This window comes from Macaca nemestrina, chromosome 12, assembly GCF_043159975.1.
Source record: "Macaca nemestrina isolate mMacNem1 chromosome 12, mMacNem.hap1, whole genome shotgun sequence".
Classification (NCBI taxonomy): domain Eukaryota; kingdom Metazoa; phylum Chordata; class Mammalia; order Primates; family Cercopithecidae; genus Macaca; species Macaca nemestrina.
In genome coordinates, this window is record NC_092136.1 from 101992124 (window position 1) to 102261986 (window position 269863).

The window sequence follows — 269863 nt, forward strand, 5'->3', positions numbered from 1 at the left end:
AAAACCACCCTGGCCCGCCACATCCCCGACCATGTACCCATAAAAACCCCAAGCTCCACTGGCAGAGGAGCAGAGCCACGCAGCAGAGAAGGAGAGAAGGGAAGAAGCATCTGAATGTCGAGAGGAGGAGAGGCAGCTGGACATCAGAGACTACAGTTGGAGAGGAGCTCAGCCGGGATGGCCAGACTCCAAGGGAAGATTATCTTCCTACTCCATCCCCTTTAGCTCTCCATCCCACTAAGGAAATAATAATGATATTCATTTAGTCAGCACATACCAGGCACTGTGATAAGCACATACAGACACTTCCTCAACATTTCTTGCAACAAAAAATGGCCACTAAGAGCCACTTTCATTGCTCAATAAAACCTTCCACGTACACCACCCTTCAATCCGTTCGTGTGATCTGATTCTTCCTGGACACCGGGCAAGGATTCAGCATGCACTAGGTGTGGGAACCCAAAAAGGCTGTCACACTGATTCTTCACTGAGCTGTTTAACACTTATGCTGTCCATAGATGGCAAAGCTAAAAGAGCATTTTTTGTACCACATGCCTTCTAGGGCTCCAGAGGTCATGGGCAGCCCCTAGATGCGGCTGCAGGCCGGTCCAGGCTTTATTCCTGCCAGCACCCAAAGGCAGTTACCCCAGGTCCTGCACCCGCTCACCTACATGCTCCCCCTCTTGCAGGGGATTTGAGCTGAGCTTGGTGGCCAAGTGGTCTTGCCAAGGGTCTTGCTTTGTCATCCAAGCTGGAGTACAGTGGTGTGATCATGGCTCACTGTAGCCTTGACCTCCCAGGTTCAAGCAATCCTCCTACCCCAGCCTCCCAAATAGCTGGGACTACAAGCAGGCACCAACACACCTGGCTAATTTTTTAAATTTTTTGTAGAGATAAGGTCTTGCTATGTGACCAGGCTGGTCTCAAACTCCTAGGTTCAAGTGATTCTCCTGCCTTGGCTTCCCAAAGTGCTAGGATTACAGGTGTGAGTCACCTTGCCTGGCCAAGAATAATGTTTTAATTTAATCATTATAATTTTATAAAAGATAGATTTTAATTATTAAAAAAGATAACACAATTTTAAAATAAAGAAGGTTGCTTAACAGAATAGATTTATCAGAACATATATTAGCTTACCTTTATATTATTTACCTCATTTGGCCACAGATGATGTGAAATTTTACCTTATGTGCCAAAGACACATGGCTGTATGAACAACACAGAGGTTGGGTTAAGGTGGAAAAATAAGAAGATGAGTTCTGGCTAAGCAACAAAAGGTCTAGAAGAAAATACACTTTTTATTTATTTGTTTGTTTATTTATTTATTTTTGAGACGGAGTCTCACTCTTTCGCCCAGGCTGGAGTGCAGTGGCGTGATCTCAGCTCACTGCAACCTTCTGCCTTCCAGGTTCGAGTGATTCTCCTGCCTCAGCCTTCCGAGTAGCTGGGATTACAGGTGTAAGCCACTACGTGTGGTTAATTTTTGTATTTTTTAGTAGAGATGGGGTTTCACCATGTTGGTCAGGCTGTTCTTGAACTCCTGACCTCATGATCCACCCGCCTCGGACTCCCAAAGTGCTGGGATTACAGGTGTGAGCCACTGTACCCGGCCTAGAAGAAAATACACTTTATAAAAATGCCAAACACATAGAATGTAAAATTCTATGTCTGGGATGATAGGTAATTTTTACTCTTTTGCTTGTTTTCTATATTAAACGTGTGTTACTTATACAAGCTTTTTTTAAACTATAAAGATGATTGGAAGGTACTAAAAAATAAAAATACACTGTCAAGACTGAATTAATGAAGGTTATATAGAACATACACCAGTCATGCATATTTGAGTGAGAACCAACACTTAGAAAACTATCCATTTCCAGTAAATATTGCACTTAAAACTATACACTCAAAGTCCAATCACTGATTATAGGATTGATAAAAGATGATAATTTGACCAACAACATAATAAAAGTTATTCAATTTTTAAAATTATTATACTTTAAGTTCTAGGGTACATGTACACAATGTGCAGGTTTGTTACATATATATATATGTGCCCTGTTGGTTTGCTGCACCCATTAACTTATCATTTACATTAAGTAATTCTCCTAATGCTATCCCTCCCGCCTCCCCCTACCCCACAATAGGCCCTGGTGTGTGATATTTCCTGCCCTGTGTCCAAGTGTTCTCATTGTTCAATTCTCACCTATGAGAGAGAACATGTGGTGTTTGGTTTTCCGTCCTTGTGATAGTTTGCTGAGACTGATGGTTTCCAGCTTCATCCCTGTCCCTACAAAGGACATGAACTCATCCTTTTTTATGGCTGCATAGTATTCCATGGTGTATATGTGCCACATTTTCTTAATCCAGTCTGTCACTGATGGACATTTGGGTTGATTCCAAGTCTTTGCTATTATGAATAATGCCACAATAAACATACGTGTGCATGTGTCTTTATAGTAGCATGACTTATAAGCCTTTGGGTATATACCCAGTAATGGGATTGCTGGGTCAAATGGTATTTCTAGTTCTAGATCCTTGAGGAATCACCACACTGTCTTCCACAATGGTTGAACTAGTTTACAGTCCCTCCAACAGTGTAAATGTGTTCCTATTTCTCCACATCCTCGCCAGCACCTGTTGCTTCCTAACTTTTTAATGATCGCCATTCTAACTAGTGTGAGATGGTATCTCATTGTGGTTTTGATTTGCATTTCTCTGATGACCAGTGATGATGAGCATTTTTTCATGTGTCTGTTGGCTACATAAATGTCTTCTTTTGAGAAGTGTCTGTTCATATCCTTTGCCCACTTTTTGATGGGGTTGTTTGATGTTTTTCTTATAAATTTGTTTAAGTTCTTTATAGATTCTCGATATTAGCCCTTTGTCAGATGGGTAGATTGCAAAAATTTTCTCCCATTCTGTAGGTTGCCTGTTCACTCTGATGGTAGTTTCTTTTGCTGTGCAGAAGGTCTTTAGTTTAATTAAATCCCGTTTGTCTATTTTAGCTTTTGTTGCATTGCTTTCGGTGTTTTAGTCATGAAGTCCTTGCCCATGCCTATGTCCCGAATGGTATTGCCTAGGTTTTCTTCTAGGGTTTTTATATTTTTAGGTCTAATATTTAAATCTTTAATCCATCTTGAATTAATTTTTGTATAAGGTGTAAGGAAGGGATCCAGTTTCAGCTTTCTACATATGGCTAGCCAGTTTTCCCAGCACCATTTATTAAATAGGAAATCCTTTCCCCATTTCTTGTTTTTGTAAGGTTTGTCAAAGATCAGATGGTTGTAGATGTGTCGTGTTATTTCTGAGGCTTCTGTTCTGTTCCATTGGTCTATATCTCTGTTTTGGTACCAGTACCATGCTGTTTTGGTTACTGTAGCCTTGTAGTATAGTCTGAAGTCAGGTAGTGTGATGCCTCCAGCTTTGGCTTAGGTTTGTCTTGGCAAAGCAGGCTCTTTTTTGGTTCCATATGAACTTTAAAGCAGTTTTTTTCAATTCTGTGAAGAAAGTCATTTCATTGATAGCTTGATGGGGATGGCATTGAATCTATAAATTACCTTGGGCAGTATGGCCATTTTCACAACATTGATTCTTCCTATCCATGAGCATGGAATGTTATTCCATCTATTTGTGTCCTCTTTCATTTCGTTAAGCAGTGGTTTGTAGTTCTCTTTGAAGACTTCCTTCACATCCCTTGTAAGTTGGCTTCCTAGGTATTTTATTCTCTTTGTAGCAATACTGAATGGGAGTTCACTCAGGATTTGGCTGTTTGTCTGTTATTGGCATATAAGAATGTTTGTGATTTTTGCACACTGATTTTGTATCCTGAGAGTTTGCTGAAGTTACTTATCAACTTAAGGGGATTTGGGGTTGAGAGGATGGGGTTTTCTAAATACACAATCATTTCAACTGCAAACAGGGACAGTTTGACTCCCTCTTTTCCTAACTGAATACCCTTTATTTCTTTCTCTTGCCTGATTGGCTTGGCCAGAACTTCCAACACTATGTTGAATAGGAGTGGTGACAGAGGGCATCCCTGTCTTGTGCCAGTTTTCAAAGGGAATGCTTCCAGTTTTTGCCCATTCAGTATGATATTGGCTGTGGGTTTGTCATAAATAGCTCTTACTATTTTGAGATACATTCCATCAATACCTAGTTCATTGAGAGTTTTTAGCATGAAGGGCTGTTTACTTTTGTCAAAGGCCTTTTCTGCATCTATTGAAATAATCATGTGGTTTTGTCGTTGGTTCTATTTATATGCTGGATTATGTTTATTGATTTGTGTATGTTGAACCAGCCTTGCATCCCAGGGATGAAACCAACTTGATCTTGGTGAATAAGGTTTTTGATGTGCTGCTGGATTCGGTTTGCCAGTATTTTATTGAGGATTTTTGCATGGATGTTCATCAGGGATATTGGTCTAAAATTCTCTTTTTTTGTTGTGTCTCTGCCAGGCTTTGGTGTCAGGATGATGCTTGCCTCATAAAATGAGTTAGGGAGCTTTCCCTCTTTTTCTATGGATTGGAATAGTTTCAGAAGGAATAGTACCAGCTCCTCTTTGTACCTCTAGTAGAATTCGGCTGTGAATCCATCTGGTCCTGGACTTTTTTTGGTTGGTAGGCTATTAATTATTGCCTCAATTTCAGAGCCTGTTATTGGTCTCTTCAGGGATTCAACTTCTTCTTGGTTTAGTCCTGGGAGGGTGTATATGTCCAGGAATTTATCCATTTCTTCTAGATTTTCTAGTTTATTTGCATAGAGGTGTTTATAGTATTCTCTGATGGTAGTTTGTATTTCTGTGAGATTGGTGGTGATACCCCCTTTATCATTTTTTATTTTGTCTATTTGATTCTTCTCTCTTTTCTTCTTTCTTAGTCTTGCTAGCGGTCTATCAATTTTGTTGATCTTTTCAAAAAACCAGCTCCTGGATTCATTGATTTTTTGAAGGGGTTTTTGTGTCTCTATCTCCTTCAGTTCTACTCTGATCTTAGTTATTTCTTGCCTTCTGCTAGCTTTTGAATTTGTTTGCTCTTGCTTCTCTAGTTCTTTTCATTGTGATGTTAGGCTGTCGATTTTAGATCTTTTCTGCTTTCTCTTATGGGCATTTAGTGTTATGAATTTCCCTCTCCACACTGCTTTAAATGTGTCCCAGAGATTCTGGTATGTTATGTCTTTGTTCTCACTGGTTTCAAAGAACATCTTTATTTCTGCCTTCATTTCGTTATGTACCCAGTAGTCATTCAGGAGCAGGTTGTTCAGTTTCCATGTAGTTGAGTGGTTTTGATTGAGTTTCTTAATCCTGAGTTCTAGTTTGAATGCACTGTGGTCTGAGAGACAGTTTGTTGTGATTTCTGTTCTTTTACATTTGCTGAGGAGTGCTTTACTTCCAACTATGTGGTCAATTTTGGAATAAGTGCAATGTGGTGCTCGGCTCACTATCCTAAAGATATATGCACCCAATACAGGAGCACTCAGATTCATAAAGCAAGTTCTGAGAGACCTAAAAAGAGACTTAGACTCCCACACAATAATTGGAGACTTTAACACCCCGCTGTCAATATTAGACAGATCAACGAGACAGAAGGGTAAAAAGGATATCCAGAGCTTGAACTCAGCTCTGCACCAAGCAGACCTAATAGACATCTACAGAACTCTCCACCCGAAATCAACAGAATATACATTCTTCTCAGCACCATATCACACTAATTCCAAAATCAACCACATAATTGGAAGTAAAACACTCCTCAGCAAATGTATAAGAATGGACAAATGCTTGCTAAAGAATAATAAGCCCCAAATATGTGCCTTTTAGAAGAAAAAGTTAAAGGATGGAAGGACATATCACGAAAATATTAACCAAAAAAGGCTATAGTAACTATATTACTATATTACAGGTAGATTTTCAAGCACAACAGTTACAATAGACAACGAGGGGTATTTCATATTGATAAAAGGTTTATTGTGATAGAAAGAAATGACTAACATATTGATTGATTGATTGATTGATTGATTGATGGAGACACATCCCTAAGCTGGAGTGTAGTGGTGTGATTGCAACTCGGTGCAGCCTTGACTTCCTGGGCTCCAAGCAATTCTCCCACCTCAGCCTCCAGAATAGCTAGGACTACAGGTATGCACCACCATGCCCAGCTAATTTTTTATGTTTTGTAGAGACAGGGTTTCACCATGTTACCTAGGGTGGTCTGCAACTTCTGAGCTCAAGCGATCCTCTTACCTCAGCCTCGAAAAGAGCTGGGATTACAGGTGTAAGCCTCACACCTGGCCTATTTATAAATTTTTGTAAACAAAAAGGTGAAGTACACAAATCCACAACAACCACTACAGATTTTAAACTTCCTCTCTCAGTAACTGTTAAGAAAAGCAAACTTAGTATCTGTGAAAATATAAAATATTTGAACAGAACAATTACCGTATATGTGACACCAAATTTAACTACAGAATATATATCCTTTTCAAGTGTACATAGACTAGTCATCAAAAAAAGCATATGCAAAACCGTAAGTCTCAATAAATTTGAAAGAACTGAAATCATACAGAGTATGTTTTATGTTTTCTGACCACAGTAGAATTAAACTAGAAATAAGTAACAAAATGAAAAATAGAAATATCTAAATACTTAAGATTAAACATATTTTAAATAACTCATCAAATAAGAAACTCTATTGGAAATTAGAAAATATTTTGAACTGAATGATGAAGAAAATATGTCATGTCAGAACATGTAGGATGTAACTAAAATAGTGTAAGCTATTTATTCATATCTTTTTTTTTTTTTTTTTTTTTTGAGACAGGGTCTCACTCTGGTTGCCCAGGCTGGAGTGCAGTGGCAGGATCATGACTCACTGCAGCCTTGACTTCCCATGTTCAAGCAATCCTCCTACCTCAGCCTCCCCAGTAGCTGGGACTATAGGTGCGCACCAGCACACCCGGCTACTTTTTCGAAATTTTAGTAGAGTCGGGATCTCACCATTTTACACAGGCTGGTCTCCAACTCCTGGGCTTAAGAGATCCACCTGCCTTGGCCTCCCAAAGTGCTGACATTACAGGTGTATGCCACCTCGCTCAGCCTATTTACATCTTTTAAAGCATATATCATTTAAAATGTCAACTTGGCCAGGCATGGTGGCTCACACCTGTAATCCCAGCACTTTGGGAGGCCGAGGTGGGGTGGATCACCTGAGGTCAGGAGTTTGAGACCAGCCTGACCAACATGGTGAAATTTCATCACTACTAAAAATACAAAAATTTGCCAGGCGTGGTGGCACACACCTGTAATCCCAGGTACTTGGGAGGCTGAGGCAGAGGAGGCGCTTGAACTCAGGAGGTGAAGGTTGCAGTGAGCTGAGATCACACCACTGCATGCCAGCCTGGGCAATAGCGTGAGACTGCCTCAAAAAAAAAAAAAAAAAAAAAAAGTCAAAAATCAATGATCCCAGCTTAGAAATTAACGACCTAGAAAAAGGTCAGCAGATTAAACTCAACAGAAGAAGAAAACAATAAAGATAAGAACTGAAATCAACTAAGTAGAAAGCAAACATGCAATATAGAAATTCAACAAAGCCAGAGTTGGTTGGTTGTCAAGAATAACATCAAGGCCACAGCCAGGCGCAGTGGCTCATGTCTGTTATCCCAGCACTTTGGGAGGTCAAGGTTGGTGGATCACCCGGGGCCAGGAGTTCGAGACCAGCCTGACCAACATGGTGAAACCCTGTGTCTACTAAAGATACAAAAATTAGCCGGCGTGGTGGTGCATGCCTGTAATCCCAGCTACTCAGCAGGCTAAGGCACGAGAATTGCTTGAACCCAGGAGGTGGAGGTTGTGGTGAGCCAAGGTTGCCCCATTGCACTCTAGCCTGGGCAACCAGAGTGAAACTCCGTCTGGAAAAAAAAAAAAAAAAAGAATAACATCAATAAACCACTGGGAAGGCTGGTCAAGAAAAAAATAAAATATATAAATCATCAATAGTAAAACTAAAAAATAGCACCATTATAGATTCCACAAACATTTAAAAGATAAGTTTTTAAATGTAAGAAATAATATTATGCCAATAAAATTGAAAATCTAAATGAGGTGTTCAAATTCCTTAAAAACTATAACAGTCATAGATGGAGTTTTCTTTTTGACATAATTTTAAAAAGCATTTGAGAAATACATATTACCAATATTATAGAAAGTTTAGGCTGGGCACAGTGGTTCACACCTGTAATCCCAGCACTTTGGGAGGCTGAGGCAGGTGGATCACTTGAGGTCAGGAGTTCAAGACCAGCCTGACCAACATGGAGAAACCCAGTCTCTACTAAAAATACAAAAATCAGCCAGGCATGGTGACGCATGCCTATAATCCCAGCTACTCAGGAGGCTGAGGTAGGAGAATCACTTAAACTCAGGAAGCGGAGGTTGCAGTGAGCCAAAATTGCACCACGGCACTCCAGCCTGGGCAACAGAGCGAGACTTCGTCTCAAAAAAAAAAAAAAGTTTAGCAACAAAAAATTAGACAAAACTTTTCAATTCATTTTAGGAGGTCAGAAAAACATTAATAGTAAAGCTTAACAAGCATATAACAGGTAAGGAAAATCACAAACCAATATCTCTCATGAACATAGAATCAGACATCTTAAACATGGTATTATCACATTTATCACATTTAATAATGTGCTTTATAAAAAGAAAAATATAACAAAGTGGGGCTTATTCTATAAATGCAAAGTTGGCTTAACAGTAACAAAACAAATTAGTTTACTACATTAACAGAATAAAGAAGAAAAAATATATGGTCAATTTGGTAAATATGAAAAAAAATTAATGCTTTTACACAATTTTTTAAATCTCAAAAAAAACTGAAGGAAATTTTCTCAATTTGGTAACAGGTATCAGCTAAAACACTTACAGTTTTTACCCTATGTAATGGCTAAAAAAATTTTTTTAATCAAAAAATAAACATAAACATAAACACAAAAATAAATAACCCAAAACCGAACATTTTTTGCTATGATGTTGTAAACAAAGCAAGAATGTCCTCTACTACCACTTCTTTTTTAACATTATCCTGGACATCATAGTCAGTGCACTAAAGTAATTGGGGGCAGCTGGGTGGGCGGCACAAATATTAAACAAAATAAAGTAAAGCTCTTCTTATAACCAGATACCACAATTATGTATATAGAAACTCCAAAAAAAATCTAACAACACATGAGACATAAAAAGATAATTTAGCAAGGTCTCTGGATACAAGATCAATATACAAAATAAATTGTGTAACTATATAATACAACAAACAGGAAGAAAATAAGCTCTTTAAAGTATCACTTATAACAGCACCAAAAAAATGCAATTTTGTTTGTTTGTTTGTTTGTTTGTTTTTGAGACAGTCTCACCTCGTCACCCAGACTAGAGTGCAGTGGTGTGATCTCGGCTCACTGGAACCTCCACCTCTGGGTTCAAGTGATTCTCATGCCTCAGCCTAGTATCTGGGATTACGGGTGTGTGCCACCACACCCAGCTAATGTTTTTGTATTTCCAGTAGAGACAGGGTTTCACCATGTTGCCCAGGCTGGTCTTGATTCCTGGCCTCAAGTGATCTGCCTGCCTCAGCCTCCCAATGTGCTGGGATTACAGACATCGGCTACCACTTCTGGCCTAACATAGGGTTTTTCAACCTTGGTACTATCAACATTTTGAGCCAGATCAGTCTTTGTTGTGGGGGCCTATACTGTACATTGCAGGATGTTTAGCGGGATAGTTGATCTCTACCCACTAGATGCCAACAGCACTCCTCACCTCAGTTGGGACAACTAAAAATATCTCGACATTGTCAAATTTTCCCTAGGGAAGCAAAATTAACCGTGGCTGAGAATCATTGATCTAATGAAAGATATCAATACTCTTCCACTCAATACCTTAAAGCATAGTTGACAGAAATTAAAGATCTAAATAAATAGATATTTATTATAGTTTGGAAGACAATATTGTTACAAGATTAATTCTCCCTAAATTCATCTAGATAGTCAATGTAATTCCAATTAAAATCCCATCAGGTGGGCTAGGCATGGTGGCTCACGCCTGTAATCCCAGCACTTTGGGAGGCCGAGGCAGGCGGATCACTTAAGGTCAGGAGTTTGAGACCAGCCTGGCAAATGTGGTGAAACCCCATCTCTACTAAAAATACAAAAATTAGCCAGGCATGGTAGTGGGCTCCTGTAATCCCAGCTACTTGGGAGGCTAAGGCAGTAGAATTGCTTGAACCTGGGAGGCGGAGGTTGCCATGAGCCGAGATCATGCCATTCCACTCCAGCCTGGGCGACAAGAGTGAAATTCCATCTCAAAAAAAAAAAAAAAAAAAAAAAATTCCCATCAGGTTTCTTTAATGGAAAATGATAAACCCAGTCTAAAATTTATACAGAAACGAATAGGCAACAGCCTATGCAATCTTGAAGAAAAAGAATAACAAAGTCACACAACTTATACCATCAGATATTATGTCTTTATATAATCCTACAGTAATTAACACAATGTGGCATTTGTGTAAGGACAGTCCAATAAACTGAACAGAAAGAACAAAAACAGTCACTTGATTTTTTTTTTAAGTGCCACAGCAATTCACTGGATTAGAAATGGTCTTACCAATATATAGAACTCGGTCTACTGAAAAACCACAGGGAAAGAACTAATCTTCAGCTTTAAAAAATTATTTTGAGATGGATTATGGACATAAATGTGAGACTACCTTCATGACTTCGTTTAGGCAGAAATCAAACCTGACACATAAAAAAGAAAATCAATAAATTCAACTTCTTTAAAATTAAGAATTTCTGAGCATCAAAGCTACAGGCAAGCTACAAGCAAAGAGAATGTTCGTAATATGTATATCTGGCAATGGGCTCATATCCATATTAAATAAAAACTTCCTAAACATTAGTAAGAAAAAGACTGACAACCTTCTTCCTCCTAATGGATAAAACAAATGGGCATTTCCCTAAAGAAGATATCCAAATGACCCACCATATTACAAAGTTGCTCGGCAACATTAACTATCAAGGAAATGCAAACTGAAATCACAATAAAAAATTAACACAACCTCCCTAGAATGGCTAAAATTTTAAAAGACTGGCAATACTATGTGTTGACAAGGATGTTGAACAATGGGAAATCTCATTCATTGCTGGTTGGGATGTCAATTGATATTTAGAAAACTTTTTGACAGTATGTAGTGAAACTAGACATACTGACACCATGTAACTGAGCAATTCCAACCCTGGATGTATTTCCAACAGAAATGGTGCATCAGTCCATCCAAAGGCATACACAGGAATGTTCATAGCTGCTTTCATCATAACCTCAAAGAGGAAACAGCCCAAAAGGATAAACTGTAGTATAGGCAAGTTACAGAATACTAAACACCAATGAAAAGGAATAATCTCTCTCTCTCTCTCTCCCTGTTTCTCTTTTTTGTCCTTGTTCCCTGTCTCTTCTTCTGCTAATGCTGCTAAAAAAATAATCAAGGTCAGTTCGTAAGGGCTAGGGGAAAAGGAAAGAAAGTAACGAGATGGAAAAGAACTATCCCCCCCATTCTGAAGTCCAAATGCATTGTTATGAGGCAAAAATAAAAACTATAGAAACAGGTCGGGCGCGGTGGGTCAAGCCTGTAATCCCAACACCTTGGGAGGCTGAGGCGGGCGGATCACTCCAGGTCAGGAGTTCGAGACCAGCCTGGCCAACATGAGGAACCCTGTCTCTACTAAAAATACAAAAACTTAGCTTGTAATCCTAGGTACTCGGGAGGCTGAAGCTGGAGAATCACTTGAATCCTGGAGGCGGAGGTTGCAGTGAGCCGAGATCGCGCCACTGCACTCCAGCCTGAGCAACAGAGCAAGACTCCATCTCAAAAAAAAAAAAAAAAAAAAAAAAAAAAAGTAGAAACGAAGGCAATTTTCAATAGAAAATAAGAAAAGTGTGTTTTATATTAAACAGCATGCTGTACCAGAACACAAGTGGTCTAAAAAACAAAAATAAATAAACAGCATGTTGTAATGTACTGTGTATGGAAACTTTTTTTTTTTTTTTTGGCCTTTAAATGTACATTTTAAGGAAAAAAAAAAAAAAAAAAACCCGCAGATGGTAAAACAGAATAGTTTCCTAAGTAGTCACATAGACATTTGTCTTCCAAAATAGATAAACCTAATTCAGAATAATGTTTTCTTCGGAAACGTTTGAGTCATCAAACGTAGATAACTCTAAATCTGAGGTTATAGCTCTTGAGACTAGGACATTAACCCATGCTGTGTAATTATTATTAAAAGTCAACGTCAACAAGTATCGATTGGCAATTTGTCTCCATCCCCGACCCCTAGTTTCCCTAACCGCCAAGCCCGGGGTGGGGGAGTGGAGTGGCACAAGCTCCCGGGAAAGACAGGCTGACCTACCTCCCTGCACCCACTGCGGCAAGGCCGGGACCCCTGGGTCCCTAGAGACGCGTGGCCCCGCCCCCGCAGCGTCGCTTCCACCCGACGGCCGCCGCGTCTCCATGGAAACGGCCCAGGCATCCAAGCAGCCGAGAGCACGATGGCTACTGGGGAGCTCGGGGACGTGGGCGGCTACTACTTCAGGTTCTTGCCTCAGAAAACCTTCCAGTCTCTGAACTCTAAGGAGATCACTAGCCGGCTCCGCCAGTGGTGAGGAACCGAGGCGCAGGGAGAGAAGAGGCCCTTCGTCTTCGCGGCTATGGAGGCGCGGGCCGGGCATCGAAGGGACCCGCGCGGGTCGGCGCCATTCTGAGCGAACCCCGAGGCTTCCTGAGTGAACCCCGAACCACCCGGGCAGGCGGATGCTGTGGGTGGGATCGGTTATCGGTGCGCTCTGAGAGGGTGCCAGCCCCCAGATGATTTATTTTTCCTTCTCTGCCCCAGGTCCATGCTGGGCAGAATCAAGGCGCAGGCGTTCGGCTTTGACCAGACCTTTCAGGCTTATCGGAAGGATGATTTCGTTATGGTTAGTATGGGGGTCGGAGAGTTCCTTGGGTCTCTGCCGATTTTTAAATTTCCCCCCAACGTTGGCATGGATTCTTGTGAGCACGCCATTCCTTAATGTGGTCGTTTTCTTGGCGTTTGGGAGTAATAAAAGGTGCAAATGATTTTTTTAAAGGAACTTTTACGTTTCGAATCACCCATCATAAATTTGTCATTTAGTTCATTCTTTCTCTACTTTCAGCATCTTGTATCTTGCCTCAGGGAAGTTTGCACTTCTGGAAGATCGCCTGCTCTCTAGAAGATTAGCTTCTCCCTTTTCTAATTTTTGTTTCATTTTATTTCGTTTTATTTTATTTTATTTACTTATTTTTTTAAACAGGGTCTTTCTCTGTCAACCAGGCTGAATGAAGTGCAGTAGCACCATCTCAGCTCATTGCAGCCTCGACCTCCGGGGCTCAAGTGATCCTCCCACCTCAGCCTCCTGAGTAGCTGGGACTACAGGTGCAGGCCACCTCGTCAAGCTAATTTAAAAGAAAGAAAGAAAGAAAAACAAAACAAAACAAATTTTTTGAGGCAGAGCCTCACTAGGTTGCCCAGGCTAGTCTTGAATCCCCGGGCTCAAGCAATTCGCTCACCCCGGCCTCCCAAAGTGCTGCGATTCACCCCCAGCCTTTCTTTTTAAATAGGCACACCTCATTTAAAAAAAATTAAATATTATCACACAGCTTTATCACCGCTTTATTTACTAGCTCCAAATTACTTTTGAGTTTTTTCTCAACATCACACCCACTCTGAGAACTGGGCTTCAGGCTCTACCAGCAGTTCCAAATGAGAATTCCCCCAAAAAAGTTTGAAGCCGTAGCACAGTGATTTGAATAAGTCTTTTGACTGCTAAAGGTGACTACTTTGAGAGAGGTAAAACTCACTTGAAAGTTTAAGTTTTCGTGTGTTTGTTAAAATTTAGTCCATTATTTTCAATCCTGTTTTGTTTTGTTTTGTTTTTTTCTCTCCTCAATCAAATGGAAAATGCTGTTATGGTTTATGAAATTATCTTCATTCCCTGCCATTCATGTTCTTCACGAATTGACTGTAGTTTATAGTTTGGCATAATAAGCACTCCCTGAGGGCCTGTCATGTGCTAGGAATTCCTTCCAGTGCTAGGGATAAGAGGAGGAACAAGACAAGCGCCCAGCTGTCAAAGATTGTACAGGCCTTGGCAAGACTACAATAAATTTTTTTTTTAATCTGATTATTTCATATAGTGATAAGGGCAGTAAAGAGGAGGAAATGGAGAAAGGAGAACATTAGGTAGGATTGTGTCATAGTTCTGGAGGCTAGAAGTCTTAAATCAAGGTGTTGGCAGGGCCATCATTCCTCTGAAACCTGTAGGGGAGAATCCATCCTTGCCGCTTCCTGGCTTCTGGCGGTTGCCACCCACCCTTGACATCCTTTAGCTTGCAGCTGCAGCACTTTCTTCTCTGCCTGTCAGTCCCATAGCCTTTCCCTTCATGTGTCTGCAACTCTTTTCTTCTTATAGAGACACCAATCATATTGAATTAAGGGCCCAGCATAACCTAATCTTAATTACATCAGCAACAACCCTAATTCCAACTAAAGTCACTTTCTGATATTTCAGGAAGGATGTAAATTTTGGGGGACACTATCAACCCATAACAGAGAGTAAATTGGTTAAATGTCTATCTCCCTTTCCCTAAGATAGTGTGATAGTGCCATTATATTAGAATGCTACTGATAATGACATTAATAACATTTCTCAAATACTCATGGTTAGATTATTATGTAGCTTTTTATGTTTTTTTATTTATACCAGTACTAGCTGTCTATAATTTTTTTTAAAGATCAGGATTTGAGGTCACTGAATTTTAGAATACTGTAAAAATTTTAATATAATTCATTTATTCAATAAATATTTGTTGAATATTTACTGTGTCCCTCTAGAGGGTATTAAAAAGATGAAGAGAACTGATCCCAGCTTACAAGGCATGTATAGTTTGGGGAGCTAGAAATATTAAGAAAAAAAAAAAGTCTGAGGCAGGGCATGGTGGCTCACAACTGTAATCCCAGCACTTTGGGAGGCTGAGGCAGGAGGATCACTTGAGCCCAGGAGTTTGAGACCAGCCTGGGCAACAGAGTGAGACCCTGTGGCTATTTTTTTAAAAAATTTTAATTAGTTGGGTGTGGTGGCACACACCTGTAGTTCTAGCTACTTGAGGGCTGAGGTGGGAGGATTGCTTGAGCTGTGATCACTCCACTGCACCCTAGCCTGGGTGACAAAGACCCTGTCTCAAAAAAAGAAAATTCTGTATTACTTTACAAAGTATTATTCTATAGCAGTAGTGACTCCAGTGTGCGCTGATTCAGCTTTCAGCACCTTTTATATTACATTTATCATTAATCTTTACAATAATCTGCTAAGTTTGGTGGTGTTCTGACTCCCATTTTATAGCTTAAAATTCAGAAAGGTAAGTAATTTATGCAAAAACATTCAGCAAAGGGCAGAACCCAGGCATTTTGACTCTAGATACCATGCTGTTTCTACTACAAAAATTCATTACTGAACAGAGGGTATTGTTTAAACTAGAATTCCAGATTTTGAATTTTCCCTTTCAATTTAAAATTATGTTCCAAAAGTGTATTTGTGAGATGATAAATGGATGGGAGGAAACATTTATCTGGCAAACATTTGTTTAGTTCCTAGGTCTATATAGATGCATAGACATAATTAAAGCAAGGGAAATAACCAAAACTGCATTGCAGAGAGAGAAGAGATATAATACATAGCAGAGGCATAAGGTACTTTGGTGGCACAAAAGAGAAAGTGATCATTTTTTACTGAGGTGGTCAGAAGAGCATTTAACAAGACAAGACTGTTAACGTGGGGCCTGAAAGATGAGTAGGAATTCATCGGGTCGATGAATTGGCAAGGATAATATTTGAGAGATGGGTGGGATAATATTTTAGAAGACCTTTTGTGCCATGCAAAGAAATTTGGGCTAAGAAGGAAAAGGTTTTAAGAAAGACTTTAAATTTTAAAATATTGAGATCACCTTGCCAAAAGTGTGGAGAGTGAGTTGTTAGGACTGAGTTAGGAAGTAGTGACACCAAATTGGAAACTGTTGTCCTCTAGACAGTTACATGATGATGTCGAGTACCAGTGTGGCCCAGATTTAGGAGAAAGGCTTAAGGAATGGTAAGATATTGAGAGTAAAGGAGAGGGGCACATGTAGGATGACTCCCAAGTTTCTGGCTTGGTTGACTCGAGTGGCTGATGATGCCATTAAATGTGTAGAAAACACAGAATTACAAGGAAAATGAGTTCAGTTTTAGGCATGCTGAATTTGAGGTACATACAAGTGGCAGTATTCTAGAGAGTTGAATATAACATTTAACTTTGGATTTCAAGAGAGCTCTGGGCTCAGTATATAGTGTTGACATCTTCACGATGGGACTAGGGATGATAAGGAGAATTTTCCACATAAGCAACTGTAAGGAAGCGCCTTAATTTACAGAGCTTTCCTGGAAGCCTGCACAACACTTCTGCTTACATCTCATGACCAGAACTTAGGCGTGTGACCAGAATTTAGGCCTCCCACATCCCAGGAAGGCTGGAAATGCAGACTAAGCTGAGCATATTGCTGTCCCAAATAAAAATGGAATTCCTTAAGGAAGAAAGAATTGATATTGGATTAGAAACCATCAGTCTGCCAGATAGATGATATATTCAAATATATACTTAAATAATTTAGAAATATTGTCTGTCCAGTATGCATTCTGGATGTAAAAATTAAATTAATAAAAAATTGAGAATAGAGAAACTTATCTTTTTCTACTTTCAGATTTCTATTTATTATTTGTTTATTTTTAATAGAGACAGGGTCTCACTATGTTGCCCAGGCTGGTCTCAAACTCCCAGGCTCAAGCAATTCTCCTGCCTCAGCCTCCCAAAGTACTGGGATTACAGGTGTGAGTTATCACACCCAGCCCACTTTCACATTTTATGAAACAAGTTTATTTAACGTTTTCACATGCATTTTGACATCAATGTCTTTGCTACTACTGTAACTAGTTTAGGAATCATATTTTTCCAAAGCACAATCAGCTTTCCTAAAGTTGAGATACAGAAAATCTCTTCTAATGCCTTGCTGGAAATTCCATTCCAGAAATGCAATTTGCATGTATTAGGACATTTTTTAAAAATTCACTTATTAGAAATATAATCGTAATCTCAATAATGTACCTTGCATTGCCTTATTCGAGGGTCCGTTGTATAGACTCATTTCCTTTGGTTCTAGGTCAATTCACTGCAAGCCAGTTGACCTGCTGCTCCATTTATAATGACATCTAACATGTAACTGTTAAGTTAATAACCTCCAGGAGTAATTACTAAATCCAAATTAAATTTTCTTTTTTTTAAGAGATTCAGAAGGCCTAAAATGCATTCAAAACCAATATTAATTGAGGTTAATGCCAGTTTATGTATGTGTCTTTTTCAAAATGTACCAGTATATAAATTAAAATACTTGCATAAATATTCTTTTATTTGAAAGCCTGAAAAGTCATAAGACAACTTGCTTTTTGTCTAGAAATAACTTTGGGGAAAATTTATCTTTTTATAATTAAGCATATATGATACCTATTTGAAAAAAAAATGTGTTTACCTTCAATTCTTCAACACTAGACTGTACATTCCATAAGAACAGGGACTGTGTCTTGCTTGGCATAATGTAGACATTTGTAAATAATCCTCAGCTCACATCTCTTCTCTGTTCTCTTTCTTGTTAAATAGCATTTATTAAATGGTTTTTCATGAAGAGAAATCCCAGGAGTCATCTTCAATTCTTCCTTCTTCATTTGTTTCTTCCTCCTAAATAACATTAAATTCATCTACTTCTCTTCCTCCCCACTTGGTATCTCCTTGACTGATGGGAACATCAGCTCTTCCATAATTACAACAGTAACCTTCCTCCTAACCAGTCTTTTTCCAGCCCTTCAATTCATTCTCCACACTGCATACAGAATGAACTTTAAAGAAAAATAGATGATTCTGATAACTGTTTCCTCTGCTTAAAAACCTTCTGTCTGGCCAGGCGCAGTGGCTCAAGCCTGTAATCCCAGCACTTGGGGAACCCAAGGCGGGTGGATCACCTGAGGTCAGGAGTTTGAGACCAGCCTGACCAACATGGTAAAACCCCGTCTCTACTAAAAAATACAAAAATTAGCTGGGCATGGGTGGCGGGTGTCTATAATCACAGCTACTCAGGAGGCTGAGGCAGGAGAATAGCTTGAACCTGGGAGGCGGAGGTTGCAGTGAGCTGAGATCACGCCATTGCCCTCCCGCCTGGGCGATAGAGTGAAACTCCTTCTCAAAAAAAAAATAATAATTAATTAATTAAAAAATAAAATTTTAAAAAGGGCTGGGCATGGTGGCTCTCACGCCTGTAATCCCAGCACTTTGGGATGCTGAGGCGGGCAGATCACCTGAGGTCGGGAGTTCAAGACCCGCCTGACAAACATGGAGAAACCCCATCTCTACTAAAAATACAAAATTAGCTGGGCGTGGTGGCGGGCGCCTGTAATCCCAGCTACTTGGGAAGCTGAGGCAGGAGAATCACTTGAACCCAGGAGGCAGAGGCTGCGGTGAGCAGAGATCATGCCATTGCACTCCAGCCTGGGCAACAGGAGTGAAACTCCGTCCAAAAAAAAAAAAAAACCTTCAGTGTGGCTGGTGCCGTGGCTTATGCCTGTAATCCCAACTTTTTGGGAAGCCAAGGCAAGAGGATCACTTGAAGCCAGGAGTTTGAGACCAGCTTCGGCAACAAAGTGAGACCCTGTCTGTATTACGAAATTATAAAAGAAAAAAGAAAAAGAACTTCAGTGTTTTCCCACTGCCCTTAGATCAAAATACTGATCAAGATCTAGATCAATTTTAGATCAAGATTAAAATTCTTCACTTGACTGCAAGGTCATTTTAACTCCCCAGCCTTATCTGACCATTGCGCCTTCTGGGTCACACCAAACCTCTTCACTTTCCTTGAATGGAATATACCATCCTTTCTCACCTTACAGCTTTCAAACTTGCCATTTTCTCTCCATTAAAAAATAGTAATTCCAGTGGCATACTGGAACCAGTTTAGGAGAGCCTGATTGCTAGACTTTCAGGAATCTTTGTTGGTTGGTTGTTATACTGTTGGCAACTTGAAATCCACCATGGAAACAGGCAAACACTACAATCAGGGCTTTTTGGGGGAGGAAGGGTGGCCAGTTGTTAAATATTTGCCAGTATACCCCATTGCCCAGCTAACTCTTACTCAACTTTCTGATCTAAACCGAAATGTTCTTTCTTTATTAACATTTCTTCCCAATACCATTAGATTATGTCTGCCCATTTTGTACTTTGATAGCACCTGCACTTTTTTGTAGTATACATGTCATGTAACTATCTCCTGTCTTACTATCTGCCTGCCCATGAGGGCAAGCACTGTCCATTGGATTTTAGTATTAGGAAGTCAAGAGTACTGTTCATTAAGTGATAGGAGCAGGAGCCAGATAGAGAGGAATGAGAAGTAGATAAGAGAAGTGAGGTCAGGCTTGGTGGCTCACGCCTGTAATCCCAGCACTTTGGGAGCCTGAGATGGCTGGATCACCTGAGGTCAGGAGTTCGAGACCGGCCTGGCCAACGTGGCAAAATGCCGTCTCTACTAAAAATACAAAAATTAGCTGGGTGTGTTGGTGCACTTCTGTAGTCCTAGTTACTTGGGAGGCTGAGGCAGGAGAATCTATTGAACCCAGGAGGTGGAGGCTGCAGTGAGCTGAGATCGTACCATTGCACTCCAGCCTAGACAGAGCAAGACTTGGTCTCAAAAAAAAAAAAAAAAAGTGAGAGAGTTTAGATTCCTCTCTCAAGAAGGTATTTAAGAAAAGTGAGTGATCACTTGAAGGGAATGTTGAAAAAATTAAAATATTTATTGCAACAATTTTAACAACAAAGAATAATTCATAGAAAAAGTCAGTCTTATCCCAATCTACTGCTACTCCCTACCCTCTTGACCCTCCTCTTACCACGAGTCTGTAACCACCACTTCTGAAGTTTGATATTCTTTTTTTTTTTTTGAGACGGAGTCTCGCTCTGTCACCCAGGCTGGAGTACAGTGGTACGATCTCAGCTCACTGCAACCTCCGCCTCCCGGGTTCAAGCAATTCTCCTGCCTTTGCCACCTGAGTAGCTGGGATTACAGGCATGTGCCACCAAGCCCAGCTAATTTTTGTATTTTTCGTACAGACAGGGTTTCACCATTTTGGTCAGGCTGGTCTTGAACTCCTGACCTCGTGATCCACCTGCCTCGGCATCCCAAAGTGCTGGGATTACAGGTGTAAGCCACTGCACTCGGCCTGTGATACATATTCTTACATACTTTTCTTTATGCTCATATAAATGTACAGAGGTTTTATTTTGTTTTATCACATGCATTACTTTTTTTTTTTTTGAGATGGGGTCTCACTCTGTCACCCAGGCTGGAGTGCAATGGTGCGATCTCAGCTCACTGCAACCTCCACTATGCTGGGCTTTAGCCCAGCCTCCCGAGTAGCTGGGCCACAGGTGCACACCACTGTGCCCAGCTAATTTTTTGTATTTTTAGTAGAGATGGGCTTTCACCACGTTGCTCAGGCTGGTCTCGAACTCCTGAGCTCAAGTGATCTGCCTCAGCCTCCCAAAGTGCTGGTACCGTAGGCGTGAGGCACCACACCTGAACATATACATTACTCTTAAACTACCCTTTTTTGTGTGTGTGAGACGGAGTCTTGCTGTGTCGCTCAGGCTGGAGTGCAGTGGCACTATCTTGGCTCACTGCAAGCTCCGCCTCTCGAGTTCACGCCATTCTCCTGCCTCAGCCTCCAGAGTAGCTGGGACTACAGGTGCCCACCACCACGCCTGGCTAATTTTTTGTATTTTTAGTAGAGACAGGGTTTCACCGCGTTAGCGAGGATGGTCTTGATCTCCTGACTTCGTGATCCGCCCACCTAGGTTTCCCAAAATGCTAGGATTACAGGCGTGAGCCACCGCACCCAGCCCTAAACTACGTTTTTTTAACTGAAAGTATTTATGGTTTTTCCTCAAAATCAATACATGGTCTGTTCAGGGGATGGTTATTGAGTAAGTGCTATATGTTAGGCCCTGTTCTAAGTCCCGGGATATAGCAGTGAATAAGAAAAACAGGACTCCTGCTTTTAGGGAGTTTACATTCTATTCTAATACTTTCTTTCCAATAGCTGCATTCTGTCTGATATTGATGGACTATATTTTATTCAACTGTTTTTCTACTGATAGATATTGAAATTGTTTCCAAGTTTTGACACTACAAACAATACTATATTAAAACAAAAAACTCCTTATACCTAAATCTTATCCACTGGTGATTTCAGAACCCAAAAGTAGAGTTTGTTGGATGAGGTATGCATGTTTTTATTGTTCAAGATAATAGCAAATTACTTTCCCAATGGGTTATAAAGATTCACACTTCTGCCAGCAGCTTGTGGAAGTGCATGTCTTCTGGTGCTGTCACCAAAAGTTACCAGTCTTTTTAAATCTTAGCAATGTAATGGATAAAAGTGGTATCTTCTGGATTTTATTTTCATTTCTTTCACTGCTCTTGAAATTGAGCATCTTTTCCTAAAGTTTATTGGCTATTTGTGGGTTTTTTTGTTTGTTTTTTGTTTTTTGGTTTTTTGGTTTGTTTGTTTTTTTAGATAGTCTCACTCTGTTACCCAGGCTGGAGTGCGGTGACACAGTCTCAGCTCATGACAACCTCCACCTCCCAGGTTCAAGTAATTCTCATGCCTTAGCCTCCGGGTAGCTGGAATTACAGGAGTGTGCCACCATGCCTAGCTAATTTTTGTATTTTTTCAGTACAGACGAGGTTTCACCATGTTAGCCAGGCTGATCTTGAACTCCTGGCCTCAAGTGATCCACCCACCTTGGCCTCCCAAAGTCCTGGGATTACAGGCCTAAGCCACTGCACCTGGCCCTATTTTTATTTTTTATATGCCTATTTTTATCCTGTGGTGACATGTGCCACCCTCAAACCTTGTGATGACATTGGCATATTACCCTTCTAACATGAAAAAAGAAAAAAAATTAGAAAATAAAAAAGAGCTAGGCTGCGTGCGGTGGCTCACGCCTGTAATCCCAGCACTTTGGGAGGCCAAGGCAGTCAGATCACCTGAGGTCAGGAGTTCGAGACCAGCCTGGCCAACATGGTAAACCCTGTGTCTGCTAAAAATACAAAAAATTAGCCAGGCATGGTGACACACATCTGTAATCCCAGATACTCAGGAGGCTGAGACAGAAAAATCGCTTGAACCTGAGAGGCAGAGGTTGCAGTGAGCCGACATCATGCTACGGCACTCCAGCCTGGGCAACAAGAGTGAAATTCCATCTCAAAAAAAAAAAAAAAAATCTTTAGTTCCAAGCACCAGCAGCTGACTCAAGCTGAAAAGGCAGAAGAAAATTTAGGTTTGTCAGTTTTTCTTACATTTAGGGCTTTTTTTTAACCACTAGGATGTCAGTTTCTCCGTTTTAACATACGTGTTGCAAATATTTTCTCTCAGTCTATTATTTTTCTTTTATTTATTGCTCTTCACAGACATTATGTTTTCTGGGTGTCCAACACCTTGTGAACAACCATGCAATTTGGGGGTAACTTTGGGAAATGCGAGTGAAACCTCCCAAAATGCAAGGAACTCCTTTGCATCCAGATCATAAGTGTGGGACCTAGGTTTACAAACCGACTCATCAGTGCAAGACTGGAATTTTGAAGCGAGCAACTTAAGGAAGGAGGCACACACAGAATTCATTTCATTGGCAAAGGCAGTGGCAGAGACCACTTTCAAGTCAGACAGACCTGGCACAGCAATGGCCTAGGTTAGAAGGGAGTGATAGTGATGTCTATGACCATACCACCCTGAATGTTGGAAGCTAAGCAGGATTGGGCCTGGGTAGTACTTGATGTTCATGGCCATACCACCCTGAGTGTACCTGATATTGAAAGCTAAGTAGGGTTGGGCCTGGTTAGTACTTGAGTAGGAGAAAAAGGGGTGGTGGTGGCTTCCTCTAGTGCTTGATGGGGCTATCACTTCTTGGCCTTTTGGCTAAGATCAACTGTAGTGCTTGATGGGGCTGCAGCAGGGGTGACAGTTTCCTCATGAGGGTGGTTCTGCATATGATTTTGCATCGTTCCTGGGTCCAGCCATCAACCTGATGCCCTCCACCTCTGGAACATTTTGTGGACTCCCTGAGATGCTTCCAATAAATTTTCTTCTGCCTTTTCAGCTTCAATCAGCTGCTGGTGCTTAGAACTAAAGCTCTTTTTTATTTTATATATTTTTTTATTTTTTCATGTCAGACTAACAATATGCTGACATCATAACAAGGTTCGAGGGTGGCACATCTCACACATACCTGTGAACACCTAGTCATCATACTCATAAACTACAAAAGGATCTGGAACTAAAATTCTTTCCTGCTTTGTTGTCTTTTGTCATACAGAAAACGTTTCATTTTTAGGAAGTTAGATTTTTCACTTTTTTAAATGCCTCTTGGAAAGAATTAAATTGACAGTTACTTTTGGATTTAGATCTAGTATATGAGTTGTTACTAAGGCAATTCAGTAAGCAAGATTGAAGGAAAACAAAGTTTTCAAATATTATATAACCTCCTAATGTTTATTGTATATCATTATTACCTAAATCAAGTTCCAAAGACATCTGTACTTGGACACACAATGTTCATACTGTTCCAACTTGTATGTAATAAAACTTCATTTATTTATAAACTATTACTCAAGACATTTTACCAATTTAAAATTGTCCTTTCCATTTGAATTAAACAAGATTATAGTTATTTTATGTTAATTTTTACTATCATTTATAATAAAATATCTAACTTATTCCCCTCAAATTTGTATTTTAGGCTTTTTTCAAAGACCCAAATGTTATTCCCAATTTGAAGTTACTTTCAGATTCTTCTGGACAATGGATTACATTAGGTAAATAAAATTTTCATCTTTTCAAATACTATTTTACTATTATAACAAAATTTTGCCTCAGAAATTTTCATTATTAAAATATAAATTGTGAATGCCTCATCTGTTTGATATATCATGATCAAGTATGACCAGCTGTGCCAGGCCTGCCCTGCATCTCTTTCCTGGGAGTCTACTGCTACTATCCTGGCTTAACACATAAGAGCAATTTTTATCTCTTTTTATTCATATAAAAGTATTTATTCATATAAAAGTATTTATTGTGTATTTTCCATGTACTCTGCTAGATATAGGGAACATTAAGGTAAATAAGAAAACCTGTGCTAAAGGAACTTGATATGTTAAAATGTGTGTGTGTATGTGTGTGTGTACTAATGTGTCAAAGGTGTTACCATAGAAGTGTAGCCAAGAGCCAGGCGTGGTGGCTCACATCTGTAATTGCAGCACTTTGAGAGGCTGAGGCGGGCGGATCACTTGAGTACAGGAGTTCGAGACTAGCCTGGCCAACATGGTGAAACCCCTTATCTACTTAAAATACAAAAATTAGCCAGGCGTGGTGGTGAGCACCTGTAATACCAGCTACTTGGTGGCTGAGGAAGGAGAATCAATTGGACCTGGGACATGGAGGGTTGCCGTGAGCTGAGATTGTGTCACTGCCCTCCACCCTGGATGACAGAGCAAGACTGCCTCAAAAAATAAAAAAAATTAGAAAGTGGACAAGAGTGGTCAGTTTTGCCCAGAGGGAAAAAATCAGGAAAGATTCCACTGATACGGGGATATTTGGGCAGAATCTCCATTGAGATGAGTACATGGGTACATGGATTTCTCAGAGGAATCAGCCAACCATAGGAATTTTTTTTTTTTTTTTTTTAGACAAGGTCTCACTCTGTCTCCAGGCTGGAGTGCAGTGGTGCCTCCTGGGTTCAAGCAATTCTCATGCCTCGGCCTCCTCAGTAGCTGGGACTATAGGCATGAGCCACCACACCTGGCTAATTCCCGGCTAATTTTTGTTTTTTTTGCTTGTTTATTTTTTGAGACAGAGTCTCACTGTCACCTAGGCTGGAATGCAGTGGCATGATCTCAGCTCACTGCAACCTTCGTCTCCCAGGTTCAAGCGATTCTCCTGCCTCAGTCTCCCAAGTAACTGGGATTACAGGAGTGTGCCACCACACCCAGCTAATTTTTGTGTTTTTAGTAGAGACAGGGTTTCACCATGTTGGCCAGGCTGGTCTTGAACTCCTGACCACAAGTAAATCTGCCAGCCTTGGCCTCCCAAAGTGCTGAGATTACAGTCATGAACCATCGTGCTCAGGCTAAGTTTTGTTTTTATTTATTTATTTATTTTTTTAGTAGTGATAGGGTTTCGCCATGTTGGCCAGGCTGGCCTCGAACTCCTGACCTCAAGTGATCCACCCACCTTAGCCTCCCAAAGTGCTGGGATTATGGGTGTGAGCCACCGTGCCCAGCTAGATTATATTTTCATAATGTATTATTTCATAATACATTGAAAGAGCCAGAAATTTTTTTTAAGAAAATTACCCAAACACTTAAACACTTAATAACAGTCACTTAAATCCCTTCAATAACTCATGGGTCAAGGAAGAAAGCAGAGAGTTAATATAAGACTATTTTGGGAAAAAAAATATGAAAACTATATTTTAAATTTTAGGTTGAGGTATCTTAGCAACAGAATGAATAAAAGCAACATTCCGTTTAGAAGGAGAATCTGATTGGTGATATGGATTTATACTCAATAAAATGCATTTTAAATTAGATTTTTTTGTTTGTTTGTTTGGAAATGTATTTTGGTAAATTACTGCATTATATTCTCATGGAAGCCTAGTAGCCTTACACAAAAGTAACAAAGTATTAGTCAAGAACAAGATACAAACAGTTCATGATGTTAGACTTAGTAGGTCAGATTTTATTGCTTTTGGCTAAAGACTACTGCAAAATTTATAGAGCAAAAAGCTGGTACAGACTACTTACAAAATTAAACTGAGTATCTGAGAGAATACATTTACCCAACTCAAAATTTTCAAAAGGAAATAATCAGAGCCATGTATCACAGTGTTTATAAAGCATGTTTACAGTAACTTCAGTCAATCTATTTGAAACAATAAGGTTCACTGAAATAAGTGCTCAACCCTCTCCCATGTTAGTACATACACAAAATAGCATTAACTTTTTACTAATTTTTGAAAAAATCATTGCAAAAAGAGGTTATCAAATACCACATGTGCCTGACTTGATGAATTATAAATCCTTTGAAAAATAGGACAGAAGAATGATAGCACTCTATTTCAGAAGTAGAAGTTCTAGTGGATTGTTAGTACTCTTCCATTAACTCATTTTTATCTCTTTTTTCTTTTTCTGCTATATTTCTTTTTCTGATATACCCCCCTCTTATTTTCCTCTGGGGCTCTTTTAAAGCAAAATAAGCCGCTTTTTAAAATAGGTGAAGAGACATTCTTTTGGCAAGTGAACCAGTTCTAAAGAAAGTGATGATGGAACCTCGTTCACTGTGCTGCATTCCCTGGAGATTACCAGTTTTCGGTGCTGTTTTATCCTCTCAGCCAGCCGCCATAGCTCCTATGTTTAGATACACTTTGTCTTTTTTAAATAACATATAATGGATACTTCCTATGTGCTCAGCTAAGGGCATCATGCACATCACCTCCTTTCATTCATAGAAACAATGCAAGAAAGATAGTATTATATATTACTATTTTACAAATGAATAGTCAGAGGCATAAGCTAAGTAATGTGTGCAGTTTTACATGGCTGAGTGAGCAGATTTGAGATTCAGATCGAGGCTCCAGAATTCAAGACGTTGACCACTTCACTCTCCTGCCTCTGTCACTTCCACATTGATGGGGTTGCCAGAAAAGTACTAACTTAAGACACCAAATGATAAGGAGGCACCCAGTGTTTTATAATGCTAGTATTAGGGGAAAAACTGTATTCTTTCTGTATGTGATCACTGTGATGCATTACATATCTTATAAATGCTGGGGACATAATTTAATGAAATTCCTACATAAAAAAATAGCATTTGCTTTGGAGTGAGTTGTGTCCCCACCACCAAATTCACATGTTTAATCCCTAACCCTTCAATGTGATGGTTTTTGGAGATGGGGCCTTTGGAACATAAATTAGGTTTAGATGAGGGCACAAGGGTGGAGCCCTCATGATGGGATTAGTGCCTTTATAATAAGAAGTAAAAACACTAGAGCCATCTAAGTACACAGAAAGAAGGCAGTTTTCTGCAAGCCAAGAAGAGTGCCTTCACCAGCAACTGAATCATCTGGACCTTGACCTTGGACTTTCTAGCCTACAGAACTTTGGGAAACACACATCTATTGTTTAAGCCACCCAGACTATGGCATTTTGTTATAGCAACCCAAGCTGACTAAGACGGATCTTGGTACTGAGAAGTGAGGTGCTGCTGTAGCAAATACCTAAGAATGTGGAAGTGGCTTTGGAACTGAATAATGGATGGAAGCTTGAGGTGCATGTATACGGACATTATGGGCAATTCTGGTGATAGCTCCCAAGGAAATAAGGGATATGTTATTGGAAACTGTGATAAAGGTGATCTTTGTTATAAAGTGGCAAATAACTTGGATGAACTGTTTTCTATTGTTGTATGGAAGGCAGAACTTATAAGTGATGAAACTGGAGATTTAGCTGAGGAGATTTCTAAGTAAAGTCTTAAAGCAATGTCTTGCTTATAGTAAAGTATGAAAGAAGAGAGATGAATTGCAGAAGGAATTGTTTACCAGAAATGAACCAACATTTGAAGATTTGGAAAGTTTTCAACCTATCCTTATTGTAAAAAATGAGGAAGTTTGTTCTGAAGAGAACACTGTTCAGAACACTGAATAGCCATTTGATAAAGAGATCATGGGTATGACTCATGGACTTAATCAGCCATTTCAACAGAGTCAGGAATAGAGATGGAATTATATCAGCAGCAAAGACTCTGCTAGTTTGAACAATGAGATGAGATGAAGGAAGGCTGTTGGACTTCTTAGATCCTACAAGACTGGACCATAGAGCTATTGGGCTGTGAACATGCGCTATTCTTCAGAAAAGATTAGAAAGACCCCGAAGCAATTCAGAGAGCTTCAGGGCCATCAGGGCCACTGCCTCCATTAAACAGAGCAGATGGCCTCCAACCAAAGCCTTGGAGGCAGGGCCACTCTGCAGAGCATACGGGCTAAGTTGGCCCTGTGGAACCTTGGAGGTTGGACCACCCAGAGCCTTCAGGGCTCTACCGCCACCAGGGTAAAAGCAAGACTGCCACCCCAGTGGGTCCAGAGGCAGAGTATCAAACCAAAGAAGATTATCCCTGAGCATTTAAGATCTAAAGAAATTTGCCTTTCTAAGTTAAGGGCTTGCTTGACACCTGTCACCCATTTCTTATTTCCTGTTTCTCCCTTTTGGAATGTAAATGACTAGCCTATGTCTGTCCCACCTATGTATTTTGGAAACACATACCTTGTCCTTCTTCACAGGTTTACAGCTGGAGGGGAATTTTGCCTTAGGATGAATCATACCTAAGTCTACCCTTATCCAATTTTTATGATATTTAGAAGAGACTTTGGACTTTAAAGTTGATACTGGAATGAGTGAAAATTTTGGGAGCAGGACAAGTGGCTCACGCCTGTAATCCCAACACTTTGAGAGGCCAAGGTGGGAGGATCACTTGAGCCCAGGCATTTGAGACTAGCCTGGGCAATGCAGCAAGACCCTATCTCTACAAAAAAATTATCTGGCCGTGGTGGCACACACCTGTAGTCCCAGCTATTCAGAAGGCTGAGACAAAAGAATCTCTTGAGCCCAGGAAGTTGAGGCCACAATGAGCCATGATCACATCACCACACTCCAGCCTGGGTGACAGAGTGAGACCTTGTCTAAGAAAACAAAAAAAGTTTGTGGGGCTGTTGGAATGGAATGAATGTATTTTGCATGTGAGAAGAACATGAATTTGGGGTCCTAGTGGTTACATGTTATAGACTCAGTGTCTGAACTATGTCCTCCTTAATTCATATTTTGAAGTCCCATGACCATCCCTCCCTCTACCTCATTGAAACCCAATTATTTCCCAAAGGCCCCATCTCCGACTACCATCACGTTGAGGGTTAGAGTTTCAATATATGAATATTTGGCCATACAGTTCAGTCCATAGAAAATGCTATTTTTATGTCTCAATATATGAATTTTGAAAGGACAGAATTCAGTCCATAGCAAATGCTATTTTCATGTCTCTTATTAAGTGGTTTGAATTTAATCACATTTTTTCACCATCCAAACCCTCCTTCTACTCCCCAAATCAGAGCTAGGGTAGACTAATTAAAATGGCATGCCCAACGTCAGTCCCTCCTCCAGTGTCCACTGACCAGTCTTCAGAAACTGTCAGACTCTCCACTGCTCTTGTTTTTTTGGTCTTTCGACATCGCCTAGAACTCCTCTTATCATTTCCTATGGTCTCCTTTTTTCTTTATCTAATCCTTCAGAGGATCTTACCTCTAAACAAAGGAAGCTTCTTAGCAGCATAGCTTTTGCAATTACTGAGGCAGACACAGTTCCTGGCTCCAGGCATCCTTCATGCCTCCACATGAGCCCAGCCCAGGACATAGAATAACAGGTCGTAGCATGACTCTCAAGTGGACAGCAAAAATAGCTAACGTAAACATTCACCAGCATTACTTACTCTTCTTAAGCACAAGCTGCTTCTCAGGTCAGAGATCCAGCAAATGTATCCAGGGTAGGGATACACCGAGGGCCACCACACCTAGGTCTACAATCTTAGAACTTTGAACAAAAGAACACCACCCCCTTCTATCAGAATCAGTGTGTGTGTATATGTGTGTACATTGAGAGAGACTGATTCAGTGATCGATGGAGGTAATAATAAAAATATTCATTTTAATCTTTGTGACTTTCTGTAATTTAATGGGATCTCTAATAGCAGAAAATCCATTCCTGAATGATAAATTCAGGAAATAAGTGTGGGATAGGGGATGGAGGATAGGGGCAAAACTAAATCTACAAGAGAAAAATAGACAAAATGCTGTTATTTCAATTTTCTGTAATTCTGAATTTGTGATAATTTGATTAGGGCCTGATTTGAAATTTACCTTCACTTAGAAAACCTTTTTTTGTAGTAAATACTACAAATGAAATCACAAAGGAGAAATTTTTTGTTTGTTTGTTTGTTTGAGATGGAGTCTCATTTGGTCACCCAGACTGGAATGCAGTGGTACCATCTCGGCTCACTGCAAACTCCGCTTCCCAGGTTCAACTGATTCTCCTGTCTCAGCCTCCCAGGTGGCTGGGATTACAGGAGCCCGCCACTACAAGCAGCTAACTTTTGTATTTTTAGTAGAGATGGTGTTTCACTGTGTTAGCTAGGCTGGTCTCGAACTCCTGACCTGGCTGATCTCGAACTCCTGACCTTGAGTGATTCACCTGCCTTGGTCGTCCAGAGTGCTGAAATTACAGGTGTGACCTACCACACCAGCTAAGAAATTTTTAAATGAAGAGAAAATGTTTTCAAGATACACTCAAGGACTTTACAAATGCTCAATTAAAATTTTTGTGGCCAGGTGCAGTTGCTTATGCCTATAATCCCAGCACTTTGGGAGGCCGAGGTGGGCAGATCACCTGAGGTCAGGAGTTCAAGACCAGCCTGACCAACATGGAGAAACCCCATCTCTACTAAAAAATACAAAATTAGTCAGGCATGGTGGCACATGCCTGTAATCCCAGATACTCAGGAGGCTGAGGCAGGAGAATTGCTTGAACCAGGGAGGCAGAGGTTGCAGTGAGCCGAGATTGCACCATTGCACTCCAGCCTGGGAAATGAGCGAAACTCCATCTCAAAAAAAAAAAAAATGTGAGTTATAAAGCATTAAGCGCCGGGCGCGGTGGCTCAAGCCTGTAATCCCAGTACTTTGGGAGGCCGAGATGGGCGGATCACAAGGTCAGGAGATCGAGACCATCCTGGCTAACATGGTGAAACCCCGTCTCTACTAAAAATACAAAAAACTAGCCGGGCGAGGTGGCGGGCGCCTGTAGTCCCAGCTACTCGGGAGGCTGAGGCAGGAGAATGGCGTAAACCCGGGAAGCGGAGCTTGCAGTGAGCTGAGATCCAGCCACTGCACTCCAGCCTGGGCGACAGAGCGAGACTCCGTCTCAAAATAAATAAATAAATAAATAAATAAATAAATAAATAAATAAAAAGCATTAAGCGTAATAGGAATCAAAAATCATATGAAGCAATTCCTATGCTTTTATAGGCAATTCTGATAATATATGCATTAAGAATCCTCTACTACATTTTAAAAAAATGTATTTCATTTTTAAGTATCCTCTAATTCATATTCATCTAGTCCCGAAATGGTGAGACTTTTCTTATAAACTTTTTTTTTTTTTTTTTTGAGTCACAGTCTCACTCTGTTGCCTAGGCTGGAGTACAGTGTCACAATCTTGGCTCACTGCAACCTCTGCCCCTCACGTTCAAGCAGTTCTCCTGCCTCAGCCTCCCTAGTAGCTGGGATTACAGGCATGTGCTACCACGCCCAGCTAATTTTTGTAGTTTTAGTAGAGACGGGGTTTCACCATGTTAACCAGGCTAGTCTCGAACTCCTGACCTCAAGTGATCCGCCCTCCTTTGCCTCCAAAAGTGCTGGCATTACAGGCATGAGCCACCATGCCTGGCCTTGTTATAAACTCTTAATGATTAACACAAATGAAGAAGCTACAAAATAAGAATTTAATAAAATTCATAAACTAATAAATATTTTAAATATACCAAAAATGTCATATTTGTTAATTTCTTAGAATTTCTGCATAGCAATTTATTTTGGAAATAGTTGAGAATGCTAAATTAATTTTTCTATCTCCATTCTTTATAAAATATCTTTTTTCAGGAACTGAAGTGAAAAAAATTGAAGCTACAAATGTTCCTTGCACACAGCTTTCAATGTCATTCTTTCATCGGTTATATGATGGAGATATTGTACGAGACAGTGGACATATTGTTAAATGTTTAGATTCTTTTTGTGATCCATTTCTCATTTCTGATGAGTTACGAAGAGTAAGTACAGAATTTTAAAATTTCACAGTGGAATTTTATTTCAGGAAATGCAAAAATGTCAAAAACTCTGCCTGCTTAAGGCATAAAATACCTTCTCATAAAATACCTCTTATTTATAAATAATGATCAGTAATAATCCTAACATTGGTAGATTTCTACTTAGATGGCACTTTAACAGTCAACTTAATTATTTGTGTATTTCAGTAATTCTCAAATAGGTGCTATTAACATCTGATACGTAGAGATACTGCTAAACATTATATAACTCACAGGACAGTCACAACAAAGTTTTCTGGCTCAAAATGTCTATAGTGCTGAAGTAGGGAAATCCTGGCCTATTTAGTAAGGTCATTTTTGTTCAATGTGGGCCTTTTAACTTATCAAATTAATATTAAAAACATCCCAAAAAACATCCTGAAGTTGGGCATAGTAGCTCACGCTTGTAATTCCAGCACTTTGGGAGGCTGAGGTGGGTGGATGGTTTGAGCCCAGGAGTTCAAGACCAGCCTGGGCAACATGACAAAACCCTCTCCACAAAAACTACAAAAATTAGCTGGGACTGGTGGCTCACATCTGTATTCCCAGCTGCTCAGAAGGCTGAGGTCCCAGCTGCTTAGAAGGCTGAAGTGAGAAGATTGCTTGAGCCTTGAAGATCAAGGCTGCAATGAGCTGTGATCATGCCACTGCACTCCAACCTGGGCGACAGAGCAAGACCTTGTCTGAAAAATAAACTTAGATAAATAAATAAAAACATCCCAGGAGTAAAAGAATCTTTTTTATCTCATTGCTAATATCAACAAAGCCATTGGATTAACTAAATTCAATTTTGTTTTAGTGAAAGGTATACTGAACTTGGAATGAAAATATATAGATTACTTACCTGACTCCTGATTTATTATTTAGAAGATAATAATCTTAGGCAAATTTCTCCATCTTTTGAGCCTCAAGATCTTATCTATACAACATGAAGATGAAAGTGCCCATTCTACCCTCTTCCTAAAATCGAGAAAATTAATTGAGGAAGCATTTAAATGTACCTTTTAGAAATATTGAATGCTGTTAAAATGGAATGTCAGCTTGGGCAACAGAGCAAGACTCCCATCTCTACAAAAATATGAAGAAATAAGCCAGGTGCAGTGGAGTGCACCTGTAGTTCCAGCTACTTGGCAAGCTGAGGTGGGAGGATTGCTTGAGCCCAGGAGTTTGAGACTGCTGTGAGCTATGATTGTGCCGCTGCACCCCAGTTTGGGCAACAGAGTGAGACCTTGTCTCTATAAAACAGAAAAAAGAAATGTATTATTGATATTATCATTGTTACAATTATTGAGAGTATTAAAATAGTTAAAAATGAGGGTTTTCATGTCAAATAGCCATATGTTCAAATCCTGCCTTTGTCACTTAATAACTGATGCTTAACCTCTCTAAGCCTCAGTTTCTTCATCTATAAAGTAGGCATAATGTGAGATTTCTGTGAGATAATGTACTTACTCTGCTTAGCATAATGGCTGGCGCTTAATAAGTTTTCCATAATATTAACAACTTCTATTAATTACTATTGTTATTATTGTCCTCAAGAGAGAAGGAAGACATACAAGTCAGATGTATTGCAAATCCAGATAGCAATGAACTAGGGAAGCTACTGATCCATCATTCCAGACACAGGAATCTTGTCTGTAGGGGAAAGGGAGACATCCAACCAGGCAATACCTAAAAGAACTCATTAACAGTTAAGAAGAAAATAAAATTAACTTGCTGAGAATACCCAAACACACACAACTGAATGAGACTACATATAGTTTGCTCTTAGGTAAATGAAGTATATCTAACATGAGATAATATAAATAATATATGTGGCCGGACGTGGTGGCACACGCCTGTAATCCCAACACTTTGGGAAGCCAAGGTGGGTAGATCACCTGAGGTCAGGAGTTCAAGACCAGTCTAGCCAATATGGCGAAACCCTGTCTCTACTAAAAATACAAAAATTAGCCAGGTGTGGTGGTGGGCACCCATAATCCCAGCTACTCGAGAGGCTGAGGCACAAGAATTCGTTGAATCCAGGAAGCAGAGGTTGCGGTGAGCCAAGATCACACCACTGCACTCCAGCCTGGGTGAAAGAGCAAGACTTCGTCTCAAAAGAAAAAAATTAAACAAAACAAAACAAAAAATACTATACAATAGGGGTCTGATATTAATTTCTACTTCTTCTTACCAAGGATTGGAAATTACTATTTAGGAAATGTTTGGTCTGGGTTTCCCTCCTTTTGGATACTACTGTCAACTCTTGTCTCTCACACTTCTTCTCTGGCATAAGGGTCTAAAGACCCTTACCTCTAATGTTAGATAATTCACTGTCACTTCTAAGAAAGAGTATCATCAGTGGATATTTTTTTAAAAAGAAGGATTAGTTTTCCAACAGAATACTCTGCAAAACTGCTTGCTGTCTATCTTATTTATTGCCATGAATAGCACCTCTATTCATGAAATGCTGGAGCTCAGTGTTTTTCTACTAGTTGCCTGTATGGCTTGCTCTTGGGTTCATTGCTACTCTGTGGCAACAGGGAGGAAAGGTTTTTAACTTGGTTGCTTTATGGCTAATAAAAAAAAAACACTAACATCCAGCTTCAGCCTGAACTAAAAAGCGTCCCCCATTGTGCAGCACTACAGATTCTATTGGCTCACTGTAATGTAAGTACTAATAACCACTTTCCTGACTGTGGCTCAGAAGTTTGACCTACTGTCTAAGAGCTACATTGCTGAAGAGATCTGTATGTGAATGGAGATGGAGAAAAGCCATAGAATATTATGTTTTCACATTCATTCCAAAAATTTTTTTAAATTATTATATTTTTTTAAATTACACAGCCAAGCCGGGCATGGTGGCTCATGCTTGTAATCCCAGCACTTTGGGAGGCAGAGGCGGGTGGATCACCTGAGACCAGGAGTATGAGACTAGCCTGGCCAACATGATGAAAACCCATCTCTATTAAAAATACAAAAATTAGCCAGGCAAGGTGGCACGTGCCTGTAATCCCAACTACTAGGGAGGCTGAGGCAAGAGAATCGCTTGAACCCAGGAGGCAGAGGTTGCAGTGAGCTGAGATTGCACCACTGCTTTCCAGCCTGGGCGACAGAGCGAGACTCTGTCTAAAAAAAGAAAAAAAATTAGCTGGTCATGGTGTCGTATACCTGTAGTCTTAGCTACTTGGGAGGCTGAGGTGGGAGGATTGCTTGAACTCAGGAAGTTGGGCTGCAGTGAGCCAAGATGGCACCATTGCACTCCAGCCTGAGTGACAGAGTGGGACCCTGTCTTCTCCACCCCCCAATAATTGCACAGCCTAATCAGTTCAATATATGAGAGTATTCGTGTAAGAAATGTGTTAACTATTCATTCCTAAGTACTTTATTCACCTTTCTCTTAAGTCACATCTTCAGATAGTTGCAAACATGGGCCGCAATAACACATTATTTTCTTACAGAGGGAGGGAGGGAAGGAGAGAGGAAGGAAGGAAGTGGAGATGTGTAAGTGTTACCTGTGGCACACCCAGAGAGCAATTAAGTATGGACTGCTTTCCCTTACCTATATTTTCCTAGACATATCCAACCTTGGTTTTCATCAAGGCATTATAAATAAACTGTGTATGGACACCATAGAGTTGAGTTTTTTAAATACTTCTTATATGCAATGACCTGTGGTAAGTTTTCTGTAGAGATTGTAAATGAGCTTAATCAATTTTCATAATTAAGTGCACTTTCTACTAGACACTGATTGTTGTATAATTCATTGTATTTTCTTTTTTCCCTTGTATGGTAGTGTTAAGCATAAGGTACAATTTTGATAGCCTTTCTCCATCTAGAGTTCCTTTCTGTTTGTTTGTTTATTTATTTTTTTCTCTATTTTGTTTATTTGTGCTCTGGTATTTATTATTTCCTTATACTAACTTTAGGTTTGTTCTTGCTTTTTTAGTTTCTTGAGGTGCATCATTAGATTATTTGAAGTCTTTGTACTTTTATTATGTAGGCATTTATTGCTGTAAAATTCTCTTTTAGCACGCTTTTGCTATATTCCATAGGCATGGGTATATTATATTTCTATTTTTATTTGTTCAAGAAAGTTTAAATTTTTCTTCTGAATTTGTTCATTGACTCATTGGTCATTCAGGAGTGTGTTGTTGGTTCTCATGTATTTGTATAGTTTCTAAAATTCCTTTTGTTATTGATTTCTCATTTTATTCCACTGTGGTATGAGAAGATAGTTGGTATGTTTTCAATTTTTTAAGTGTGTTGAGACTTGTTTTGTTAATCAACATATGGTCTATCCTGAAGAATGTTCCATGTGCTGATGAGAATAGATATTCTGCAGCTGTTGGATAAAATGTTCTGTAGATGTCTATTTGGTCTAAAGTGCAGCTTAATCCAGTGTTTCTTTATGAATTTTCTGTCTAGATGATCTGTCTAATGTGGAGAGTGAGGTGTTGAATTTCCCAACTATTACTGTATTAGAGTCTATCTCTTCTGTTAGCTCTAATAATATTTGCTTTATATATTTATGTCTGCTGGTGTTGGATGCATATATATTAAGAATAGTATATCCTCTGACTGAATTGACCCCATCAGCATTATATAATGACTTTCTTTGTCCCTTTTTACTGTTTTATTTACAGGTCAAGTGAGTTTGCTATGGGCAACATAGTTGGATCATGCTTTTTGTTTTTTAGATCCACTCAGCCAGTTTACACATTTTAAGTGAAAAATTTAGTCTGTTTATATTCAAGGTTATTATTGATATGTGAGGACATACTTCTGTCATTTTGTTAATTTTTTTGGTTATTTTGTATATCTTTTGTTCCTTTTTCTCTTTTTGTTTATCTTTGTGGTTTGGTGGTTTTCTGCAGTGGTAATATTTTAATCTTTTCTGTGTTTTCAAATTTTGCTTTCAGTTATAGGTCTCCCTTAACCATTTCTTACAGGGCAGGCCTAGTGATGATAAATTCCCTCCATTTTTACTTGTCTAGGAAATACTTTCTCTTTCATTTATGAAGGATAATTTTGCTGGGTATAGTATTTTTGGCTGCCATTTTTTTTCTTTGTTTTCTCTCTCAGCACTTTGAATCATCTCATCCTCTACTGGCCTGTAAGGTTTCTTCTGAGAAATCCATTGTGAGTCTATTGAGGGTTTCCTTATATGTGACTAGACACTTTTCTCTTGCTGTTTTTAGAATTCCTTTTCTTTAACTTTTGATGGTCTGATGATAATGTGCCTTCAAGAAGACATTTTTGGGTTGTACTTATTTGGGGATCTTTAAGGTTCCTGTATCTGGTCATCTAAATCTCTTGTTAGAATTGAAAAGTTTTCGGCTATTATTTTGTTAAATAGATTTTTTTAAATGCCTTTGGGCTTCTCTTCACCTTCTGGAACACCCATAATTCAAAACTGTGTTTGCTTTATGGTATCCTATATGTCATGTAGGCTTTGTTCGTTCTTTTTCTCTTTTTTTTGTCTGACTGGGTTACTTCAAAAGACCCGTCTTCAAGTTCTGAAACAATTTCTTTGGCTTTATGTAGTCTATTGTTGAAATTCTCAATTGAATCTTTTATTTCACTCATTGAATTATTCAGTTCTAGGATTTCTGTTTGGTGCTTTTTAATGATATCTATCTTTTTGGTGAATTTCTCATTCATATCCTGAATTGTTTTTCTGATTTCTTGGTATCCTTTATCTGTGCTTTCTTGTATCTCACTGAGCTTCTTTAATATCATTAATTTTTTGAGATAATTTTTTTTTCAGGACTAGAGACAGAGTTTCACCATGTTGCCCAGGCTGGTCTTAAACTCTTGGGCTCAAGCGATCCACCCACCTCAGCCTCCTAAAGTTTTGGGATTGCAGGTGTGAGATACCGTGCCCGGACAAGTCATTATTTCGAATTTTTTTCTTATAGCTCATAAATTTATTTTTAATTAAATCTGTTGCTGGGGAATTATTGTGCTCCTTTGGAGGTGTCATCTTTCTTGCTTTTTCATATTTCTTGTGTCCTTATATTAATATCTGTGCATCTAGTTTAACAGTCACTTCTTTGAATTTATTGGATTGGCTTTTTAGGAGAAAACTTTTTCCCGAAAATGTACTTGTGGTGTTGATTGGGTAGAGCACTTTGGTTCTAATTCTGGGTGCAAGCAGTAGTGTAGTCTCCATATGATTTATTCAGGTGTACTCAGCATCACTGGTGTCTGTGGTTTCCTCAGTGGCTTAGGTTGCAATTGTTAGTAGAGGCTGGGGTGAAGTTTTGCTGGGGACAGGTAGGCCAGTTCTTGGGTCCCAGTAGTGGCAGCAGCTGGCCAAAGCACACCTGTCCTTGGGCCCCTGAGCAGTGTAGGCAGGCAGTGGTGTTAGCAGGTCCAAGCAGGCTGACTCTTGGGCCTCCAGGCAGCTTGCTCATGTGCCAGCAGTGTTAGTGGTGGGCTGGGTATGTGGATGTGTGTTTGGGTCCCCAGTCAGTGTGCATTAAATGGATGATGGCTGTAGCAGTGGTGGGACAACCTTTGGATTCCCAAGCAGTACACACTTATATTAGCAGTGGCTGTGACATGCTAGGCAGGCCAGTCCCCAGGCCCCCAGGGAGCAAGTATGCTATGGTGGTGGCCAGTTGAATGGGCGTGTGCTCAGGTCCCCGAGAGGAGTACACAAGTGTCAGCAGTGGTGGATGGGACAGGGCAAACCCCAGAGTCCTGGGTGTGCTTGGGCACTGGATGGGGGACAGTGCCAGGCCAGACGGGCTGTCCTCAGGTCCCCCAGTGGTGCATACAGATGCAGCCTCTTGTGAGTTGGGCAGGGTGATCCTCAAGCCCCCTAGCAAAGTGCTCAGATGGCAGCAGCAGTGGCAATGAGTGGAGAGAGCTCATCCGTGGCCCTGCTGCAGGGCTTTGGGGTGGGGCTACCGTCAGTGGCTGCAGCCACTGGCAGGTGGCTCTCGGGTTCTGGAGAACATACATTTCAGCTCCCAGTAATAGTGGCCATGGCAGTAGTGGCAGCAACAGTAGGGAGAGCCAGTCTTCAGGGCACATGCAAGCATGTAGCGGCCCTGCTACCAAGGGAATGGGGAGTACAAGGTTGCTGCCAGTGGCATATGCTTCAGGCCCTCAGCTGTGGGTGGGAGACCCCATCTTCAGGGAGCATGCAAGTGCATGGTAGACCTGCTGCTGGTGGTGGCAAGGTTGCTATCAGCAACAGCAGCCCCAGGTAAGTGGGTTTCAGGTTCTGGGGAGCACACACTTTGTCTCCCTTTGTCTCAAGGACAGCCTCGTCAGTGTGCTGCATTACTCATTCCCCGGGGTAAAAGACACCATGCAGAATCCAGGTGGACATTTGGGGATGTCATTGGGGATCTAGGGATGTGGAAATGCAGGGACTGTTGGGCCCCAAGGAAGGATGCAGTCTGGTAGGAGTTGGACTCTCAAAATGGTGCCATCCTGCAGCTCCTTAGGACTTGGAGGTGGAGGGGGGGGTTGTGGGAGCCAGCATGAGCTCCTCTCTGGAGCAGTACCATTGTGTGGTCTCCAGGCAGCATGCTATTAGTAGTCTCAGGGCCCATGAGGGTTGAGGAGCTCTCCCATGGTGAGGATTGCAGAGGTCCACAGTAGAAATGTGGACTGCTAGGGGTCTTTCACTTACCATTTCCCTGCATTGGGAAGCCTCTCCAGACTCCCAGCCAATCCCAGCTCCTTCTGTGTCTGTGTGTTTCCTGTTACCTCTCTGTTGAATTCCAGTGTTCTCTCTTAGACTCTGTCTTTGAAGTGTGATTATCTACTTGCTATTTTGGTTCTACTTTGTTCATAACGTGAGTGCCAGATGCCTCTAGTCAACCATCTTGACATCCCTCCTATCTAAAGTTGTTTATATGTATTTATTTTTTTTCCATTTTATTTCTTGACCATAGTTTTTTTGTCCTTTATTATTTGGGTCTTATTATATCTATATTTTATTTTTAGCTATTTCACATGCTTTTTTTTTTTTTTTTGCTCTGTCACCCAGGCTGGAGTGCAGTGTGCAGTCATGGCTCACTGCCGCTTCAATCATCTTCTGAGCTCAAGCAATCCTCCCACCTCAACCTCCTCATTCACTAGGGCTACAGGCATTCACCACCACATCCAGCTTATTTTAGGTTGGGGGTTACTAGAGATGAGGTCTCACTATGTTGTTCAGGCTGGACTCAAGCTCCTGGCCTCAAGCGATCCTCCTGCCATGGCCTCCCAAAGTGCTGGGATTATAGGCATGAACCACTGTGCCCAGCCTTCACATTCTTTTTTTAAAATAGGGAGGCTGAGGTAAGAAGATCACTTGAGTCCAGGAGTTTGACACCAGCCTGGGCAACATAGTGAGACTCCATCTCTAAAAAAAGAAAAAATAAACAAAGCAGGTAAGATATAAACAATCCAATGGAAGAAATATATTTCTTACATTGGTCACCTTTTTATGCCCACTACAATCAATAAATGAATCAGTGGTCTGTATTTCCCAATGGCATAAGAAAATCCCCTACATCATATCTAGTTTTTCTGCTCTCTGTATGAGGTAGCAAGACCTCAGAGGGGCAAGAGTCAATGTCAATAGGTGATGTGTGAAGTGATCTTACTAGAGAGCAGGAAAGCGAGAGCTGGATATGAGGCTCCAGCACCTGAAAGTTTCAAAAAGGAGTACTTGTGGGATTAAGACCAATACTCATCCAAACTCCATAAGAGGAGAGAGCTTAGAACATGACCATTTAGTCTCTGGGTAGAAGCCAAGGCAGGAGACCTTATGGGATGGAGAAGTGTTCTCATTTATTTATGCTCCTATTTATTTCCAAATAAGATTTGAGGTGACATAACACTAAAACAATTACTAAAAATATCAACTAGAATAAAGACATAAAGTGGAAGGAGGGAAGACTTAGCCACTGTGTTTTAAATTTTGATTTGTTCTTTTCATTGATTGTCAGTTCCTAATGATAAAATAGAGGCAAATAAATGCAGATTACAGGTTACTCTCTTCAGTTGACTCAAGATTAGTTCTTAAAATAGGTGTAAGATTATTTTTAAGTATATGAAATGAAACCTTTGAAAACATAAAAGTTAAAACCTTGAGTTATGTTACATTAAGATGAATTTTATCATCTTAGGTTTTGCTAGTGGAAGACTCAGAAAAATATGAAATATTCAGCCAACCAGATAGAGAAGAGTTCCTGTTTTGTCTTTTCAAACATCTTTGCCTTGGTGGAGCCCTTTGTCAATATGAAGATGTGATTAGCCCATATCTGGAAACAGCAAAGCTTATCTATAAGGATCTAGTGAGGTAATATTGCTAGATCACAATATGTAAATCTCTAGTTAATAGAATAAATTATTTGTTTAACCATGATGGAATTACACAACATCATTCAGTGGTCATATTAACAACCAAAGCATGTAAAAAGCACTACCCTCACCTCCCCCTCATAACCTTCCCCCTCTCGTCCAGAATAGAAAGATTTCTGGTTTTCTCTCTTATTTAGTTCTCAGTCCTCTCATTCTTCCTCTACCTCTTCTGCTTTTTTCCTTATTCAGACCTGTTACCAACTGCCATCTTCCAAGCTTTCTTTTTTTTCTTACCAAGCCTCCTTTTAAATCTGAAGGGAACACAAGAGATCCCTCCAGATGTTTAAGTTTGCTTAACTAATAGTAAAAACAATTATTACCTTTGTTCCAAAGAAGTGAAAGAATTTTCACGTAGGTGTAATATTTACCTTTTCAAATTAATCCCAGTGCTATACAGTTTGAGGTACTTTGGTAGCATTTTTCTTTTTGAAGATCTAATGAGAATTAAAACCTTACAAATTTCTTGTTTGTACCTTTCTTTTAACTGAAGTGGATGTTCTTTGGTAAAGTTTTTCAGTTATGAAGATATTGGATCATCTTAATAGGCAAAACAACAGAGAGTAAAGGGTCTTAAAAGTTAGTTATATAATTTTACTTTCATAGGAGAAAACCAGAATTAGCTTCTCATTACACTCATAATTGTTAATTTACTTATACTCAACACTTTAATTCTCATATCCATTCCTTGTGTCATATAGCTATACAGCAAACTGCATAATTTAGTTATTTATTCAATTAATTTATTATATGGTTTTAAAAACAGAAAAATGTTTCTATAATCTCCCTATGATTTTAATGAACAAGTTATTGTCAACACATACAGATTATTGGACAAAGAAATGTTAGAAACAATTTCAGAAAAAGCATGTACATACCTATTAATACATCAAACATACTGTCCTAATTATTTGAAGTTCATGTAAACCTGCTAGTCTGCTTCTAGCACTCCCTGAAGATACTACTCTGTATACCCTACACACACACACACACACGCACTCATGCACGCACACACATACTACTACCACTACCACCACAACGTGTTGTACCCCATCAGCCACATGAACTTGTGGAATTCCTCACTACTGTGTGCTATGAAGGAGGAGATTGTGTTGGAGATATTTGGAGTAGAAATAAGTTTAGAACCTACACATTGAAGAAACTGCTATTTTTCCCAACATTCCCTTCCCCAGATTCTCATCTGCAATTCTCTTCTACATTTTTAGATGCTAAGAAAAAGTATGACTGCTTTACAGTGTCTGACCTGCCGTTGCAAATAAACGTTATTGCCAATCCATTCTAGCACAGTCCATCCCTTATGTTTGTACATGTTGGGAGCACACTACAGAGTGTGATTTTAGGAGTCTCTAACTCAAACAAAAGGGTAAAAATGTTATTAAAATATTTTTGTCCTCATCCATTATAACAGGTCCTATAAAACACACCTTTTATTTTTTTAATTTTATTTATTTATTTTTTGAGACAGAGTCTGTCACCCAGGCCAGATTGGAGTACAGTGGCACGATCTCAGCTTACTGCCACCTCCACCTCCTGGGTTCAAGGGATTCTCCTGCCTCAGTCTCCCAAGTAGCTGGGACTACAGGCTTGAGCCACCATGCCTGGCTAATTTATTTATTTTTCATAGAGATGGGGTTTCACCTTGTTGGCCAGGCTGGTCTCAAACACCCGACCTCGGGTGATCTTCCCGCCTCGGCCTCCCAAAGTGCTGGGATCACAGGCGCGAGCCACTGCACCTGGCCAAAATATACCTTTTTAATGTTTTTAAAAATGTTTTCCTTAAAAAGATTGAGATTTCTTTAAACCAAATAAGCAATACTTTAGAACCACCCATTTTGTTAAAGAGTAAATGATCAATTGTTTTATTACGTTTCAAAAATGTATATGCAGAAATGTACATAGTTAATAATGGTGCCTGTGTCTTTTCTGCTTTAGACATTAGACACATGCTCTTGTCAAAGTTTCAGGAGAGTTCCCCAAGCCATGTATCCACCCCAGATGTGAAATTTTATTATTTGAACTGAGAAGTTTAGATTAGGCCCTTCAGATACTAGTTAAGCAGTAGGTCCTTGTTTTTTCTATTTTATTTATTTATTTTTTATTTATTTTTTTGAGATGGAGTCTTGCTTGTCACCCAGGCTGGAGTGCAGTGGCACGATCTCGGCTCAGTGCAACCTCCGCCTCCTGGGTTCATGCCATTCTCCTGCCTCAGCCTCCCAAGTAGCTGGGACTACAGGCACCCGCCACCACGCCTGGCTAATTTTTTGTATTTTTAGTAGAGACAGGGTTTCACCGTGTTAGCCAGGACGGTCTCGATCTCCTGACCTTGTGATATGCCTGCCTCGACCTCCCAAAGTGCTGGGATTATAGGCATGAGCCACCGTGCCCGGCCTGTTTTATTTATTTTTTATCGTTTTGGTTTTTTTGGTTTTTTTTGAGACAGGGTCTCACTCTGTTGCCCAGGCTGGAGTACAGTGGCACAATCTCAACTCACTGAAACCCCTGCCTCCTAGGCTCAGGTAATCCTCCCACCTTACCTTAGCCTCCCCAATAGCTAGGATCACAAGCACGCACCACTACACCTGACTAAGTTTTTCATATTTTTTGTACAGATGGGGTTTCACCATATTACCCAGGCTGGTCTTGAACTTCTGGACTCAGGTGATCCACCTGCCTCAGCCTCCCAAAGTGCTGGGATTACAGGTGTGAACCACTGTGCCCAGCCAGGTCCTTGTTTTTTAAAATGTGCAGTTACTTAGAATAGTCTGGACACCCTGGAGTTTAGAGTCAATATGGGACTGATCCTCAGAAATAATCGCAAATGACATTGACAAGAAACAACTATATTATGTCCAAACCATTAATATAATTACACTTTTTAAAAATATTATATAGAAATTATGTTCCAGTATCCTTAAAAACCATGCTTATCAGAGGATGGAGTTAGTGATGGATAAAGATCTGATATAATGCAATTATTAGTAGACCACCACAGAGCACTAATCAATATCACTTTATATTTCCTTTTCATTTTTTCTTAAGAGATATAGGACAGATGATAACTGTACTTTCTTGCTAGGCCTATAAAAAATTAGACAAATTATTTTAGAGATATTTTAAAGTAATACTAATGTAGGATCGGAGGTAATAGAATAGTATGATTTCTTTCTATTAGTAACTAACTTCTAATAATGTACAAATGGTAGTTTCTTTCTAAAACAATATTTTTGTTTTTGTTTTTGTTTTTTTTGAGATGGAGTCTCACTCTATTGCCCAGGCTGGAATGCAGTGGTGCAGTCTCAGCTCACTGCAACCTCTGCCTACTGAGTTCAAGCGATTCTTGTGCCTCAGCTTCCCCAGTAGCTGGGACTACAGGCACATGCCACCACGGCCCAGCTAATTTTTGTATTTTTAGTGGAGACGAGGTTTCACCATGGTGGCCAGGCTGGTCTGGAGCTCCTAACCTCAGGCGATCTGCCCACCTTGGCCACCCAAAGTGCTGAGATTACAGGTGTGAGCCACCACATCCGGCCGATATACTTGTGGTACATGTTTATATGTGTTAAGTAATTGTTCTAGTATCAAATACTAAATTTTCCCCTAAACTGATTTGATAAGCACTTTTACGAAGTTTTTTCTTTCCTCAGATTTTCAAACTGGAAATAATTTATGTATAGTAAAATGAACAAATCATAAATATACATAAAATTTGGTGAATATGTATGTTTATACCATATAACCACCCACAGATAAATGTTTATAATGAGATATAAATAGATATGTTCTTTATATCGATCTAGGTGATTATATAGGTGTATGCAAGTATTTTATATATAGTGGTTATAGTCATCCCTTGGGTAAGCACAAAAACTTAAAAGTATTATTCAACTTTTAAGCAGTATGTTAAGCAATAGAGAAAACAAAAGAAAATGAACTTGACCTATGTCATAGAAATATTTGGAAATCAATTTAATCCTGGGTTGAAGTCTAAATGAAATACCTAGTAGAGATGAAAACCACCTAAGATTCTTGAACCCTGAAATGGCAATGGCTGATCATCCCCAAAAGGTGCACAAGCTCAAACATACATACACACACACCGCTCAAACTGAGTCTTCCTTTTTCGTCCTCCTCCTCCTTCTTCTCTCCCTCTCCCAATTACCTTTACATGTGTAGTAGAGGGAGAAGCAGTACTTTCACCTAAAAAAGTAGAGAAGAGGGTATCTTCCTTCACATTTTACCTATACATGTCACACATTAATAATACCTTTGATACATATGTGTTAAATATTTATAGAGTGTATAGGTCTGGGATAAGCAGCTGAGGTGTAGCAGAAAGATTATTGGACTCTGAGTCACCTGTATTCTATTCCCAGAAATACCACTTTTATTTAGTTTATCTTAGTTATATCATTTAACTTCTTTAGTTATATTGTCCATAAAATTGGCAAAATAATGCCTACCTCAATGAATTGTGTGATCTTTAAATGAGGTAATGTATATAAAGGTATTTTGGAGGCTGGTTGCAGTGGCCGTCACCTGTAATCCCAGCACTTTGGGAGGCGAAGGCAGAAGGATCTCTTGAGGCCAGGGTTTCAAGGCCAGCTTGGGCAATATAGCAAGACTTTGTCTCTACAAAAATGAAAAATAATAAAAAGTTTAAAATTGTGTAAAAAATGTTTTACAAACTGTAAAGCATTAGAAAGTGTGTGTATATTTATTTATATATGTAACAAATTTTAAATATATATCTGTAGCTTATTTTCTCAATCCTTAGTTTGCTTTCTCACTACATATTGCCACAGGAAATCTTTTGTGGGGAGAATAACTGAAGGAAAGCTACTGAGAAAAAATTATTTTTAATATGATATAACTTAGCAATATATAATTTAACAAATAGCTGTTTGGGTTTTTGTTTTTGTTTTTATTTTTGTTTTGAGATGGAGTTTCGCTCTTGTTGCACACACTGGAGTGCAATGGTGCAATCTTGGCTCACCGCAACCTCCGCCTCTCGGGTTCAAGCGATTCTCCTGCTTCGGCCTCCCGAGTACCTGGGATTACAGGCTAAGTTTTTGTATTTTTAGTAGAGACAGGGTTTCACCATGTTGGTTGGGCTGGTCTCGAACTCCCGACCTGAGGTGATCCGCCCGCCTAGGCCTCCCAAAGTGCTGAGATTACAGGCTTGAGCCACTGTGACGGGCCAACAAATAGTTCTTGTATACATTATCTCATTTGATTTTCATATACTAAAAGGAACATATTATTCCCAATTTACATATGAGAAAATTGAGGTTCAGAAAGGTTAATCTTACTCAAAGTGAAAGAACAGGTCAGTGGCAGAACTAGCATTTGTATTTACACTGTTTAAGTCTTCAGTCTAGCATGCTTTTATCTACCCGATATGGTTGTCTACACTTCAGTCTGATTTTTACGAATCCTCATTTGTCCAATAATTGTCTCTGTAGCCTGTGAAGGTAATTTCATCATCTGAGTCTCAGACTGACTTTAAACCTTCTAACTGTAAGATTCAATTTTCTGCTATTTCAATTCAGTTGACCTTGCCCATTCTTGGTTGAAGCCTCTGATGCCATTTCTTCAAACCACTTAGTTGGATAGTATGTATTTCCATGTTCTATATGAATAAGAATATGTAAATACTAAAAGGGATCATTACTTAAATGTATACGCCAATGCCTATTATGTGTTAAAAGCACCTTTTCTTCCTTTTTTAGTGTTCGAAAGAATCCTCAAACCAAGAAAATACAAATTACCTCTTCTGTCTTTAAAGTTTCAGCCTATGTAAGTGTGAGAGAACTTTTGCAACCAAAGAATTTAATTACTTTTTGTTAATACAGTTGTTACAACTGGAGTTAACAATTAGGACAATGTTATGCCTAGGAGAAAAGACAATGTTATTTAGAGTTTTGTTAAAATTAAAAGTTGATAGAATATGCTTTTGTTTGGAGAACAGTTTGAACTTTCTTCCCTGGCTTCCTTTCTGTCATCTGTATCTAATAAAATTGCCTGCTTATTTTAGAGCTAAATCTGTGACTCAGATGGAGTAGAACACAGTTCTCTTAGTCTGTCAAACCATCATTTATAGGGCAGATAAATAAGAATGCCCTAAATGTTGACGGGTGCGGTGGCTCACTCCTGTGATCCCAGCACTTTGGGAGGCCGAGGTGGGTGGAACAGGAGGTCAGGAGATTGAGACAATCCGGGCTAGCACGGTGAAACCCCGTCTCTACTAAAAATACAAAAAATTAGCCGAGCGTGGCGGCACACGCCTGTAATCCCAGCTACTTGGGAGGCTGAGGCAGGAGAATCGCTTGAACCCAGGTGGCAGAGGTTGCAGTGAGCTGAGATGGTGCCACTGCACTCCAACCTGGGTGACAGAGCAAGACTCTGTCTCAAAATAAATAAATAAATAAAATAAAAATAATAATAATAATAATTTAGGTTTGTCTTTTTCAGGATTCTGCTGGTATGTGCTATCCTTCATCAAAGAATCATGAACAGACATTTTCTTACTTTATTGTGGATCCTATCAGGCGTCATCTTCATGTTTTATACCACTGTTATGGTGTGGGAGACATGTCTTAATGCTCTTTCAAATTATGTACCTCTACTATTTTTTATTTATCATTTTTCTCTTTTAATACTAATAGATAAACATTTACTTTGCAAATTAATTCAAGAAAAATGTAAGGAACCTACTTAGAGCAGAAGAAAGCAAACACCAAGATATCTTTTTAAAAATTTGTGTGGAATACTAACCGGGGATCAAATTTCATCCCTAATAAAATCTATACCAAAAAAATTGTGGAATTTTTACAAAAAGTTACAAGGAATTCCTTGTAACTAGAAATCTAGTTCTAATTTGCATTGTGATTCAAGTGAATCCTCAATTTTCCACGTATTTTAATTTATAAGCTAATTAATTCTGGATTGCAAATGCAGCAGAAAACTAAACATTTCTACTACTGATCATTAATATAAATTGTTAGTTTATTTAACTTGTTTCATTTAATTACATTTCTTCATTGCACAAACGTTTACATCTCTAAAGCTAGGAAAAGCATAACAATTCTTTTGCTTTATTTGTTCCACTTAAAAGCCTCAATAAAAAAATAGTGTTCTGGGCCTTGGCACGGTGGCTCATGCCTGTAATCTCAGCACTTTGGGAGGTCAAGGCGGGCAGATTACGAGGTCAAGAGATCGAGACAATCCTGGCCAACATGGTGAAACTCCGTCTCTACCAAAAGTGCAAAAATTATCTGGGTGTGGTGGCGCATGTCTGTAGTCCCAGATACTCAGGAGGCTGAGGCAAGAGAATCACTTGAACCCGGGAAACGGAGGTTGCACTGAGCCGAGGTTGCACCACTGCACTCTAGCCTGGCAACAGAACAAGACTCCATCTCAAAAAAAAAAAAAAAGAAGGCCGGGCGCGGTGGCTCAAGCCTGTAATCCCAGCACTTTGGGAGGCCGAGACGGGCGGATCACTAGGTCAGGAGATCGAGACCATCCTGGCGAACACGGTGAAACCCCGTCTCTACTAAAAAATACAAAAAACTAGCCGGGCGAGGCGGCGGGCGCCTGTAGTCCCAGCTACTTGGGAGGCTGAGGCAGGAGAATGGCGTAAACCCGGGGGGCGGAGCTTGCAGTGAGCTGAGATCCGGCCACTGCACTCCAGCCCGGGCGACAGAGCCAGACTCCGTCTCAAAAAAAAAAAAAAAAAAAAAAAAAGAAAAAGGTTCTGAAAGTAGTCGTAAACTCTTTTATCACATAATAAATTAAGGCTGCAGCTGTCCCACAGCTAATACAAGAGCTACATGTAAACAGAGAAAGTTGGCCTGATGGTATTAGTAGGCTGTTCAAACAGTGAGAGCCAGGTTATCTTAGTACTGTTCCTTATTTCATTCATAGAATGAATGTATAACCTAGTTTTGTTTTTTTTTTTTTCTTGATGGCAAAAATCATTGATGTATATCCCATGGGTCATGGGAAGCCTGTAAGAAATGTTGAGGTTTTGAGGAGGAGCAAGTTTGAAAGATGTGTTTCTGTGTTGTGGGATAAAGATGATTATCTTGGACTTGAACCTGGATTTGAATCTGGAATGCAGCTGGCAATTTGGGTATAGAGCTCAGGAGAAAGAGTATGTTTTACTTCTAATACCTAGCACAATGCCTTGGCATATTAAATGTTTATTGAACGAATAACTACTTTCCAGATATGCTCATAATACCCAAAGATTTTTTTTAATTACATAAAAACATAAAATCAAGAACTGAAATGTCTGTTTGCTACCAGCTTTGCTGCTTACCTCACAGTTCCCTATGACCTGGAGACCCTTTCCATCAATCAAGCGGCCAATCAGTAATATTTTTGAACACCAATTCTATGCAAGGCACTGGGCAGTTTACTTTGGGGAAACATACACTCCCTATAAACCTATTTAGGAAGGTACTGTTTAAGAGTGTGACTACCAATAGTGATTGTTACATGAATTCAGAGATAGAAGAGATCACTCTGAACTAAGATAGGCTTAGTCTGACTTCTGTGGAAAGACCGGTGGGATTTCAACAAGGGAAGAGAACAGCAGTTGAAGGGAGTGCATGATGTGGCAGAGTACTCTGGGCCTGGCCCTCAGATGAAAATGCAGAGGCAAAAGATGGGAAAGTGATACTGAGGAATTGCCACTATTTTTTCTCAGCTCTAAAGGTGGAGGTAGATAGGACCTTTGAGGAAAGATTGCTCCATTGTTTTGGAAAAATCATTTGATGACTCATTTGTGTTTATGCAAATTATCTGTATTGTAAGGCATAATAGAGTAGTGATAAAGACTTTGGGCTGGGCTGTCAGGTTGCCTGGATTTTTAAATTTACCATTACTTGCTGTGTGACCTTGAGCTGGTTACTTAACTCTCTGCACCTGAATTGTCTTTTCTATAAAATGGAAAAAAATAATAGGACTGCCTCGCAGGGCGCAGTGGCTCACACCTGTAATCCCAGCACTTTGGGAGGCCAAGGCGGACGGATCACGAGGTCAGGAGATCGATATCATCCTGGCTAACACAGTGAAACCCCATCTCTACAACAAAATACAAAAAAAAAAAAAAAAAAAAGTGAGCCAGGCGTAGTGGCGGGTGCCTGTAGTCCTAGCTACTCGGGAGGCTGAGGCAGGAGAATGGCTTGAACTCGGGAGGTGGAGGTTGCAGTGAGCCGAGATCGCACCACTGCACTCCATCCTGGGCGACAGAGCAAGACTCCATCTCAAAAAAAACATAAAAATAAAAATAAAAAAATAGGACTACCTCGTAAGTTTTTTGGAAAATTATATAAATTAATACATATGTTGGGCTTTGAATGATGCCAGGCACATAGTTTAACTGCTCATGAATTTTGGCTGCATTCATTCTCTACTGAGAAAATATGAAGAAAAAAAGAGAAACAGTGAACTGTCTACATGATAATGTAAAGAGCTGTCTTCTTGGGGCCAGAATTGCTTTTGTACAGATTATTATTAATTTGACTAGATAGAGTATAAGAGATGGGAAAATTGGTTCTTCCTCTTTGGAGGCCCCAGAGAATGTAGAGGTCCTGAGCATGGACTCCAGGTATTTCTTTGGCAGCATTTGTACACTTGGAACTATTTGCTCAGCTACTTGTCATAATTTGTTTAATATCTTTCATGAAAACAGGTACTGTGTCTATTTTGTTTACCTTTGTGTCCACAATGTCTAGAACTTGAAAGACAATAAATATCCATTCTCTGACAGACAGAGTACTGTTGGTAGAGAGAAATTGGCCTTTGAAGTGCAACTGTGCAGAGTGTGGAAAGTGAGGGAGAGGAAAGGTTGGTGCTGAAGGTCATAGATCGTCAGCATGGAAGCCTCCTCTGCGGGGGCTGAGCTGGCGGACTCTAGCAGCCTTCATACCTAGTGCCCACCTTAAATTTACTGTACAGTCATCCCTCTAGTTATACTTCAACCTTTTGTTAAATTTTGCAAACTATTATAGTCTGGATTCATACTGTAGTCTGGATTTAGCTGCCCAGCATGGGATTAGATGTGCAGCCCAGGAATATGCATGTGGCAAAAATTGTCCCTAGAGAGCAGCAGCCACAGCACGTAGAAGCCAGCTTTGTAAAAGCAAACTGTGATCAAGTGAGAGAAGAGGGGTTGTCTGGAGTGAGACAACTGGCCATGGTGACAAGTGACCACAGAATGGTTTTCTGAGACTTTCTGAGAACATTCTTCAAAAATTCCAAAAGCTACTTAAAGAGAGGAGTCTTGCAGAATTGTAATTTGGACATTAAAAAGAGGAACTTAGAGAAGTTGGGATATTTAGGTCACATGAGCAAAAATAAATTCAAAGATACAAAAACAAGGTGATTTAGGGGGACATGAGTACATTTGAGTAGTTAAAACTAGTAAGTTCTGTTCTGGAGTTCTGGATAATAACAGGGAAGATAGATTACTGGGGACTTGGTCACTGAGGGCTGCGGGCACAAAGCTAAGAAATTGAAATCTTTTAAGTAGGTGATGTACAGCAATCATTAAGGACTTTTGAATAGGGGTAGTAGCATCATGAAAGTGATACTCTAGAAAGATCAGTCAGGCAGTGATAAATTGGGGTGAAAAAAGTCCAAAGATCAATTGAGGTACATAGTAGTTGTCAAAGCACAGAATTAACTGAACTGAGCTCATAGCAATGGTAACATCTCAAGGCATCATGAAGTATGGGACAACAGAATGCTCAATAGAAAAAAAAAATCAAATATGGCCCAAAAAAGGGTAGCAGACTGTGTGAATTATTAAATGTTGATGTTTGACGTATTAAGAACTGGAAAGTGGGAACTGTGATAGGAAGCTGTAGTCAGAGAGGAAAGCTCCCTTGTCCTGAGCTCTCCTTGTATTCAGATTCACTGGTCTGTCATCCTTGTTCCAACTCATCTCTAACCAGCGTTGGTCCTTAAAACTTTGAAAACTGGTCTGAAGGTTCTAGACACAGACTAGAGGCTTCCTAAGGAAAACTATCTACCCTGAAGGCTTCTCAGTCATCCAGTTAATCAACAAGAATTTTTAAAGAACTACCGTTCATTCTCATGAGTCCTACAGGTGCTTTTTTTTTTTAAGTCAGAGTCTTGCTCCATCGCCCAGACCAGAGTGCAGTGGCGCGATCTCAGCTCACTGCAACCTTGGCCTCCTGGGCTCAACCCATTCTCGGGCCTCAGCCTCCCAAGTAGCTGGGGCTACCCCCACGCGCTACCACACCTGGCTAATTTTTGTATTTTTAGTAGAGATGGAGTTTCACAATGTTGGCCAGGCTGGTCTTGAACTCCTGACCTCAAGTGATCTGCCCACCTTGGCCTCCCAAATTGCTGGGATTACAGGTGTGAGCCACCACGCCCGGCCCCACAGATGCTTATTGATTACCTGTTATGTTCTGGCCGCTTTCTAGGCACTGCAAACACACCAATGAACAAAAATTTCTAAATTAGGGAGCTTACATTCTAGTGCCCATAACTGTGTTAGGTGCAATGAGAAAGAGAAAGACTCAATTACTCAAGAAAGTTGGTCTTGTTGGAGACATAAGGCAATCATACATGTTAGTATTACTAATAGTATAAAACAGCTCGTAAGTATCAGATGTCTAGCAAAGACCGTAATTGCAAAAAAATTTCGGAAAAAATCGTGCCTGTGTGAAGTAGTCAGGAAATTCTTCAAAATGGATCTGGAAGTCCTATTAGGTAATATTTTTGAAGAAACAAAGAATGGGGAAAGGTACCTTGTAGAAAGGCAAAAGTCAAGAAAGATTAAACTGTTCCACAGGCAGGAGTATATTTCCAAAGAAACTTAAAGTTTTGTAGGGATTTCCTTTTCTTTCTCCCTTGTATTAACTGAATGGTTAAAATATTAATTGGCAACAAATCAGATTACCTATTTATTTCTATTTTATACTAGCAGCATTTTCTGACATTAATAACAGGAACAAACTAGCATCCCTTGTAAGTCAAAGGGTATAGTTCTGGAAGTAGAAAGACAGTATTATTGTTGTTATTTATGTTATGTATGTATGTATGTACGTATGTATGTATGTATTTATTTATTTATTTTGAGATGGAGTCTCGCCCTGTCACTCAGGCTGGAGTGCAATGACAAGATCTCGGCTCACTGCAACCTCCGCCTCCTGGGTTCAAGCGATTCTCCTGCCTCAGCCTCCCTAGTAGCTAGAATTACAGGCGTCTGCCACCATGCCCAACTAATTTTTTAGTAGAGACAGGCTTTCACCATGTTGGTCAGGCTGGTCTCGAACTCCTGACCTCGCGATCCGCCCACCTCAGCCTCCCAAAGTGCTGGGATTACAGGCATGAGCCACCGCACCCAGCCTGTTACTGTATTTGTTTCTAGTCAAAGTTAGTGCTTGACATGTCTTACTTTATTTAATCTTCTCAACTACCCTTTCAAAGTAGGTTAAGTCAGTAGAATCTTTGGGGTTATAAGTGAAATAAAATTTGATCCAAATTGTCTTAAGCAAAAAGTGAATTCATTAGCCCACATAACTGAAGAGTCCCATAGTAGTTTGGCTTGCTTTTTGGTCTGATTTAATGCAAGACCCGTTTTCTCTCTCAGTTCATATTCTCTCTGTTGACTCCATTCTTAGTTTGTGTCTTTGCACATACAAAAATGCTAGCATACCTAACATACATCCTGTCAGTTCTAAAAAACCAGTGGGAAAATAACATCTATCTCAAGATTCCCAAGAATCTCAACAAAAATCCCATCTTGTCACATTGGCTCAAGTGGGGTACTGTGACCATCTGTTAACTAATCCCTGCAGCCTTAGAAATGCTAGCTTCAGATTGGCCAGATCTGAGATACATACTACTCATCCAGAGGTGGAATCAACAACATGACAACCAGATGGAAGGAGTAGTGAGAACGCTAAGCTCAAAATGGGGAGGAGCAGTTACTAGAATAAGAGGAGCAGCACTGTGTATGAGCAGCATTGCCTGACATTAGGAAAAGGAGTAAGCTAGCTTCCTACATCAGTCAAGGATGTGCTTATAGTTATGGAAGCAGAAGATATGCTATATATCCCAACAAGTGGATTACCAAGGTTCTGTTACATTTCCACTTTATATGAGTAGGCTAAAACTTAAAGAGGTTAAGTAATTTGCCATAGGTCACAGGACAAGTGATTGCTGGGTCCAGGATTTGAACCCAATTTGGTCTCACTCCAAAGTAACAAATGATTTACAATCCTGGCTTTGCTTGAGAATAATGAGGGAAACTTTTTACAAATTCAAATGCTCCCGAACTTATGAGAGGGTTATGTCCCAATAAACACATTGTAAACTGAAAATATCAGAAGTCAAAAATGCATTTAAGACACCTAACATACCAAACATCATAGTTTAATCTAGCCTGCCTTAAATGTGCTTGGCATACTTATATTAGCCTACAGCTGGGCAAAATCATCTGACACAAAGCCTGTTTTACAATAAAGTGTTGAATATCTCATGTAATTTATTGAAAACTGTACTAAAAGTGAAAAATGATGGTTGCCTGGGTGCTTGAAATACAGTCCCTATGGAATGTGTATCACTTTTGCACGATTGTAGTCGAAAAATCCCAAGTTGAACCATCATAAGTTGGGGACTGTCTATATAGATGGCTGATCTCTACTTCTACTTCTGGTGATTGAATCAGTTCTGTAGTGGGTACCAGATGTTGCTTTTTTCTTTTAAATATGAAAAAAGTGCAGGGAATACATAACATACCCTCCACCCAGATTTGACAGTTAAAATTTTACCATATTTAACATTTTTAAATCAAAATTCTTGAGACAAATGTAGATTCACATGCAATTGTATGAAGTAATACAGAGATCCTTTGTATACTTTGCCCAGTTTCCCCCTTAATGGTGACATTGTACAAAACTGTAGTGTAATATCATAACTAGAATATTTACATTGATACTCACTTATTCAGATTTATCCAGTTTTACTTGTACTCATTTGTGCGTGTGTGTGTGTGTGTGTATGGTATGTATATTAAGTTCTATTCAGTTTTATCACCTGTGTAAGTTTTTCTATTCATTAGAACAGTCAAGATAATGAACAGAGGCTGGGCACAGTGGCCATGGGAGGCCAAGGCGAGAGGATCACTCAAGCCCAGTAGTTCAATACCAGCCTGGGCAACATAGAAAGATCTCGCCTTTACAAAAATTAACATTTTGCCAGGCATGGTGGTGTGTGCCTCTAGTCCCAACTCCTTAGGAGGCTGAGGTAGGAGTATCACTTGAGCCCAGGAGGTTGAGGCTGCAGTTAGCCTTCTTCATGACACTGCACTCAGCCTGGGCAATAGAGTGCGACTCCAAAATAAATTTTAAAAAAATTTTAAAAGGCCAGGTGCAGTGGCTCATGCCTGTAATCCCAGCACTTTGGGAGGCACAGGCGGGTGGATCACTTAAGGTCAGGAGTTTGAGACCAGCCTGGCCAACATGGTGAAACCCTATTCCTACTAAAAGTATAAAAATTAGTCAGGTATGGTGGTGGGTGCCTGTAATCCCAGCTACTAGGGAGGCTGAAGCAGGAGAATCACTTGAACCCAGGAGGCGGAGAATTCAGGGAGCTAAGATGGCACCACTGCACTCCAGCCTGGGCAATGGAATGAGACTCCGTCTCAAATAAATAAATAAATAAAATATAAATAAATAAATGGAAATAAAAAGATAATGAACAATTCCAACAACACAATGATATCTCATATTACCTTGTTATAACCACAGCGACCTTGCTCGTGGCCTTACTATATATCTGATATTTGTTATTTTTATATATTTTTTTATTTATCTATTTATTTATTTATTTGAGACAGGGTCTCACTCTGTCACCCAGGCTGGAGTGCAGTGGTGCGGACACTGCTCATTGCAGTCGCAAACTCCCAGTCTCAAATAACCCTCCTATTTCAACCTCCCGAGTAGCTGGGACCACCTGGCTAATTTTTGTTTTGTTTTTTTTGTTTTATTGGTTTTTTTTTTTTTTTTTTTGAGATGGAGTGTCACTCTATTGCGGGATCCCAGCTCACTACAACCTCTGCCCCGGGTTTAAATGATTCTTCTGCATCAGCCTCTGGAGTAGCTGGGATTACAGGCACCTGCCCGGCTAATTTTTGTGTTTTTAGTAGAGACGAGGTTTCACCATCTTGGCCAGGCTGGTCTTGAACTCCTGACCTCATGATCCACCTGCCTCAGCCTCCCAAAGTGCTGGGATTACAGGCATGAGCCACCACACCTGGCCTTTTAAAATTTTTTAAAGAGTGAGGTCTTCCTATATTGCCCAGGCTGGTCTTGAACTCCTGGCCTCAAGAGATTCTCCTGCGTCAGCCTCCCAAAGTACTGGGATTATAGGTGTGAGTCACTACGCCCAGCCCTTCTGTATGTTTTATACTTTTACTACATATGTTTCTATTAACATTATATACTATTATATATTATATATTATACTGCTTTAAAATTTTTGCAAACTTTTATTACTCAGCATTTTTTCAAATTTTACCTGTGTTGATACAAATAACTCCTGTTTATCCTTTTTTTTTTTTTTTTTTTTTTGAGACAGAGTTTTGCTCTTGTTGCCCAAGCTGGAGTGCAATGGCATAATCTTGGCTCACTGCAACCTCCGCCTCCTGGGTTCAAGTGATTCTCCTGCCTCAGCCTCCGAGTAGCTGGGATGACAGGCACCCGCCACCACACCCTGGCTAATTTTGTATTTTTAGCAGAGACGGGGTTTCTCCATGTTGGTCAGGCTGGTCTCAAACTCCCAACCTCAGGTGATCCGCCCGCCTCAGCTTCCTAAAGTGCTGGGATTACAGGCATGAGTCACAGCTCCCAGCCTGTTTATCCATTTTAACTGGATGGCCTTACCGTATCTATCCATCTCATGTTGTTAGACATGTTGGTTGCATGAATAATGCTGGAATGAATATCCTTGGGCATGTCTTCCTCTGAAGTGTTCTCTAAGCCTTCATTCTTTTTTTACAGATGAGATCTGTCTGTGTTGCTCAGGCTGGGCTTGAGCTCCTAGATCTCTAGGCTTCTATCTGATAGAATTGTTGGTTAGTAGTATATATTCAGCCTTACTAGATATTGACAAGTTGCTCTTCAAAATGATTGCACAAATTTATGCTCCCACTATGGATGTAAGAACTCCCATTTTACAGCTTTCTGGATAACACTTAGTATATGTCAAATCTGTATTTTTTTTCAATATGATGAACGTGAAATGGTGGTGTTTTTATTTTTATTTTCATTTTTAGACAGGGTCTTACTCTGTCACCCAAGCTGGAGTGCAGTGGCATGATCTTGGCTCACGACAGCCTCGAACTCCAGGGCTCAATCAATCCTCCCATCTCAGCCTCTTGAGTAGACCACAGACACACACCACCATGCCCAGCTAATTTTTTGTATTTTTGGTAGAGACGGGGTTTTACCATGTTGCCCAGGCTGATATCAAACTCCTGAGCTCAAGCGATCCGCCTGCCTCAGCCTCCCAAAGTGCTGGGATTACCGGCAAGAGCCATTGTGCCCAGCCTGAAATGTTTGTTTGTTTGTTTGTTTTTTTGAGACAGAGTTTCTCTCTTGTTGCCCAGGCTGCAGTGCAATGGCATGATCTCGGCTCACTGCAACCTCCGCCTCCCAGATTCAAGCAATTCTCCTGCCTCAGCGTCCCCAGTAGCTGGGATTACAGGCATGCATTACCACACCCGGCTAATTTTGTATTTTTAGTAGAGACGAGGCTTCTCCATGTTGGTCAGGCTGGTTTCAAACTCCTCACCTCAGGCGATCCACCTGCCTTGGCCTCCCAAAGTGCTAGGATTACAGGCGTGAGCCACCGCACCAGGCCAAAATGGTATTATTTTAATTGCTCTAACTTGTTTATGAGATAGAGCTTTACTTTGTATATTGCCTTTAAAATGTGTATTCATTCTGGTTGGCAACTCCAGGGTTGGGAATGACTACTCCACTGTCTACTCCTCTAGTTTAAAAAACCAGAGAGAAAAGAAAGAAAAGAATAGAGGAAAACAAAACAACAAAGGACGGAATAAAAGACAGGGAAGTATTCTTTTACAGTAAAAGCTGCATTCATTAACACTAAAAGCTACATTTAGTGCCACACTTAGCAGTGTCCCAGTTGGTAAACTCTAGTAGCTGGTATACCTTATATCCTCTAAGGTAAGTCTTCAATCTCCTGACTTGGTACACGTGCCAAGTTCGTTGGAATAAGCAGGCTAAACTTGGTTTAAGTAAGGTTGAAACTTACCATTCCTGCTACACTTGATAGTAGCCAAAAGGCTGAGAAGCAATACCATTCCTGCTTATGTTTCTTTCCTCATGCTTTCTCTCTCTCCCTTTTTTTTTTTTTTTTTTTTTGGCAAAGAGAAAAAAGTAACCTCCTGGGGCTTTAACAAACACTATGGATCTATAAATTATATTCCTTTTTTTTTTTTTTTTTTTTTTTTTTTTTTGAGATGGAGTCTCGCTCTGTCACCCAGGCTGGAGTGCAGTGGCACAATCTCTGCTCACTGCAAGCTCCAACCCCGGGTTCATGCCATTCTCCTGCCTCAGCCTCCCAAGTAGCTGGGACTACCGGCACCTGCCACCATGCTATTTTTTTTTTTTTTTTTTTTTTGTATTTTCAGTAGAGACGGGGTTTCACCTTGTTTGCCAGGATGGTCTCGATCTGACCTTGTGATCTGCCCGCCTCGGCCTTCCAAAGTGCTGGGATTACAGGCATGAGCCACCGTGCCTGGCCTATAAATTATATTCTTTATCGGCTTTGCTATTAGAAAGGTATGAGGGTGATAGTAATGTAAAACCATGTATGATAGTATAAGTTAACTTTTAAATTAACTTTTACTTAGCCAATTTTTTAAATCAACTAGCACCCTTTATTCCTTTAATATATTGTAAAATAAAACATTTTGTAGAAAAAACTGGCCAGGCGTGGTGGCTCACGCCTGTAATCCCAGCACTTTGGGAGGCCTAGGAGGGTGGATCACCTGACGTCAGGAGTTCGGGACCAGCCTGGCCAACATGGTGAAACCTCGTCTCTACTAAAAATACACAAATTAGCTGAGCATGGTGATGGGTGCCTATAATCCCAGCTACTCGGGAGATTGAGGCAAGAGAATCACTTGAACCTGGAAGGTGAAAGTTGCAGTGAGCCGTGATAGCGCTACTACTGCACTCCAGCCTGAGTGACAGAGCCAGACTCCATCTCCAAAAAAAAAATAAAAAGAAAAAGAAAAAACTGTGTTTTTAAGTACTTAATAAAATATAAATTTAGACATATCAGTGAAGTTCTAAGGAAACCAAGAGAGAGAGATGACAGTCAAGGATGATCCATAGTCAAAGGCTTCCTTGGGAAGGGAATTGAGGTTTATTTTAAAAGAAATGATAGCCATGGATTGGCTTAGAGGGGGAAAGAATTCTAGGTAGAAAGAATGTTCCATGCTGTGGTGCAGAGGTAGGAAATAAATGTGCAATTACAAACTTTCTTGAATAGAGCAAGAGATCTGCCGAAAGAGTAGATTGTTCAAAGAATGTTTATTGTGTGCCAGACACAATTCTAAGCTTGGAGAAACAGTGGTGAACAAAACACATTACCATGGCTCGAAGAAACTTACAATCTAGTGACCGAAAAATATAGTAAAATATATAAAGTAATTATAAATTATGATTATACTAGGAAATAATAGTGGTAAGTCTGAGAAGATTCTTCTAAGGAGGTTAAGAATTAAATTGAGACTTAAGCATATTAATGTTCTCAAAAACAATGATAGCATATGCAAAGGCTCCAAGATGGAATGAATTTGTTATGTTTTAGGACCTGACAAAAGTCATTGTGGATGGAACAAGTCGACAAGAAAGAAAGTGGCATGAATTGAAGTTGGAAAGGTAGAAAGATAAATCACATACCTCTTGTAAGCCAATGAGGGGAGTTTGAAATTTAACTAAGTGCAATGGGAAACCAGTACAAGATTTTAAGCAAGAGAGTGCTATACATTTTTGAAAGATCAAAAGATCACTGTGGCAGTTATGTGGTAAGTGGATTCAAGAGGACATGCAGAAGCAAGGAAACTAGCATCACGGTCTAACGACAAATGAGGGCAGCTTGGGCAAGGATGGTTTCGGTGACGATGGAGTGTCATGAGCTGAACTGTGTGCCCCTGTCCCCCATATTCATGTGTTGAAATCCTAATCCTCAGTACCTTTGAATGGGACTATACTTGGAGATAGGTCCTTTGAAGAGGTAATGAAGGCAAAATGAGGTCATTTGGGTGGGCCCTAATTAAATTTGCCTGCTGTCCTTATAAGAGGAAGAAGAGCACAGCACAGAAGGACAATCATGTGAAGAAACCGGAAGAAGATGGTCATCTACAGGCCAAGGAGAAAAGTCTTAGAATAAGCAATCCTGCTGGAACCTTGATCTTGGACTTCTGGCCTCCAGGAGTGTGAGAAAATAACTTTCTATTGTTTAAGCCACCAAATCTGTGGTACTTAGTTATGACAGTCTAAAGCAAACTAATATACATGGAAGGAAGTAGGTATATCCAGATGTACTTTTGGACCTGAAACCAATGTTACTTGCTGAGGGATTGAACTGGGAAAGTCAAGGAGACTCTCAGCCTCCTAGTTATAGAACTTTTAGAATAGATCTACCTGACTTTTTTTGTTTTTCTGTGAGACAGAGTCTGGCTCTGTCACCCAGGCTGGAGGGCAGTGGCACTATCTCAGCTCATTGCAACCTCTACCTCCCGGATTCAAGCAATTCTCATGCCTCAGTCTCCCGAGTAGCTGGAATTACAGGTGTGCGCCACCACATCGGTCTAATTTTTGTATTTTTGGTAGAGATGGGGTTTCACCATGTTGGCCAGGGTGATTCAAACTCCTGACCTCAAGTGATCCTCCCGCCTTGGTCTCCCAAAGCGCTAGGATTTCAGGCATGAGCCACTGCATCCAGCCTTGATCTACTTGAAATATTTAACAAGAAACAATCTTGTGAAATAAAAGAGCAACAGTTGATTGAAGGCTTTAATATCCAGAGAGAAGGGCAGGAATTAAATGAAACAGGATGATGTGTGGAAGCCTTGAGAAAAGTGTGTCACACGAACGTAAGTCATTGTTGTTAACTTCATCATGATTGTTTTTAGTGTATGATACACTATAGTGATCAAACACAGTTTTGAGTGGGTGAGCAAGGGTGAAAATGGTACTTGAGGGAAATGGCTGTAGAATTGAAGAAGACTGATAGAAACAGGAAAGGCCGTATGGAGCCTGTGAAACCAGCCAGGAATTGGCTGCAGAAATTGAGGTATGAGCTGAGAAGTATCTGATGTCCCAGGGAAGGTCAAAGGGATTGGAGATATTTCAGTAAAACATATACACATTTATATACATAAATACATTAAATAGCTAGAGGCCAAAAGGAAAAATGTGACCAAACTGTATGTCATTTTCTGTATAGGCAGCAATCCTATTTAGAGTGATTTTCTTTCTTTCTTTCTTTTTTTTTTTTTGAGACAGAGTCCCACTTTTGCCCAGGCTGGAGTGCAGTGGTGCGATCTCGGCTCACTGCAACCTCCGCCTCCTGGGTTCAAGCGATTCTCCTGCCTCAGCCTCCTGAGTAGCTGGGATTACAGGTGCCTGCCACCACGCCCGGCTAATTTTTGTATTTTTAGTAGAGACAAGGTTTCACCATGTTGCTCAGGCTGGTCTGAAACTCCTCACCTTGTGATTCCACTACCTTAGCCTCCCAAAGTGCTGGGATTACAGGCGTGAACCACTGCACCTGGCTTTTTTTTTTTTTTTTTTTTTGTGAGACAGAGTTTCACTCTGTTGTTCCAGGCTGGAATACAGTGGCACAATCTTGGCTCACTGCAACCTCTGCCTCCTGGGTTCAAGTGATTTTCCTGCCTCAGCCTCCTGAGTAGCTGGGGTTACAGGTGCATGTCACCATAGCTGGCTAATTTTTGTATTTTTAGTAGAGACGAGGTTTCAACACGTTGGCCAGGCTAGTCTTGTACTCCTGGCCTCAAGTGATCTGCCCACCTCGGCCGCCCAAATTTCTGGGATTACAGGCTTGAGCCATTGTGCCTAGTCTAAATTAATTTCCTTTTTAAAACCTTTTTGGAGCAAGGCAAGTGGCTTGTGCCTGTACTATCAGATACTGGGGAGGCTGAGGCAGGAAGATCGCTTGACCCCCAGGAGTCTGAGGCTTCAGTGCACTATGATCATGCCTGTGAGTGGCCACTGCACTCTAGCCTGGGCAACATAGTGAGACCCTGTCTATAAAACAAAAAAGAAAGGCCGGAACTGGTGGCTCACACCTGTAATCCCAACACTTTGGGAGGCCAAGGTGGGCGGATCACGAGGTCAGGAGATTGAGACCATCCTTGCTGATACTGTGAAACCCCGTCTCTACTAAAAATACAAAAAAATTAGCCAGGCGTGGTGGCCGGCGCCTGTAGTCCCAGCTCCTCGGGGGCGCTGAGGCAGGAGAACGGCGTGAACCTGGGAGGCGGAGCTTGCAGTGAGCCGAGATCACGCCACTGCACTCCAGCCTGGGCAACAGAGCAAGACTCCATCTCAAAACAAAGCAAAAACAACCTTTTTGGGGTCAGGATCCATGCCTACCACAATGCTTTCTGCATAAACATAATAAATGCTTGTATATTAGAGATGTAATTGCTCATATTTCATCTTATTTTAAAAGGTAGTAGATAGTATGGTGGGATATCTCTAGACTAGGAACTGGAAGTTCTGGCTCTGCCACTGGTTAATGATTTGCTTTGGGCGAATCATTTAAACCAGCACTGTCCAAGAGAAATTTCTGTGATGAAGAGACAATTATCTATATCTGTGCTATCTACCACAGCTACTAGCCACATGTGTGGCTACTGAGCACTTGAAAAGTGGCTAGTGTGACTAAAGAACTGAATTTTTTGTTAAAATATGACTAGCGGCTGCCATATTGGATGATGCAGGTTAACCTCCCAAGCCCTTGAGTTCTGTAAAACGAGGAAGTTAAGTGATCTCCTTTGCCTTTTAGTTCTAAAATGTTCTTTTCTGAATCCAGCACAACAAATACATGAGCACAAGATAAGAGCTTACATTTTTATTTCCTAAGAAAAAAATATTTTTAAAGAATGTTAAATTATACACTTTTTATATATAGAAAATCATGATACGTTTTAATCAATTGTATATACACAAATGCTGTTTTGGACTGTCCATAGCATATATCATGACATTAATAAATAGAGAAGAGGCCGGGTGAGGTGGCTCACGCCTGTAATCCCGGCACTTTGGTTAGGTCAACGCGCGCAGATCACCTGAGGTAGGGAATTCAAGACCAGCCTGACCAACATGGAGAAACCCCATCTCTGCTGAAAATACAAAATTAGCTGGGTGTGGTGGCATGGCGCATGCCTGTAATCCCAAGTACTCGGGAGGCTGAGGCAGAAGAATCGCTTGAACCCAGGAGGCAGAGGTTGGGGTGAGCCGAGATCGTGCCATTGCACTTCAGCCTGGGCAATAAGAGTGAAACTCCGTCTCAAAAAATAAATAAATAAGACTGTGGACTGCTTGGAGAGGCTTCAGAGGGCTGTGAGATGATTAAAGAGTTGAGAAACAGACTGAGTAAAGGTTAAGCGACCCAGATTGTTTAGAAAAAAGACTGAGGGAATAATGATTACATTCAAGTATATGAAGGGTTGTTAGACAGAAATGGTATCCAGCTGTTCTCCACTTATTAGACAAAACACTAGGAACTTAGGTTAAAGAAGAAATAAGTGGGTATTAGAAGGCACTTCCAGAGAGTTGAGAGTTGATGTATTAAATTATCAAAAGAAATTTAGTGTTTTCTTTTTATTTATTTTTTTAATTTTTTTATTTTTATTTTATTTTATTTTATTTTTTTAGATGGAGTCTTGCTCTGTCACCCTGGCTGGAGTGCAGTGGCATGATCTCGGCTCACTGCAACCTCCACCTCCCAAGTTCAAGCAATTCTCCTGCCTCAGCCTCCCAAGTAGCTGGGATTACAGGTGCCCACCACCAAACCCAGCTAATTTTTGTATTTTTAGTAGAGACAGGGTTTCACCATGTTGGACAGGCTGGTCCTGAACTACTAACCTCAGGTGATCCGTCCTCCTTGGCCTCCCGAGGTACTGGGATTACAGGCATTAGCCACTGTGCCCAGCCTAGTGTTTCCTACTTAATAGTTTTTTTGTTTTGCTTTTTTGATATAGGGTCTCTCTCTGTTGCCCAGGCTGGAGTGCAGTGGCACGATATCAACTCACTGCAACCTCTGTCCCCTGGGCTCAAGTGATCCTCCCACCGCAACCTCACGGGTAGTTGAGACCACAGGCATGCTCCACCATGCTTGGCTAATTTTTATATTTTTTTGTAGAGATGGGGTTTTGCCATGTTGGCCGGGTTGGTCTCGAACCCCTAAGCTCAAGAGATCCACCGGCCACAGCCTCCCAAAGTGCTGAGATTACAGGCCTGAGCCACTGCAACGGCCTACTTAACGGTTTTTAAAACGAAATTGTGCGGCCGGCACGGTGGCTTACGCCTGCAATCCCAGCACTTTGGGAGGCCCAGGCAGGCAGATCATGAGGTCAGGTTGAGACCAGCCTGGCCAACATGGTGAAACCCTCTCTCTACTAAAAATACAGAAATTAGCTGGGCATGGTGGCATGCACCTGTAGTCCCAGCTAGTCGGGAGGCTGAGGCAGGATAATCTCTTGAACCCGGGAGGCAGAGGTTGTGATGAGCCAAGATCTCACCACTGCACTCCAGCTTGGGCAACAGAGCAAGACAACGTCTCAAAAAAAAAAAAAAAAAAAAAAAAAAAAAAAAAAAAAAAATTGGCCGGGCGCGGTGGCTCACGCCTGTAATCCCAGCACTTTGGGAGGCCGAGATGGGCGGATCACGAGGTCAGGAGATCGAGACCATCCTGGCTAACACGGTGAAACCCCGTCTCTACTAAAAAATACAAAAAACTAGCCGGGCGAGGTGGCGGGCGCCTATAGTCCCAGCTACTCGGGAGGCTGAGGCAGGAGAATGGCGTGAACCCGGGAGGCGGAGCTTGCAGTGAGCTGAGATCCGGCCACTGCACTCCAGCCTGGGCGACAGAGCGAGACTCCGTCTCAAAAAAAAAAAAAAATTGTGCTATGTTATGTTGAAGATACGTGTATGACAAAGCAGGGGTCACAAAATTTTAAAACTATAAACATGGCTGGGTGCGGTGGCTCACGCCTGTAATGCCAGCACTTTGGAAGGCCAAGGCGGGTGCATCACTTGAGGTCAGGAGTTCAAGACCAGCCTGGCCAACATGGTGAAATCTTGTCTCTACAAAAATAGAAAAATTAGTCGGGCATGGTGGCACATGCCTGTAGTCCCAGCTACTCAAGAGGCGGAGACAGAAGAATCGTTTGAACCCAGGAGGTGGAGGTTGCAGTGAGCTGAGATCGCGCCACTGCACTCCAGCCTGGGTGACAGAGTCTCCATGTTAAAAAAAAAAAAAAAAAAAAAACTACAAACAAATTGGAATCACTGCTTAAGAGATGTTTTAAAATAGGATTAATAGTCAGCTTTCAGGTAGGATTCAAGACCTCAGTTTGTAAGATCCTTTACAACATGAATATGTTATGAATCAGATAGATATTTTCAATTATCAATTAAATACATATTATATGCTAGATATAGATATTTGTGGGGAAAATGAGATTAAAGGATTTGCCTATAAAATGAAGACATTTACTTTGATGCATAATATTTACAAAAGCTGATATTTAATATTAATAGAACAAAAACAGAATGTAGAAGATAATATAGAGCAGTGGATCTCAAACGTCAGCATGCACCAGAACCACTTAGAGGGCTGGTTAAAAAACCAGATTATGCTGGGCACAGTGGCTCATGCCTGTTATCCCAGCTCTTTGGGAGGCTGAGGTAGTTGGATCACCTGAGGTCAGGAGTTCAAGACCAGCCTGACCAACATGGAGAAACCCCATCTCCACTAAAACTACAAAATTAGGTGGTTTTGGTGGCACACGCCTGTAATCCCAGCTACTCGGGAGGCTGAGGCAGGAGAATTGCTTGAACCCAGGAAGTGGAGGTTGCAGTGAGCCGAAATCATGGCATTATACTCCAGTCTAGGCAATAAGAGTGAAACTTTGTCTCAAAAAAATAAATAAAAATAAACCCCCAAAAAACCCAGAATGCTGTGTGCACCTCCAGAGTCCCTGATTTCATTGGTCTGGGTTATGGCCAGAGATTAGTGATGCTGATGCTGCTGGTTTAGGGACCACACTGTGAGAACCATTGACAGATAATCATGGAATATATTTAATATATTTAGAAGACATCTTTACATTTTTTAGTATAATTTAGTAAAGTATAGTAAATAATGAGATCTAGTAGCCTTTATTTTCAAGCCGGGATGTGGAAAAGTACAAGCCTGAATCTGATAACTGGTATTGTATATAGCATTTGAGAGGCTATTTGGGGGGCCTATTTGGTACATGCCACACCCAGTTCTGCCCTAAGCGTGAAGGGCCTCATACTCCAAAATTCTTCACACCCGGCTATTCGGCCCTACTTTAATTTCTCTCATAAGGATAACTTTAGCTAGATTTTAGAAGAAAAATAAATCTAATTGGAAATTAATTTTTACTGTAGCACATATGACTTTATATTTTAAAAAAAGAAGCCGATTAACCAAAATGCATCCATAGTTGGGATAATATGAAAATGACATGTATTTGAAAGGAGTAAGCCTTTCTGGAAGACGCCTGACATCTCCACCGTACCAAACAAACAAATAAAAAGTATTGAACAAATCAGCTCAATATACAAACCAGTGTCAGAGAAGCTAGTTAAATGTTGGCTTCTTTTTTTTTTTTTTTTTTTTTTGAGGCAGAGTCTCTCCCTGTCACCCAGACTGAAGTGCAGTGGCGCCATCTTGGCTCACTGCAACCTCCGCCTCCTGGGTTCAAGTGATTCTTCTGTCCCAGCCTCCCAAGTAGCTGGGATTACACGCGCGTGCCACCATGCCCAGCTAATTTTTTCTATCTTTAGTAGAGATGTGGTTTCACCATGTTGGCCAGGTTGGTCTCAAACTCCTGGCCTCGTGATCCTCCTGCCTCTGCCTCCCAAAGTGCTGGGATTACAGGCGTGAGCCATCGTGCCTGGCCAACTGTTACTTTTATTCCATCAAAAACATTTGAGCTTACAGACAAATGCATTAGCATTTAGTCTATGTTGTGATGTCTTGGAGATATATGGGATAGAAACATCTGTCTGGTCTGTGGAGGCTGAATTTTCAAAATTAGAATTGTGGCAGCAAGTTAGTTGTTTGAGATTCAACCGTATCTTCATTTTTGGGCTCCAACATCTCTCTCCTTACCTCTCTCCCCTCCCTCTTTTGTACATTTATTGAACACCTGTTATTTGTTGAGCATTGCTGTCATGGGGATACAGAGATGGGAGATACTGTTGCAGAAGCACTCAGAGGAGTGCTGGGGACACAAACATGTATGTAAACTGTTACAACAAACTATGGTAAATGCCATGATGGAGGCAAAAGTTAGATTCTTTGAGATCCCAGAGGTGAAGCCCCTTGCCTACTCTGGGTGGGGACCGATGAGCAGGGGAGAACCATGAGGGCTCTCTGTTAGAGGTTAAGTCTTCAAGGTTGAGTTTCAGGGGAAACTATGTGAAAAGGGGGCAAGTGAATTCCAAGCAGCAGTAAAAACATCTGCAGTGGCAAAAGGATGAGAGGAAAAATGGCTCACTCAAGAAACCACAAGTGGTTCAATATGTCTGGAAAACAAAGCAGACATAGAAGAAGAGTGGCAAAAGATAGGTTGAGGAGAGCAGCAAGGACCAGAATGGTTAAAAGCCTCATATGCCATTCTAAGGGGACTGAATTTGTCCTGAATGGTATCACACCTTGATCAGACTTACATGTTGGGAAGCTCACTCTGACATCAAAATAGAAATCTGATGGAGCCAGGTAAAACTGGAAGCAGGAGGCCGGGAGCAGTGGCTCATATCTGTAATCCCAGCACTTTGGGAGGCCAAGGTGGGTGGATCACCTAAGGTCAGGAGTTTGGAGACCAGCATGACCAACATGGTGAAACCCCGTCTCTACTAAAAATACAAAAATTAGCTGGGTGTGGTGGCATGCGCCTGTAGTCCCAGCTACTCGGGAGGCTAAGGCAGGAGAATCACTTGAACCTGGGAGGCGGAGGTTGCAGTGAGCCAAGATTGCGCCACTGCACTCTAGCCTGGGTGACAGAGCGACACTCTATCTCAAAAAAAAAAAAAAAAAAAAAAACCTAGAACCAGGAGCATGATTTTGGTGGTTCTGCCAAAAAAAAAAAAAAAAAAAAGATGAGAAGTGAGGTATTACAGAAGTGAAAATGGGCATGTGGTTGGGTGGTAGACTTTCAAATATCTGAAAGAAAATTAACACAAATGAGTAATAAGTAAGTTGTAAGTGATGGTGAGAAGAAGGTGTTTAAGGGGACGCCCAGTTTTCTGGCTTAAACAAGCATCTGGACTGTGATGCCATTAACTGAGCTGGTGAATCAGAAGAAGGATGTGGCTTGCAAGGTTGTGTACATGGCTGGTGACGGAGGAGAGTAGAGGTAAAGAGTTCACTTTTAATTAATTAATTTATTAATTAATTAATTTATTTCTTGAGACAGAGTCTCACTCTGTCGCCCAGGCTGGAATGCAGTGGTGTAATCGCAGCTCACTACAACCCCTACCTCCCATGTTCAAGCGATTCTCAGTGCCTCAACTTCCCAAGTAGCTGGGACCACAGGTGTGTGCCACCAGGCCCAGCTAATTTTTGTATTTTTAGTAGAGACAGGATTTCACTCTGTGAGCCAGGCCAGTCTCGAACTCCTGACCTCAAGTGATCTGCCTGCCTTGGGCTCCCAAAGTGTTGGGATTACAGGCATTAGCCACCGCACCTGGCCAAGAGTTCACTTTTAGATGTATTGAGTCAAAGGTAAATGAACAAAAAGTGAAGTAAACAGGCATGTGGATTGCTCTTTCCAAAAATGTACCTGTGAAGGGAAGAACTTGTGAGGATGTAGACATGTTTATGTAGGTCAGGGAAAGAATTTTTTTTTTTTTTTTTTTTTGAGACGGAGATTCCCTCTTGTTGCCCAGGTTGGAGTGCAATGGTGCGATCTCGACTCACCACAACCTCCGCCTCCCGGGTTCAAGTGATTCTCCTGCCTCAGCCTCCTGGGTAGCTGGGATTACAGGCATGTGCCACCATACCCGGCTAATTTTTGTATTTTTAGTACAGATGGGGTTTCCCCATGTTGGTCAGGCTGGTTTGAACTCCCGACCTCAGGTGATCCACCCGCCTTAGCCTCCCAAAGTGCTGGGATTACAGGCGTGAGCTGCCACGTCCGGCCAGGGAAAGACTTTCAAGTCTTTTGTATATGGTGTCCTCCGTATCTCTGAGCAATTGGATAAGATGTCATTTTCTGCAGGGCAGGGGGATAATGAATAAATGTGATGAGTTGCGCGACTAAGTTTAGAATAGCTATATCATATGAGAAAAGGCTAATTACAGATGCAAGGAAACATGGTTTGGTTAGAGACTATAAATGTGGAAGGACACTAATCCATTCACCTGTGAGATTCCCTTCTGTTGGCCCCAGAAACCAAGGTGTTAGCCAGGCTTCTTGGAGGCTAGAAGACAGCTGACCACTTCTTTCAAGTTCCCAGTGTACTTAGCATGCCAGAATGCCAAGAGAAGGTTCTAAAACATGAGTATGTTTCAAACGTTTACGCTTAACAAGTTAATACTTTTAACATGGGATAATTACAAAGAAAAAATTTGTGATATTCACCAGATAATTATAGAATTTACTTAAACTATTTTTTTTTTTTTGAGATGGAGTCTCGCTCTGTCACCCAGGCTGGAGTGCAGTGGCGCAATCCCACCTCACTGCAACTTCTGCCTCCTGTGTTCAAGTGATTCTCCTGCCTCAGCCTCCGGAGTAGCTGGAATTACAGGAATGCGCCACCACACCCTGCTAAGTTTTGTATTTTTAATAGAGACAGGGTTTCACCATGTTGGCCAGGCTGGTGTCAAACTCCTGACCTCAAGTGATCCACCTGCCTTGGTCTCCCAAAATGCTGGGATTATAGGCGTGAGCCACAGTGCCGGCCTTTTTTTTTTTTGAGATGGAGTTTCGCTCTCGTTGCCCAGGCTGGAATGCAATGGTGCGATCTTGGCTCGCTGCAACCTCCACCTTCCAGGTACAAGTGATTCTCCTGTCTCAGCCTCCCAAGTAGCTCGGATTACAGGCATGTGCCACCAAGCCTGTCTAATTTTTTTGTACTTAGTAGAGGCGGGGTTTTACCGTATTAGTCAGACTGGTTGCAAACTCCTGACTTCAGGTGATACATCCCTCTCGGCATCCCAAAGTGGTGGGACCACAGGCGTGTGCCACCACACTGAACCTACTTAAACTATTAATTCATAATGTGTTATAGACAGCGTCATTTGGTAATGAGACAAAGTTTGAAGTTCTACAAAGGATGCCTCCTTGTAATTGTATAGTGTAGGCATATCTTTGGGAAGGTATACCTGATTTGGACAAAATGTCGAAAGTTTTGATTGAAGCTTCTCATGAATGTGGGGCTAGGGCCCCATAAGCTTAGGCGTTGGAATAAAACACAGAAAATCAGATTAAAACAGTTTAACAGATTCAGTTCATTAAAATCCATGAGAGAATGGGATTTAAGACATAGATAATTGTGAGACGTTTATTTATTATTATTATTGTTATTTGAGACGGAGTTTCGCTCTTTTGCCCAGACTAGAGTGCAGTGGCACAATCTCAGCTTACTGCGACCTCTGCCTCCTGGATTCAAGTGATTCTCCTGCCTCAGCCTACCAAATAGCTGGGATTACAGGCCGCCTGTAATTACAGACACAATTACAGACATTGTGCCACCATACCTGGCTAATTTTTGTATTTTTAGTAGAGACAGAGTTTTGCCATGTTGGCCAGGCTAGTCTTGAACTCCTGACCTCAGGTGATCCACCCACCTCAGCCTCCCAAAGTGCTGGGATTATAGGCATAAGCCACCATGCCCAGCATGGGAAGTTTAAACAATGAATTATGATTTCCAAACTGAATTGGCAAGGATGTTATCTTAGGCTGTTTGTGCTGCTATAACAAAATACCACAGACTGGATAATTTATACATACTAGAATTTTATTTCTCACAGTTCTGGAGGCTGGGAAGTCCAAGATCAAGGCAGCAGCAGGTTTGCTGTCTGGTGACAGCTGCTTTCTGCTTTCAAGATGGTGCCTTGTTGCTACATCCTCTTAAAGGGATGGAAGCTGTATCCTCACACAGCAGACAGATGAAAGGGCAAAACAGTTGAATGCTGTGTGAAGCCTCTTGTATAAAGTTCTTAATCCCATTTAGAAGGGAGGAACCTTCATGACCTAATCATCTCCCAAAGGCCCCACCTTTTTAATACCGATGCATTGGAGACGTTTCAACATGAATTTTGGAGAGACACAAACATCCAAACCATAACAGAAATGAAAAGGGAAGGGAGTGATAGGTTGCAGAAAAGGGAGAGGTGAAGGATAAATGAGGTGCAAGTAATGAAATAAGAGAACCAGATGATTATTAAGAATATGGTATACCATAATCTGACTTCATTACTGGAGTATTTCTGATGATGACAGAGTACAGACGAACGGGTAGGTGGCTAAAGTGAAGTAGAGGTGAGGGTCCATTGTAGTTGAGAGGTCCAGTAATTGGGAGACGAGTATTTTGAGACAGCGATCTACCTGGACATTGAAAATGATTCAGGATAAGCATGAATCTTTGTATGAAGAAGGTGACTCCCTATTTTAAGATGCTGTCAACAGATAATTGCTCCACAAAATGGGCAGAAGAGGAAGGGAGTAGACAAAGGATTGAATATGTTATCTGTATCCCCTACTACACTGTGGCTGAAATTGTATAAACGAGGAATAGTAAGTTCCAAAATCTTGGTTGATGATACAGAAGTGCTTACAGAATGTATTCACTCCAAAGACCCTTTCACTCCACTTATCAAAGTAATTTTGTCCTCATTTTAATGGCAGGCGAAACAATATTGAACAAAGCAGCCTCTGCTGTACTTTAAGCCCTTTAGCTAGTGTTCATAGTAGTAAATGCTCTAGTAAAAGGACAGCTTCCATTCCAATCCCAGGTTTTCAATCACTTTGGTTCTTTTTTTGAGACAGAGTCTTGCTGTGTTGCCTAGGCTGGAGTGCAGTGGTGTGATCTCAGCTCACTGCAACCTCCACCTCCTGGGTTCAAGTGATTCTCATGCCTCAGCCACCTGAGTAGCTGGGACTACAGGCACATGCCACCACACCTGGCTAATTTATTTTTTGTAGACAGGGTTTCACCATTTTGGCCAGACTGGTCTCGAACTTCTGACCTCAAGTGATTCTGACCCCTGCATTAGCCTCCCAAAGTGCTGGTACTAGAGGCATGAACCCCCACGCCTGGTCCACTTTGGTTCCTAAAGTTTTCTTTCAGGTAAATTTTTAATGCACAGTTTCTGCCCAAAGATTTTGTTTGTGTGGATTGATTATTGGATAGGAGAGGAAGGGATTACCAACAGGGTCCCTAAGGCTGTGCTTAGAAAGAAAGGGTTGCTGCAAGGAGAGGCTATGTTACTACCTGTGAAGTCATCTATGAATATGGGACAACAATGACAACTGACATTGATGTGCAACTCACTGCACGTCCCAAACTAGGCTAAGTACATTATATCCATTGACTCATTTAATGCCCCAACAACTATGAGGCAGGTGTTATTACCCCTGATGCTAATATTAAAGAACAGGAAATAAATAACTTGTCCAAAATCTCACAGCTAGTAAATGGCAGAACTGGGACCTGAACTCAAAACTCTGTAACTCCAGAACCTACAAGTTTGTCGTTAAATGCACTTGACATTTAGGAGTGGGAACAAATCCAAGAACTAGTCATGGGTGTCATTTACTCTGATCCTTTTCTTCAGACAGGAAACTGGGGGTTCAGAGTAGTTGATTGGAATCTTCTGTTAGAATTTTGAGTGTCTGAAGCCTGCTCCTTTGGCCGAGCCCTACCACACCAAGTGATACAGATCCTTCAGAATTCTCTTGGGCATGTTCTGGCTGGAGGAAGAGATTATGTTTTTGCTACCGGACTTTTTCCTTGCTTAATCCTATTTATACCTCTGTTTCACTAGCATTGTAGATAAAATCATTAAAACAAGAAAGCCAGATTTCCTTAGAATGGGCTAGTGCATTTAAAATTAGACTGACGTTGCACAATCCTATGACTATACTAAAACAAAACAAAACCAAAAAAACCCCACTGAATTGCTGAAATATACAAATATGTACAAATATTACAAAAATTGTATGGTATATGAATTACATCTCAACAAGGATGCTTTAAAAAAAAAAAAACCAGAGTGTATGACTTAAACAACATATTTCCATTGTTTTTAAGTGGCTTCCAATGGGCTCCTTGTACATCAGGTGCCTGGGGTGACCTACTTGCCCATTCATTTCTTATTCAGTCCACATTAACGGAGTCCACCCTTGGGCCAGGCACAGGGATAGCAGGGGTAGGCACCCAGCTCCCTGAGGATGAAAGGCAGGTACAGAGGAATGAATGCTTGTACCTGAAGAAGCACTGATTTTTTGGGTTGAGGCTTCCAGTGACTATGTTGCAAACTCGAGTACTAAAACAGTTGATGTGATTTCACTATTTAGAAAACGTAGTGTTTTTGTTTCTTTTACTAAGTTACACTGACTCACAGACCTGGTCTCAAAGCTTCAATTACAGTAACCGTTTACCCTTTCAAGTGAGTTTTCGCACACTAACAGATAAGTGAAACAGAATTACAAAATAAAGTTAATGCTGAAAACAATGGACCTTTATTAACATCAGTGCCGGCTCACCGTATCTATTTTAACTCCCATCTATCCTGGCGGCTTTAAGCCCGCACTGGCGCTCCGCTCGGTCAAGCCGGGGTAACGCGGGGAGGAGGAGGTGGGTTCGCACATCCTCTCTCCACTTCTTTCGGCCTTCGTCCTTTCGCAGGTCCAGGCGAGCTGGAAGCGCCTTTCCCGAGCACGGGCCGGGAAAAGGGGCCGAGCGGGGCGGAAGGACTTTCTGGGGCCAAGGGCGGCCGCGTTCTCCGCAGAGACCACACTTCGGCCTCGGAATGGACCCAGCGTTTGTGGTTCGCGGCGTAGAACACGGGGCACGCTCCGGGCCCCTGCCGGGCTGAGCGCGGGCGAAGGGCGGACCGGACCAGGGCGAGCGGGTCACGTGCGACCGGGAGAGGCGCGGAGGGCTGGGAGTGTGCAGGAATGTAGCAACTTGCAGCAAAAAGTTTCCCTGCGCTGCCGGCCGGGCCGCGGTGCGGGCGGGCGCGCAGAGGAAGGAAGAGCCGAGAGGAGGCGGGGCCGCGGCGGCGCGGGCGGGCGCTTCTCACAACTTTAGTTTTGGCGTCTGAGGCGAGTTTCTGTCTCAGTCGGGCGCAGCCGCCGCCAGGGAAAAGAAAGGGAGGAAGGAAGGAACAAGAAAAGGAAATAAAAGAGAAAGGGGGAGGAGGGGAAAGGCAACGAGCTGTCCGGCCTCCGTCAAGGGAGTTGGAGGGAAAAAGTTCTCAGGCGCCGCAGGTCCGAGTCCCTCGCAGCCCCTCCCGAGGCGCAGCCGCCAGACCAGTGGAGCCGGGGCGCAGGGCGGGGGCGGAGGCGCCGGGGCGGGGGATGCGGGGCCGCGGCGCAGCCCCCCGGCCCTGAGAGCGAGGAGAGCGTCGCTCCCGCCGCCCAGCACCGCCCGGCCCGCAGCCGTCGCCGCTTCTCCACCTCGGCCTGTGGAGCCGGGGCGTCCGGGCGGAGCCCTCGCCCGCCTGGTTTAGGGGGTGCGCGTCGGGGGAGGCAGAAGCCATGGATCCCGGGCAGCAGCCGCCGCCTCAACCGGCCCCCCAGGGCCAAGGGCAGCCGCCTGCGCAGCCCCCCCAGGGGCAGGGCCCGCCGTCCGGACCCGGGCAGCCAGCACCCGCGGCGACCCAGGCGGCGCCGCAGGCACCCCCCGCCGGGCATCAGATCGTGCACGTCCGCGGGGACTCGGAGACCGACCTGGAGGCGCTCTTCAACGCCGTCATGAACCCCAAGACGGCTAACGTGCCCCAGACCGTGCCTATGAGGCTCCGGAAGCTGCCCGACTCCTTCTTCAAGCCGCCGGAGCCCAAATCCCACTCCCGACAGGTAACCTTGTCGCCCCTCTCCCCGCTTCCCCGTCGGGCGGGCCTCAGACCGGGGGGGCGCTCGGGAGCCGCGGCCGCCAGCTCTGGCCAGGGGAGGGGGTTGCCGGAGCTCTAGCTGGGGTGGGGGTCCCGCGGCGAAGTGGAGGAACTGGAGTCGTCCGCTGGGCCGCGGTGACCAGCTCCCCACTCCTCCCAGAGTCCGGGGCTGAGATTTGTTTTTCCTTTCGGAGTTTCTTTCTGCGGTTGCGGCCCCGGGGGGCGTGCTTTCCCTCCTTCCTTTCTTTCTTCCCGGGGTTCCCGGGAGGTTGGCGGGAGTGGAGGAGGGGTGGGGAGGAAGGAAGGGGGTGGGGGAGAGCCGAGCCTGGGCCGCGGTGGGCTTGCACAATGCGCGCGCCTCCGCGCGCTCCGCACCTTCGCTCCCGCCGGGGCCGGGCCGGGAAAGGGGGAGGGGGGCCTCTGGCATTTGTGTGTGGGTGAGTTGCCAGCGGCGGCCGAGTTTGTGAAGTTGAGCCCTGGGCCCCTTTCCTTTGCGGCCTCTCGGTCCACTTCAGTCTCCTGGGGGAGTCAAATAATTGTTCTCTTGTTTTCCAGTGTTGATTAGAGGTGGGGGTAGAACCGGTCCATTTAGTTTTTTGCTCTTTCTTTCCCTCCCCCCTACCCATTTCCCCTCCCCCTCCGCCTCCCCCTCCCGTAAGCATTTATTTTCCTCGCGGCTTAGGCGATTTCTGAATACAGGTTTCGGGCTTCCCCTGCCCAGACTTTCCTGGAAGTTGTTTATGGAGTTCTTTCACCCCTGCGCTTCCCTTGTGTCTTGGAACTTGGGTCGGCTCGCTCTTATCAAACTTAGTAGGTTGCGTGTTGGTTTCCCGATCGTAGGCTATTATTTACAGTCGGCTGAAAAGCTTTTGAATTAGCCACATCTGTACGTTGCGCAGGAACTGAGTTGCGCTTTACAGTACCGAGGTTTTAACACAAGCCTTTGATAATACACTGCGGGTTGACTCATAGGCCAAGTCCTGCCTAGTTCAACTGTGATTAAAAGTTAATGTTTGGGAAGCGATGACTAATTCTAGGATCGCCATTGCTTTTTAATTCTTATTGCGGATATGAACATGGCTGCTTTTCCACATACACAACGTTCGATTATTTTGCCAGCTTGATTCAGCATAGAAGTGAAACTATTTATAATGAGAGTGTTAACATTCCGATAGGTCCCAGTGGTTTTGTTTAGTGTAGGGTTCTCTCTTTTTCCTTCTTTTCTTTTTTCTTCTTCTTTTTTTTTTTTTAAAGAACTTGCTTCAGGCTAAACTTCAGCATAGGAACTTTGCCCAAAAGTTAATAGGTTTTCCAAATACTGCAATGTAGTTAGCCTACTCGGGCTGTAACTTGAGTGGAAAGAAGAGTTACCGCCCCCACTCCCATTCTCTGTCCTATTTGCAGGCCTGTTGTATATTCTTCTGTCAGAGACCACAGGGTTTTGGAACTCTAACTCACTTAACCTGATGACAAAAACCCGGGTTAAGGAGGAGGAAGGAAGGAAAAACAATTTAGCTGCTTGCCTAAACAGTTCAATTTGTCAGAAATAGACTTAGGTATGCTTTTTTTCTTACCCCTGGAAGTTGGTTTATGGACTCATTGTAAGTAAATGTGTGTTGGCATGCACCCTGCAGACTACACGGTATTTTTTCAAAGTATACTACACATAGATTGGATCCCCCATTTTGTGACAAAGAGTCACAACTGGAAAGTGTACTTTTTCTTCTAGTAGATAATTTTTACAAGAATTTATATCCAGCAGTTCTAAAATTCATAAACTATTACAGTTTTGTTTTTAATAAGTTTTTAACTAAGTGTTGCTCATCTGTAAATTGGACTTTTATTTCTGCTAGTGATTTTCTAAATCATACTTATTCTGATGGGACACTCAGAAAGGTCTATCACTTTAAGGCATTAATGACTCTACTGAGTCCTTCCGGTTTCCTTACCTTTGTGAATCTAGGAAATTCTAACTTTTTGATAATCAAACTCTTAATTCTAATTAGACACATTTTAAAAACTATGCAAGATTGTGAATAGTAGAATGTAGGTTGTGAATACTATTCTTCACAACACAAACTGGTGACTATAAGTTGTTTTATATACATCCATTTTTCTGTCTTGAAAACTATGTTACAAACGAGAAAACAGGCATATGGAAGTTAACATACTTGTTCAGTGTCACACTAGCCAGCTTAGACTGGAACTCAGATCTTTGGGGTCTGAATGCAGAATTTTTTCTGCTTGTATAGAGTTGTGAATGTCTGTGAGTTCTTAAGTTATAATTGGACTGATAACCTCATTATCTTCTACATACAAATATATAGTTGAGTTTTTTTCATCTTGTTCATTGTAGATGGCTTTTAAGAACATTTGGGCAGTTCAAATTTGTTGCTTTCATTAAAAATTGTGTAATTTGTTATGATTTCTTTATTGATGGCGTTTTATCATGGTGGGAAAAAATGACGAGGGCTTGTTTTTTCTTGGGCTTGACCTAGAAAAAAAAATTAATTACTTAAAACCTAGTAAAAAATGCATATTGTTTGCGTTGTGTTTATACTTAGAACATTTTAAAACTTGGAAAAGCACCCATAACTGCAGTGACTTTTTAAAAATTAGGTTTTAAAATTCACTATTATTTTTGGAATGTTTTATTCATTCAGTACTAGTTGCCCTTACATGTCTGGTGTGTAGTAGGTGGAAATTCATTAGATGGACTGCTCATCAATAAAAGCACAAATATAAAACTTATATTAAAATTATATAATATTAAAAGTATCCATTTGAAAACCTGTGTTCTCTAGTGTCGAATATTAAATGTTGAAATTTTCCTTTGGCACTTAGATACTCGGCTGCAATTAAGCACTGACTGGGAAATTTAAAGGGACTCTCTAAAAAGTTGTGTTTCTTTTTTAATTTTTCATCTTAATATTCCTAATAGGCCAGTACTGATGCAGGCACTGCAGGAGCCCTGACTCCACAGCATGTTCGAGCTCATTCCTCTCCAGCTTCTCTGCAGTTGGGAGCTGTTTCTCCTGGGACACTGACCCCCACTGGAGTAGTCTCTGGTCCAGCAGCTACACCCACAGCTCAGCATCTTCGACAGTCTTCTTTTGAGATACCTGATGATGTACCTCTGCCAGCAGGTTGGGAGATGGCAAAGACATCTTCTGGTCAGAGATACTTCTTAAAGTAAGTGAAAATAATGGTGGGAGACAGTTATCTAAGAAAAATATGTATTGGAAGACACAGTAAAGTGGTGTCAAGATACAGAATATCATTTGTTTTTATTTTTTTTAATATTTATGTTAAGCTCTAGAGCTCTGTTATATCTCCCATGTATATGTTTAAGTTTGGTATGACCTAAATACCTTTGTTAGCATGGGTAATATTTTGAGAGCTTTACTGAGTTTTGGTTGTGAGCCTCTTTATAATCTTTTCTTTTGTGGAAGTTTGGTTATTCTCATTTTGAGCTTGTGCCAAACCTGTTAATTAGCCTAGCACAAAACAGAAAGAATACCGTGAAAATTTTCAAATTCTGAGAATATTAGGGCTAGCAGCATCTTATGAAGTACGTGTGGTGCTACTTGTATCTTTTTAAATAAATATTTTATTGGTGGAGAACTACAAAATAAGTAGGGCTTTTGGGGGAGTCTAATTTTACAGTATTTTAAATTGTGAAATGACAAGCACTACAACTGAAGCTTGATGTGACTTACCAATATTTCCCCCCAAAATGTAAAGGGAAATATAAATTTTTAGGTTTCATACGCAGTCTCTCAGTGGCAAACTTCTTTCAAGCTAGTAGATCTTCACAATAGAAACCCTCCTCTCTGGGAAAACAAAAACATGACCATTGGGTTGTTTATTTTTTTATCAGTCTTTTTGTGTTTAACAAAATGGCAAAATTGCACTAGGCTGAAAAGATCTAAATAGTTTCTCTCCTCTAATTTTGAAATTACAGATAGGACCTCAATTTTTTTCTGGCTTGTTTGGATCAAGTATATATAAAATGTTGACTAAAACTAATTATTATAGACTGAAATTGATGTCTTTAAAAAAGCTCACTTAATAGCGTTTAATCAAGTTGAGATAATAAAGTGAAAAACAGTGTAAGTTTTTATTCAGATCTGTCTTGACAGTCTACTCCTAAGGCAAGTGTAACATTTATTTATCATATCAGGTAATACCATTAAGGATGTTTTGTTGTGTGAATCCTAATATGTGTTTTATATTGATTGTCTTCCAGGGTGGGTTGCTGCTTTGTAATGTAAGATAGAAAATTTCGTGACAGACTTACAAAAGAGCAGAGGAAAAAGTTTGATCATGAAAAGTTCGTAGTTTTGTTTTGTTTTGTTTTGTTTCTTTTTTGCCCCCTTTCCTGCAACTTTTTGTTTTTCTTCTTCTTTTTAAAATTCATTTTCTGGTGTCCTGGTATCCATTTCAGAGGATCAGGTTTCAACCAGAACAGTAAAGGGCCTGAGACTGGAAAGTACACACAAGTCTGGCAAACTCATCTGCATGAGCAAGATCATTTGTTCTCAAGCAGACATCCAAAGTAAATGATTGAAAGAGCTGCTAGCTGTGAAGGATGTGTCTTGAAGGGGAAGGGAGTGGAAACAAACCAGGTTGTTAGGAAGAAAAAGAAAGGCTGCACTTTTTTGAACCTCTCCCTGCTGGGTCACATGCTGACCTGGGGAGATTTTTAAACAGCTTAATAGCCTGCTTGCCTTCCTTCTTTGGTGGATGCTGTGGCTAAAAATATAAGGTTAAAGAGCAACATTTATGCTCTTCTTGTTAGTTCTTTGTATCTTGTAATAATTGCTTGTAGGTGATATCTGCCTACAGTTTCATTATTTTGAATGAATGATCTTTTTTTTTGAGCTGAAATCAGTATTCTAGATACAGTTGGCCTTCCGTATCTGTGGGTTCAGTATTCATGGATTCAACCAATCTCTGATTGAAAATATTCAGAAAAAAAATTACATCTTTGTTGACTAATGTACAAACTTTTTTCCTTGTCGTTATTTCCTAAATAATATAACAACTATTTATATAGCATTTACATTGTATTATTATAAGTAATCTAGAGATGATATAAAGTATATGGGAGAATATGTATAGGTTATATGCAAATATTATGCCACTTTCTGTGAAAGACCAGAGTGTCTGTGGATTTTAGTACATGTAGGAGGTCCTGGAACCAATCCTTAACCACAGATGCTAAGGAATGACTATTCATTTTTCAGCGTTTCCAGTGATTCTTCCTTTGTGAAGAAATGTTTGTCTTAAAGGTATTGATATATGTAGATGGATTAATGAAGGGTATATACCTTCCAGCCCCAGTCACCTCAGTTCACACCTGTCACCTATGGGCCTGTAAGGAAGATAAACCAGGCCAAAATAAATAAATCTCAAATTATGTCATATGAGAAAAGGTTGCAAGGGTAGAGAGATATTTACCTGGAAAAGAAAAACCTGGGAGGAGGAGAGATAAGACATGATTGTTCTTTCAGTGTTTCTGGGGAACTTTCATATGAGAGTAAGATTAGTCCTTATTATATAAGAAATGTGAGGAATTTTGATTCCTTGGAAGAATTTTCTTATATAAAACTTTTCAGAACTGGAAGAGTTTTCCTGGACAGGTAAATCTTGCTCAATAAATGTAGGTAAAATCATGGTTACTTGGTATCTGTCAGGGATTCTGTGCAGGCCCCTAAACCTTGGATGTGGAAGATGAATGCTGTGGGCTTATAAAATTTTGTATTATAAAGAGTATCTGCTTTATGAACAATATGCAATTTGGAGAAATGTTTTGAAATAAGATTATTTCACCTTCTCTAGTTAGCTACTTCCGTGATGTTATGGGCTGTATAGTTGTTATAACCTTTTTGTGTACTGAACAGATAAGTGAGGTTAATATCCTAACCATTGGTCAAAGATGATGATCAACTAAGCTTTTGGTGCCAAGTTTCTATTGTCAAAAGTTCATTTTTATCCTAGTTTTGATGTTTTAAAATAGGGCTGTCTTTGTAATCAATATTTATATACTTTCCTCTTGTATCTAAAGAAGTTTGTTGTTGTCGACCAGATGTAGAATGAGGATTTAAATTAGTTGCATGTTTTACACTTACTTCCAGAGTGAAACATTTTATTTTAATGCATCTTTTTAGATATTCGTTGGAACTGACTTTTAAGTTACAAGGTCTATAACTTACTGAGATTTATATTTGGCATGAAGAACCTGACTATAAATGGTCCAGACAGGCAAGGCGATGTAATTTGAGAAAAAACTTAGAAATGTTAACTTAAGAAACTACCCAGTTGTTGCCTTGTGACCATAGATGATTGAGTTTTTGAAGTTAGTTGGCCTATCGTCTAGTTTCCAGGCAGCATGATTACTGAAAGATTATAAGCAGGCAATCATTGGTCATTTTAAAGCCCTCCTTAGGTCAGTGAGATCTTGTGGAGAAGACTCGTATCTTATTTTGGCAAGTGATATGGTGGAAGTATGGTGCTAGCTACATTTATCAGTGGCTTGTTTTCAAGCTCTGGGATGAATATGAAGTATGTAAACAAGGCTTAGCCATATAATGTTTGTTCTATTGGCATTTACTATTCAAAACCAATTTCTTTACCATTGCATTGAGCTTTCATTTTAAAAGAATTCATTGTCTTTATGACTCTGAGAGTTATTACCTTCTTCAGCTGTCTTATGGTTTTCCTACAGGAAATAGTTCTTCAAGTAGTTGGTCAACAACTTCCTATTTCTTTATAAGCTGCTGAATAACTTCCTGAATCAGTATTCTATAATATCTCTGGTTTCAAGGAGTGTTTTTACTTGCAAGTTTATGGTATTGACTCTGATGCCTTGTAACTATTACCATGTTCAAAGACGTGTTCGTATATATAATGTACCATGTAGGGCCTTATAATTTGATTTAAGGAATCTGGATCAGTGATTTTAAAAGTTTGTACATTTGCATTGTTTTAATAATGTTCTAATAATTTTTAAAGGATAGTTTTGTTTCATTTCCATTGTTTATCATTTTCTGAATAACTGGCCACAATGTTTTTAGTCTGTGAAGATTCAGGGTTTTTTGTGGCTGTGATTTGATTAAGTTATATTGAGCATGTTGGTATACAATTTAAAAAGGATATGTTTTTCAGAGATTTTTGACATTGTGTGGCATACAGCTTACCCATCTTCCAATATTAATTTGCCCTGTAGATATAATTGATCGCTATCTATAGGCTGATTCTTTCTTTGTTTCTTTTTTTGTTTTTCTTTTTGGAGACAGTCTTGCTCTGTCGCCCAGGCTGGAGTGCAGTGGCGCGATATTGACTCACTGCAACCTCTGCCTCCTGGGTTCAAGTGATTCCCCTGCCCCGTCTCTACTAGAAGCACAAAAATTAGCCAGGCGTGTTGGCGCACACTGTAGTCCCAGCTACTCAGGAGGCTGAGGCGGGAGAATTGCTTGAACCTGGCAGGTGGAGGCTGCAGTGAGTTGAGATTGAGTCACTCCACACCAGCCTGGGCAACAGAGCCAGACTCTCAAAAAAAAAAAAAAAAAAAAAAACAAAACACATACAGTGTATGTTGTTATCGTATACAGTGTACCTGAGATGTATACAGTGTATTCAGAACATATAGAATGTATCTTCGTGATAAAGATTAGATGTTTTAAAAAGGAAGTTTCATGAAGAATAAGGCTATGCTGTTTCTTTCTGTATCAAGTATAACCCAGTTTCCCTTTAAAACTGAAAAGCTTATAATTTTGCCATTAAATGTTAAGTTGCACACGTGCACATGTATACACAAACAAAAAGCCAGTTCAAATTGCAATCACAAAGTATTTCCCTATTTGAGGGAAGGCCAGTCTCTGCGTGTTTGTCTTGCTGTTGAGGCTGAGTGGAGAGAGAAGATGAAAGTACGCCCTCAGCTCTGGGGGGTGGGGGAGAGCTTACTTCTGCTCAGTGGGTGGGCATCACGGGGAAGAATGGCACACAGTGCCACAGTGATTTAGGGAGAAAACCCTGGAGAAACCGTATTCACTGGTGGCAGAAGAAAAACAGTTGGAAAATAGTAGATGTGACAGAGTAAATAGAACATAGAGATTAACATATTGCCTGGGAAAAGTAATGGAATCTTTTTAGTGTGAACTGAGAAAGAAGTTCACTAGAACTTCTTTCTAGAACTAAGAAATATCTCTAGAAGTTTAAATGTAGCAGACACAATTGACTGCAAGATGGTAGGCTAATTTTCTTTTTAAAGTCACATTTAAAAAAATACCCTTTCCTAAAGCTTTATCTTAGCCATTATAAAAACCAAAACATCTAGGGAGCATTTAAATAGTTGAAACTTGGGGGGAAAAAAAACCCAAAAAAACCCAGGTTTTTACAACCCTAAGATTGGTCCTCTTTAGTTACATAGAGAAATATTTTACCTTGTAGTTAGAAAAATAATGGGAATTCACAGCTTAAAATACTCATGCTATCATGACTCTGCATTGCCTTGTACCTTAAGGCTTTGAGGGGAGGTAAACGCTAAACCTTTTTGTTGCGAAAATGTATATTGAAATTTAGGCTTAGGACCAATCAAAGTGAAGTCATTTTAAAAATCAGTTGCTAAGATTTAAGATTATTCAGACTTAATTTGCTACCCTCTGTAATAGCATAATTTATCCATTAATTGTGGCTTGAAAGTTTTTAATAATAGCTGAGTAGCATTGTATAAAGGGAGGTCTTAAAGAGCTGTGTCGTTCTATAACTGTGGTTACTAAGTGATGCACTTCTGACAAAAAGGGCTTCTGATTCTAGGATTAATCAGAACTTCAAGCCATGAAAGGGACATTGCCGTTTCTATGAAGAAGAATTGCTTCATGGTTCTGGTTGCTCAAGTGCTGTAGCACCAAGTTTCCTGGGAACGAGTACTGCCACCGTGGAAGCACTTTTATTTACGTAGGGCTTGACCCCTTCTAAATGCAAACAAAGAAGTTTGGTTTAAATCACAGCAGTCTTCCCCCTCCCCTCTTTAATATTCTAGACAAGGAAAATGGTCGGTATTTAATCCTCATTTTGCTCCTAGCATGAGAAGAATCATAATTTTTAAACACACCAAGTGATAGTCTGTTGTTTCTTTAAATGATGTTGCAAATTAATAAAATAATGCAAATGGCAGTATCTATTATTTGGGTTTTCTTCCACCAAATGTTTTCAGTGCTGTATTTGTGGTGAGTGCCATTCCTTCATTTGCTGTCACTTTAATTTGTGTCTCTTATCTGTTTATGGGATGTTAGTCACTTGACTATCAAATTCTTCAGAATTCTCAGACTATCAAATTCTTCAGCAGGATTCTCAGTTGGGGGTGGGTGAGGGGACATTTTATTAAAAGCTGCTTCCTTTCTCTTCTTGCAGTTGCTTACTTAACCTAAAGGGAGGAGGATTTTTGTTTTTAAAGTAAGGTATTTATTTGGTCAGTAAGTATGTTTAGAGAGTTGATATTTGCATGAAAATTGCTGCAGATTTGATTTGGGATTTGGAGTAAAGATAGTGTGTTTGTTAAAGTGCTTCGACAAAATGGAATGTAGTATATAAAAGTTGCTTGAAATTCAACTTGTAGTATATCCTGAACTGACTGTAATACGGAGCAGGCTTTTGGGATGAGAAGTACACACCTTACCACCTAGGAGGTGAAACAAGATGTGGATTTTTTTTTCCTGTGTATGGAAATAGATGTGGGGGTTCTTTTGTTTTATATTTATAAAACAGTCCTCCCTCACTCTTATTTCTTCATGTACGGTAGTCCCTCCCCACCATCCATGAGTTTCCTTTCCAGAGTTTCAGTTACCTGCCATTAACTGTGGTGTAAAAATATTAAAATGGAGAATTCCAGAAATAATTCATGGCCAGGTGTGGTAGCTCATATCTGTAATCCCAGCACTTTGAGAGGCTGAGGTGGGCACATCAGTTGAGCCCAGGAGTTCACAACCAGCCTGGGCAACGTAACAAGATCTCGTTTCTACTAAAAATACAAAAAATTAGCCAAGCATGGTGGCACCTGCCTGTAGTCCCAACTACTCAGGAGTCTGAGGTGAAAGAATCACCTGAGCCTGGGAAGTCACGGCTGCAGTGATTGTGCCACTGCACTTCAGCCCAGCCTGGGCAATGGGAGTGAGACCTTGTCTCAAAAAAAGCCAAAAACAAAAAACCATAAGCTTTAAATTGCAATGTTCTGAGTAGCATGATGCAATCCTGCAATCTTGTGCTGTCCAGTCTGGGATGTGAATCCTCTCTTTGGCCAATGCATCCACACTGTCTATGCTACCTCCCACCCCACCACCCCACTGGTCACTTAGTAGCCACCTCAGTTGTCAGATCCAAAGACCGTAGTATATATATAGGATATAGGGTTTGGTACTATCCACTGTTTCAAGTATCCACTGTGGGGTTTGGAACATTTCCCCTGAGGATAAGTGAGGGGCTGCTGCCTCTGATTTTCTGCATTTGTTTTATAAGGTATATGATTTTTTTGTATTTGTTTGGTTTTTTTTGAGACTGAGTCTTACTCTGTCACCCAGACCTGGAGTGCAGTGGCATGATCGCTGCCCACAGCAGCTTCTACCTCCCAGGCTTGTGTAATCCTCCACCCAGCCTCTTAAGCTGGGACTACAGGCATCCACAACCATGCCTGGCTAATTTTTAAATTTTTTTGTAGAGACAGGGTTTCACTATGTTGCCCAGGCTGGTCTCAAACTCCTGGACTCAAGTGAGCCTTAGGTGTGAACCACCACACCTGGCCAGGCACATGGTTTTTATTATAAAACTAACTTTTATTAGAGAGAATCAGAAAATTCAGGAAAAGAGAAAGGGGGCCTGGTGCGGGGGCTCATGCCTGTGATCCTAGCCTTTTGGGAGGCTGAGGCGGGAAGATAACTTGAGGCCAGGAGTTCAAGACCAGCCTGGCCAACAGTAAAAACCGGTCTCTACTAAAAATAGAAGGAGAAAAAAAAAATAGCTGGGCATGGTAGCACATGCCTGTAATCCCAGCTACTCCTTTTGGGAGGCTGAGGCATGAGAATCGTTTGAACCCGGGAGGCAGAGGTTGCAATGAGCCAAGATCACGCCACTGCACTCCAGCCTGGGTGACAGAGCCAGACTCTGTCTCAAAAAAAAGAGAAGGGGGGAAAAAAAAGAGAGAAAGGGAAGGAAGCACCAGATTTCTGCCAATGAGAGGCGTTTGAAGGACCTTGTTTTCATAGTCTGTGTATAAACATATATTTTGAAATTTAATTTTTAGGGAAGTAACCTGTACATTGATTTAGAAAATCCCTTAATACTGTAAGGTTTATAAAGAAAAAAGAGCAGACTGGGCACAGTGGCTCATGCTTGTAATCCCAGCATTTTGGGAGGCCAAGGCGGGCAGATCACCTGAGTTCAGGAGTTCAAGACCAGCCTGGCCAACATGGTGAAACCCCATCTGTACTAAAAAATACAAAAATTAGCCAGGTCTGGTGGCAGGTGCCTTAATTCCCAGCTACTTGGGAGGCAGAGGCAGGATAATCATTTGAACCTGGGAGGCGGAGGTTGCAGTGAGTCGAGATCGAGCCATTGCATTCCAGCCTGGGGGACAAGAGAGAGACTTCCCTCAAAAAAAAAAAAGAGAAAAACAGCAGTGACCCTCTTTTCTTTATCTCTGACTTGCCTTCTTCAGAGGCAAACACTTTCCACTCCTTTTAGGTGTTTTTTCCCCAGGTACTTTTAAAATTTCCGTATTTATAAAATATGTTACATTGCTCTTTCTTGAATTTTCATCACCCCTCAAAATCCTTCTTTTCTTAATCATCCCATTATAATGCCTATAATTGTTTTGTTAAATGTGTTTACAATATGACAATTCATGTTGTACCTACAGCTGAGTCATATAATGTACTATGATTTTCTGGAAACTTCTGTATTTCCTTGCCTGACCAGTTGTTAATTGCCATGATTTTTTGTTTTTATTTCTGTTGCTTTTTGCCCACCTTGGAGGTATCCTCAGAGTCCTTTGTCTTCCTGCTCTGTGCTAGACTTGTTGCTTCGGAGTTGTCATATTAGGATGTTCCTTGGTTTTCATCCTAGGGAGTCTCTGGATCACTCTTATAGGTTGGATACCCTATTTTTCTCTTTCTTTATTTGCTCTCTCTTTGAGTTCATCCCCTAGAAATTTGCAGAGGAAACGGGTACATGGGAGGTAGCTGTGTTGAGATCTCTTGTGTCTAAAACTATCTTTCTCTGTTAACATTTAGTGGGCAGTTTGGTTGTAGCATTTAAGGTTATTTTCTCTTGAAATTTTGAGGCATTACTCCATTTTCTTTTTTTTGTTTGTTTGTTTTTTTTTGAGACAGAGTCTTGCTCTGTCGCCCAGTCTGGAGCGCAGGGGTGCGATCTCAGCTCACCGCAACCTCTGCCTCCCAGTTTCAAGCGATTCTCCTGCCTTAGCCTCCCCAGTAGCTGGGACTACTGGCGTGTGCCACCACACATAGCTAATTTTTGTATTTTTGGTAGAGACAGGGTTTCACCATGTTGGCCAGGCTGGTCTTGAACTCCTGACCTCAAGTGATCCGCCCGCCTTGGCCTCCCAAAGTCCTGGGATTACAGGAGTGAGCTGCTGCGCCCAGCACTCCATTTTTTTCTTCTAGCTTCCAGTTTGTTAATTGAGTGTTTGCTTTCCTTGGGGATTTTAGTGTTTTGTTCTTTATATTGGGGGTCTGAAATTTCATTATGTCCTTTGATATGCTCTTTTAAAATTCATTGTAAACAATGCCTGGTCATGTATCAGTTCATATAAAGAAACTCGGTCTTCAGTATGGATGATGCCCCTCAAGATTTTGCAGTACAGTTGCCCTAAAGTACAATTTCAGGCATGGGATCTTTCAGTCCTGGAAGACATTTCTTTTGTTAGTTCCCAGGTAATTTCTTCCAGACTGTTTTATCTTTTCTTTTTTTCTGGAATTCTTGCTAGTCAGAATAACTCTTATTTTATTTTCTTATCTTATCCCACTGTTTTCTTTCACTTAGCATTTTGTTATGTTTTCTGGGAGATCCCTTCAAATTTAACTTTTAATTTTTATGTTGATTTTGTTTTGTTTGGTTTCTGAGATGATGTGGAGGGGGGTCTCACTCTGCTGCCCAGGCTGTAGTGCAGTGGTGCAATCTCAGCTTACTGCAACCTCTGCCCCCTGAGCTCAAGCAGTCCTCCCTCCTCAGTGTCCTAAGTAGATGGACCACAGATGTGCATCACCATGCTTGGCTAAGTTTTTGTGTTTTTGGTAGAAATGGGGTTTCACCATGTTTCCCAGGGTTGGTCTCAGACTCCTGAGCTCAAGTGATCTGCCCGCGTCTGCCTTCAAAAGTACTGGGCTTACAGGGATAAGCTATGGTGCTTAGCCAGATTGATTGATTATTGATTGATTTAGAGACAAGGTCTTCCTCTGTTGCCCAGGCTGGAATGCAGCGGCACGCTCAGGGCTCACTGCAGCCTCGACTTCTAAACCTCAGGTGATCCTCCTGCCTCAGCCTCCCCAAGTAGCTGGGACTGGCTAATTTTTGTGTGTGTATGTTTTGTAGAGACAGTGTTTTACCATGTTGCCCAGGCTGGTGTCAAACTCCTGGGCTCAAATGATCCACCCACTTTGGCCTCCCAAAGTGCTGGGGTTACAGATGTGAGCCAGTGCACCTGGCCTGATTTTCTTTTTTCCCCAAAAAACTATTTCTCATTCTTTTTTTTGAGACAGAGCCTCGCACTGTCACCCAGGCTGGAGTGCAATGGCACAATTTCGGCTCACTGCAGCCTCCGCCTCCTGGGTTCAAGTGATTCTCCTCCTTCAGCCTCCTGAGTAGCTGGGATTACAGGCACCTGCCACCGTGCCTGGCTAATTTTTTTATATTTTTAGTAGAGATGGGGATTTACCATGTTAGCCAGGCTGGTCTCAAACTCCTGACCTCAAGTGATCCGCCCACCTCAGCCTCCCAAAGTGCTGGGATTACAGATGTCAGCCATATCATGCCTGGCCTGTTTATCGTTCTTAATCTCCAGTGAGTCTTTTGTGAGCTCATTGTTTGTTTGTTATTTTTAATAACATGCTGTTCTTACTTTATGGATGTAGTAATGTAATATCTTCCTTGGGATATTATACTGTTTCTTTTTATATTTTGTGCTGATGCCTTCATTGTCTAGGTGGGCTTCATTGGAGAGTAATACAATAGGGGCCAAGCCCTGAAGTTGCAGGGACCCCTGAATGCCACTGTCTTAGTAATTTCCTCTTTTAGCGGCCACTATCTCTAGCTAAAAGTCTGCCAGTCTGGAGAGCACCAGTGGTGATGGGGGTTAGGACTGAATACCAGTGTTCTTGGGCTTGACAGTGTGGGGCCTCATCCCTGCTCTCAGCTATGTCATGTGTTTGAATCCAAAGTCTCCAGGTCTGTTTCTCTGAAATCTGAATAATCAGTTTCCTCCTTGGGCTGAGCAGAGAGGTATGCAGTAGGTTTTTAAAAAGTTGTATGTAAGCTGAATTTTTGTGAATCCAGCTTATAATTACAGGTTGACTATAGAAAGTTGCCAATTTTCTAAACCCAAAACAGTGACTATTAGCCATTTTTTATGATTTGATTTAAACATCACAAAGTCACTTTTTACTGAATCCTTGATATGGTTTGGCTGTGTTCCCACTGAAATCTCAACTTGAATTTTATCTCCCAGAATTCCCACGTGTTGTGGGAGGAACCCAGGGGGAGGTAATTGAATCATGGGAGCCAGTGTTTCCCATGCTATTCTGGTGATAGTGAATAAGTCCCATGAGATTTAACGGGTTTATCAAGGGTTTCCGCTTTCGCTTCGTCCTCATTTCTCTCTTGCCCCCGCCTTGTAAGAAGTGCCTCTCGCTGCCCGTCATGATTCTGAGGCCTCCCCAGCCATGTGGAACTGTAAGTCCAATTAAACCTGTTTTTCTTCCCAGTCTTGCTTATGTCTTTATCAGTAGCATGAAAATGAACTAATGCAGTACATTGGTATCAGTAGAGTGGGGCATTGCCGAAAAGATACCCAAAAATGTGGAAGTGACTTTGGAACTGGGTAACAGAGGTTGGAACAGTTTGGAAGACTCAGAAGAAGACAAGAAAATGTGGGAAAGTTTGGAATTTCCTAGAGACTTGTTGAATGGCTCTGACAAAAGTACTGATAGTGATGTGAACAGTAAGGTCCAGGCTGAGGTGGTCTCAGATGGAAATGAGGAACTTGTTGGGAACTGGAGCAGGGGTGACTCTTGTTACATTTTAGCAAAGGGACTGGTGACAGTTTGCCCTTTTCCTAGAGATTTGTGGAACTTTGAACTTGAGATGATTTAGGTATCTGGCCAGAGAAATTTCTAAGCAGCAAAGCATTCAAAAGGTGACTTGGGTGCTGTTAAAAGCATTTAGTTTTATAAAGGAAGCAGAGCATAAAAGTTCAGAAAATTTGCAGCCTGACAATGCAGTAGAAAATAAAAACCCATTTTCTGAGGAGAAATTCAGGAGAGTTGCAGAAATTTGCATAAGTAGCAAGGAAACTAATGTTAATCCCCAAGACCACGGGGAAGATGTCTCCAGGCCATGTCAGAGACCTTCATGGCAGCCAGTCCCAGAACAGGCCTGGAGGCCCAGGAGGAAAAAGTGGTTTTGTAGGCTGGGCCAGGGTCCCCCTGCTGTGTGCAGTCTAGGGACTTGGTGCTCTGTGTCTCAGCCACTGCAGCTGTGGCTGAAAGGGGCCAACGTACAGCTCAAGCTGTGGCTTCAGAGGGTGGGAGCCCCAAGCCTTGGCAGCTTCCACTTGGTGTTGAGTGTGCAGTTGCACAGAAGTCAAGAATTCAGGTTTGGGAACCTCTGCCTAGATTTCAAATGTATGGAAATGCCTGGATGTACAGGCAAAAGTTTGCTGCAGGGGCGGGGCCCTGATGGAGAACCTCTGCTAGGGCAGTGCAGAAGGGAACTGTGGGGTTGGAGCCCCCACACAGAATCCACACTGGGGCACTTCCTAGTGGAGCTGTGAGAAGAGGGCCACCATCCTCCAGACCCCAGAATGGTAGATCCACTGACAGCTTGCGTCGTGCTCTTGGAAAAGCTGCAGACACTCAGTGCCAGACTGTGAAAGCAGCCAGGACGGAGGCTGTACCCTGTAAGGCCACAGGGGTGGAGCTGCCCAAGACTATGGGAATCCATCTCTTATGTCAGTGAGACCTGGAGTAACAGGAGATCATTTTGGAGCTTTAAAATGTGACTGTCCCACTGGATTTCAGACTCACTTGGGCCCTGTAACCCCTTTGTTTTGGCCAATTTCTTCCATTTGGAATGGCTGTATTTACCCAATACCTATACCCCCATTGTATCTAGGAAGTAACTAGCTTGCTTTTGATTTTATAGGCCCATAGGTGGAAGGGACTTGCCTTGTCTCAGGTGAGACTTTGGACTGTAGGCTTTTGGGTTAATGCTGAAATGAGTTAAGACTTTGGGGGAACTGTTGGGAAGGCATGATTGGTTTTGAAATGTGAGGACATGAGATTTGGAGGGGCCAACAGTGGCATGATATGATTTGGCTGTGTCCCCACTGAAATCTCAACTTGAGTTGTATCTCCCAGAATTCCCATGTGTTGTGGGAGAGACCCCGGGGGGAGGTAATTTAATCATGGGGGCTGGTCTTTCCTGTACTATTCTCGTGATATTGAATAAGTCTCACAAGATCTGATGGGTTTATCAGGGGTTTCTCCTTTTGCCGCTTCTTCATTTCTCTCTTGCCGCCATCATGTAAGAAGTGCGTCTCACCTTCCACCATGATTCTGAGGCCTTCCCAGCCACGTGGAACTGTAAGTCCAGTTAAACCTCTTTTCTTCCGAGTCTCAGGTATGTCTTTATCAGGACTGTGAAAATGAACTAATACAAGCCTTAAGTGCTTTTAACAAGCAAGTGCTTACTTCAGTTATATTTGTCCTTATCAGTATCAGTTTTGCTAGCTTACCTTTTTGTGTGTTAGATTTTCTTAAAGGGAGAATTATAGACTGTGACACCAGGGTAGTTAGCATTGATTGGACAGAATTTTGTTCAGAAGGTCTGGATTCTGGTCAGAGAGACTGGAGACATAATTCCTATTCTTACGTATGATAAGGGAGGTAGCCCTATCTGTTCATATGCCATTTCCAAGTTCTTTGTCTAGTTAATATACACAGCTTTAAAAATTAGGGCTTTAAAGTAGAACAGCCTTATAGAATTATTGGCCTCTCCCTCTCTTCCTTTGCCTCTCCCTCTCTTCCTTTCTTACCTCCCTCCCTCCCTCTTTGCTTCCCTCGCCCCAAACCCTGTGTCCCCTCCCCATTCTCCTGACGCTGTCTCTTTCTTTCTCTCATCAGTATAGATGGTGGTAGGAAAATGTTTATACATATCTAAATTGATTCAGTAATTGTAAATATGTGGTATACTGCATAGGTTAACCCTGAGATGTATTTAACTGGGTTTTGTCTCAGTTTTTCCCTGGCAAGTGGTATTCATTTAATAGAGAACTCAAAAGAGTAGCCTGCGTTCAGTCCTTAATAGACCATTGTTGATGTCATAGAATTTATTTTTTTTCTATATACTATCATATGGTCAAGTAAGCATTTTTAGAGAATGAGTTAGAATTTCATGAAGGCTGGGTTTAGGTTAAAATACATTCATCCGGGCCGGATGCAGTGGCTCACACCTGTAATACCAGCACTTTGGGAGGCTGAGGTAGGCGGATCACGAGGTTAGGAATTCAAGACTAGCCTGACCAACATCGTGAAACCCTGTCTCTCCAAAACACAAAAATTAGCTGTGCATGATGGTGGGTGCCTGTAATCCCAGCTGCTCGGGAGGCTGAGGCATGAGAATCTCTTGAACCCGGGAGGCGGAGGTTGCAGTGAGCCAAGATTGCACCATTGCATTCCAGCCTGGGCGACAGAGCGAGACTCTGTCTCCAAAAAAAAAAAAAAAATTCACCCATAGATGATGGCTGAGATGTGTTAGGACCCCTTATTGTTTTTTATCTCAAGTTGAATTTCTCCAGGTCCCCTTTTCAGCAATCTCGTCCTTGTTTAGGTAAAAAGTGGTTACATGGGAAAGTCTGTTGGGTGAAAAGGAAGCAAACCTTTTTTTTTTTTTTTTTTTTTGTTTGAGGTGGGATCTCGCTCTGTCACCCAGGCTGGAGTGGTGCAGTGGTGCTATCTCAACTCACTGCAACCTCCACCTCCACCTCCGGGGTTCAAATGATACTCCTCCCTCAGCCTCCCCAGCAGCTGGGATTACAGGCATGCACCACCACACCTGGCTAATTTTTGTAGAGACGGGGTTTTGAACTATTGACCTGAAGTTACCCGCCTGCCTCAGCTTCCCAAAGTGCTGGGATTATAGGCGCGAGCCACTGTGCCCGGCCAGAAACCTTTTAAAACTGCATGCAAGCAAAACCAGACCAGAGCACTGTATAGCTGTCAGAGAAGAGGGTTTTCTGAGTCGTAAAAGGTATTAAAATAGTGATTGGTGTGAGGAAGAGTGGAACAGAATTTGGTACACCTTAGTTCATGTAAAATAAGAAAGTGTGTTAGAATAGCTAAGTGCTAAGGTTTAAAATGAGCTAAATAAATGGAGATTCCTAGAGACCCTGCCTGGAACCAATTCTTACCAGTGTTAGGGTCACAGTTAAAATTTCCCGAGCTCTCCTGGATAACGATTGATTGATTGATTGATGGATTGATTGACAGGCTCTCATTCTGGTTGCCCAGGCTGGAGTGCAATAGCATGATCTAGGCTCACTGCAGCCTCAATCCTCTGGATTTAGGTGATTCTCCACCTCAGCCTCCTGAATAGCTGGGATTACAAGAGTGTGCCACCACACCTGGCTAATTTTTGTGTTTTTAGTAGAGGTGGGGTCTTGTCATGTTGCCCAGGCTGGAATCAAACTCCTGGACTCAAGCAGTCTGCTCACTTCAGCCTCCCAAAATGCTGGGTTTACAGGCGTGAGCCACCACACCTGGCCTCTCCTGGATAACTACTTTTTTTTTTTTTTTTTTAAGATTTAAAAAAACTGGTAAAGAGTTGTCCAAATACAGATGTTTCTGTTTTTCCTCTACACATGTTCAGACTGATACAGGTTATGTTTCCAAAATCATGTAGTTTGGATGAGTTCCAAATGATGTAATAGGATCACTTTTGACCCCTCCCAGCTGGAGGGTATGCAGGCTTTCCTGTTAGGACTAGTACAGATCTCCTCTTATGGGTGAGAAAATAGTCACTGTTTCTTCACAATGATATGTAAGTGTCATTGTCCTCTGTATTTGAGGATAAACCATGCCCTTTTTATACCTGTCTGCTTTGCGTTAGTGCCTGTCATACTGCAGATAAGAATTTGCACAGCTTATCAATAAGCCAGTTTTCCCTCTTCCCTCAAATACTGGGTGGTTTTCTCAAAAAAGACCCACATGGTTCTGGATGAAGTGTTCGATTACTTGCTTTGATGTAGTTATAGTTTCTAAAACTATAGCCCAAAAAAGTAGCCAATGCTTAGTCTTTAGTGGGCCATTGTCAATGTTGTTCTTCCTGCCATTCTTTTCTATGAACTCACTATAAGTGCTTTTGATCTCTTGATTTTATAAACACCTATGTAGTGGTTTTATGTAGCAGGCATTGTTCTAAGGGTTTACTGGATCCCACTCTGTGTAGTTGGGACAAAATTAATAACATGTCAGTCTTGATGGACTGGGTAGGTCTCAAAACTTCATTGTTAGTCGTCTGTCTTGTTTGCCTTTTCATGGTAACTGTCCCTCACGATTAAGGCTATGAGTTCAATAGAGATCTTGCCATCTTTGTTCAGCATTGTGTGTGTAGCTCTTGATACATTTATTGGCAGATGACACGCCATAGACGGCTCATTTATTTCAGAGTCCATCGGTCGATAGTCTTCCTGATTGATGACTGTAGTTTCTGATAATTCTGATTGCCCTTTTCACTCTTGAAAGTATCCCACAATGGATGATAAATTACATATGCGAACTAGAGTATTTATTATGTGTATTCTGAAGTTAATTTTATGAGTTTGAGGTTATTTTTAAGCTTTAACAGGAACTATTAAAAAAAGGTACTCTTTGTCTTCTGGATATAAAGCAACAGTATATGGTATTATATGGTGTTACAAATTTTGTCCCATGGACAGTGAATATCTGATTGCTTTAGGATTGAGTAAGAAATTCTGTTGTCAAAGTGATACCGAGCCTAGCCAACATGATGAAACCCTGTCTCTACTAAAAATATAAAAATTAACCGGGCATGGTAGTGTGCACCCGTAATCCCAGCTGTTCGGGAGGCTGAGGCAGGAGAATCACTTGAAGGTGGAGGTTGCAGTGAGCTGAGATCTCACCACTGCATCCCAGCCTGGGCAACAGAGCGAGACCCTGTGTCAAAAAAAAGAAAAAAAAAAGTGATACCAATGAGCAGACAACTCTGGGAGGATGAGAGAAAAGTCATGAGGCGGTAGCATGGGTCAGATAGTACTCAAGTCACACTTAAAGGAGTTAGCATTTTCAAATAGTGATTGTGCGGACATTGGAGGAGTCAAAGACAGAGCTGCCAAAAGGTTTTCTGGTAAAACCAAAGGTCTTTTCCCTCCCCACCTTGAATGACATTGCATCTCAAGAGAGTCTTCGCTTGATGCTGTTAATTAATCTCAGTTTACTTTGCACTCTTTGAGGTTTTTTTTCATTTTTTGAAAAACATTTCTTCTGATTTCAAAACACTTGAAAAGCCATTTAATGACTTGGTTTTATTCACTGCTCGAGACAGATTGTTTCAAAGTGAGGACCATGCATTACGTGAACATTGTTAACTATAATTGTATCCTGTATACATTTTTTAAAGGTTTGTTTTGATGTTGGCACCTGTTTAAGATTTTCCTTTTTTGCTACTTTTTGACCCTGTTTGCCAGAAAATGCTGGTTGAAAGGGATTGTTTTCATTTCATTTTTTTGGTAAATTCAGCTTCATGTTCATTTGTTTACCAATAAACTTACTAGAATTGTGCAAAGTGAATATAAACCTTTTACACACATTGGTTACTCCTGTTTTAGTTAGTAATTATCACTGCAAATTGAATTAATAGTAAAATGTGTAAAACATTACTATTTTTTACTTCTTTCATTTTTTACTGGCATAGGGGCCAGGCGTAGTGGTTCACGCCTGTTATCCCAGTGCTTTGGGAGGCCGAGGCAGGAGATCACCTGAGGTCAGGAGATGGAGACCAGCCTGGCCAACATAATGAAACCCTGTCTCTGTCTCTACTAAAAATACAAAAATTAGCTGGGAGTGGTGGCATGTGCCTGTAATTCCAGCTACTCTGGAGGCTGAGGCAGGAGAATCATTTGAACCGAGAGTTGGAGGTTGCAGTGAGCCAAGATCGCACCACTGCACTCCAGCCTGGCAACAGAGTGAGACTCTGTCTCAAAAATAAATAAATTAATTCATTTAAAAAATACTAGGATTTTAGTTAAAAAGATTTTTAAACTATAATTCTTACTAAACTCTAGGATTTTAAATGTATTAATAAAACTTTTGTGGCACACAGGATTTTTGGTTTTTTTGAGGGGACAGACTCTCATTCTGTTACCCCAGGGATGGAGTACAGTGGTGATCTCAGCTCACTGCAGCTTCTACCTCCTGGGTTCAAGCAATTCTCCTGCCTCAGTCTCCTGAGTAGCTGGCACTACAGGCATGCGCTACCATGCCCGGCTAATTTTTGTATTTTTTGTAGAGAGGGGGTTTCACCATGTTGCCGAGGCTGGTTTCAAACTCCTAGGCCCAAGTGATCTGCCTGTCTCAGCCTCCCACAGGGCTGGAATTACAGGCATATGCCACCACGCCTGGCCTAGAATTCTTTATCTAATGTCAAAGTTTAATATGGTTTTGGAAGGAAGTTATGAGTTTCACAAATGCTTATAATTAAGAAGTAAATTTAGTTGACAATAGCATATTAGGCTGTTAAGATTTCAACTCTGCTGTTTTATAGGAAGTCACATGGAGGTCATTTACTGTTACTGGTTATCTTAGTCACCTTGGGCAGCCATTTAAAAAAAATACCATAGACCGAGTGGCCCAAACGGAGAAATTTATTTCTCATTGTTTTGGCATGGTAGATTTCATCCTGAGGTCTCTTCTCTTGGTTTGTAGGTGGCTGTCAATCTCTCTGCTTGCTCAGACGACTGCTTTTTGTACATAGAGGAAGAAAATACACACTCTCATGTCATTTTTTGTAAGGGAACTGATTTCATCATGAGGACCCCACCACCCTCATGACCTGATCTAATCATAATTAACTCCCAAGACCCTGTCTCCAAATGTCAGCACATTGAGAGATGAGCGCTTAAGTGATGACTTTTGGGAGGACACAGATATTTAGTCCAAAACACCGTCTTAACTGAAAAGAGTTTGCATTATGGACATTTATGTTTGAAAAAATCAGCTATTTAGGTGGTGATGGTCTCTCACTTTATTTGGCATTGACTTGTTAGGGAAACCTTTTGCTTTCTCATTTCAAGGTGCTAGATTAGCACCTTATTATCATACTTAATCTGTTATTATGATTTAGAAATATCAAGATGCCATAAACAGCATGGAATTATGTGCAGATATACGATTGAGAGTGGGATTTTTTTTTTACATCTCAGTATTGTTCTCCATGTTATTTAGAGGTATGTACTTTGTCTTAATATGCTATGGTATGGTTTTTTTTAATCTATGAAAAATTAAATATATATATATATATATAAGAATGCATAAAACACACTTATTTTAAATAGCGATTTTGATGGAAATACCCTTCCAGGTTAACCACTCTCCAGGTTAATAAAGAGAATATTGCTAGTTCCTTAGAAGCCTTCCATGTACCTCTCACAGATCACATCCCTTTCCCTCTATCCAGAGGTAACTTCTGGCCTTTATCTTACCTTTTTTTAAATTTGAGAGAGAGGGTCTCACTCTGTTGCCCAGGCTGGAGTATAGTGGCCTGATCACTGCTCACTGCAGCCTTGACCTCCTGGGCTGAAGAGATCCTCCGACCTCAGCCTCCTGAGTAGCTGGGACTGCAGGTACATGCCACCATACCAGCTAATTTGTTTCTTTGAGACGGAGTTTCACTATTTTTGCCCAGGTTGGAGTGTAGTGATGAAACCTCAGCTCACTGCAGCCTCCACCTCCTGGGTTCAAGTGATGCTCCTGCCCCAGCCTCCTGAGTAGCTGGGATTAAAGACGCACGCTGGCTAATTTTGTATTTTTAATAGAGTCAGGATTTCACCATGTTGGCCAGGCTGGTCTTGAACTCCTGACCTCAGGTGATCTGCCCACTGTAGCCTCCCAAAGTGCTGGAATTACAGCCTGACCATAATTTTTAATTTTTAATTTTTTGTAGGGATGGTATCTCACTATGTTGTCTAGGCTGGATTATTTTTTAGTTTTACCATCTACATGTGTATTTGTTTCAGTTACCTACTACCGCATAACAAACTACCCTAAAACTTATGGCTTAAAACAACCATTTTATTGTATCTTACAAATTTGTGAATTAGGAATTCAGTCAAGGCACATCAGGGTGATTCTTTTCCGTGTAGCATTGATGGAGGTCACTCAGTGCCATTCAGCTGGCAGACTGGATCCAAAGATAGCTTCACTCATAGGTCTTGCTTACACTTTGGTGTGGATGGCTGGAAGGCAGGGCTTAGCTGGAACTATCTACCAGAGTGTGTGTACGTGTCCTTTCTAGCATTGCGGTCTGAAGGCAGTTGGATTTCTTAAATGGCAGCTGAGATTTCCTAGAGAGGCGACTTCAAGAGGCTTGGGCAGAAGTTTCAAACTTCTTAGAACCTAACCTTAGACATCCCCTTGTATTGGTCAGGCTGATCACCAAGACCAGAATGGATTCAAGCCAAAGGAATTAGACTTCATTTTTCAGTGGGAGGAATAGCAAAAAATGGTGGTCATTTTTAATTTGCCACAGTTCTTATAATCTAATTTAAAAAAATTTATATAAAGTAATATCTGCAAACATTTTTGCAGTTTGCATCTTCTGATCAATTTTGTGGGACTCATGAATGTTAGTGCAGTTCATCTTTATTGCTGTATAGTTATTTTCATAGCTGTATGGCTCTATTGTATGGCTAGACCACAGTTTATCCATTCTGTCATTGAGGAACATTTGTGTTATACAATGATGTTGCAGTGAGCATTCATGTGTATGTCTTCTATGCAAGGATTTCTCTGTGTACATATATAAGAATTTTTCTACGCTGTGTGAGAGTGAAATTGCTGGGTCACAGGATAAGTATGTGCATCTTAACATGACAGTCCAGTGCATGGTATTTTTGCTTGTCTTCTGTGTTTATATTAGTATACCATTGTGGTTTTAACTTACATTGCTTGGATCACCAGTGGATCTGATATATTTTCATATACATTTTGGCCATTTATTTTACTTTCTAAAGTGCTTGCTCAAATGTTTTATCCACTGTTCTTTTGAATTTTTCACCCTTTTCCTGTATGATAACTGCTTGCTTTTAATCCTCTCATGTGCCTAGGACATGGAGCCATTTTTCCTTTTTTGTTGAGACAGGGTCTCCGTCGCCTAGGCTGGAGTGCAGTGGCACAATCTCAGCTCACTGCAGCCTCTATCTCCCAGGCCCAAGTGATCCTCTCACCTCAGCCTCCTAAGTAGGTGGGGCTACAGGTGGGTACTGCTACCATGCCTAGGTAATTTTGTTTTTGTTTTTTTGGTAGAGATGGAATTTCACCATGTTGCCCAGGCTGGTCTTGAACTTCTGGGCTAAAGTGATCCACCTGCCTCAGCCTCCCAAAGTACTGGGATTACAGGCGTGAGCCACTGCACGCCTCATTTTTCTATATTTGAAAAGTTTTCATATATATGTCTTTAATCTTCTTGGAATTGACTATGAATAGTATGAGTGTAGGAGTTTTTTTTGTCAAATGGGTATCCAGTTTTCCTAGGACCGTTTACTGAAAAGTTCACTCCTCACTGATGAGTGATTCCACCTCTGTCCATAAAAGTTGCATAGATCTTTTACTGTATCCTGTTTGTTGTCTTTCTATTGCTGTGTCAGTTGCACTGTCTTATTTACTAGAACATTAGAATATGTCTTGATAGTAGAGAAAGTCCTTTTATCTTGTCTTGTCTTGGCTGTTTTTTGTTATAGTCAAATAAATTTAAGAATTGGCCTGTAAAGTTCTGAAAAGGACCTCTTGAAATTCTGAGATTGCAATGAATCAATAGAAAAATTTGGAGAATTGGCATCTTTACATTCAGTCTTCTAGTCTATGACAATAGTATAAGCATCTGCCTCCTTTGCCCCTTAACGTAAATGTTTCTATAATCTGAAGATGGAACTAACAAGGTTTGGGTTGAAACCTCAGTTCTGCTGCTTATTGCCTTAGGACCTCAGGCGAGTCACATAAACTCTCTAAACTTCAGTTTTTTAATCTATAAAATAAGTGGTAATAACTACCAAGCAGAGTTATTAAGAGAATAAAGTATCATGTTAAAACCCTGAGTGTAGAAACTAGTGCATAATAAATATCTCTTAGTGAATGGAATTAGTATTATACTACATCTCTCTGTCATCCTCTGAGCTTGTGGGATATTCATTTTTAAACTGGGTGCCATATAATTTTTTAATATCCTTGTTAACAAATTTATCAAAATAACATATGGGTAAAATTTAGGTGATGGGTATATGAATGTTCGCTGTACAAGTTTTCAGTTTTGCTGTATGTGAAGAATTTTCAAAAGATTTTGAGAAAAAAGAACATGAAAAATACAGAATGTTTAAAAGACTTTGCTGGCTGTCCCTGCTGCATGTGAAATCACAGTAAAGCCAAGTTAAATCTGACTTTTTAGATTAAATGTTTTATTGAAACTATTAGCACACACACATGTTCTTGTGGGCTGATTTAGTTCTAAATATTTCACATGTTATTAGAGTCATTGAGGTTTTTTTTTCTTTTTTTTTTTAAAGTCATGGAGTTCCTTTTCTCAATATTATTAACCTTATAAGATCTTCTTAAAATGTTTACAACACAGCTCATAATTAACTGATTTTTGGAGAGGTGAAAGGGAACTAAGTTCTTTTTTTTTTTCTTCTTTTAAATTTCCGAGATGGAGTCTTGCTCTGTCTCCCAGGCTGGAGTGTACTGGTGCCATCTCAGCTCACTGCAACCTCCGCCTCCCAAGGTCAAACAATTCTCTTGCCTCAGCCTCCTGAGTAGCAGGGATTACAGGCACGCACCACCATGCCTGGCTAATTTTTGTATTTTGGTAGAGACGGAGTTTCACCATGTTGGCCAGGCTTGTCTCAAACTCCTGACCCCGTGCTCCGCCTGCCTTGGCTTCCCAAAGTGCTGGAATTATAGGGATGAGCCACTGCGCCCAGCTGGTAGGGAATTAAGTTCTTTGGTACATTGGTTATCTATTGCTTTATTAACTGACTGTGCAAAAAATTAATGGCTTCAAGTAGTAATTCTGTCATTTGAGTTGGGCTCAGCTGAGCAGTTCTGCTCAGTTCTGCCTGAAGTCACTCATGCATCTGTATCTGGCAGCTGTATTGGGGCTGGAGGGTCTAGGAAGGTCTGGTACTCAAATATCTGGTGCCAGCTCATCTGGGCCTTTCTTTTCACATGTTCTCATCATTCATCTGTTTAGTCCAAGCTTCCTTACATGTTGCTGGGAGCATTCCAAGAGGAGGAAGGTGGAAGCTTTAAGGCCTCTTGAGGCCGCTGTAGAATTTCACTTCTACCACATTCTATTGTGGATTAGTTTAGGCATGAACTGAAATGGAAGACTGTAGCAGAAATGGATCCTGGATTTTCTGTTACCTGTGTTTCATTTAATTATTTTGTTGCTTTCTCTCCCTCCCTGAGTTCAATTAAGTAGAGAAAAGTGTTCATTGTTATTACTGATGGATTAGACTTTATTTGCTCTTCATTGAACATTTCAGTTAATTTACAGACTAGTAAACTACCTGAGTTACCAAGTTACGCACATGTATGTGGGTATTTATATACACAAATACAGGTAAAGTAATGCAGGAGACGAATACTTGCAGTGGCTTTGGGATGATTGTTATATTCCTGTGGTTCTTGCTTCCCAGAAATGTTTTCTGTGATTGCACCACACATATCCAGGTTTCTTATGAATGAACACTTAAGGAGCACTGCTTCACTGGAGGATAATTAACACCTTCTTAAATATTTAATTTCAAACAAAGCATATATGTCTTTTTCTAAAGGCCCATGAAAACAAGTCTTTTTTTTCTCTTCATAAAATTGAGTGATTATAAAAACTGATTTAGTCCATTGTAATTTTTTGTTATCCAAAAGTTGAATTTAAACAGTGAATCAGATTTCGGCACTGTGATTCATACTCCCAAAATGAGTAACATGATTAGCAGGATATTCCTAGTTGTTCTCTTGACTTAAAAAAAAAAAAGTCGATGGTGACTCCTCCATTTTTGGTAGTGGAGTTGTATTGGGTCTATGAAGAGGCTTTGCAAGAAAAAAGAGCAGCTATTTATGGAGCATTTCCTCAGGCCTGCAATTTGAAGCTATTATAGCAAAGTTGCTGAGCAAGTCCGTGATTGCAGGCCAACAGTCACTCAAGCCCCCATCCTGCAGCCTGTGTGGAGTGAGTTCAGAACTACTGCTGTGCAAAGTTTGCCCTCTGCGGTGTTTATCAATTGCCTACTTTTTAAAGAGCAGAGGGTTTCAGGCTTTCTAAACCCACTTTGTTAACTGGTAGATTATTAAGCAGTTATAGGATATAAGCTAGTTTTTGGGTTTTTGGGAGGTTGTTCGGCATTTGAGAATACGATTCCCCCATCCCCTATCCCCTTTTAGTTACTTAAAATCAAATCATCTTACCATAAAATGCAGACTTTTCCCAGCAGTTGTTACTTACGCTTATAAAAACAGAAGTTGGGTTGTCTGTCAAAGAAATTATATCCTGTAGACCTGGAATCTATGTTTGAGGGGAATTTGATTTTAGATTTTAGATACCTTTGTTGCCTATCTATGAAAACATCATTTATTTCTCTGTAGGGTTTTGTGAGGTTTTTTTTTTTTTTTAAATGGTGACAATAAATGAAAATAAGTGGCCTAATTGTGTTTTTTATCATCAAAGGATGAAATTGGCTTATCTGAATTTGGCTGGAAAATTTTATTTGGTATCAGCAAATGAAGAATTGAAAATCAATGAGCTTTTATCTGCTCAGGACAATATTAACAGGGGTTTGTCCTAAATAGGACTCTTCTAACCTGTGAATCTTACAACCTTTTCACATTTTGGTGTCAAACTTTTAAAGCATGGTAGCTTTTCTGTATGTAGTCTGACAGTGTAAAAAAATTGGGTGGTGTTGCATGGTATTCTCTGTCCCTGTTAAAAAAAAATCTGTATTTTTCCATTGTTCTGGAAAAAATTCAATTTTGGGAAAATTTTATATAACTACTAGAAAATTAGTTTTTAGCAATATCTATGATTTTCATTTCAAGAAAGCATCAATTGATAGGAATTATGTTTTAAGGATTGAAATCTGCTCTAAATTAAGATTCTTTGAAAGTGTTCATATTTTATATAATAATCTAGGATATTTAAAAGTCATATGGGCATTCTATAAAAGAGAAGTATTTCTTAATCTGTTTCAGTATCCCCCACCCGTGCCAACACAACTACGCATGATAGCAACACACACTAAAAACAGAAAGAGCAGTGTCATTGAAGGATGTTCCCCAAATTACTAGGCCTTTTAAAAATGGCATCTTAGGTCCAGCGTGGTGGCTCAGGCCTATAATCCCAGCACTTTGGGAGGCCGAAGCGGGCATATCACGAGGTCAGGAGTTTGAGACCAGCCTGGCCAACATGGTGAAACCCTGTCTCTACTAAAAATACAAAAATTAGCCAGGCGTGGTGGTGCGCATCTGTAATCCCAGCTACTTGGGGGAGCTAAGGCAGGAGAATCACTTGAACCTGGGAGGCAGAGGTTGCAGTAAGCTGAGATCGTGCCGTTTCACTCCAGCCTAGAGTGAGACTCCGTTTAAAAAAAAAAAAAAAAAAAAGCATCTTAATCCCTAAATTCACTTGGGTTTCAGTAAGGTTGGGTGAAATGGCGAGTTTCTTAACTGTGGCAGTTATAACTGAGATAAATTTTCTGGTTCTGTTACATAAATTGAGGACATTTCTATTTCACTAAATGGTGGCTTTTGGGAACTGGTATTGTTGCCTCACCTTTGTGCCTCACCCCCATCTTTTCCAGAACTACTTAAATGAAATATACATTCCTTTAAGATTCAGCTCAGATGTTAATTCCCCTAAGGAGTCTTCCTAGGTTTTTCCTGTCTAAAGTCTGCCTTGGGAGTCCTCGTTGCCTTTCATGACTAGGCTGCATTGGGAATACGAATTTTCACTTTAGACTTGATGTTGTGTCCTGTGTGCCTAGCATAGTGATACAGCACAATATGAATGCTCACCAAAAAGAAGTTGAGAACCACTTTTAAATGTTGTTTCCAGTCATTTCAGAAGCATTGAGTTATTTTTATCTGTTTTGGTGTCTTTATAAAGCTTCAGCACCATGCTCAGAGCTATGGGACAGGGATTGAAAGTGATGCAGTCCCTCTCCTCAGTTAGGAGGCAAGATGGGTGTAACAGTAAGAAGTGGCATGAAAAAATATCTAGTTGGCGCTAAACAACGTGGTAAGCCCTAAGTAATACAGCTTAGGAACTCAGGGAGGGGAAAAAAGAGAGACTTTCTTCTGTGTTGGAATTCTTGGAGAAGTTTGGTCTTTGGTTGTATTTGGATGATGGATAAGAATAGATAGAATAGGATTTTATTCTATATTGAATCCTTTTGTTGACTTTGCTTTATCTGTAATGATTTTATAACATATAATTTTAGTACTTCTACATTTGGTTTAAAAAATTCCCTCTGGTTTGAATTTTAGCTGCCTGATTGCTTATTCTCCTCCACTAGATGTGGTAAGGCCCATTGGGCTCACCCTTATGTCTCACGCATGTAGCACAGTGTGTCTAGTATGCAATAGATATTTAAGAATGTGTTGTGCTGGCTGATTTACTGACTGAATTCTGGAGCGTTGTTTTCCTCATTTGTAAAATTCGGGGATTGGAATATGTGATTCGTAAGAACCTTTCCAGCTCTAAAATGCTGTGAAATTCAACAAAAAATTTCCTGTGAATTCCCAGGTCTATATATGTAAGTATTTTCTGGTATGATAACATTGTATTTGCAGTGTTTTTCATTTAGAATAAAGTATAATAAGTTTAATATATAAATGTTACCATTAATCCAGAAGACTTAGTAATAGGAGGAGTATTTTCAGAAGGATTTTTCTTACTGTGACTTAACCGATATTTTGGAGGAAAATGAAGATAGAATTTAGGTAGAAATGAAGAGTGAGTTGATATTTAGGGCTGAAAAAGAGAGGGCCAACCTTTCTAGAGAAAGAATCAATGATTAGATTTTGGTTGTAGTTTTGGTAAGAATGCAAAGTTATTTTAAGCAATATTTGTCCTGTTTGAGAAAATACTAACATCACAAATTGTTGATTATCTGTCAAACTGTAGAAAAGAAATTAAAGAAGTTTGAGATTTTAACTTGCAGCTGTTTCTGATTTGCACTTCTCTCTTAGCATGAAGACTGAGGCAGTCACCATTCCTGAGAGCCAAAAAAGGGCCATCTTCAGTCTTCTGAGTGAAGAGCTATTCATTGATGTCAGAGCCGTGGCAGAGCCGGACACTTTCCATAGCTTTGAGAATCTATTCTTGACAGTCAGTTTTAGTTTTAGACTGTTTTGATTGTCAAGTACAACTCAGAATTTTTGTGTGTGTCACTTTCCATAGCTTTCAGAATTCTTTACAATCAGTTTCAGTTTTAGATTGTTTGTATTGTCAAGTAAAACTTAGAATTTTTAAAAAAAACTATTCAGGGCAATAATGAAAATTGCTGATGATTAGCTGCTTTATCCCTTCAAGTATATGGAAGAATTTTTGTATTTTATGAGTAGGGTAATGATTTATACTTAGATTTAATTTCAAAGAACCATTTGTTGCTAATAAGATATTTTCAAACTTTTTTTTAGTAATTGGATATTAAAGGAAGTTCCTTTTGAGCATATAACATTTGTTTTATGTCCTGCATTTGATATTACTGCTTTAAAGTGAGAGCAACTGTATCTTAAATAGTTAGGTGTAGTCTCTTATCTCTTTTTTTGTATTATCTCTTGTGTGTGTGTGTGTGTTATTTTTTTTTTTTTTTTTTTTTTGAGACAGGATCTCGTTCTGTCGCCCAGGTTGGAGTGCAGTGGTGCGATCTCCACTCACTGCAAGCTCTGCCTCCTGGGTTCACGCCATTCTTCTGCCTCAGCCTCCCGAGTAACTGGGACTACAGGCGCCTGCCACCACACCTGGCTAGTTTTTGGTATTTTTAATAGAGACGGGCTTTCACCGTGTTAGCCAGGATGGTCTCAATCTCCTGACCTTGTGATCCACTGCCTTGGCCTCCCAAAGTGCTGGGATTACAGGTGTGAGCCACCGCGCGCCCGGCCTGTGTTATCTCTTTTAATCCTCTTCATAGTTACCTGTTTTATAAATTGGGGGTCTGCTTTGAAGAGGTGAAGTAACTTAAATAGGTTCACCCATCCAGGTCTGTGTCACTCCAAAGCAGGAACAGTTTCTATGACCCTATGGCTGCCTCTCTACAACCATTAAAAGTTTTTTTTTTGTTTTTGTTTTCTGTTTTTGCCCTTCAACAAGTTTCGGCATAGGTTAAGAGAAATATAGACTATATTGTGTTTTCTGTAGTGTCTCATATGGCATACTTACTCATTTGGTGATCAGTAAATACTTGTTGAATTAAACTGGGGCACTTGCTGTGTTCATTAAAAGAAGTAGCATGAATAAGGAAGAATTAAGTACTGATGCAGAAGCTCACCAGGTGGTTCTGATGTATCCGTCCACTTACCAAATAGTGGTTGAATGAACTGGAAAAATTTCAGATTCAAGATACGATTGGTATGTACTTTTTCATATCATCAAATACATCCATCAGGCCGTGAGATGGGTGGACCCTCATTGTACAGATGTGGAAATGTTTACCAGCATTCGCCAGCACACCCCCATCTCTGCCCCAACGCTGAAGTTTCCTTGATTATTTTATGTATGTGTGATAATGTGTGATACTACTACTACATAAACTATAAAGGGCCATATATATGTTCCCCTTAATTACCTATTTATTGCTAACAGCAGGTCACATAGTGTAGGCATGAAAGGAAGGATACATAGCCATCTTGTTTTATCTGAAAACCAGTGTTTTAATCGAACAGATTACTTGTTAGTACTTACACATTGAGTTAGAAGTTGATAAAGATTTCATTTATGCTTGTGTTGCTCAGTTTTTGTATGATAACTGTGAAAGCAGTAGCAAATTCAAATTGACAGTCACTTGTCGTAACCTCCTTAATGGAACTGTCCTGCTTGGAATGTCCCACTTCTGGGAATGATAAGCAATAGGAATGATTTCTTTCATAGTACCTGGTTTAGATAAAGTGGCCTTCATCATAAAGACGTGTAAAGAAAATTAAGCAAATGTAGAGGCTGACAGGTATTTGTAGAGGGCATTCCAACCTTGGCAGTACAGCCTGAGAAGAGACAGGATGACCTCCAGGGTGTTTTCTGACTCCGGACCTGTGATCAAGAGTCTATAAGTATAGCTGATTGAGCATTGAAAGTAGTGGTACCAGAGAAACCCATTTTTAATGAAAAGTGAAAATTCTTGGCATTGTGGAAACGATTTTTTATACCTATATACATAGAGAAATCCCAGTAATATTTTCTCAACTATGTACAGAATTAGTTGAGGGTATATAGTTCTTGTCATGCTCTTAGGGCCAAATTATTCCTATAGGAGTAAAGTACATATTCTATTGCATTATTTAAATTGGAGAAAAAAATTAATTTTATGTAAAGAAATTTACCTTATGCCATTTTAGAACCTCTGGTATTTAAAGTAAGTCAGCGGTTGTATGAGTTGGTAATGTGGCTTATTGATTTTATTAGGATGCATATTTTTAAAGAACCGAATAAGCTTCTGCTTTCAGGAATTCAGCCTAGTATTTCAAATGACAGCTCATGTATTGCAACATTATTTATCTATTTTTGTAAAGGGCTGTTAATCACTTGGTGCCACCCTGTCTGAGTTGTGTGCTTGTAGATTGTTCACATGAAATCACTTGATATGGCATCTCATTTCTGCAAGAATTTTTTCTATATTTTTAGCCCACCAGCCTAGCGTGAAGTTAAATTATTTAATAGAAATGTTTAGAGACCAGAAGCTTACTTTTAATATTGCAAATGTTGCCTTACCCTTTTTGGAATAGGTTAGTGTTTAAAAACATGTGTCGATGTAGTTATGCAATATAATTCATTTATACTACCTTTGGCCAAAACACACACACACACTCACGCTCACACACATACACTCATTCTCTCTCTCTCCTTCTCCTTCCCTCCCCCTCGGCTATTTCTGAGCACAGAGTCTTTTGTTTAAAAGAAGGATTAGTATATCAAATTTGTTTCTATATTATATTTCTGGGTTTGAAGTTTTACTGGATACTTGGATTTTGATAGGGCTGTCATTTAATGCCTCTTGAATTATTCTGCAGGAGTATTAGCAAGAGTTGTAAACCGGAGTTCATATGTGAAATGTGAGACTGTGACCTCTTGATCCAGAGGCCAGGACTGTTGCCAACTGAACCATACCCTTCCTTTTCCTAAGAATAGAAGTGCTCTGCCTAATGATTGGAGTTCAGCTCAGTGCTTTTGGTGTTCTCCAGTAATTGGTGAGAATCTCACCAATTGGGTTTTGAGTGGCCAAGCAGTATTTCTTTGTAGGGATAAAGGGAGGTGTAATGTGAATAATTTCTTTAAAGAGTTCATGGAGGAATTCTGGTATATCAGAAATACCACTGACATGTATGACCTGCTTCTGTTCCTGCCCCATAGAAGTTAACTATCAAATGTGGAAAGACACTGTGGAAAGAAGTGTCCATTTTTAATGTTAAATGTAACCAGTTTGATAAGAAACCTATAATAATTGTATCATCTAGGTCTCTAATACTTAGAGACCTAAGTTCTATAAACTGTAAATGTTGAACTGAGAAAAAAAATGAAAAAAATGGAAGGTAAAAGACATTATTAGGACAAGTAAAGAATTAGGTTATTTGTGAGGCAGTAAATGTAAAATGTTGACTGTATTTTTTAACCTATTAGTTTGAACTGTTCAAAATCAGAACTTAGTGAGCTTCACAAGTTTCCATCTGATGGACAGGATTAATAATACTTCATAAATTCGGTATTCCTATTCTCAGATCCAAGATGCCTTATATATATTTCTGCTTTTCTTACTCCTTTGCTCACTCATTTTGCTCATTGGACTTTCCAATATTTGCAGTGTTTTGATTCCTGACTGTCTTGAAGTCTTTCAGGACATAAGTTGCTATGAAACTGCCGTCTGCCAGAGAGACTAAAAGAGAAGCCCTCTTCCTTGACCCAGATAGTAAAGACAGATCATTTGATCAAAATTCAGTTAGGTCAAGTTAGTTAAGTCAGTATGTCAAGGAATCAGTTTACTTAGTTATTTAAATTACGTACAAGTAATGTACTTGGACAAGTCATACAACAACGACCTACAGATTAAGGTCCATAGCCTGGCCCCACATCACCTTTCTAAGAAGCCTCATCTCTCCCTCTCTTTTAATTAATAAAAAACAGATAGAGACAGGGTCTCACTGTGTTGGCTAGGTTGGACTTGAACTCTTGGCCCCAAGCAGTCTTCACACCTAGGCCTCCCAAAGTGCTAGGGTTACAGGCGTGAGCCACCATGCCCCGGCCTCTAGCCTCATCTCCATCTGCCACCTCTTCTCCTCACTCCTCTCTCCCTGCCTGTGAGACACCACCAATCAGGTGCACTAAAGAGATGCACCTCTTCTGCATGTTGTATATTCATGCATGCATTGGAGCATTGTACATGCTCTTACTACTTCGGCTACTTACCCTGAGAAGGTCTTACGCACCCCTCATTTTTACTTTATCATTTAAAGCTCAGTTCTAACTCAAATGTGTCACAATTTTTTTCCTGTAGCTCGTACTAATAACATTTGAACCCCTCCCTCATCCCAACTTTCATAGCATTACTTCACTCATTTTTATTCCTATAGCGTTTCTTCAACTCTAATATGTCTATTTTTTACATTTTAACCTCTGAAATTAGGGTGGTACTTATAATTCATGGGGTCTTAGTTTTGATTAAACAAGGTACTTCCTTGTTTAATCAAGGAAGTATGTTATAAAACTGGCTAGGAAGGAAGGTACTTCCTTCCATTCTGGTGCAGAATTGAGATTCTGTGCTTGCCTTGCTTCTGGAACTTGCATTCTTCGTTGGGTCCATATCTCTAATTCCTCTTCCGGCACGGCAGCTCATTATGCTCAAACGTTGTTAAGCAGATTTAAAATACTGTATCTGGCTTTTACTATATTCAGGGGAATTTCAAGGGCATGATTTGTTCTGAAATCTATTAATAATAATGATAATGACTAGCATTTAGAGAGTTCTTATTGTGTGCTAGGCACTGCTTTAATTCCTTTATTTGGTGCAACTCAGTGAGTCTTCACAGTAACTCTGTTATCTCTATTTTATTTTTGAGAAAGCTAGGGTACAGTTCAGCCAAAATCATAGAACTAAGAAGTGGCACACTTAGGATTCTAGCTCTGTTAATCTGGCACCAAAGCCCCTGTAACCACTATTATATATTGAAATGTATTTGAATGTTTATTTAACCAGGTCTGCGCTTTGTGCTTTAGCTGCATTTTTTTAATGTAATCCTCATTGTAGCCTCATGAGGATTTATAGTGTAATATGCCAGAGCACTCTAGTAGTCATCTTTAGATGTAAATTCTAGTCTCTATTCTGATACTATGAAGAGATAAACATATTATAGTTAATTTCTACATGTACATGCTGGAGTTTGAGGGCTAATAAGATGATCTTTCTAGTCTTTTATACTTTTTGAAATTATTAAATGTAATTGCTGAAACAAATCCAGACTCTGGTGGAAATGAACTAACATTGAGCACCTTTTATGCTTAAGGCAGGTGCACATTATCCCTATTTACAGATGAGGAGAGGAAGTTTAAAGATTAAATAATATTACCAACTTATTGAACAAGAAGTACAGGCAGAATCAGTTTCAGCATTGGATCTCCACCCCTGAGAATGGCTTCTACACAGGCAGAGCCTCTGTGACATTATTTTTGTTTTTGGGGTTTTTAGGAAGTCTTTCTTCTCCACCATTCTTTTATTCCACCATTAAGTTATCTTAAAACTAGGTCATTAGCTGTCCTTTGCTTACGTATTTTAATTATATTCAGCAGCTTTTACTAAACATTTTGTAACCGTGTACATATTACTTAATGTTAACCACACCATTTCTCTGCCACCTTTACCACGGGCTTTAAAAACTGGCATATTAGAGATATTAGAATGATAGTCATGTGAAAGGAGAAGAAAATGTCTACTATGTGGATTTTAGAAATTATTGGAGTGTATTGTGGAAGTTAAAGTTTTACAAAGGATTTTTGAAAGCATCTTTGAATTTTCTAGATTTGTGTTAACTTTATGACTATCCTTGGTTATTTAGAATAATTAACAGAGTACAGTCTGTATTAGACACTTAAGAATTTTGAATGGTTTTACTCTGTTTTAAAATTCTAGCCAGTTTTATAACATATGAAGTTAGTAGAGCATGCTTAAAATTGGGAAACTTTGGTGTTTCTTAGTTGACTTATAAGAGATTGCAGCTTTGACCTCTAAGCTGCAAGTAAACATCTGACTTGTCTATAAACACATGGTTTCAAGGCTTTGGGGGAGCCTACGAAGATCATTGGTTTGAAAGCTGAAATAAGTGTACATTTATGACACTTGTGTTTCTGCAAAAAGAGAAGCTTTGGATTAAGTTTATCTGAGAAATCTTGTGTAATAGACAAGAACTGAAAAAACAAGAGCTATAACAGAGACTTATATGGTTTACTGGTGGTTCACTCAGTTCAGTAAATCCCATGTACTTAAAGTGTTCTTCAAGCTGATGATTTTTGGATGGCATTAATGTGTCTGGTTTAAGGATCCCATGAGAGTTCATGATACTCAGTATTGGTGTCAACTCAAGGGTAGCCATAGAGCACTAGAATCATTATAAGGTATTTATTCAATATATTTTTAAGATAGTATTTATCTTACTGTTCTCTGGACAAGACATCGGTATCTGAAATGCCTTTCCTCACCTTCTGTCTGTTCTTGGTCATTATATCAATCTACTTTTAAGAACATATACAAATTATGCCTTTTATTGCACATGTAGAGATTTAATATAGGAGGAAATATTTGAAAATATATAAAAGCCAAAAGAACAAATAAATCATCTCATAACCCATTGATAACATATTGGCTGTATGTTTTCAGACTGTTTAACTATAATCTTTGAATATTGCCAAACAGTTCTCTAATACAGTTATAACTATTTGTTGTTCCACTAGCTGCATATGATAGAGCCTGTTAAAATACTACATTTTTACTGCTTTGTGTGGTATTCTGATATCTTTTACCTCTTCATGTGTTGCTATGTAGTTTTTGTTAGTTACAGTTTGAAATACGAGTTCCTTTTGGTTATTAAAGTGACCCTTTTGGGCAAAATGCAATACTGGAGGATTTGGAGGAAATCTTGTTCCTATAAAGCAACAAATTGAAGGTATATTAATGCTATGTAACCTGAGCGCATTTAGATAGGAGATCACCAGCCATTGGGGTCAACCTACAACTTCCTGAACAGACATATTTTAGAGCCAGGCTTTGAAGGAGCTGTAGGGTAAGAGAAGAAAGAGGCATGGTTTGTACAGGGAGATGGAATACAATGGATATGATATGTATACTGGATTAGAAATTGATAGGACACCTTCAAGAGAGAGAAGAAGCTGGTGAGATAATGGGTTCAAAATGAATGTTAAGCCAGGAGATGGATGAAAGAGGAAGGCAGGTTTATTGTCAAGGGAGGGGAAAGACTAACATGAATTGTGTTGAAGATGTGGCTTGTGCAGCAGGGAGTACACTTTAAGTAAGGTGTATGTGAATGATTGGCCAAACTTGTTATTGCTGAGTATAGAAAGTAAAAACAGAAATGATATGTAAATAACTTAATATTGCTTTTGTGATCTTGGAAAAGTAGGAAGAATTTGGAAAAGGAACGATGAATACCTTTGTTTTCAGTTACATAAAAGATTAAATTTATTTTCCTCCTCTTTCTTGTTCTGTTGCAACTTTGGACTCCAGTTAGAGACTGGATCTCCCTTATTTTGTACCTCACATCACCTGGCACGATGACTTTGCCCATAGTTGTTGCTCAGGAACATTCATTAACTAATTGCATATATGAAGAAATACAGATGACTGGAGCATATCTTTTCACTCCTCTGCTGATATTTGCTAAAAAAGAGATTTTGAGTAGTGTGCTTTTTTTTTTTTTTTTTTTTTTTTTTGAGACAGAGTCTTGCTCTGTGGCCCAGGCTGGAGTGCAGTGAGGCTATCTCAGCTCATTGCAACCTCCGTCTCCCGGGTTCAAGCGATTCTCCTGCCTCAGCCTCCCTAGTAGCTGGGATTACAGGCATTGCACCACCACGCCTGGCTAATTTTGTATTTTTACTAGAGACGAGGTTTCACCGTGTTGGCCAGGCTGGTCTTGAACTCCTGACCTCAGGTGATCCTCCTGCCTCAGCCTCCCAAAGTGCTGGGATTACAGGCGTGAGCCACTGCACCCAGCCTGCTTACTACTTTACACAGAAATTAGATATCGTTTTAGTGTCTCTTGTCTTTTGTCTGCCAACCAAGAAGTTTCAGAATGTTTTGATCTTTGGCCAAGTAAAGTATTGCCAGTCAGTGTCTTGGGAGATTTTAAAGTGATGACATAGTGCTTAGTTATCTTACACAGCAAATTGTCGAGATATAAAATCTATTCTCAAATAGTTAGTTACCAAGTTAAGCCTGCATTATATAATGTATTTAATTGTCTAATGGTTTCACCCAAATCTTTTTCTCCCTTTAAATGACATCTTCGAGTGTAGGGGTTCTGTCTTTTACTACTCATTTTTTAGCCCCCATATGTCTATGTCTATGGAATTGTGTATGGCTTGCAGTAATTTAAAAATACGTGTATTGGCTTAATTTATGCTTTAAACCTTCAAACATTAAAAAAATAGATTAAGTCATATTAAGAATATTAATAGAACCTTGTCAAAAATTTTTTACACATGCAAATCTTTTTTCAATGAAAACACATACATCCAAATAGTATTTTTTTTTTTTTTGGTGACAGAGTCTTGCTCTTTCACTCATACTGGAGTGCATTGGCACGATCTTGGCTCACTGCAGTCTCCGCCTCCTAGGTTCAAGTGATTCTCCTGCCTCGCCTTCCTGGGTAGCTAGGATTACAGGTGTGCACCACCATGCCAAACTAATTTTTGTATTTTTAGTAGAGACAGGATTTCACCATGTTGGCCAGGCTGGTCTCGAATGCCTGATCTCATGATTCACCCGCCTTGGCCTCCCAAAGTGCTGGGAATACAGGCTTCAGCCACAGCGCCCAGCTGAACATGGCCTTTATTCTTAAGACTAGAACAGTACTTCTCAACAAGGGATGATTTTGTCTCTTTTCTTCCTGGGTACATTTGGCTATGTCTGGAGATATATTTGGTTGCTAGAATCATGTTAAGCCTTTTTTCAGCCAGAGGGGTTTAGTTGATGTACTTGGGTTCTCTCATTTAAGTGGTACAGAAATCACATCTCTGTAATGTAGCCCATGGTTTCCCCTTGCTTCTCTTTCAAGAATGCTTCTCCAGTCTCTCCAGCTGGCTAATTTTATAGATTATTCAGCACTCCCTTCAGAGGCTATCACCTTTATGTGTCCTCCTCTGTATGGCTAGATTGTACCAAGGACCTTTCCATAAACACCCTAAACCTTTTTCTGTCCTTGATCATTTTATATTCATTCATAGATCATTTTATATTCCTTTCTAACCTCTATCATTTTGTATTCAAGTTTTATCTTTATGGATCTTTCCCACTAGAAGATAAGCTCCTCCAGTTCAGGAACTATGTGTTATTCATTTTGATGTCAGCAGTACTTGGCACTTAGTAGGTGTTCAGTAAGTGCTTTAGACAAACCGTAGCTCAGATAATATTGTTTGGCTTAGGTTTCGTGTGGGTTTTTTTTGGTGGTATGGAGAGGGTTGGGATTGTGGAGAGAGAAGCTGATTGACAGGAGACTTGAATTCTAGTTCTGCCTGCATTAGTGCCATCACCTCAGGCATGGTTGAGTGACCATTCTAAGCTTTAATTATGTACAGAGTGAGGGAGGATTGGGCTACAAAGAGGAGCAGTCATCCCATAAGCTGTGTATCACAGCTCACTTAACTGAGGGCAGACAACCTTATTGAGCACAGCTGTGTGTCCAGGAATAAACAGGCTTCAGTGTAACCGCCGGATATTTTCCCCATAACTTAAGACAACAGATTAGAAACAGTAGTTAATAGGAGATGCCAAACACCTGGGAGTCCAAACGAAGAGGCCCTTTCACTTATCTGTGAAGGAACTTTGGGCGTATACTGTCTTTATTGATGGCCTGGATAAGTGAACTATTATTGTATTCAGTCTGGTTCATATATAGTCTTCAGTAACCATTTCTTACCTGGCTAATGAAAAGCTAGCTGTAAGATGCTGATGAAATAGCTTTGTAGTAAGTCGTTTTTCAGCCTCTCAGTCATTGACCTGAAAGTAGTCATAGATGCTGCTTCTACCAGTGACCCCAATGTTAGCAGTTGTTGGGGAGGTGACAGGTAAGGCGGTGGCCATGTGCCTTTCACTCTGTCCTCTGTAGATTAGCCTCGTTGATTTGAGAGGTAAGTCTGGGTTTTGTCTAGGGAAAGCCAGTTTACTCTGTGAGTCTGAAAATACGTGTTTTAGTCTCATTGTGGGCCCTTAATTAAATGTCCATTTCTTTTTGTATAAAATGAAACAGTTGGTCAGGTGGTCTCCAAGTTTCCTTCTAACATTGTATTCTTCTGTGTAAGTTTGCCCTTCGATTTCAGCAATTCTGTTTTTGTTTGCTTAATCACCAAATGAAGCCATTCAAAAGGTTAAACTATTGAGTGTTTCAAAAGATTCAGATTATGCCTGGAACATAATGGAGTAATCTGAATATATTTTAATGTTTGCTTCAATTAGTAGAAGTAAGTTGTGCTGTCTTTGGGTAATTAAAGGGAAACGTAACAGCCTTTCTTGGAAATATATGTATTCTGGATTTTTCCTCAGAAATACAGGAGAGGAGCATCGGATCTGTTAACTGCTGTGTGGAGGCTGAGCACGCTCAGGAAAACCTTCCTAAGAGCAGACATTTGAGCTGGCCTCAAAGACCTGACAGGAGAGGAGTGGGGATGGGAAAGGAATTGAAGGCGGAGGTACTATGTGAACAAGGGCATGGAGACATGACATAGTGATCTGTGGCTGAAGTTTCCTTTCAGGTGTGAAGTGTTTTTTATATTTTGAGAACTTTCAAATTTTCCTTTTCTCTTAGATTTTAGTCACATCTCCACGTGGACTTCATCTTTATAGACTGAGGTGTTCCAAGTCCAGTTAGGCCTACTCTTTGTTCCATCCCTTAAGCCATTTTCATAGTTCATCTTTTGTGTAGCAGTTACATGTCAGTCTTGAGCAACAGTGACCAAAATTTTCCACAGTATCACAGATATGAGTGATCCACAGATGGTTAAAGTCACTGCCCACTCTACCACTGCTCCTCCCCACCACAGTTGTAGTGGACAAAACATTTTATGAAAGCTCTTATGTGTATAGAACTTTGTCTTCTTTTTAAAAAAGATAGTAGAGAAGTCATCTTTCTTTTATATTTCTTAGCTATGTCAGTCTTCTCACCTTAAAATCCAAGAGTGTTTTCTGATACACCATTAAAGTATCAGTTATTTTCTATGCATTTATTATACGTGAATTAGAAATTCAATGAAGTGAGTTCTGTGGATAACCAAATTGAGTTCCTGCTTCAGGAACCTTTCTCAGTAATTATTAATCTTTTTAGCTATTGGAAGAATTTTGAAAAGAATTTCAATGAAACTCCTAATGTATTTGCTGTACTCAATATCTTTCTTCCAATTTAGTAAACAGCCTTTTTACTAACTTTTTAGATTCCCAGAGCTTGAGTTTGTTCTTAGTGAGCTGCTAGGCATTTGACATCTGACATCTTAATATTAAGGAGACTAGAAAAATATTCCTCTCCATACAGAGGAACTGTTAAAAAAAAGAAAAAAAGTCCGTAAGACCTAGAAACCTGTGAACACACGCTCTGTGTAATCCTCATGTAAGTAACACTAAAGATCCAACCTGCTAGCATGGGTCTCATAGATTGAGGCAGTCTCTAAGTGATCATGTTATTTAATATTTACAGTATAACCTTTTTAATAATTTCTTTTTAATGACCATGACTGTGACTATTAGTAACATTTTCTACCAATATCCATAAAAATTCCCCTCAAAAAGGTGATAATGTATTTCATAGTATAATGGAATTTCATAGTCATTTAACTTGAGAGAGTCAAAGAAGAAAGCTATATTTTCACTGACAGGATCACATTTCACTGCAACTTAACAGAAAGCAAGTTGAATCCTAGTTTTCAGCCTGAACAAATGTTCTGATTCTGGTGACCTAGGGAATTTAAAGTATCTTTGTATGATTATACCACGCTGTGTTCTCTTGCTGTCTCTCTGTAAACACGTTAAATCCAGAGGAGACAGAAGGGAGACATTTAATCTGTATTTATAATTTCGTATTGAAAGACTACTGACTCTTCTAAGTAAGCCAGTCCTGTAAGCTTGATTTGTATGAGTGTCTAGCATTTATTTTCTTTTAAAAGAATTATACATGCGTGTGTGTGTATATATGTATGTGTGTATATGCATATATACAGAGAAAACACAGCATGTTGTAATCATACAAAGAGATATTAATGGAAGAATGATGGGTGTCTATTGCAAGAATTTTTGGCCATGATTAAAAGAATCCCATCACTCTTTTGCCACATATGAAATCCACAGATCTGGTAAACTGCCTTAATATCTGTCATAGTCCTACATGTAAAATTTATTCATTAATTTATTATTATCACCAGTAACCTTTATTTAGCCAAGGGTTCCTTTACTTACTTTAAAGTAATTTGTTACTTATTGGTAATTTAACCCCCGGTGTGTTACTAACATTTGAAAACTTGAATGTTGCCATAAATATGCAATGAATATGGTTTCAGGTTTGTAGCTAAATATGATTCCCTCACAGCACACATGTGAGCCAAAAGACTGAACAGTGTTGACATCAGGTATTATTTTATTTACTTTAAAAATGGTTATATAGATAACATGCTTTGTTTTGCACAGCACAGTAGACAATCAATAGGTGAAGTATTTGTTCCTGTTTAATGGTGGCCTATTATATATCACAGCTGCTAAGTAGAGGTTCAGAAAAGTCAAATTACTTCACTGAGATTGGGTAACCTAGCTCCCAACTTAAATAAATCTAGCCTTTCCACCACTGTCCTGCCCTCTCTTCTGATTGTGGAAGCCCTGAAAGCATTAGCAAAGTTTCAAAGTTATCTAAATAACATTTCCTAAAATGACATCTAACAAATAATGAAACATCAAAGTGAAATAGATGTTTTGTATAATTTAATGAGTAGTTAAGACTGTGCTTAGTATCTATTTGTATAGAAACCATGTCATTATTTGACACATATTATGTATAGAATATGTAAAAGTTAAATTGTTTTATGTTTTGGGGTCCCTCCGCAAGTTATTTTACTAACAAACAATATGAGTCTTTTTAGATGATTGAAGACATTCTGTAGTGTTACCAAAGTTGTTAAAAGTAAGTGGTAAAGAATACAGAAGGTTCCTTTTCTGTTTGTATTATTTTCATCAAAATGGCTGGAGGAGGAGTGGGTTGTGTCAGCAGTTTATGTTACAAGTTCCATATACACTTTATTTTGATGAAGACCATTTGCCCACTTAGCTAAGAAGTGTTTAGTGTGGATTTTCCTGACTCTCTTCCTGGTGATTTACCCTTTGGGAAATGTTTCCCTGGCTGTTAGACTTGTGTTGTATTAATATTTTGGGTGGCTGAGGCCCTGTTATGTTGTTAACAGTTGAAAATTTGAATGTAACCATAAATATACAATGAATGTGGTTCCAGATTTGTAACTAGATTCCCTCACTGTAGTCGTATGAGCCAGCCGACTGAACAGATCCTTATTTGGAAGCCACTGGTGTCTGATGTGGCCACAGAACACTGATTATAATGTTGTTTGACTGCCTAAACCTGTCTTCCTTACTGGTCCTTGGTTGAGAGCATTACTCCTAAGTCATGTCATGACAAATGAGGTCAGAGTTGGTACCCATCACATTTGTGTCATCTTCACACTTTTTGTTTTTATTCTTTGCCTAGACTGACAATTATAAAATGAAAAGACAATACTGCCAGTGTCTCTAACCTGTATAAGAAAGTTCACTTCTTTTTGGCATCTGACATGTAGTAGTTCCATTTAAAATAGTATTTGCTCAGGAATGTCAGTTTAAGCAAAACAGTAGAACATGAGAAAACCACTAACCATATTTTGAAGAAGTTGAATTCCTAATTTGGCTCTTTTGGGTAAATAAGTGTCATATTGTATGTAAGGATCCGAGATTATGAAAGAACATGTAAAACTGCTAGGTCAATTATTTTCCTAAAATAACTGTTATTTGTAAAGATACCCAGGTGTACTAATAAGTCTCCCCTGCTAATTTTGATGCAGGTTGTTTGGGAATCACATTTTGAAAAACATTCACAGTAGACTTTGTGTAACTAAAATTTCTCAGGGCTGTTTTTAAATTTATTTTTAGTTCTGCCATTTCTGTTTTCTTCCCCATTTCCCGGTAAGGTGATTATTACGAAAAGAGCTAGGTGGACTTGTAATTGGAATTCTAGTCTTTGTTTTCAGTTCATACTCTAATGACATCTGTGATTTTCTATATCATGAAATCAGGACAAATACAATTGTTGAACTTTTGGGAGGGATATTCTCAGTCACTACGGCATTAGGAAAAGATGTTCAATTTTACTGAACGTAACTTCAGATAAACGCCGTTTGGGATCAAGATTGAGAGAACTGTGTTTGCTTCAGGAAGCCTCCACTTGAGCTTTGGCATTATTCTCATGGCTGGTCCATCCTCATCCCTTCCTTAGGGAGTAATCATTTCTCGGGGGAGATGTATTATATATAAACATGTCAGCATGTCACTTTTTTAATTTGTCAGCATGGTTAAGTTGTGTTTAAATTGGTTTCATGCTTGCAGGCAGATGTTAATTTTATCAAACCTAAAGCTATAGGGTCAGATTATAGTGTGGTGTACAGTTTGTAGACTTACAATAAATGGTCATCTTTGCTTTTATGAATTTCTGCTCATACTTGTTCATAATTTTAACTCATTAACAGCAGTGATAGCTTAATTATTTAAATTTCAATTTAAGATTCTGATTTCCTGTAATGCAGAAACCGTATTACCATAGAGGCAAAATGTTTAAGTCTTCTCATGCATATTAAGGAAATATAGTATATGCATAATCACTGAATTTTTGAGGTTCTAGAAATAGTCCACCGTGCGCATATACAAATATAAAAAGGATATAGTTGTGGTTTAGGAACTGTGGCTCATGAAAGGATTAGATTGAACAATGTATCATTGTTCCTAGAGTCAATTAAGCGTGTAGGTTTAGCTAGTTTGGGAACAGCCTCTAGCATGTGACTCCGTAACACTTGCACAGCAAACATGGGCTTGATAAGTGAGCAGTAAATCTGGGCTGACTGCCCACTCCCACGACAGCCATCGTAGTATTTTGAGGGTCTGACAATATTAGAAGCTTAAAACATTCTTCACAGCATTTTATATTATTCCTGGTTTTCCAGTTTTAATCTTACTGTTTCCTAAAAGTCAGTTTTTCTTAATAAAAAAAAGAAACTAGTTGGTCACTTGATTTCTCATTAAATATTAGGCTTTGGGGTCTTAAATATATTTAAGTTAAGTTTTCTCACTTTTCTTCAGGGAAATGGGTGACTTGGTTGCCCAGATGTCTCTTTTGGGCACATAAAGCACATTTTTGTCATGTTATCTTTGTTCACCTTTATCAGAAAAAATTCAGTGTCTGAGCAGGTCACTATCATCAAAAGTGCGTTCTCTTTTCCCCTTACAACACAATGAAGAGGGCCTTTTTATTTTTAGACGGAGTTTCTTTTAGTTGCCCAGGCTGGAGTGCAGTGGCGTGATTTCAGCTCACTGCAAGCTCCACCTCCCGGGTTCATGCCATTCTCCTGCCTCAGCCTCCCAACTAGCTGGGACTACAGGCGCCCGCCGCCACGCCCAGCTAATTTTTTGCATTTTTAGTAGAGACGGGGTTTCACCGTGTTAGCCAGGATGGTCTCGATCTCCTGACCTTGTGATCCACCCACCTTGGCCTCCCAAAGTGCTGGGATTACAGGTGTGAGCCACCGCGCCCGGCCAAAGGTGGTCTTAAAGGTGTGTTAAGGGCTTAAACACCTGACAGCTGCATTTTTTTCAAAGTTTCTAATTATGTTATTAGCAGTGTCCATAAAAAGCTTCTATTTATCGTTTGTAGATTATGTTAAATTCCTAACGCCTAATTTGTGCTATCTGACATCACGAAATCTTAGCAGATTTGGAAGGAACCAGTTTGTTAGGTAGCTGTGCACAGGTACAAACGATCTAAGATTACACTGCTGGGATTTTGTGAAAAATCGATTTTACAAGTGTTTTAGTTTAGAAGAAACATATTTTCAAAAACGGATTATGAAAAGAGGACAAAAGATACAATATAGTTAGGTTTAAGTTTAAAAACAGCTTCATTCTACTGATACTAGTTCTAGATTTTAACGAAACTGGAATCATTTTACAAACTGAGAGTTGCAGAGGATGCTTAACTCCTCAGATTAGTGGTTTTGCTTTATCATGTACACAAAATATTTACCCTCCAGGCATATGTCATTCTTAAAACAATGTAGATGATCAAATCTCAAAGTAGTATCTAAGGCAGTGCTTCTCAAACGTTAAGGAACATACAGAGGATCTCATTAGGCTGTAGATTCTTCATCATTGGGTTGGGTGGAGCCTGAGGTTCTGCAGTTTTAACTAGCTCCTGGGTGTGGTCAGTGCTGCTGGCCCAAGGCCCACACTCGAGTAGCAGGGGTATGAAAGAATTGATAGTATCTATTCTTTGAGGTTTCCAAACCTTATCACAGTATCAATGTTAATCTCTTTCTTAGTATATTATTTTTAGTAATTTATTTTACTAACCTACATGAGTACTAACCTCCTACTAGTGCTTTCACAAATTAGCATTATAAAATTATAATCCTAAACTTTGAAGATAGATGTAAGAAAGTCATCAGTGTTTTCATTACTATAAAACCCATTTTTATTATGTTGTTCAGTGTTCCTTAAATAAGGGTTATAGATTCAGCATTTGAAAATACAACCAAGAATTTGAAGTGTGTCTTAGAATTTATTAGGATGAGCTTTGACTAATACTTAAGAAATATTGTTTATTCTTTGCTTTGGTTTACATCGACAGATCTGACTGTCTTATGGCTTAAGTAAAAATCGATTGTATGGAAAGGTTTTTAGCAATTAATATTTTGTGACATTTGGTTATAGGAATGAGATTCTTATTTTATTTCCAAATTATTATGTTGCTTTTCTTCCCCTAGGAGCCAGTATGTCTACACTTGCTGAGTTCCTTTTCTAGTTCATTCTCTCTCTTTTTTTTTTTTTTTTTTTTTTTGCTGGTGACGTATTTATTGACAGGTTGCAGTGCCACACAGCTTCTCAGAGCCCAGCCAGCCAGCAGGTACCCAGGGCGCAGTGCTTGGCCTGTGGCAGGAGGGTCTCCATTCACATGTCCAGGCTTCTAGTTCATTCTTTCTTTAAGCTGATAGCTCTCTGCAGGTTGAAGTAATGGTCCAGAAACATTATTATCATTTATATTCCTTGCCTTCAAACCTGTAGCGTCTACCTGCTGCATCTCTACATTACTTATCGGTGAAAACCAAACTCCTTTTAAAGCTCTTAAACGAGGCCTGTCATCTTCACTTAAGTGAACTCTTATCTCATTAACAAAACATATTCTTGGCCCATTCACCATGAAGTTTTTCCTATTTTAAATATTGGGGTAGCAACGGAATGAAATATTTGAAGGCTTATTGTGTACCAGAAGTCACAATCCTGCCTGGTTGCTTTTATATATGTTGCTGAATTTAATTACCTCAACCCTGGAAAGTAAGTAAATAAATCAACCCCACTTTATTAAAGGTGGAGCAGATTGATAAAAATTGCCCACACAAGGCCGGGCGCGGTGGCTTAAGCCTGTAATCCCAGCACTTTGGGAGGCCGAGGTGGGCGGATCACAAGGTCAGGAGATCGAGACCACAGTGAAACCCCGTCTCTACTAAAAATACAAAAAATTAGCCGGGCGCGGTGGCGGGCGCCTGTAGTCCTAGCTACTCAGGAGGCTGAGGCAGGAGAATGGCGTGAACCCAGGAGGCGGAGCTTGCAGTGAGCCGAGATCGCGCCACTGCACTCCAGCCTGGGCAACAGCATGAGACTCCGTCTCAAAAAAAAAAAAAAAAAAAAAAATTGCCCCCACAATCCAGATTGTCACTGGCAGAGCTGGGATTGTAATACACGTCTGCCTTACTTTTCCACAGAGGAGGCTTCTAAAAGGAGGAGGCTTCTGGGTCTTTAAAATGTTGGATAGAAATTAGGTGCTTTGTGGGCAGTTGGGGAAAACATTACCCCTGGAGGAAGAGTAGCCTCAAGAAATGTAGCAGATATTTCAAAAGAATCAAAAATCTATATTAAGTTTGTATAGCTGACAACACCTGATTTACATAAAGGATTTTTTTTTTTTTTTTTTTTTTTTGAGACAGAGTTTTGCTCTTGTTTCCCAGGCTGGAGTGCAACGGCGTGATCTTGGCTCACTGCCACCTCTGCCTCCTGGGGTTTAAGCGATTCTCCTGCCTCAGCCTCCCGAGTAGCTAGGATTACAGGCATGCGCCACCATGCCCAGCTAATTCTATGTTTTTAGTAAAGACGGGGTTCCTCCATGTTGGAGGCTGGTCTTGAACTCCCAATTTGAGGTGATCCGCCCACCTTGGCCTCCCAAAGAGCTGGGATTACAGGCCTGAGCCACCGCGCCCAGCCCAGCATATTTTTTTAAAGCTTCAAACCACCAACTTAACCGCGTAGAAATAGTAGGCATAATACCGCCATAACCAATATATCTCTTTACCAGTGCTATCAGTTAGCAAGGCATGAACATTGCAATTATGTCTAGTATATGTAGCTTTCTGTTCTGACAGCAGAGTTTATGTGCTAGTTCTGGATTTGTCTTAATAGATGATTTGAAAAAGAAAGCATTTAAAAGGATTCTGGTTTTACTGACTGATTATTCTCTGTAAAAATTCTACTCGGCTAGCAGCAAACTATCATTTTAGAGAAACCCTTTTCTACTTTGAGACCAGTGAGGTGGAGTGACAAGAACTCCTGAGCCAGAAGCTAAAAGACGTGTTTTTAATCCTGGTGATACCACATAACTGGCATTGCAGTTGCCAGTAACATGAGAACTTGCTTAACTTTCACCAGCCAATGAAGTTATTTGCTTGCTTTCTTACCTCCCGTTACAGTGGAAGCAATGCTTTGTATCGTTTGTATCCTGTTCCTTCCCGCTGTCTGAAGGATGACTGTGCCCCATCAATAATCCCTTCGCACATCTTCAGCTACTCTGTGTTCACATTTAAATACTTGTGTCCCTTCCTCTTGAAAAAACGAAAACTCATAACCATCTAGTTAGCTTTTTATTGATTTCCTGTGCACAACTAAATTTGTCTGCTTCTCTACTTCCTACTCACTGTACTCTCACTGTCCCACTGAAATGGCTGTTGTCCAGTGTCACCAATAATTTCTGTATTGCTAATCCTAGTAGGTCTGCAATCCTTATTTGTAATTTCATTTTTGGAAAAGGTAGGTGTTGCTAAAGTCAGTAAGGCTACAAAGATGTTTAGAGAAAGTTTGTGATGGCAAAAGAAAATAGCTTTCTTTTTATTAATTTATTTGATAAATATTTATTGAGCACTTTTTGAGTCATTGACCATATAGTACTAGATAAAATGGACAAAGTTCCTATTTTTCTAGTGTTTATGTTCTCATTGGGGAAAACAGGCAAACAAAATAAGTAAAATATTATCAAGCAAAAATAAGGTCAAGCAGAGGGAGTTAGGAGTTTGGATATGGTGAATTTTAGATGATATGGCCAGCAAAGGCCTTACTGAGAACATGACATTTGAGCAAAGACAGGGGGGTAAGAGAAGGCACCATTGCAGGTATCTGGGGCTGGGAACGAGTGAACCTGGCAAGCAATTTGTTTGGTCTTAGCAAAAATAGTTCATTTGTGATATGCGATGTTTTTGTAGAGTCCTTGTGATTAAAAAGAAGGATTTTGTGTGTGTGTACAGTTGACCCTTGAACAATATTGATATGGCCTGTATGGGTCTACTTATATGTGGATTTTTTTCAATAAATATATTGGAAATTTTTTTGTAGATTGGCGACAATTTGGAAAAATTCAGATGAACTTCATACCCTGGAAATATCAAAAAAATTAAGGAAAATCTAGGTGTCTCATGAATGCATAAAATATATATAGACAGTAGTCTATTTTATCATTTCCTACCATAAAATATATATAAATTTATTATAAAAGTTAAAATTTATCAAAACTTTTACACACTTCTGTGAAGCAGAGACGAGTCATGGCATTAGAAGAAAAAGTTGAATTCCTTGATAGGTAGCTGTGATTGTCAGCATTTCAGACAAACGATTCATCTTGTAAACAAAGGATATAAACTTAATGGTATTGGTATTGACAGATACAATACAGTACTATAAATGCATTTTCTCTTCATGGTGTTCTGTTCTGTTCTATTCTGTTCTGAGACAGGGTCTCACTGTGTTGCCCAGGCTGGAGTGGCATGATCTCAGTCTACTGTGTAACCTCCACCTTCTAGGCTCAAGCAGTCTTCCCACCTCAGCCTCCCAAGTATCTGGGACCACAGGTGTGCATCATATGCCTGGCTAATTTTTTATATTTTGTGTAGAAATGGGTTTTGCTGTGTTGTCCAGGCTGATCTTGAACTCCCGAGCTCAAGCGATTTACCTGCCTCAGCCTCCCAATGTGCTGGAATTACAGGTGTGAGCCACCATGCCTGGCCTTTTGTGGTTTTCTTAATAACATTTTCTTTTCTTTAATTTACTTTATTGTAAGAATATAGTATATAAATACAGCATAATGGACTGTCAACAGTAGGCTGTCAGTAATTAAGTTTTTGGGAATCAAAAGTTAATGTGGATTTTCGACTGCATGGGAGGGTTGGTGCCCCTAACTCTTGCATTGTTCATGGGCCAACTGTATACTGTTGCAAATTGATAAAACGTTATTTCTTTATCATAGTTTAATCTATAGAATAAATGAAAACAAAATATTCTAAAGTTAATTTTATTCGACATTTTCTTTGGCATCTAAATGGGTGCGTGTATTTTTTTTTTTTTTTCCGAGACAGAGTCTCCCTCTGTTATCCAGGCTGGAGTGCAGTGGCGTGATCTTGACTCACTGCAACCTCTGCCTCCCATGATCAAGCAGTTCTCCTGCTTCAGCCTCCTGAGAAGCTGGAATTACAGGCATGCACCACCATGCTTGGGTAATTTTTGTATTTTTAGTGGAGACGGGGTTTCACCGTGTTGGCTAGGCTGGTCTCAAACTCCTGACCTCGTGTTTCATCCACCTCGGCCTCCCAAAGTGCTGGGATTACAGGCGTGAGCCACCGTGCCTGGCTGGGTGCATGTATTTATAGTTGGAAATTTAGGTAATAGCATCTTTATTCCTTAAAGAGACATAGTTCTTTTTTTCTCCCAGGCCAGGCACAGTGGTTTACACCTGTAATTCCAGCACTTTGGGAGGTCGAGGTGGGCAGATCACTTAAGGTCAGGAGTTCAAGACCAGCCTGGCCAACATGGTAAAACTCCATCTCTACTAAAAATACAAAAAAGTTAGCCAGTGTGGTGGCACACACCTATAATCCCAGCTACTTGGAAGGCTGAGATCACACCACTGCATTTCAGCCTGGGTGACAGAGTGAGGCTATCTCAAAAAACACACAAAGAAAGAATTCTTCTCCCATATTCAATAAATATTTATTTAAGTCCCATTCTAACTAAAGCCTGTGATTCTTTCTTAGTGTATTAGTGGTAAGATAGAATTATTGATGAGATAGCAGTCTGGATCCATTTCTGGATAGCTAATGGCACAAAGCGTCATTTCTTTGCCATTTACGTAGTTATCAATAGGATGATTAAAGAAGAGAGAACTCAGATTTGAAACTTAAACAGCTACAAAAAACAAAACAAAACAGTGATTTGGCCATCCAGAAATAAACACTGTTAAAACATTTTGATGTTAATTCTTTCTATATACTTTCACTGCACACATACACACACACTTTAAACAATTAGCCTTATCCAGTACATACTGTTTTATAACCTATTTTTAAAAACTGTATTATTAATATTTTTTCATATTATATATTATTCTAAAACATACTCAGCAGCTGCATACAGTCCATCGTATATATCCGTGTTTATTTAACTAATTCCATATCATTAAATGTTAACTGGCTTTCAAATGTTTGCTGTAATAAATGATACTGAAGAGATGTTTATATATAAAGTTTTGATTACTTCTGGCTATTAATGCAGGATACTTTTTCAGGTAGTTTTATTTGTATAATGTATCTAGTTTTTCTTTCATTGAAACAGTGAAACTTTGCTACAAGAAAACTTAGTACTTACTGGAAGTTTATATATCAGATAATGTGCTAGATACCTTGCAGTCTTACATTTCATAGTCTGTGGCTGTTTTAATTCCCAACTTTATAGATTAAGAAATCTATATGTATACATGTATTTCTCAGTAAGTTAACAATTATGTAGAAAATGTTAAGCAAATATGAAAGGGCTTTGTGTAAGAACATGTTATTCAGCAGCCACAGGAGAAAATGAAAACTTACAGATGAAGTTTTAAATTCTGCTTTGGCTTTGGAGTATATAAGAAGACAAGTTTTGGGGTTCTGTGGTGTTTTACCTTAAAAAGGGGTTTTAGGCCTAAAAATTATGTTATTTTTATCTCTATTCTTATTTTTATCTCATTCTTATCTCTAGGGGAAAAGTGTATGATTTTCTTACAAATCTTGGATTTTAGTCATATGGTTACTCTTTTAGTTTACAAACTGCATTGTATCTTTGCATTAGAAGTGGGTAATATTTATCTTACAAATTGAAGATGATTTCCCTTCACTTAAAATTCCAGGCATAACTTTTTCAGATGTTGCACTTGTAAGATCTGAGAGGTGAAAGTTGAGTGATTTAAGGGTGAAAAATGTGTGTTGCAGAGGGAGGCTGGTGGGAGCAGTGAGATTCCGTGACTTGATGCTTTTACAGAGCTCTCTTGGCACCCTTTGATTATGAGCCCACAAGATAAGAATTGTTTTTGGAACCTGGTATTTGTTTCCTAATGCAGTGGTTTGTTTTGTCTTAGTCACATCGATCAGACAACAACATGGCAGGACCCCAGGAAGGCCATGCTGTCCCAGATGAACGTTACAGCCCCCACCAGTCCACCAGTGCAGCAGAATATGATGAACTCGGCCTCAGGTGAGTGAGACACTGTAATTACAGCACATGAAATAATGCTTATGCATTGGTAAAAGTTGATGTGGAAAACAGTCATTATCATTTACAGAAACTGGGGCATGGGTGATGTTTATTGTCTCTCCAGTTTCATACGGAAGACATAGTCTCCTTAAAAATAACATAAGCTATATTATTGCCTTGTATAGTCGTTAATGCATAAGGGGACCAATAACTGAAAGCCAATGGTTCTTTAAGATCTGATTCTGAAGCGAGTATCTCAGATTTTAAGTTCTGTTAATTTTGACCTATTTGGTTTTGTTCTGCTACTTTCTTGTGTCTCAGGTATTTGAGTTGAAGTTACCCTCTTCCCTTTGTGGTTTGGATGGAAAGCCAAGCTATGGTGTTCTTATTTATTTATTTGCTATGGTGTTCTTAACCCAACTTTTAATGTGGTTATTCATTCTACCCTGAAAATACCTAGAAGGCAGTAACTTTTGTAAACCCAAAAGAATATTTGTTATTCCCAGGGCGAGCATGGATTATTAACCATATCTTCACCTTTTTTACAGAAGAGTATAAATCTTTTTTTCTACCTCTTATTTGGCAATTTACTTGAATCTGCAGTTTTTCTCATCTACATAATGGGGAGTAACAGTGCCCCTTATGATAGAAAGGAGGATATGAAAGGAAATAATAGAATTCATATGAAGCTTCTAGTAATTACAGAGTAGGTACTAAGTGAAAGTTTAGCTCCTTCATCTTCCCTATCAGATACCGTCTGGCCTCTTTCTCCTTCGTTAGGTGGGTCGAAGGCCACAGTTAGCCCATTATGTACCTTTGTACATGCTAGGAAAAGGTGCCCTTCCTCTGGGAAGATGTAACAGTATGCCTGGCATATGAGATTGGAGCATTTGGGCTGGATTTCTGACCACTCCCCTGGCCCCCACACATTACTCCACTGCTGAGTGCCCAGGTTCAGGACATAGATATTAACAATAGTATGTGGCAGCTCTAGTAGACTTGATGGCTTTCTCCACTGCCCATGCATTTTCCCTAGGCAACAAGCTGACGAACATAATATTCAGTAGCTACACAGTAGATTTCTTAAACAGCAGTCTTTGGCAAGGGACTGTTGTGGTTGGGTGGAAAGGGTGGTACAGTTAGTTGACAGGAGGGTTCCTTGACTAGGCGAATTCACAGAACTTGAAACGTCCTTCTGCCCCTGAAGATGATGCCAGCATGCTGGAATCTTTCTGTTGTTACATACCTCTGCTCTTGCTTTTGATGGGTTGAACATTTGAGTTCTAAAGAGTTAAGAGTGGAAAACAAAAAAAAGGGCAACATTTTGTGATTGGGCTTTTCTTGACATAGACTTTAAATTCTGAAGAAAAATTAATTCCTTAAATCCTTAACTCATTATAATATGAATATATTCTCAGAGTCTGTTGTATATGTGACATTTAATTTAAACATTTTTAAGACAAAAATTATACAGATATTAATATTTTTACTTGGCAACTATTACTATGTTTTTTAATTACCAAATTTTCAAATAAAGTTGTGAAATCTGCCCTGTATTTATGGTTAAACAAGATGATTCACATTATTCATTTTGTCATGCTCCATCTAAAAATTATCTAGGCAGTTAATGACAAATAACGTTAATTTAAACTTTATTTTGGAAGAGTATTTTGCATCTAACAAGGTTGACTGTAATTCTTTTAGAACATTGGTTTGGTTGTGTCCCATTACATTTTCTGATGGTGATGATCTAGAGAAATGAGAGTATTTTGGCTGAAATTTATGCTTTAAATCAAAGGTATATATCAACTTGGTTTTAGTGGGGTTTCTTTGTTTTTGTTTTTGTTTTTGAAATGGAGTTTTGCTCTTGTAGCCCAGGCTGGAGTGCAATGGCATGATCTCAGCTCACCACAACCTCCGCCTTCCCGGTTCAAGCAATTCTCCTGCCTCAGCTTCCTGAGTAGCTGGGATTATAGGCATGCGCCACCACGCACGGCTAATTTTGTATTTTTAGTAGAGACAGGGTTTCTCCATGTTGGTCAGGCTGGTCTTGAACTCCCAACCTCAGGTGATCCACCTGTCTTCTGCCTCCCAAAGTGCTGGGATTACAGGCATGAGCCACCGTGCCCAGCCGTTTTTAGTGGGTTTGAAAAGAAGTGTGGATGTTTTATTTCAGCTGTATGTCCTAGGCAGGTACAGTGGCTCACACCTATAATTTCAGCCTTTGGGAGACCCAGGTGAGAGGATCACGTGAGCCCAGGAGTTTGAGACCCGCCTGGGAAACATGGTGAAACCTTGTCTCTACAAAAAAATATTAGTCTGTCATGGTGGTGCATAAGTGAAGTCTCACCTAGCTCTCAGGAAGCTGAGGTGGGAGGATGGCTTGAGCCTGGGAAATTGAGACTACAGTGACCTGTGATTATACCACCATACTTCAGCCTGGCTGGAGCGGAACCCTGTCCCTGTCTTAACAACAACAAAAAAATTTTTTTGTCTTGTTTCTAAAATACGAAATGTTTTAATATAGTACGTAAAAATTAGTATGCATTTACATGTCTAAATAATAGAGCTGTATGTAGTAAAGAGGTTACTTTGTTACAGTTTCAGTGGAGTGGCAAAAAGCAAGACTGGAGGGTTAGGAGTGAGGGGGAGAAGGCATAAAGGAGAGGGTTGTGAGGAGAGAGTTGGAAGGAGGAACTGAAATGGGAAAAGTCACCTCTGAAGAGGCTTGAGTATGTGTACATGGTGCTAGAAGATATTTAACAATAATAATAGTATAATAATAATTCTTATTTGTATGCCAGGTATTCAGTGAAGGTCCATTTTGCACTGTCTCATTTAAGATCCCGTGTTCTTCCCTGTATGTTAACCAAGGATAGGATAACTGACAGAGCGAAGCCTCAGAGAAGGCAGAAATGAGAAGGAACCACTAACGAACGTCCTGGAGGCGCTGTTTTTTTAAATACTATTAATAGTAGATAATATAGGGTAACTGCTTCTCCAGAAGTTGGTGGGTGTGGAGATGATGTCTGCTTAAGGAGGTCTTGTTTCAAATAAAATATTGTTCCCTCAAGAGAAGAGAATATTCAAAGAAACACTCGAGGTCATTGCCTTTATGGGGACGGTCAGACAGTATGATGGGGAAAGGAAGAGACTAGCTGATGGGTCCAAAACCAAAGGCTTTTAAAAACATAAACAGCAACACTGATCCTAGGAGTCAGTCATAACTTTCAAAATTAGAGTGAAGTGTTATCTTAAATATATATGAATTCCCAGAATCAGACAAGTTTATATGTGGATTATTCTGAATTGGGTCGTATGGAGGCCTGCCGGTCCAGTGCCGAGGGTATTGGTAATATCTTTACAGCACATGCCTCTTTTTCCTCTAAATTACATGCACTTGTTTGTTGTCTTTTCTTCCATTTCAGTGGAAGCCCATGGTTTTGACATGCTTTGGAATGAATGTCACTGTAATCTTGATATACCTCATGTTCACATGAAATAACCATAACGTCATGTTAGCATGTTAATAAAGTTTCAATAAGCAAAAGGATGCTCTTCTCTACTTGGAAAATGATCTTTTACGGAGTTTTAAAAATCTTACAGACAGGGAACAAGGACAACTGTAAGAGCATTTAGTAAATTTTGAGGGCGTTTAATGTAACAAAGCAGAAAATGGCTTCCATTGAAGCAGGCTATCTACAGAAAAGTTTCACCCTGAAGGGAATGTCTTCTGAATCTGCTGACTTGAAGCCTTCACATAAAAGAGAAAGCTACACACATGCTTTTGAAGCACTCTCCTGGGTTAATCATGCTAAATGCAACTTGATTTACATTTTTATTACTCATTATTTAATAAGGACTTTCTCGCTTTGCTTTTTTTTTGAAAAAGAATTCTTGTCATTCATAATTGAGTCCAGCTTCATGTTCTGCTCTGACTTCTTGTTCTTCATCCGACTGCTTTCCTTAAGATACTGTCATTTTCTCTAGACTCCCCAAACCTGTTTGCTTCAAATTTTCGTGGTTGACTAGGCTGAAAGATCTTTTAAGATTCTTTCCAATTCTTAAGATTTTATGAAACCCTATTTTGTTTTCTAATTTGCTTTAGCAAAAATGATCAGATTATGCTTTTGTAAGTCCTTTTTCAAAATATGAGGTTGAAATGGTGGATTTTATGTATAGACTAGAGACCACTGGTTTGTGATTGAGCAAATTTCCAAATATCTATAACCGAGAATCACCCAAAACAAAGGTGCACCTGGAAAATATTCTAGAGGCAACACTCAGTACACCCTTAAAAGAAGATTAATTTATATTCTTTAACTATGCCACTTAAGTTGCAGGGTAAATGACAGCGAACTTTGTGAAAGAATTTGAAAGGTGAGGAATAGGAAAATAGAAAAATAAGAGGAAATGGAATAATTTATTAAGATAATGGTTTTATTTTACTTTATTCTATATTAAAATGTTCAGTGTATAAGTATATGTATATATAAAGTCTAGCCCGTTAAATTACTTGAGGTGATTGTCCTTTGAAAGTTATAATTTATAGCTGGGCGCAATAGCTAACGCCTGTAATCCCAGCACTTTGGGAGAGCAAGGCGGGTGGATCACGAGATCAAGAGATTGAGACCACCCTGGCCAACATGGTGAAACCCTATCTACTAAAAATACAAAAATTAGCTGGGCGTGGTGGCATGCGCCTGTAGTCTCAGCTACTCTGGAGGCTGAGGCAGGAGAATCACTTGAACCCAGGATGCGGAGGTTGCAGTGAGCTGAGATTGCACCACTGCACTCCAGCCTGGTGACAGAGCAAGACTCCATCTCAAAAAAAAAAAAAAAAGTTATTATTTATAAGGCTGGGTGTGGTGATTCATTCATATAGTCCCAGCACTTTGAGAGGCCAAGGTAGGAGGATTGCTTGAGCCTAGGAATTCAAGACCAGCCTGGGCAACATAGGGAGACCCCATCTGTATTAAAAATAAAAATTAGCCAGGCATGGTGGCCACACTCCTGTGGTGCCAGCAACTTGGGTGACTGAGATTGGGAGGATAGCTTGAGCCCATGAGGTCAAGGCTGCATTGAGCCATGTTCGTACCACTGCATTCCAGCCTGGACAACAGAGTGAAACCCTGTCTCAAAAAAAAAAAAAAAGAAAGAAAGAAAAAGTTATAATATAAATTAGTTATTAAATATATATTTATAATAGCGTTTTGATGCCTGCTTAGGAGCCGTAGTTTTTCTCCACATATTGAGAGTCAGGTAAGCATTTCATGTTTTTTGTGTTCAACATTAGAAAAGAAAGCCCTGGGGAGTGAAAAGTGATACTTCCTTAGCTCTATGTGTATGATATATATTAAATTTTTTAATAGTATGCTTGTTAACACTGATCCACAAGATTACTGAATCTTAAAGGGACAGTAAAGTCAAAGTATATTCTGTGATAATCCAGAAATAACTGTATGCCAAATGACTATTTAGGATCATTAAAAGTTATGTCTTTAGATTTATATTAAGCAGAATCAACCCATTTATCTGCTTTTGAGAAATGTACATTTGATAACAATCCAGAGCCCAAATGTCTTATTACAGGTACATTTTAGAGAATTCCTTATTTGTATGCTTTAAAGTTAGAAATTATTGGGATTTATTTGACAATTCCCAACTCTACCAGTGTAGCACTCAGATTTCTCTATTATGACAAACTGTGAGGAATTCCTAGGAATTACCTCAAGATGGGTGGAGAAAATGCTCTCTTGATCATGAAAAGTGATACATGTTAGAGGAATGTGCTGAGCACCTTCCTTGAAGTGGGGAAAAATGTTCAGAAGCAAGCAAAGTGAGTAGCATAGAGCTGCCTTAAGTGTTCTCCTGCCTGTGTAATATCTCTCAGCACCGAAGATCAAATGAGAGATTGTTACCAAGAAAAATGAGAGAGCTGGAAAATAGATGTGAAATATAAAAATGATGGGTAAATTACACATGGATTTAGGCTTTAACTTTAAAAAGCACAGAGAGGGTAAAGATGTGTGAGAAGTTGCAGAGCCGACAGGGTTGAGGTGTTGGTAACTCCTAGTTTATGTGCTGTAGTTCATTTAAAGTTCTACTTTTCACCTTTGAAACTGAGAGACAGTTTACAATAAGGGTTAAGACCAAGGGCTCTTGAAATCCCATGGACCTGGTTTGAATCCCAGGCATCCTTTATTGTCCATGAAATCTTGGACAAGTTACTGTATCTACCTGTATTCTTCACTTGGAAAAATGAGATAATAACTCATAGGGCTGTTGCGAGCATTAAAAGACAGAATCCATATCACATAGTTAAAATGTATTATTAATAGTATACAGTGCCTGGTATAGTGTCTTGCATATATAATAGGTAAATAAATGTGATCTGATATTTTACAATTTAATGAGTTTGTAATACCTGGTAGCCACTGGTACTTTGTTAAAAATCTGTTACCACACTGTCTTTGAAGTTATGTTTATCTCTAAGCTTTTTATCATCAAGTTGAGGTCATTGGCTCTTATCCAAGTAGTTAGTTCCTGATTCTTCTAACAGTTCTGGATTATTATAAGATGGAAATTGTCAGTCTGAAGTCACAATATATGGGAAAAGACTATACTAACTGGAAGCCTATTAGCAATGAACTATAACAAATAAAGCCCACTTTGGGAGGCCGAGACGAGCGGATCATGAGGTCAGGAGATCGAGACCATCCTGGCTAACACGGTGAAACCCCGTCTTTACTAAAAAATACAAAAAACTAGCCGGGTGAGTGGGCAAACGCCTGTAGTCCCAGCTACTCAGGAGGCTGAGGCAGCAGAATGGCATAAACCCGGGAGGCGGAGCTTGCAGTGAGCTGAGATCCAGCCACTGCACTCCAGCCCGGGCAACAGAGCGAGACTCCGTCTCAAAAAAAAAAAAAAACAACAAAAAAAACCCAAATAAAGCCCAAAGTCAGAGCAATAAAGAGACAGAGACAGTGTACTTGACTAGTTACTCTCAGGCTTGTATTCCAAATATCTTTTTAAAAACTTTTTAAATAAAAGCACTTTTTTTTTTTTTTAAACAAAATTGCTGCTTTCTTTTTCCCATGTAGAAATTCAGGTAAAATAAGAGAAATGGCCCTATGAAATGGAGAAATAGCACAAGGAAAAACATAATAATCCAAAATCAATATAACCAATCCTTAAGAAGCTTGGTTTGTTTTATATAGCTTATGGCTTGATCTATTTGATGATTTAGTTCCTAAAAAATGATAATATAGAAACAACCACCATTTTTCTTACTTAAAACTATGGCCAATCCATTTCGTTTTAATAAAAGATGCCAATATGGAATATGAAGACTTAAAATTTTTCTTTTTGAAATAGAAAAAGTAATTCAATTATAATATCGAAGTTGCAGATGGCATTAGCTTGTAATTATTGTATCTACTCTAGTATGGGAGTTCTTCTGAAGTCTTTGTTAAACCCAGTGATGGCTGATAAATGGCACTTTTTAATCATCGCTCTTGACTTAGCTGCGTAATGAAGATGCCACTCATGTCAGGACAACTAATGGCTTTGGTTTGACTCTGGTGGTGAGAGCCTTTCACTTCCTCTCCACTGGGAATCACTCTGATGTTGTTTAATTCCAGTCATGATTTTTAAAGTATTAATTTCTTCATTCTTTCTTTAAAGAAACCCACATTCATTATGCTGAGATATGGGTATATAGTTACTTTGTTTTACAGTAGCTGCAGATCAGTATTTTTTTCTAATAGTGCCACATATTTTTAAAAGATTATTTCAATTTGAGAATCATGATTATCTACAATAACTGTCTAAATCTCAAATGTGTTGAGGAGTACTGTGTTTTGTATACATAGTTACATGCTTGATTATTCCAGATAAGGTAATTCTTTCCTGTCCTCTTTGCTTTACTTTAGAGATTATCTTCTAAAAAGGGGGAAACATATAGAAACTCAAGACTGTTGAGTGCTCTTGACTTGATCTTAGAGCACACATATCAAATATTTTTAAAAATTTACTAGAAACCTTTGAAGTAATCATTTGGGATAGTAAAGTTCATTTACATTTTGAGTGTTATTAAGATTTTCAAGTAGGCCAGGTGTGGTGGCTCACACCTCCCAAAGTGTTCCTGGCACTTTGGGAGGCCAAGGTGGGCAGATCACCTGAGGTCAGGAGTTCGAGACCAGCCTGGCCAACATGGTGAAACTCTGTCTCTACTAAAAATACAAAAATTAGCTAGGCATGGTGGTGGGTGCCTGTAGTCCCAGCTACTCAGGAGGCTGAGACAGGAGAATCATTTGAACCCAGGAGACAGAGGTGAGCCGAGATTGTACCACTGTACTTCAGCCTGGGAGACAGCCAGACTCCGTCTCAAAAAAAGAAAGTAATTTTAGATCCATGAGTATCATTTCTACCAGCTCTCTTAATAAAATGACTTATTACATATTGGGGCATAAAAATAGAAGTATTTGTGTTCAACTTTTCTTCAGTGATTATTTGTAGATTTTTGGAAACTTTGCTCAGTTTTGGAGTCGAGAGAATGAGAAAGAGTTTAAATTATTTCCATTTAAGAACCAGCTCAAATGCCTGTTTTATTCTCTTGATAAGTGTTGGAATATTATTTTTGTCTTTCCCACTGATTTCTAAATCCTTCTGGTTACTCTATTGCTACAATAATTTTATGACTCATAGGAGGAATATTTGTGTGAAAGATTAAGATGCTAATTCTTTAAAAATGATATTCATAGACTACCATATATAGGCAGCATAAGTGAAATAGAATAAATCTTGCAACAGTAGTCACAGTTTTCCAAGATAAGGTTTTCTTTTGATGTTAGTAAGGTAAGGAAATGGTAAAACTTATTTTAGGTTAAAATCTTAGTGACAGGTATTTATTTGAGCAGTCTGAAGTCTAAGTGTGCTATTTGTTTTTCCTTCAGTAAATCTTTACAGAAAGCTAGTCTTTCATAAATAAACTTAGTAAACTAACTCTAAGCCATTTCATTGAGTTAAAATCTAAAAGACTTAAGTGGCACTGAAGAAAGTCTGAAGAGTTGCATATTAGTGGGCTCTCTAAGCTTATACTTGACCTTTTCTTCTAGAAGGTTCTTAACAGCTATAACCTGACAAACAGGAAAATGATTTTTTAAACAGTTTCATAGTTTTACCTTGAGACAATTGTATTTTTCCCTTCTTAAATCATTCATTCAACAAATATCACATGCCCTGCTTTTTGCTATGCACTGTGATTGCAGAATCAAGCGAAGACAGACTTTTTGTATATTATCATTAAAAATGTTATGGCAGGGCTGGGCGTGGTGGCTCACACTTGTATTCCCAGCACTTTGGGAGGCCGAGGCAGGTGGATCACCTGAGATTAGGAGTTCGAGACCAACTTGGCCAACATGGTGAAACCCCGTCTCTACTAAAAATACAAAAAATTACCTGGGTGTGGTGGCATTCACCTGTAATCCCAGCTGCTTGGGAGGCTGAGACAGGAGAATTGCTTGAACCTGGGAGACACAGGTTGCAGTGAACTGAGATTGTGCCACTGCACCCCAGCCTGGGTGACAAGAGCAAAACAACTTCTCAAAACAAAAAACAAAAAAAACGAAGAATGTTATGGCAGATGTATGGTACTGAGTGCTGAGAAAGAGGAACACATGAGTCAGTAGTGCAAAGGGAGAACAGTGAAGACTTCTTTTTTTTGCGGGGGTGGGGGGACACAAGGTGTTGCTCCATCACCCAGGCTGGAGAGCAGTGGCACGATCACAGCTCACTGCAGCTTCACCTTCTTGGGCTCAAGTGATTCTCATGCCTCAGCCTCCCAAGTAGCTGGGGCTATAGGCATACACCACCAGGCCCAACTGTTTTTTGTTTTTGTTTTTTTTTTTTGGTAGAGACAAAAAAACAGTGGGGCATGGTGGTGTATGCCTATAGTCCCAGCTTTTTGGCAGCTTTTCTGAGGATTACATGTGTGAGCCACCGCACTCTGCTAAGACACCCTTAAGGAGGTTCATTGATTTCTTTATCCAATATTGAATATATACTATGTGCCAGGCATGGTTCTAAGTTATAAGAATGGATATACAATGAGTCAGATATTAAAAGTAGAAGAAAGAAAAATAGGCAAGTTATGGTCAGAGTGATTGACTGGGGATGGAGGGAGATGATAGCTTAGATTACCTTCTCTAATGTGGGCCTCTGTAATTGACATCTTTTGAGCAGAGATCTGAATGAACGGAGAGTGAGAGCCATGTGAATATCTGGGGAAGGGGGAGAATGTTCCATGCATAACACAACAACCAGTTCAAAGGCCCTGAGACATGTTTGGGGAACAGCAAAAAGGCCACTGCAGCATGAACAGATTCTGTGAAAGGCAGAATGGGGCTTCATTACAGAGGTGCTTGTAGGTTTTGAACAGAGGAGTGACATGGTATGAGTAACTTTTTAAAAAATAGGGAGACTTGTTGGAGGGCAGTTGCAGTAACCCAGGGAGAGGATGACCAAAGTGGTGGTGATAAAAGTGATTGGGCTCAGGACTTGAGTATTAGTGGACGAGTGGGAAGTTAAGTTAGAAGAAAAGGGAAGATAAAAATAGCTAGTAGATGAGCAGTTACTGAGCCCTGGAACCTCTAATGCCATATCGCTAGTGGTAAGAGGTGAGCGATGAGACTGAAGACCACCTCAGAATGGCTTTTTGTCATAAGCTAAGAAGTTTGAACCTTGTCCTGAAAATGTTGGGATACCATTAAAAATCTTCTTTAGGGGTCTTCCTCTATGGTTTTTTCCCTATTTTTATTATCTGCTCATTTGAATTTTGAAATCCAAATATCTCATTTTCTTATATTTAAAGCTACTTTCTTAGATATAGTATACATAAAAAAGTTTAATATATTATTGGAACAAAATGGTAGAACTGTTCTAAGAAAGAGTAGGGAACTGACATTTAAGCATACTGTGAACCATGACCTGTGTCACACACGTGCTTTGATTCTCTCAACAATCCATTGAGTATTCATCTCTGTTTTATAGATAAAGAAAGTGAGCATCAAGCAGGTTAAGGAATTTGCCCAAGGTTAGAAGGCTAATAAGTATTGGATCCAAGATTTGAGCCCAGGTCTGTCTGAATCTAAACCCTGTATAGTCTCTAAACTATACTGTCTTTCTAGAGTTGAGTATGAAACTAAAGTCATATAAATTTTATTTATAAGGTATCAAAGATTTTTTAAATCAAGTAACCCAATGAGTAGTACTTTTGCTATACTGTTAAAAGTTTGAGTTAATGGTAACTCTAGAAAAGGTTTAATCAAACAAGTGGTCCTTGTTAGTCTTTGGTATTCTAGAGTAGTGCTTCTTAATTTGTAATGTGTCAAGGAATTACCTCGGGATTTGTTCAAATGCAGTTCTTATTCAGTGGGTCTGATTTAGTAGGATTGGGACCTGAGATTCTGCATTTCTAACAAGTTTCCAGGTGATACTGATACTGCTGGTTAAAGGAGTACACAAATAGAATACTGTTGTATGGTTTAAACTTAAATCCATAGAAATATCATTAGAGATCGTTTTATCATTCTTATTTTAGGCTGGAATGAAACCTTTACTGAGTACCTAAATACAAATGAGTGGTTCCATCATTTCATGAGCTTTTATTTAATATAAAAACCCTGCAAAATAAATGTTATCTACTTTTCTTAAATCTATTATTTACAGGCCGGGTGTGGTGGCTGATCACGCCTGTAATCCCAGCACTTTGGGAGGCCAAGGCGGGCAGATCACGAGGTCAAGAGATCGAGACTGTCCTGGCCAACATGGTGAAACCCTGTCTCTACTAAAAATACAAAAATTAGCTGGGCATGGTGGTGCGCACCTGTAGTCCCAGCTACTCGGGAGGCTGAGACAGGAGAATCACTTGAACCCGGTAGGCAGAAGTTGCAGTAAGCCAAGATTGCGCCACTGCACTCCAGCCTGGTGACAGAGTGAGACTCCGTCTCAAAAAAAAAAAAAAAAATTTGTTATTTATAAAGTCACAAACTAAGTTTCTGAGAGATTGCAACTTGACAAAGACCAATCATACTTTCCCACAGATAGGCTCTTAATCATGCCAGCTTAGCAAACTTTGGTTGTATTTGAAAGCAGTGCTAAGTCCTAGGGATACAAAGACAAAAAAGTCAGTGTCTCTACTTCGAGAGCTTAGAGTCTGTTGAGAACAGAAGGATGCAGTCTAATGATTGGGGTGTAGAACATTCTCCCCTTTCCCCAGATATTCACATGGCTCTCACTCTCAGTTCATTCAGATCTCTGCTCAAAAGACGACAATTACAGAGGCCCGCACTGGAGAAGGTAATCTAAGCTATCATCTCCCTCCATCCCCAGTCCATAACTCTGACCATAACTTGCCTATTTTTCTTTCTTCCACTTTTAATATCAGAGAGGCATCTGCTATAAAGGGGACATAAATATAGTGGTTGGGGCACCAGTATGCTGGTGCTAGAATGCAGGTAAGTAGTAGTGCCAGAATTCCAATCTAAGCCTTCATATGTATGGTCCAGAGTTTCATCTTATTCTACCACACTGCCCATTGTAATCCAGAAGGGGCTTGGATTCATCAGCGTGTTCTAGTAGTTTGGCAGAAGAATCTTCTAGTTACCTATAGGACACAGGTGAACCTGAACTCAGGACAGGGTGGGCAGGATGGGTTAGCCACCACACTCTTATATTTGTTTGCCAAAGCTTATTTTCATCAGTATGTTTATAGTATCGTTAGTTTGGGAGGCCAAGGCGGGTGAATCACCCGAGGTCAGGAGTTTGAGACCAGCCTGACCAACATAGTGAAACCCTGTCTCTACTAAAAATACAAAAATTTGCTGGGCATGGTGGTACACCCCTGTAATCCCCGGCTACTTGGGAGGCTGAGGTGGGAGAATTGCTTGAACCTGGGAGGTGGAGGCTGCAGTGAGCCGAGGTCGCGCCACTGCACTCCAGCCTGGGTGACAGAGCGAGACCTTGTCTCAAAAAAAACTTACTTCTTTCACCAAAACTTGATGTGTAGACTGCCTTTTCTTCAGTGAATGTGTTTATTTTCCCATATTCAGCTTATCGAAGCTACAAAATAAGTTAGTGATAATAATACAGTCATGTGTTGCTTAATGACTGGGGTAAGTTCTGAGAAATGGGTTGCTGGGTGATGTTATCATTGTATAAACATCATAGAGTATGCTTACACAAACCTAGGTGGTATAGCCTGTTATACACACCTAGACTCTATGATATAGCTTATTGCTCCTAGGCTACAAACCTGGACAGCATGTTACCATACTGAAAACTGTAGGCAATTGTAACACAATGGTAAGTATATGTGTATCTAAATATGTCTAAACATAGAAGAGGTAATGCACTATGACATTACCTTATGACAGCCATGAAGTCTCTAGGTGACAGGAATTTTTCAGCTCTATTATAAGTTTCTGGGATCACCATTCTACATGTGATCCATCATTGACTGAAATGTCATTATGCAGCAAATTTGTATATGACTTTTTCCATTGCGTCTGCCTAAAAATCTTAGTAGTGTGGGCAGAACTTGATTAGGGATTGTTTACGGCATATATCATCAAACATGAATTTCAGATATTTATGTTTATGGAAGACTCCTTTGTAAAGAAAACTAAAGAATCAGAGGTGATACATTTTAGTTCCTATTTATTTTGAAAACCAAAAGTTGGCACAAATTGCAGACCAAAGTATCACAAACTACTAACAAGGCAGTAGTTTCTAATCAATGTTGCTATCTTTGTCCTGAGCAACCTTGCAGAATTGTACATTCCCACTCATAAAAAATGGAGAACTTTTTCCTGATATTCTAGGGCAGAGTGATAAGTTTTTCTTCTCATAATTCCACGTAGCTTATAGTTAAACTCAGTGTAGAAGAGTGATGAACACAAGACAGTACGTACTGTATTCAAGAAATCAGAACAGGTGCAATTTCAATTTATAGGTGGGGAAGAGTTTTACTAGTGGGACGAATTGGAGAAAAGCTTCACAAAGATACGGCATAAGAATAGAGTAGAATTGGGTCGGGCACAGTGGCTCACACCTGTAATCCCAGCACTTTTGGAGGCCGATGTGGGCGGATCACGAGGTCAGGAGTTTGAGAACAGCCTGGCCAACATGGTGAAACCCCATCTCTACTAAAAATAACAAAAGTTAGCCGGACGTGGTGGTGCATGCCTATAATCCCAGCTACTCAGGAGGCTGAGGCAGGAGAATCACTTGAACCCAGGAGGCGGAGGTTGCATTGAGCTGAGATCACGCCGTTGCACTCCAGCCTGGGCAACAGAGTAAGACTGTCTCAAAAAGAGAGTGAGTAGAATTTCAGTGGGTTGAAAACAGTGGAGGCTAGGAAGACACAGGCTTTGGGGTGGACATACTGAGAATGTATGGAGGTGGAAAGTGCATGGCACTGCTAGGTACTGGAAAGACGGGAGTGAACAAGCCATGCGACTTGGAAGACTGAATGAATTACTAAAGTGATAGAATCATCTTACCAGAGAGAAAACAACTGATGAAGTAGGAGAAGAAACTGTATGTAGACAAGTTATTAGGAAGAAGTGACATTCAGAGTGGGAAGGGATGAGAGGGAGTTAGCTAAGCAACAAAGGTGGAGAGAAGAGTTCCTGAAGGGAGCAGCTGCACTTGTGAAGGTCCTGGAGGTGGGAGAGGAGATGTTTGAGGAACTGAAAGAAGATTGAATGAGGAGGGATGTGAAATGATTGTGGAGGAATAGATAGAGCCTGGCATGTTGGATGCTTTCAGTACTGAAGCAGTGCTATATAATGCCTGACTGTAGAGGATAACCTGCTAAAAATTTGCAAATTTTCCTTTAGGGAGCTGAGCCTTGAGTCAGAGGACTTCCTCCTTAGAGGAGGTGAGGTAAGATGATCATGTGGCTGTGGTATACACAGAGTTTAATGTTGAGTTGAATAAGACCAATTTGGAAGTTACTGCTAAAACTTCGTCATGGAAATGTGAAAATTTCAAGGTCAAGAAATCGAGACCAGCCTGGCCAACACGGTGAAACCCTATCTTTACTAAAAATATAAAAATTAACCAGCCGTGGTGTTAGGCACCTGTAGTCCCAGCTACTCGGGAGGCTGAGGCAGGAGAATCGCTTGAACCCAGCAGGCAGAGGTTGCAGTGAACCAAGATTGTGCCATGGCACTCTAGCCCGGCGACAGAGTGAAACTCAGTCTCAAAAAAAAAAAAAAATTATGTGAAAGTTTTATTTGAGGGACAAATGGAAATGACATTTTAAAGTAAACCCCACTCAAAATATAGGAATACATGTGAGGTGTCAGATGTCCAGTTGGAAGAGAAAAACTAATATTGACCCTGCGAGAGGCATTAAAGATATGGAAGTCATTTACATGAATATGACAAGCCATGGGATTTCATGAAAATTCCAAGAAAAGAGGATTAAAAAAAAACACAGCATGTGATTACTGTTTGTCATACTTGTGGCACAGTATGCAAGAGCATGGTTTCTGGAGAGCCCAACTATCAAGGTTTGAATCTCACTCTGCCACTTACCAGTTGGGCTGAATGATCCTGTACAAGCTAACTTTTCTTTGCCTTAGATTCCTCATCTGTAGAGTGGGTGTAATAATAGTACCTCCATCATAGGGTTGTTAAGTGAGTTAATATTTGCTTGCAAAGAAGTTAGGAAAAGTGCCTTGTATATAGTAAGAACAGTTTGTGAATCATAAATACATGAGATCAGACTTTCAAAACAAGCATCAGGCAAAGTGTTAGAATTGAGTTCTTTTAAAAGGTCATTGAATCTACTTTTCCAGCTACACTTGTTACTTTTTAAGGAAACTACTTGATAATCCTGTACTTTGTACCACTCATCAGGGTGTGTTTAGTATAAACTTCAGTGTCCTGGGTGACTTCTTTATTCCCAAATTGTGGGTCAGGTGACAAGGGAAGGTTGGTCGTCTAACTCGTGGTGTAGTTAATCAAGACTTTCCTGTTTGAATAGACATGGCAGATGGTTTTAGTTAGTCATTACTAATGCAAGAAGGTCCTTAGGCAAGAACAGGAAGTTGATGGTGAGTCACCTTCAGTATTATGACATGGAGTATTTGTTTTTAAAATATCACAGGGAGTTGGTTTTTGCTGTAGTAGCTAAGTTGTCAATCAAGTAATACTAGTAGTAAATCTTACATAAAAACTTGCTTCCTTCAAGTTTAAGTAATTCTGATTTATGAATTATTTTATATATTGCCTACTACTCTGTTTTTGCTTATCCTGATTCAAATTTCTCACCCTGTGTCAATCTAGTTTTGTGTAGCTATGAAGGAATAACTGAAACTGAGTAATTTATAAAGAAAAGAGGTTTAATTTAGCTCATAGTTCTACAGGCTGTATAGGAAGCATGGTGCCAGCGTCTGCTTCTGGTGAGGACCTCAGGAAGCTTACAATCCTAGCAAAAGGCAAGTGGGAACCAGTGTGATACACAGTGAGAGAGAGGGTGCAAGAAAGTGAGCGAGAGAAGTCCCAGGCTTTTAAACAACCAGATCTCAGGTGAACTGAATGAGAACTCATTTATGACCAAGGGGATGGTGGGAAGCCATTCATGAGGGACCCCACCCCTCACCAGGCCCCACCTCCAACTTTGGGAATCCCATTTCACTATGAAATTTTGGAGGGGACAGACATCCAAACTATATCACCCTCTTTACGTCTCATTAAAATGCTGGCCTGTTTCTCTCTTCCTTTTTGCTATAGGGCCTACTTTTAATCTTTCCTTCTAAAGAAGGCTTTGGTGTGGTGGTCAGGCATGATAGCCCAGCCTTAAAGCTTCCACATATTTTTCGTGTCTAAGGGCCCAGCTTTCGAGTGTGTAAAAGTTAATTGGGGTGAAAATGTGTATTACCCATTCTGACCAGTGTAGAGGTTGTCATGAGTTTGGGGGATTGGAATTACTGTTCAGTAATGGTAATCCCCTTTAAGTATTACCTATTTGACCCTTTACTGGTTGAAATGATGAAAGTTTTTCTGGTAGATTCTTAACCCTAAAAACAAAGTGAACTGTTTATTCTGCCCCATCCACACGTAGTAGCCTCTTCATGCTTTCCCCTGCCTGGAATGCCCATGCCCAGAATGTCACATGTTTGGCTAGGAATGCATTTAGGTCAAAGCTTACAGGTCACTTCCTGCCCTTCTTTTGATCTGCTTTTCTAAAAATCTGTTTCCCATTTTTCTTTTTCTTTCCCATTTTTCATTTTTCTTTCTTTCATGCATGCTGCTTTATTTTTGCTGCCCTTTTCATTAGCCGGCATTGTACTGTCTTCTGTCTAGAACATAAATTCCATCAGATAGGGGCTATGTTTTTTATTGCTGCATCTCCAGGGCCTGAATATAGTAGGAACTCAATAAATACTTGTTGAATAGAAGTATTCGCTATATCCCTGTCCCTTCAGTTCACATGACACATTAAAATAATGTAGAAATTGAGCTTACGTAGAAAGAATGAAACAGAGTATTTTGTTTTACAAGCATAAACAAAGGATTTTAATTGAATTTCATTTTGATTACATTCATTTCAGCCAACGTTTATTCTATTTTTTTTTTTCTTTTTGAGATGGAGTCTTGGATCCGTTGCCCAGACTGGAGTGCAGTGGCACAATCTCAGCTCACTGCAACTTCCACCTCCCGGGTACAAGATATTCTCTTGCCTCAGCCTCCCGAGTAGCTGAAACTACAGGTGTGCGCCACCACACCCGGCTGATTTTGCAGTTTTAGTAGAGATGGGGTGTCACCATGTCACCATGTTGGCAGGCTGGTCTTGAACTCCTAACCTCATGATCCTCCCGCCTCAGCCTCCTAATCTATTTCTAATTAGTAGGTCTTATGCTGGACAAAAATGGAAAATGCAAAATATATACTCCTGTGTTCAGGAATTTCACAGTCTAGCCAGGGAGAAAACATGCATAATGAAAATACTGAATGATAAATGCTATGACATAGATATAAACAAAATTTTTTACTAGCACAGAGAAAGAACTCTTCATCTGTGTTGAGGAAGTGAAAAGTTCTCAACTAAAAATTGTTTGAAGCTAAATGCCCAGTAGTAATTCTCGGCCAGGCATGGTAGCTCGCACCTGTAATCCCACCACTTTGGGAGGTCGAGGTGGGAGGATCTCTTGAGCTCAGGAGTTCGAGACCAGCCTGGGCAATATAATGAGACCACATCTCTACAGAAAAATTTAAAAAATAGCTGAGTGTGGTGGTGTGCACCTGTAGTCCTAACTCCCCAGGAAGCTGAGGCAGGAGGTCGCTTGAGCCCAGGAGTTCGAGGCTGCAGTGAGCCGGGTTGGCACCACTGCACTCCAGCCTGGGTGACAATGAGACCCTGTCTCAAAAAAAGTAAAATAATAATAACTCCCATGGGAATTAAAAAAAAAAAAAAAAGTACTGCCCTTTTGGTGCCTGTTTTGTCATGGTAGATTTGCCTATTCCTAGCAGATGTGGCTGTGTACTATTCCCAGACCTGCAGGGCTTCATAGATTTGTCTCCAAACTGCCTAAAATGAATAGACGTGGTTGTGTATAACTCAGATAATAAGAAATACTTCTGTACTAGCTGAAGAATTCTAAGTGGTTGTGTTTTGTTTGTTTGTTTTTGTTGTTGTTTTTTGAGACAGAGTCTCACCCTGTCGCCCAGACTGGATAGGGTGCAGTGGCGCGATCTCAGCTTACTGAAACCTCCACCTCCCAGATTCAAGTGATTCTCCTGTCTCAGTCTCCTGAGTAGCTGGGATTACAGGCCCTTACCACCACACCCAGCTAATTGTTTTATATTTTTTAGTAGAGACGGGGTTTCACCATGTTGGTCAGGCTGGTCTCAGACTCCTGACCTCGTGATCCCCTGCCTTGGCCTCCCAAAGTGCTGGGATTACAGGCATGAGCCACCGTGCCCGGCCTTAAGTGGTGGTTTTAAATCAGTGGTTCTCAAAGTGTGTTCCTTAGACCAGCATCAGCATCACGTGGGAATTTTCAGGCCCAGCCCCTGGCCTGCTGAATCAGAAAGTATAGGGGTAGGGCTCAGCAACATGTGTGTTAACAACCGCCCCAGGTGATTCTGATGAATATTTATAGCACATTACAATCAGAATATAAATTGAACATAAAGGCATCCTAAATTTATTTCGATCAAGCCCCTGTGGTCTCCTCTTGCATTTATTTTTGTGGGAATCCTACATTTCGCCCCTTGGACTTAACCTTACTGCATCCTAACCCTAGCCCAAACAGGTGATTGAAACACATTTTCACTAAGTGTGACTTGTTTCACTTTCAGAAAACATACCACTTTTTGCTTTCTCTCCTTTTCATGGTTATTCAACAGTTAGCTTGGTTTAGGAGAATGACTTGGAATCCTGCATTAAGAATCAAGTCACTGAATTTCTTCTAAGGACCACTTGACCAAAAATTATTTTTTTGTGAATAAAGCCTGGATCTGTATTGTTTCATTAACACTGGAAGATTTGTTTCTTTTCAGTTTTCTCTATCTTAATTCTATAACAAAGATAATGTGGTGAAAAGTTACATAAAGGTGATCTTTTCTAGTCTATTGCTTGCCTTTGGTGAGCAGCTTTCTTTCAGTATAAAGAAAGTATCCTATTTTGGGCCATTTCTTTCCACATAACATTATATTTTTACCCAGAGAGTACTAAATGAAAGATAAAATGAATATAAAGCATTATTTTATATTTGGTATATATATGTTGGTATAAATGTTAATTGCAAATAGTATATATTCTACATGATTTTAAGCTTACAGAAAGTTCAAAGTATTACTTAAAAGGCAGGACATTCATTCTTCCATCAAACATTTATTGAGCAGCTATTCAGGTATTAGCCTACAAGCTTGTAAAGATGAATGACTTGAACATTGCCAGGAGAATACATGTCAACAAGTAATTACAACTCTACCTGTTAAGTGGTCATGGAGAATAGAAGAGGAAAGTAATTTCTGTCTGAGGTAATCCGGCTTCATCAGCCGGAAAGGCTGAATTAAAGAAGTGACATCTGAGCTCTCTCTTGCAGGATGACTAAGAGTTTAGGAGGTACAGAGTACGTGTGATAATGGGAGCGGCATATACAAGAAGATGGCATGATTTTGTGGAAAGTTGGTGGGAAAACTGGGTATCTGAAGAAGACTTCAGAAGTGAGTCCAGCTAGTAAAGAATTTAGGCATTTTCCTCTTGATAGAGAGCAATGGGAATGTGTTTTAGTCAGAATGAATGACATGTATAAAAATTTGATTCGAAAATATTTTAAGAAGAGAAACCCCTGGTGACTGTTTGATAGAGGACCCTGGAATGAGAAGAGATGAGAATCCAGTTACTGAGGAAGTGGTCAAAAAAGAGAGCTGGTAAGTATTGATGGCTGAGGTCTCTGAGATGGACTGGGACAGACCCATCACAGAGAATATAAGTGGAATTTACAAAATGAAGTGAGTGGAGCAGGTAGGGAAGGTTGGTTTGTATCCAAGATATCTCTTGTGGCTCTCATTCAGACAGCTAAGGTGGAGAATAATGCTGGTGTGTGTGTGTGTCTGTATGTGTGTGTTTGTGTGTGTGTGTTTAAACCACACATAGGAAATCCATATATTCAAGCAGGTTTGAAAGCTATGATGAGATCTTTTGGGGGTTGTTGAGTTGAGGCTCCCAAAGGCATTCGGTGACTGCTGTTGACTTGTTCATCACCAGATACAGTCACATGGTATTTTCAGTACCTAAAAATTTGAAATACAGTTAGTTGTTTTGCAAAAGCATTTTATAATTCAGCCATTTTACAGTTAAAGATAGTAGCAAACCATTAATATTCAGTTTTGGAGTTCTGTCTTTCTGGGAAGAAAATAGAGCGCAAAATGACAGTGAAAACTGGTGGGAAAAGGTTTGATATACATGTGTTAAACAGGTTTGCTTGTCATTCACCCTCTAGTAAACTTGGGATGTGTACAGCAAATTCTACCTCTGGACTTGGTTAGCAGTGTATACTACACATCCAGGACTGAAGGAGAGCCTTCCTTTTAAGGATTCTAGGCAAAGAGAAAACTAATTCCACACGTCTGCATTTCCTAACAGGATTTTACCCCATCAAAGTAGACCTTTGAAAATGCAGCTGCAGATTGATCTGTTCCTAATACAAACGAAACTGGCCTAAAATTAGGATTTTGGGTCCCATGGGCCTTGTGTGAGTGGTCAGTTTAACCAAAGTTACTTACTCAACATCACCCACGAGACTGGTGTGGACTGCCAATACAGGAAGAAGGGAATTGTTCTGTTTGTGCATAGGAGGCATACTTAGGCTCTGGTCATCTGTGGGAGATGAATGAAAAGAAGTATAGTTGTGAAGAGCAGTCAGTGGGTTAGGAATCACACTGCCTGGGTTTATCCTTCCTGATACTAACTAGCTTTGTGATCTTGTACCAGACTAATCAACCTGGCCCTTTGTGCCTCAATTTCCTCATTAGAATAAGTAGTAGTACTTCTTATGTCATTTGTTACTGTAAGGATTAAATGAATTAATGTACATAATATATAAGAACAGTGACTAGCACAAGATAAGTATTCAACTCGTGTTAGTCCACAGAAGAAAAAATTTTAGCCATGTACTGACTATCCCAGTTTGTATCTCCTGCCCTGCCTCTTTTGATACCTTTTGGAAATGGGAACTGGGGGAGTTGGGAGGGACAGGGAAATAAGGAGATATTATGTTTGAATACTTTAGTAATTTATTCTGGGCCTCTCTTTTCATTGCTGTTACCTTCCAAGAGCAATTGTCTTAACTTGTCTATTCCCATAAAGATAGGAAAGTCCTTTTAGAGTTAACTGTATTCTTTAGTCCTGTCTCTCAACTGATGATTCCTTAATGTTTGCCTTCCAACAACTTTAGCACTTATCTTGCCTCCTCACAATCCTCCAACAAGCTTAGACTTCAAACTGCAACCCCCACCCGTTAGCAATTTCTGGTCTGCTTAACAATAAGCTTTGTTTGGACTGTAGTTTTCTGTCTTAAAGTGTTCTTGGTGTCAGCCAGTCACATAAAACATGGAAATAAATGGAGCTTGGCTGTCTTAGCTAAAGTGTGCTTTATATTAAATAGAATGTTTATGAGATTTTTGATGTTCTAAAAATACTTGCATATATTTCTTATTAATGAACCTTGGCGTTCCTAGGAAGGTATTGTCACAGAACTGATTGGATTGGGTGGTAGTTTCTGAGCTGCAAACTCTTCCGTGTCCTGGGTTAACAGTAATAATAATTATTTGGGCCATGACTTCCAAAAGGATTTTTTGGAGAAAATTTTTTTTTCTTCATCTCTGTGTTGAGGAATGTTCATTTTATTATTTGGTGGTTTCTTTTTAGTGGAGAAGAAGCAGGTATATAGGTTTACCTTTCTTCTCTGAACACAGCCTTAAATATGTTTCAATGAATTGTTTTATGTTAAGATGTGTTTTCTTTTTAAATTAGTACCCCCTCCCACTTTTTTTAGGTACACCAAATAAAAACCGTGATTTTTTTTTTTTTTTCTGTATTATAGGTCCTCTTCCTGATGGATGGGAACAAGCCATGACTCAGGATGGAGAAATTTACTATATAAACCATAAGAACAAGACCACCTCTTGGCTAGACCCAAGGCTTGACCCTCGTTTTGGTAAAGGTTCATCTCAAAACCTTTTTAGATGCTTTTGGTTACTAATTTTTTTTTTGTATATATACTTGGGAAAGCACATTTAAATACAATTGCATTGCTTTATAGTATTAAAAAATGACCCTGCCCACCCAACGTTTACCAGTAGAGTTTTTATCCTTCTCATTGGAAACTTGAGAAGTTTAGATCTTAATCAGATTTTTGGGGCTCCTCAGGTTGGGATTGGGGAATGTCGTAATGGCCAACTAACCAGAAATCACTTGTTCCTTTCACATTATGGGAGAAACACAGTGATCATATTTAAAATGATTTTTTTTAGCTGCAGTAATAATCAGGCTGTCATGCAGCACCTCAGACCAGGAATACCAGCTTTTGTCAGTGACCTGATGTCTGCTTGTGCTTAGCTTCTGAGAGTGATGAGTACCATCCCATGCCTGGGTGTTACAGTGTTTCCCATCCTAAGGGGGAAAATGGCACCCCAGAAATGGCCCAGTGAAAGCATTTTGCCCCCTCTTCTGTCTCTCTCAAAAAATAAATGTTCTTTTTTCCTTCATTCAGAAAACAAAAAGCCATAGTCCCCTCCAGATTAATAAATCACATTTGCACAAAGGAACCCCTCCCCTTCCAAATGTGTACATTTTTATAAGAGTATACCAGTTCTTCAGTGCTTTTTTAAAAAGAGAGAGAGTGTGTGTGTGTGTGTGTGTGTTAAAGTGTTTTCAGTTCTTCTTTTGGGTTTTTGAGATATTTTTCCAAGGCCGTGGAATATGCATCTAAAAAAGAGCAGATAATTGTGGTTTTGAAGCTTCATCTTGGACTAGATGCAGCTAAATGAAAACAATGTGCAGATCACTGAATAGGTCAGACTGAGGGGACTCGGAACCTTTGAAGCTTTACAGGGTTTGACCTAACACCAACTGCGGGGCCCTTATGGGAAAGAGGAGTTAACTCTGTGAATGCCATCAAAACACAACCCGGCGGCGGGCGGAAAGAAAAAAACTCTATCTGGAGTTGGTTGGATAAAATAGCTTCCCCATCAGGAACATTATGAGCAGTTATTTTTTTGTCTTATATATACCTTTAAAAAAAAAAATTCAAGTTTGCCCCAAACTGACTGAACCCCCCATTCAAGCTAAGTCAATCGTAGGGTCAGGGCAGTGATGCCTTTTTGACAGATAACCGTTTTGGCTTAAATACTAGCCTTTTAAGCTTTGAGACCTGTTTGGGTGTTAAAAAAGTAATGCAGTATGTTAATAATTTGCAACTGCAGTTTCTTTTTACTATTTGAATTAGCCCTTGTGGTTGGAACAGGAAACCAAGTAAGATAGAGAATTTAATAAATACGGCCATTTGTATGGACTGAAACAATAACAGCCATGTTTCCTTAAATTATCTCTAATGAAATGAATTCAGTTTCTCCACATTTTGGAAATTCTAAAGAATGGTGTTGCAGAATTTTTTCCCTGACATAAGGTTATGAAAGATGATGACGAACGCTTTACCAACTGCAGAGATGAGGAATTAGAACAAAGCTTTTTAAAGAAAAAAAATTTTTCCGTTAGAACAGTGAAATAAAACAACTTTTCTGTAAGCTTAAGTAGATCTATTGATTACACACACAGCTTGGTCTTTTGTTTTAAGAGGAGGAGGTACTTAAAAAAAAAACACTCCCACCCCTCCAGCATGTTATGTACACATAGGCGTACAATGAGATGTGCCCAGAAAAACTTTCATAAAATTCTCTTACTGCATTTAGCTTCCCTTTTTGGGCCCACCGTGTGTGTATTCCAGACAGCCTTGACAATATGCCAAAGCTTTTTATTTTGTGGCCCGACTTTTAATCTGTTCCAGACCTTTTCACTCAGAGAGCTCAAGTGTAACTGAAGGGGGGCAGGAAAGAAGAAAACGTGTGGGTTTCTCTGATCTAGAGTGACAGCAAATAGAGACAAGCTGTTAGCTGCTGGATTTGAAGTTTTCCTTGAAATCAAAAGTTCTGCATAGTGGATTATGTTTTATCTCTGCCAAAGATATATAAACTATCCACTTATTTCTGACCCTTTGAGCCATGCAAACACAAACAAATGGTGTAGGATATTGCTTTCATGGTTGTGGAGTTTGCTTTTCTGTATTCTTCAAATCTGTGTTGAAATATTTGTCAATTCTTAACTTAAATCAAGTAGATGTGTGTCTTTTGGCATCTTAGAATGGGAGCTAAGCCCCTAGAGAAGCTTAATCTTACCTCCTTCAAACATCAACCCGTTTTATATTTTTATTTATCAGATGCTTCCAGGTTAATTATATTTAGAATACAGTGATTTGCTTTAAGATTAACCGTATTTAGTAATTACACTTCCTGTGCTGCATAATAACGTTTCAGTGAGTGGCAGACCACATATATAATCGTGGTCCTATATGATTCTAATCCTGTGTTTTTACTGTACCTTTTTTATGTTTAGATACACAAATACTTACCGTTGTGCTACGGTTGCCTACAGTGTTGAGCACAGTAGCAGGCTGTACAGTTTTATAGCTTAGGGGCAATAGGCTATACCTTACAGCCTAGGCATGCAGTAGACTCTACCATCTAGGTTTGTGTCAGTACTCTCTAAGATGTTTGCACAATGACAGAATTGCCTCATGATCCATTTCATAAAGCGTATCCTGGTTAAGTGACACATGACTATATTTATAGTGTCAGTCCTTCACATCTCACATGAAATTAATAAGTTATCTATGTAATTTTAGGGAATCAAAGAGTAATCTGTTGTAGATTGGGTTTTTTATATGATTCATTTTCTTTAACATTTAAAAGCTATTTAATATTTTAATTTTAGAAAATTCATTAGTAATTTATAGTAAATCATGAAGTGACATCAAATGGCAATAAGGATGCACTGATGTTTGTTGAGTTTTAAGAAAAATAGGGCTTTGTTTTTTTTGAGTCATATTAGGAATGTTTTTACTCTTTGTTCAAGAAAATGGATCCTTGAGTATTATGCAAGCCGTTAAATTATTTCATATAAACACATAGGAGATGATTTTTTTTCCTGGAGATTTTGTACTGGCAAACATCAGGTTTAAACATCACCTTGTATGTTGTAGATCTGCTATTTTATATAATGTAATCATGGACATTTTCCAGTAAAAGGCCTAATGAAATCACAATGAAATTATAATTGCTGTTCAGAATGAAAAAAGATCTTTAAAACACTAACAGTTGATAAACTATCTTTTATGTAATGTTATTTTCCCTATTGTTTATATTATAAAAAGATGTATTAAAATATTGTTACCAATCTGTGTTTTAGAAAATAAGTACTGATGGCACCACTGGGATAAATATATTTGGTGTAAACAAAATATTGGAGCCAGAGATTTGGGGAAAATATTGGAGGCAGAGATTTGCGGGGAAAAATTATACCTTTGAATTTTAAAGCAAGTGATAAACAGTCTAGAGTGACAAAAACAGAATATTTAATTCCTAACTACAGTTCTATGCACAGAAATTCTATGTGTAGAAATGTCAGCGGTATTAAGCCTCATATGTTGCTTTTGGGTCCTTTGTTTCAGTTTCCCAAAACTTGCTATCTGTGCATATGCATACACGTATGTGTATGTGTTAATATAATGTCTTGAAATAAATAAAAAGGATAAGTAAAATACAAATACCTATATGCAGTTTATTAAACTAAGACTAAAGCCGAAAGTTGTTCACATTTTTCTCATCGGAGTTAAGTATTTGGCATTAATAATTAAATATCTATAAAAATTGTGAGACATTCATTAACATTTTTTCTTTTTTAAGCTGAATATTTCTGTTGTTAAAAATAATATTTTCCTTTTGATGAAAATACACCTAGCAACCAACTCAATAACTAAGAATCCATCCTATTAGTGTTGAGGGAAATCTACTGAAGTCTCTAGAAACCAAATTTGTAACTTCATTAATGGAGTCTTGAGTAAAGAGAATGTCAGCATCTAATTATTTCAATTTTATCAAAGCAAGTCTCTTGATAGCCATATGCTAAAAATAAGGTGTTTTTGTTTTTTGTTTTGTTTTGTTTTGAGGTTTGGGGCTTTTTTCCCCCTTATCAGCTCTTTTAAGTCTTTCCTGGTTATCCTGGGCTGTCAGTATTTGGTTACGGACTCTATTAATTACTTAGCGTACAGAGGAAAAGATGTGTGTTTTAGGTAAAAAGAGCTATTGCTAACTAAAAATTATTAACAGATGGCCAGGTGCGGTGGCTCATGCCTGTAATCCCAGCACTTTGGGAGGCCAAGGTGGATGGATCACTTGAGGCCTGGAGTTCCAGACCAGCCTGGCCAACATAGTGAAACCCCATCTCTACTAAAAATAGAAAAAAATAGCTGGGAGTGGTGGGGCACACTTGTAGCCCCAGCTACTCAGGAGGCTGAGGCATGAGAATCACTTGAATCCAGGAGGCAGAGGTTGCAGTGAGTGGATATTGTGCTACTCTACTCCAGCTTGGCCACCAGAGTGAGATGCTGTCTCAAAAAATTAAGAACAAACATAAAAATTAGTAACAGGCCGGAGGCAGTGGCTCACGCCTGTAATCCCACCACTTTGGGAGGCCGTGGCGGGCAGATCACTTTAGGTAAGGAGTTCGCGACCAGCCTGGCCAACATGGTGAAACCCTATCTCTACTAAAAGTGCAAAAATTAGCCAAGCGTGGTGGCACACGCCTATAGTCCCAGCTGCTTGGGAGGCTGAGACACTGAAAATCGCTTGAACCCGGCAGTGAGCTAAGATAGTGCACTGCGCTCTAGCCTGGGAGACAGAGTGAAACTCCATCTCAAAAGCTGAGGCAGATGGATCATAAGGTTAGGAGATCAAGACCATCCTGGCCAACATGGTGAAACCCCGTCTCTACTAAAAATACAGAAATTAGTGGGCTGGTGGCACGTGCCTGTAGTCCCAACTACTCAGGAGGCTGAGGCAGGAGAATCGCTTGAGTCTGGGAGGCAGAGGTTGCAGTGAGCCAAGATCTTGCACCACTGCACTCCAGCCTGGGCAACAGAGCGAGACTCCATCTCAAAAATATATATATATAAACCGATAAAACTCACAAAATTTGGCCCTCGTAATGATTCCTCTAATCGTTATTTCAGTGGGGAGAATGCTACTCTTCTGAGCACTGCAGAACATCCACACAGCCATTGTGATTCCTCGGACCACCAACACTGTTTTGTTTTTTTTTTTAATGCTAGGAGAGTTAGGGAATATTGTCTAAAGTCTGAGCTCCTCTGAGATCCAGGGAGATTATACCCAAGGTTATATAGTTAAGTGACAAAACTGAAATTTGAATTTATCTTTTGATACCTAGAATTTATAAGAAATTTAGATTGAATGCAGTTAATCTTTCAGAAATACCTACTAATGCTGATACATGAAAATTTGAGAGGGAGAAAAATAGTGGGTAATGCACTTGCTTCTTGTATTGTGACTCATCTTGAATAAATTACCCAAAGATAATGAGTTTTTCTTTTCTTTCTTTATTCTGTCTTTCTTTCTTTCTTGGAGACAGGGTCTCACTTTCATTGCCCAGGCTGGACTGCAGCATGGCTCAATCTCAGTTCACTGCAGCCTCAATTCCTGGGCTCAAACAAGCCTCCTACCTCAGCTTCCTGTGTAGCTGGGACTACAGGCATGTCCCACCATGTCCTGCTAATTTTTTTTGTATTTTTAATAGAGATGGGGTTTTGTCATGTTGCCCAGGCTGGTCTCAAACCCCTGGGGCTCAAGCAGTCCGCCTGCCTGTACCTCCCAAAGTGCTGGAGTTACAGGCGTGAGCCACTGGGCCTGGCCAAGTTTCTAATTACATAAGAGAATTTAAAATCTCTGATTGGAACAGACTTGAAAGGCATCTGGTTGAATTATTTACCCAATTCATGCCTCACCAATCTCAGCTTTGACCTTTCCTTTTACTAGTTTACTTCATTATGGTGTAGCCCATTCTACTTAAGGAAAATTCTAATGACCACAAAGTTTATGTTTCTTGATTACCCAAAAATTTACTTCCTTTCACATGTGTGAATACAGCTCTAATCCCAGCAGTGTTGTCTTCTAACTGTGGTTTTTCTGGTTTTTCATGTGTTCAGAGTTCTCTGTTCTTTATCAGTTTACTCACTTCCTCTGGATGTCCTGCATTTTGCTAGTGCTTCTTTAAGTGTTATATTCTGTAGTGTTTCGTATGTACATTATCCTGTGAGAAAAATAGTTATGGCATTGCTCTGACCTGTCATTTTCAGTGCCCTCCAGAAATCTTTTTTCCATCTGCAGTAGAGGCTAGCATCTCTTTTCCACATGGTAGTTACAACAATGTACTTGATTCAACTGAATTAAATTGGGATGTAGAAAAAGTTACCTTCTCAGTTGGAAATCAAGAGACCCAAGTTCTGCTATCACAATGTAACCAACTGGATCAGAAAGATACCTAAATTCTCTTGACTTATTTTGACTCATCTGTAAAATGTGACTGGATTAGACTGGATGCTTTTAAGAATATTTCCAGTTTTTAACAGAATGCAATATGCTCAGAAACCGCTTTGGACCCTTGCTTAAGGTTACTTCTCAATAGCCTTTTTGATTTGAGTGCATTGAGGTTTCAGAGATACTTTTGAACTATTTATTGCACCATTTAAGTTTAACTTTGGTCCTCTGGTCACAGTGTGGAATTACTTTTGAAGAGGAGACAGGGAAATCTTCCAACCTTTAATCTAAAGATAAGCCTTATCACATGGTTGAGTATGTCCAGGCAAACAAATCTGATGGGGGGTGTGGGAAGTGCTGAGCTGAATAGTTAAGCTTTGTCCACACTCTCAAACTCTTGGAAGCATATGGGAGTTTAAACATGTTCATGTTAGCAAAGTTCAGCTTTATTGCCTTAAAGATGATGCCTTGTTGGTACACTTTGTTTCCAAAGTTTAAAACTCCCATAAAGTTGCCATGACAGAAAGTCTAATGTAAGCAGATTTGAAGCCTAGTTCCAGGCCATGTGCTTAGCAAAACCTGATTAAAGACATACTAATAGAGATTGTTACTAATTATTGCCCTCACTACATTTCCTTTTTCCTTCAAAAGCAAGCATTTGCTGAAATGAATGCTTTAATACAAAAGATTGTAGAATATATTTCAAAATTAGTTGCACACTTGAGCTCTGCAGTTTTGTTTTAAAATTTTATGTTAAATTCAATAGGATATATTCTAAAAAGTAAACAACTTTAGGTGTGTATTCGTCTGTCCAGTATGTCTCAAGTATGTTTTGTAAAATTTCGCTGTTCCTTTTCAAAATGTTTTATTTTTTATCTAAAAATAAATACTTTGGTTAGCTAGGGAAAAGATCCAGTAAGATAATGCCAAAATAGTTTATCAATTACGGTAAGCAATCTCTCCTGTACTAACCAAGGCTGAGTAGACATGTGTTAAGGAGGATAAACTAATAGGTAGTTTCTACTTGATTAATATTTCATTGATGCCATTAGTTAATTATACAATGAAGAAACGTTTTTGTCTTTGTTTACAAAATGAGTACATTGTTCATACTGGATTTTTTTAAACATGAAAGTTGAAGACCACCAGCGTCACTGAGATGATAGTTTAAACTAGTGCCTTATTCGTGTTATTAAAGTCCCTATCAAACACACTCAAAAAACCTTACATAGTTTTTTTTTTTTTTTTTTTGAAACAGAGTCTCGCTCTGTTGTCCAGGCTGGAGTGCAGTGACGCAATCTTGGCTCACTGCAAACCTCTGCCTCCCGAGTTCATGCCGTTCTCCTGCCTCAGCCTCCCGAGTAGCTGGGACTACAGGCACCCGCCACCACACCCGGCTAATTTTTTGTATTTTTAGTAGAGATGGGGTTTTAGCGAGGATGGTCTCGATCTCCTGACCTTGTGATCCGCCCACCTCTGCCTCCCGAAGTGCTGGGATTACAGGCGCGAGCCACCGTGTCCAACCCCTTACATATTTTTTAAAAGAAAACTGTTTTTTAGGCCGGGCGCGGTGGCTCAAGCCTGTAATCCTAGCACTTTGGGAGGCCGAGACGGGCGAATCACGAGGTCAGGAGATCGAGACCATCCTGGCTAACACGGTGAAACCCCGTCTCTACTAAAAAATACAAAAAACTAGCCGGGCGAAGTGGTGGGCGCCTGTAGTCCCAGCTACTCGGGAGGCTGAGGCAGGAGAATGGCTAAACCCGGGAGGCGGAGCTTGCAGTGAGCTGAGATCCGGCCACTGCACCCCAGCCTGGGCGACAGAGCGAGACTCCGTCTCAAAAAAAAAAAAAAAAAAAAAAAAAAAAAAAGAAAACTTTTTTAAGTTATAGTTGTAGTAACTCTGTATTAACAGCAAGCATCTTATATGCCAGAAAAGAAGAGGCATTTGGTGTTGCTTGCTCCTTTTTGTACCAACCCAAAGATTCAGATAGAAGAAAAAAAAGAGATTATAGAATTATTGGAAAGGTCAAATTTCTGTTGAAAAGTAATTGGAGTGATTTAGAAGGAGAGTGGTTCAGATTCTGTTTTGTTTTGTTTTATACTCATTTTGTTCTGCTACCCTAGTTGCTAAGGTCATTTTAGAACTCGTTCTGGACTGGCTTCAGCTTGGAGATTCTCCTGTGCATTACTAATAGCATCCTCCTAACTAGGGAGAGAAACTATTTTAGGATTTATTTATGCTACAAAAGTTTGGGTGCCATTTACGTGCCAGGCACTATGCTAGCCATGGGTGGGGAGGAACATGCTACTAAACAAGTAAATAAATCATTACAAATGTGTTAAGTACGGTAAAGGGTGCTAAACAACGTGGGGTGACAGGAACTAGGGTGGTGGGAACCTGCTTGCACCTGGGTGGTCAAGGGGGGTTTTGCAAAAAGGCACATAGGAAGCTGCCAGTCAAATTTCAGAGCAGTTTTTGTGCTTTTCAGTAAAAACTCTGAGGTATGCATCACTTCTACATTACAAATTCCCCTCTGTGAAAGAGCTTTACTAGTAATAAATAAAATTAGAAATAAAGTGTTATAATTGAACTGTTTATTCATTAATCTAACATGAATTCATAGTGACAAGTGTATTTTAAAAGATAATGCCCCTTCTCTTTATTTTTTTAATTTTTAGTTTTTTAGAGACGGTGTGTCTCTGTGTTGCTCAATCTGGTCTTGAACTCCTGTCCTGAAGAAATCCTCCTGCCTCCGCCTCCCGAGTAGCTGGTATTACAGGTGCAAGTCACCATGTCTGGCTGCTTCTCTACAGTCTCATTATCTGAACTTTCTTTCCTAACTAGACCTTAAACTTTGTTTTTGTAGTGGGGGGAAATGTCTAGTTGTGTTCTGGGGACAGAGAGAGCTGAAAGCTAATGAGAACACATTCTCCCTTTTCTGCCTCACCTCATTTACCAAACGCTGTGTCCTGCCCTAAACTGCTTGATGAGGTGATGAGGAGAAAATGTTCTGCTGGATTTCTTTTTGTTTTCTTTAGCTGCATTCATGATTGTATTGTTTGAAAAATAACATTATAATGAATTTTTATGTTTGAAGGAGGGGGAAGTTGAATTGATGAAAGTATTGATACTTGTTAACAGTATTTTTGAACAGCTAAAGATGTGAAAACTTTAATCCAGTTTGGGGAGGCTGGGAGTTGGTACTGGGGAAATGGTTTGGCTGTGTCCCCACCCAAATCTCATCTTGAATTGTAGTTCCCATTATCCCCACGTGCTGTGGGAGGGACCAGGTGGAGATAATTGAATCATGGGGGGGCAGTTTCGCCCATCCTGTTCTCATCTCAGATAGTGAGTGAGTTGTTACAAGATGTTATGGTTTTATAAGGGGCTTCCCCCTTCGCTGAGCACTTATTCTTCTCTCTCCTGCTGCCATGTGAAGGAGGACATGTTTGCTTCCCCTTTTGCAATGATCTAAGTTTCTGAGACCTCCCCATGCTGAACTGTGAATCTATTAAACCTCTTTTCTTTGTAAATTACCCAGTCTTGGGTATGTTTTTATTAACAGCAAACTAGAACAAACTAATAGAGTAAATTGGTACCAGAAGTGGGGAAAGAAGTGCAGAGTGTGGGATGGAGAGGTTACTTGGCCTGTGACAAAACCTAGAGTAGGATGTTAGAGCAGGTGAACTGTCCCCACATATTGATCATTAGAGAAATGCAAACTAAAACCACAATGAGATAACACTTAACTCCCATTACGACGGCTAAAGTTTTTTGGAAAAGATAACAAATGTTGGCCAGAATGTGGAGAAATTGGAATCCTCATACATTGCTGTTGGGATTGAAAAATGATGTAACCACTTTGGAAAATAGGCTGGCAGTTCCTCAGAACATTAACTATAACATTCCCATATGATCGAGCAATTCCATTCCTCGGTACAGAGGCTAAAGAATTGGGAACATATGTCTACACAAAAACCTGTATCCGGGTTTACAGCAGTATTATTTTATAATAAATAGCCAGAAAGTGAAAATAACGCAAATGCCCATTAGTTGATGAATGGACTAACAAAATGTGGTATATTCATGTAATGGAATATTATTTGGCAATTAAAGGGAATGCAGTGCTTGATACATACTAAAACATGGCTAAACCTTGAAAACATTATAAATGAGACTAGCGAGGCCCAAAAGGCCATATATTGCTTAATTCCATTTTTAGAAATGTCCAGAATGGGAAAATTCATAGAGGCAGAAGTAGATTAGTGGTTGCCAGGGACTGCAGGGAAGGGCAGTAGGTAGTGAACTGCTAATGGATATAGGGTTTTTTGGTTTGTTTTTGTTTTTGTGACTTTTTTTTTTGAAGTGATGAAAATGTTCTGAAATTAGTGGCAATGGGTGTACAATTCTGTGAATATGTAAGGACTACCAGACAGTACATGTAACAAGGGTGAATTATCTCAGTAAAGAGAAAAAATTATTTCTAGGCATGATGTCATTTAGGTATATAGCTTAGTTGGGAAATATCTTTTGTATATTGATCATAAAAAGATGTATTCAGTCATTAGGTTAGGTCTCCCGTCTTTTCCTTTTTTTGTAAAAGACAGCTTTTCAGTGTGAATTAAGTAAGCAATATTTTACTGAAAAACTACATTTTATGTTTAAGTAGATTATGTTTTAAGTATTTATGTTTAAGTAGATTATGCCACTTTATAGCAACTCTCTGTAGATGATTCAGTTCCTTTAGGTCATGCAGTAAACGCTAAGAGCCAGGAATAGGTGTTTTGTGTTTTGTTTTTATTGCTTTAAGACCCACAGATGGCCTATTGGTTTGTGTTTTTAGAAGAACCTTAATTTCTTTTAACAAGTCTACTGTTTTGTAGTTTTGAGTATACTCATAGGTATGAGGAAAACCCAAATTTTGTTTCTAAATGTTTTGAACAAATTAATATAGCTGTGCTAATACGGAAATATGCAGTGTCTGAGATTTGAAAAAAATACTAGACAAAAGCTTTTGTTGTGGGAGATTTGATATAATGTTTTAATAGTTTAAGAATTGTTTCTTATTTTAAATGTATACCCAATAAGATTACTAGAATTAAATTTATTATTCGAAAGTTTATGACTAACAAATCTGTAGTACATTGTTACAATCCAAGTTTAGAGGTTACAAATCATGTAAATCTAAAAATTGTTTGAAGTTTGGAAATTCACATGTTTAGAATGAAACTTGGAGAAAAAACCTATGGTGATGACCCCTTTCATTTATTTTTGAGAAAGTAGTCCCTTATTTTTCAGTAATTGCTCAGTCATTGGTTTTCTACCATAAAGCTGTCGGGGCTGATTTGTTAAGCAAAACTTGAAAACAGTTACTATTCGTAGTGCAAGAAGCACAGACTATAAATTTTAAAACATAGCATATTACAATTTTTAAAATTCTGACATTTTGTGGAGTTTTTGTTTTGTTTTTACCTTTTAGAAATTTTTTTAAAACTGGAAACATTGGGATTTCAATAGTTGATAGCCAGAGGAAGAAGTTGGTAATGCTATTCTTTTCTTTTCTTGCTGCCCTGCCCCCTTTCCCCAGGAAACAAAGCCGGTTTTGTTTCTTGCCTGCTTGTGAGGTCTCTGCTGCACCCCATGTGGGTGCACCGCTCTGTGCTTTGTTGAAAGGCTTAAGATACTCAGAAGGTAAAGAACAGGATGCTTCTGGAGAGGAATAAATCCCAGCTTCAGTAGATAAACAAGGTTGTTTGAATTGGTCATTTAAGTGAGTTCTTTATATGGAAACCTTGTAGTGCTGCTGGTATCCATAGGTAACAACATTTAGGTAAACACAGCCAAAAGTGCTGACAATAGTCATCAGAGTATTTCTCTTACATAATTTTGTGCAAGTTTCTGTTTAATTCTGTGGACTGGTTCTTCCCTCATCTTTTGATATCCTATTTTTCCTGTTCCATGGTTTTGAATAGTCAGATAAGCTTAGATTTGAAAAAGACCTTACCAACCAATTCAGTTTGCCATCAGCATTGGCTATTGTCATTAATGATTACTGCTTATGGTATCTAATTCTGGGAAACTGGTGAGAAGCAAAGGCTATTTACCACTTTATCTTTGTGCAATTTTATTACTATTCAGTTTTTTTTTTTTTAACCAAGAATGTATGTTATTTCATAAATAATGTTATGTTACGTAATGAAAATATAGTGTGGAAAGCTCAAAAGCTTATCCAAATGTTTCTTAATAGATGAAGTATTTAACAATGTTTAGCTCTAGAATCTGCTTTGAAATCAATAGTTTTATAATTCCAACACTCCTCAGCTTACTGATGGGCTATTTTATAGCAGGTTTTTGGGGTTTTGCTTTTTTATTGCTTGGAACCAAAAACATTTTTCCCCAGTAGTTGTTTGCCTTGGGCCTCAATTTATAATATATTCATTGTATGTGATGAATCGCACTTCAGTTGCCCAATTCATATTTAACTCATGCTATAAAACCTGGCACAGCACACTTTTAAAATGTATCTGTGTGGAAATATGTTGAGTGTTATATTGAAACACCAAGAAGATGTTTCACCAAAAGAGAAGGATCCCCTTATGCCCTTAGCTCAATCTCCACTACCCATCTTTTTTCTATTTAGACCTTGTAGGAAAGATAAACATGCATGTCTTTGTGAATCATAGGAATATTTGGAAACAGTAAATGGTATGATAAAATAGGAGGGAGAAAGAGAATGTATGTATATGTCTATGCGTGTTTGTGGAGGAGGAGGAGAGAGGTATAGGAATCATCAAAATATGGAATTAGTCTGTAGGAGTCAGAGTCTTGAAAGAAGTTCTGGAGAAGAGAGGAGACTAAGGTTTATGGAGCACCCACTATTCCAGGTGTGTGATAGAATAATCAGTCCTCATAATAACTCAAATGGAGATGTCAGTATCCTTGGTACAGATGAGGAAACCGAGGATTAAGTGAATTACTGAATTAGTATGCCCAACTCTAATCCAAGTTCATTTGACTCTAAAGGCTATGTTTTTTTATATATGCTATGATACCTGTCAATTATGTAAATATGTTGGTAACAAAAGAGCAATTTTATTAAATGAGGTTGTTGATGCCTGGCAAATCTTAGGTCCCAAAAATTGTTGGCTTTTTTCCTATCCATTGCCCTGTAAAATACTAAACTAACTTATAAGGATGAAATTTTTAGCCATTTACTTTCTTATAAAGCCATTTCCTAAGTCTTCCTGAGTTAATAAGTATGATTTTTTTTCCATATGCGATTAATAAGGCTTTGAACAAGCTGGAGCCATATGTCGTGTTTTGACATCCTTTCTCTCTTCCAGACAAAATATTAAAACAAGATAACCAAAAAGACACAACTAGAGTATGAATAAAAAAAAATATATAGGGCAGAAAATAAAACCACATAAAGCATTGTGGGTAGTGCTAGAGGCCTGCCAGGTTTAGGGGCCATTTGGCTCCTGAGAAGAACTGTTAATAAAAGTGTTAATAAGGAAGAGGACACACAAAACAGGTCAATGGGAAAAGTCAGGCGTGCAGCTGACCTGGCCCTGGCCTAGGACAAACATTTACAAGGATTGACCACATGTCAAGTCACAGAGTCACAAATTGTCTAGAATCAATATTATATAGCCTATGTTTTTTAAACCTCAATGCAATTAAATTTAAACTCATAGTAAAAAAGTTAGTTTCAAAAAACATGTCTTGCCCTACCAGCTATTAAACATATTACTAAGGTTGTACTCTTGTATATATTGTACATACTAAATAATGTATATGTTTATATACATATATATAACTTACATGTTTATATAGTATAAACATAAAGGCAGTACTGTGGTACTAGTATAAGACTAGTTAGATTAATAAACAAAATAAAAAGTCTGGAAATAACAAAATGTCAAAATTTAGTCTATGATAAAGAAGATGAGTGGAAAGATACACTGTAACACAAGTGGTGTTGGGACTAATGGTTAGCCATATGGAAGAAGATGAAATTAGATCCATTCCCGCCATACACCAGAATAAATTGCAGTGGATCAGATTGAGTTGCCAAGTAAATGAGAACTTTAGTTTTTTAATTAAAATGGGTGAATTTCTCTTTAGTTTGAAAGTGAGAAAACATAATTCAGATTTTTAAAAAGATTGATAAATTTGACTAAATAAGCTTTTTTTTTTTTTTTTTTTAATTGTAAGACAGAGTCTTGCACTTGTCGCCCAGGCTGGAGTGCAGTGGTGCGCTCTCAGCACACTGCAACCTCCACCTCCCTGGTTCAAGTGATTATCCTGCCTCAGCCTCCGGAGTAGCTGGGATTATAGGTGTCTGCCACCATGCCCAGCTAATTTTTATATTTTTAGTAGAGATGGGGTTTCACCATTTTGGCCAGGCTGATCTGAACTTCTGACCTGTAGTAATCCGTCTGCCTCAGCCTCCCAGAGGGCTGGGATTACAGGCGTGAGCCACCACGCTGGGCTAAGACCAAGTTCTTAGGAAAAACAAGAAAAAAAGATGATAAACTGAGGAAAATTGTTTGTGACTTACATCACAGATACAGATTTCTTACCCTTCGTGTATAGATTGTATAATAAGACATAGCAAAAATAAAAATCATACTGAGATACTACTCATCTTTCAGATTGGCAGAAACCCAAAATTGGCAAGGCTTTGGGGGCAGAAAAAGCACTCTCTTACATTACTAGTGAGGATACATCAAAGTACAACTCCTGGGGTGGGGCGGTGGTGCAAATTTGGCGATATCCAGCAAAATTATTTATGCTTTTAACATTCACCTAAGCAATCTCCCATATAGAAATCTACCCAAAGATATAGTAGCAGAAATACAAAATTATGTATGAGTATATTCTGTACAGTACTCTTTACTGATAATGAAAACCTAATAGGAAATTGGTTGAATAGAATATTAACCAGCTATGTCAATAGGAAAATCTCTATATACTGCTTTAGAGTTATCTCAGGTTGTATTGTTAGAAAGACAAAAGCAAAGTGGAAGGAAGTATCCATAGTATGCTACCATATATCAAAGAAGAAGGGATGTGTATGTGTTTGCTTACATTTTTGAGAGTAGAGTAAAGGAAACACTAATACAGTTTATCTGTTACCTATTGGAGGTAGGAGGAAGTGGGTGGGAAATAAAGCCCATCTCTGAAATTCAAAAGCAGAATGTCACAAGTACACCTGTATTTCAGGTAGTTGGCTAATTATAGAAGAATAATTTCAGGTGACTTTAAAGCACAGTGATTTTACTTTATGTATTTAATGGAATATCTTAAGGAGATAAAATTGCAAAGAAATCTGAAACTTCAATCATTTTAGTGATCATAATATGTTGTTTTTAGATGATTGTATATATATAGAGGACAATACATATTAATGTTGTTAGAACCCAATTTTTCAGCATGAGAAAAAATAGTTGTTATAAAATCAAAGTGAAAACCATGCATCCTAAATCTGAATTGGAAATATGCATTTTCTGAAGGAGAGTACCACCTAGAAATAGTTACAAAAAAGCAACAAAATAATAATAGGTACTCCCTAGTACCCAGATTAATGTCTCTTAAATACCATTTCCCAGTCAGAGAAATCAGGGCTGCTTCAAAAAAGGCTGACTAAAATTTGGGGCAGGGAATATACTAGATGACCTTGGAACATCTTTTTATGCCTAAAAGCAAACAAGGAAGTAGACCAAGCCCATTGTAGCCATAGCAAAAAGATCCAGCTTGAAGGGCTTACCTTGGTCAAATATGGCACACTTTGGGCATTGATCAGAATAACTGTGCTGGATTAAAACCCATCATAAACATATTTTAAATAAATCTGTGATTTCATAATGATTGCATTCCCTTTGCTCTAGGTAGCAGAGTATCAGAATGATTTTTTTTTTTTTTTTGAAACAGAGTCTCACTTTTTTGCCCATGCTGGAGTGCAGTGGCATGGTCTTGGCTCACTGCAACCTCTGCCTCCCAGGTTCACACCATTCTCCTGCCTCAGCAACCTGAGTAGCTGGTACTACAGTCACCCGCCACCAGGCCAGGCTAATTTTTTTTCTTTTTCTTTTTCTTTCTTTCTTTCTTTTTTTTTTTTTTTAGTAGAAACGGGGTTTCACCATGTTAGCCAGGATGGTCATGATCTCCTGACCTCGTGATCCGCCTGTCTCGGCCTCCCAAAGTGCTGGGATTACAGGCATGAGCCACCACGCCCGGCCAATGTTTTTTTTTTTAAACCCTTATTGGCTACCTTTGGGAGGACTCTGGGACCAACTCATCATCCTGAAAATATACACAAAAAGGGAATGAATCAAACATTTATTCTGTACCTTACCTGTACAAATTATGTTTCAGGGTAACGAAATGCTTAATATGGAAAAATTCTTATTTATAGAACTTCAAATAATACATGGGAAGGAATGATACCATCATTTTGTAACCTCTAATGAAATAATGGGTTTAGGTTTTAAAAAATCAGTGGTTGCTAAAAAACCATTGGGTGAAAATAACCTAAAGTGGATATAATAGGTTTGCCATGTCTGCACCACTGATCCATCCTTATCATGAAGACAGTCATCTTGTGCCTTCTGTCCTCATGTAGTGCCACCAGTGAAGTATTCTTGCCAAAAATTGTGATCAGGCCTCTATATTCGAACTTGTTTACAGAAATCAAGAAATGGAAAAGCATGCTACATAGTACTATGGGGATGCAGTCAGCAAAGTCCAGGCTGTAGAAAAGTCTATGAGGCAAATGACACAGTTTCTTTGACAAATAAATGACAGAAAAAAACAAAGGGGGAACCTGTGTATTAAAACAGTGGTCCTCAGAGTGCTGGCATGAATCAAAAGTCACTGGGAGGGCTTGTCAAAACACAGATTGCTGGCTTCATCCCATAGTTTCTCATTCATTAGCCCTGGGTCAGGGCCCATGAATTTGCATTTCTAAAACGTTGCTAGGTGCTCTTCCTCCTGATGATCCAGAAACCGCAGAACCATGTTATTAAAGAAGTCTTGGATTATGAATCAAATACAATGTATGGATCTTGTTTGGATTCTGTTTTGAACAAGCCAATTGTAAAAATAATAATAATTCCCTTGATAATAGGGAAGTGTAGGCATGGGATGGACTTTTGATAATTTTAAGGAATTGGTAAATTTTGATAGTGTAATCATGGTATTGTAATTATATTTTTCTTTTTTTAAAGAAGGCCCCATCTTTTTAGAAATATATGTTGAAATTATGGGTAAAATGCTATATTGTTCACTTGAACATAATTGGCGCTGAAAAGTAGTTGAGGATAGAGGTAAAAAAAGATTGGCCAGGTTTTGACAATTGGGAAGAACGCGAGTGATGAGTATACAAGGATTCATTATCTGTATTAATTTTTCTACTTTTCTGTGTTTATGGAAATTACCTTCAAAATGTAAAATATATGTTTGGAAACACAAAAATATATTCCTAAATAGCTCATAACTTAAATGTAAGTCACCATAGAAATTACACGTTTTTGGAATAGAACAGTCATGAATTATACTATTTCAAAACATGTGGGATGCAGGTAAAGCAGGACTTAAGGGTAAATTAATTGACTTAAGTCTTCCAAAAAAAGATTGAAATGAATTAAGTTCAACTTAAAAGTTAGAAAATGAAATACAGAAAAGCTGGAGGAAAAAAAATAAGAGCAGAAAAAAGGGAACTAAGTGAATAATGCAGTCATCTTAACTAGCTGAGAAGATTGGATTGAACCAAGGCATTATTCTGAGAGAGACTGGTCTGTAATTTTCCTCTCTGTAATATCCTTGGTTCTGTCTCGGTACTATGCTAGCCTGATAGAAGAATTGGGCAGTCCTGAGCCAGGTATGGTGCTTGCCTGCAGTCTCAGCTACTTGAGAGACAGACAGTAGGATTGTTTGAAGCCAGGTGTTTGAGACCAGCCCGGGCAACATAGACAGAAAAGGAAAAAAAAAAAAAAAAAAAAAGTGTAGTAATCTAAAGAGAAATTAATAGTAGGACTTCTCTATTGTCTTAAATAGTTTCTGGCTCAGTATTTTTTCAGCACGTACTTCGTACCAGATGCTGTGCTAGGTATTGAGGACACATAGATGACTAGGATATGGCCCATACTCTGGCACTCAGTCTGAGGGAGCATATAAATTTGTAAACAAAAAATTAGAATCAGGCAGGAAACGTCAGTAGACAATATGGAAACGTTCCCAGGCAATTCCTTGAGAGAAGAAAATTTTTAATGTATAGGATGGACTCAGCTTTGTGAGGTTTTTCCTCAAGTAGTCTCCAAGAAGAAATGGCATTTACCAAGCAGCCAGTCTGTTATAATGGGACACATTAAAAATCACGAGGAGTTTGCTGTGTGACTGGGAGACCATTAAGTTATAAGAGCTGTCAGTGTATGTTATTTAGGATTTTTGTAGCAAGGTTTATATGAGAGATTGGCCTGTAATTTTCCTTTCTTTTAATATCCTTGTATGGTATCAAGGTTATGCTGGCCTTATAAGTGTTGGAAAATATTCCATCCTTGTTATGCTCTGGAAGAGATTGTGTAAGATTGGTGGTATTTCTTCCTTGAATGACTACAAAGCCATTGGGACCTGGGGTTTTCTTTAGTCAATGTGTACTAAACATTTAGTAGAAAGAGTGACCCAAAATTTCAACTTAAGTCGAATATGTATCTGAAAAGGTTTATTATTTTTACTAACATTTTCACATAAAACTTCCCTCTGCCCACTGAGGTTAATCCACGTTTGATCAGTGTTGTATCAGTGACAGAAATTCACCAGTATGAAAACCCAGTCCATTTCTGACCACCAAATAGTGTATTGCAGCTTCAAAAAAAAAATTTTTTTTTTTGCTATCTAGGCTTTGTGCTGTGTGTGCCATGGTGTCAAATGAGACAAATCTGTGTCATCCAAATACTTGTGAACTCAACTTGATATGAGCAAGCATCATATCATTTTAATCTACTTGCTTTATTGGGATGTGTATGTGGATATATTAAGGGCTGATTATTTTCATGGGCTTTGCTGCTTGGAATGCTTTGTCTTAGTTTTTGTGGATGAATTTTTAATTACATTTTTATATTTCATAAGAAGTAATGAATTTACATCATTCACACTTCAGAAGTTATAAATAAGGTTCTCCAGCTTTGTCCTTTAGTCAGCTAGTTTCTCATCTCTAGAACCAAAAGATGTTAGTTGCTTCTTAGCTATTCATCAATTTTTATATTCTCTGAATATGCAATATATATTCACTCCCACTCCCTCCCCTCTTTTTTTAACACTTTACCTTGCTTTTAATTTAGTAAGTCCTTAGAAACTATTCCTTATCATCATTGCCTGTTAAAACTACCTCTTGTTTCTTTTCTCTTATGACTTCCTTGTATCTTGTGACAACAGTAATAATAAATTAATGTAGTCATTGTAATATTGATGGATTTTTAGGTTATTTCCAGTCTTCCTGCCCAGAAAAGCTACATTGAATATCCCAAATTGCTTTTGAATAATTAAATTATCATTTTCTCTTCCTTCGCTAGTTTTTTAGGACAGATTTTTTTTTTTCTTTTCATTTCAGCCATGAACCAGAGAATCAGTCAGAGTGCTCCAGTGAAACAACCACCACCCCTGGCTCCCCAGAGCCCACAGGGAGGCGTCATGGGTGGCAGCAACTCCAACCAGCAGCAACAGATGCGACTGCAGCAGCTCCAGATGGAGAAGGAGAGACTGCGGCTGAAACAACAAGAACTGCTTCGGCAGGTGAGGCCACAGGTTAGAAACCAGCCTTCCACTTTTTGGGGTTTGTTTTCTTAAAGTTGGGCAGATTGCATTTTAACATTTATTAGTTACAGAGGAATGTTGTCTTTGTAAAACTGAGCGACACAGAAGCATTCTGTCCAGCCCTGTCCTTGTCTTAGTTTCGTGACTGTGAATGGCCTTTGATCAAGTTTCAAGGGATGTGACTTGGAAACCTGTATCGTGAAGAGCTGTTTTGGTCATGGTCATTGCAATTGAGCAAAAAGTGAAGGAAGCAAGGATGCTTTCTCTAACCTACATAGAATTATGGATTGCTGTTTTTCTGAGGATTTCACTAAAGGGGAAATTCTAGAACATCACTTGGGAGAAAATATCCTTTATTAATAACTTATGTGGTGGGATACACCAATATGACATTTCTCAAATGAAATATACTTCAGTATTACCGAATCTAAGAATTTTCATTTAAAACAAAATAAATATTACCTTTGGCCAGGTGCGGTGGCTCACGCCTGTAATCCCAGCACTTTGGGAGGCCAGAGTGGGCAGATCACTTGAGGCCAGGAGTTCAAGGCCAGCCTGGACAACTTAGCGAAACCCCATCTCTACTAAAAATATAAAAATTAGCCAAGTGTGGTGGCGCACACCTGTAATCCCAGCTACTCGGGAGGTTGAGGCACAAGAATCACTTGAGCCTCAGAGGCAGAGGTTCAGTGAGCCAAGATTGTGCCACTGCGCTCGAGCCTGGGTGACAGAGCGCGACTCTGTCTCAAAAATAAAAAAGTTATCTTCAAGTTTAGAAGATGCCAGTGTGCTTTAAAATGACCTGCTTATGGATGTTTTTTTATGTTGGGAAAAGTAGGACATAGCAGTAGAGAGCTTGAAGCCCTTTAATCACCATTTCTATCAGCTTTCTTCTAGAAGGTACTGTTGGTCTTTATGTTCCTCATATATATAATTAATGTCAACATTAATTTTTACTTATTTCAGAGTGGTTAAATCTAAGTTCAGATATTGGGGATAAGGTCTTTTGTTAATTAGTGTAGATATTTTTTAAATTTCTATATAAAATTTTTTTGAACAGATAATAGAAACATGGTATAATAGTGATAAATGTACAAAAGGTGAAAGTAGACTCAAAATAAGAGCTTTTCCCTGTTTTTCTGGTTCTCTCCTATGGGGCCTGAATAACTATGAGTTTCTTAGGTTTTTTGTTTTTTGTTCATTTTTCCAGAGATACTCTGTTTACATACATAAAATACGTGTATCTATGCTGTTTTTTCCCCACCTAAATCACAGCATGCTAAGTATAAACATTTAAAAATCATCATACTCGGCCAGGCATGGTGGCTCATGGTGGCCCATGCCTCTAATCCCAGCACTTTGGGAGACTGAGGCAGGAGGCTTCCTTGAGCCCAGGAGTTTGAAACCAGCCTGGGCAACATGGTGTGAGACCCTGTCTCTAAAAAAAAAAAAAAAACACAACTCTACATTTCTGTTACCAGGAAGTAGGCACTTAAAGGTCTGTTTTTTTTTTTTTTTTTTTTTTTTAGGGCTATATTTTAAAAGTATCTCTTGAGTGTCAGTAAAAATATATGAACTCAGTACTACCTGAACTCTGATTTGGGGTTTGACGAACTGGTATTTAAGGAGTTAAATTAAGCCATGGCTTCTGAGAGAGGCTCACTTTTAAACTGTGCTTTGTCGGTAATCTGTCCATCTAGTGTGATTGGCATCAAAGGTAAACCCTGATAGAAGGAGTAAGACAGTATGTGCCAACATATGATGTCAGGAACTTGTTGGGGCTCAGAAAATGATGCTACAAAATATGATTCTTTGACAGACTAAACTAAGGAAGCAGCCTCAAGTTCTCTCCCAAAGCACAGGATGAGGCTGTTCTTTGAAGTTCCTTTATCTACCTAGAAACCAGACCCCCCCAAAAAGGAATACAATTGCCGTTGTTCCCCTCCCCAAAATTTCATTAACCAGAGAAGACTGAAACTTGTATGACAGAGGAAAAGACTAAAAATTAAATATCACACCTAGAAAGCTCAGAGGAACTTTGCCCAGACTATTGTCTGTTCTCAGATCCCATTCAGTTTCCAAAGAGAATTATTTACTAACCATTGTCTGAGCACTGGGCCCATTCATTCTTCCTACGAATCATTTACTGCCCTTCAAAATGGCCTCATTTCCCTCATGTTCCCTTCCCCTGTGAAGAAGGGTATTATATAGTATCTGGAACTTAGTTATTGGGTAATCATTCTCTTGCAATTTCCCCCATACTTGGGTACTTTAAATAAATTTGTATGCCCTTTTCTCCAATTAATTTGTCTATTAGTTCATTTTCAGCGAACCTTTAGAGGGCAGAGGGGAAGTTTTCCTTTTGGCCCCTATAAAGTGATCTTGAAAGAAATGTTTCTTTATCTGACATAAAAAAGATGGAGAAAGGAAGCATTATTGTACCTCTGACTTTCTAACAAATTACCATAAAGAAGATGTTTCACCTGCTATTGTTAGAACACGGTAGAACCATCAAAAATATAATTATGTGGCTAATAGAAAAAAATAAAGCAATTTAAAAATGTTTTATGTAACCTATTTTCATTGTTTTTCATTTTGTTGTTACCGAGTAGTAGTTGTTCTGAGTAAATACAGGTCTCAATTTCACTATGAATAAAAACTGTCAAAATCAAAAAACTAAAAAACAGTTCTTTAATTACTAATGTTAAAATCATACTGTTTTTAAGATAATTTGTAAAGTCTAGAAATGGGGCCATTCGCCATTTTGTTTTATGCCATAGATCATCCTGGGGTTTTTTGGTGGGCAAACGCTGCTATTTGTAAAACTCTACTTTCAAAGAATTTCCCTAAATCTTAATTCTCAATCTTACTCTGGGTGATGGGTCCTGGACAGAATAGCTTCACTTCCTTTAAAGGTAACTTCTTTGTTTCATCTTTACTACCTACTGTGTCATCTTTTCTTATGTTGAAGTTGACAGACCTGCTCTATTCTCATACTAATATTTTTTGGATTTTTTTTTAAGTAATCACAATGAATTCAGTGTATCTTAAGTCTTTTGGCTTCCTGTGAACTTCTTCCATTGATAGTTTATCTTACCACTGAAACATCAAATATATTGTATCTGCTTTATCTAATACTCAGAAGCAAAGAACCTTCGTGACCAATATCAAATTTTTTTTAGTTCTGACACCTAAAGTCTTGCTGTCCTATCCTCAATGCTGTTAAAAACTTCTGAGGTTCCAGTTTTGTTATATGGTGACTCCATTGGCTTCTGTCTTCCTCAGTCTGCTTCTTCTTGGGTAGCTTGGGAATTCTGTGCTATGGTGATATGTCTGGATACAATTTGTAAGTCAGCCTACACAGCCAGACCATGTGGCTTAAAGTAATTTTTATCCATCTTATTTTTTACTCTTAGGCAATGCGGAATATCAATCCCAGCACAGCAAATTCTCCAAAATGTCAGGTAGGCTCTTATCTGATGTTTTAGCACTGGAAAAAAAAAAAAGATATTAAATTAGGAAAGACAAACTTACATTCCAGGGTCCTATCCTTATTGGACATTAGCCCAGAGTATAACTTTGAGCCATCTTTGATACTGAGGTTAACATCGCCCTTCCAAGAAAGTCTACACAGTCTGCTCCCTCCCTGCTCCTCCTAGGGAGTTTCTGTTTGTTTTGATTCCATGGAGGTCTTTTTTATTCTATATTTAAATGTATTGTGTCTCAGTCGTACATCCTATCAGCTTCTAGGTATGTCTAATTTTTATTTGAATAGCTTAAATAGTGTGTGTAATGATTTAAAGGAATTAATAAATTGAACAGTAACAAAAGCAGTACTTACTTGGGTAGGCTAGTTTAGGAAATTTTAGCCATGATACTATGTGGAAGAGAAAAATTCTTTCTAGTGGACATTCTAAAGGAAAAACATCAAAATTATCAGGAGAGGGTCTGCCTGGATAGTGTTTCAGGTTTTCTTGTTGGCTTTTATCAGCATTCTCTGATGGACCCCAGGGAACCCTGGTTGTGAAGGCATCTTATTTAGAAGGAAAGATTGTGGCCATTTTTTCTTCTAACACAGGCACTTGTCTGACTTGTGGGAAGAATCTCATTCTTAAAACCAAAAAGATTTTAGGTGTTTGGGGTCTGCAAGATTAGAAGAAATTTGGAGCCAGAGGATCATTCTACTTCTCTTGGGGCAAAAGCAACCATAAAATGCCTCACATTCTATGAAGCTTATTCTGCACTAGGCTAAATAAGTACATTGTTTTAGAATCTGCTGTAGAAGTAGGAGTTGGCAAAATTCTGCTCATTTTGGATACTGTTAAGTTGTCCATTGGAGCACCATGATGATAAAAGTCAGATACAGTCTTCATAGAGACCAGTTAATTTTGTGAGAAGGAAAATCTCTATTCTTCTTTATCTGTCTCATAAATGCCTCCATTCATCAAAAGACCAAGCAAGGGATAACTCATAATAACCCATCTTCACCAAAGTCAAGCATAGACATTCTTATGATGAGGGGGCACTAATATCCCTTTTGACTGTGAAGTGCAGCATAGCATTGGGTCTTTATAACATGAAGCCATTTTTTTCTTTGCCATTTCTCTGAAGTGTTTTTTTGTTTTGTTTTGTTTTGTTTTGTTTTTTGTTTTGTTTTGTCTTTTTGTTTCATTTTTGAGACAGAGTCTCGCTCTGTCGCCCAGGCTGGAGTGCAGTGGCGTAATCTCGGTTCACTGCAATCTCCACCTCCTGGGTTCATGCCATTCTCCTGCCTCAGCTTCCCGAGTAGCTGGGACTATAGGCGGCCGCCACCACGCCCAGCTAATTTTTTTTTGTATTTTTTAGTAGAGACGGGGTTTCACCATGTAAGCCAGGATGGTCTCAATCTCCTGACCTCGTGATCCGCCTGCCTCAGCCTCCCAAAGTGCTGGGATTACAGGCGTGAGCCACCACACCAGGCCTGAAGTGTTTCTGAAAGAAGACTTTTATTCATGATAAATGAAATAGAAACTAATATAGGAGCAGAAATTAACTCAAAGGAGATTTGGATTCAGGTAAAAAGTCCTCCATGCCATAAAAATGTTGAACTTGTTTCCTTTTTTCCCAAGGTCTTATACCCTGAATCTGGTAAATAGTCAAGTTCTTCTTGATCTTTGTTTCATACTTGAATAGAAAAGTAAATCCTTACTGTTATTAAAATTATTAGGAATTCTTAGATTTTTTTAAATAGTAAAGCTTTAGAAAAGATGAGCCTTATTAGTAGTAAAGTTTCTAAGATGTGAAGATTAGTGGTAATTACTTAGATTTGCCCAGACCACAGCAAAAAACTTGAAAGAGGTTTTTTAAAATCTTTGCATATGCTGGAGATTAAAATACTGGTTTGTTATATATGCTTTAGTTGTCAATGTATAATATTTACCTGACATAATTGTGGAAAATTAACAGTTAAATGTATGAAAATCAAGTATAGGGTTATATTTGAAATAGCTCAGATCAAGAAATCTGGAGGTATTTGTACGAGGAAAGCATGTGTATATTTTTCTCATCCTATTATTTTCTAAATAACCATAAGGTAGTTGTCAGGAAATAGATCACAAAGAAGAGTCGTATCTTTTTCTTTCTTCTTCTTCTTCTTCTTTTTTTTTTTTTTTTTGAGACGGAGCCTTGCTCTGTTGCCCAGGCTTGAGTTCAGTGGCGTGATCTTGGCTCACTGCAACCTCCGCCCCCCGGGTTCAAGCGATTCTCCTGCCTCACCCTCCTGAGTAGCTGTGATTACAGGCACCTGCACCACGCCCAGCTAATATTTTGTATTTTTAGTAGAGACAAGGTTTCACCATGTTATCCAGGGTGGTCCCCATCTGTTGACCTCGTGATCCGCCTGCCTCGGCCTCCCAAAGTGCTGGGATTACAGGCGTGAACCACCATGTCTGCCCAGAAGAGTCATATCTTAAGTGAAGATGGCTTTAAATAGTGTTTCTCAGAATAGTCAAGAAAGCTAGAAAGGATATTTCAGTCCCAAAGAACAGAGGGTATAAAGACATCATTCAATATCTGAATACCAGACACTGTTGTTCAAAGTTACTGGTTTTTTAAGTTATACTTTTTTAATAGATATTAATGCAGCTGAGTTAGCAAGCAATAGTGAGAGCAGTGTCATTTTCTAATGACACATCATATACCTCATATGCTGTGGGATGTGGAAAGCCACCAAACTTCAAAATGCTTATGAAGTACTAGAAAAGCTGTCTTTAAGTACTTCCAGCAGGATTAACAAATCACGTGGCTGTTGTAGGGTGCTGTGCTCGTGTACACTAACATCAGTATGAGTGAGGTTAATGGAAAATTCCAAGATTCATGGGCTTAGTGATACTGAAATGTAAAATTTTGAAAAAACTTTAAAGGCATTTATATATCTTCTTAGTTAAATATGGAAATTATCACCTTAATTTATTACACTGTGTTGGCAGAATTTTAGAAAAATTCATCCTTACAGAGCTTAACTTTTTATTTTTATTTTTATTTTGAGACGGAGTTTTGCCCTTGTTGCCCAGTTGGAGTGCAGTGGCGTGGGTGATCTTTGCTCACCGCAACCTCTGCCTCCCGGGTTCAAGTGATTCTCCTGCCTCAGCCTCCCAAGTAGCTGGGATTACAGGCATTCGCCACCATGCCCGGCTAATTTTGTATTTTTGATGGAGATGGGGTTTCTCCATGTTGGTCAGGCTGGTCTCGAACTCCCAACCTCAGGTGATCTGCCCGCCTTGACCTCCCAAAGTGCTGGGATTATAGGCATGAGCCACCGTGCCCGGCCAAAGAACTTAACATTTTAATTTCATTTTGATTACTTAAGATTTTTATGTTTCAAAAGCAATTTCCATTCTCAGAAGAAACTTTTTGAAACTGTAAACATCTTTGCTTTGTGAGATTGAGCAGTTAATGCTATTTTCTAGTCGTATCTCTGTCACACATCAGTGCTCACTTGTAAATTGGAGAGACCTTTTGAGCGAGTGGGTTTAGGAATGCACTCTAGCTTCTGTTTCAAGGTCTTTTGAGAGAAGCACTTTGAGGAAAGATAGTCCCCCTTGAGTGCGAACCCTTCTACCTTCTCTTGTGCTTAAGAATATGGTTCTTGGACTGGGGGCGGTGGCTCACGCCTGTAATCCCAGCACTTTGGGAGGCTGAAGCAGGTGGATCACCTGAAGTCAGGAGTTTGAGACCAGCCTGGTCAACATGGTGAAACCCTGTCTCTACTAAAAATACAAAAATTAGCTGGGTGTTGTGGCAGGTGCCTGTAATCCCAGCTGCTCAGGAGGCTGAGGCAGGAGAATCACCTGAACCCGGGAGGCAGAGGTTGCAATGAGTCCAGATCGTGGCATTGCACTCTGGCCTGGGCGAAAAGAGCAAAACTCCATCTTAAAAAAAAAAAAAAGAGAGAGACTTTGGTTCTTGGTGTCTGGGGTTCCCGAGTACCTATGAGATCAAGTTTAAATTCTGCAACTGGCTCATGGTCTGTGGTCAGTAGCCTTCTCACTCACTGGTTCCAGTTAAGCCAGTAACTCTTCCATTAGCTAGGTGCACTCTGCTACCTTGTTGCTGTTACTCTGCTCACAAGCTTTTCTCCATAGTAAGAACCTTGCTTATACCCTTTCTTACCAGTAAAGATTCTTCATTTCTCTTTTTTTTTCCTTTTTTTTTTTCTTTTTTATTATACTTTAAGTTCTAGGGTACATGTGCACAACATGCAGGTTTGTTACAGATGTATACATGTGCCATGTTGGTGTGCTGCACCCATTAACTCGTCATTTACATTAGGTATATCTCCTAATGCTATATCTCCCTCCTGCCTCCCCCCTCCCCTCTTCATTTCTCTTTTAAGGCTTTGGGTGAGATTCATTCCCAAGTGCCCTTATGAGAATTCTTGAGGCAGGGCACAGTGGCTCACGCCTGTAATCCCAGCACTTTGAGAGGCTGAGGCAGGCAAATCACCTGAGGTCAGAAGTTCGAGACCAGCCTGACCAATATGGTGAAACTCTGTCTCTACTAAAAATAGAAAAATTAGCTGGGCTTGGTGGCATGCACCTATAGTCCCAGCTACTCAGGAGGCTGAGGTGGGAGGATGGCCTGAGTCTGGGAAGTTCAGTGAGCTGAGATTGTGCCACTGCACTCCATCCAGCCTGGGTGACAGAGTGAGAGTGCCTCAAAAAAAGAAAATTAGAGAATTCTTGAAACTACTCAGAAATAAGGACAATACTGCTGTATAAAGACATCTTAACTCGGTAGCCAGTGTAATTCCAATTTAGGTGGTCAAAAGTGTGATATGGGATTACTTTTGTTTCTGGGCAAGTAATTGCTTCAGTCTGTATAGAAATTACAGTGTAAATATTTTGCAACTATTGAATAATGTGTAATTGCCTTTCCTTATGGGTGGTAATGAATAAACACCAGGGTCAGTCACTGGTTTAATGAATGATAAAGCCCACAGTATTGCTGTTGAGGATATTGTACTACACCATTACCTCTCAGTACTGAAGAGGTTCAGATGTTCACAGTTGTAGTTAATGAGAACAAAATAATACCATTGTTCTGACCTTTATGAAAATAATTGCCAACAACCATTTTTTTTCCTGAATTTAGTAAAAGTAAAATATTTGGCATTTTTCCTTTCAAACTGTCTTTCATGTTAGCTTTTCAAAATCCTGTTAATACTTTTTCTAACATTATCTTTCTCTTTGAAGTTCTAATATTAAATAAATCATGGATTTTTGAATGTTTTCCAATGGATATATTATATTTTATTTTTAATGGGTATGTTGAAAACTTTGTATAAGAGGGAAGATTTAGCCTCACACCCTGCACACTTTTAACTGGCTATTTCATTTGTTTTTTCATTTGCTTTTTCATTTGTTATTTCACTTGCCTCTTGTTATTTGAACAGTGCCGTAGTAACTTTGAGACCATGATTAAGTAATACAGATTACAAAAGGCCTAATTCCAGAAGTCTGTGAGAAAGAGTGTAGAATCCTAGGATAATGCTAGGGAACACCAAACTGCCATCCTGTTTTGGATGTGACTTTTCAGAGTTTAAGATTATCATATAGTTCTCATAACTGTCCCTGAATCCATGTGTATACTTTTTTTAATCAAAAAAGTTGTTCTGAAGTTAAAGCTTCTTTGGTAAATGGCATAAACATTAAAAAAATAAAGCATTTGCTCAGTGTTTTAATGACTTTAGAAATAATAAAATGTTCTATTATAGTTTAAAGCTGTGTTGGAAAATGAGGTATGGCAAGACCTCTATCTTAAACAGTTGGAAGAAATGGCATTTTTTTCTATTTTTAGAATTGTTGACATAAACTGCTATCACTAAGGCAAACTATTTACAAGATATATATTTTTAGAGTTATTCTCCGTTTCTAAATTTGGATTTTTAGTTCACTAAGTGAGTCTTCCTTAAACAAATTGATTACCATCCTCCCTGCAAAAACTCTTACTCCTATGCCATATATCATCCAGAAACGGATACACTCTTGTGTAATGCAGTATTTGCTAAAGACAGAATAGCTTTAAGAAAGTAACATTGACTAGGTAGCTCCCCGAGTCATTAATTCTTATTTTATTTATTTATTTTTTTGAAATGAAATTTCGCTCATCACCCAGGCTGGAGTGCAATGGCATGATCTCGGCTCACTGCAACCTCCGCCTCGTGGGTTCAAGTGATTCTCCTGCCTCAGCCTCCCAAATAGTTGGGATTACAGGCGCACACCACCACACCCAGCTAATTTTTTTGTATTTTTAGTAGAGACAGGGTTTCACCATGTTGGTTAGGCTGGTCTCGAACTCCTGACCTCAGGTGATCCACCCGCCTTGGCCTCCCAAAGTGTTGGGATTACAGGCATGAACCACTGCTCCTGGCCTATGTTAATATTTTTATATGCAATGAATATAATATGTTTCATTGGGTTCAATAAGGAAAATAAAATAGTGTTGATATTTAAGGAAATTGCTAGACATGGGGTAGGGAAATTGCATATATTTATATAAGAAAATAGGCCAGCCTTTTTCTCCCCTTCTTAACAATGTGTCTTTGTAGTTCAGTCTTGCCAAAGAAAACCAACAACCTCTACCTCCCACACAGTCACACGTGCATGAGTGTGCACACACTCAGATAACGAAGGTTTCAGGAGGCAGATCTTAGAAGTGAAGTGGAAGTTTCGGAATGTATCCTACTCCATGTTTTACCTAGTCAGATTATGAAGGAGAATGACCGTGAAGTTAGACAATTGAGAAAGAGTTTTCTCCTGTAAGGTGTCCTGCTTCTAGGGAGAAACAGTTAAATCATGTGTTTCCATCGTGACTAAGTGTTATAATTCCTTGTATTCTTAGCAAAGGATTGTAAATGTGAAAGGGAAGTTACCATAGGAAACTAAAAATTTTAGATGTAAAATAGTGAAAATTTGTTTCAGGGTTATCTAGACATTTTGCTAGTTACTTTTAAAAAATAATATGGATAAGCATGAAGTCAAATTAATCTGAATTTTTAATCAAAAATATTTTATATAAATTCTCCATTTTATTGCATTTAAAAATAGGCCTGTATATATCTTACACCTGTGTAAAAGAATGCCAGTTATATTTCAATAGAGTAATTTTATCAAAACACATTTTCAGTGAATATCAACATTATTTCATAATTGGGTAAATCTGGCATAGCTCTTTTGTAGACAGTCCAGTTATATCCTGAGCCATAAGCCTTGGGACATAATTGGATTGTCTACAAAACTGATTTTAGTTCAGACATTTCATGTTGAAAGTTACCTCTATCTCTAAGAAGTTTTTGGATTATTTTATCCTGAACACAATGCCTAAAATTAGAATACTGGACTAAAAATACAAGTTTGTTAAACTTCTGTTTTCCCAAAGGTAACTAGGATAAATAGTTTGACAAACTTTCAAAACTTCGGAAATAAGTTACAGGAAATTCAGCCAAAATATAATCATGCTTCTGTTCTGTATTTCAAAGGTCAAATAGTTTTTTCTAACTGAAGCAAGTATTTTTAGCCATTTTCTTCTGTAATAATAGAAAAATGTGGTAGCTTTTCCCATTGAGCTTGTAAATCTTAGCTAATCTGGGACACATTTGGAGTCAGAGCTATCTGCGCTATAAGTAAAACTAAGGGTCCCAGTTTGTTCTGGAGGAAGCTTTGCAGGGTGGTTCATAAAAGAAAACAAGAGTTTGCCTGCTTTATTTAGTGGACTTTTATGGAACCAAGACCTAGCCATAAGCCATTGACTCTTCTTACATTTCCCTCCTCTCATGTAAGAAGCAATATAATTTCCCAGAAGGCAAAAAAGATGCTAAGATCATGTATTTTTGGTAGTTAAGGTATTTTGGCCTTACATAAAATTGATGCCTTGATCCACATCATTTAGAAAAATAATGAGAAAGGCAGTAAAAGTAGTCAGTAGTCTGGAAACACTTAGAATATTTTTAGGGTTTTTAAAATTTTTTAGAGTATCCAAGAGAAACGAAAGCATGTGTCTACACAAAGCCAAAATGTAGAAACAACCCAAATGTAGAAACCACCCAGATGAACAGATAAACAAATGTAATATATTCCCACAGTGGAATACTAGTTAGCAATAAAAAGGAATGAGCTGTGTGGATATAACATGAATGAATCCCGAAGTTATCACACTAAGTGAAAAAGTACATGCTGTAAGATTTTATTTTAGAAAATTCTAGAAAATACCAACTAATCTATAATGACAAAAAGCAGATCATTAGTTTCTGAAGGTTGAAGGTAGGGGAGGTGAGAAGTAGTGGGATAAAATTTTAAGGATGATTTTTCTTTCTTTCTTTCTTTTTGAGACCGAGTTTCATTTTTATTGTACAGGCTGGAGTGCAATGGCGCAATCTCAGCTACCACAACCTCCACCTCCCAGGTTCAAGTGATTCTCCTGCCTCAGCCTCCTGAGTAGCTTGAATTCAGGCACCCACCACCACACCCAGCTAATTTTTTGTATTTTTAGTAGAGACAGGGTTTCTGCGTGTTAGTCAGGCTGGTCTCGAACTCCCAACCTCAGGTGATCTGCCCACCTCAGCCTCCCAAAGTACTGGGATTACAGGTGTGAGTCACTGCACCTGGCTGAGGATGATTATCTTGATTGTAGTGGCAGCTTCACAGGTGTATACACATTTCAAAACTCATCAATTCATGCACTTTAAAATTTATTGTACATCAGTTATCGATCAATAAAACTTTTCAAAATTTACTTGGAATATCTAATCACCTGTAACTGAAAGTTTCAAAACTCAGCTGAGTATTTATACCTTTAGTATGCTATCCATAATCTGCATATATGTTGTTTGTATCATTGGCCTTGTTACATTATAGAGTCATCCCCTAGGGGATTGGTTCCAGGAATCCTCACGAATACCAAAATCCTCAGATGTTCAAGTCCTTTGTATGGATACTGTTCGCGTATAACCTACATACATCCTCCTGTATACCTTAAATCATTTCTAGATTACTTACAATAATACAATGGAAATGCCATGTAAAAGCTGTTACACTGTTATAACTGTATTGTTATTCTGTATTGGGAATAATGGCAAGAAGAGTAGTCTGTGTATGTTACGTACAGACACAGCCTTCCATTTTTCTTCTCGAATATTTTGATCCATACTTGGTTGACTCCGTGGATATGAAAGGGTGACTATATTTGTTTTCATGCCAAATTCTTCCCTCTTTGATTAATAATACACTCTCCTGCCACCAGTAAGTAAAGTGTCTTTTTTTAATTGATTCTTTCAAGTCTAATTTAGGTGAATCCTTAGGTTAGTTACTCTTAGTCATGGCTCAAATATAGGTTTAATGAGAAGAGTGTTTCCATAGCCCTTCAAAGGGTCAGATATCTCCTTAGGTAACATAGAATGATTTTCCTGCTTACTGACACCTGTAAGTTATCTTTCTTTATAAATCTGCATAGTTGGTTCTGTAGTGTGTGCTGACATAGAAATTCAGTTGTTAAATGAAGTAAAAAGTAAAAATTTCATGGCTTTTAACATACATAGTGGCCAAATTCAAAGCGTCAAAAACATGGAGAGTCTAGTCTACACAGGATACTAGTTGTAACCTAATAAAAGTCAATTTTATTTAAAGGCTAAAATAAAAAGTTATAAAAATAATATGAAATTTATAGCCAATTCAGTTATTTTAGTTATGACTTACAGGTTAGTGTTATATATTTGTTTTGTGCTACAAATATGAGCATACCTTCTCTGACAAAGCAAATGAAAGTCTTTAGGATATTCTCAAATACTCCCATGTTTTGTCACAGAACCCTAGCCATCAGCCTCATCTGGAGCCTATAATTGTATTCATTTTAAAGTTTATTGTTAAATACATCCTCGTATTTTAGGAGCAATATAGATTCTTCAAGGAATTATAAGTTGTTTTATGCTCCAAAGTAATCCATTCACTCTGCCCTCAGTGGGCACAGAAAAAATAATTACAATATTGTGTGATAAGTGCTGTGTTCAGGGTGTTAAAGACATGACATCTTTGTGTCTAATCCAATCTCAAGATGGAGATGGGATTACCACGGAGAGTATCTTCAAGAAGATAGTGCCTTCACCAGGTCTTAAATAATATAGAAGAAGGGCATGGTATTGAGAGGATGTGTCCTCCCACAGACAGACTACAACGAGTGTAGTATCATTGTTTTTAAAGTCACTTCTCACTTTGTAAGAAGAGCCTGGGGAGGTGTCAAAAGTAGAAGATAGAAAAGAAATAAGAGGGACCCCCATAAGACTGCAAGAAAAGTTAAAAAGATGATGAGTGTAAATGAAGTTACTTTTGAGGGGAGCAGGAAGAGGTGGCAAGAGGGGCCAGAAAAATCAAAGATTATACCTGATGGCCTGTTTTTTTGTTGTTGTTGTTGTTTTGGGGTGTTTTGTTTTGTTTTGTTTTGTTTTGTTTTGTTTTGGCTTGCTTGCTTGCTTGTTTTGAGACAGAGTCTCGCTCTGTCACCTAGGCTGGAGTGCAGTGGTGTGATCTTGGCTCACTGCAACCTCAGCCTCCTGAGTAGCTGGAACTATAGGCATGTGCCACCATGCGCAGCTAATTTTTTTGTATTTTTAGTAGAGACGGGGTTTCACCACGTTGGTCAGGCTGGTCTCCAACTCCTAACTTCAAATGATGCGCCCGCCTTGGCCTCCCAAAATGCTGGGTTTACAGGCGTGAGCCACCGCACTTGGCCGATGGCCTCAATGTTCTAATGTAGATGGAAAAGAAATCGACATGGACTTCACTGGCTGGGCATGGTGGCTCACGCCTGTAATCCTAACACTTTGGGAGGCCAGTCGCTTGAGCTCAGGTGTTCAAGACCAATGTGAGCAACATATAGTGAGACCTTGTCTCTACAAAAAGTTTAGAAGAAGAAAAAAAAAAAGAAATGGACTTCCCTGAATAGGGGCTTGAGAGAGTATGCCTTATTTGGAGTAGTGACCATGAGGATGTGAGAAAGAACTGACCAGGAATGAAACAAAACAAACAAAAAAAAACAATAAATGATACTAAGGGTCCATCCAAAACCAAAGACCATTAATTTGTAATGATAACATTCTGGATAGTTGTGTGGGGTTTTTTTGTTGTTGTTGTTGTTTTTCCTTTTCCCTTAGCATTTCTCAGCAATCTCAGTATAAAAATGGAACAAACACACTTTGGCATTGCTTTGGGGTTGGGATTTGCTGGGCTGAGTTAAAATTCTATGTATATCAGGAATCTAAAAGGTGCTTATGCTGTTTTGAATGATCAGTCCTGAATTCAAGCTTGTAGGGAAGGAGGAAAAAAAAATAAGATACCAAAAGAGAGCCAATAGACTAGAATAGTAAGGAGAGATGGGTCTGGAGTCTCTGAGGTTGGAGGGCGGGTAGAGTGGACGTGAGTTTATGCAGGAACTGGTTAGAAAAAATGTTGTGAGAAAGTAGGATAAGTGCATGTAAGATTTTTGGGAGAGAAATTTCTAAGCCAGTTCCAGGGTATGACTGACAGACTTAATGATTGAAATACAGTGATGAAGTGGTCAGTATCATTTCAGTGTAAAGGCGATCCCAGCATTTCAACAATGGGTTATTATATGGGTTTTATGTGTGGATGTCATAATTCCCATGTGATAAATGCAGTTGGAATGAAGTGAAACACTGATCGTCGTCTCAAAACATGACTTAAGATTTTAGAATTGGTTTGGTTTCAAATAACAGGATCTTAGTGGCTGTGCAATGGGTGATTGAGTGGAGTGGCTGTGCAATGGGTGATTGAGTGGGGTAGAGATGAAGGTCACTGGAATCCAGAAGGTTAGAAAGCTGTCGGGTTAAGTGAATTGTCCATTTAATACTGAAGCATGTTAAGAGGCATGGAGAATACTTGGAGTGGCAAGAGACTTTGACCAGGCTCCAGAATTCTCCCGTATATAAGATGGAGTAACGAAGAGATCAGTACATTTGAGTGCAGGAAGCTGTTTGCCTTGCAGGGAAGATGGGCAAACAGTTTTGGCATTTGGCCAAGACCCTAGGTCCCCCAGGAGGACATTGGGGATTGTTTTTTTAATGTATAGGATTGAAAAGAAAAGGAATTTTATTGATACTGTTAACAAAATATTAAATAGAAATTTGTGATATAATGTGCTTCTTTTTAATGTATAAATAACAAGATCTAAAGCTAGGTGCAGTGGCTTACTTACACTTGTAATCCCAGCACTTTGGGCAGCTGAGGCAGGTAGATCATCTGAGCCTGGGAGGTTGAGACCAGCTGGGCAACAAGGCAAAACTCTGTCTCTACAAAAATACAAAAAAATTAGCTTGGTATGGTGGTGTGCCCCTATGGCTGTAGCTACTCATGAGGCTGAGGGCAGGAGGATTACTTGAGCCTGAAAGGTCAAGGCTGCAGTGAGCTATGATTGCACCACTGCATTCCAGACTGGGTGACAGAGTGAGACCCTGTCTCAAAAAGATTGGGAAAAAAAAAAAATCTGGAAGCACATCTTATAACCACTGCAACATTGAAATAGCACTGATCATAAATGGTATTTTAAAATATTTGCAGCAACTACGATGTGATACGAAAACATCTGTATGTTCTATTGGTGAAAAGTTAGGTACAGTGAATACTAATGGTGCATACTACATTGGAGAAAATGTTGATAAAGTTAGCGAAAATTAATGTATAATTGTTTTTTTTAACGCCATCCAATTTTACCCCACTTCAGAGACTGAATTCTGTCATGGTCCACTGGTTAAGCAACTCTGGTTTAAAGGATGGTATATCCAGAAGGCATAAACCTAAAGAAAAATAAGTGGTATTTGCATGCAGGAGAATTGTAGCTGAGCAGTGGCGGCTAGGAGAAGCTAGGAGAAGCTTTCCATACTTCAGGACCCCATGGCTATTGTGGAGGTGAGGGCTGGAGATGGTGGGGCTGTGCCTTAGTGAGCAGACTTGACTCAGAAAGCTGTGTGGAAGGATGAGGGAATTAGGCCAGTATCCTTTGTGATAAAAAACTGTATGTATTCCAAATCAAACCCAAAAAGTAGAGGGAAAGGAAGCTGATGGTGTAAGTAAAGATGATGTTTACAATAGGTGGAGAAGCACAGTGAAAATTCTTAGGAGGGTAAGAAACAGTGAACAGATAGAGAAAAAAGACAAGAGTAGTAATGAGGGTGCTAGGGATGGGTCACAGTGAGATGAACCGTTTTTGAGGTTCTAGGCAAATACAGGCTGAAACCTGGGATGTTTGGAAACCCGTGAAGGCAGGCATTCTGGAACCATCAGAGTAGCAGCCCACGGCCTTTGCTCAGGCTTCCAGGGAGAATCCTGCTGAGAAATTGTTGGATGTCCCTGAAGACATTTTACCCCATTTTAAATATTATGTTTGTGGTGGAGAAGCCCTGGGCTTGTGTTTTTACTTCTGATGTCTTTTTTTCATTTTCCTCCTCTCTCCCTGCTAGAGAATAGAACATATTCTATCCAGCTCAGGATAGAAAAACTTGAAGTCAGAATGAGACATTTAATAGCAAAGTGTGAAATAGTGTTGGGGATTGGGGAAGGATTGGTGTCTTATAGGAAAATCATCAGATGCTATTCTTCCTACTTTTTTTTTTTTTTTTTTTTTTCCTGTGGGTTCCAAACACAAAACCATGTGAGAGTTGGTGAGTAAAAACAAACTTTAAGAATTACATTTTAAAGGCCAGACTTGCCATTCTATAATAACCCAAAGTAGGATTTGGGAGTGTCTGCCACAGTAAGGAAAATAACAAAATGAAAACAAAGTAGCAAAACGTATATGGGGGAGTGGGGATTAATATAACTAGACAGACTTTAAATATATGTAACTTAATTTTTAGTCATTTGAAATGGATAGAAGAATTAGGTCATTTTGATTGGGGAATGTATTAACTTTAAACTAGATGTTTTTAATCTGTTTTTAATCTGTCTGCACAGTTACTCTGATGAACGTTTTATTTCTTTAAACCTAACATTAAATATGTTAATCAGTAGATTGATTCTCTTTGGCTTTGCTTTATTTTTAATTAGGAATTAGCACTGCGTAGCCAGTTACCAACACTGGAGCAGGATGGTGGGACTCAAAATCCAGTGTCTTCTCCCGGGATGTCTCAGGAATTGAGAACAATGACGACCAATAGTTCAGATCCTTTCCTTAACAGGTTAGTGAAAGTTGCTACTGATGAATGTCTGAAAAGGATCATTGCTTTAAAATCATTCTGCTTAGTGCTTGTAATAGTTATTTGGAACATCTGTGTGGGCCAGAAACCATAGCTGTAAATGAATCTCTCTGTAAATGGCAAGTACATGCAGAGTTGAGGATTAAAAGTTGTCTCCTGTGAGAGGAAGTGAGCTGTTCAGACTTGTACAAGGGATACTTATTCAAAGTCACAACGTGTTTGCTTCTGCCTTTACTGTTGACTAACAGTTACTTAAAATTACAGAATCACGAAGGAACATGTGAATGTCAAAGGCATGAATTGCATGTTAAACCTATTTAGGATTGCATTGTAAGGATCACTGGAAGGAATTTTCCACATAGCTATTCAACCTAAAATGTTTTACCCAGCAGCACTGTAAGGCCTCATGTTCTTACGGGCTATAGTCCAAGGAGATAAAGTGTAAGGTTGTGCCTCTTTCAAAAATGCATTAAGATTAACAGCAGTATTTGAAAATAACATAGCTTAGGGATGCTTCTTAGTGAGTTACCACAAATCCTGGGTTTCAGACAGATTGCAGTATTATATAAACTGCCATTTTGAAGTCTGTAAGCTGAAACAGGTCATATTCTTTGCCTAGGAAGTCATTTAAGATTAAGATTTAACTAAAATTAATTCTTCTAGGTTGTAAAATATCTGTGGAGTTTCAAACTTTTTAAAATATGGGGATACTTTGCACTTTGGATTCCTTTTCTAATCGATTTAAATAACACACTTTCTTAAACACCTAAAGGTATTTTGCACTAGGAAAACTATTGCATCACCTTTTCAGTTCTCACCAATTAAATTGGAAACTTAGTAATTCCAAGAGAAAATATCTTATCCTGCTAAAAATATTTAGTGCAATAGAATTCACCATTTACTCAGTTTTTAAGGTTAGTGCTGGTGGCCTAGTTGGAAGGTTTGATTTTGAAGGCCACCTAAAATGTATTTTAAGTTTGTATTTACTCTTCTGACATTTCTGTCTAAAAGTAAGTGTATTTATGTAAGATTATAGTTCTAGACTTAAACTGGGGCTAATTAAGAGAGGCATAGCCTCAAAACTTTATTTCCAACAAGGAAAATTTCATCTCTATGTAAAATTTCATCTCCTGTCTTATTGAAGGACCTATATTAATCCCAGGGATAAAAATTAGAACATCTTAAAAATGGATAGGCTGCATATCCTTCTGACAGTCACTTACGAAGTTTTTTTTCTTAAAACTTTTGATGAGAGCTGGGCTATAATTTGAGATTCTATTTTCTGGGAAGATCAGAGTGGCAGATAATCAATGTTACTAATCTAAGGGCAGAATTATATATGCATTATCTGCAGTACCCCCAGTTTCTAATAATAACATACATCTGACTTTGGCTTTTTTTTGTTCTTTAAAAAAAGAAAAAACAAAACAAAAAAAACTCTTGGCTATGGTGGCTCACGCCTGTAATCCCAGCGCTTTGGGAGGCCGAGGCGGGTGGACCACCACCTGGGGTAAGGAGTTCGAGACCAGCCTGACCAACATGGTGAAACCCCGTCTTTACTAAAAATACAAAATTAGCTGGGCGTGGTCACACATGCCTATCATCCCAGCTACTCGGGAGGCTGAGGCAGGAGAATTGCTTGAATTCAGGAGGCGGAGGTTGCAGTGAGCCAAGATCATGCCATTGCACTCCAGCCTGGGCAACAAGAGTGAAACTTCGTCTCAAAAACAAAAAGACAAACAAAAAAAAAACCTCTTGATGGTTTTTCTCTTGTTTACTATTTGATTTATATATATTCCTTAAGCTCTAAATACTTTTTCCCCCAACTTGCCATGGCATTGACTCTTAGTAGTAACGCAAACTTCCCTTATCTCCCTTTTACTTTTGAGATCCCTCAAAGCTCACTCAGATGTCCCCCTCCATGAAACCTTTACCCTTTACTTTCAAGCTCCTTGTTTGTTGTGAAAGTACTGTGCTTACATAGTTCATATAGCTCCTGTATATGATTCAGTAGTATATTTGTTCATTTCCCTCCTTGAAGTTGTGAGTCTCTCACAAAACATTGTTTGTAGGTGGTGGTGGTGGTTAACCTCGTTATCCTCAAAGCCTAGTTTAATGCCTGTCATGTAGTAGCAGATGCTCAGTGAATGTTTATTGAATGAGTGGGGCCTGTAGGAGGTGAGGTTCTGCAGGGAGCAGTTCCTCGCCAGGAAAATGGCCCTGTAAACTCTGTTCTCAGGAATGCCCATGTGCTTCCCCTGTGGTTTGGAATGAACTCTGCACAACTCTGTAAGTTCAGCTATTCAGTAATAGACTAAAATGTCTGATGTGCGTCCCATGCTTAGCAGCCGAATAGAGTGATGACTAGGACCAGGCTCTTGTCCCAGATCAGGGCACGCAAAATACAAACAAGCCAAATCCTGAGGCCTTCTCATCCATGGCTGCATTGTATATCAGTGGTCTCAGAGGCAAGTATGTGTTTTCTTGGATCTGTGTGAAGCTTTTGAGCATTGGCAAAATCTGGCAGAAGCATTAGAGTAAACCAGTGATTGCAGTATATAGAATGAGGGGAGAGAAAGAACAAGGCAAACGCATTGCATCATTTAGGGAAGGCAGTTGGGGTACTGACTGAGCTTGTAGCCTTGAGCAATTGTTAAACTTGTTTTTATTTTTTAACTTTTATGTAAGTTAAATAGCTGCTTTTAAATGTACAAGCTATAGAGAAAGTTAAAGTTCACACATGTACACAGACCATTGAAGAATAACAGCTGCCTTGATTTTATGCTTTTCTCCAAGATTTTCTAGAGTTAGTAGAACTGAGAATTTTCTAGAGTTAGTAGACCTCAGTGAATGCCCGCTGATGTCTAGATGCTACCAGCTTAGGAGAGTGTTCTATTTATCAGAGTAATGGATATTTACCATACATGAATGTAAATCTGGGAAACCTTGCTTAGTCTAAAGTGAGAATCTGTGTCGGGTCACTTTATTTTCAAGGGATGTGCCTTGCAGTTTTTTGTTTTGCTCTTTTCTTTAACTGGAGCTATATGATCTCCCGTTTCTTTTCGTACTAAAGTGTTTGAGGCTTTTTCCTCCCCCGCCCAAACACAGAAGCAAGGAGATCAAGCCATGAGTATTCTTACCTTATCAGCAGTGACTCATCTATTTTGGTTCAGTCCTAAAAGGAATTCTGGTGGTTTATTTGGGGTTGATTTTTCCTTGGCTTATGTTCTCTGCACAAGAGCTAGGAATTTAACTTGAATCTAGTGCAGACCTGTCTCCTCGCCCACCTGGAGTTTGTGTTTTGACCTCTCTGTCTGTGCCACCACCACCTGGAGAATTGAGACCTTGGGACAAGTAAGTTGTGTGGGTTCCTCCCCACCTCCAGATTCAAATAGTATTACAGAGAGGAGAATACTCATGCAGAGAATTGTCTGCCAGCCAGGAAAACTAACTGGGGGTACCTTTTTTTGTCCCTTATTGTCATCAAGCACAGAACCTTAGGAGAAATCTTGGCTCTTTAGGGCTGCTAGCTTCAATTAGGATTAACTTGTCTATTTCACTTCATAGCACAAGCCCTGTCTACGGCCCTGAGGGAGGGGCTTGTTTCAGACATTGCAGAGCAGGAATTTTCACTAATCCTCTTTGAGAATTATGTTGGTACTCAGCAGGTGTTTATTTTTACCTTGAATTGATTTTTAAAATTTTTTGTGTTGGTCTTTAACTGTCATGTTTTTGTAGTGGCACCTATCACTCTCGTGATGAGAGTACAGACAGTGGACTAAGCATGAGCAGCTACAGTGTCCCTCGCACCCCAGATGACTTCCTGAACAGCGTTGATGAGATGGATACAGGTTAGTATTCTTTATTCCTCTTAGTAGCCTGACTTACAGTCGGATATGTTATCACCAGGTCTAATAAGGTATTGTAAGCAAAGATTATTCAGAAGAAAACCAATTAAAATCCTGTAAATTCGAATTAAATTGAGCCTGCTTTGTCTCTATATGGTGATTTGTAACTGGTATTTTCCTAGTTTAAAAAAATATGTATCATGAATTGGCCGGGTGCGGTGACTCATGCCTGTAACCTCAGCATTTTGGGAGGCCAAAGTAGGCGTATTTCTTGAGCCCAGGAGTTCAAGACCAGTCTGGGCAACATGGTGAAACCCCATCTCTACAAAAAAAATACAAAAATAAGCCAGGTGTTGTGGTACGTGCCTGTGGTCCCAGCTACTCAGGAGGCTGAGGTGGGAGGATGGATTGAGCCCTGGTGATCACACCACTACACTCCAGTTTGGGTGACAGAGCGAGACCCGTTCTCAAAAAAAAAAAAAAAAAAAATCATAAATTGGATATATTAGCTCTATTTGAATAAAACTCTGGCAGCATGACTTACATTAGCATGTTGATCTTAATTGGCAAGACAAACAAGTGCCTGTTAGAACATCTCTCTCCTTATTATGGATTTGTGTCCTTAATTTTGAGAAATGTCTACATGTTATTCAGTGTTTGTTTTCATCTTTTCTCTAAGAGTTTTTGGTCCACCTTAGGTGTTACGGGGCTCAGGAAACCAGATGGGAAAGACTAGGAGGTGGGGCCCACTTACTTTATTAGAATAGTTGCAGAAGGCCGGGTGTGGTGGCTTACACCTGTAATCCCAGCACTTTGGGAGGCCGAGGTGGCCAGATCACCTGAGGTCAGGAGTTCAAGACCAGTCTGGCCAACATGGTGAAACCCTGTCTCTACTAAAAATACATAAATTAGCCATGTGTGGTGGTGTGCGCCTGTAATCCCAGCTACTCAGGAGACTGAGGAAGGAGAATCATTTGAACCCAGGAGGCGGAGGTTGCAGTGAGCCGAGATCACACCACTGCACTCCAGCCTGGGTGACGGAGCAAGACTCTGTCTCAAAAAAAAAAAGGAATAGTTACAGGGGTCTTGCAGGAGCTAAGAAATACCTGCCTCACAGGGGTAATTAAGGAAGCATTTCTCCTGTGGCTTACCTGGCAACCATTGCCTTAAACTTGACAACTGCCAGACTGCATGAATTGGCAGGGAAATGAAGCTGTTCTTTAGCTACCAGCTCTTTCGCTAACTGCTTCTCTTCTGAAAGTGTTTAGCAAGGCTTTTGTGCCTATACTCATCCAGCTCCTGGCTTTGATGCTTTCTAGAATCCACACTACCCCCTCCTCTCTGCTTACCTAGATTTTAAATCATCCTTAGGAGCCACTTCAAACCCATTTCACACACAACACTTTTACTTCTCTAATCTGTATTTCTCTCTTCTCTAGATCCCTATAGCACTTAATGATTTATATTAGTTTTTCTGAAAGTATGTTCTATTGAAGCTCTGAGGAATGTTAATGTTGTCATATGCAAAAAAGGCTCTGTGGCGGCGTAAGTTTGGGAAACCTAGAAGCAAGGCTAAGAAGATGTATTTCTTCAAAGCCCTCTGGGAAGCTTGTTTTGCTGTTATGAAGTTGCATAAGGGTGGAATAAAGTATTCATGCAGTCCTTTTATTTTAATGTTTCCCAAAGTGTTTTTAAGACCAAGGAAGTTCTATACCACTCGTTTTTATGTTTAGTCTTATTATGGTGGTGCTTATCTGGAAGACAGGGTAGTGATGCTGTTGTGTTGTGTTCTTGTTCTTTCTCCCCCTGCTGCATATAATTTTTCAAGGACTTTTTTATTTTTTTAATGACTCCCTTTAGTGCTCAGCACATAATAGCAATCGAGCTGTTATTGGATATCTGAACAAATGTTGAAGCAAAAGTAAACTCGGCATTGTTATTTTGTTACCTGTGAGTTGTTTGACCTGATATAAATTCTAGGTATCAGTTTAGGTCAGTCAGGAGCGCTTTTCTTTCCCTGTGCATTTCTGTATGCTCATATGATACAGCCCTGATGTTAGCTTTTCAAAAAGGACTTTGTTATCTCTCTTTGTGTGTTTCCACTAGGTGATACTATCAACCAAAGCACCCTGCCCTCACAGCAGAACCGTTTCCCAGACTACCTTGAAGCCATTCCTGGGACAAATGTGGACCTTGGAACACTGGAAGGAGATGGAATGAACATAGAAGGAGAGGAGTTGATGCCAAGTCTGCAGGAAGCTTTGAGTTCTGACATCCTTAATGACATGGAGTCTGTTTTGGCTGCCACCAAGCTAGATAAAGAAAGCTTTCTTACATGGTTATAGAGCCCTCAGGCAGACTGAATTCTAAATCTGTGAAGGATCTAAGGAGACATACGCACCTGAAATTTCCATAAGCCAGTTGCAATTTTCTGGCTAATACAGAAAAAGATGAACAAACGTCCAGCAAGATACTTTAATCCTCTATTTTGCTCTTCCTTGTCCATTGCTGCTGTTAATATATTGCTGACCTCTTTCACAGTTGGCTCTAAAGAATCAAAAAAAAGAAAAAAACTTTTTGTTTCTTTTGCTATTATAACTACTGTTCATTTTGGGGGCTGGGGGAAGTGAGCCTGTTTGGATGATGGATGCCATTCCTTTTGCCCAGTTAAATGTTCACCAGTCATTTTAACTAAATACTCAGACTTAGAAGTCAGATGCTTTATGTCACAGCATTTAGTTTGCTCACCAGTTGTTTCTTCAGCTGCCTTTGGCCAGTGGAAAAACATGATTTACTGGTCTGACAAGCCAAAAATGTTCTATCTGATATTAAATACTTAATGCTGATTTGAAGAGATAGCTGAAACCAAGGCTGAAGCCTGTTTTACTTTCAGTATTTTCCTTTCCTCCTAGTGCTATCATTAGTCACATAGTGACCTTGATTTTATTTTAGGAGCTTATAAGGCATGAGACAATTTCCATAGAAATGTATTAATTATTGCCACATACTCTAGTATAGATTTTGGTGGATAATTTTGTGGGTGTGCATTTTGTTTTGTTGGGTTTTTTTTTGGTGGGGCGGTGGGGGGTGTTGATTGGTTGGTTTTGTCGGAACCTAGGCAAATGACCATATTAGTGAATCTGTTCATAGTTGTAGCTTGGGACGGTTATTATAGTTGTTTTGGTAAAATCTTCATTTCCTGGTTTTTTTACCACCTTATTTAAATCTTGATTATCTGCTCTCTCTTTTATATACATACACACACCCAAACGTAACATTTATAATAGTGTGGTAGTGGAATGTATCCTTTTTTTAGGTTTCCCTACTTTCCAGTTAATTTTTAAAATGGTAGCGCTTTGTATGCATTTAGAATACGTGACTAGTAGTTTATATTTCACTGGTAGTTTAAATCTGGTTGGGGCAGTCTGCAGATGTTTGAAGTAGTTTAGTGTTCTAGAAAGAGTTATTACTATGGATAGTTCTAGGGGAGTGCTCCATGCCCTCTAGACATACGATAGATATCTGATGAATTGGAAAGCAGCAAACCAGAAATGGCTTTATTTTAACCCTTGGACTCCCTTGGACTAATTGACTCCCTTGGACTAATTTTTAAGTCTCTGTTGGAAATCACTGAGTAGGTTCATAATGTGCATGACAGAAATAAGCTTTATAGTGGTTTACCTTCATTTAGCTTTGGAAGTTTACCTTTACCTTAGTTTTGGAAGTAAATTCTAGTTTGTAGTTCTCATTTGTAATGAACACATTAACGACTAGATTAAAATATTGCCTTCAAAATTGTTCTTACTTATAAGACTTGCTCCTACTTCTATGCTGAAAATTGACCCTGGATAGAATTATAAAGTCATGAGTTAGCTGGAAAAGTGATCAGATTAATAAATGTATATTGGTAGTTGAATTTAGCAAAGAAATAGAGATAATCATGATTATACCTTTATTTTTACAGGAAGAGATGATGTAACTAGAGTATGTGTCTACAGGAGTAATAATGGTTTCCAAAGAGTATTTTTTAAAGGAACAAAATGAGCATGAATTAACTCTTCAGTATAAGCTATGAAGTAATAGTTGGTTGTGAATTAAAGTGGCACCAGCTAGCACCTCTATGTTTTAAGGGTCTTTCAATGTTTCTAGAATAAGCCCTTATTTTCAAGGGTTTATAACAGGCATAAAATCTCTTCTCCTGGCAAAAGCTGCTATGAAAAGCCTCAGCTTGGGAAGATAGATTTTTCCCCCCCAATTACAAAATCTAAGTATTTTGGCCCTTCAGTTTGGAGGAGTGTAAAAGTTGGAAGTAAGAAGTTTTATTTTAAGTACTTTCAGTGCTCAAAAAAAATGCAATCACTGTGTTGTATATAATAGTTCATAGGTTGATCACTGATAATAATTGACTCTAAGGCTTTTATTAAGGAAACAGCAGAAAGATTAAATCTTGCATTAAGTCTGGGGGGAAATGGCGACTGCAGATGGAGTTTTAGAGTAGTAATGAAATTCTACCTAGAATGCAAAATTGGGTATATGAATTATATAGCATGTTGTTGGGATTTTTTTTAATGTGCAGAAGATCAAAGCTACTTGGAAGGAGTGCCTATAATTTGCCAGTAGCCACAAATTAAGATTATATCTTATGTATCAGCAGAGTAGCTTTAGCTTAGGGGGAGGGTGGGAAAGTTTGGGGGGTTGTGAAGATTTAGGGGGGACCTTGATAGAGAACTTGATAAACTTCTTTCTCTTTAATAAAGACTTGTCTTCACACCTTGCTGCCATTAAAGGCAGCTGTTCCTAGAATTTCAATCACTTAAGTACACCCACAACACAATAATATGGAGGTCTTCATTTCCCCTCGACTTTGATTTGCCCAGTTATACCTCAGTGTTGTAGCAGTACTGTGATACCTGGCACAGTGCTTTGATCTTATGATGCCCTCTGTACTGACCTGAAGGAGACCTAAGAGTCCTTTCCCTTTTTGAGTTTGAATCATAGCCTTGATGTGGTCTCTTGTTTTATGTCCTTGTTCCTAATGTAAAAGTGCTTAACTGCTTCTTGGTTGTATTGGGTAGCATTGGGATAAGATTTTAACTGGGTATTCTTGAATTGCTTTTACAATAAACCAATTTTATAATCTTTAAATTTATCAGCTTTTTACATTTGTGTTCTTTTCAGTCAGGGCTTCTTAGATCTACTTATGGTTGATGGAGCACATTGATTTGGAGTTTCAGATCTTCCAAAGCACTATTTGTTGTAATAACTATTTTCTAAATATAGTGCCTTTAAAGGAAAAATGAACACAGGGAAGTGACTTTGCTACAAATAATGTTGCTGTTTTAAGTATTCATATTAAATACATGCCTTCTATATGGAACATGGCAGAAAGACTGAAAAATAACAGTAATTGTGTAATTCAGAATTCATATCAATCAGTGTTGAAACTCAAACATTGCAAAAGTGGGTGGCAATATTCAGTGCTTAACAATTTTATAGCGTTGGTACATCTGAGAAATGAGTGCTCAGGTGGATTTTATCCTTGCAAGCATGTTTTTATAAGAATTGTGGGTGTGCCTATCATAACAATTGTTTTCTGTATCTTGAAAAAGTATTCTCCACATTTTAAATGTTTTATATTAGAGAATTCTTTAATGCACACTTGTCAAATATATATATATAGTACCAATGTTACCTTTTTATTTTTTGTTTTAGATGTAAGAGCATGCTCATATGTTAGGTACTTACATAAATTGTTACATTATTTTTTCTTATGTAATACCTTTTTATTTGTGTATGTGGTTCAAATATATTCTTTCCTTAAACTCTTCTTTGTTGTTTTTAACAATTGATACTTAAAACTTTTTTTTTTTTTTTTTTTTTTTTTTTTTTTTTTTTTTTACTTCTTAATGGTCTTTGAATAGAACAAGAACTGGAAATAAAAGGTGATCAGAGGAAGACAGGTTAAACTTAAGGTTCGTTTTGCTTTAAGTTAGGCTTGGCATTTGGAGCTTTTGAAGTATGGATATATACAATTTTTTTAACTTTGTGTTCTTCACATACACCATCCTCATCAATGGTAGTGTCTAAGCAGAATTGTGTCTGCTTCATTCTTAAATGACTTCACTACATGTGACAGCACAGAGGAAACTGAAAACGTAAGAAGACAGCACTGTCTTTCAGAATGGCCTTTGGTTTTACTTGTTTAATATATTCTCTCAGGCCAGGCAGGCAGATCACCTGAGGTTGGGAGTTCAAGACCAGCCTGACCAACATGGAGAAACCCCGTCTCTACTAAAAATACGAAATTAGCCGGGCGTGGTGCCACGTGTGTGTAAACCCAGCTACTCAGGAGGCTGAGTATATATATATATATTCTGTTCTATTTTGGAGGTCATGAGAGAATATATATATTAGTAAAAAGCATTACTTATTGGCTTATAAATAAAAACATTTACAAATTGAAGTGGTAGGTCCTGACCTTTCAATAAGAAGTAGATTTGAATATCTTTAAAGATGGCTGGGCGTGGTTGCTCACACCTGTAGTTTCAGCATTGTGGGAGGCTGAGGCGGGCGGATCACTTGAGGTCAGGAGTTCGACACCAGCCTGGTCAACCTGGGGAAACCCCATCTGTACTAAAAGTACAAAAATTAGCTGGGCATGGTGATGCACGCTTGGAATCCCAGCTACTTGAGAGGCTGAGGCGGGAGGATCACTTGAACCCCTGAGGCAGGGGCTACAGTAAGCCAAGATCATGCCACTGTACTCCAGTCTGGGTGACACAGCGAGACTCCATCTCAAAAAAAAAAAAAAAATTGATATCTGTGTTGTGTGTATAATAGCTTCAGTTATTGACACATCTGTTTTGGTGAGGCAAATCTGAAAATGCTTCATATTTTACAATATATAATTTCTTTATGTTAGAACACTAATTTCGTGTAGCTTGAAATTATTTCCTTGTTGTAGTTCAAATACAGTGGTGGTACATCTTGGCTCGAAACCATACCTGTGTCTGTAGGCATTGTGCTTGTTGCTCCAACTTTTTGTCGGATGGTGTGAAGCCCAGTAGTGTGAATCTGCCTTCATTTTGGATCTCTGAACCAGAATTGTCTTTAGTTAACTGAGTCTAACAGAATACTCAGAAGAATGTATTTAGATTTGGGAATAGCCTCTAACGAGAATGAGGAGGAACATTCCAGATACTTGAGAAGTATAATAGTCATACGTAAAACCTGATTTACATAATGTTTTTCTTAGACCCCAAATTAAAGTTCAACAGCTCAGTAAGTGAATTGCGCAGCTGCAATAAGCAAGAAAATAGTCTTCCAGAGGGAGAAAGAAAAAGAGCAATAACTAGTAATAAAAGGAAATCTAGGTGACTACTGCAGAAGTGATCAGTAGACTGGTGGGTTTTGTTTAATTCCCCAACCCTGATTTCCATTTCTTGACAGCTGAGGTTACAAAAGAAAGGCAGCCCCAAGGAGCCGATGATGTTTTCTTACCTTCTCTAGTGGCAGTCAGACTCTCTCTGCTTCTGCAATCATCAGTTTTACTGACTGAAAACCTGGCTTTATTGCGGGTAAATTCCTGGCTCTGGGGTTCCACATGTGCTAATGCTGTTGGAATCAACAGTAGCTCTGGCAGGATGTCTGCCATGTCATCCCTGTTCCACTTTAAACTGTTGACACTTACTCTTTTTTAGCCATGAGAACCTTGTGATAAACAATCTTTTCTGATTTAAAGCTTAACTACTAAATTAAAATTCAGATGAGAAGTCTGTGACATTTAATACTACAGTTTTTCCAAGTCACACATGGAATATGTTTTGCTACATTGAATACAAAAAGCTCTGACATAGGTAAAATGGATCATTTCTTAACCATAAACGTAGCCTTAATACTGCCACAAATGAAAACATTTGCAGAATCAAGACATTAGCGAAACAAAATGATACTGAAAAGGTATTCTGAATTAAAATCTGCCATCTTTTAACAAAAAACAAAACCCCCAAAGTGACCTGACTTACAAGCTGCTATGATCCTGTTAGAAACAAAAAACCTAGTATCTTTCCCACTGAAAGCAATTATTTGGAGACCTCTTAGCAAAGAATCTACTTCTATAAAATTTTTGAACAGCTAGTCTAACTTAGAAGCAAACTGTTTAACTGTTAAAATAAAAAAAAGAAATAAGAACTAGAGGTACTGTAACTTTGCGCAATTGGTATTGGTTTGCACTCAAGTTAGTGGATAAGGCTTGATTTTTTTGTAAAAGAAACTTTTAAAAAAAACCTTAGGGTTGTGACATACCTTTCCCCATGTTTCCTTATGTCTTGTCCCAGGTATATTTTTTTGTGTGAAATTATAGTTCCCATGACCTTCATAGAATCTGTATAAAATATGAGGTAAACTTCACCTTTTGGGTGTAATTTTATTTGGGATATTATTAGAAGCCACATCTCAGTTCCCCCCCCCCTTTTTTTTTTTTTGAGACGGGGTCTCGCTGTGTCACCCAGGCTGGAGTGCAGTGGTGCAATCTCAGCTCACAGCAACCTCCACCTTCTGGGCTCAAGCAGTTCCCATGCCTCAGCCTCCCAAGTAGCTTGCGGCACCCACCCAGCTAATTTTTGTATTTTTTGTAGAGACACAGGGTTTCACCATGTTATCCAGGCTGGTCTGGAACTCCTGAGCTCAAGTAATCCGCCCACCTCAGCCTTCCAATCGCCTGCTGGGATTACAGGCCTGGGCCACCATGCCCGGTCCCGCATCTCAGTTCCTTTTAAAGCATTTGTTCTGTTTCAAATCAGGTTTTTATGTTACAGTGGATTTACACAATTAAAATGATGGCATATGTGGCAAGTTAAAGAGAAACTAATTTTCTCAAGGATCTGGATTAAATGGCAGAATCCGAGGGAAAATCTGTGTTTCAATGCTATCTCCAAGAGCTACTGAAGCCAGCTACTCGAAACTCAGCTTCAGTAGTGATGCAGCCATTGGGAAACCTAGCTAAAGACACTTTCTCCTCCTTCAGGGAACCTCCCAGAAACTTGTATTTGGCACTTTTTTCTACTGAATAAGAGATAAGGCCGGGCGTGATGGCTCACGCCTGTAATCCCAGCACTTTGGGAGGCCAAGGCAGGGAGATTACCTGAGGTCAAGAGTTCAAGACCAGCCTGGCCAACATGGTGAAACCCCATATGTACTAAAAATACAAAAATTAGCTGGCCGCAGTGGCGGGCATCTGTAATCCCAGCAACTGAGGCAGGGAGAATTGCTTGAAACCAGGAGGCGGAGGTTGCAGGGAGCTGAGATCGCACCACTGCATTCCAGCCTGGGCAATAGAGCGAGACTCTCAGGAAAGAAAAAGGGAAGAGGAGATAAGCACATCTGCAGCCAGAGTTCAGCAGAGGCATCTACCTCATGGGGGGTAGCCCAGCGGAATCTAAATGAATCTAGGATCACAACTAGGTAAGACTGATCACTTGAATGACCATGAACTAAGACCTTAGATTTTTTGAGAGATACAATGACTCATATTCAGGGGCAGCCAGACTGTTAGGTAATTTGAAGTCACACCACAAAAACCACATGTGCATTATCTTCCAAAGGGAGGCCATGTGCTGAGGTGTTTTGTCTCTGAGCACTAGTCTCTTGAGCCCTGTAAAATAATCCCAAATGGGACTGCCCAGCGGAGAATGTGGATTTGAGATTGAGTTGTTCTTTTACAGTCCAAACCATTGAAAGATAGCATAGCTTTTCTATATTCTAGGCCAAAGGAATTCTGCTATGGGAGTTTCAGAAAACCAGCGTAAGCCCATTTAGCGTTCATTCAGAAAACAGCTGATGCTTCATTGAGGGGCAGCGGGCGGGGATGGGGGTGAGGGGTGCTTAACAGCCAACTCACAGCTCACCTTCGAGGCCACATCTTTATGTGGAATGCAGTGGCAAACCCGACCCCAAATTCAGGATGTTGAGGAAATTTTACACTGATTGGAGCTAAAACTTTGACCAAATCCCTATCAGTCTTCCAAAGTCACTGAAGAAAAATTCTCAATACCTGAACATCTCCAGTGTTCTCATAGTTCTGTTGTTCTATCCTGGTCAATATGACATATTTGAAAGGCAGATTATTCCAATTAAGTTGATGTCCCACTGCCATCACTTACGGTGGGATTAGCAATAATCTCTCAGACTTTTTCTCCATCATGGGTAAAGTGAACGTATTACAATTTACACTACCTCAGACACTGATAAAGATCAAAGTGTTACAAGAGCAACTGGTAAACTATTAACATTTGTTAAAAGTGATACTGTATTTTAAAATCACTATGACCTCTCAATATCATCTTGTTTAAAGACATAGTATTAGTGAATAATTCAAAATAGTCCTTCAAACTTGAGTAGGTCTACCCAGGGCGTCTGCACAAGTACATAAGGCTCTGTCTTGTTCTGTCATTAAGATGCACACCCTCTTCAATTTTATATCTACGCTATTTTTCAGTATTTTAATATTCTGTAATTATTGAGATGCTCCCACATATGACCTCCTTGTTTGATCATACCAAGATCAAATAAGACATAATTATTACAACCTAATTGTGTGCCTCAAACCTAGGTTCACATCCCACATTATGGCTGTGAGATGACTAGAAGTTGAGGGGTTAGCCCATAACTGGAAAACACTTTCTGTATTCAAGGCTAACCCTATTCCCTGGGGCTCAAAATTGTCTTCTCAGTTATGAGCTTCCCTACCTCTGGCCCCACTGCAGGCAGGACTTTGCTCTCCACACAGAGGGAATCCTGGGAAAATTGCCACAATAAGACAATGCTCTAATAGGTTAGATCTTCCATCCATTTTAAAAAATCATGTACATTTGCTCAACAAGCACACTTGGAAAATATTCCAGCTTGAGTAATAAGTGGCATGGTAACTTACTCAGGGAGCTTACCGAGAGTAAAGGTAAGACTGTTAAGTGCTGAAGTTAGTTCACACAATGTACTGAGAGAGCATAGTCTGTGGGAAGATTACTTCCTCCTAGGATGATCAGGGAAAGACCTTGTACGGGTTCTATTTAAGCTGGGCATTGAGTGGTTATGACTAACCCAACAGAAGTGGTCAGTGACAGAGAAAGCACTAGGTAAGGAAAACTAAGAATATTCGGAGGAAGGAGGAGTGTATTAATCCATTCTCACACTGCTATACAGATACTACCTGTGACCGGTAATTCCCAAGCAAAAGAGGTTTAATTGACTCTCAGTTCTGCATGACTGGGGAGGCCTCTGGAATTGGAAACTTACAATTATGGCAGAAGGTGAAGGGGAAGCAAGGTACATCTTACATGGCAGCAGGAGAGAGTGCAGGGGAAACTGCCACTTTTAAAACCATCAGGTCTCGTGAGAACTCCCTCACTATCATGAGAATAGCATGGGGGAAATTGCCCCCATGATTTAAACACCTCCCACCAGGGCCCTCCTTCAACACATAGGGATTACAATTCAAGATGAGATTTGGGTGGGGACACAGAGCCAAACCATATCAGGGAGTATTATAGTTTGGCTGAGCTATAAATATATAATGGATTAACTCATTCAACAAATAATTTGAGTATCTAATATGTGCCTGGAACTGTTCTAGGCCCTGGGAATACAGTAAGCAACAAAACAGACAAAAATTCCTGCCCTCGTGGGGTTTACATTCTTGGCAGACCAGAACCAGGTAATGATAATTAATGTCTCAAGTGCCCATTATATGCCAGGCACTTTCCCAAGCACTTTCTTATTAACTCATTTAATCCCCACAACAATAAGGTTGGTAGTATCCTAGTTTTGCTGGTTAAAAGATAATACACATTTTTTTAAAACTTACATAGAGGTCACATATCTGAGTAGGGGATTTCAAGAATCTGGCTCCAGAATCTGACCTATTACCACCATGTGCTGCCTATTGCTTGAATTCCAGAGTGAGAACTCTGAATATCCAATGAGAATGAAGGCCTTTGAAGGTCTGTCAAACTAGAGGACAATAATAGCAAAAATTATTTCAAGTCCAGGCTATTACATCACAGTTTGAAGAAATTATGATTGAACTTACCCAAAGGGTAACAAAAATGGGATGAACACACAAGTAGAGAAAAAACACAGATAGCTGCATATACCTTTCCAGACATTAACAGTGAACTCAGAGTACCTATGATTTGCTCCCATAATACTGTGGATCTGTTTTGGTTTTTCTAACTGGCAAATGGAAGACAGGAGGAGAGGTGATGATTTCAAAGATGACTGAATCAGTTTCCCCAATAGTATAATTCATCTACCCATGTGGTAGGTTCTGTAGAATGGAAATAACTTTGTTTTCATTTTTAAAACAGTCTCTTGCTGTTGCCCAGGCTGGAGTGCAGTGGCATGGTCACAGCTCGCTGCAGCCTCAATCTCCCAGGCTCAATTGATCCTCCTGCGTCAGTCTCCGAGTAGATGGCACTAAAGGCATGCACCACCACACCTGGCTAATTTTTTTTTTTTTTAGAGATGGGGTCTCACCACATTGCCCAGGCTGGTCTCAAATTCCTGGGCCCAAGCAATCCACTCGCCTCGGCCTCCCAAAGTGCAGGGATTACAGGCGTGAACCACCACATCTGGCAGAATGGAAATAATTTTGTGCAATTTATTGTACAGAGATAAAAATTAGGGAAGCTGCCGTCTGAGCAGATTCCTGACTTGTGAAACTTACCTAAAGAAAAACTATGGAAGATCTAAATTCATGAGGTTATCAAGAGCAGCTACTCAAAAGCCAAAGATGGCAAACCCATTTAGGGGTCATTGAATAGGAATGGATCAACTGAAAGGCCTGAACAAAACTGAAGTCAGAAAAGGGAAATGCTTTGGCCAGTCTAGATTTTCTGTTTAGTCATATCTGTCACTGTTTGCTAGGTGCTTTCAATAAACACTTGAGCACCCACTACATGCCAAGCATTGGGCTAGGCCTCGAAACGCAATGCCAAAAAAGTGTGTTCTTATGGTCTAGTGGGAAAACAGACCTCAAGCAATTAAAAGTATCATGATCATTGGGGGAAAATGCACATTCCAGTGGTCAGAAAATAAAAGCATAAGTTCACAGAGTCCAAAATGTGTTTTGGGTAGCCATGCCAACAAGGATTAGCAGGATCCCATATGTGCTAATGCAAAGGTTCACTCAACCCTTCACTGCCCAGGAGTAGAGGTGGGTTGTTTGCACGGCAGTGATGTGCGGTTGGTGTGCAGACATCGTGAGCCAGTGTGAGCAAGCGACAATTCTTCAGTCAAACCCTGCTCTGGTGTGGTTACTAGATACCAGTGGCAGCAGAAAGACCAGGCTCACCAGTAGAATTCTGTCGAAGAGGGCGGCTGCCATGTCAAGATGTGTTGTTCTAGAATATCTCCAAGACCCCCTGCCTGCAGGAGGAGACGCAATGGGCACAGGAACTCAGTGTCCTGGAGTGTTGCTGAGTCACCAGTACCAGCAATGGGCAGTCCTTGAAGAGTGTTAAGTAGGGAAATGACGTGGTCACGTGAGTATGTTCAAAAGATGTTTCTAGCTGCTGTGTGACGTGAACTAGAGGGAGGGGGCGAGCATGGTGGGGCCAACTGGAAACTACAGTGGCAGTGCAGAGCTGAGGAGATGGTGGTTGTGGCGGTGGGAGAGAAAAGATTCAGGCTTGGAACTGCCTAGGTGTGGGAGAGAAGGACAAGAAGTACTGTAAAACAACAGAAGAGTGGGATCGGGGAAATATACCAGACAAAAACATGTTGGTGAAGTGCATAACACAAATAAAGGTTGCTGCCTGATCCAAAAAGAGGTTGCTGCTCCGTGAATCCTGTGTTACCATAAAGGACAATTGATTTAGATGGTGAACTTAATGGGCAACTCTAGAGTGTGTTTGATCTCATTAAACTCTAACACAACACAAAAACAAGACCAGTCCACAACCCCTTTAAAATCAAGAGCATGGCCGGTGGCTCACGCCTGTAATCCTAGCACTTTGGGAGGTTGAGGCGGGTGGATCACAAGGTCAGGAGTTCGAGACCAGCCTGACCAACATGGTGAAACCCCATCTCTACTAAAAATACAAAAATTAGCCAGGCGTGGTGGCGTGCACCTGTAATCCCAGCTACTCAGGAGGCTGAGGCACGAGAATCACTTGTACCCAGGAGGCAGAGCTTGCAGTGAGCCAAGATAATGCCACTGCACTCCAGCCTGGGTGACAGAGCGAGACTCTGTTTCAAAAAAAAAAAAAAAAAATCAAGCAAAATGAAAGAAACCAAAACAAAACATGCAACCGTCCCAAATACAAAACATGGATTTAAATGGTTGGTCATGTCACTATTTTTAAATGCAGGACGAATCCCATTAGAACCTATCTGTCTGTAGATAAAATACAAATCCCTGCCCAATAAGCACAATAAGAGAATGTTGGCAGTTCTGTTATTTCATCTCTAGCACAAATTGACCTCATTTCTCCAATTGGCTTTGTGTTTTGAAAAACTGACCAAAATGCCATGTGTGTGTTTGATTAGCACCTCACACCTTGTTTACAATTCACTAGAGGAACTATCTGTTGTTGGCATCTGTCCAGCTGTTCCTGATGAGTTGCCAGGCTGAGAAATCTCCCTGGATTGGGACAACTGGAACAAAGGCCAGGCTGACTGAAAAATCAGCTGAGGCTGGGCCTGGTGGCGCATGCCTGTAATCCCAGCACTTTGGGAGGTGGAGGTGGGTGGATCGCTTGAGCCCAGGAGTTCAAGACCAGCCTGGGCAATACAGTGAGACCTCATCTCTACAAAAAATAAAAAATGTAGCCAGGCGTGGTGGCGCATGCCTATAGTCCCAGCTACTCAGGAGGCTGAGCCAGGAAGATTGCTTAAGCCTGGAAGGAAGAGGTTGCAGTAAGCCAAGATGGTGCCACTGCACTCCAGCCTGGGTGACAGTGATACTGTCTCAAAAAAAAGAAAAAGGAAAGTTCAGATGGTCTTTTTTATTTTTGGTGGGATGTGGGGAGAGATGTCCCAAAGCCTGAGATAGACTCCTAGGGCCCTTTATTCCCCAGAACCAGCATCTCCGAAAGAGGAGAATTTCTACAGCCCTACCCTCTTTTTCTTTGGCTACTGTGAAGTGTTTTCCCTCTGAGCTAAGGTATAAATGGCAACTGGTTTCCAAAACCACTTATTCACATAGCTACTGAACCACTGGGCTGGTACTGATAGCCTCCCCTGAACCATCCCAGGCGTCGGGAGGGTTACAGGTGCTTCATGATATTTGTAGGTCAAGATCCTTGACACCCTGCCCAGGGTAGCCTGAGTAGGGTGGTCGGGAGTGACCCCATACAGTCAGGACTCGGGAGCCGGATCCCTCAGGATCAGAAAAGCAGACAAGGAGGTATGAGGCAGAGTTCAGCCAGGTCTCGAAATGAGAGAATCGCAGGCCAGGCATGGTGGCTTATGCCTGTAATTCCAGCACTTTGGGAGGCCAAGGTGGGCAGATCACTTGAGACAGAAGCTCAAGACCAGCCTGGCCAACAAGGTGAAACCCCGTCTCTATGAAAAATACAAAAAATTAGCTGGGCTTGGTGGTGGACGCCTATAATCCCAGCTACTCTGGAGGCTAAGGCAGGAGAATTGCTTGAACTTGGGAGGCGGAGGTTGCATAAGCCAAGATTGCGCCACTGCACTACACCTGGGTGACAGACTAAGACTCCATCTCAATAAAAAAAAAAAAAAAGAAAAGAAAGAGGGAAGGGAAGGGAGAAGAGAGAAGAGGGAAGAGGGAAGAGGAAAGAGGGAATAGAAGGGAGGAGGGAAGGGAAAGGAGGGGAAAGGAGGAAGGAAAGCAGGAGGGAAGGGAAGGGAGGAGGGAAGGGAAGGGAAGGGAGGAGGGAAGGGAAGGGAAGGGAGGAGGGAAGGGAAGGGAAGGGAGGAGGGAAGGGAAGGGAAGAAGGGAGGAGGGAAGGGAAGGGAAGAAGGGAGGAGGGAAGGGAAGGGAGAGAAAGAAGAGAAGGAAGAGAGAGAGAGAGAAAGACAGAAAAAGAGGAAAAGAGAGAAAGAAGAGAAGGAAGGAAAAGAGAGAAAGAAAAAGGAAAGAAAGAAAGAGAAAAAGAAAGAGGGAAAGAAAGAAAAGAGAATTGCAGAACTCTAGGGAGAAAAATGAGGCCACGAAGGACAAAGTGACTTGCTCAAAGCCATATAGCTAACAGGGAACAGAGCCTTAGACTTTTCACTCCCAGTGAATTTCTCCTGTAGCTATATTGGTAAAAACCCCAGAGTCAAAATTGCTCTCAAATCCCCACGACCTTGCCTGTAATACAGTTCGGCCAAAGGCTCACACTCTGAAAGGCACTTAGAGGACTAACAGCAATGGAAGAACAGCAGGTCCAGATTGCCCATTTCAAGCTCACTCTGAAGCCTGTGCTTATTGAGTGGAAACGTCAGTGGAATCGCCCAGGCTTCTGAAACATTATTTCTCTCTTGCTCTCTCTGCTTTCTCTAGAATATATGGTTTAATTTATGTATGTTAAATGGGTGATGAGGTGCTTGCTGTATGTCAGGAACCGGAATGGACAATGGGGAGTTAATACCGCTAATAATGGCCGGTCACGGTGGCTCACACGTGTAATCCCAGCACTTTGGGAGGCCAAGGCAGGCAGATCACTTGAGGCCAGGTTTGAGACCAGCCTGGCCAACATGGTGAAACCCCATCTCTACTAAAAAATACAAAAATCAGCCAGGCATGGTGGTGCCCACCTGTAGTCCCAGCTACTTGGGAGGCTGAGGCAGGAGAATCGCTTAAACCCAGGAGGCGGAGACTGCAGTGAGCCAAGATTGCACCACTGCACTCCAGAGTGGATGACAGAGTAAGACTCCGTCTCAAAAACAAAAAACAAAAAACAAAAAAACCCCTTCTACTAGCAGCCAAGCTATTAAGAGCTTAATGTATGTCAGGCACTATTCTAAGACCTTTGTTAACTCATTTAATACCAATAATGAATAACCATGTTCCTTGCTTTCAAAATGCTCGTTGTCAAGGGAAGTGGTTCTAAATCCTGGCTGAATATTAGAATCTCTTGGAAAGCTTTTTAAACACCTTGGTGTGTAGGCTCCACCTCCCAGAGATTTGGCTTTAATTGGACAAGGGATCAAGGGAGTCTGAGTGTCAGGGTTTTTGCAAAGCTCTCCTGACCACTTTTGTGTGCAGCCAGGACTGAGAACCACCAGGCCAGAATAAAGGAGACAGACATGTTGAGCGGCAGTGACACCTGAGGGTACCTCAGTCTGAGTCACCCCTCTGTGCTAAGGGAGCCCATACGTGAGACACCTGACCCAGACCCTGAGGGTCAGGAAGATGCTCAGAGGAAGAAGTGAGGGAGGGTCACTCTAGGCATGTTGTAAGGGAGTCTCTGTTCCCACCACGCTTCTTTGGCTCACATCTACCCACCTGGCCCTGTCCCAGCTGAAATGTTTAGTTTTAAGGACCCTGAGCCAATTAAAGTCAAACTAGCATTCCTGATGGTAAAAAGTCCCCCCGTGAAGCCAGGCATTGGTTTCCACACCCAACAGCAGATGCTTGTTCTCTGACTGGGTCTGAGGTTCAACCAGGGAGCCTCTGTCCCCCAGGGCAACTGACTCACCAGGGCTGGACATCGGGGAGAAGGGAACTGGCTTGTTTGAAAAACTTTCCCTTCTTGACATAAGCCTCCATAGTTCTGTATAATCCTTAGGTCAAAGGTTGGGGTCTTGGCCACAGGACCCCTGATTAGTATTGCAAGTGCACTATACATCAAATGAATTTTATGTGCTACTTTAGAGACTGGGAATTTTTTTTTTTTTTTTTTTTTGAGATGGAGTTTCGCTCTTGTTGCCCAGGCTAGAGTGAGGTGGTGATCTCGGCTCACTGCAACCTCTGTCTCCTGGGTTCAAGTGATTATCCTGCCTCAGCCTCCCAAGTGGCGTTGGGAGGCACACAGGCGCTTGCTGCCACACCTGGCTCAGTTTTCTTTTGTTTGTTTGTTTTTGAGATGGAGTCTCACTCTGTCGCCCAGACTGGAGTGCAGTGGCACGATCTTGGCTCACTGCAACCGCCGCCTCCCGGGTTCAAGCGATTCTCCTGCCTCAGCCTCCCGAATAGCTGGGACTACAGGTGCCCGCCACCATACCCAGCTAATTTTTGTATTTTTAGTAGAGACGGGGTTTCACCATGTTGCCCAGGCTGGTCTCAAACTCCTGGCCTCAAGTGATCCACCCACCTCGGCCTCCCAGAGTGCTGGCACTATAGGCATGAGCCACTGCACCCTGACAATATATCCCCATTTTTGTTGAAAAATATGTTGATACATTTCTAAAAGGGAATAACATGCACTAATCACAGAGATTATCTCTTATTGGCAGAATTATATGTAATTTTTATTTTCCTTATCCAGTGTTGGTCATTTTTCTTTCTTATTTTTCTATATTTTTTATTAGAGACAGGGTCTCACTTTGTCACCGAGGCTGGAATGCAGTGGCGGGATCATGGCTCAGTGCTGCCTTGAATTCCTAGGTTCAAGCACTCCTCCCGCCTCAGCCTCCCAAGTAGCCGGGCGCATGGGTGCATACCACTGCATTTGGCTCATTTTAGAATTTTTCTTATAAAGATGAGGTTTCACCATCTTGCCCAGACTGGTCTTGAATTCCTGGGCTCAAGTGATCCTCCCACCTCGGCCTCCCAAAGTGCAGGGGTTACAGGCATGAGTCACCACACCCAGCCCCCACATCTGCCTTTCTCTTGCCTTCTACATTGCCACAACGATTGCCCCGAGAGCCACGGGAATCACAGCCCCTGCTGTTGTGCAGGAACCCCTTTGCCACCTCTGGAGCCTCTCAGTGGTCCCAAAGTTGCCCCCCTCTTTGAAGAGCCAGCTCAAGGTATAATTGATTTTAGCATCATTTCTGTTTTGTTCTTACACAGATTCAGAAGATTCGTGTGTATGACATTTAAAATAGACATAAAAAAACTTATCCACATTTTGTCATTTCTCTTGATGCTGTTTGTTTTTAACGTTTTATTATAAATCCTCAAAATCCTACTTATCAACATACTTATTACTTACACCAGAATTACAACTTAATAAAACCAGAACAAAACCTACGCTATTAAGTAGCAGGCTGGACGCATGGCTCACGCCTGTAATTCCAGCACTTTGGGAGGCCAAGGCAGCTGGATCACTTGAGGTCAGGAGTTCAAGACCAGTCTGGCCAACATGGTGAAATCTCATCTGCATTAAAAATACAAAAATTAGCTGGGCAGTAGTGGTATGCACCAGTAATCTCAGCTACTTGGGAGGCTGAAGCAGGAGAATCACTAGAGCCTAGGAGGTAGAGGTTGCAGTGAGCCAAGATCACGCCACTGCACTCCAGTCTGGATGAGAGAGTAAGACCCTGTCTCAAAAAAAAAAAAAAGAGGCCAGGTGAGGTGGCTCACGCCTGTAATCCTAGTCCTTTGGGAGGCCAAAGTGGGTGGATCACGAGGTCAGGAGTTTGAGACCAGCCTTTCCAAGATGGTAAAACCCCGTCTCTACTAAAAATTCAAAAAAATTAGCTGGGTGCAGTGGCGGGCGCCTGTAATCCCAGCTACTTGGGAGGCTGAGGCAGGATAATCGCTTGAACCCAGAGTGGGAGGTTGTAGTGAGCCAAGATCGCGCCATTGCACTCTGGGCTGGGTGACAGAGCAAGACTCTATCTCAAACAAACGAAAAAAAAGAAATAACAACAACCGTGTCACTTGAGGATAGTTATAAACTGGTGAGCCCACCAGCACCCAGAGAGCCTTGTAGAGGATGTGCAGCTGCAACCATCGTGCCCACCTTGACACAGGCTGAACTCCAAAGTAAAGTGCTTGAGTTCTTCAGAGGTTTTAAGGACAGGAGCTCACGGATTTATTATTGCAACTTTCGAAATAATTAGCTTCAACAAATGGTTTGCATTAGAATTTATATTATTATTTCATTTTATAGCTTACTGAAGTTATACTGTTTACCAATTGATACAATAATATTTCAATATTTAATCAATCATTCTGGTCTTCTTGGTTAACATATAAGCTGAATATTATAAGCCTAATACACTGCATGACACATACAAAGTGCCTCCAAATTGGCTAGTAAATAACTGTATAGATGAAAATTGGTTTTGGTCCAATATTTTCCTTCCTATCATTTATTAATTTTGACATTGCTTGGTGGTGATCATTCGTGCTAAGCATAAAATATTTTCAGCTCTTTGCTTTTTTAGCACATGGTAGGGGTGACCTCTATGCCCTTCTGGAAGCCATGTGACTTGCTTTGGCCTGTGGAATGTGAGCAGAAGGGATGTGTGTCACTTCCGGTGGAAACTGTACTGTTGATGCATTGTTGATACCCCCTTGGCCTACCCAGACTTCCATTTATATTCTCTTGGCCTGTGGATGTTCTCTAGCTTCAGAAGCATGACAGACCTGTGTCTGGGGCTTCTCAGAATTTCCAGTTATTAACCATTCGGGAGGACCCAAAACCACTGAGGGATGGGCTAATACCTGTGTTGAGTTTTGTTTGTTTTTGTTGTTTTTGTTTTGTTTTTTGAGATGGAGTCTCGCTCTGTCGTCCAGGCGGGAGTGCAGTGGCGTGATCTCTGCTCACTGCAAGCTCAGCCTCCGGGGTTCACCCCATTCTCCTCCCTCCGCCTCCCTAGTAGCTGGGATTACAGGCACGTGCCACCACGCCCAGCTAATTTTTTGTATTCTTAGTAGAGACAAGGTTTCATCGTGTTAGCCAGGATGGTCTTGATCTCCTGACCTCATGATCTGCCCACCTTGGCCTCCCAAGGTGCTGAGATGACAGGCGTGAGCCACCACGCCTGGCCACCTGTGTTAAGTTTTAAAGGATGAGTAAGAGATAGCCACTGAAAGAAAAATTGAAAGGGGATTCTAGGCGGAAGAAATATAAGGCCAGGTGCAGTGGCTCACACCTGTAATCCCAGCACTTTGGGAGGCTGAGGTGGATGGATTGCTTGAGCTCAGGAGTTTGAGACCAGCCTGGGCAGCATGGTGAAACCCTGTCTCTACCAAAAAGTACAAAAATTAGCCAGGTATTGTATCGCACGCTTGTAGTCCCAGCTACTCAGGAAGCTGAGGCGAGAGGATCACTTGAGCCTGGGAGGTTGAGGCTGCAGTGAGCCATGATCACCCACTGCATTCCAGCCTGGGCAGCAGACTGAGACCCTGTCTCCAAAAAAAAAGAAAAAAGGAAATATAAGCAAAGACTGATACAGTGAAACAGTATGGGTTTTCCCGGGCTGTCCAGTGAAAGACTGGAAGCAGCAGTGGCTGGATATAGGCAAAGGCACACAGGTTACAGTGTGGAGGATGGCTTGAAGGAAGGACAAGTCTGGAAGATTAGTTAAGAGGCTATTGCATAGGCCAAGAGAGTGATAATAAGGACCTAAGTGGGTCCATGGTAGTAGAGATGGTGAAAGGGCTTGAATCTAGAAATAATTATAAATTCACAAACTTGTAATTGATTGGAAGTGGAAGCTAAGGGAGATGAAGTCATCTAGGATGATTCCAGGTCTCTAATGGATAGTGGTGCCACATAAGGGAGACAGGAGGAGAAACAGATTCGGGGATATGGTAAGTTCAGATTTAGACTTGGTGAGATCTTTTTAGAACACAGATCTAATCATATCACGTTCCTATCTTATACACTTGAGTGGCTTCTCATTACTTTTAAGATTTAGTCCCAAACCCTACATGATTGCAGGACCTTGTAAAATCTTGTCCCTCCCAATTCTGCCCTTCACTCCCTCTTCTCTAGCCATGCTGGCTTCTCTGTTTCTGAAACCTGCAAACTCTTTTCTATCTCACAACCTTTCCTCATTCTGTTCCGTCTGCCTGGAGGACAGTTCTCCCAATTCCCCACTCATCCTTCAGGTCTTAGCTTAAATATCATTTCTTCACGGAAGACTTGCTGAGCCCCTGGTATAAACTAGACCCCTGGCATGTGCTCTCAAAGCCCCTTGTACTCTTCTTTGTTGTACTTTTCATAATCCTAAGTAAAAAATTGATGTATTAGCCAGGTAAGTGGCTCACACCTGTAATCCCAACACTTTGGGAGGCCGAGGTGGGCAGATCACAAGGTCAAGAGATCAAGACCATCCTGGCCAACATGGTGAAATCCCATCTCTACTAAAAATACAAAAATTAGCTGGGCGTGGTGGCGCACACCTGTAGTCTCAGCTATTGGGAGGCTGAGGCAGGAGAATTGTTTGAACCCAGGAGGCGGAGGTTGCAGTGAGCTGAGAATGTGCCACTGCACTCCAACCTAGCAACAGAGCGAGACTCATCTCAAAAAAAAAAAAATTGATATATAATTATTGATTTAATGTCTGCTTTTCCCTGTAAGGGAAGACGCTGTGTCTGTCATGTTTACTGCTATATCCAGCACCTAGCATAGGACCTTACATGAATGAAGCAGGCTAAGAAGGAGCAGTCGGGAGGCAGGAAAAGAACCAAGCGAAACTTATGTCAAAGATGTGGACAAAGAGGATAGCAAATCAAGACTTTCAAATCAGGCAAAAAGGTCCAATAACATGAAGGCCGAAAACCGTCCATTGCATTTTGCAGCTAGGAAGTCACTGAAAATGTTGTCAAAAGCAGTTTCAGTGTGGGTGGGTGCCAGATTGCAGTGGGTTGAATAGTGAATGGAAAGCGAGAAATCTGAGGAATAAAACACAACCACTGTCTGCCTCTGTATACAGGAGGGGGAGGAAATGGTTTTTACTTTTGTACCCTGACTCAGCTGTTGTTTTCCCCTTCCAGCCTTCTTACTTATCTGCTAAATGCCACTGAATTGTTTACTTCTGACTCCTGACCATCATCTGGGGATGTCAGAAATAAGATGAGCTGTTAAGCGGAAGTTGTCTGGGAGTGCTTGGTGGCTCCTGCTAACTTCAGAAGGGTGGTTCCTAATTTCCAGAGAAATAGAGATTTAAAATATAAATGCCATTTTTATTCATGTATGCAAAAACAATGTATATTGCCTCCTTTTTTGGTCATTTTCTTTGAATTCAAGCAAGATCAACAAATGTTATGCAGCCCCAATCGGCCTGGTACCCAGCCACCCTGGAATGAAAAAGAAATAGTTTGCAGTTTTCAGGGGGCCTGTCTTAGTCCATTTTGTGTTGCTATAGCAGAATACCACGGACTGGGTCATTTATAAAGAAATTTATTTCTCTCATTTCTGGAAGCTGTGAAGTCCAAGATTAAGGTGTCAGCCTCTTCTGAGGGCCTTCTCTGTGTGATCTCATGGTGGAAGGTGGAAGGGAAAGAGAGCTGAAAGAGGGACAAGAAAGAGCTGAGAGATAGCGCCAAGGGGGTGGAACACATCCTTTAATCAGGAACCCACTCCAGAGACAACTAATTGATTTATGAGGGCAGGGCCCTCTGATATAATCACCTCTTAAAGGGCCCACCTCTCAACATTGTTGCCTTGGAGATGAAGTTTCCAACACGTGAACTCTAGGGGACACATTCAAATCCTAGCAGGTCCAATAAATAGCACACCTCTTCCACAATTGGTTTTTGAAAAAAAAAAAAAAAAAAGAGAGAGAGAAATAAAACAAGGAAGTTGTATGGAAGCCAAAACATCCCCTTGTTTCTGCTAAAGGCTAAGCTGGATGTTGTAGCTTTGAGAGAGAGACAAACAGGCCTTCTACTGGAGACCTAGAATTAAGCAGACTTCCACGCCCAGCTGCAGGCAGCTCTGGATCAGGGCACACTTCCTGATGGGTGAGCCCTCTCAAGGTAAGACTCAGACATGCAAGTAAAGATAAAAAGCACTCCTGGGGATGCAGCTCCCACTCAAGAGGAAGGAGAAAGCCACTAGCCTACCTTATGCTTCCCCAATTAGTAGATAAGATAAATCCCACCACCTCCTGGAAATCAGGATTGAGGGAGAAACTGTTTCTGCCTAACTTTTCCCACATTTTTCAGATTTTGCTTTCTTGTGTTGTTTTTTGTTTGTTTGTGTTTTGAGAAAGAGTCTCCCTTTGTCACCCAGCCTGGGGTGCAGTGGCGTGATCTTGGCTCCCTTTGTCACCCAGGCTGGGGTGCAGTGGCGTGATCAGTGGCGTGATCCAGGCTGGGGTGCAGTGGCGTGAGCCTTGACCTCCTAGGCTCCAGTGATCCTCCTGCCTCAGCCCCATCAAGTAAACACCTGGGATTTACAGGCATGGGATTACAGGCATGTGCCACAACACCTGGCTCATTTTTTTTTAGTTTTCAAAGAGACGGGCTTTCACCATGTTGCCCAGGCTGGTCTTGAACTCCTGAGCTCAAGTGATCTGCCCCCCTCAGCCTCCCAAAGTGCTGGGATCACAGGCGTGAGCCACCACGCCTGGCCCAGATTTTTTTTTTCTAACACTTTTGGTTTCACCATTCACAGAAGTAAGGCTATTAGCTTCCAGCTGCATGTGCTGGCTCGCCCACAACTACTCCTCCTTATTTGGGAGTCCTCCTGGAATCACTAGGGGGCAGTATAAATGTCTCCCAAGAAAGCACTGAAAAAGGGCCCAAATGGTCCAAGTCCACTGTGTTCCTAAGGCTAAATATTCAGTCCCCAGTCCAAGACACCTAGCTATATTGTCAAACATAGCATACTGGAAGTTCCACAATGACAGTAAATCTTGAAAAGAAGGTCCTCTGATAGTACTGTGCATAGACACACTCCAAAAATAAAAGGCCCAAAATATTTTTTAAAATGTCTCAAATGTGAATATAAGCCCCCTCCCAATATGAAATTCCCAGGGAAAAATTAAAGTCCAAAAACCTAAATCCCCTTGCATGTTAAAGTTCAATGGCATTAAAATCCAAATAAATTTTAAAGCCTAAAATAAACTGCACTTTAAATGTTCAGTTGCTCATTCTGCTCAACCTCAGTTACACGCTTCTCAAGTCTGGGTGAGAGTTGAAGCTTTTTTCAACAGGGAAAGTCTGGAGTTCCTCTTATTGTAAAGTATATCATTTCTTCATGGCCTCAGAAGCTGCATTAATTCAGTGCCAAGTCTTTCATGAACCTTCCTTTTCAAAGAGCCTGAGTTACCATACACATGAGGTAATTAGAACACTGGTGCTAGATCCATCCTATATATATATATATATATATATATATTTTTTTTTTTTTTTTTTTTTTTGAGACAGTCTTGCTCTGTTGCCCAGGCTGGAGTGCAGTGGCATGATCTCAGCTCACTGCAACCTGCGTCTCCCACATTCAAGCGATTCTCCCATGTTCAAGCAATTCTCTTGTCTCAGCCTCCCAAGTAGCTGGGATTACAGGTACCTGCCACCATGTCCGGCTAATTTTTGTATTTTTAGTAGAGATGTGGTTTTGCCATGTTGGCCAGGCTGGTCTCGAACTCCTGACCTCAAGACATATCTGCCCACCTTGGCCTCCCAAAGTGCTAGTATTATGGTCATGAGCCACCGCGCCTAGCCGGATCCAACCAATTTAAGAAACAAACTATCCCCAGTCCCTAGAGCATCCCAGGCAAAATTATCATCCTGGAATCCAGTACTCTCCTTTTTACCTAGATATTTATTTATCTAACACATTCATCTAGCTTTGTCTCATGAAGTAGTTTATGGTGAGAGATACAAAATCAATAACTTCTTGGTCTACGAAAAACAGCCATTGTTCAAATACATCTTGTCTACCTTTAGTTCTCTCGGTTGGATAGTTCCAGCTGGGAAACATGTTTCCCTGTCAGACCATCATCCAGTTCATACCTGGATGCAATTTATCATTTTTCTTCATGCTCCTCTTTAATCTCACGTTTGCAGAGCCTTTCCTAAGGATTCTTAGGTTCCCTCAGAACAATAACTCTGAACTCACTATAATGATTGTGTGCACAATAAAACTTACCAGTAATTTCACTAATTACTGGTCAATCTGTACTGGTGTTACACTGATTTTGATCACTGGCTCTAACATTCTGCCACCATTTAGTATGGCTGTCCTGGTAAATAGAAGGTGGTGTCTCTATTATAATAATTCTGGATTTTTTCTTTAACTTGAGGAGACCACCTTAAATCATTCCCTGGTCGTTGGCCCCTCTGGGAGAATCATCTAGACTGCACTCTGATACGCTGCTTTCTCTGTTAGACTTCTTTATGTCCATCATTATTGCTGTCTTAGTAACTGTAAGACATCTTTACCTTGTCTGATGTCTTTTTTTTTTTTTTTTTTTTAGACAGGGTTTCACTCCTGTCACCCAGGCTGGAATGCAATGATACCATCTCAGCTCACATCTTGCCTTAGCCTCCCAAGAAGCTGGGACGATAGGCACGCGCCACCACACTTGGCTACTTTTTTTTTTTTTTTTTTTTAATTTTTTGTAGAGATGCGGTTTCACCATATTGCCCAGGCTGGTCTCAAACTCCTGGGCTCAAGTGATCTGCCCATCTTGGCCTCCCAAAGTGCTGGGATTACAGGGGTGAGCCACTGTGCCCGGCCTGATGTTCTCTTTAACAGCAGTTTAGAAGGGAAAGCATGTGAATTTCCCTTTTACAGGCACCTATCCCAGCCTTTCAGATTTGTTCATTTTGTGTCTGTCTCATCTGTCCTCTGCTGCGTGTTGAGGGAGGAATTGTGGCAGGGGCGGGAATGGTGGGAGTGTGACTCACCTGCCCACATAACTTGCTCGTGCCTTCAGGACCTGCTCATGTCTGATCTTGTACAGACTACTTCATCTTAATGATAGAATCTTCCTGGACATGCCTGATCATATAGCTTAGAGGGTCAGAGAGCATCAACTTGATGAAAGACAGCTCAGATTGCTTATGCTCCTAGTGTCCTGTGATAAGGCATTTATTTGCTACAAGCACCCCGTAGTAAAACAATGTCTGTTTCTCAAAAGAATAGTACTTTGGGCTGGACGCAGTGGCTCACGCCTGTAATCCCAGCACTTTGGAAGGCCGAGGTGGGCAGATCACCTGAAGTCAGGAGTTCGAGTCTAGTCTGGCCAACATGGTGAAACCCCGTCTCTACTAAAAATACAAAAATTAGTTGGGTGTGGTGGCAGGTGTCTGTAATCCCAGCTACTCAGGAGGCTGAGGCAGGAGAATTGCTTGAACCTGGGAGGTGGAGGCTGCAGTGAGCTGAAAGTGCGCCACTGCACTCCAGCCTGGGCAACAAAGCAAGACTCCGTCTCAAAAAAAAAAAAAAAGAAAGAAAGAAAGAAAGAAAAAGAAAAAGAAGAAAGAAAGAATAGTAATTTGCTTTAAAAAGTATGTCTTTGTTAGGGATCTTCACTGTGATTCTCCAATAAAGACATCACAGGTTCCTGAAGGGCCACAGACATTTGCACACCATCAAATCCACTGGCTCACAAGGGCCAAGTGGCAGAGCTATCTTGTACTCCAACCCGAACCACCTGGAGATTCTTCTGATGCTCTGGGCTCCGTTAGAGTTGACAGCCTTTTCAGGTCACTCAGCATGTCAGATATTGATGTGGGTTGACCCAAAATGTCCATTCTCCCTTTTTCCCATTATGTTTTAAATCTGAAGTTAAAATTTAAAATAGAATTTTAGCTGCGCAATGACTGCCCAGTCCATCATGCTAAATGAAGCATGTGAACAAGTACAACACCCCAGGCACAGCAGAGCCACATAATTGAAGGACCTCGGGTCCCTGGATGTTCTATGGAGCACAGCTGTTCTACCAGGCTTGGGCCATTTACCTCAAGACTGTCTTGTGAGAGGCAAATACATTTCTGTCTTGTTTAAGGCATTGATAATTTCAGTGTCATCTGTTTTGCAGCCACACCAATAACTAATACATTCAATACAAATGGACTGGAGAACAAATCACACATTTAATATGTGTTACCTCCAATAGCTAAAGGGCCACCAAGCTTTGTCCCCACTTCCCATAACTCTCATTCTTTGTCTTTTTTATGTCCTCCTCTAATACAGTTCCTTCTCCACATATAGGCATCTTTAGCCTCTTTCTGAAGTTCCTTTATAGAAATACAATCAAATCTAAACAAATATCCTTTTTATCATTTTTTTTCCTTCTGAGTCAGAGTCTTGCTCTGTCACCCAGGCTGGAGTGCAGTGGCATGATCTCAGCTTACTACAACCTCTGCCTCCTGGGTTCATGCAATTCTTCTGCCTCAGCCTCCCAAGTAGGTGGGATTACAGACATATGCCACCACGCCCAGCTAATTTTTGTATTCGTAGTAGAGACAGGGCTGCACCATGTTGGTCAGGCTGGTCTTAAACTCCTGACCTCAAGTGGTCCACCTCCCCTTGACCTTCCGAAGTGCTGGGGCCACCATGCCCAGTCCTTCTTTTTATCTTTCTTAGACAAATAACATGTATGCACTTTTCAGTACCTCACTTTTTCACTTCACAATATGTATTTTCTATATTAGTGCATTTAAAAAGTTCACAACTGCACAGTGTTGTACAGCTGTACCATATGTTATTTGATAGTTTATTGAGAAACATGTATTATTTCCAGTCTTTTGCCATTTCAAACAATGCTGCAACCATGGCACACATACCATTTTGTACATGTGCAAGAATACCTATATTTGTAGGATACAGTCCCAGAGGCAAGAATGCTGAATTAAGGCCGGGCGCGGTGGCTCAAGCCTGTAATCCCAGCACTTTGGGAGGCCGAGACGGGCGGATCACGAGGTCAGGAGATCGAGACCATCCTGGCTAACACGGTGAAACCCCGTCTCTATTAAGAAATACAAAAAACTAGCCGGGCGAGGTGGCGGGCGCCTGTAGTCCCAGCTACTCGGGAGGCTGAGGCCGGAGAATGGCGTAAACCCGGGAGGCGGAGCTTGTAGTGAGCTGAGATCCGGCCACTGCACTCCAGCCTGGGTGACAGAGCGAGACTCCATCTCAAAAAAAAAAAAAAAAAAAAAAAAAAAAAGAATGCTGAATTAAAGGATGTGTGCTTTTATAATCTGATGCATACAGATAAATGTTAGAACATATAGTTTGTTCTATTTTTGTATTCCTGTCAGTAATTTATGAGAGTCTCAATTTCTCTACAATCTTACCGATAGAGTGTGACATCTTACTTTTGGAATTTTGCCAATTTGGTAACAAATGGTATCTCAGTAGTTTTCTGTTTTGTTTTGTTTTGTTTTGCTTGATACGGAGTCTCTTGCTCTGTCGCCCAGGCAACAGTGCAGTGGTGTGCTCTTGGCTCACTGCAAGCTCCGCCTCGTGCGTTCACGCTATTCTCCTGCCTCAGACTCCTGAGTAGATGGGACTACAGGTGCCCGCCACCATGCCCAGCTAATTTTTTTTGTATTTTTAGTAGAGACGGGGTTTCGCCATGTTGCCCAGGCTGGTCTTGAACTCCTGACCTCAGGTAATCTGCCTGCCTTGGCCTCCCAAGGTGCTGGGATTACAGGCGTGAGCCACCGTGCCCAGCTGGTATCTCCAAAGTTTTAATTTGTATGTAACTTATGATGAATCAAGTTGAGCATCTTTCATATATTTAAGGCCACTCTGTATTTATTTATTTTTTTATTTTTATTTTTTATTTTTTGAGATGGAGTCTCACTCACTGCAACCTCCACCTCGCGGGTCCAAGCAACTTTCCAGCTTCAGCCTTCCAAGTAGCTGGAATTACAGGCACGTGCCACCATGCCCGGCTAATTTTTGTATTTTTAGTAGAGATGGGGTTTCACCATGTTGGCCAGGCTGGTCTCGAACTTCTGACCTCAGTGATCCACCTGCCTCAGCCTCCCAAAGTGCTGGGGTTACAGGCGTGAGCCACCACGCCCGGACACCCGTCTGTATTTCTTTTACTCAGAATTGTCTCTTCAGGTCTTTTTCTCATTTTACTGTTGGGTTGTTAGATTTTTCTCGAATGTAAAGGAGTTCTTTATAAGAGACTAGAAGTTGTAGAAAAGTTTTCCAGCTTGTCACTAGTGTTTTGACTTTGCTTGGGATGTTATGTTGATGGAAATCTTTTTAATGGTTGCGTTTATCAGTCCTTTTAACCTTTACTTAGGAGAAAATCTCTCAATCTGCTCCCGACCTCTAGACCCTGAGAAACATGATGTGGTGTTGGGATCTTGTGTTTTTGTGGGATTTATCTTCCCTCCTGGAATGCAGGTGAGTGTCTTACTAAGCCATCTTGCTCATCTGCTATGTCCTGCAGTTGTGAATCTTTAAATCACCAACAGGGTGGTTCAAGTCAGGCCTCTGTTCACCGTATGCTAGAGACTTTCTTGTTTTTAAATTACTATACAGATCAGGCAGAACCTGCATCAGCTGCTCTATAATCTGTTCATAGGGGACCCATAATCAATCAGCTACTGCCAGGTAATGAGATCAGACCATTCTGAAAACTCCCCCGACCATGCTGCCTGTTTTTCTAAGAACATCCACCATGCCTTTGCCTAACCTCCGCCACCCTGGATCATGGTTTTTCTCCCCATAGAAATCAGGAAGCTCATTTCAATGTAGACATTTTCTGATGGCCAGGATAGCAATATTCAAAGATGCTGGTGCTTCCCTTTCCAATGTTTCTCAAAGTCTTGGTGCACACTGGCCGGGCATGGTAGCTCATGCCTGTAATCCCAACACTTTGGGAGGCTGAGGCAGGTGGATCACCTGAGGTCACGAATTCAAGACCAGCCTGGCCAACATGTTGAAACCCCATCTCTATTAAAAATACAAAAAAATTAGCCAGGTGTGGTGGCGGGCGCCTGTAATCCCAGCTACTCGGGAGGCTGAGGCAGGAGAATTGTTTGAACCCGGGAGGTGGAGGTTGCAGTGAGCCAAAATCTCACCATTGCACCCCAGACTGGGTGACAAGAACAAGACTCCATCTTAAAAAAAAAAAAAAAAGTATTGGTGAACACTGTCTTCTAGTTCTTTAAGGGACATATTTAGGTGAGGAGTGAGCAGTTCATCCATTAAAAATCCACTCCAGCATTCCTATTTTCCTAAGCCTTTGAATTACTTCCTTTGTATTATATTAAGGAATTTCTGGCACCTCAACTTCAATTAGCATGGGTAAGCTAGGGCAGACCACAAAGGCGACCAAGGTTTGTGCATTGGTGAGAATGACAGCTCAGACTTAGCTAAGGCTTCTCTCACTTGACTTTACAATTATTTCAAAACCTTCACGCATGATTAAGAATACGTGTTGGTGTGAGTAAATGAGCATCTCAGGATCTCCTTTTTTAAATTATTTATTTTTTTATTATTATTTTTTGAGATGAAGTCTCACTCTGTTGCCCAGGCTGGAGTACAGTGGCACATTCTCGGCTCACTGCAACCTCTGCCCCCTGGGTTCAAGCGATTCTCCTGCCTCAGCCTCCCGAGTAGCTGGGATTACAGGCACCTGCCACCATGTCCGGATAATTTTCATATTTTTTTAAGTAGAGATGGGGTTTCACCATGTTGGCCAGGCTGGTCTCCAACTCCCGACCTCAGATGATCCACCCGCCTTAGCCTCCCAAAGTGCTGGGATTATAGGCGTGAGCCACTGTGCCCGGCTGGGATCCCCCACTTTATTTTTTTGGAGATAAGAGTCTCGCTCTGTCACCCAGGCTGGAATGCAGTGGCATGATCTTGGCTCACTGCAACCTCTGCCCTCCTGGGTTCAAGCAGTACTCCTGCCTCAGCCTCTGGAGTATCTGGGATTACAGACTTGAGCCATGGTGCCCGGTCAGGATCCCCATCGTTAATTACAGAGGTGTAACCTCAGTTGATGGTCTCAACAGCCCTCCCAGAGTGATGAATTCATCAGGTAAACGGAGTTGAGAAACATGACTGCCTTTGACACCACTTTAGGCTGTCCATTATTCAAGGGTCCCATCTATTTCCAGAAAATAAAAAAGAAAACGTCTTATCTCACTGCAGGGACATAATCTGGTTCCTGTTGTTTTTATGCCTTTCTGCATCCTCAGACCTGCTTGAGGCTTTGTCGTTGCAGGTCTGGGCAATGGCTTGCCACAGCGGGCCAACTGTTTTGTTGTTGTAGTGGTGGTTGTTTTGAGACACAGTCTCACTCTGTCGCCCAGGCTGGAGTGCAGTGGTGCCACCTGGGCTCACTGCAGCCTCCACCTCCCAGGTTCAAATAATTCTTGTGTCTTAGCCTCCAAAATAGCTGAGATTCCAGGTCCATGCCACCATGCCTGGCTAATTTTTGTATTTTTAGTAGAGACAGGTTTTTGCCATGTTGCCATGTTGGCCAGGTTGGTCTCGAACTCCTGACCTCAAGTGGTCCACCCACCTCAGCCTCCCAAAGTGCTGAGATTGCAGATGTGAGTCACCGCGCCTGGCCAATGGGCCAGCTTTTAAAATAGAAATGGAGCATACATTGAGAATTGCTCCCAGCCGTTCGATCTAGCCTAGTGATTTCAGAATCTCTGATAATTTCATTCACATTGATTATTTCAGCCTAAAGTTTTCATCTTTCCTACTTAATCTGGCACCCTCAGAATAAACCTTAGGTAGTCTATTTTTTTCCCCCTAGTATAAAGCAGCAAAAACTCTCCCCTTAGTCTGACTTTGTAATTGCCTCATTAGTCCCATCCAGGCTCTCCTCAATCTAATTCAGCTGACACCCAACATTATCCATCACACGTGCCCAAACTCACGCTACAGAGTGAGTCTGCTGGGCAGACACACACAGCCACTTGCACCTCTAACATCATCAGTCTTGGACAGGGACACGAAATGTCTGTTCCTGCTTCCTCTGGGAAGTGGCTGTAGGAGCGAGGCTGCCTGTGCCAAAACAGAGTCAGTATGGTTTCTGCTCGTTTGAATCACTTGCTTCCAGTTCAGTTAGAGGTTCATCTGATGAATGGACACTTCATGTCAATGTCTTCATTCTAGATTGCAAAGTAGTTTGGGAAAGCAAACACCCAGCATTTTCAGCTTCTGTAGTGGAGGCGTGGGTCTCTCCAAATACAGGAAGCGATGTTTAAATGCTGAGAAACTTTAAAGAATGACAAATGGCCACTTAGTTATATGACAAGTGTCATATAACTTGACACTCACCAAAAGAGTAAATTTATGTCTCAAACTCCTCATCATTAAAAAGGGGCATTTTTTTTTTTTTTTTTTTTTTTTTTTGAGACGGAGTCTCGCTCTGTCGCCCGGGCTGGAGTACAGTGGCCGGATCTCAGCTCACTGCAAGCTCCGCCTCCCAGGTTCCCGCCATTCTCCTGCCTCAGCCTCCCGAGTAGCTGGGACTACAGGCGCCCGCCACCTCACCCGGCTAATTTTTTGTATTTTTTAGTAGAGACAGGGTTTCACTGTGCTAGCCAGGATGGTCTACGATCTCCTGACCTCGTGATCCGCCCGTCTCGGCCTCCCAAAGTGCTGGGATTAACCGCGCCCAGCCTCAAGATCTTTTTATTGGGCTGGGAATGGTGGCTCATACCTGTAATGCCAGCACTTTGGGAGGCCAAGGCAGGCGGATCACTTGAGGTCAGGAGATTGAGACCAGCCTGGCCAACATGGTGAAACCCCATCTCTTTGGGAGGTGAGACAGATGGATCACTTGAGGTCAGGAGTTTGAGACCAGCCTGACCAACATGGTGAAAACCCGTCTCTACTAAAAAAACAAAAAACAAAAATTAGTTGGGCGTGGTGGCACGAACCTGTAATCCCAGCTACTCGGGAGGCTGAGGCAGGAGAATCGCTTGAACCCACGATGCGGAGGTTGCAGTGAACTGAGATTAGGCCACTGCACTCCAGCCTGGGGGACAGGGTGAGACTCCTTCCCAAAACTACAATGAAAAAAAGATATAGGCTCATGCCTATAATCCCAGCACCTTTGGGAGACTGAGGTGGGCAGATCACTGGAGGCCAGGAGTTCAAGACCAGCCTGGAAAACATGGCGAAACCCCATCTCTACTAAAAATACAAAAATTAGCTGGGGGTGATGGTGCATGCCTGTAGTCCCAGGTGCTTGGGGGGCTGAGACACAAGAAATCACTTGAATCCAGGAGGTGGAGGTTGCAGTGAGCCAAGATCATACCATTGCACTCTAGCCTGGATGACAGAGCAAGACTACTGTCTCAAAAAAAGAAAAAAAAAGGAGAAAAAAACCCCGAGAATTATAATACCTTGTTTTGTCTTTGTACTCTACTGATATGCTAAACCTATTGTATTTTCAAGTATTAGATTTTATACATATTAAATCCAAAAGTGTATGTCTTATATATTAAAAATGTTTGAAAAATAGTAGAGTCATCAAAGAGAATAATAAAAACAGCCTCTTAAAAAAAAGTTTGATTCTTAATATTTGTTGGTACAATATACTAAACCCTCCTGGGTTTGTTTTGTTTTGCTTTAAATAGAACTAATGATGGTCCCATCTCTTCGCAGGAAATTGGGTTCAGTGAGGGGCCGCTGCAGCCACACACAGTCCTTAAGTGGCAGTCCATTTCTAACTCAGAGCCTCCAGCCATCACACTAATCCTGGCAATATGAGAGCAAGAGAGCCAGATCAAAGCCCATTTAGAGAAAAAAAGAAAATAATTCCAAACTGCTCCTTTGATGTCCCATTAGGCCATTAATATACATCACATCTGTTTAATTTAAAACTTCTGCCCAGTGCTGGTATGAGTTAATTGCACACCTCTCAAGAACCAGCATTAAGTTACTGCGTGCTTGAATGGGAAACATGATTTGTGTGGTAGTTAATGATGGGGTTTAGAGTCAAGTCCATAGTCATGCATTCTCTATTCTCTCCACCAGCCTGACTGCATGCTCCTCATAAATAACATTTTCAGTGGATGAGGGGACTGTAAATCTGTCCAGAGGTGGGACACCCTGTTCTGCTCTCTTCCTGGACACTGCCTTTTAATTCCCTAGAGGATAATGAGACGTTGGAAAGTAAGTATCTTCTCTCTCAGTGGCCTATAGTCATTTCTGTCCTGCCTTATTCTGTGTTATGGAAGAGAGGGGAGGTTGTTAGGTTTTTGACAATATCTCTAACATACAACCATCATTTAGAATATCATTTCTATTCATATTCCAGGCATTTTAGAGCATGGTCCTGTTTTTTGATTATAGAACGTTTTATTTTAGAGATTTTATCAAGTGTTGTGCAAAAACTAGAGGAACTGAAATAACGGGGGGAAAAGTAAAGAAGACACAAAGCTTTACAATTATATAAAATAAGCTGGGTGCAGTGGCTCACGCCTGTAATCCCAGCCCTTGGGGAGGCTAAGGCAGGTGGATCACTTGAGGTCAGGAGTTTGAGACCAGCCTAGCCAACATGGCCAAACCCTGTCTCTATTAAAAACACAAAAATTATCTAGGTGTGGTGGTGTGTGCCTGTAGTCCCAGCTACTCCGGAGGCTGAGGCAGGAGAATCACTTGAACCCGGGAGGTGGAGGTTGCAGTGAGTCGAGATCACACCACTGTACTCCAGCCTGGGCAACAGACCGAGACTCTGTCTAAAAAAAAAAAAAAAAAAAAAAAAAAAGTATATAAAATAACATCATCAACTATGTTTAACTTTAGCCAATGTGGGAAATGCCATATCAGCATTAGCAGATTTTAACAGAAAACAGCTCCTGCCTTTGCCTCTTGTCTTTACAGTACAGCAGGAGAAGTAGGTCTGTATTCATGGAAAGAAACTGGAAAAAGTAACTGCAGGTGCTAGAGAGGGAATGGAGCCATGTGAACAGGTGAGTCAAGGGTACGGGTGCAGGATGGGAGAGACCAGTGTGCATGTGTGTCCATGGATTAGCACTCTCAGAAAAGGGACACGTAATATGAGAAAACCAGCATGGTCTAAAACCATGGGCCTCATGAACAATACTTAGGTATATCTAGACAAGCTTTTTTTTAAAAGAAAGAAAAAGTTCATAAGGGTTTAGCACTCTTCTTACAGTACCGAAGTGCAGCCTAGGAAGAAAGGCAACCTTTAAAAGGGAATGTAGGCCGGGCGTAGTGGCTCACGCCTGTCCTCCTAGCAGTTTGAGAGGCCGAGGTGGGCAAATCACTTAAGGAGTTCGAGACCAGCCTGGCCAACACGGCGAAACCCCGTCTCTACTGAAAATACAAAAATTAGCCAGGTGTGGTGGTGTGCACCTGTCGTCCCTGCTACTCGGGAGGCTGAGGCGCGAGAATAGCTTGAACCCGCGAGGTGGAAGTTGCAGTGAGCTGAGAGGGCACCACTGCACTCCAGCCTGGGTGACAGAGCGAGACTCTGTCCCAGAAAAAAAAAAAAAAAAAAAAAGTGAAGGTAAGTAAGCCTTAGTTGTGCCTGTTTTAGAGTTAGCCTACCTAGGAGACAGATGGTGGGTGGAGGGAAGAACCAGAATGATAAAGACCACAACACAAGTCAGATTAGTTAGTTTTCCTCAAGGTCAGTGAGCTCTGACTAATGTCAACATATTAGGTTACAGAATATCTTAAACTTCCGCCAAACAATCCTGAATAAAAGAAAATGAATATATATCTGAGGGTGAGAGGGCTGTTGGAGAGATGATGCTGACACTGCAAACAAAAACTTCTTTAGAATTTCCTGTTTGATCTTAAAAATTCATACAAATGTTGCATTCTGTTTGGTTTCTAATATAAAATATTTTAGGCTAATCACCATTCAGCAAAATTGATCCTCCAAAAAAAAACTGCATCCCTGTTAGTCTATGATTTTGCAAAATCTATAGGCCATTGCTATGGGAATCTCTGAGGCGGCTGTACTGTCTGTCATTTGAGAAGCACATGAGCAGCAATTAGCTCATTTCCAAATGTTGTATATGAAAATATTGTGACTTTCGTAAAGTGTATTCAATCATTTAGCCAAATATTTTAATAACCTGAAGAATCCCAGGGAATGTAAAGTTAAACTTTGGCCTGTTCTGTTCTCAGTTGAGCAGATGAAGCTTTGCATGACTCCTTTCCTGCAGGAGATGCTTAGTTAAATCAGAGGCATTGCTCATTCTAAAAATTTGATCCAAATCTAGACTTAGTGTTAAATGACACCATATGTTTCCTCTGGTTAAATAAGGTCAATAAATCATGTTCCTTTTTGTTTCAGAAAACTGAGATATTTTAGTCTATTCGTGTTGAAAGAACACTAACTGAATTTAAAAAACATGAAGGGGTTGTGTGGCCCTAAAAAACGTGGGGGGGTAGTGTGGCCCTAAGTCTGGACTTGGCCTGACCGTCTTATCTTCAGAATTCTGGGGTATATGAGGTATTATATAAAGATACAAGTCTGCTTTAAAAATATATACATCTTATTTTATTTTATTTTTTAGAGATAGAGCTCCGCCAGGCACAGTGGCTCACGCCTGTAATCCCAGCACTTTGGGAGGCCGAGTCAGGTGGGTCACAAGGTCAGGTAAGATTGAGACCATCCTGGCTAACACGATGAAACACCGTCTCTACTAAAAAATACAAAAAATTAGCCGGGCATGGTGGTGGCTGCCTGTAGTCCCAGCTACTCAGAAGGCTGAGGCAGGAGAATGGCGTGAACCTGGAAGGCGGAGCTTGCAGTGAGACGAGATTGCGCCACTGTACTCCAGCCTGGGCGACAGAGTGAGACTCCATCAAAAAAAAAAAAAAAGATAGGGGTTCCCTGTGTTGCCCCGACTGGTCTCGAACTCCTGGGCTCAAGGGATCCTCCTACCTTAGCCTCCCAAAATGCTGGGACCTCAGGTGTGAGCCACTGTGTCCTACCACAAGTATGCTTTTCTTTTCTTTCTTTCTTTTTCTTTTTTAACTTCTTATTTAAGGAAAAAAAAAAAAAGAGAGAGAGAGACAGACGGGGGATCTCACTTTGTTGCCCAGGCTGGTCCCAAACTCCTGGGCTCAAGCAATCCACCCACCTCAGCCTCCCAAAGTGCTGGGATTACAGTTGTGAGTCACCATGCCCACCTTGCTTTACTTATGGCCTAAAGTAAGTAAAATAAAATGCTTTGAGAAATGATGGCATTGTTAAATAAACATAACAAAAAAAGACAATACTCACTTGAATATACAAATTAAAATTTAAAAACCATCAGTAACCAAATGAACATCAGAGTTAAGCACAAATTCCTTCCTTCAAAAAATGAAAAATCATACTCAGGCCTTTTTGATCATTAAAACGATCCCAAAGTCCCTTATACTACCCAATAATTATTTTGCATGAAAATATGCGGAGGAGGAGGAGATTAATAAAGATAAAAATCTCTTAATTGAATATAAACAACTTAACAGTTCCAGAATTTCCCAAGTAAATTTTATCTATATATGTGTGGGTTAAATGTGGGAGACAAGGGATGGTAGATGCAAAATGCAGTTATTTGCTTCAAAAATCTATCTGCGTGAGTAGCTCCAATGTATAAAAGATCAAATGAAGAAAGTTTTATCTGCTTGTTTCCAATGCTTCCGACTTACCTGGATGGATCTTCCCCTCTGACTATTTTGGAACAGTCCTCTATAAGTCAAGGAGACAGTTTACAAGCTGGGGAGGTTTCCCTTCATAATGGCTAAGGGAACTTATTCTCTCCACAACCATAGTTCAAATGTGTCAGGTACTGACATAAGGATAGAATGTCTCTGACCTAAGGAATTCATAATCTCATGGAGGAGACGGACAAATAAATAGGTAAGTTTAAAGATGTCAAGTTCCCTGTCAAGATAGAAAAGTATAGGGTGTCTTGGAGCACAGAAGAGGGTGTCCAGAAAGGCAAACGCAGATCAGACACAGAAGCAAGGCGCTGGGGTCCAAAATGCCCTGGTGGATGTCCCGGTCGGATCTCCAGAGTCCTACAGAGGACTTGCTCCACACAGGGCGGGTCAGTTTCAGCCCATGGGAATGAAAGAGGGGGAAAACATGGAGAGCAGCTTCCAGCGCAGGGGGAGGAAAACATTCCCCAAGGAAACACTAGATTCCTGAAATATGTCCAGCCCTTGTGGAAAAGATGTAGTTCGGGCTGCAATTCAAGTAAACTTCGGAGAAGCTTCAAAAGCTCCGACTTGGCAATACAACTCAAAGGGCTCTTCCAAGCTCTTCCTATTCAACTGCAACTTCTAAGGCAAAGTCGTTGTTTACAGCCTGGCGGAGCTGGAAGAGTCTCCAAAAACACAACCTGCCGTGACAGTTGGAGTTTATAACCACCCTAGGACTTTAATGAGAGGCAAGTCTGAGAAGCTTCCAGCACCACCGCCTGACTGGCTTCTGCGGGGCTGCGGGGAACCCTGGGTCCCAGATTTGGGACGACCCCTCTGCAGTGAACACCTCCTCCACATTCTCGTTTGCTACGCCTCTAGGCCACCTGGAGCTGAAGTTTCGCTGTTTTCCACGGCATTTCCGGAATGCCAGGACATGCCCTGTCAATCCTGCACGCCCGGCGGCCCCGCTGCTTTCTCCACTGGGGCAGCGCTCGGAGTAGGCGGGGCATGTGGGTGGGGCCTCGGCACGAACACCTGCCTGTACTTGGGCCCGGAGCTTGGATCTCTGCTCAGCGAGCTCTGGCAGCCCCAGGCATCTCCGTAGTCAGGAGGCAGCGCCGCTCGGCTGCTGCAGAAGGCATTGCCCGACTTAGCGACAATTTTGTACTACCTCCTGTATATACCTTGCTCAAGTGACTGGACTCTCGAGATTCAGTTTCCTTATTCACAAAACGGGGTTGATGATCGTTACATTTCACAGTTGTTTGAGGATTAAAAGAATGATGTATCTATATTGTTTATGTGCCAAGCTCTGACAGGTATTCATTAGTGCTCGTTTCTTTCCTTTTTCTTTCCAAATTCAGTCTGATTCAGCAAATAGCTACCGGGGGTCTACCTGTTTCCAGACGCCGGGGATTTAATGGCAAAATAACCCCCAAGAAGCTTATTGTCTAGTGGAGAAGATCAACAGGTAAACGGGCAGTGGGAAGTGCTGTGAGGGTGGAATTGCTGGGTGTTGGACAGGTAGAGGGGGCTGTGGAGGAAGAGCACGTTGCAGCTAGTTAGAGAGGTAGGATGAGAGCAAGGACAGGGAGAAGCTGGAAGTAGTACAGACCCTCTGGAAAGGTGAAGCTGGATCATGGGGCCAGATCATGAAAGAATTCCTAAATTATAAATTCTAGTGGCTATAGATTTTTATCTTGAAGCAGAGAGGAAACATTGAATATCTTAAGCAAGAGAATATGATGTGATTTGGATTTTAGAAAGATTCCTCTGGGTAGAGATCACATCAATGCAAGGCACAGTTTAGCTCCTAAGCTCATTATTAGCAGCTTCATTTGAGGGTCACACAAAGAATTCCCCTAGAGTCTAAAGTATTTGGAATTTTTCAGGTCAGGCCATGTAATTCTGAATTCTCAAAAATGACTAGAAGGATCGGTTAGTTCTTTATAACTGGAATTGAGTTGGGTTTTAATATCCCTCCCGTAAACCAGGCTTGATTTCAAACCAAATTTTATTATTCAGTTGGAAAAATAAAACATTTATACCTACATTAATCAACTGCCGCTTTGTAAACTTGCTTTCTCACTCGCCTCCACGTGCCCAGCTTCTGGGATCAAGAAGCCAGGAGGCAGTGAAAAGTGTTATCAGACTTGCATTAAGACCAGCTCCTCCTTGAAGATGTTCTGGAGACAGAGCTTAATCAGGTGGAGCTGGGCAGGGCTGAGGCTTCAGGCTCAGGCTTGCAGGCTGATTTGGGGGATTAAAAGCCTAAACAAGTTAGTTGGGTTGTTCCTCTCCCATCATTTCCTGTTAGGTGATATGTGAGCTGGTTATGTTTTTATTTTAATGATTCACCCCTGAGCATGCTTTTGAAACAGCAGTTTGCAGGATTAGCGAATAACCGTGCTGTCATCCCTATTTAAACCCAGTGAACAGTGATTTAATCTCAGATGTGCTCAGTGCAGGCTTCAGGTTCTCTCTGTCTAGCCCTATCATTGCATGGGATGGGTGACTGAGCTGATGTGGGGATGAGTTAATTGGCTCCTCCTCAGAGTTCCTCCAGGTGGGCAAGTTCTGAAAGAGTGAGTCTTGTCAGCACCAAGTCCTTTTTTTGTGTGTGGTTATATAAGGCAGAATGTAGGTCTCAAATTTTGCCCTGAGTTGCTCCTAATTTGTTCAGTGATCTGGAATTGCTCTTTCCATTCTTTGAGGCTTAGTTATAAAATGAGAGTTTGATAAAATGCTGGAAGTTTCTTTCCAGCTCTGGGAGGCTCCTGGTCATCAGAGTAGTTACTATCAAATCCCTACATTTAAAGGCATAGCATGAAACTATAAAGAATTATTCTCAAACACTCCTCTGGGTCTACATCTTTGCCTGGCAAGCAGTCTCTTGGTCATTGCAAATTGATTTCTAAATGAAATTGCAAATCTTGTCAAATATACAGGATTACATTAAGCTGATGAAAGTAATAATGGAGATAGCAAGTTCTTTGCACAAACAGGAATCTTGCTAGGGAAATTACCTAAAAGCTGAAGAAAAAAAAATCAACAAGAATGATGACAAGGTAAGTGCTTCCAAAGAGAATTATTAGATTAGCAAAGGATTAATAGAGACATTTTGAAAAAAATTGGCGAAGCCTATTTACATTTTTATAAAAATGATAAGTCAAACATAGTGAAAAATACCTGAAAAGTGATGTCAATAAAACAGTAAATACTTGATTTATTAGAATTATAAATATATTCTTGTTTTATAATTTCATTGTTTTACAAAATGAAATCCAAACTTTTTTCTATGAAATTTTGGTTTCCCTTTAGTGTCCATTTTAAATGGCTTTTTGGGATATCACTATTTCCTGCATTTATTAATCTTCAATCTTGTTTCAAAAGGGATTTAAGAGGTCTAACATTCGGTGTTGAATACCAGTATATTCTAAACTCTGTTGCCAAAGAAAGCCATTTTTTAATACCTCTCATGGTTCTAATTTTAAAAATATATTTTGCTTGTTAATTAGCATTTTTTTTCTTCTTCTTTTGAAATGGAGTTTCGCTCTTGTCACCCAGGCTGTAGTGCAATGGTGCGATCTTGGCTCCACATCCTGAGTTCAAACGATTCTCCTCCTTCAGCTCCTGAGTAGCTGGGATTACAGGCACCTGCCACCACGCCTGGCTAACTTTTGTATTTTAGTAGAGACGCGGTTTTGCCATGTTGGCCAGGCTGGTCTCAAACTCCTGACCTCAGGTGATCTGCCCTCCTTGGCCTCCCAAAGTGCTGGGATTACAGGCGTGATCCACCGTGCCTGGCCGCCAGCAAATTTTTTTCTTTCATTTATCTTTTTTGTCTAGATATATTTCCTCTTTTCCTTTATCAGTGACTCACAGACGTATCTTTCACAGTAATGATGAAACTAGCATAGTTAGGCCTGGTATGGTGGCCAGTGCCTGTAATCCCAGCTACTTGGGTGTTTTCAAACCAACATTTTCCCAATGACCCCAGCCAGAACTCTGAAGTTATCCTTGACTCTTACCTCTACCTTGTCCCTTCCATCCAATCATTGTTTCTATATGTATTTATTAAGGCTCCAGTAAGTGCCAATCACTGTTTCTGTATGTGGAAGGACAGAAGGGTGAACCAGACAAAGTCTTCACCCTAACACAGCTCACATTCTCTCTCATTCTAGTGAGGGACACAGTCAACCTACAAACAAGTGTAGATTTTATTGTCAGATATTGGTAAGTGCTATACAGAAAATAAATAAAGATAAGGAGATGAAGAGTGGGGGGCTATTTTGGGAAACCTGACCATATCTGTTAATTTAATCTCCTAAAAGCCTCCATACTACGTCTTCCCATTCCACTGACATTATTAAGGCACTTCATCATCCTCTGTCTGAATGGCTCTAACTATCTCACGCCCTTCACTACCTTGAGTCCTAGATCATTAGACCCATATCTGATCACGTTATAGCCCTGCTCAAAATACTTCAGTGGTTCTCTATCCCACAGAGTATAAAGCCTAAACATCTTTGCCCTCTTGGCTGGTAACATTTCTTCCTATTTCACTGAATGAATAGAAGTAATCAGAAGAGAATGTTCATATCCTCCTGATACCACAAGTACCCACCTTTCTGTATTTTTTGCCCATATGCTCTGCTTTTCCTTGTGCTTTTAGGCACGCACTGTTTACACTCCTAAAATCAACACCTCCACTTGTATTCTAGACCCCATCCCTTCAAATGCCTAAGGATGTCACTCTATTAGTTTCCACTTTCTTTTCTGCATGATCAAGTTTCCTCTCTTTACAGGAACATTTCCATCGCAAACATCTTATTTCTAGCATTATAAAATTCCTTGTTGATCCTCTTCTCCCTTGGTTACTGCCTCATTTCCCCTATTGCCAAGGCTCAACGTTCAGTCCTCTTGTCTCTTGTACACTTAGTCTCTTCCTGATATCGCCCACTCTCATGGCTTTAAACCCCGCCTACCAGTATATGCTAATATCTCCTTTTTCATCTTCAGCCTAAAACTCCCCCTTGAACTACAGACTTGTGTATCTAGCTGCTCAACAAAGCCTTGTCTTCTCTTCTTTACATCTCAGTAATGATAATGCCATCTTTCCTAGATTCTGAAACCAAAAACCTTGGAGTTGATCTTGAAGTTCTTTATTTTACGTCCAGCCCTCACATTCAAGTATTTGCTCAAATGTCATCTTCTCAGTGAGTCCCTCCTGTCTGCTGTATTTTTTTAAAATTTATTTTAATTTTTTTATTTTTTTGACATGGAGTCTCACTCTGTTGCTGAAGCTGGAGGGCAGTGGTGCGCTCTTGGCTTACTGCAACCTCTGCCTCCCAGGTTCAAGCGATTCTCCTGCCTCAGCTTCCTGAGTAGCTGGGACTACAGGCACATGCCACTACACCTGGCTAATTTTTGTATTTTTAGTAGAGACGGGGTTTCACCATGTTGGCCAGGCTGGTCTTGAACTCCTGACCTCATATGATCTGCCCACCTCGGCCTCCCAAAGTTCTGGGATTACAGGTGTGAGCCACCAAGCCCAGCCCTGTTTGCTATATTTTAAATGGCAACTCTCTTCCTACAAGTACTGTCTGTCACCCTTCCCCGATTTATTCTTCTCCATAGCATTCCTTTCCATCTTCCATAAAGAGTGTTATGAATGTATGCCATTTCTCTGTGGATGAGATACTATTTTTGGTTTAGTATCTTGGCTAGGGAGGAGGGAAGGGTAGTTTCAGGAACTTCCCCTAGGCTACCACATTAGTGGATAGTTCTTACCTCACTGGCTAAGGATTCAGCGTGGGTTTCTCCTGAATACGTCTATTCTAGTAACACATTTAGGGAGTAGGGAAATTGACATTGGAATGTCCACTGGAATGCACAGCCATTCCATTTATGAATTAAGTTAAACTCCATTTATTATTTTATTGTCATATGCTTCACTCTACAGGAGACTCATGATATTGCTTTGAGTCTCTGAGTATCAATTTCAAATCAGATTGGCATCCAGTGGTTCTTGAAATGCCCCTTCTCCAGTGTGCAGCTATTTGAGCACGTGGCCACTGGTCTCTTGGGCTGGGAGAATCTTTACCATATAAACTTGCCATGGTGTTGCAGGGTCCTTCCTCTTGGAGACATACCCTCTCTTTTAGTTAGTGGGTTCCAAAGTTGAAAAACTGGCTCAAGGTTCAGAAATGGGGCCGGGCATGGTGGGTGACGCCTGTAATCCCAGCACTTTGGGAGGCTGAGGCGGGTGGATAACCTGAGGTCAGGAGTTCAAGACCAGCCTGGCCAACATGGTGATACCTCGTCTCTCCTAAAAATACAAAAATTAGCCAGGCGTGGTGGCACGCACCTGTAATCCCAGCTACTCAGGAAGCTGAGGCAGGAGAATCCCTTGAACCTGGGAGGCGGAGGTTGCAGTGAATTGAGATCATACCACTGCACTCCAGCCTGGGAAACAGAGCGAGACTCCATCTCAGGAAGAAAAAAAAAAAAGGTTCAGAAACTTGGAGAAGCATTATGACTTTTTATTGAACTAACTGCTCTCAGCCTCCTGTTTATCCATCTTTGATTTCTTTGGATTGTATAGCTTGAGTTCCCCCTTGCTGGCTGCCTGTGTGGAGGCTGAGTTCTATTAACCATCTCCATAACTCTTTAGGTCAATCATCCCTGGCTGCCCCTCTGATCATGCCATTCATTATGGTAATTGCATATACCCACCTTTTAATAGCTAAGCTCTTCCACCTGGCCTCTGCTTTAGGGTCCTAAAACCCTGTGGCTGTTAATGACCTCTATCCTGTAATGATGCCTCCTGATAGCAGCCCTGGCCTAGAGAGAAAAGCCCCTACTGACCTTATTGGTGATTGTCTTGGTCCATTTGTGCTACTACAAAAAAATGCCTGAGACTGGATAATTTATAAAAAAACAAACATTTATTTCTCACAGTTCTGGAGGCTGGGAAGTCCAAGATCAAGGTCCCAACAGATTTGGTGTCTGGTGAGGCTGCATCCTCCAGAGGGGCAGAACGCTGTGACCTCACATGGCAGAACTGAAGAGCAACCTAAGGTAATGCTGTGTGAAGCCTCTTTCATAAAAGACTTAATCCCATTCACGAGGGAGGAGCCCTCATGGCCTCATTGCCTCTTAAAGGCCTCACTGCTTAACACTATCACATTGGCAACACTAGAATTCTGGAGGGGACACATTCAAACCGTGGCAGTGATACTGGCGCGACTCTCATCAGCACCTTCTCTGTTGCTTTGGAAATTGATATATCTATTGGGTAAATGGCCCTGCCATGGAACATAGTCCCCTGATGGTGTTTGTTTGTTTGTTTGTTTGTTTGTTTGTTTTTGAGACAGAGTCTTGCTGTGTCACCCAGGCTGAAGCGCAGTGGTGCAATCTCAGCTCACTGCAGCCTCTGCCTCCTGGGTTCAAGTGATTCTCATGCCTCAGCCTCCCAAGTAGCTGGAACTACAGGTGTGCACCACCATACCTGGCTAATTTTTGTATTTTTGGTAGAGATGGGGTTTCATCATCTTGGCCAGGCTGGTCTCAAACTCCTAGCCTCCAGTGATCTGCCTTCCTCTGCCTCCCAAAGTGCTGGAATTACAGGTATGAGCCACTGCGCCAGGCCTCTCTTAGCCTTTCAATACCTTCTGCTTTCCAGCATGTCCACCTCACTTAGTGTGGGCTTCACTTTTCCCTGCTTCTAGAAGTCATCCTAGTAGCCTATCTGCGACACTTCTGCGGGTCTTTTCCAGGTGTTAAATGCTATATTCTGCTCTGAGTTGATAAACTCTAACTTTCCCTTATCCACTATCCTTTCCCTTATCTTTTCATGTTTCACTCTCCTTAGTCTAATTCCACGCATAGTCTCCTGGCTGCTGCCAGTACTTGCTGGCTGGGACCTGCAGCCTCTTTGTACCAGTTCCTTTCCTTCCTTATCAGACCCAGCATGACCCCATCTGGGTTATATTGTGACTTAACCTAGTTATTAGCCTTGGGGCCAGCAGGTTCTGTGGGGACGTATCTTGTGGTGGGACAGGGTATTTTGCAGTATGTAAAAGTCCCTAACTATTAATTGCCATATGATTGAGCCAAGATCTATCTTGCAGAGAAAACTGAAGTTTTAAACTATAAACAATGTATATAATTAAAGTTCCCTGTCCTGAGACTGTTTTGTGCACTGATGACATTTTTTCCTGTTTTAAACCTAAAGGCAATGGAAGACTTTTCTTTCGAGTGGTTACCTCTGCTTTTACCTGTTTCCACCTGATTTTCATTTCCCATATCATCATCCGTTTGTTCTCACAATACGAATGTTGCATGTATGAATGTTTCCTGTCATCATATACTTTTTATTATTTACGAGAAATGGATAGCTTGTGGACTTACTGGCAGTCAAGGAAAACGTTGTGAAAGTTGATCTCTGTTGCTACTAACTAGCAATTTGGTAGTAATCACTTAATAGGAGTGGAAAAGTACAAATTGTATTTGATGCAGAAAAGTGGTAATTTCTTCACATACACAACATCACTTGTTTGTCCTTATTGTGAAGTTAACTGACACTGGCACCCATATTGCTTTAAGCCCTGGCTCACCATACCACATCCCTCAGTACAGCCAGTTTCAAACTACAAATGGGCTATGTTCCAAAAACGTGGTTGAAAATCAGTTTAAGACTCAAATCACTTTTTCCATGGAAACAATGTAATAAGTAAAAGTCCAGTCAACTGGCTGGTTCCCCAAAGTCTATTTAGCACACAACATGGCTGAAATTGAGCTGGTGGGAGTAGTATTCTACATGGCCTCCTCCTCTGCCTGCACCTCTAATCCCACCTGCCCTCCACGCAGCCGCCGCCAGTGATCTTTCTAAAGTATAAGCCTCATCATATGACTCAGTGCTTAAAACGTACCCCAGAACCCTACATCAAATCAATTCTCAATTCTATGCCCTAAATACTTCTCTAATCTTAATGTTTTTCTCCATTCCCATTGCTGTGATCTTAACATAGGCCATGATCTATTCTTACGTAGACTATGAGAATAGCCTCCTAACAGTTCTCCCTATGTCTAATCACATCACCTTCCAATGTGTCCATCATGCTGCTGCCAAACTCTGGAACTTCTCAGGAATGACCTCTCAGTCCAGTCACAACCCACTTTAGAGCCTCATTTGCTTCCACACCAACGCACATACTTTGGCACATTGTATTTTCTTTACTTGGTATTTCCTGAGAAATTCCTGATCAAAGCCACGTGTCAGCTTCTCTGGGAAGTCTTTCCCTACAGCCAGAAAAAGGAAGTCACTCATTCCTGGCTGCTTCCACAGCACTCTCAATATTGCCCACTGTGTGCTAGGTACGATGGATAATCAATGAGAATATCAAGGTGACAAATTCCCACCCCCTGCTCTCAAGGAGCTCACCACAGACAGAAAAAGAAATCACTAATTAGAAACCACTGTGATGGCTGGGCGAGGTGGCTCACACCTGTAATCCTGGCACTTTGGGAGGTTGAGGCAGACAGATCACTTGAGGTCAAGAGTTCAAGATCAGCCTGGCCAACATGGCGAAACCCTGTGTCTACTAAAAATATAAAAAGTTAGCAGGGCATGGTGGTGGGTGCCTGTAATCTCAGCTACCCTGGAGGCTGAGGCAGGAGAAGCGCTTGAACCTGGGAGGCGGAGGTTGCAGGGAGCCAAGATTGCGCCACTGTACTCCAGCCTGGGTGACAGAGTGAGACTCTGTCTAAAAAAAAAAAAAGAAAAGAAAAAAGAAAAAGAAAAGGAAACCATTGTGAGAAATATGTTACATAGGCGTGTCTTGAGTGTGGCAGACCCAAGGATTTTTACTTACCTAAGGGACCTGGCAGTCATTAAAGAAGAGGTGGTGGTGATTTGAGTGGATATGTAAAAGATGACTAGAGCTTCATGGAGTATTCCAAGGGAAAGGGCCTTGTAAGTAGAGAGATGAGTAGTCAGCTCTCCACATCCATGGGTTCTGCGTCTGTGGATTCAACCGCCTGCATATGGAAAATATTTGGAAAAAAAAATCATATCTGTACTGAACATGTACAGACATTTTTCTCTCTCTCTCTCTTTCTTTTTTCCTTCCTTCCTTCCTTCCTTCCTTCCTTCCTTCCTTTCTTTCTTTCTTTCTTTCTTTTTCTTTCCTTCCCTTCCTTCCTTCCTTCCTTCCTTCCTTCCTTCCTTCCTTCCTTCCTTCCTTCCTTCCTTCCTTCCTTCCTTCCTTCCTTTCTTTCTTTCTTTCTTTCTTTCTTTCTTTCTTTCTTTCTTTCTTTCTTTCTTTCTTTCTTTCCCTTCCTTTCCTTTTTTTTCTTTTTTTTTTTGACAGAGCCTTGCTCTGTTGCCCAGGCTGGAGTACAGTTCGCCTCCTGGGTTCAAGCAATTCTCTTGCCTCAGCCTCCTGAGTAGTTGGGATTATAGGCATGTGTTACCACGCCTGGCTAATTTTTTTTTTCTTTTTTTCTGAGGTGGAGTCTTGCTCTGTTGCCCAGGCTGGAGTGCAGTGGTATGATCCCTGCTCACTGCAACCTCTGCCTCCCGGGTTCACGCCATTCTCCTGCCTCAGCCTCCCGAGTAGCTGGGACTACAGGCGCCTGCCACCTCGCCTGGCTAGTTTTTTTGTATTTTTTTTAGTAGAGATGGGGTTTCACCGTGTTAGCCAGGATGGTCTCGATCTCCTGACCTCATGATCCGCCCATCTCGGCCTCCCAAAGTGCTGGGATTACAAGCGTGAGCCACTGCGCCTAGCCTAATTTTTGTATTTTTAGTAGAGACGGGGTTTCACCATGTTGGCCAGGCTGGTCTTGAACTTCTGACCTCAGGTCATCCACCCGCCTCAACCTCCCAAAATGCTGGGTTTACTGGTGTAAGCCACTGTGCCTGGACTTTCTTTTCATTATTTTTTAAACAATAGTATAGCAGCAATTTATATAGTATTTAAATTGTAGTATGTATTATAAGTAATCTAGAAATGGTTTAAAGTATACAAGAGAGACCAGGCATGGTGGCTCACACCTGTAATCTCAGCACTTTGGGAGGCTGAGGCAAGCAGTCATGGTGATGCACATCTGTAGTCACAGCTACTTGGAAGGCTGAGGCACGAGAATCACTTGAACCCAGGAGCAGTGGTTGCAGTGAGCCGAGATCGTGCCTGCATGACAGTGTGAGACCCTGTCTCAGAAACAAACAAACAAACAAACAAAAGTGTACAGGAGGATGTATGTAAGTTATATGCAAATATTACACCATTTTATATCAGGGATTTGAGCATCCTTGGATTTTGGTATCTGTGGAGTGTCCTGAAACCCCGACGGATACCAAGACACAACTGTATTTGCAAAGGCATAAAGGCTTGGGAAGGTCTGGCATGTTTGGAGAATTAAAAATAATTTTGTATGGCTGCAGGACAAGGTGTGTATGATAAAGCAGTGGAAACCAGGCAAAGAAGATCATTAAAGGCCTTACCAGCCAAGATATGAAGTTTCCATTTTATTTTATACAAATGTCTATTATAGAGTTAAGGATTCCAGGTCATTCCATCCTCATATCACCTCTGGTATCTAACATCACGCCTGGAACACAGTAGGCCTTCGCTTTACACTTTCTAAACTGATTTAAAATGGTTTTTGTCATCTCTAAGTGATAAAATTTGGGAAAATATAGTTAAAACTAAAGTTAAACTAATAAATTTGCAAACAAATTTCTTATTTCCGTATGTTTGCTTTCATTATTTTAATACCCAAACAAACCCAGATATACAAGAAAACAAGCTATTCATTTTTCACTTTAATTTTATGTTTCTCCATGGTGCAAACATTTAAAAAATCAGGTTCATATACTTTTCCAATTTAAAAAAGTTTATGTTTTGTTAATAATAAAAGAAGCCTAAATATTGAAGGTCAAAAATGATTTCCTCATTAACTTACATTCCCTCTGAGATTTATTGCACAGTAAATTAGTTAATTGCAAACCTTCTAACAATGTTTTACTCCATTATAGATTGCTTTGGAAAAACTAATTTGATTTTTCCCTCTTGAACAATGAGTGGTTTATTTTAAAGTAGGTGAAAGGTAATGTGAAGAAAAAAAAAATAACCCAGCTTCACAGATGTATAGTTTAAAGTTTGCCAAGTACTTAGCGAAGGGTTACACTAACTTCAAACGGTTGGAAAGTATAATGTAATGTGAGAACTCGAAGGTCTTGTTTCTCTTTCAGCTCCCGCTCTCACTCAGTCCTCTGCAAACCATCTGCATAAAGAGCAGTTTCAGAGATCACATCCCCTAGTGGAGAGCAAATGAACAAAAGCGGAAAGAGAGACACCACAAATTGCACGTGCGCTGTTATATTTGCAAGCGGGTTACATTGTCCTTGGATAAGAATTTTATATTCCCCGTGAGTCTGAGACTCTGTCTGTGCTCTGAATTATTATGTTGCTCAATGCAAGCAATGATCCAAGGCCAATGACAGTGTCCCGAGCTATCGTTTTTTGGCAGGTTGAATAGTCATGTGTATATTTTATGTTCCTTATAAAAGTTAGGCAATATAAATATTAGTGATATGAAAGTTGATATTCTACATAAATTGTCAGGTGCTAGTCAAACACTTCAAGCCTTTTTCTTTATGTGGTGGGGCTTTAAAATTTCAGCAGGGAGTTCTTTGAAGTGTCTCCCCTAAGCTTTCCGTTTCAGACACTGTTTTTTTCCAAAATAGGTCTCTGTGTTGGTGTTTCCAAAATGCAGATGATTCCTGTTCTTATTTTATGGCTCTTCTCTTAGAATACTATCAGCCCCAGATCTAGGGCGAGGACAGGCTTGATTGGAACCTTTGCCTGTTATAATGCATGATTCCACCACAGGCCAGCTGTGACCATTCCGCCCAGTGACAGCGTGGTCGTCTTTCCTCATAGGCGAAGGAGGTGACTTCCTGTGGGACATGATTTCTGAAGCAGAAGTTTACCTGAGGTTCCTGGAAAAAATGCTTTCCCCACCTGTTGGTTCCCTGAGTATTAAGATGCCAGATACAAAGCTTCATTCATTCTGTTAAAACGCAAATGAGCCCAACAGAGTAGTAAAACAGTTTGCTGCTAGAAGTTATTTACAATATAGTAAGAGTAACGCTCTTATTCACCCTGAGCACAGGTTTTAATAAAAAGTGGAAGGGTTCACAAGGGTATTGAGATCTCAGCAAGAGAAGGAAAGGGAAAAGGTTGGTTTAAAAACAATATTAACAGAAGACATACCATGTAGAGAGAAAAAGACGGGCTGTGCCTGTTCAAGATAACTTTCATTACGATTTTGCCTAAGGCAGGGTGAATGCAAATGTTTCAGTTTTAACAGACTGGATCATTCATTCAAAAAGCATTTATTGAGTGCCTTCGTGAAAAAGAATGATAATTAGATTGTTTAAGTTATAGAGAAAATATAAAACCAAAACTAGAGAAATATATGCCAAAATTTTTCCAATAGTTCCGTTGTCAAAGTAGAATTAGAATATAAGTGCAGAGTTAAATTCCATTGTGTATCAAGAAGTAATTGTAAAGGAGTTCTGTCTAAAAATATATCTTTTCAGTGATTTTTATTCTGAACAATCTTCTGCCTCAAATACATTTTGGAACTATGATTTGCAACCACTTTTTTTTGGTGGGTCAAGATAACCAGCACTGTGACTTTAAGAAGTTCATCATTAGTATGCATTTAAAAAAATGTACCAAGAAAAAAATAGAATAAATGTACATCTGTCTAAAACAAGGGTTAGCAGAGTACAGCCTGCAGGTCAAATCCAGTCTACTGCCTGTTTTTTTGTTTTGTTTTGTTTTGTTTTGTTTTGACTAGAATGTTGATACATTTTTAAATGGCTGAAAAAAAAATCAAAAGAATAACATTTCATGACATGTTAAAAATTGTCTTAAATTCAAATTTCAGGGGCTGGGTGTGGTGGCTCATACCTGTAATCCCACTACTTCAGGAGGCCAAGGTGGGTGGATCACCTGAGGTCAGAAGTTCAAGACCAGCCTGGCCAACATGGCAAAATCCTGTCTCTACTAAAAATACAAAAAATTAGCAAGGCAGTGTGCAGTGGCTCATGCCTGTAATCCTAGCACTTTGAGAGGCTGAGGAGGGTGAATCACAAGGTCAGGAGTCTGAGACCAGCCTGGCCAACATAGTGAAACTACATCTCTGATAAAAATACAAAAATTAGCCAGGCATGGTGGCACATGGCTGTAGTCCGAGCTACTCAGGAGGCTGAGGCAGGAGAATAGCTTGAACCCAAGAGGCGGAGGTTGTAGTAGCCGAGATCACACCATTGCACTCCAGCCTGGGCAACAGAGCGAGACTCCGTCTCAAAAATTAAAAAAAAAAAAAAAATTAGACCAGGTACAGTGGCTCACACCTGTAATCCCAGCACTTTGGGAGGCCGAGGCGGGTGGATCACTTGAGGTCAGGAGTTCAAGACCAGCGTGGCCAACATGGTGAAAACCTGTCTCTATTGAAAATACAAAAAATTAGCTGGGCTTGGTGAAGGGCACCTGTAATCCTAGCTACTTGGGAGGCTAAGGCAGGATAATCGTTTGAACCTGGGAGGCGGAGATTGCAGTAAGCCAAGATCGCGCCATTGCTCAAGAGTGAAACTCCATCTTAAAAAAAAAAAAAAAAAAAAAAAAAAAAATTAACCAGGAGTGATGACGCGAGCCTCCAGTCCTAGATACTCGGAACTCGGAAGGCTCAGGTGGGGGATTGCTTCAGTTCAGGAGGTCAAAGCTGCAGTGAGCTGTGATCATGCCACTGCACTCCAGCCTGGATGACAGTGAGACCCTGTATGAAAAAAAATAGAATATGATTTCCATTCTAAAGTTTTTTTCCTGGCTATGGGAGCTCAGTCATGATGTCTGTGTTGGGTTGGGAGAAAAAACTCGGTTTCCTCTATTTAGTCTTCCCAATGACTTCTGCTTCTCTCTCAGTGACTTTGAGTAGGCTGGAAAAAGTAGTAATTAGGGTGGGCATATTGCCAACCCAAATAAAACTTTTCTCTGTTGGTAAGAAAAAAGGAAAGGGTGGTAATAGGTAGATGACTAGTAGTCACTGACATAGTAGCTGCCTAACTTGGGCAAATTACTTAAGGATATCTACCTTGTGGATTGTATTGGATTTCCAGGGCTGCCATAGCAAATTATTACAAATTGGGTAGTTTAAAATAATAGAAATGCATTCTCTCACAGTTCAGGAGGCCAGAAATCCAAAATCAAGGAATCAGCATCATTGCTTCCTTGCCAGAGGCTCTGAGACAGAAATCACTCCAGGCCTCTCTGGGTCTGTAGCGGTTTCTGGCAGTCCTTGGCCTTCCTTAGCTTGTAGGCCCTTCGTTCCAATCTGCCTCATCTTCTCTGTGTCTGTGTGTGTTCTTCTGTCTCTTACAGTGACGATTTCCTTGGAGTTGAGGCCCACCCCCCTCCAGTATGATCTCTCCATTCTTACTTTAATCGCATCTGCAATAACCCTATTTCCAAACACAGTCATATCCTGCGATTCCAAGTAGATGTGACTTTTTCTGGGAGACTATTCAGTGTACTACACAGAGTTATTATGATAATCAAAGATTCTGGGTATAAAGTGCTGGCATAGTCTCTCATGTCAGGAAAATAGATCTTTTTTTTTTTTTTACTGAGAAGTCAGTATGAAACTACATGTAAACCACAAAACTCTTTGGAGGTTATAGCATGAAATGGGGATACCTTTTTCTGCCTTTTTATATTTGTTTATATGTACCTTCTTGCACATATTATAGGCATTTAGTTCCATTAACTGAGTTAAGCCTGAGGATTACATTTGCAGAAAAGTAGGTGTTGGACTTGAGCGACATCATTCATCTGTACCGTGAGGAGGAACGTCATGAAAATGAGTCGAAGTGCACGCGGCAGGTGCATCTTGGGTTGCACACCCTGCTCAGAATCATTCCTCCCTTTCCAGGAACTGCCAACAGCTGGGACATTCCTAGCAGACTGCCCGGAGGCTATGGGTGATTGGTCTATGGATGAATCCTGATCCTGGCCTATCAGATCATTTTTTTAAAAGAGCCTGGAATTTTGAACTACAGATGTAAATAGGGGGTTACAGGGCCTGAGGCTATTTGATGCAGCCTCCTGTTTCTGCTTCCTGCTTACTCCAAGGGAAACCTACAGCATTCTGATTAATTTGTGCTTTGGGGTTTGCTGAAGCTGGCACAGGTCATTTTTTGCAACTCAGAGAGCCTTAATTAGTAAAACACCAAAGTTACAGGATAGTAAACCCAACATGCAAAGAATAGTAAACAGATATATCTACTTTCATATGTTTTCTATTTAAATAAGCTATTTAAATTTTGATCTTGAAATCGTTGACTAATGGCACAAACCTGATTTTAAAGCAAGCTTTCATTTTATGGATAAACATTAGCACATTAAAATGTGCCAGTAAGGGACTGGATATGGTGGCTCACTCCTGTAATCCCAGGGCCGAGGCAGGCGGATCATTTGAGGTCAGGAGTTCCAGACCAGCCTGGCCAACATGGTGAAATCCCATCTCTACTAAAAATACAAAAATTAGCCAGGCATGGTGGTGCAGGCCTATAATCCCAGCTACTCAGGAGGCTGAGGCAGGAGAATCATTTAAACCCAGGAGGTAGAGGTTGCAGTGAGCTGAGATTGTATCACTACTCCAGCCTGGGTGACAGAGCCAGACTCTGTCTCAAAGAAAAGTGCCAATGGGACCAAATCTTCCTAAGAGGGTCAATGGACTTTTAAATAGCAAAACTTTGGTTGTTCTGAACTCCAGGAATATGGAGCTAAATAGCCAGAAAGATGCCAATGAAGCTGGCACTGCTGTTAGGATTTCTATTCAGTTCTGCATTTTCCTTTACTATTATTCGGCTTGAAAAACCTAGGGCCCAGACTATAAGAAAAACAAAACAGAATGGAAGCTAAGATGGCCAGTTTTTATAGTAAAAAATCTATTCCAAGGGGATGGGTTGACACTTTCTCTATGTGGAAATAGAGAAAAGTAAATTAAAGAAGAAAAAGCCACACAAGGTATTTTTTTCTGAACATATGTATTTAAAATATTTGTCACTGCATTTTGACTTATTCAAATTGTTTAATATGATATTTGTTGGTTGTATTTTTAGTAAAATAGAATTAAAGACATTTTGTATTTTGGCAACCTATTTTGTTCTGGTATCTTGGAGAGTGGAGTGAGGGGAAGATGATCTGAGAAAATTCTGGCATGGGGAGAGATGAGGAATGAGAGTTCTCTTTCACCTTCTAGTGTTCTTGAGAATGCATCTCTTGGGGCTCAGGAAACAATACCCCAAATATGGCACTTTGGCCTGCTGAGTACTTTGATTTTTTTTTTTTTTTTGCTTGTTTGTTTTTTTGAGATGGAGTCTCACTCTGTCGCCCAGGCTGAAGTGCAGTGGTGTGATCTCGGCTCACTGCAACCTCCACCTCCCAGGTTCAAGTGATTCTCCTGCCTTGGCCTCCCGAGTAGCTGGCGTTACAGGTGCCCACCACCACGCCCGGCTAATTTTTGTATTCTGAGTACTTTGAACTAAAGGAGATTAGAAAGCCTCAGAGGCAGTTTAAGAAGCAAAGTCTCAGGCAGTGGCTCACGCCTGTAATCCCAGCACTTTGGGAGGCCGAGGCAGAAGGATCGCTTGAGCCTAGGAGTTCAAGACCAGACTGAGCAACATAGAGAGACCACATTTCTCCAAAAAATTTTAAAAATAGCTGAATGGGGTGGCACCTACCTGTAGTCCCAGCTACTTGGGAGGCTGAGACACAAGGATCACTTGAGTTTGGGAGATTTAGGCTGCAGTAAGCCCACATCACACCACTAAGCTCCAGCCTGGCAGACAGAGCAAGACCCTGTCTCAAAAACAAACAAAAAACCCCCAAAACAAAGAAGCAAAGTCTTTCTCTGACCTTCTCCCACCTGCCTGTTTCCCATCCACCTTTCTTCCCTGAAGTGAGTCATAGAAACCACAATTCCTCTTCCCCACTTTGGGTCATACAAATTAGAATCCCTCTGCCTGCAAAGCGAGCCGTAACATCTAGAAAGGTTACTCTCTCCTTTCTCCCTGGAAGACCTTCATTCCGGAGGGGTCCTGCCTCATGCCAGGGAGGAAAGAATGCTACACAGAGAGGCCAAGAAGAATCTGAACGGACAGGCCTTGCTGGGTTTCCCTCCCTAGTCTCTGACTTTCGTCCAATCACATTTCTACATGGCTGTCCATTCTTTATCAAACCTAAGAATAAAAATAGAACATTTTTTTCTGGGTCTTTGGGTCTTCATTTCTGAAGGCTCCTGTGTCATCACAAAATTCTTTGATTAAATATATTTGTTATGCTTTTCTCTTACTAATCTGTCTTTTGTTATAGGAGTTTTGGCCATGGCCCTTATGATGGGTGAGACAAAGAACTTGGAAATGACATACGAACAGACAGGACTACCTCCATTATCATATATAAGAATAGGAATTATGGGCTGGGCATGATGGCTCACGCCTGTAATCCCAGCACTTTGGGAGGCCAAGACCGGTGGATCACCTGAGGTCAGGAGTTGGAGACTAGCCTGGCCAACATAGTGAAACCCCATCTCTACTAAAAATATAAAAAATCAGCTGAGATGGTGGTGTGCACCTGTAATCCCAGCTACTTGGGAGGCTGAGGCAGGACAATTGCTTGAACCCAGGAGGCAGAAGTTGCAGTGAGCCAAGATCGCGCCATTGCACTCCAGCCTGGGCGACAGAGTGAGACTCTGTCTCAAAAAAAAGAAAAAAGGGTTATTAATTTTATTAATCACATGATGGATGGAGGCTTTCTGGGGAGAACAGAGTGGCTCCTAAGCAGGTCCAAGCGTGGCTTGAGAGAGCAGGGAAAGGAGACTGACTGTGCTTTTACTGTGATTAGAGGGTAGGGTTCTTACTTGGCCAAGGCTTGCATGATTTTAACTCACTTTCAGTGCCAAAGGAGGAAGCACTCAGGATTTCTTACCACCTCACCCAGAGGTGGGGAAAGGACAAGGAAGTTGGGGGGCGGGGGGCTTGAAAACTGTCAGCAAACATCAAAAATGAAGTCAGGCTATGATAATAAGAGTTTAAAAACCTCCTGTTTACTTTTTTTCTCTTTCTTTGAAATGGAGTCTCACTATGTTGCCCAGGCTAATTTTGGAACTCCTGGATTCATCTTCTCTACATTACAAGATAATTTTCACTTAAAAAAAGGAACAAGTAACTTAGTGTATTATATTTAATTTTGGCCTCCAAGTTGGAAACATCTCAACTGTCAATTAATGAGGTCTACACTACCACTATGGGACTTGGGACTTGTCTGTCCCTGGTTAGAATGTTTCACTAGGGAGGAGCCTTCAGAATCTTTCTTGTTACTGTTAAATAGTAGCGGGCACATAGTAGACATGTTACAAATATTAAATGGATGGCTGGTGGATAAATGGATGGATGAGTTCAAGAGAGTTGCCACTAGATGGCACTGTTTATCTGGATCTGTGTTGCAAATTTTCACAAGTCTGGGGGAAGGTGGTGGCTATTCGTCTGGATCAAGTCAGTCATGTATGTCTGAACTCCCCTGATCCTGCCCCGTTATGGCTGTTCCTTCATTTCCTGCCAGCCCTCTAGGGGGCTGAGAATCATGACATTTGCTCCTTGGAAATAATCTCAGATATTATCTATTCTATTGCAACTCTCTAAATTTTCAGGTCAACAAAATGGGGGGCAAGCCGTGAAGCACTGCAGTGGGAGTGTAGCGTCAGCAATTGATTTTTCAGATGTCTCAAACTTAGGAGCCAAAAATAACAATAATATGCTGAGCTATTTGTTCATTCAGAAAAAAACAAAAACCAAAAAACAAGAATTTCCTGCAGCAGACTTAACACCTGCATCCTGTGCCCACCATGATCCAGCTCCTGCAGTTACCATGGCCCCACCCTGCAACCTCCCCCGACCTCCATCTGTTGCAGCAGACTCAGAAGGTCCTTCCCTAGACTTACATCTAACATTTACGTTTCTCTCCCCGAGAAGCTGTAAGGATCCCTTGCTTTCTGCAAATCAACTAGGTCTGCCATTTTCATCCTTAAACCTGACCTCCTTCTCCGTTTGGCCTCAGGCCCAGCCGACCTGGCCTTGTTTTCCTCATCATAAGCGACAGGTTTTTAAAATCTGAAACATCCTAGCTGCAAATCCCATTAGTGCCTCCATAGAATCCAGTGGTTTTCATTTTATCTAATCCCAGCATTTAACAGCAACTGGGCAGCTCTGCTATATCCAGGCCTGTGGTAGTCTCATTATCATGCATTTTGGCAATTATTCAAAATGCACCTTTTCACATAGAACAAGAGTAAGTCCAAGTCCAATCTAGCCATAATTCATTCACTCATTCAGTAAGCATTTACTACATGTATATTAACATAGAACCGGGTTCTGTCATTGTTTATAAAAACAAATAAAGCATTTCCACTCCCCCAAAGTAGACATGCAATCAGATAAAGTACAATCAAGTACATTAAATGCTTAGTAGTATAATGAAAATAAATAGCAGGGTCCTTTATCAGACTGAAATGAAATATTATTCTGGAATACTGACCACTGCAACTCTGAGTTTTTATCTACAATATAAGAATGCTAAGCTCTACCTACCAGGCTAGTATGAAAACTCGGAGTGAATGTGGATACACAAACATAAAATTTCCTCAGTACAGCTCTTGGCCTACAACAGGTGTTCAATAAGTACTGTTCCCTTTTCCTCCTCTATAATAAAGGTATAAACAAAATTTTGTGGAAACGCAGAGGAGGAAGCTTGTAAGAGTTTCCTGAAAACTCTGCAATCTGGAAGCACAGAAAAAGAAGAAAGTTGTAGGCAGGGGGCAAAGTAAATAGAGAGATGCATCAGCTGGGTCCTCTGGGAAGCAGATCTGAGACAGAGTTAGTGCAAGAGGCTTAGTGGGAAGTAATGCCTATGAAAAATGAAAGAGACTGGAGAAGCGGTATTGGGTGGAAAAGCTCAGACAACGTTACAGATCTGAGTCTCCACCCCCCCAACAGAGAGCTCTGGAGCAATATTGCCTGTTAGAGGAGTCCTGCACTTTGCAGAAATATCCAGGCCCTGGTGCCCCTCCAGGAAGAACATGACCTTAGCTAAAAAGTGGCAGATTCTGGAGGTAGTAACAGCGGAGGCTGTCAGCTCACTGCATTCTTGGCAGTTGAGCAGCAAAATTTTTTCTTGAAAGGAGATCTGAGGGGCACACCTCTGTGTCTGCCACAGTATTTTGTTCTACTTCCTTCTAAGACTTATAGAGTGTCAGTATGTCCAGAGGCTGTGCCAGGCACTTTTTTCATTTATGCTTGCAACAGCTCTTTGAGATGGATAAGATCCCCGTGTTTCAGATAGGCAAAGTGTGTTTCAGTCCATACTCTTCCCCAGTTGCCTGCTTAAAACAGCGTCAGTGGTGGTGGTCGTGTCTGAACCAGCAGAAGTTACTCCAGGGAGAGAACCTAACGCAAGATTTGGATGCAGGCAGATACAAGCTGAGGGTAAACTGGAACTGGCAGGTTCTAGTCAAAATAGTAGTGACTACGATGGTTCAATACTCTTGAAAGAGAACTTTCAAAGATAATAATACATGGTTCAATTACCTATGGTGTATTCGGGATCACGTATTTCGCTTACTTGGAATTTTCCATGACTTTCCATTTGTCTTAGTCACGTCAGGCTGCTCTAACAAATTGTCATAGACTTGGTGGCTTAAACAACAAACACCTGTTTCTCACAGCTTTGCAGGTTGGGAAGTCCAAGATGGAGGCGCTGGCAGGTCTGGAACTTGGTGAGGGCCAGCTTCCTGGTTTACAGATGTCTATCTGACTGTATCCTCACATGGCAGAAAGCAGGAAGACAGGAAGCAAACTCTCTCCTGTGTTTTCCTTTAAGGCCACTAATTCCCATTCATGAAGGCTCTACCCTCAAGACCTAATCACGTCCCAAAGGCCCACCTCCTAATACCATCACAGTGGTGGTTAGGCCTTCAACAGATGAATTTTGGGGAGCATAACATTCCTCTATAACACTATCGGACTCTGAATAAAATGCCTTATCATGGCCTTCAAAGCTCCGCTTGACCTGGCCTTGCCTGAGCCTCTAGCCCAGTGCTTCTCTTGCCCCCCAGGGGACATTTGGCAATGTTTGGGGCCTTTTTTTTAGTAGTTTCAGCTTGGGGTGGAGCAGAGGAAAGTGTTACTGGCATCTAGCGGTACAGACCAGGGATGCTGCTTAACATCCTACAACGCACAGGACAGCCCTCAACAAAGAATTGTCAAGCCCAAAATATCAGCAGTGCTGAGGCTGAGAAACCTGGCTCCCTCCTCTCCTACGGCTTCTCTCTCCTCATCCACTCCTCGCCAGCCACGCTTGCTCAGCGCAGGCCTCAACACATGTTCCCACTCTCTAGAAGCTTGTCTTCCCACCGGTCCTCTCATGCTCACTCAGGTCTTAGCTCAGATGCAACTTCCCCAGACAGGAGGCTGGCAACCTGTTCAAGGCACGTTCCTCCCAACGTCTTCTGTTCTCTTCGCTCCCATCCCCCTGATGTCTTTCTCCATGACACTCACCATGATCCACAAATCCAGATTTATTTGAACTTTGTTGTGCTTCTTTCTTGCTATGCTACGAACTCCACACTGTATCTTCATCCACTAGTAGGTGCTAAGCATATTCTATGTGCTGAAAACATACTTGAGTGAATTAATAACATTTTCCAGAATATGCCTTGGTTTGGGGAAGCTAAATCCCAGATGCATTTAGAGGTAAATTTCATTGCAGTTCAGTTACAGTGTGGCATTTGTCATTAATTTTATTACCGATTGTCCAAATTTTTGACCATCAGCATTTTTTCCAGAGACTGTCTTATAACATTTGCTTTGCTGTGGAGAACACCCTATTATTTCGATGGCCTTTCTTGCTCGCCTGCCCACCCACCTCCTGTACTCCCCCTGGCTACCCTGGCAGTCCTCTTGTCCCTCACAAGCACTAGGCTCAGTCCCCTTCAGGGCTCCACACTTGCTGTTCTCTCTGCCCCTAGACCTTCCCACATGGCTCACTTATTTCAGATCTCAGCTCAAATATGAAATCTCCCCAGAAGGGCTTTCCTGAGCATCTCTCTAGAATCATCACTGCTGTCTCCTTCCTATCCCACTGTCTTTTCTTTTGGATCATATCCACTATTCACTTGTGCACTGTCTCCCCAGCTACAATGTCTGCTTACCGAGGGCAGGACTTTGCCTGTCTTGTTCATGGCATCCCCAGCCCCAAGAATAGGGCCTCTGGTAAAGACTGTTGAGTGAAGAGTTCCAGAACACAGAGAAAGGTACACAGCAGCAGTAATAAGGATGAGCAACCTCTGTGCAGCAACAACTGTCCACCCTCTAAAAAGCTGCTTTCAGAAAGGAAGGAGTAGATTGTCCAATTTTCTCCAGTAAATGCTGCTACCATCTTCTCTGCTAGGAAGGGCTTTTTTTTTTTTTTTAATTTAAATTTAAATTTAAATTTTATTTTTTTTTGAGATGGAGTCTCACTCTGTCACCCAGGCTGGAGCGCAGTGGCATGATCTCAGCTCACTGTAACCTCCGTCTCCCGGGTTCAAGCGATTCTCCTGCTTCAGCCTCATGAGTGGCTGGGATTACAGGCACCCACCACACCTGGCTAATTTTTGTATTTTTTGGTAGAGATGGGGTTTTGTCATGTTGGCCAGGCTGGTCTTAAACTCCTGACCTCAGGTGATCCACCCCGCCTCGGCCTTCCAAAGTGCTGGGATTACAGGTGTGAGACACTATGTCCTCCCAAAGTGCTGGGATTACAGGTGTGAGCCACCGTGCCCGGCCAGGAAGGGCTTATTTTGAGCCCAACTTGGATGAATTTCTCATGTGTCCTGTGGTATCTCACTGCCTCCTCAGCATGCCACCTTGTTATTTTTACAGAAGGTGTGGTGCCAACAGCAGCTTCTGTGGTGCCAACAGAAGCTCAGGCTACCTGAGCTTCTGGTGGGGAGGAATATTCTGGAAACAGAAGGACACAGCTAGGAGTTACAACTGATCTTATACTCAAATCCCCTCTTGGTCATAACCCTATTATAGTCTTAGGTGTAAGTCTCAGAACTATGAAACACTCTTAGGACATTCTTAATGTCCTAAGAAACTAAGAAAAACTTAGGAAGACTTGTCATATAAGGGAAGAGCCAAATTAATGATGTTCACAGTTCTGAATCATGTCAAATAGATGATCTTCATAGTGGCGTTTTAAATTTTCTCACCATAAGATGAGGACAGAGATCCGCTGTACCGTTCAGTGCAGGGAATGCAACTGGAAAAAACAGGAGGATAATTCTTCCTCAGTACTTTCTCGTCTGAATAGGGCCACATTTTCTTTCTTTTGTTACTAAATGTACAATGTCACATCTATTCTTGTTGCCAGATGAATGTGATTTAGCACAATACTATGTATCCTGTTAGCATTTCTAGGTAAATATGAGTCACTGGTATTATGCTGAGCTGGAGGTTAAATAGAAAGTAATTGACCACAGGCCAGGTGCGGTGGCTCACGCCTGTAATCCCAGCACTTTGGGAGGACACAGTGTCTCACACCTGTAATCCCAGCACTTTGGGAGGCCAAGGTGGGTGGATCATCTAAGTTCAGGAGTTTGAGACCAGTGGCCAACATGCTGAAACCCCATATCTACTAAAACCACAAACATTAGCCGGGCAGGATGGGCACCTGTAATCCCAGCTACTTGGGAGGCTGAGGCAGAATTGCTTGAAACCGGGAGGCGGAGGTTGCTAGGAGGTGGATGTTGCAGTGAGCCGAGATCGGGCCACTGCACTTCAGTCTGGGTGACAGAGTGAAACTCCGTCTCCAAAAAAAAAAAAAAAAAAGTAATTAACCACAAAGACAATTACAGTTTAAGTAGGTGTTTACAAGTCTGAGACGGTGGGAAAAGTTGACCTTTTTTAAAAAAAACACCTAACATTCCCTGAAATATCTTGACCTTTAGAGCTGAACTACAATACATGGTTTCATACTTAAGATGAAATTATGCTCATATTAACATCAAAATATCTGATTTATTTTTTGGACTTTCCTAGTCTTTGCAGTCATATTAACAAAATGAAAGAAAAGTAAAAAGTAAAAATACCATAAAGCTATAGATTATGTTTTTTTATTTTTATTTTTTGCATTCTTCTTTTAATTTTATTTTTTAAAATTTTACTTCAAGTTCTGGGATACACGTGCAGAATGTGCAGGTTTGTTACATAGGTATACATGTGCCATGGTGGTTTGCTGCACCGATCATCTAGGTTTTAAATCCCACATGCATTAAGTATTTATCCTAATGCTCTCCCTCCCCTCGTCCCCCACCCCCCGACAGGCCCCCGTGTATGACGTTCCCCTCCCTGTTGTCCATGTGTTCTCATTTTTCAGCTCCCGCTTATGAGTGAGAACATGTGGTGTTTGGTTTTTTGTTCCTGTTTGGATTTTTTACTTTAAAACAATCCATACAAACCTGAGCCATCACTGTCAGATTTTGCTTTCTTACCAGTAGAAGGTGCTAACAACACCATTAAATGTTTTCAGTGTGACAGACTATGAGAAGAAGCCCAGTGAGCTCATGGGGAAATATATTCATCTGTTTATTTTTGCCAAATTTACTGATAGTAGTTTGATGTGAAAAAATAACATACAACAATCTGTTTCCTCTCTAATGGGAAGGCACCTAATTACCCATTTTATTGTTAATATTCAATCTAGAAAAGTGATGAAAATAATGCATAAAAAATACAATTATCTCTAGACTCAAGTATATAAAATAAACTGAGGTGTTCTCTTGGATTTAGTGACAATGCTTCTCGAAATTTGTACCAAGATAAAATATCAGACAGGTGAACAAAAAATGAATGGATAAGATGTTCATCTCAACATTGTTTAAAGTACTATATCATGGCTATATTACATAACTTCATATAGTGGAACACTGTGGCCATAAAAATGATGGTGAAGATTGTGTTTATTGCCATGGAAAGCTATCCATGCAATATTATTGTTGTTATTATTTTAAATAGAGATGCGATATTGCTCTGTTGCCCAGGCTGGAGCACAGTGGTGTGATCACAGCTCACTACAACCTTTAACTACTGGGCTCAAGCAATCCCCCCACCTCAGCCTCCCGAGTAGCTGGGACTACAGGCATCCTCCACTATGCCCTGATAATTACAAAAATTGTTAAGTGACAGGGTCTCACTATATTGCCCAGTCTGGTCTCAAACTCCTAGGCTCAAGCAATCCTCCCGCCTCAGTCTCCTGAGTAGCTGAGACTATAGGCATGTGCTACCATGTCCAGCTGATGTAATATTATTAAGTTAAAAATGCAGGCTACAGCTCTTTTTCATGGTGCCCTGAAAGCGATCAGCTGCTTCAAGATGAAGCTGAACATCTCCTTCCCAGCCACTGGCTGCCAGAAACTCATTGAAGTGGACAATGGACACAAACTTCATACTTTTTATGAGAAGCGTGTGGCCACAGAAGTTGCTGCTGATGCTCTGGGTAAAGACTGGAAGGGTTATGTGGTCTGAATCAGCGGTGGGAACAACAAACAAGGTTTCCCTATGAATCAGGCTGTCTTGACCAATGGCCATGTCCACCTGCTACTGAATAAAAGGCATTCCTGTTACAGACCAAGGAGAACTGGAAAAAGAAAGTGAAAATCTGCTTGTGGTTGCATTGTGGATTCCAATCTCAGCATTCTCTACTTGGTTATTGTAAAAAAAAGGAGAGAAGGATATTCCTGGACTGACTGATACTATGGTGCCTTGTCGCCTCGGGTCCAAAAGAGCTAGCTGAATCTGCAAACTTTTCAGTCTCTCTAAATATGATGATATCCACCAGTGTGTTGTAAGAAAGCTGTTAAACAAAGAAGGTAAGAAACCTAGGACCAAATCACCCAAGATTCAGTATCTTGTTACTTACTCCACGTGTACTGCAGCACAAACGGTGGCGTATTGCTCTGAAGAAACAGAGAATTAAGAAAAATAAGGAAGTGGCTACCGAATATGCTAAACTTTTGGCCAAGAGAATGAAGGAAGCTAAAGAGAAGCACCAAGAACAGATTGACAAGAGACGCAGACTGTCCTCTCTGCGAGCTTCTACTTCCAAGTCTGAATCTAGTCAAAAATAAGATTTTTTGAGTAACAAATAAATAAGACAGACTAAAAAAAAATGCAGGTTACAAAATTGTCATTTAATGTCTCATTTAAATAAAGATATGATACAGAAAAGCATGGCAGATAGTCACTGAAATGATGATTGTCTCTAGATAATGTGATTATTTGTGATCCTTATTATCTGGTTGTGTAACCTTGAGAAAAAAACTTAGCCCTTCCACACCTCTCAGTTTCATCATCAGCAAAATGGTGGCAATAATATTTCCTACCTCATGGGTAACATGAGGAATTCAACACATTTATATATGTAAAGCATTCAAAAGAGTGCTGAACACATCATGCATACTAAAAAACTATTAGCTATCATATTCATTATCCTAATTGTCCATATTTTCTAATCTTATGATTGTGTATGTGTTAATTTTATAACCAGTAAAGACAATAAACTACTTTTTTTTTCAAAAAGATAGCTCTCACAGAGGAGGAGGGAATTAAATTCATTCCTATCTACACGAATAGTGGCCGGGCACGGTGGCTCACACCTGTAATCCCAGCACTTTGGGAGGCCAAGGCAGGTGGATCACCTGAGGTCAGGAGTTCAAGACCAGCCTGGCCAACATGGCGAAACCCTGTCTCTACTAAAAATACAAAACATAGCTGGGCATGGTGGCGGACAACTGTAATCCCAGCTACATGCAAGGCTGAGGCAGAAGAATTGCTCGAACCCAGGAGGCAGAGGTTGCAGTGAGCGACATCATGCCACTGCACTCCAGTCTGGCGACAGAGTAAGACTCTGCCAAAAAAAAAATATATATATATAGTAAGTCACTTAATTTCCATTTACCCCAAAAGTTAAAATGGTCAGATGCTTTTTAAAAAATTATTATTATACTTTTTATTATACTTTATTATAGGTATATGTATGCCATGTTGGTATGCTGCACCCATCAACTCATCATTTACATTAGGTATTTCTCCTAATGCTATCCCTCCCCCAGCCCCCAACCCCCTGACAGACCCCAGTGTGTGATGTTCCCCACCCTGTGTCTAAGTGTTCTCACTGTTCAATTCTTGCCTATGAATGAGAACATCTGGTGTTTGGTTTTCTGTCTTTGTGGTAGTTTGCTGAGAATGATGGTTTCCAGCTTCATCCATGTCCCTACAAAGGACATGAACTCATCCTTTTTTATGGCTGCGTAGTATTCCATGGTATATATGTGCCACATTTTCTTAATGCAGTCTATCATTGATGGGCATTTGGGATGGTTCCAAGTCTTTCCTATTGTGAATAGTGCCGAAATAAACATACGTGTGCGTGTGTCTTTATAGTAGCATGATTTATAATCCTTTCGTTATATACCTAGTAATGGGATCACTGGGTCAAATGGTATTTCTAGTTCTAGATCCTTGAGGAATCGCCACACTATCTTCCACAGTGGTTGAACTAATTGACACTCCCACCAATAGTACAGAAGCGTTCCTATTTGTCCACATCCTCTCCAGTATCTGTCATTTCCTGACTTTTTAATGATCGCCATTCTAATTGGCATGAGATGGTATCTGACTGTGGTTTCGATTTGCATTTCTCTGATGACCAGTGATGGTAAGCATTTTTTCATGTGAGTTCTAATTTGATTGCACTGTGGTCTGAGAGACTGTTTCTTGTGATTTCTGTTATTTTACATTTGCTGAGGAGTGCTTTACTTCCAATTATGTGGTCAATTTTGGAATAAGCGTGATGTGGTGCTGAGAAGAATGTATATTCTGTTGATTTGGGGTGGAGAGTTCTGTAGATGTCTATTATGTCTGCTTGGTGCAGAGCTGAGTTCAAGTCCTGGATATCCTTGTTAACCTTCTGTCTTGTTGATCTGTCTGATGTTGACAGTGGGTTGTTAAAGTCTCCCATTATTATTGTGGGGGAGTCTAAGTCTCTTTGTAGGTCTCTAAGGACTTGCTTTATGAATCTGGGTGCTCCTGTATTGGGTGCATATATATTTAGGATTGTTAGCTCTTCTTGTTGAATTGATCTCTTTACCATTATGTAATGGCCTTCTTTGTCTCTTTTTGATCTTTGTTGGTTTAAAGTCTGTTTTATCAGAGACTAGAATTGCAACCCCTGCTTTTTTTTTTTGCTTTCCATTTGCTTGGTAGATCTTCCTTCATCCCTTTGAGTCTATGTGTGTATCTGCACATGAGATGGGTCTGCTGAATAAAGCACCCTGATGGTCTTGACTCTTTATCCAGTTTGCCAATCTGTGTCTTTTAACTGGGGCATTTAACCCATTTACATTTAAGGTTAATATTGCTATATGTGAATTTGATTCTGCCGTTATGATGTTAGCTGGTTATTTTGCCCATTAGTTGATACAGTTTCTTCCTAGCATCGACGGTCTTTACAGTTTGGCATGTTTTTGCAGTGGCTGGTACCGGTTGTTTCTTTCCATGTTTAGTGCTTCCTTCAGGAGCTCTTGTAGGGCAGGCCTGGTGGTGACAAAATCTCTCAGCATTTGCTTGTCTGTAAAGGATTTTATTTCTCCTTCACTTCTGGTTATGAAATTGGCTGGATATGAAATTCTGGGTTGAAAATTCTTTTCTTTAAGAATGTTGAGTAATAGCCCTCACTCTCTTCTGGCTTGTAGGGTGTCTGCCAAGAGATCCACTGTTAGTCTGAGGGGCTTCCCTTTGTGGGTAACCCGACCTTTCTCTCTGGCTGCCCTTAACATTTTTTCCTGCATTTCAACTTTGGTGAATCTGACAATTATGTGTCTTGGGGTTGCTCTTCTCGAGGAGTATTTTTGTGGTGTTCTCTGTATTTCCTGAATTTGAATGTTGGCCTGCCTTGCTAGGTTGGGGAAGTTCTCCTGGTTAACATCCTGAAGTGTGTTTTCCAACTTGATTCCATTTCCCCATCACTTTCGGGTACACCAATCAAACATAGATTTGGTCTTTTCACATAGTCCAATATTTCTTGTAGGCTTTGTTCATTTCTTTTTACTCTTTTTCTTTAAACTTGTCTTCTCACTTTATTTCATTAATTTGATCTTCAATCACTGATACCCTTTCTTCCACTTGATCAAATTGGCTATTGAAGCTTGTGCATGCGTCATGAAGTTCTCGTGCCATGGTTTTCAGCTCCATTAGGTCATTTAAGGTCTTCTCTACACTATTTATTCTAGTTGACCATTCATCTAATCTTTTTTCAATTTTTTAGCTTCCTTGTGATAGGTTTGCACATGCTGCTTTAGCTGGGAGAAGTTTATTACCGACCTTCTGAAACCTACTTCTATCAGTTTGTCAAAGTCATTCTCCGTCCAGCTTTCTTCCATTGCTGACAGGGAGCTGCAATCCTTTGGGGGAGAAGAGGTACTCTGGTTTTTAGAATTTTCAGCTTTTCTGCTCTGGTTTCTTCTCATCTTTGTGGTTTTATTTACCTTTGGTCTTTTTTTTTATTATCATACTTTAAGTTCTAGGGTACATGTGCACAACTTGCAGGTTTGTTACATATGTATACATGTGCCATGTTAGTGTGCTGCACCCGTTAACTCGTCATTTACATTAGGTGTATCTCCTAATGCTATCCCTCCCGCATCGCCCTGCCCCATGACAGGCCCCTGTGTGTGATGTTCCTCACCCTGTGTCTAAGTGTTCTCATTGTTCAATTCCCACCTATGAGTGAGAACATGCAGTGTTTGGTTTTCCGTCCTTGTGATAGTTTGTTGAGAATGATGGTTTCTAGCTTCATCCATGTCCCTACAAAGGACATGAACTCATCCTTTTATATGGCTGCATAATATTACATGGTGTATATGTGCCACATTTTCTTAATCCAGTCTATCATTGATGGACATTTGGGTTGGTTCCAAGTCTTTGCTATTCTGAATAGTGCTGCAATAAACATACGTGTGCATGTGTCTTTATAGCAGCATGATTTATAATCCTTTGGGTATATATCCAGTAATAGTATGGCTGGGTCAAATGGTATTTCTAGTTCTAGATCCTTTAGGAATCGCCACACTACCTTCCACAATGATTGAACTAGTTTACAGTCCCACCAACAGTATAAAAGCATTCCTATTTGTCCACATCCTCTCCAGCACCTGTTGTTTCCTGACTTTTTAATGATTGCCATTCTAACTGGCATGAGATGGTATCTCATTGTGGTTTTGATTTTCATTTCTCTGATGGCCAGTGATGATGAGCCTTTTTTCATGTGTCTGTTGGCTGCATAAATGTCTTCTTTTGAGAAGTGTCTGTTCATATCCTTTGCCTACTTTTTGATGGGTTTGTTTGATTTTTTCTTGTAAATTTGTTTTAGTTCTTTGTAGATTCTGGATATTAGCCCTTTGTTAGATGGGTAGATTGTAAAAATTTTCTCCCATTCTGTAGGTTGCCTGTTCACTCTGATGGTAGTTTCTTATGCTGTGCAGAAGCTCTTTAGTTTAATTAGATCCCATTTGTCAATTTTGGCTTCTGTTGCCATTGCTTTTGCTGTTTCAGTCATGAAGTCCTTGCCCATGCCTATGTCCTGAATGGTATTGCCTAGGTTTTCTTCTAGGGTTTTTATGGTTTTAGGTCTAACATTTAAGTCTTTAATCCATCTTAAATTAATTATTGTATAAGGTGTAAGGAAGGGATCCAGTTTCAGCTTTCTACGTATGGCTAGCCAGTTTTCCCAGCACTATTTATTAAATAGGGAATCCTTTCCCCATTTCTTGTTTTTGTCAGGTTTGTCAAAGATCAGATGGTTGTAGATGTGTGGTATTATTTCTGAGGGCTCTGTTCTCTGTTTTGGTACCAGTACTGTGCTGTTTTGGTTACTGTAGCCTTGTAATATAGTTTGAAGTCAGGTAGCGTGATGCCTCCAGCTTTGTTCTTTTGGCTTAGGATTGACTTGGCAATGCGGGCTCTTTTTTGGTTCCATATGAACTTGAAAGTAATTTTTTCCAATTCTGTGACAAAACTCATTGGTAGCTTGATGGTGATGGCTTTGAATCTATAAATTACCTTGGGCAGTATGGCCATTTTCATGATATTTGTTCTTCCTGTCCATGAGCATGGAATGTTCTTCCATTTGTTTGTGTCCTCTTTTATTTCGTTGAGCAGTGGTTTGTAGTTCTCCTTGAAGCGGTCCTTCACATCCCTTGTAAGTTGCATTCCTAGGTATTTTATTCTCATTGAAGCAATTGTGAATGGGAGTTCACTCCTGATTTGGCTCTCTGTTTGTCTTTTATTGGTGTATAGGAATGCCTGTGATTTTTGCACATTGATGTTGTATCCTGAGACTTTGCTGAAGTTGTTAACATCTTAAGGAGATGCTGGGCTGAGACAATGGGGTATTCTGTTTTGTTTTGTTTTGTTTTTTTGAGATGGATTCTCGCTCTGTCACCCAGGCTGGAGTGCAGTGGTGCCATCTCCACTCACTGTAAGCTCCACCTCCCAGGTTCACGCCATTCTTCTCCCTTAGCCTCCCGTGTAGCCAGGACTACAGGCGCCTGCCACCGCGCCTGGCTAATTTTTGTATTTTTAGTAGAGATGGGGTTTCACCGTGTTAGCCAGGGTGGTCTCGATCTCCTGACCTTGTGACCCGCCCATCTCGGCCTCCCAAAGTGCTGGGATTACAGGCGTGAGCCACTGCGCCCGGTCGATAATGGGGTTTTCTAAATATACAATCATGTCATCTGCAAACAGGGACAATTTGACTTCCTGTTTTCCTAATTAAATACCCTTTATTTCTTTCTCCTGCCTGATTGTCCTGGCCAGAACTTCCAACACTATGTTGAATAGGAGTGGTGAGAGAGGGCATCCCTGTCTTGTGCCAGTTTTCAAAGGAATGCTTCCAGTTTTTGGCCATTCAGTTAGATATTGGCTGTGGGTTTGTCATAAATAGCTTTTATTATTTTGAGATATGTCCCATCAATACCTATTTTATTGAGAGATTTTAGCATGAAGGGCTGTTGAATTTTGTCAAAGGCCTTTTCTGCATCTATTCAGATAATCACGTGGTTTTTGTCTTTGGTTCTGTTTATGTGATTGATTACGTTTATTGATTTGCGTATGTTGAATCAGTCTTGCATCCCAGGAATGAAGCCAACTCAATCGTGGTGGATAAGCTTTTTGATGTGCTGCTGGATTCGGTTTGCCAGCATTTTATTCAGGATTTTTGCAGCGATGTTCATCAGGAATATTGGTCTAAAATTCTCTTTTTTTTTTTTTTTTTCGTGTCTCTGCCAGGCTTTGGTATCAGGATGATTTTGGCCTCATAAAATGAGTGAGGGAGCACTCCCTCTTCTTCTATTGATTGGAATAGTTTCAGAAGGAGTGGTAACAGCTCCTCTTTGTACCTCTTGTAGAATTCGGCTGTGAATCCGTCTGGTCCTGGACATTTTTTGGTTGGTAGGCTATTAATTATTGCCTCAATTTCAGAGCCTGATATTGGTCTATTCAGGGATTCAACTTCTTCCTGGTTTAGTCTTGGGAGGGTGTATGTCTCTCCCAAGACTAAACCAGGGAGGGAATTTATCCACTTCTTCTAGATTTTCTGGCTTATTTGCATAGAGGTGTTTTTAGTATTCTCTGATAGTAGTTTGTATTTCTGTGGGATCGGTGGTGATATCCCCTTTATCATTTTTTATTGTGTCTATTTGATTCTTCTCTCTTTTCTTCTTTCTTAGTCTTGCTAGCGGTCTATCAATTTTGTCGATCTTTTCAAAAACCCAGGTCCTGGATTCATTGATTTTTTGAAGGGTTTTTTTGTGTCTCTATCTCTTTCAGTTCTGCTCTGATCTTAGTTATTTCTTGCCCTCTGCTAGCTTTTGAATATGTTTGCTCTTGCTTCTCTAGTTCTTTTAATTGTGATGTTAGGGTGTCAATTTTGGATCTTTTCTGCTTTCTCTTGTGGGCATTTAGTGCTATAAATTTCCCTCTACACACTGCTTTAAATGTGTCCCAGAGATTCTGTATATTGTGTTTTTGTTCTCCTTGGTTTCAAAGAACATCTTTATGTCTGCCTTCATTTCGTTATGTACCCAGTAGTCATTTAAAAGCAGGTTGTTCAGTTTCCATATAGTTGAGTGGTTTTGAGTGAGTTTCTTAATCCTGAGTTCTAGTTTGATTGCACCGTGGTCTAAGAGACAGTTTGTTGTAATTTCTGTTCTTTTACATTTGCTGAGGAGTGCCTTACTTCCAACTATGTGGTCAATTTTGGAAGAAGTGCAATGTGATGCTGAGAAGAATGTGTATTCTGTTGATTTGGGATGGAGAGTTCTGTAGAGGTCAATCAGGTCTGCTTGGTGCAGAGCTGAGTTCAAGTCCTGGATATCCTTGTTAACCTTCTGTCTCGTTGATCTGTCTAATGTTGACAGTGGGTTGTTAAAGTCTCCCATTATTATTGTGGGGGAGTCTAAGTCTCTTTGTAGGTCTCTAAGGACTTGCTTTATGAATCTGGGTGCTCCTGTATTGGGTGCATATATATTTAGGATTGTTAGCTCTTCTTGTTGAATTGATCCCTTTACCATTATGTAATGGCCTTCTTTGTCTCTTTTTGATCTTTGTTGGTTTAAAGTCTGTTTTATCAGAGACTAGGATTGCAACCCCTGCTTTTTTTTTTTTTTTTTCCCCAATTGCCTGGTAGATCTTCCTCCATCCCTTTACCTTTGGTCTTTGATTTTGGCCACCTACAGATGGGGTTTTGGTATAGATGTCCTTTTTGTTGATGTTGGTGCAATTCCTTTCTGTTTGTTAGTTTTCCTTCTAACAGTCAGGTCCCTCAGTTGCAGGTCTGTTGGAGTTTGCTGGAGGTCCACTCCATACCCCGTTTGCCTGGGTATCAGCAGTGGAAGTTGCAGAACAGCAAATATTGCAGAACAGCAAATATTGCTGCCTGATCCTTCCTCTGGAAGCTTCGTCCCAGAGGAGCACCTGCCTATATGAGGTATCTATTGGCCCCTACTGGGCGGTGTCTCCCAGTTAGGCTACATAGGGTTCAGTGACCCACTTAAGGTGGGAGTCTGTCCATTCTCAGAGCTCAAACACCATGCTGGGAGAACCACTGCTCTTATCAGAACTGTCAGACAGGGACGTTTAAGTCTGCAGAAGATGTCTGCTGCCTTTTGTTCAGCTATGTCCTGCCCACAGAGGTGGAGTTCATAGAGGCAGTAGGCCTTGCTGAGTTGTGGTGGGCTCTGCCCAGTTCGAGCTTCCTGGGCACTTATTTTACCTACTCAAGCCTCATCAATGGCAGATGCCCCTCACCCAGCCAGGCTGCCACCTCGTAGTTTGATCTCAGTCTGCTGCACTAGCAGTGAGCAAGGCTCTGTGGGTGTAAGACCCACTGAGCCAGGCATAGGAGAGAATCTTCTTGTCTGCCGGTTGCTAAGACCTTGGGAACAGTGCAGTATTTGGGTAAGAGTGTCCTGTTTTTCCAGGCACAATCTGTCCCGGCTTCCCTTGGCTAGGAAAGGGAAATCCCCTTACCCCTTGTGCTTCCCCAGTGAGGCGATGCCCCACCCTGCTTTGGTTCACCCTCCATGGGTTGCACCCACTGTCCAACTAGTCCCGATGAGATGAACCAAGTATCTCAGTTGGAAATGCAAAAATCACCCATCTTCTGCATTGATCACACTGGGAGCTGCAGACCGCAGCTGTTCTTATTCAGCCATCTTGGAAAACAAGTCTCAGTCAGATGGTTTTAATGTCTAATTTTTTATAACTATTCTAAATAAGAATTCACTTAATATATGCATTAGTCTATTCTTGTGTTGCTATAAAGAAACACCCGAGGCTGGGTGATTTATAAAGAAAAGAGATTTAATTGTCTCATGGTTCGGCAGGCTTCAAGGAAGCATAGTGCTGGCATCTGCTTCTGGTGAGGCCTCAGGAAGGTTACAATCATGTTGGAAGGCAATTGGGATCTAGCATTTCACATGGAAAGAACAGGAGCAAGAGAGAGAGAGGGAGGAAATGCCATGCCCTTTTTAAAATAACCAGATCTCAGATGAACTAACAGAGTGAGAACCGACTCATCATGAAGGTGATGGTGCTGAGCCATTCATGAAAGATCTGCCCCCATGATCCAATATATCCCACTCGGCCCCACCTCCAAGATTGAGAATTACATTTCAACATGAGATTAGGAGGAGTCTAACACCCAAATCATATCCTCCCCCTTCTGGCCCCTCAAATCTCATGTCCTTCTCACATTATAAAATACAATAATCCCTTCCAACAGTCCCCCAAAGCCTTACCTCATTCCAGCATTAATTCAATCAAAAGTCCAAAGTCACATCTGAGACTCAAGTTGAGTTCCTTTTACCTACAAGCCTATGATATCAAAACAAGTTATTTATACCCAAGATACAATGGTGGTACAGGCATTGGGTAGACATTCTATTCCAAAAGGGAGAAATCAGCCAAAGGAAAGAGGCAGTTGGCCCCATGCAAGTCTGAAACCCAGCAGGGTAGGCATTAAACTT

At 40.4% G+C, this 269863-nt stretch overlaps 2 protein-coding genes, 1 non-coding gene and 2 pseudogenes across 15 annotated transcripts; 4 read left to right on the forward strand and 1 right to left on the reverse strand.

Moving 5' to 3' along the window:
• Positions 1–12536: 12536 nt before the first annotated feature.
• CFAP300 (cilia and flagella associated protein 300) lies at positions 12537–48685 on the forward strand. 2 transcript variants are annotated; one of them, XM_011761599.3, is made up of 7 exons: positions 12537–12627; positions 12928–13009; positions 23975–24050; positions 31988–32154; positions 41310–41482; positions 47292–47358; positions 48034–48685. In XM_011761599.3, the coding sequence occupies exons 1-7, from the start codon at positions 12584–12586 to the stop codon at positions 48160–48162; spliced, it is 738 nt and encodes a 245-aa protein (XP_011759901.1). In that variant the 5' UTR covers positions 12537–12583; the 3' UTR covers positions 48163–48685. The 2 variants fall into 2 exon arrangements, with proteins under 2 accessions (XP_011759901.1, XP_011759899.1); XM_011761597.2 differs by having other exon boundaries at positions 12539–12693; positions 48034–48681.
• LOC112428882 (small nucleolar RNA U13) lies at positions 22034–22124 on the forward strand (annotated as a pseudogene).
• LOC112428880 (small nucleolar RNA U13) lies at positions 23403–23506 on the reverse strand. Its single transcript, XR_003020942.2, has one exon. It is a non-coding gene; the product is annotated as a small nucleolar RNA U13 (small nucleolar RNA).
• A 26812-nt stretch (positions 48686–75497) lies between the features above and the next one.
• On the forward strand, positions 75498–200511 carry LOC105493722 (Yes1 associated transcriptional regulator). 12 transcript variants are annotated; one of them, XM_011761584.3, is made up of 9 exons: positions 75498–75955; positions 78932–79182; positions 129975–130090; positions 152719–152838; positions 172897–173090; positions 176516–176563; positions 190688–190818; positions 194575–194687; positions 196791–200511. In XM_011761584.3, exons 1-9 carry the CDS (start codon positions 75635–75637, stop codon positions 197027–197029), a joined length of 1533 nt encoding a protein of 510 aa, XP_011759886.1. In that variant the 5' UTR covers positions 75498–75634; the 3' UTR covers positions 197030–200511. The 12 variants fall into 12 exon arrangements, with proteins under 12 accessions (XP_011759886.1, XP_011759891.1, XP_011759895.1 ...); XM_011761586.3 differs by having other exon boundaries at positions 75499–75955; positions 172897–173078; XM_011761585.3 differs by having other exon boundaries at positions 75500–75955; positions 152719–152832.
• A 59006-nt stretch (positions 200512–259517) lies between these two features.
• LOC105493758 (small ribosomal subunit protein eS6-like) lies at positions 259518–260407 on the forward strand (annotated as a pseudogene).
• Positions 260408–269863: the final 9456 nt, after the last annotated feature.

Coding starts and splice junctions, on each gene's coding strand:
- LOC105493722 (XM_011761584.3), top strand. CDS start 75,635: ATGGATCCCGGGCAGCAGCCGCCGCCTCAACCGGCCCCCCAGGGCCAA. Junction 130,091..152,718: donor TATGATGAACTCGGCCTCAG/GTGAGTGAGACA, acceptor TCTGTATTATAG/GTCCTCTTCCTGATGGATGG. Junction 194,688..196,790: donor CGTTGATGAGATGGATACAG/GTTAGTATTCTT, acceptor TGTTTCCACTAG/GTGATACTATCAACCAAAGC.
- CFAP300 (XM_011761597.2), top strand. CDS start 12,584: ATGGCTACTGGGGAGCTCGGGGACGTGGGCGGCTACTACTTCAGGTTC. Junction 32,155..41,309: donor TTTCTGATGAGTTACGAAGA/GTAAGTACAGAA, acceptor TTATCATCTTAG/GTTTTGCTAGTGGAAGACTC. Junction 47,359..48,033: donor TCTTTAAAGTTTCAGCCTAT/GTAAGTGTGAGA, acceptor TGTCTTTTTCAG/GATTCTGCTGGTATGTGCTA.